This window comes from Liolophura sinensis, chromosome 13, assembly GCF_032854445.1.
Source record: "Liolophura sinensis isolate JHLJ2023 chromosome 13, CUHK_Ljap_v2, whole genome shotgun sequence".
NCBI classification, from domain to species: Eukaryota; Metazoa; Mollusca; class Polyplacophora; order Chitonida; family Chitonidae; genus Liolophura; species Liolophura sinensis.
In genome coordinates, this window is record NC_088307.1 from 16,794,290 (window position 1) to 17,000,312 (window position 206,023).

At 38.5% G+C, this 206,023-nt stretch overlaps 8 protein-coding genes and 1 pseudogene across 15 annotated transcripts; 3 read left to right on the forward strand and 6 right to left on the reverse strand.

Annotated features, from left to right (window-relative positions):
- Positions 1 to 9,093: 9,093 nt before the first annotated feature.
- Positions 9,094 to 9,456, reverse strand: LOC135480923 (notch-regulated ankyrin repeat-containing protein-like). Its single transcript, XM_064760854.1, has one exon. It carries the CDS (start codon positions 9,454 to 9,456, stop codon positions 9,094 to 9,096), a length of 363 nt encoding a protein of 120 aa, XP_064616924.1.
- Positions 9,457 to 30,982: 21,526 nt separating this feature from the next.
- Positions 30,983 to 56,723, reverse strand: LOC135480924 (sarcosine dehydrogenase, mitochondrial-like). Its single transcript, XM_064760856.1, has 19 exons — positions 56,584 to 56,723; positions 55,482 to 55,663; positions 53,942 to 54,117; positions 53,081 to 53,260; positions 52,211 to 52,334; positions 51,261 to 51,466; positions 50,865 to 50,994; positions 50,514 to 50,612; positions 49,603 to 49,681; positions 48,869 to 49,010; positions 48,305 to 48,388; positions 47,680 to 47,793; positions 46,937 to 47,075; positions 46,226 to 46,336; positions 43,626 to 43,773; positions 37,898 to 37,967; positions 36,489 to 36,675; positions 32,745 to 32,913; positions 30,983 to 32,125 (listed from the first exon to the last, which is right to left on the reverse strand). Exons 1-19 carry the CDS (start codon positions 56,721 to 56,723, stop codon positions 31,864 to 31,866), a joined length of 2,742 nt encoding a protein of 913 aa, XP_064616926.1. The 3' UTR covers positions 30,983 to 31,863.
- A 6,494-nt stretch (positions 56,724 to 63,217) lies between these two features.
- On the reverse strand, positions 63,218 to 64,727 carry LOC135480925 (uncharacterized). The gene is made up of 2 exons (XM_064760857.1): positions 63,822 to 64,727; positions 63,218 to 63,589 (listed from the first exon to the last, which is right to left on the reverse strand). The coding sequence occupies exons 1-2, from the start codon at positions 64,725 to 64,727 to the stop codon at positions 63,218 to 63,220; spliced, it is 1,278 nt and encodes a 425-aa protein (XP_064616927.1).
- A 6,748-nt stretch (positions 64,728 to 71,475) lies between these two features.
- LOC135480926 (uncharacterized) lies at positions 71,476 to 74,736 on the forward strand (annotated as a pseudogene).
- A 3,797-nt stretch (positions 74,737 to 78,533) lies between these two features.
- Positions 78,534 to 117,528, reverse strand: LOC135481092 (DENN domain-containing protein 1B-like). The gene is made up of 21 exons (XM_064761025.1): positions 117,354 to 117,528; positions 115,080 to 115,141; positions 114,806 to 114,849; positions 114,555 to 114,604; positions 113,572 to 113,679; positions 112,835 to 112,994; positions 112,524 to 112,577; positions 112,106 to 112,167; positions 111,452 to 111,601; positions 108,153 to 108,198; positions 105,889 to 105,990; positions 103,386 to 103,503; positions 102,398 to 102,531; positions 101,886 to 102,017; positions 101,162 to 101,221; positions 97,492 to 97,524; positions 93,330 to 93,392; positions 92,100 to 92,216; positions 84,118 to 84,197; positions 83,331 to 83,493; positions 78,534 to 82,423 (listed from the first exon to the last, which is right to left on the reverse strand). The coding sequence occupies exons 1-21, from the start codon at positions 117,368 to 117,370 to the stop codon at positions 81,302 to 81,304; spliced, it is 2,877 nt and encodes a 958-aa protein (XP_064617095.1). The 5' UTR covers positions 117,371 to 117,528; the 3' UTR covers positions 78,534 to 81,301.
- Positions 117,529 to 122,174: 4,646 nt separating this feature from the next.
- Positions 122,175 to 126,010, reverse strand: LOC135480080 (uncharacterized). Of its 2 annotated transcripts, none has more exons than XM_064759825.1 (3): positions 125,945 to 126,010; positions 123,143 to 123,306; positions 122,175 to 122,476 (listed from the first exon to the last, which is right to left on the reverse strand). In XM_064759825.1, the coding sequence occupies exons 2-3, from the start codon at positions 123,282 to 123,284 to the stop codon at positions 122,208 to 122,210; spliced, it is 411 nt and encodes a 136-aa protein (XP_064615895.1). In that variant the 5' UTR covers positions 123,285 to 123,306; positions 125,945 to 126,010; the 3' UTR covers positions 122,175 to 122,207. The 2 variants fall into 2 exon arrangements, with proteins under 2 accessions (XP_064615895.1, XP_064615894.1); XM_064759824.1 differs by lacking the exon at positions 125,945 to 126,010 and adding an exon at positions 125,496 to 125,638.
- Positions 126,011 to 126,632: 622 nt separating this feature from the next.
- LOC135480200 (protein SET-like) lies at positions 126,633 to 138,987 on the forward strand. The gene is made up of 8 exons (XM_064759971.1): positions 126,633 to 126,718; positions 129,890 to 130,071; positions 131,056 to 131,178; positions 132,165 to 132,278; positions 133,097 to 133,264; positions 134,326 to 134,359; positions 135,127 to 135,209; positions 136,813 to 138,987. Exons 1-8 carry the CDS (start codon positions 126,649 to 126,651, stop codon positions 136,849 to 136,851), a joined length of 813 nt encoding a protein of 270 aa, XP_064616041.1. The 5' UTR covers positions 126,633 to 126,648; the 3' UTR covers positions 136,852 to 138,987.
- Positions 138,988 to 146,806: 7,819 nt separating this feature from the next.
- LOC135480114 (WD repeat-containing protein 5) lies at positions 146,807 to 160,804 on the reverse strand. 2 transcript variants are annotated; one of them, XM_064759878.1, is made up of 14 exons: positions 160,787 to 160,804; positions 158,301 to 158,448; positions 156,848 to 156,944; positions 156,001 to 156,074; positions 154,919 to 155,008; positions 154,613 to 154,702; positions 153,498 to 153,581; positions 153,037 to 153,092; positions 151,627 to 151,673; positions 151,187 to 151,262; positions 150,582 to 150,615; positions 149,877 to 149,951; positions 148,962 to 149,049; positions 146,807 to 147,896 (listed from the first exon to the last, which is right to left on the reverse strand). In XM_064759878.1, exons 2-14 carry the CDS (start codon positions 158,442 to 158,444, stop codon positions 147,796 to 147,798), a joined length of 1,056 nt encoding a protein of 351 aa, XP_064615948.1. In that variant the 5' UTR covers positions 158,445 to 158,448; positions 160,787 to 160,804; the 3' UTR covers positions 146,807 to 147,795. The 2 variants fall into 2 exon arrangements, with proteins under 2 accessions (XP_064615948.1, XP_064615947.1); XM_064759877.1 differs by lacking the exon at positions 160,787 to 160,804 and adding an exon at positions 159,557 to 159,658.
- Positions 159,913 to 197,577, forward strand: LOC135480113 (bromodomain-containing protein 3-like). Of its 6 annotated transcripts, none has more exons than XM_064759871.1 (26): positions 159,913 to 160,293; positions 163,427 to 163,516; positions 166,031 to 166,189; positions 166,619 to 166,765; positions 167,039 to 167,107; positions 167,582 to 167,626; positions 168,432 to 168,827; positions 171,115 to 171,297; positions 172,321 to 172,365; positions 172,999 to 173,094; positions 173,629 to 173,730; positions 174,390 to 174,518; positions 174,981 to 175,175; positions 175,510 to 175,936; positions 178,933 to 179,103; positions 179,609 to 179,731; positions 179,987 to 180,118; positions 186,822 to 186,859; positions 189,805 to 190,150; positions 190,842 to 190,940; positions 191,338 to 191,604; positions 192,259 to 192,344; positions 193,303 to 193,449; positions 193,738 to 193,829; positions 194,172 to 194,319; positions 195,345 to 197,577. In XM_064759871.1, the coding sequence occupies exons 1-26, from the start codon at positions 160,183 to 160,185 to the stop codon at positions 195,408 to 195,410; spliced, it is 3,909 nt and encodes a 1,302-aa protein (XP_064615941.1). In that variant the 5' UTR covers positions 159,913 to 160,182; the 3' UTR covers positions 195,411 to 197,577. The 6 variants fall into 6 exon arrangements, with proteins under 6 accessions (XP_064615941.1, XP_064615942.1, XP_064615945.1 ...); XM_064759872.1 differs by having other exon boundaries at positions 171,115 to 171,285; XM_064759875.1 differs by having other exon boundaries at positions 163,423 to 163,516; positions 195,345 to 197,576.
- The last annotated feature ends 8,446 nt before the right edge of the window (positions 197,578 to 206,023 follow it).

Genomic DNA, 206,023 nt, shown 5'->3' on the forward strand with positions numbered 1-206,023 from the left:
AATCAAAAGGTGACAAATCCTTTGATTTTTTAATTTAATATCGCATTCCTGCATATTTACCTCATAATTTTACCATTTTATTTCAGCCACTCAGTCACTAACTTCATACACTCATTTAAAATAAATGCAATTTATGCAAAACTGTCTTTAAACAAGATCTACAAAGTAATTATAGAACCAAAATCAATTTAATCACAGACTCAAGATCAAAATCACAGAGGTATTTGATTCAGCTATAGGCCTGTGTAAGATGCATGGCCATAGACGAAAAGCGTTTGCGAAATAGGGTTCAAAACTGAGATACAGTCTTCCTGAAATTGTTTCATGTAGCTTTGATAGGGACCGTGTAGATAAAGTACGTACCGCAAGGTCAGTTCGGCAGGCGGAATACGGTATGCACTGAATGGTTGCCTGCCCTCTGCCTGACACCACAAGAGCCGCGGTGGAAAAACCAGGCCAAGTTTGTTTATCCTTGGGTTCTGGGGAACTTCGCCAGCATGCATTTGGCCTACATTCGCAGTTCCTCACAGGCCAGGCTCTGACAGCTCGCCGTCTTCTCGGATAAAGCAATCCCCCTAAAAAAGCATAAAAACGTTTTGTTCGCTCCGGAATTCCGCGAAAACCCCGCTTTCACGATGAGGCCGCGGCTAAAGGCTGTTGTTGTAGCGCACGAATTGGCTGACAGTCATCTCTGACGGCCTCTCCCGCCACTATTGTCCCACACCACGTTCAGCCGGGTTAAGGAAAAGTCCGAGAATTAAAAGGGATGTAAGTTAAGAAAGAGAAAGATGGTAAAGAAGTGGGGTGGGGTGGAGAAGAATTAGGAGATGGGGAGATGACGGCGTGGGCTGTATGACTTAGACTTCCAAAAAATTTTCAGAAGAAAAAAGAATGCAGAAATTATTCAAATTACAATACGCAGTCACCATGGTTAGTCTCTGGGATGTTGCATATCCGAGAACGCAATAAGCTTCATATAAAACAGAAACATGTTTGTAAGGTATGTCTCCAGACTAGCTACTCGCCACGCCGAAAAAAGAATGAACTGAGTCAACTGTCTCATTTAAATAAGCCAAAGGAGAGTAATTCTCTTTGTGACATATATCTCAATGAGTCAGCAGACCTCGCCCTCTCGCCATTTTATTTTCTCCTTTCTGAATTCAGAAATCCTTACACGACTATATATAGTGAAATGATTAGTTGCAATGATAAAGGAATTAAAAGTTTAGATTATTAGATTTGCGTGTCTTGTAGATCATTTGCAGCTTGTAACTCACCCGCCCTTTATTTCTCAGTACAAATGCTCTCAACAAGGGCTGGATTTAATGTTACCGTATCCTTAAAAATGAGACACCACCACCAAATGCGCTGCAAGATTTCAAACTGTGTATAGTCTATTTTTAGAAGATATACGGTATTGAATAACATTGACCGGAAGCTCACGGTGTCTAATTTTGATAAGACGTCTATTTTATCCTCTGAGCGTCAAATGCAATATTCGTCTAAACCAGCCATATTAACCGGATACAAAGGCCGTTCAGATTCGATAATTAATAGGCCTGTTCTATCCTCATTTCATATTTATGACAAATTGCTGTATCAAGTGAACTCCAGTAATACTGCCATATTAACCGGAAACGCGTTCAGATTCGATAATCTGAAGACCTTTTCTACCCTTATCTCACTTTCCTGATAGATGATTTTACCATTTTTGATGTAACCGTTATAACCAGTAACAATTCTTATATACATGCACATACATGTACTTCACCAAAATTTCCTCGTGCTATCCATAATGAGCATGCGCTATGTGTGGCTCGCATATCTAACGCGTATAGAATCAGATTAAGTCCATCTCTAGTCTTTTTCAATTAATCGAGTCAATGGAAATTTCTGTTTTGCACTAATATTGGCAACAATATTGGTCACAATGTGTAACCGGCGTTAAAACTGAAACAATCTTGTTAAAATTAGTTTGTCGGTTGCAGTTTGATATGTTTTGTCTTTTTTTAATACAAACTGTTTATAGGCTATATCGTGCATATTTATGGACTAGAGCATCTTGGCAGCTTTACATGTGTTATTAATACGTAAACATGATTGACTTATTTTGTTGGCCGCGATTTGATACTTCTTACGCTTCAATCTAGAGTGGCAGATTGTTGTTTACGTATGTGTTAATCGAATGCAACTAATGCAACTAATCTTTAGCGAATTGGCATAGGTCAAATTTAGGGTTGAAATGAAAAGGACAGAGCCAGGTGTGAACTGCTGTTCTTTACTTGGAGCGACGATCCACACGATCCACAAGACCAAGAAGGCTTGGTTTAAAACGCTCACTTTAATTGAGAGTGGGGGGAAGTTATACGTTTACAACCGATCTCGAAACAGTTTTTTGGACTATTTCATAACGGTTCAAACTGATTATTAATGTATTCAATTCTTACTTCATAACAGGTTTTATGCAAATTAAGATCTGTTTTGGACTGTTTCGTTCACCACAACACCCAACACCCCCACCCCCACCAATTATAGCCCAGTTTGCCCTATTTTGGACAGCTTACCGGAGTTTTCTGGTTGTTTGGTCTAGTTTGGAAACAGTTATGACCGTCCACTTTCGGTAACAGCATGTTGGTTTTTGTGCCGTTGTGGATTGTCACATCTTGCGGCTGATGCCTATATATAGATGACATATATTGCGAAAGCAGTGCTCGCATGTTTTCAGGGTTTAAAGTGGACATATCAAATGCAATGATTTAAACCATCCTTGACAACGGAGCACTAGGATATGAAGCAATGACGCTTACACAAGAAGTTTTGTCCGGAGTTTTACGCTATATGGTCTTCTCCCAATAAGGCCTTTTCAAAATATATCATCCCGATAACTGAATATTTCTCTGTTCATTTGATTGTTGTTTTCACGCCATACTAGTCTACTCAAGATTTTTCATTTATACAACAGCGGTCAATATATGGCTGGAGGATACAACTGAATGGACTTTGGGTATATTTGAAACATTTCATCTGCGTATGTGAATAGGGTCAATATATTGGTCAATATACTATAACATAATATAATATAAATCTTAATATCAGTACAAGTGTACACGTTTAGTCGTGCTCCCATGGACCGGTTTTCCTGTCCGGTGATATTACATGTTTAGTCAAAGTAGCTTTCTAAAGATGAACCTGAGGAATGTGTTTATTTCATTCTAAACACTGTGCATATCCATATTCTCATTCCGACAGATATACGCGTACTCACACATACATACTTACATACATACATACATACATACATACATAGGCCTATATAGCCGTCGCGGGTCAATGTGTGGTTAAATGACTGGGTTTGTGATGTGTTAGACAGAATATATATACTTAATTCATAGATATAGCCTGAAGGGCAAAAGCCTTCTAAATGCGCACTCGGCTAGCCCCTGATTTAACAGGCCACCTATATCAACATACATACCGTATGTATAAACCCCTAAACCTCCTCCCCCACCCCCACCCCCAACCTTCACCCGCCTTTCTCAACCACCGCCACCACTTTTCCCTTTTGACAGTCTCTAGATCTCATTACCCCGACCCTTATACAGGCCTACATTTCTATAGGACAATGCCATGGGAGGACATTTTAAAAAGAAATGTAGATACTAGTATATTTATACGCGAGTTCGTACGTGCCATGGGTGGCATTGGCTTAAAGGTCTCCCATTATACGATAACTGTATCTGTACCATTCTTATTCCTCAACATTCTTTCGCATAAAATGCGGGTTTTCTTTTTTTTTTTATTTACATATATATATATATTTATATACATATGCATTCTAATAATTTTAATTCGATTCTGCCCAGAATGACATGCACAATGAATATCACGAAACAAAAGACTGTTGACTAAAATTTCCAGCACATGCCCGATAGCAGGGCTTTATCTGATAATTCCAATTCTTGAAATTTAACTAAAAGAGTCACCTCTTAAAATTGGGAGATCTTCCAGAATTCGTCTTCCACCAAGAATAGAAAACGGCGCGAGAAACTAATCAAATAAACAAAACTGATCAGTCAAGAATAAACTTATTCTAAACGGGATAACGAAAGATGCGCATTTGAAGCCTGTAACATCAACCCTGTATTACCACATACCTGCAATGGTATGCTTACATTACAGTCTACATCAACAATATTATTACGGTCTATACCAGCTACGCTATTATACAGCCTAAAACTCCAATGCTACTAGACATGTATAATGCTACAGTGCTATTACAGTCTGCTACTATACATGTATAATGTTATAATGCTACAATGCTATTACAGCCTGCTACTATACATGTATAGTGCTACAATGCCATTACAGCCTATACCAAAATATAATTCACAGTCTATACCTCCAATCTTATTAAAATCTAAATCTGCACTGATAATTATTACGGCCTACATGTTTTCTGAAATGCTACGTTACAGCCTACACCTGCAGTGCATGCTATTACAACTATACCAGCAATGTTATTAGAGTTATATCAGCAATGTTATTACCTCTGTAGAGCGTCCGCTTCGGGACCGGTAAATCCAGGATCAATTCTTGATCGAGTCACACCTAAGAATTTAAAAGAGGAAGTTGTAACTTCCTCGCTTGGCGTTCAGCATGAAGGGGGTAGTGCAACGACTGGTTGACCCGGATCAGTATAATGGCTCGGGCGGGGCGGCTTACTTGCCTTCGGTAAGTCGTCTCAGTGAAGCAGCCCTAAATAAAAGAGCAGTGGAAATCCGTCCTACAAGGAGACACATTACACGTACATGTACCCTAAGGATTCCTTCGTCGTCATATGACTGAAAAATTGTTGAGTACGACGTTAGACCCCATGCACTCACTCACTCACTCATTACCGCTAAACCAGCAATGCTATTACAGCTATATCAACAGTGGTATTAGAGTTATTACCAGCAATGATATTATAGCTATATCAACAGTGCTATTACAGTTATACCAACAATGCTATTACAGCTACACCTGAAATGCCATTATACCTGTACCGAAATGGTACTACAGCTGTATCAGCAATGCTATTAGAGCTATAACTACAATTTGCTGTTACGACAATACCATTGCGTGTACTCAACTAGAATGGCAACAAGGCCCTCTTTAAGAAATCTCTCTTAGTGTTTTGTGTACACAACCAGCATGGCAACAAGACCCTCTTGCACAAATCTCTCTGCGCGTTGCGTGTACGTAACTACCTTGGCAACTAGCGTTTGCCTGCACAAAGCATTTTAGCGTTACCCTCTTGGCGTTACGTGCTCGTAACTATCATGGCAATCGCAGGTATTACGTTACCATGGACGTTACTTTATTTCTGGAAATTAAAATTTGGATCACCCGATAAATGTGTTAAAATTTCGGCATTTGGTTTCATTATTTAGGATGCGACGAGGCTTTAAGTTTTGACTTCTGTCACAAATGGCTTTGTGGAAGCGGGTAAAAGGTTTACAGGCCACGATCAAAAAAATCAGTGACGTCATTATCAAGTGACGTCATTTACCGTGACGTCATTCACAGCTGTAGATCGACAAGCCATTTAATACAGCATTCTTCATCTGTTGATTAAGTACCTGGGCCTGATTTCACAAAGCCAGTTCACCTCAAAATGTAAAATTTAATTCAAATTATATTAAGATGTTATGTTAAGATGAGTGTGTCACAATTTGAAGGTTTAGGCCGTAAACTATATATGGAACATATTTCAGTTTTAAATTTTGACAAGTCAAAAATCGCTTTGTGAAATCTGGCCCCGGGTAGTGGCCTGACGATGAACCTACAATAAATTTTTTTTTTCGAAGAATGACAAACTAAAAATTGAACATTTGTTAAAAACGTGAGCTTGAAACTTTTTATTTCTGTTCTTCCCCACATATAGCATTTTTGATATTTTTGGTGGTTTCAAAAAAGTAAACAGACCAACTGTATATACATATATACCATACCCTTATAAAAGTAACATAGTCCGTGCCTGTTAACGTATTGTGCACTTTGTAACTTGGCCTAGTTAATGAGACAAACATTTTCAACAAATGGACACTTCCAAACAGCTAATTAAAGTCATAATTCAAAGCCATAAAACTACCTAAAACATTTCACAGCAACGTGGGAGGGCTTGAAATGACTCGGATCAAAATTTTATGACAAAATGCATCCCACCTAAGTATAGTTTTACATACTTTTGTAATACATCTTTATCATCAAACCAAACATATTTTTTAAACATTCATTTTATTATGGTATATGCTTTTTGGGCCAAATTGTACTTTTCACACAACTTGCAGAGCGCACGTTATATCTGTTTGCAATAACCTTAATTTGTAAACACAGTTTGAAATTCTAAATTCGAAAAATTACTCAAAACTTCATGTTCGTAATTTCCCAGGAGAGTAGTCTCTTACAGCATCAAATGTTTCGCATTACCTGGCATTTAGCAAGCAGTCTGGTTACAACGGTTACTGTGAAACAACTGTAAGCCAATCAAAACCCACTGACGTCACCGCTTTGAGGCACTGTTTCCTGTTGTTACCAGACTGTCTGCTGAAAGCTTGGTCACGGAAGTAAGCGTGCACTTTTGCGAGACTATGAAAGGACAGGCTTACGTTAATGAAATTTGAAAGGCTACTCCTATAACACATAGAATACATGTATTCTGCATTCAGCAGAAATTCCAAGCTCTCTCAAAAGCCCAAGTGACATGTGAATACTGATAGAATCAACACATTTCACTTCATTTACATGCACATCTATACCCAATTCACATTCAATAAATTATACAGTAGACGTTATATGCCAAACATAACTTAGAGACAGTCGGCAACTCAGAAGATAAGCAATACAAGTATAAAACAACTAATTTCTCATACTGGCTGGCATTTTTACAGTGTACTCTCTGTGCAAACATCACAAATGAATTGGGTATCACTGGAAAATAAAATTTGGAAAACAGTACTAACTTATCTATGCAAATGAGTAAAGTACTGCAAAATAAATGTAATAAAATACTTGAAACAGATTATCTTATGACACTAAGTTATAAATTACTCCTAGTTTTTTGATACAATATGTTCGTGTAACAAATACCGTAACGGAAGAGTCGGCTACAGTCAGAATCATTGAAAACGTAACAAAAGGCCAGCTCCCACACCTGTGACTATGTAACAGAGTACTCAATAACGTTGAAAGAAAAAAGGGAAAATATTCTACTCGCACATTACTTTGTATTACGAGTGGTAACGTACTAGCACTAGGCAATACGTGCAAGAAGTTATACTCGCTTGCATATAATCTGGCCTGTGTTCTCTATTGGGCCTGAAGCAAAATACTGTATGTACTCTGTATATACTGTATGAAATGAATCTTCAAACCACGCTGGTCCACGTGCAAAAATACTCGCATTTTCGTTAAGGCCCAAAATCCCAGAGATGCTAGTCAAAACCTTGACCATATCGAAACAATAGTTTTTCACAAATTGTGATACGTAGTTAATATTACTTGTCACAGGTGCAATTTGAGGACAAAATATAACCAAGTACTTTGTAGCAAACTAAACAATACAATCTGCGACAAAAAAATATTTAAAACAAATATGAAATCACAATCTTCAGTGGCAAAAATAGTCCAGAAATGCTACAATAGCTCGTTATATTTTGAAAGCCACTAGAACTGGATTATGAATCTCATTAAGTTTACGTATATATATATATATATATATAATATACAATAATACATGAAAACACGTGGTCCAGTCACAGCGTATGGTCATTCCAGTCAAAACAAAGTAATATCACGCAAAATCTCGCGAGAAGAGATTGGGGGACGTTTGAACCCGATAACAGGGTGCAAAGGTCATAAAAAGAAGCATCACAGATAAGAGCAATTGCTTGTTAACGCCTACAATTTTAGGACACATCGTTTGAAGCTGAATAAACAGTATAGGGTCACTGCAGTAACCACATCATACCGGTACATCAGTCGAGAAAAAATCACCACTTCGTAGAAACCCACGATGCCTAACCGCAAATCGTCAACGACCGGGTTCCTGTTGTCCAGCTTGTTTGACGAATTTCCGATTTCGTCGACAACTTGAAAAATTAGATGGAAGTGACGCGGTTCCACTTTATGGGTCTCTAATTAAAAGATGAAAATTCGGTCTAGTAGATGTATCTTCTACGCTTTCACCATCACAGCAAATGCAGCGTGCAGCTGTTCGTTTCAGCGCACCTTTTCGAAGAGGCCGGCTCTCGAGTGTCTTGCTGTCCCATACAGGTCCGCTCTTTGTACCCCGGGGTCTGTGCATTCAGTGTGAACTCCACATAATTCTTGTTTCCACAACTTGCAATGAAGTAAGAGCACCATCTCAGTAGTTCACACGCACAGGAACAAGCCATAAAGTAGATTTTTGGCACATTTCAGAAAAGTTTGCAATACACAAAAATCACTCTCCACGGTTACAAACAAAAAAAAAATGAACCTGTCAAAAAGGCCAATTTTTAGCGCATGTCTTGTGATTCGGAATGACCGTGAAAGCTTCATCCTTAAACCCCACGTTGTCAAATTCTACAATGGAGAAAATCCCGTGTCTTTAAACATTGTAAACTTTTGAACTATTTGTACAGGCCAAGCAAAACAAATGTTTGAAATGTCCTTTGTGCATACTGATAGAGGGAAATATTTACAGGCCGCGACATTCAACCACTGACAACCTTGGTCTGTTATCCCGGGCATACACATCGGGTTTCTCCAGGTTTCCCATTAGAGTTTCTCAACTAATGCCCAGAGAAATGTCCGTTTTCAAGGGGTTTCCCCTTGTAACAAATCATCAGAGGTAGTTGGAAGGGTACTGAAGTAATATGAGAAAAAGTTTTCTTAAAATAATAAAAAAAAATCGCAAAGAATATTCTATACATCAGCCGATATTTTCTTCAATATATCTCTATTTTACTGCGACCCGTAACCACGTGGGCTTGCATCTGCGGCACGTCTTCTACGGATCAACAAAATTTCTTCAATATGATTTCTAATAACAACTGGATTTTGGAGACATTACCGTGAGGGGGTGGCTCTTCCCGTCGTGGCATGGATTAGAAACAAGGCAATGTCTTGATGCCCCCCGTATGCGGCTATGTGGAGAGCACTCCAGCCATCGCGATTCGCCAGACGGACATCTGCGCCAAACTTCACCAAAACTTTCACCAGTTCTAAGTTACCGTCCAAACAGCTCAAATGCAGAGCCGTCTGTCCTTCCGCGTCGTACAAGTTTACGTTGATTTTGCCTTGTTCGTCTTCCAGCATTTTTTCTAGCTGGTCCTTGTCCCCATTTCGGACAGCCTCTTGGAAATTTTTCTGGAAGTAAAACTTCGCTGGAGCGGCCTGCGCTGGTACCTCGACTTTGTGCATGACATCCATTGCAAGCTTTTCGATTTAAGAGTGGGTGGGAGTGGATTGAGTAGCAAGCCAGCAAGGGGTGCCTATACAGTACTAAAAATCTCCTGCAGAAATACGACTGACTGTAAGCTTAAAACCTCGCCGTCTTAACACTTCTCTTCTCCACACACTAGCCTGACAAGCAAGAAGTCCCTCACTATCTGTTGAGGCGTTTTTGTCCAGTTAACTACCCGTAATAACTTTTCACTCAATCCGCAGAACTGCACTTGCCCCGGTCTTTTTCGCAAGCTAGTAGAACAAAACTTGCACCGAATGTCAACCTTGTTCCGCTGTGGTAGAATCTGGGTCACCAATACATTTGCCTGTTTCAAGTGAGTCGGAGTAGCCCAGTTAACACGCCGTCACTGGATATGCCCGTAGATACGATCCGCTTTGAGACAGGCTTGTTCTATAGTGCAGTAAGGCCGGCTAGTGTATAAGCTTTTTCCCCTCTGGGCTATACGGTGGGAAAACACAGGCCTTGTCGAACCTTGAGGTGCCGGTGAAAACACTTCTGAATTGAACTGTACACGGCAAGGAGAAGGCCCTATGCGATTGGAATGCCTGCCTGTCCTCTACCACTGTTTCTTCCTCGACCCACCGTACACCACAGAGAGCTGCCCGTCGAATTTAACCCCTGTCTAAAGTTTGGCGAGTTAATAAGTCCTGTGAGGGAACAATCAGCAATAGCCCAGCTCGTCGCTGATTGGTCGACGGCCTCGCAGCAAGGTCGCTGTCTAGCTTATTCACAAGCCGCACAGCGTGGGAACCAGCGCTGAGCGAATTCACAATGCAGTTCATAGCAGGGCCTATTCTAAGGCAGACATAATACTTGCCTAACGCCAGTGCCCCTTCTTAAAACAACTGCCGCTTTTCATACAACTAAATAACCAACTCTCGCCCTTTATACAGTCAGTCGGTATGAAATCAAACAAGACAATTACATTTTTTGTCTTTTATTTTTTGCCTCCTTCGCTTCATTTTTTTTTTAGTATGCCGAAAGGCTATTTTATTTGTAATTCACATACTAGAGGATACATGTGAGTCTAAAATGTTACCAGTAATATTTTTTTCACAAGCCTACATTTTCAAGTTTGTTTCTTGAAAAAAACTCATTTTCATTTTATGACGTTTCTGGCAGCGTTTTTTTTTAATACATCACTTTGTTCTGAAATTTCCGCTACACTTCTGCGCGTGAATACACTAATTACCATGTGCCTGTTAGCTGTCGGATTCATTATAACGGTACACAACTCCAGTTATACACTCTGTCCGTATCAGAGAAACTGGCGTCAACTTATTTGGTCATATAACATGCATGTTGTTTAAACGGAAAATAAAAAAAAAAATAAAAAAAATCATAAATGAAAACAAAAATATAATAAATGCTTATATTGTTGTTTCAGAAGTGTCATGTAGACCACGGTTTGATGCTACTCTGCCTAGTTTCCAGAGAAAGTTTTGTAAACGGTTCACATTACACATTTTCAATGTAATAACTGTGCGATCCAACGATGTGACAGCGGATAACACTTTCCCAGGGATTCTGAATTGTTATGCTTTTTTTATCCTTCGCACCCGCACTATCTACCGCATGTTTCGTGTGAAAATGTCAAAACTTTCCGCACAAATGTTAAATTCAGCCCAAACTTAACTTTAAAAGAATATCCTTCAACTTATCCGAAGATCACATTTTCTGATCTTATATACAGTGAAAACAGTGTGTATTCTGTCCTGTGACTGTATGATTGAAGCCGATTACCACTGACCAGCTTCAATGTTTTTTTTTGGTTGTTGTTGTTGTTTTTTTTTTTTTTAAGTGAAAGTGGAAAGACTCGGTTCGGCCTTTCGTTCTCACATAAGGTGACTAGATGGATGATTGGCACGATGTTTAGATTAGGTATGTACCACCGAACGAAGCAATTAAACATAGTGTTGGTAAACCTTTATGCGACATTACTGATTTATTTTTGAAATCTGTGTTAAACTAGACAGTAACCGAAACGACACCACCGTGCAATGGACATCTGTGGAAAACTCGCCTTGTAGGCAAGTCTGTAGCGGATTGACCTCTGTCCTGCTCGATTTGATTGGTACACTGTTTTTCAGATTCAAACTTCCATTATTTTATCGGCGTCTAGGTCATATGGTGGATTCTTCGAGATTTGATCTACAGATATACCTTCAAATTCCAATGCGCACATTTCATCTGAAAAGAACATATACTATCTAATTCCCACACGTCATTCGATTCACTGATATACGTGATTCACACATATCCTAAGTTTATTCGTGGGTATACCATATGATTCCCACAAATACAGTTTCATTCACAGATATACCATACATCCGATTCCCAAAGGCAGCATTTGATTCTCACGTATATCATCTGATTCTAAGATATCATCTGATTCAGGGTATATCATCCGATTCACGGATGTACAATCCAATTCTCACATATATCATTAGCAAATATACCATTCACTTCCCACATATATCATCTGATTCACAGATATAGCGTCTGATTCACAGATATAACATTTGAATCACAGATAAAACATCTGATTCACAGACATAGTATATGATTCACGGATAGATCAACCAATTCCCAGATAGATCATCCAATTCACACATAGACCATCTAATTCCCACACGTATCTTCTGATTCATACAAGCACCATCTAATTCGCATAGATACAATCTGATTCACACGCATGTCATCTGATTCACACATACGCCATCTTATCCCCACACGTATCATTTCACACAAACATCATCTAATTCCCATACGCATCATTTGATTCACACGCATACCATCTGTTTCCCACACATCTCATCTCATTCACAAATATACCACTTAATCCCCACATGTACCACCTGATTCACATGCACGATCTAATTTACACACAAAACAATCTGATTCACATGTATATCATCTGATTCACACACACCAACTGATTCACACATAGCATCTGATTCACACAGATATCACCTCACTGGCACCTCAGGATATAGAGATCCACGTATAAACAGTCAATCAACAAGTCACGCGTTGACTTAGTGTAGCTTTGCCCCCACTAATTCGTTCATTCATTCATATGTTCACCCAAACACTCACTCACTCCCTGCCTAGCACTCTTATCTTAACTCTTAACTCGACAAGGCTTTTAGCCATAGGGAATCATTCGTTCATTCATTCATTCAGTCAGTCATTCAATAATTCTCAAATAATTTAAAATGGAACAAAATGTTTGGCTGGTAGTTTTAATGTAACAGACCGTACGCGTATACATGGGGTGCATTTTAACAAACAGAATACCGCAAAACTATGTACTAGTAATGAGTCGAGCATCTCTGTACAGTAAAATACACATCATACTATGTGTATAGTTATATGGTTAAGTATGGTCATGCGTAGTTGCATATAGGTACATAATGACTTGTACATTCCATAGTTAATATGCTATGGGATATATATTGTATATGAACTGGCGCGGTAACTTATATAGTGTGTGAAGTTCACACACTATATATGATACATATTCGCATGCCGGACACTGCAGATCTGTGGGAATTCAGGCGCCTATCAGTATTATATATACTTGTGTAAATATGTATAAATATATATCACAACGACCATATGCATTCTTATAAGATATTTCCCATTGCCTCCTGCTTAACATAGACATATAAGGGGGAATTCATCCTCGGCTGAATACATGGGAAGAAACGTTCACCTTCGTATTGAAGAAGATGTCCAAACATACTGAATAGCCCATATTAATATACATATATATATTAAAAATAAATTCATATGGTCACGTACATAAATGATTTCTGAGACTTTATAATATAAAAAAGTGAATTGGCATTTGCCTGAACTTCTTAATAAAAAAAGTACATCAAAAAGAATCTGCTATATAGATGAAAAGAGAATTCAAAATAAAAAAAAAACGTTTCAAAAACAAACCGAATAAGGATACTTGTTCACAAGGTTTATATACTTTGATCTAGACTTTTTATTCATCTTTGCTAGTTTCAATTTTTCTGTGCGTGCAATTCGAGGTGATCTTTTTCAATTTATCCTCAATGAAAACAGTAAAAACGTATAAATCTGCTTGAGGCAACGTTTGCATTGTAACGTGGAGAAAACCATGCAAAGGCTATCTTCATTAAGCTCAAGTACACTTTGTATCTTTTAAAATATGGCTTGTTTTCAAAGTATCTTTGTACATTAGGACTAGAGACAGCAATTTAAAAACAGATTTATACTGAAATTCGGTCTGAAATGTAATGAGAACGTTATATTCCTCTGGAGTTTTCGTTATGTATATATAGGTGTGTAAATTTGCGATGGCCTCATCGATTTTTGTTTTAGAAGGTCATTTCAGCATTATTGTGTAATGAGACAGATCAGATTGATGAATATTTAGCTGACAATGAACTGGTCTGGTATCGGCTGCATGGTATCGACAAATTTTATCTCGTGTTGGAAAACTTGTACAGGGCAATAAAATAAAGGACATCACACATAAAAGAGCTATGAAAATATATTACTGCATTGTGAAAAAAAATAATAAAAAATAACACACAAAACAACTGCACTTTCCCACGCAGAAAATGTGACCAAAAAAAGTTGTTGCTCATAAAACCATCATAATTAAATATGCTATACCTATGTGTTTCCCAGTTAACCAAAATTGTATTGTAAGCGAACAATATATTGATTTGTAATATACTATACTGTTATTAAATTAAGACTAACAGAAATATACAGGTTTGATGCACCGATGCATATATATTGCCGAGAGTTCATCCAGTGCATATATTTATAACACCTTTATAAAAATCTTTATAATTCCATCGCGGATGTACTATTGATTGGATCGTTTGATAACAAAATAATGAAGTTCTACCTTCTCCGTTATTTTCGTATGTAACAAGTCACACTGCATTCACTATAACAAATGAATGACTATATCGTGCACCGATCAGTCGTATGAACTGCAAGTTGAGGTTGCCTTTTTTTTTTATTAAGTTCAGCGCAGACCGAATAGAAGGCCAAAGTGTCAAGCAGAAATTACTGGCGAAGACAGGCATGTGTGAAGTATGAAAATGGGCTATGTTAGGCGAACTCTGCTGTGTGTACACTCTCACTCATTCAGCACAAAGCACATACATGCGGTGTGCTCTGGTGTGGGAATGCATTTAAATGCTCTCTTCTTCCTCTTCTCTGAACGAAAATCCCTTTTTCATAGGGGGTTTTTTTTTAGCCGATGGCCAACCTTGATAAAAGCGAAGTTATCAAAGGAGCCAAAATTTCCCGTTTGAATTTCTATATATATTAAAAAAACCCAATGTGGGTGGGCAGGAAGAGCGCCATTATATTCCACGTCTGTTTCTTACACATACATGGTCGGAAAATTTCAATATCAGCATTTCTTATTCCAAAGATCTTGGTTGGACAAATGGGTAAAATACAATCAACTCATTTCGAAGTTGGGCATGAAAATAAGTTTAACCTCCCACACCTACCCCCGCTCAACACTGCCACCCACCCCAGCTCCAGCCCCAAGCCCAATCGCAACTAAGCTTTGGGAGGAGACAAATTCACGATTGACTTTACCATTTTCCTCAGTTAATCCCAGAAATACCTCTTTTGTATGTATATATTCAGCACTAGCATATATTACCGATAAAAGTGAATTCAACAACATTGCATTTCGTTACATATTTTTAAAGGACATAAAATTTTTCGAATGTCGAACTTTGGCTCAGTCAATCTTATAGAGTGTAATCCTAATGTTAACAGTGCATAAAGACCTATAGGCTATTATTATATTAAATATACCCGTATGATAAATATATTTACTCGTTCTTCTCACGGTAATATTTAATGGATTGACAAGTGGTGAAACTAAAATACGGTTAATACGTTTAGTCTCCACACATCATGACCACTGACAATGCTGTCCTTGTAAGCCCTTATCTCAAACAAAACAAGGTAAAAAGAAGAATTAAAAAAGTGTTTATAAAAAACAGAGGTTATATAAGTATAAAGTAAGTTTGATTTTCGAGTTTCAGATTTAACGCACACGTTGAGAAAAGCTAGTTTGAACACGTTATTTCACTGTATAGGGGTAGCAAATTATTATACTGACTGGAGAGAAGCTGGCGTTAAACGTATGGGGTCAAGATGGGATCTTAGGAATGTTGGTGGGCGGGGCACACAGTGGTGTTTAAGTGTATAACTATTGTATCACTGTCAAAAAACAGTGAATTTTAAATTCTCGTACCTGACAATAACTGTGTGTGAAAGAAGCCTCTCATTCAACAATCGATGTTGAAATAGCCTTAAGCTTCACAGGAGACCACTCCATACAGTCATCACCCCCCACCCCCACCCCATTTTCCCAAATCCCTAGCCTCCCGGCTCACTTTCTCCCACCGTTGTCCGAAGCTGTCCCCTTGCTATATGACAGGCCGCTGTTACGCCACTGGGAATGGACAAGCCGTCTGTTCACATAGCCCTCGACGGTCTGTCTGCCCGGCACAGTCCCCGCGGCCGAAACCGGTGACACTGCACGCATTCCGCCTGACACACGCGGCCGACGGACAGAGCCTGTGGGAAGACCTAGGCCCCTTCTCTCGCACAGTACTCGTTGGGCTGACCGATAACCGGTGCAACAGATCTGCCATCGATGACACTCTGCACTGCATCAGTCGGCGGTAATTTTAGACCGGTAGTTCAAACTTCCGCATTTTTAATAGGTTAGCGAATTATTTTTAGAACACAGATAAGGCAGATAAGAGAAGTTAAAAAAAAAAAAAATGATGATACACCATACAGCACGTTTTAACACAAAAATTATCATGTCTTTATTTTATCTCTGCTGTTGTGTATATTAAATGTAACAGGATATCTTAACTATAAATGTACATTATGTGACGGGTGGTGAATTCAGACAGATAAACGCGAATCCGGGTACGCTGTATGATGAGTAACTTCGGTGTGAAGCTTTATGTAATCATTAAGAATAGTTAACCTCCGATGCCTGGTCCATTAGTCAGACTGAAAAAAAAAACATTAACTTTTGCTAACTTCCTATAAAGATTTTTGACATTTGTGCTCACAATTTCAATTCTAATGACGTTCCTCATTTACATACACTTTTATCTACACATTCCATCGGTAAACAAACGTCGATTTCATATTGCTGCTGTTGATCTTAAGGTAGACCTTAAGATGAACTCTTATTTTATTATTGATAACATTGTCGCGTTGCGCAAGCCATTAGTAATATGTCATCGCCAATTTGAAAGTCTTGCTTTTACTTTCTTTACGGTGTGTGCTCAAAGTAACGCGTTAATTTCGTTGACTTAATTGCTGTTACGCCGTACCCAAAATTTATTTTTATGTCCGGTTTATTTGTGGATGACACTGAAAATAAAACGTGTTTAAAAATGAGCTAAATTTAAATTGATGGCTTTGAGTTTAAAACTGATATCAGGTCATATTCAACCAGTGAAGTATAGCCGTGCACTCTATTTGTGACTTGCAAAACAAGTATACAACAGCAGTGCGCCCATACATTACCAAAGCCAGATGGACGCTAACTGTTCTAAACAACCAAAAATGGTAATCCGATGTTCCAAATGCATTTTACTCCATGCATTGAAAAAGTCAAAAGTTGAAAAATACATCAAACTACTTTCCCAGTCAGTGTTTAATCGGTTTTCAGGTGACATATGTACATGCATTTCAGTTTGTGCTTTCTGTGCAACATCAACGTTAAATAAAGATTTCATACCAAGTGACATTCCGCGGTTAATTATTTACTCTGGCAACAAAAATCAGTTTGTTTATGTATGGTTTTGTCTCCATGACCACTGCTCACGTGCGGACAAACTGTTGTGTTTTATTCCACTTGTACACAAACATCCTTCTCTGTTCAAACCAAGTCAGGCATCCGTCAAATTGTTTAAGTGTTCGCTAAGTCACAATTCTGACAGAAAATCACGCAATATGTAACGCAACGAACCATACAAAATAGTGCGAGGAAACCAGGCACCAATAGCTTACAGTTTTAGAGATTTGGCTTCAGGTGACTAAAGTCACAAGATTATCAGGTAATGTATGGGCATTCCGCCCCCCCACCCCCACCCCCCGACACACACACACAAATAAACCTGACCGTTATAATAGAAATAAAAAATTCTTGAGCACGACTCTGACAAAAGTAAATAAATTGAAACTTTAATTCGTTCATGTTTCGGTGCATCTTTACCTTGGTACGTTAATGTTATAGTATAAAATACGTTCAGTTGAACTCCAAATCTCAGTATCTGACGTAGCTACTGGTAAATAAGTTACTTAAGTTGCATTCACAACTTGATCTTTCTGTCCCGCCCATTTATGCAGACAAGAGTTGACTTAGATGACAAGGTGTCTAAAGTTAGATAACATATCAAGTAGCCCTAATTAGAACATCTGCTGTTCAGACACGGTTAACAAAGATGACGTCACCTGCCAGCACATTGCACAAGGGCGGAACATCATTGGATCAGGGGAGATAATAGCGGCTCAGGTGACTGACACCTGATGTTTTCAACAAGCGACCTTGACACCGTGGATCAACAAACAATACCTCATTATCTCCATCAGTTAATTACCTAACAATTTACCAGGTGTTGTCATGAACACCTACTTGTGGTGCTAAGAAGCTGGGGGACTGGGTGAGGAGGGGCGTTTGGGTATGCCTGTGTGCGTGGGCTGGGGGGACGAATTCTTTGTGCTTGTCATTCAAAGAATTCAGAGAAAACTCTGCCTCCAAAGAATTTACTTTTTTAAGCAAATTATTTGATGCCAAATGAATGCCCAATAGTGGCTTTTATTCGCCATACAGCACAATGACGTCACATCGACGTTCGTCGCCATATAAAATCAGTGTGGCTAGTTTAAATTGAAAAATTAAAAAGAAACAATGAATAATAGCATTATTGTAGTTCTCCAAAGTCCCATCGTGAGACTGACACATTTCACCGGATTTATTTCAGTGAGAACGTAATGAAGGAATTTCCAAAATGAGGCTTGTTCTTCTTCATCATGAAGATCACCTACTTTTATCAAGAATTTTCCTCTGAAAAGATTATTTAAAATTACTTCAAAGAGACGAACACATCCACCAAGTGATTTCCGGCAATGCAGAAAACAACTTTCGGTATAGAAGAGCAGCTATATGAACAGAGACCAGTTATATATCTCACAATCAAATCGTCGATACAATTCAGTTTTGGACATTTTCTTTGAACGAATTCAGTTACAGTATGGTGAGACCCAGAACGGACTGCCACACAAGTGTGTAACAAATTGACACCAGGTAACCATTTTAATTGAACACTTTGTCTGTTAATTATCCTCACTTACTTAATCAAAGGTCCCCACGCCCAGACAACACCTCATAAAGGTGTCTAACTTTCATCAAGGTAGGTAATCGCTTTATAGCCTTTAACCTCAGCGATTGGAATCAGACAAAACATTACTTCACGGGGATTACGTCACCTGCCAGCACGAGAGGCGGGGTGTCATTGGGTGAGATAATCTGCGTTGATTTCTAAGCTGGAGTTGACTGAAAGGGAACCTATACCTTATTGTGACGATGTGATCTGGGGGTAAAGGTTCGAATCCCAATGTTTAACCATTTGGATTTACTTTTAACTTTTGTTGAAATATAGTTATATAGAAAATATTCGTTAATTAGCACACAAAAATCTAATATATTTTCACCTTATCTAAAAGAATATCAACATGTCAAAACTAATTGAAGAAAGAAACCACAGTCGTCATGTATAATCTACCAGAAAACCTTTTTTTAAAAAACAGTCAGTTCGCCATTATCAACAATTTGAAGAAAAAGGAGCAAATTGAAATCATTTTATACCTTCTTCCCCTTTTCTACAGGTTATTCCGGTTAATGAACCTTCATTGACAACTTGATTAATTACCCCCGCCCATCTGACCCATGTGACGTCGGGGCGGTGTAAGGGTGTCTAATGTTAGCCACTGTGTACAATGTGTACAATGGGCTTGATTACATCCCCTGTTTGAGTCTGGCAATAAGTATAGTGACGTCACAGTGATTACGTCACCTGCTGACACGAGGAGAAGTAATCCGAAGAAACAAAGATTAAAGAATAAATATGTCGTTATCCGGATCAGTCGTTAACCTAACAATTACAGAGCTATGATCATTGTCAGTTGTCTATATTCGTTTTAATTTAATCCGAAGTTAAATGTTCAAATCCCCTTAATTCCAACTCTGAATTTTGAATGGAGGTAATGGGGCACATATACAAACCCTTTTTTGTTTGTTGGTTTGTTTCCAGACCGTTTTCAGAGACATTGGCCTATGCTGTCTGCCAATTGTATACATGTATATGACGAAATAAGCTTGAACGTAAAATTGTACACCATTTCTGGCTCAATGGAGACTCGGGTCCAAGCTGGATTGACCCGTCATTGCTCTCTTATAATACAGGAGTATTAGGTTATACCAGATTGCCCACATATCATTATGGCAAATTTGGGAATGAACAACAGATTACACATATGCCCGAGTTACTTTAGGCAATATTTTAGTAATCACGTTCAGCATTTCCAGCATCACCTTATATATTAAAGGTTTATAATGGAGAATCAGGCTTTCTGGCAATAATATGCTTTAGACGGAAAAGGGTCCCCTTTCCTCGATCATTTCTAAGCGGCGATTTCAAATACTGTAAAAGACATAAAATTGGACCCAAACAAGTGCATTTTTACAGGAAAATAAAAATATCACAAAATATTTCTTTCGGCTCTGAATCTTACATTTTAAACTAGAAAGCATCCTACATTCCAAATAAATTTCAAGACACTTTCTGAGATCAATACAGAGCTCTCAGGATCAAGGAAATATTAGCTGTTTGGTCAGAGGCGACATGCCAGGTCATTTACAATAGTTTATTCCTCTACTACATGTATCACAGCAATTAAATTTCAACAAATATTGGTCGTTAAATTAAGATAACTTTAGAGCCTCATTTACATTTCTAATATGCATAGTTTAAAATCACAATTCCACAAAATTTTCAAAAATCAAATAGGGAACTAGACAGTTTCTATACACGTGTACGTGTACGTTTAAGGGGTCAGATGAGTCAATCCATGATGTCCTTACATAGGCTAAACGTCAACCAAATTATTCTCAACATGAAAGTTTATTTTATAGAAAGGCTAGGCCTCGGCACTTCGGCTCAGATTTAAAAACAAAAATTCACGTCTTTGATAAAGTTCAGGTTAGGTTTTAGGTATAAACCAATACTTCACTGCGAGAAAATTCGAGAAAAAACGGGACCTCCCTCGAGGCATCTTTAAATGGCTGATTACTCTAAATTCAACCGTTTGTTACTAAATTATCAATTCAGACCAATGTTACAGCCCACCACGCCCAAACGACAAAAACTCGCATGACAAAGGTGTCTAACTTTCTTATCACGTAGATAATCTTTTTAATTGACTCATAGGGATTACGTCACTTGTCAGCGCAAAAAGGGTGGGACGCTATTGGGCCAAGGAGGGATAATCGACCAGCAAGGGGAGGGCACCTGCAGGTATGGTGATTCTTAAAGATTCCGAAATTAGCAAAGAATACATCATTAATGCGCTTAGCTAACATTAAAGGGACTTGTCATTAACACCTATACTGTCCATAAGTTTTAACAGGCCCCAGAATTCAAACTTGGCGATGCTATCTGGGGTGTCTTGGCTTTATGCCCGCGATCTCTATGTCACGCAGAGCACAGAGTAAATACAACAATTCTGTTCAAGTACCAACTTCTCTGATAAGGGTAGAAGTTATAAGGCGATAATAGGGTAAAATGTTGTAACAAGCTATAAGTGCTGAGACTACCCTTAATCGGCACCCACCCAATCTAATCTTACCCCCTACATCATTTTTTTTTATAATACGGGTATTTAATAATAGTAAGAAATATTTGATGATTGGAAATTATACCCAAACCTAGCCTTTTCTTTATTTTTGTACATTTTTGACGGAATAGCATTAAATTCAATGCTCGGATTCTGTGTGTGTGTGAGTGTGTGAGTTGGGCGTGGGGGGGGGGGGGGATGGGTTAAAGTCATGTAGCACTTGGCGTGAAACTCTCAGCGTAATTCTATTATCAAAATTGTATGAAAGCATTGTAAGGTTTAATATTATGAACTGTATTTTTGGATATAGTGTAATATGGTCTTTCAACATAGGCTTACTTAAGATTGAGGACTCATTCACTTTGGTTAGCGCGCTAACACAGCGTAATGACCCAGGAGTCTCTCACCAATGCGGTCGCTGTGAGTTCAAGTCCAGCTCATGCTGGCTTCCTCTCCGGCCGTACGTGGGAATGTCTGCCAGCAACCTGCGAATGATCGTGGGTTTCCCCCGGGCTCTGCCCGGTTTCCACCCACCATAATGCTGGCCGCCGTCGTATAAGTGAAATATTCTTGAGTACGGCGTAAAACACCAATCAAATACATGTAAATAAATAAACTGTATGAGATTATATTATCTGGTACAGCAACAAATATTCGTCTTTGTACATTTTCATCCATGGGTACATTTGCGTACCAAATTGGTAGCGCGACAATTCCCATGGCCTCTTTTGTGATTTGAGTTTAATAGCGTTTATATATTGACTTATATACATGTATTTGTTTGTTTACCTATTATTGTGGGTGATAATTGATATATACGAATGTCCGTATCAATCTTTTATTACATTCTCATCTTGCTGCTTGATTTGCGTTTGTAGTAAATTTTTCTGTAATAAAATTTTGAAACTAAAGAAAACTTTCTTTAGCCGAAGAGTTAAAATAAAATAAACACTCAAGACAAAAAAGATAGTTCATTATTCAACTTAAAGAAGGCAAAACACATTCGACATAAAGACTGTCGCCATGGGTCTAAATTGTGTCAAGGGTGAATGAATCAATGAATACCCAAGTCTTGCTATAAATTTGCTAATTCTTTCTCTTTTTTAATTTTTTTTGCCTAAAGAAGCCTGAAAAATTTGTGAGACTTTTACAAAGTCCATTGTCCCATAAGATCACAGAATAACATCTAATTGCTAGTTACATATTATAGTCCGCCCTACTGACATATCATGACCAAGCCACATTTTCGTCCATGCAATGGGTACACCCAAACTCCCAGCATGTAACACTTCTTATCGCACTTATATGGGTGATCCGGAAAAACACACACATATTAACAGGTTCACACGATCTCATCATGGTCTTAGCTAATCAATACCATATGCTTCCGTCCCCCCTGGGGATGTGGTATAATCTGCTTATCTGTGGGTGGAGCCGCTGAGGTGGGGCGTCAACCGAGCGCAGGGTGCTAACAACCTGTTGGACATCCTTAACACCCCTCTGCTACAGAGATTATCAGCCAACCATGCTGAGTTGGCCCCGGATAAAGGGCGCCATCATTGAGGTCAGAGGATTCACATGTAGTTTTAATTATGTCATTATTGTCAGTTGCTGCGATGTGATGACCCACTTGTTTAGAATGCTTCGCATGAATACGTGGTTTAATTAACTTGAATCTCCTTTCAGTCGTATTGTTCCTTTAATTCCCAAATATCCGGGTGACCACTGACCTGAAGTTTCCATGGACACAGGACTTGAACGCCACTCTTTAATTCTAAAGGCCTTATACACACATCCTTTAACTTAGAGATCTCCTAGCTAGATTCTTTTGCATCTTTTTCTATTTTACTTTTCAATGCATCGTAAAATGTCGCAGTCTCGAGTGAGCCTATGATCAAAGTTCAGATCTTATTCTGAGAAATGGTTGTTTTTGTCTACGTGGAGAAACCTGCAAAGCAAAATCTAGGTGGCATCTTCTAATGTTGAGAATGGCCCAAATATCTGAGGAAACAAGTGAATTGTCCTCGCTATGTTCATCGCCATATCGTGATTGAAGGAATTTAAATACATGGGTTTATTCAACATAACATTAGTACATAAGCATACGAAGTGGTCACGCAGTACCAAAGAGGGTCTCCTTGGCCGAGGGATTAGCACGCCAGCGTGGCACAGTGACTCGGGATTCTCTCACCAATGCGGTCGCTGGGAGTTCAAGTCCAGCTTATGTTGGCTTCCTCTCCGGCGGTACGTGGAAAGGTCTTACAGCAACCGGCGGTTGGTCGTGAAACATTTTTAAGTACGGCGTAAAACACCGATAAAATAAATAAATGAATATGAGAAAGACATTGCATGGGAATGGAAGATATTGACTGAAATGGTTTCATAAAGTTAGAACTGTTAAGTTTCGGGGAAAAAGTAGCATACGTGCATACTTTCACTTTCTCATGCGAAAAAATGCTGTTCAAAATGGATCAAACTGAAACTTTTGTGTGTGTATATATGTGTATATAGCGAATATCAACAACGTGTGGGACAAAAACTTATGCTAATTTGAACATTAATGTTGTACTTTGATTATTTGGATATCGAACAAACATGTTATCTATTACTGTCGGCCCTGCCACAAGGTCTGTCGACATTCTGTGGATGGTAGTGGCTCTGCTCTGTTTCTTCTCACCATAAAACTGGCCACCGTTCTGTAAGTGAAATATTAATTGTTCAGTATGGCGTTAAACAACGAGTAAACAAATGTAGAAATCATTTCATTAATCCAGTTTTATTGTGTGTATATAGAAAACTATATGGTCACTTATGCGATGGCGTTCCGCCATCTCCTAATAAGGAGATTTTACATTACAGACATACATCCCTATTGTGCCGTGCGATTCATTTGTAAACGTCTGATTCATGTTTAATTACGCGGTTGCTAGTTCCGAATTTACTTCATTTAATGTGCTTCACTGTTCATGTTATATAGTTAAATTTTTTAGTTTTTCATTTGACTTGAGTTCTGGGCAAAGCAGTTCCGTAAATGGTTCAATTCTTTATATCGCTTTAACCGTTTTCAATGTAAAAGCAGGCGTTCGGTATAGATAGGGACATCACACAAACTATGGCCGAAGGTGTAACTTTCTGGGAAATGAATTTGGTGGACATTCCCGTGGCTAACACCCCTTCACCAAGGCATCTTCGGTTTCCGCCCAGAGCCGGATGTTGCCGGAGGCGTCACGGACAGTTTGTTTGACAGTGTTCGGATCATCGTTTGGAAGGATGGCGGACTGTATGACGTAACACGTTGTAAATAAAATGGAGAGTACAGCGAGTTCCCACAACACACTGCAATATTGGTATATAGACACAGGCGCAGTGCAACTGGTTAACGTCAAAATTGGTTCAAATATAAGCGTCAAGTCCGACATTCCTATACCATTCGTAGTCCGTAAAGGGCGTTCCAAGTCGATAATCGCAAGATCCATTTCCACAACAACGTTTAACACTAACTCCCGAAGATAAAGGTATGTAAAAAATTATACAAATAAGAAATAAAGCCGGTAACACACAAGAGAGAAGCGGTCATCAGTTTTCAATGATGCCGGGCAGACAATGAATATTCCAGGCATGAATTCCATATCAAAGTTCAAATTCGTAGTCCGTGAAAGTCATTCTGTGTAGTTTCTGTGATTCACACGTCTATTTCCCTCCCCTACAGGTATTAACAGGGTAGTAAGCCGAACTGGTATCAGCATTTGAACGTCCTGCAACGTCCTGTGATATTTGGAGCACACAGACATGATAATACCTCGGAATACACGCCATGCAGCCAGGGATATCTTAACACACAAACCAAATGGGATATATACACACACACACTCAAAAACACGTTGTATGAACACAAACTTAAAAGTGTAAACAACTCTGAACAACTTGTCTATCTTGTTTTGCATTAACACAAGGTCTTGTGTAAAAACAACTGAACACAAGATGTGTTGGATGTTATACACAATTTTTACACACAATACTTGTTGCAAAAAGTTTTTGTATAGATTACCTCATTTTGATTCAACACAACTTTGTGTTTTATTTTTTTTTTTTGCAACATCAACATGTGTACTTTGCATTTATATAAGACATGTTTGTGGTGGGGTCACACGTTTCTGTGTTGAATGAAAACACTATTAAGTATTAGATTCCAACACAAGTGTTTTTTGTGTGTACGTTTTCACACTTACTTGACCACGTGATATCTTGGCCTAAGATGAAATGGCGACATGTCCGCGCCAGACATATATCAATAAACACGTCGCTTTCGTTTCACTTCTACGTCAACTTAAAAAATCTCGACTGTGTGGACTTTTCCTAAGTCCCAAAACGTCACCTGAAGCGTCTTTTTAATTTTAAACCACAAGAATACAAAAAACTAAAAGACGCTGATTTTTTTCTCGAGTGGAGAAGCGGTATAACAAAAAACAAAACACTTCTAAATTTATACATATATAGTATTATTCCGTTTATCCGAAGATCGAGAATTAAAGCTACAAAATACTATTGGAAATGAGTGATGTAGACAATAAGAAATTATATGATACCAATGCATTGGAAGCCAAAACAAAATATATATCTTTGGTATCTGTAGGTAATTCGTAATGTAACATTTATGATATATGAGTTGTTTTATTTACCAAAGAAAAAAAATAATTACACTTATATGTATATTGATGCACCGTCTATTCACGTCGTGCTGACATGTAGTGGTTTGCACTGTAGCTCACGCTGTCAGTGAATATGTTTTCAGTATTTAACCAACACAGTAATTTGTTTGCTTTGAGCTACCCGAATTTTCTCAAGAATAATCGACCGGCGATGTCGGTCAAGTATACACACGGTGTATAAACTGCAACAATTTACAATGCGCTATGAAAAAGATTAGGCGACATACACGCGCACTTTCTAGAAAATGTATTAACGCATTGAAGTACGTCTTTGAATGCACAAATGTATGCACTTCACATACAACACAGCTTGTTCTCTTTGGTCAGGTTCTTGATGAGCCAATATGATTTTTTTCTTTCTCTTCTTTTTTTTTTTCTATTTTGATATAGGGCACATGAGACAAAATATCGTCCACGTTTTAGTTTCGCATTTGAGTTCCAGATATGTTGAAAAGATGTATGGAAGTTTGTTTGGAGGCTAGTATGATACTGAACTGAATGTATCGTTTATTTTTCACTAAAAATAAACTTTTGGAGCGAAAGTTTGTCATTTACAGTTTTCAAACAAATACCCGGTACCTTATAGGCAGTTTTTTAAGCAAGGGATTATGTGTAATATATATGTAGTAAACAACCGTGAAATCTACAAAAGTATTTATTACATGTAGCAGTAATGTGTTTGGATACTAAACACTTGAGCTTATTTAATGTGTGTGCTCTCACGAATCGGTGTATGTCTCAACTGACCTCGGTTTCAATCTATATATACTATATCCCCACTTGTATTTTAAATCGGACACCTGTTCCTTGGCTCAGTCTCTCACTATCTCCCGCCGATCTCGTGAGAGTTAATGACGCCTAATGACCTAGTTCCCAGCTTTGCGGATCTGGCGTGTCAATCACAGTGGACTTTCGGGATAATGCCTGTCCCACATCCAACCATAAGTGTGTAATTTGCATGGATAATAATATTAAAATTCAATATCTTGATCAATTTTGCTGAAGACCAAACAGTTTACTTCATACACAACACAGTGACCTTGGAGCCTCTCACCACCGTGCTTGCCATGAGTCCAAGTTCAGCTCGCGGAAAAAAAGGCCTGCTGGCATCCTGACGGTTTGCTGCTGGCTCAGTCCGGATTCAGCCGACGACGTACAAGTCAAATGATCTCGAGTACGGCGTAAAACACTAATACAATTAAAATCGAATAAATAAAGTGCTGTGTTTCATGCATTGATGAAAGCGTTAATAGTTAATTGCTCTGTAATACAATTTCTTACCAAACGAGGCGAAGCGCTCCGCCTTGGGCCTACCAGCCTCTGGAAACAGGAAGACTATGCAAGTGAAGGAATTGAGTTGGGCAATACCTACATTACATATTGACCTACACTGATGAATCTCCAGGAGCGCGCGTTTCACACACACAAAAAAATTATGTGCTTTAGCTTACAGTTGTGGTCCACATTAAACTCATACATTGTATATACATTAAGTGGATTAAGTTTTGACGGCTGATTCTACGCTGTGACATTGCACTTTCAGCTAATTTTGACTTATATTTATTTATTTATTTGATTGGTGTTTTACGCCGTACTCAAGAATATTTCACTTATTCTTATTCGGCGGCCGGCATTATGATTGGAGGAAACCGGGCAGAGCCCGAGGGAAACCCACGACCATCCACAGGTTGTTGTCAGACCTTCCCACTTACAGCCGGAGAGGAAGCCAGCATGAGCTGGACTGAACTCACAGCGACCACATTGGTGAGAGACTCCTGGGTCATTATGCTGCGATAGCGTGCTAACCAACTGAGCCACGGACGCCCCTTTTTGACTTATAAGCCGCCAAATGGCAACGGGAAACAGGCCCCTGAAACTTCATGTGATGTGTCGGTTAATTTGGCGTCCATAGCCACTCTGCACTGGTCAATCATCATGCCTGGTGTCTTCAACATGGGGTGACAGTGATGCAGCATGAAACAATTCTGAAAAAATCCCTGAGGTCTGGTGCCAAAACAGCATTTGGGAAATTCAAGACCACTTGCGTCTAATAAACAGTAATTAACATCACTGCATTTTTTTTTAGCTAATTCTTTGTAAGCCACGAGATCAAGGGGTTAATGTTGCTACTAATTATGCTTTCAGCTGAAGAGTTAGAATAAAACTCTAACTGAGGTCAATTTGCTCTCCCCTTGCTCCTCCTCAATAGATTTCCGTCTACTATCCCTGCTGAAAGAGCCCACATGCCTTGCGCTTGCGTAATTCCTGCGACTGCGTGCCAAACACAGGCCTAGATCCAATACATATATGGCCAAGTGTTATTCAACATTTTCACACGTTTTTTTGCAACCATTTGCAATTGCATGCATGTGTTTCATTTGATTTTTTAAAAATTCCAATGGTATATAAACTGTTAAAAATTATATGAAGGTAAAGGATCTATCCTGGCAATCCTAAATCAGTTTTAGGCAATTAAGTTAAAAGTCGATAAATAGTTTTTCTCTAAACGGAGGATTAAAATATGGCACATGTGTTGTAACAGTGTAGACAAATTGGTGTGTTACAGAAGTGATGAATGATAATTCAACATGTATGCGTTTAGACATTTTTCGCCACTTTGTAAAACTGTGCAACAATTGTAATGGACTTTGTTTGGATTTATTTATTTGAATAGTGTTTCACGCCGACGACAAGAAACGGAAATGCCCAGATTAATCCACCGCCCATCGCCAGATAGTCTACATGACCAATTTCCTGAACTAGCAAGAGCTGCATTCGAACCCGTGACCTCTAACAAGGCTTTGAATGAGTGAGAAACAGCATATAAGTAAAGAAATTATTCATAAACGTATACTATGCATAAACGTGTATTTAGACTAGATCTTGCAAGCCTTTCTTTCCTTAGACATTAGCAATCTCAAGGTCATCAAGAACAATCCAATTATCTCATTGTGCAAGAACGTACACGTAAATCCAGCAGATTCACTCAGGCTGAGGATTGAATGCATTTTCCGAAAATGATCATCGATTCTAATGATTCATTGATTCATCGATTCTAATTTTCAGTCTATATATATTTGTTTATTTCATGGGTTTTGACGCTGGATTCACGTATTTTTCACTCAAATGAAGCACTTGAAGCATTTATTAGATCTCGTGTTATGTGAGATCAACGTCACAAGTTTGTATTGCGAAACCTAGTGTCAGTATCATTTCCTCGAACGCCTTCACTCTCAGTTTCTTAAGTTTTATAATGGTTTCTTAGGTTTTATAATAATTGTCTTATGGAAAATATGGACACAGCGTTCAGAATCTGGCAACGTGACTCTGCTTCACTGGTTGTGTCTAATTCCGCTTAACTCGGGACAAGGCGCATCGTGCTGAATTAAATCACTGCGCGTTGGAAAAGAGAACACTTCCTTTCAAAGCGAAACTGAGATACATATCTTATATACTACCATGATACACGACTTGTATACTGATTTCACTCATTCGCCTAAAACTTTCCTTGCATCTTTCCAACATCTTTGAGAACTGTTGACTGCTTCTATAGGCATGATTTCTAATTTCGTTCCTACTTTCCTAGTTCTTTGGTGGTTTGTGTTAAACGTTGTTTTGGGAATTGGCCTTGCGATTATTGACATGGAAGATCCTCCTTGGTTGACGGCTGGTATACGAATGTGTTTCGACGCGTAGATTCATGTCATTTAGTTACAAGCAGCATTTTACTCGTCAGAACCTATTAAATAAAGCTGTTTTTTCTTTCTTTTTTTTTGGCGCTTTAGCCAAAGAGCATTGTTATACCGCGGATTTCTTGGTACATTTTTAGTCTACAATTTACTCCACGGAATTGCTGTAGTCTCATCCGACAACATATGTGCTGAATGGGTCAACGGTATATAGAAAAGTGAATCTATACGATCATGTATGTGAAAACCAATTACAACAAAAACGCATATAAATATCATTTACAACATGTATGTGGTGGACATTTTATTAACAGAGTTAGGAACGTTTTTCATCTTTTTCACTAGAATAAATGCTGACAATTTACTTATTCACTCAAATTTATTTTATTGGTTTATCGTGTCGAGTTGAAAACATTGCACTTCTGCAACATATAAGAGTCGAGGATTTTATCTATACAGAACATATGCATCGTACAAGCGTTTGAGACATGACACAACTAACTGGGAGTGGAAAATATAACAGTGATGATATCTACAGATATAAAAACAAACACTGAGTACACATAAAATCTGACAAACCTACTACAATGAATTTCAAGCAAGAAAGCTTGAGCTAAGAAACACTGATAGAGACCAGATTTTTTTCATGATTTTCCGTCTTCAAGCAAGTCGCAGACATCCAAGAGTTTGGTACAAACATGCTATCTTGCACATTTAAAGAAGCCTTGTACATCTTGCTCAAAACTTTTGATGTGTTATATCTCAAAATCGCAGCATGAGAACTTTCAGCTCAAGAATAAAAGCGGTGTTTCAAGGTGTAAGAAGCAAACTAACAAAATAGACCACATCTGTCGCTGGAGCAATGATTTTAACGAAGTTACATCTCACCAGGCAATTCAACATTGTTTGTCACTTTGCTATGTATACGGTATATAATACAAACCATTGCTAGCCATGAACCATACAAGAGACGTGGATTTTTACCGTATATCAAGGAATCAGTTCTGGAACATGTGTCGACCATGTTAAACATAATCTGCATGTTAAGGAAAAGAGTGCTTACGCGGCAAACCCAGTTTTCACACTAATTTGTTTTTCGTAAATGTCACTAAAAAGTAAAAAAAATATATATATATCACTTAATAATACAAAGGAACTCTTTAATATACCACAACTGTACTAAAAACACATGGATAGCGTGATTCATTGGAATTGCAATCTTAATGACTGAGGAATGTATATGAGATATGCTGTTTATTTTTCGTCTGTGAATGAGACCGGGGCGTGTCACAAAACGTTGCCACTGATAACAGCTTACATGTCCATCAAGTAAAGTAAACTTGCGTCTTGAAACGAATGTCACCGAGTTAACCCGCATGTTTCAGAATGGCATCGATCCGACTGGAATGCATTTGTTGAAGGGGACAACCCTACAGTTTTAACGTTAAAAATTTTTTTTTGTTTCGCTCACCCGCATAAGGACTATGCCGGAAATTTACTCTTTAATGTAAGATATCTCTTCATTGGATTATTTCGTTCAAATGCAGAGGAAAGGATGCTTCATTGTGGAAAACAAAACGGTTGCCAATTTGAAAACTTCAACAGCCAAATGACAAAGCAATACGAATGCCACAGTAATATCTTTGGTATCCAAACTTGGAGTTTTCAGAGAGGACAACATAACAACCATAACACTGACTTATACCCCCGCAATTAACAACCTCATGAACTAAATAATTTAGCTGAATTGCGTAAGTAAGATATATACAGTGGTATTTCCAACTTAGACCGCAGTTCAAATACGGGATGGGGCTTCGGACACTAAAGTATCTCGATCAGTATCTGCCTCACTTAATTCACTTCTTCTCAAGATCAAATACTGATTCCAGTGATGTTCTCATTCGGTACACGCCTTCTACCCTCTTGTTCTCAAGATTAAACGGGGCGCCTGCCACTAAGTTTTCGCAATCAGTATATAACTGTAACTGGCTTGATCATACCGGGTACCATGAGAGTCTCCTAATCAGTAAAAGCCTTTAACTCGCTTGTTCTCGGGATCAAATGGGCTCTTGGTATGAACAAATGCTGCATACTTCTTCCCCATGAATTCAATCTCATAGTTTCCCTGCCGCACAAAGTCCATCGTCACCTTTCCTCCATCCGGGCACTTGATGTAACCATAAGCGACTGTCTTTCCCAGCGTGAAGGCGTAGTCGCCTTGACGAACATTTCCGACAAGTATGCCATCACGAAAGATTGTTTCGAAGCCTGAGAGACACAGTGGTCTGTGGAACAGATAATCAAATATTAAAGAGGCTATACAGGAGACATTTGGCAAAAACTCCATATTCCCTATTCAAACAAAATTTTCTTTACTTACCAAGAATAGCTCAGGCTGTTACCTTTAAGTAAATATCAGACTGGTATACCTGATTTATTTATAGTGTTAAAATGATTTGAAAAAGTTATGAAGGGACCTGCTTTATAAAATTTTAGGAATTTTATTACCGACTTTGAAGGGTAACACGTGCACAAATGAGGCTGATATTTTGGGTATTTCTAAAATAATAGCAAAAATTCGGATGGATTTTCACTCATAGATTTCTTGCCAATATATCAGGGGTAGCATCTACAAGGGCTGATTCAGTGGATGGTCTTGGACATAAATTGCAATTATTGTTAGTATGGCGACACAGTGATTGATATTGATAACAGTCAAAATAGATCTGCGGAGATCTGTTGATAAGCTTTCATCATAAGGCAGAAGCCAAGTAAGGAACATGGTTAACTTATCTTCGAGCAAGGGCCAACCAGGTAGGCACCCCAAACCAACTATCGGCAAACCCCAAGAGACAAACCCAAAAACAAAAATTAGGTAATGAAGCTGCGTGAAAAAGTGCTCACTTTTCGGTTGTTAAGCAGATCAGTTTCTTCCGGATGCCTTCCTGCTTCTGTTTTTCAATGGCCTCTCTCCCTTTGAAGGGGATAGGCGTTTTCAGCTTACACGTGAAAGCTAGTCCCGCCTCTAAGGGCGTGTCTGTGGATCGGAGGTCGGCATGCCAATGGCGATAACCTGGAAACAGATGGTGATTAACAGCTTGATCGACAGATATTTATTTGTTTCGGTACCAATCCGCATAAAATGATAACAATTATGGCTCGACTCTTTAAAAGTGAGCGTCTTGTTGGCGCCGATTTTTCGCTAAATGAAACAACCACAAATATGGTAAGAAATTTACTATTCAAATCATTTGATTTGCACTTGTAGTTGTCATTGTTGTATGGAATGGAAATCGGTCTTTGCACAAAAGGCCAAACACGAAAAACAAAAACAATGCAAAAAAATGTATAAATGAGAAATGAGCTAACGTGCAAACATGGAAGAGTGAAAAGCTTAAATTTACAATGGAGAAAACTAAAGAATCCTGTAGGAAATAACAAATCAAGACTGTAAGAAAGTTAACAAACTGAATTCAATGGGATCCGACGTTGGATTTGCAATGAAACAGGGCAAATCCAAAAAAAACATGGCACACTAAATCCAGTCTGATGAATGTGATATACGTGCGAGTTTTTAGTATTCCTCTACGCAGATTTAAATTTTGCACTATTTCATGGACAAACATCCCTGGACTAAAACGATCTGTGTTTGTTTGTTTACATGTCTTTTAACTCTGCCTTAAAGCTTATCTCGCAGTCCATCAGGAATGACATTTCGAATGTGATGAATGAGGTCACATCGCTTACGATTGTATTTATTTGAAGACAACCACCTATAAAAATGAAACTACAATTTGCAAAGCTGAAGACTAATTTGACCTTTTTATGATAAATATTAGAATGAAGTAATCTCATTTAAATTTGCGTCCTTCCAACTTATAGGGTAGTGGTCAGTGACATCTATGAGTGGAGGAAATGCCCTGAGTAAAATCACTTCAGGTACATGACAAAATTTAAAAGCTTCTACCAAAGAAGTGAGAAATGGATTCGAACCCGCGTCGTCACTGGTCGATAGCCTTACAGTCGTAGTGAGTCAGGGTTTAGAGCTGGGATTAATATAACAGATATATGAGTCCGAGCTTAAAGTGAGTCAAGGCTTAAAGTGAGTCAAGGCTAAAAATGAGTCAAGGCTTAAAGTGAATCAGCGCTGTCTAAGCTAGCGCTGTCTAAGCTAGCAAGGTGGCGGATACCTGACAAATCTCAGGACATTAAAGGAAAAGACCCCTAGAAGTGGAAGTTGGTATCACCACTGGAAACTATTTATAAAAATTTTTAGATTTTTTTTCAAGGGAGTTAAAAGCATTCAAACGTTTGAATAGTAAGGTGGGCCTTATGGACCATACTATCATGCGTTAGGAACTCTGACGTCACAGGAAGTTTTTCCAACTCTAATCACAAAATTGAACGATGGAATAGGCCTTATCCACAGGAGTAAAACATTACTGAAATAATGCACTTAAAAACTCCTTCCTTCTGGTGAAGGTAGAGAAAAAAAGGCCACTGTGACGTCAGCATGGCAAAAAAAGCCCCCAATAGAATTCAAACACTTGAATGTCTTAAACACTCTTAAAAAAACATCTAGAAAGATAAATGGCAGTCTTTTTGCCGTTTTCAGTTGTCTGTCTGATGAACCTTACTTTAGCTTTTAGCTTTCTTTCACTTTAAAACCTGCCTTCGTGACATGATGTAAAACACCTGATGACCTCTCGAGTACATCCGTCATCTTGACATCTCCTGTCACAAAATCCTTCCATCATGTCAGTTTGCAAATTTTGCAATTTAATACATGCAGACCAGTTAATGTAGTGTAAACCAGCCCAGTTATCTTTTGCCTAATTCTCAAGTTAGAATTTGATAACTTGATAAGGAGTAAAAAGTGAGTGGCTATACGTAATTAATACCTATGCCCTCAAACATAATGAGTCCAGTTCATATGATCAAGTTCACTGCTTCACTGGCTTATACTGCCTCTGTGATATTCAGCACTGAACTTTTTTATTTCAGTAAAGCTCATAATTTACATATTCATAATTTAATGGTATCTGATCAAATACTTTCCAAAACATGTATATTTATAAACACAATTTTTTTTATACATTTACTTTTTTAAAAAGTATTCTTAGTAGCAGATTTTACCCCCTCCCATGTGTCTTGAATTTTGCATAAATTTAAATTATCTTTTCTGTATCTATAGTAATTTGAAATGATTGATTACTGCACATATTTTAAAGAAAGCAGCATGTTAATAAGGTTAGAATCTTGATGGATTTGCTTATTCCTGCCTACTGGCCAGAAAAATGAACTTTTTCGGTCCTTCTACTTCAGCACATCGGACACCATGTATTAAATATATCTATGCATACAAGTCTAATTTTCCAAAACATTTCACATACACAGCATTACAACATGTCAAAGGGTACAACAAGTACAAGTGTCACAATAAATAATAACATCACACATTAGCTGACTTTTCCATGCTGGTAACAGCTCCAAGTTTCTTCATTACTTTACACATGCAACTGTGTTACATTTATTCTTTCAGGTTTATGTCAGTTGAATAAGATCCACAGCAGTTCCACTGATAATAGCAGGGGATTTATAGATGTTCATTGGAGCCACTGAGTTCAGCAGGTGATTCACTGAGATCAGTTAGTGATTGACTTAATTGATTTTTTTGATTAATCAGTAATTGATTGATCAGTAGGTGATTCAGTGACATCAGTAGGTGATTCAGTGACATCAGTAGGTGATTCAATGTCATCAGTAGATGATTCACTGTCATCAGTAGGTGATTCACTGACATCAGTAGGTGATTCAATGACATCAATAGGTGATTCACTGTCATCAGTAGGTGATTCAATGACATCAGTAGGTGATTCACTGTCATCAGTAGGTGATTCACTGACATCAGTAGGTGATTCACTGTCATCAGTAGGTGATTCCATGACATGAGTAGGTGATTCAATGACATCAGTAGCGTGATTCAAAGACATCAGTAGATGATTCACTGACATCAGTAGATGATTCACTGACATCAGTAGGTGATTCACTGACATCAGTAGGTGATTCACTGACATCAGTACATGATTCACTGACACCAGTAGGTGATTCACTGACATCAGTAGGTGATTCACTGACATCAATAGGTGATTCACTGTCATCAGTAGGTGATTCACTGTCATCAGTAGGTGATTCACTGACATCAGTAGGTGATTCAATGACATCAGTAGCGTGATTCACTGACATCAGTAGGTGATTCAATGACATCAGTAGGTGATTCACTGACATCAGTAGGTGATTCACTGACATCAGTAAGGTGATTCACTGACATGAGTAGGTGATTCAATGTCATCAGTAGGTGATTCACTGTCATCAGTAGGGTGATTCACTGACATCAGTATGTGATTCAATGACATGAGTAGGTGATTCAATGACATGAGTAGGTGATTCACTGTCATCAGTAGGTGATTCACTGACATCAGTAGGTGATTCACTGACATCAGTAGGTGATTCAATGATATCTCAATTAATCCACGATTCATACATGCAGTTCACTGAGTTGATTCATTGAGTCAAACCATGATTATTCCCTCACTACCCCTCATGCACTTACCCTACATGTAAGTACAATTACATGCAGAACCTCACCTTTTTCCACACTCATGCTGTCCATGGCCCTGTACCCACAGTTTTTAATCCCATATTTTGCACCTGCGTCCATAAGTGTGCGATACACCTGTACTGCTGTCTCCGAGGGTACATGTAGCTCCCAGCCCAGCTCACCCACAAATGAGATCCTCAGGGCTAAGAACTCTGCCCCACCTATAGATAACACCTGGAGAAATGAGACAGAGGGCTGGTTTAGTACACGGGGGATGATATTCCCACACACCACATAGTGGTGTCACATCAGCACTCAGTAAGAGTGTAAACAGTAAAAAGGTGTAACAAGAATTACAGTAAATGACTTTAAATTTCGCTCAAGACTAAGATGCACATTTTGCCTGATTCTGAGAATGGTGCTTGGTGTTTGTTGTTTGTTTTGAATGTAGAATGATATCCTACTGGTCCACTTCCTAAAGTAATATTTCACATCATTTATTTGCCTTTAAAAAGGCACTTTTAGGCGAAATTTAAGTCAGTTACCATATATATATATATATATACCAGTGTATGTTTTAAAGAGTAAAGTATATTATGTATATCTTAGGAATGGTGAAAATTAAAGGCAAAGAAAATGCTAATGAGAAGTATATGTCAGAAGAAAGAATATTAAAACACTGTCTATAAAAATAATTGAATTTATTTTTTAGAATTTTTTTAACCTAGTAAAATGCCTGTGAAAGTTTGGATTTTACAGTGGCTTTTGCAGACTATACTGGGACCAGTGACGTCAAATCAGGTTTTTACCACTTAACACACTGCTAGATTTCATCATTTAACATGTGTTTACATATAGATTTATGAATACACTCACAGACTGTACCATGAAATCAGCTATTTCAAGCAAAAAATATTGACTAATACCCTCTGGCTCACTACAGACCACTGTAGAATCTGATGTTTTTCAACTATTTTACTCAGTTGGAAAAATTCTCAAAAAATAAATCAAATTATTTTCTTGGACATTTTTAATGGCCTTTCATCTGATACATACATTGTATTTCATTTTAGTGTTTTCTCTGGCTTTAACATATAAGACGGGAAATGTTTAGACAAAGTGTAAACAACACAACATTCTGACATGCAGTAAAAGTGGAGACGTTAGAGATCGCGCTTGCATAAAAGTAGACAAACCAAAAAATGTAAAAAAAATTATTCTGTGATTTATTAGGTGTATAATGAAAAATACCATTGGTGCTGTTGAAAAATAAAATAGTGGAAAGATGAAAAAAAAAAAAAATGAAAAAAAAATGCGCAAAATTCCAAAGCAAAAATTACCATTAATATACCTCACAACATCTTGATTGCACAAGTTCAGAGTTAGATATACATGTATAATTAACTCAAAAGTAATTACAATCAGTCCTGATAATGATGTAATAGTAATGACAAACCTTGTTAGTTGAGAAGGGAAATGAGTCATTGCTGAGATCTGCTCCGGTGAGCTCCTGTAGCAAGTCCCGACTGAAAAGAAACAGCAATACAATTAGTGAGGAACACAAACTAATTATAACCATAATAATGAAAATTCCTAGTTTTAGTATCAAATGTTCTTAATGAACAACAAAATAACTTCACATCAGACATATGTGAAATGTTCATTGTTGTAAAGGATGATATATTTCTTCCACTCTGTTGTGGACACCGCATATGTGCTGTCCACAATAGCTTTTATCTACAATAGTGTTTATCTTGTGCACATGTTGTTTATATTGTGCACAGTGTTTATATTGTGCACAGTGTTTATATTGTGCACGTTGTTTATATTGTGCACATGGTGTTTATACTGTGCACGTTGTTTATATTGTGCACATGGTGTTTATATTGTGCACATGGTTTTCATGTCATGTACATGGTGTTTATATTGTGCACACGGTGTTTATATTGTGAACATGGTGTTTACATTGTGCACATGGTGTTCATGTCGTGTACATGGTGTTTATGTTGTGCACATGGTGTTTATATTGTGCACATGGTGTTCATGTTGTGTACATGGTGTTTATATTGCGCACATGGTGTTTATGTTTTGTACATGATCTTTATGTCATGTACATGGTGTTCATGATGTGCACATGATCTCTATACTGTTTATTGTGTTTTAATGGTGTTTATGTGATGTACATGGTGTATATGTCACATACATGGCCTTTATGTGATGTACATGGTAGGTATGCTGTGCACATGGTGTTTGTGCCACCCACATCTTTCAGCTGCGTCCAGTGTGTTTTTGATGTGCACACTGCTTTTCCAGTGCGCACTATAAGTTTTACCATTGCACATATTATTGTGTTGACATTGTGTGCATGATGTTTGGACTGTGCATCTTATGTTTACTGTGACAACTTTTTGATTACACTGTGCATAATATAACATGCGTGCACATTACGCTTATGCTGTACAAATTGTGTTTGTGGTGTAGGCTTTGTATTCATGCCGCACATATTGTGTCAGGGCTTTGTACACTGGGTTTATGATGTGGATATCCAAACTTTGAAAATTTGTCTTTTCTGTTCAGATGCTAAAATGTTGTCTATGTTTTTTTCTCCATAACTGGATGGTGTATTCCCGCCAATCCTACATAAACCGTACAACACCACAATATCAAAGAGAAGCTTGTCTTAGACATAAATAATAGCTAATTTGCAGTTGAAGTGTATTCAGTGAGGTAAACAGTATTTCTTTATTAGTTCTTTTAATAGAAATAAAAAAAGGGTCTAAAATTTAATTACATAATGCTGCGGCTTCGATAATGGATTACAAGTGTCTGTATACTCATTAAGTACTGCCACCCGCAGAGTTTCTCATGTTCAGCACAAAGTGGCATTTCTCTATCAAGAAAACAACAGAAAAAAAATATTCTATTGATGGTGTACAAAGATTAGTTTCAGATTAGAAACAACTGTACAGAAAGATTATCAGGGTCTTGTGAAAATGCTCTTCATGAATAACAAACACTACTCTGCGTTCAACCTCTGTCTTTAATTGATACATCTATGAGATGCTTTGGACTTCAGATCAAAGAAAATGCATCATCACAATAATCATTTGAAAAGTGACATATCCTTTTGCATATTATTACCTTACATAATTAAATTTTTATCTCAAATTGCATCATTAAAGACGAAAATTAATGTTAGACACACAGTTAATGATCGTAACTGATTTAATACTGTCATGTTTAATTGAAAGGTTTTGGTGTCTTTTTTTTTTCGCAGGTTTTTTATTATTTGCAACAGTATTTCTACATTTTGGTGGGAAAATATAGACATGTAAAAATGCCTCCATAATTGGAATGCATGTTCACAAATTTTTCTTTATTCCTTTAGTGTGTCCTGCACACATTGCACATGAAGACGAGTGATGAATGTGTTTATATTTCAACTTTGCCTTTCCTTTCCACTAATGTATGTCTCAACTTTGTTAAGCAGCGAACATACCTTCAATTTACACAGTCCATATTTTGTAAAGAATATGAATATGGGAATATTAATACTAAGCTTTTCTATATGCAGGAATCCAGAAATATACTTTAAACATAAAACCTTAGTTTGGTATCTGTGAGCTGAACAGAAAAAAAATAACTTCACCCATAATTTTCTTTCGCATGTGATTTCAAAAAATGAGCATTAAACTTATCAGAGTTTTCAATGTCAATATCTTAGCATAAATCAGGATGCTCATCTTATTAGAGCCAATATTTAATTGAAACCTTAACCAAACAAAAACATTTAACACAGAAAGCACAACCGCACCACATTGAACCAGCTTTCCCTGCTCTATAGCTCACAGTTACTCACTTTAATTTGTAATGGGGGGCCTTCGTGGCTCAGTAGGTTAGCGCGCTACGCGCTAGTGGAATGTAATGACCATGGAGTCTCTCACCAATGCGGTGGCTCTCTGGCCGTATGAGGAAAGGTCTGGCAGCAACCTACAGATGGTTGTGGGTTTCCCCCGGGCTCTGCCCGGTTTCCTCACACCATAATGCTGGTCACCGTCGTATAAGTGAAATATTCTTGAGTACGGCGTAAAACACCAATCCAATAAATAAATAAATAAAATTTGTAATGGCGAGGTACAATTGTGATGAAGTGGCCTTCATGGCCAATTGACCAAGGAACCTCCCACCAATGTGGTCGCTCTGAGATCTGGTCTAGCTCATGCTGGCTTCCTCTCCGGCAGTACGTCCAGCAACCTGAAAATGCGTTTCCCTCAGGCTCTGCTCAGTTTCCTCCAACCATAATGCTGCCCCCCCCCCCCCCCCCCAGCTTTCCATCCTTTATAACGACAAGCTACAGTAAAATGCTGAAATCTATCCAGGCACATTACAAACCACCAAACACTATGGCTAGTTGTCACTGTTACACTTTCACCTTTCTCTCACAACAACTCGCCTTATTTCATAACGGCAAGGCGAAAAAAAGAAACCTAACCACAGAGACACTACAACTGTCACCATTACACGTTCTCTTTTCAATCTCACAACAGCTTGCCTTACTTAGTCCTAGAGCAAACCAGACAATAAGGCTATCCCTCTCAAACTTTTCCAAATCTCTTTAATACAACACCTTGCCTTATATTCTAATACAGATCAAGATATCAAAAAAAAAAAAAAATGGCATGTAGCTAATAACTGTTCTCCTCAACCCTGAAAAGCTGTATAAATTAAGCAAAATACCTGAGGCCATCAAATAAATAAGGATGTATAATCAAGAGTGGTGGAAAAATATTACAGCAAATTGTTTCTTTATTCAGCTAAATTAATCAGGCTGGAAACAATTAAAAACATTTCCGCGCTAAGCCTATCGCAGAAATTAATTTACAATCCTAATAACTCCTGACTGTAGTAAGCGAGAAATAAAGCACGGCTAATGAAGGACTTTCTTGATTATGGGATATTGGCCAGGTGAATATTCTCAAAACAATTTCAGCTGGAGAACGACAAACTATCTTCTGTCTCCTTGTGACAAGACAGATATACAGGTGAGATAAGCCGTAGAGATGTTTAATGAAACTGACAATAAGCCCTGAACTTGTTTTAAAGATTCACTGAATTTATGAATAATCATGACTCTTCCCGAATTAATTAAAGAACATAAATATTTAATTCTTGATTCCAAATCTACTACATTGTATTTCTCTACAAACATCATTTAAGATGAATCCTTGAATATTTTACCAAAGATGGTCCCTACTGTGGGAATAAACTGGATCAGCTTTAAAGATTTGATATCTTATCTCATGTTCTGAACTTACAACTGATGTTCTACATTTACAATTGACTAACCCATTACACATATTTAAAATTATGGTACTTAGGTAGACTTACTACGATATAATGGACCATTGCCATTATCAGTTACATTCCAGATGTTTGAAAAAAAAATTGTTTCTTGAAATTATCTATATAAATAACTGAAAAGAATGAAAGCTACCACCATTCAAAATTCAATGTTAAAACCCAATTAGTAAGAACTTCAGTGTGTCATTAAACACAAATCAAAAAACCAAATATTTGAAGAATGGAAATGTTTTAGTTCCAGTGTATTCATAGAAGGGAAAGATGCGTAATTTCATTGTGATCAGTTAAGAAAAAAAACCCAGATAGGATGAAATATGTCTTATATTATATGTATTAATATTGATCAATTTCACTCTGTTTCTTAACACAAACACATTCTTTGTGCCAAATTACTGTCGATGAATTTATCTACGTTTTTATTTTTTATTTTTTTCAAAAAACAGACGAATGATCGCTGGAATTTTTTTTTTTTTAACATTGGAGGGTAACACTAAAGTTTAATGTCAGTGACAAAGAGAACCATTTTTTTTAACATTGGAGGGTAACACTAAAGTTTAATGTCAGTGACAAAGAGAACCATGTTCAATGTCACCCTAAGGTGTTAGCACCACTGCTATTTCAAGCTCCATTTAACTTCATCTGATAACTGCTAATTTGCATATCTATGAATAATTCATGACCTATATGTCCAAAGCCATTTGGTCCTTGAACTGTAAAAGCTCTGTATGAGGGAGGGTCTTGAGGCTGGGGGTAAGGTGTGTGAATAGCTATTCTGAGGATCCATCAGGTGAAATCTGGAGTTTAATGTACTTCAGTGTGGTATTTGGCCCACTCTGTTACACATATCAACTCCTTTCCATCTCACAGTAAATTCTGATGTATATATTCTGATTACTTTATTGTGACTACTCAAATATCCAGGATATTTTTGAAGATTTCCAAAGTCTAAGTCAAGCTAAATCTCAATTATTTAAAAATAATTGAAAATAAAAACACTTTATTCAGTAATGCTTTAATGATATTTTCAAATATATTTACTGGACTTTTGAAAATTATAGCCTTTTTAACATACATTTACACGCATTTACAAAAATTCACCAATGATATACATTATGAAAGAATAATAACACATATGAAAAGGAAAGTTTAGCTCTTTCTCAACTCATTCTATGAACAACTCTCCCTTGCCAAGCCTTGAAAAAGTTTGCTGACTGGCCTTAACGGGAACTAAACTCTACAATATACTTAGGACGAATGTCTGTTTTTCTGTGCGTCAAAACAAGACAAAGTCAGTCTTTACAGAAGTAATGAAACTCACGAGAAATGAGTGAGGTTACATTAACAAATATTTTTAGAGTCTTATCTCCTAGTTTTTCTCATCTATGGTGAAAACAAACAAAAACATACACAAAACTAGCATCGATAAAATTTGTTGAACAAAGAACTAAGTAAAACTGGTAGAATCCAAACTGGCTACAATGAAAATAGACAAAATCAAATCTTGCCAATACTGACCACAATGGTAGAAATTAACTTTGAATTTTGCTATGAAAATCTTTAATACATGAGTTACATGCAAGCCAACTGAACCTCATCATTAAAATGTATCAAACATTTCTTTCATTAGCACACACAATACTGACAAAAAAAACCCTCTGATCAATCATGCTGAATATTACTGTGAATCATAAAATTTCAAACCATGGGCCAACGAAAAACAACATTACATTAACACACCAACAGCCATTCTTATCTAAGTCATCTCGCAATAAAAAGAGAATAACTGCATACATAAAAACCAAAATTTCAAATTTTTGGCTTACCTTTTTGGCCCTTGTATACTGAGAACGGCCATCTTTTCCGTGTTGTCTATAATCTGACACTTCAAGCGTTTGTCGTTAATCACATTTTGTATGTGAGTCCTGACATGAGTGGATATAGCCCCTCCTGCTGCCACATAAAAACCTGGACCTGTCAAACAAACATTCCCCATTTTATACCCTAACTCACAAACTAACAGTTCTACATTTTTACCACATATCACCTGTGGGGGTAATAACCTTTTTAATTTTCTTGAGTTATAAAAGTTTCAGGTCACACATTCATATTTCTAGTTACTTTCCATAATTTGATTAAACCTAATGTCAGGAAAAATTCATATTTCTCTAAATATGCTTCAAGACGATCATTTTAAAAAACTATCAGGATTATCTGGATTTATAATTATATTAATTAGACAAATCGTATAAAAAGGTTGCTTGGTCTATTGAGAATTTCTACTGCACATCCAGTCTGGTGCAGTCCTTATTAATCATATTAAAGATCCTAAATTCCTCTAACCATTTTGTGTTATATGGGCAGTGGCATCTGAGAGCACACATTACCTAAACACTCCGGGGTGTGAGCCTGTCCATTACCAGAGGTCACAGTACTGACAATTAGATCGGCCTCCACACCTCTATTGTCATACCTAACATCACACTTACCTGAGAATTCCGGGGTGTGAGGCTGTCGATTACCAGAGGTCACAGTACTGACGATTAGATCGGCCTCCACACCTCTATTGTCATACCTAACATCACACTTACCTGAGAATTCCGGGGTGTGAGGCTGTCGATTACCAGAGGTCACAGTACTGACGATTAGATCGGCCTCCACACCTCTATTGTCATACCTAACATCACACTTACCTGAGAATTCCGGGGTGTGAGGCTGTCGATTACCAGAGGTCACAGTACTGACAATTAGATCGGCCTCCACACCTCTATTGTCATACCTAACATCACACTTACCTGAGAATTCCGGGGTGTGAGGCTGTCGATTACCAGAGGTCACAGTACTGACAGTTAGATCTGCCGCCACACCTCTATTGTCATACCTAACATCACACTTACCTGAGAATTCAAGGGCGTGAGCCTGTCCATTACCAGAGGTCACAGTACTGACAGTTAGATCAGCTTCTACACCCTCAATGTCATACCTAACATCACACTTACCTGAGAATTCTGGTTTGTCAGCCTGTCCATTACCAGAGGTCACAGTACTGACAGTCAGATCGGCCCCCACACCTCTATTGTCATGCCTAACATCACACTTACCTGAGAATTCTGGTTTGTCAGCCTGTCCATTACCAGAGGTCACAGTACTGACAGTTAGATCGGCCCCCACACCTCCATTGTCATGCCTAACATCACACTTACCTGAGAATTCTGGTTTGTCAGCCTGTCCATTACCAGAGGTCACAGTACTGACAGTCAGATCGGCCCCCACACCTCTATTGTCATGCCTAACATCACACTTACCTGAGAATTCTGGTTTGTCAGCCTGTCCATTACCAGAGGTCACAGTACTGACAGTCAGATCAGCCCCCACACCTCCATTGTCATACCTAACATCACACTTACCTGAGAATTCCGGGGTGTGAGCCTGTCCATTACCAGAGGTCACTGTACTGACAGTCAGATCGGCCTCCACACCTCCATTGTCATACCTAACATCACACTTACCTGAGAATTCTGGTTTGTCAGCCTGTCCATTACCAGAGGTCACAGTACTGACAGTCAGATCGGCCTCCACACATCCATTGTCATACCTAACATCACACTTACCTGAGAATTCCGGGTGTGAGTCTGTCCATTACCAGAGGTCACTGTACTGACAGTTAGATCGGCCCCCACACCTCTATTGTCATACCTAACATCACACTTACCTGAGAATTCCGGGGTGTGAGCCTGTCCATTACCAGAGGTCACAGTACTGACAGTCAGATCGGCCCCCACACCTCTATTGTCATGCCTAACATCACACTTACCTGAGAATTCTGGTTTGTCAGCCTGTCCATTACCAGAGGTCACAGTACTGACAGTTAGATCAGCCCCCACACCTCTATTGTCATACCTAACATCACACTTACCTGAGAATTCCGGGGTGTGAGCCTGTCCATTACCAGAGGTCACAGTACTGACAGTCAGATCGGCCCCCACACCTCTATTGTCATGCCTAACATCACACTTACCTGAGAATTCTGGTTTGTCAGCCTGTCCATTACCAGAGGTCACAGTACTGACAGTCAGATCGGCCTCCACACATCCATTGTCATACCTAACATCACACTTACCTGAGAATTCTGGTTTGTCAGCCTGTCCATTACCAGAGGTCACTGTACTGACAGTCAGATCGGCCCCCACACCTCTATTGTCATACCTAACATCACACTTACCTGAAATTTCCGGGGTGTGAGCCTGTCCATTACCAGAGGTCACAGTACTGACAGTCAGATCGGCCCCCACACATCCATTGTCATACCTAACATCACACTTACCTGAGAATTCTGGTTTGTCAGCCTGTCCATTACCAGAGGTCACTGTACTGACAGTTAGATCGGCCTCCACACATCCATTATTATACTTAACATCACACTTACCTGAGAATTCTGGGTTATGAGCCTGTCCATTACCAGAGGTCACTGTACTGACAGTTAGATCAGCCTCCACACCTCCATTGTCATTCAGCATGCAGGTGTAGACAGTGCTACCTGCAAATTGAAAGAATACAAACTTAGATGTAAAATCAATATAAGCATAAAAGTCAGTAAGACTACACTTTTAGTTTGTATATTTGGCTGATATACTATTTATAACGTAGGTCAGGGCCAAATGCAAGGACATTCTGAAACCCTTTAGGTTTTTCAAAATGGGAAATATTGCCTGATAAATTTAACTGGAAAAATCATGTGTATTAGCTGCACACAGAAGTCATTTTGATACCATAATTTGATATAAAAGCCATTAATTAAGTTAAGGTTTATTAATATCTGAAACTATTTTCACCCAAATTTGAGCTACTAAAAGAGTGCTCAAATTAAAAAGCACCCAAATTAAGCTACTAAAAGAGTGCTCAAATTAAAAAGTACCCATATTAAGCTACTAAAAGAGTGCTCAAATTAAAAAGCACCGAAATTAAGCTACTAAAAGAGTGCTCAAATTAAAAAGCACCCAAATTAAGCTACTAAAAGAGTGCTCAAATTAAAAAGTACCCACATTAAGCTACTAAAAGAGTGCTCAAATCAAAAGGCTGTATTTGACTCTTTTTGGTATTGAAATTCGGATCATACATTGTAGTTTGAGTCGATTACCTCCCCCTTTCTGCATGTCGCCAGAGAATGTCCAGTTCACAAGCTTCTGAGCGTCTGGACCAGTCAGAAAAAACTTTCCAAAGTACGACATATCTATCACAACCACATTTTCTCGACATGCATGAACTTCTTCTCCAATCTGAAAAATATATACGAAGGAAATACTGGGTTTTAAAATAAAATTCTAGTCTATTTATTGTTTAAGTCAAACACTTTTAAATATACATCTTCTTGAGCCCTAATCTTAGAACTTTATTACATGTAATAGATACATGCTTCGTCAGCCAAGGTAATATTTAGTTTCAGCAGCATAACATAGCTGGTTTAAAACTGCCCACCTTGGTAGCAAATGCATGAAGAGTGGATGCTAACGAGTGGATGGTACCAATGGAGTTTGCCAGCCTTCTACAAAGGGAAGCAATTCTTGTAGCTGATAAAACATCAGTGCCCTCTACAAAGGGAGGCAAATCTTGTAGCAGAAAAAACAACAGTGCCCTCTATCTATGTGAATAACAATGTCAGCTTTTATTATTCATGATTACTGGAGTTGGTATTGAAATCAGTGGTATTGTTATTCAAGTAGGTATACTGCTGTTTCATCAGTTACAAGATTTGCTTCACTTTGTACAGGGGCTGGCAGACCCTATTGTAAAACAAAACTAATTAAGGAAACTAATAGATTTATTACCACCCCCTGACAGACATGCAAGCTTTACAGATTTACAGACAAGCATTCTTCTTACCAAGCTGTGGTGTTCAGGAAAATCAAAAGTATAATCTTTTTCTACTCTGCTTTTGTAAACATTGTTCTCATTCACAGGGGTGTCATAGCTACCATAGTAGTCATATGGTAAAATCTGAAAAGAGATCAATAACATTGCATCTGTAATTAATATATTGCCAGTGACAGCAGAACTGCAATAGGTCTTCGGATAACAAAAAATGTTTCAGAAATTTGGAAATTTGTAAAACAACGACTGGTTTTGAACTCTATACCATCCTGCTGTATACCAGGTTTAAACTTGGATATATTAGTCATCTTAAAAAGGTTTAATTCACAGCATATTTAAGCATATACAGGGCCCTGGACCAAAACGGTGACATTTCAGCCTAAAATGCATCTTCAACGTTGGTTTATTAAGCACCAGGTTTTAAGGTGTACAATTTTACTAACATGCCCACTCGTTTTTTTGTTGTCTTTTATTTTTCCTTTGTAGGCATCAGCAATTTACCATGTTCACGTGGCCTGACATAAATGTAGCTACAAATACACATACTTGTATTGACACCAACCACCGATTAGGAACCATACATTACAGTCAGCAATTAACAAAATTATCCAGTACCGGGTTTGAACTTGTGACTTACCGGAGCTGGCCCTTCCGGTGAAAACCACCCAGGCCTCTCCCACCCGTGTCTCTCCTCGTACACACACCCAGCCTCCAAAAGGGGCTGAAGAGGGGAGGGGCGGGAAAAGAATAAATGTGACAAGTTAAAAAATATATTCTGTTCTATATGATTTTTTTATTATCCCTGTTTTATGCTGTGCTATGCTCTGTGTTATGTCATTTGACAGTCCTCTAAGTACAGATACTCATTTTTTATACATTTACACAAACTACATATACATTATATTTAAAATTTAAATTATTATGTCAAGTTGCACTCAAACGTATAAGCTATCACTACATGTGTATACTCAAATAAGTAAGAAATTCTAGAGTATGGCATAAAACATCATCTAAGTAATTTAATAATAAATAAGAAAGAATTTGAAAAAAAAAAAACCACTGAAAAATTTGTCAAACTGCGAAAAGTAAATCAATAAGTACTTTTAAATAATAAATGAGAAAGCAAAATAAATGAATAAACTGATAAATCAATACATAATCACTGTAATATGTGTATATATATATATATATAAACACCCACCTGATGCACAGCCCCGAGTATATGGTTACGTGCCGCTAATGGCTGATCATGCATGAAGACAATGCTGTAGTTTTTAGCATAGGCCTCATGACTGCGCTCCACACGCCATTTCTTGTTCCCCAAAAGTTTGCTATTGAATCGCCTGTTCAAATTAAGAAGGTATGTAAGAAAAAATCTTTATAGTGCACGGGACTGAAATGGTTACTTCATAATTTCTTTACATATAAGCCTATCACATGGCTTTGTTTCTCAATATTTTATCTATTTTTTATTTATAGTCGACAGATAACTATGACCATATTAAAAATAAACAAATTTAAAGCAATTAAAAAATACTTAAAGGGTTACAGAATCGATTCTGATTGGCTGGTGTCAGAGATAAACAATTCCAGGCTGTGCCCTGCATAAGCTGAATTTTCGGTAGGGTACATTTACTAAAAAATTGAAGCATGATGAAAGGTGCAAGATTTAACCTAGGAAACCCCATCTCCACTCTCAGGCAATCAGCGTTGAGTATATATCTCTTTAATTGCAAAATAATGATAATAAATTCCAAGTTTAATAATAGAAAAATAGCCTTCTGTCTGGCTTCCTTCACTGTAGCACTGACCCTCAAGTTAAATATTCCTACAGTATTTAACAAATATCAAACACATAAATCTACAGATAAATAAATTAGACATGTTCATGTTAGACTTACCCTCTTGAAATAATGTTACTATTTTTACATTTACCTTATATCATAGGAGTACATGTCAACTTGTGGACGGCCATTTTTGACCCAGTGTGCTAATTCTCTGCCCCAACCTCCACCTAAAACAAAGCCCGAGAGTAATATCAGAAAGATGTCAAACATAAATATGCTCAGCAAGGCAGCTTTTAGAATTTACAGGAAAGTGTCCCAAGATAAGATATCCAAAGGAGTTCTTGGCATAGAAATTCAATGAAAACTTAATGAAAACAAATTTTAAAAATGGTCACAAATCCAACCAAAAATTACTTTTGGAAACACGATCTCAATCTAAAGAAAATCCCTATGCAAATAGTTTTCCCATGATCGTGAAATTGACACACCAAGAGAGATAACTGCTGTACGATGTTTCCAAAAAATATGTTAATAGAGTTATCTCCCTTGGATGTGTGCAATGTAGCCTTTTTTTGTACAGTAATTCAAACTTTAGATGCGGAATGTAACTCTGAAATCGACCAACATGTAGTGTTCGGGGAGTTACGAGGAATAATTGTTTCTAATGTGTCGGATCTACGGTAAGCCACATTTAATGCATCTTCACACGCGCATTAAATCTCCCCTAGTGTAAATCGGTGTCAACCGAGTGATCCCCATAATCAACTAACCCGTTCCGAGCCTCGCCCAACCAAAAACAATCCGTGACAATCGCACAAATTCACAAAATAAATACATTTTCAGGCACTTACATAGTTACAGAGTTACATTCCGCAACTATTCAAACTTTTACACAATGTGACCGTTTCTTTTTACAGTGTTGCATTTAGATCCCAACCTCCACTGTAAGTATTACCCACATGGTCACAAATGTTATCTACACTTTTGCAACAGTTTTTCATGTTTTGAAACTTTTTTGGAAGTTGCGGCAACAGCTGTTCCAATTGCAAAATGACTTACTCATCATCATTCCTGCACTGTTGAATCCGCAACCATAATAAAACCCGCGCACATCCGGGGACTCGCCGAGAATGGGTTTGTGATCGGCAGTGAATGACTCTGCGACGGAGAAAACATGTACTTTCCTATAAAATCTCATCATATGCACAAATAGGCCTATCTGAGGACAGAGCATCAAATCCAAACAAAAACTGAATTTATATGTTTTGTTATTATTTGGCCTGCTCAAATACGAAAAATGCCTTTGCTGATACAATACTTGGCGTGAAAATTAACATCAACTACTCTATGTGTCATAATGAAGAAAACATGTTTAAAAATAAAATTCCATTCTTCACACAATTTTCTCACCTGGACCGCATACTGTTGATTTTATGCCTGTGTTTTCTATAGCCGGAACACGATTAACAGCGCCTTCTATATGCACCCCAAACACATCGTAGTTTAGATCATACAGGGAAAATGCAAACTCGTTTGCAACCTGGAAATACATGAAAACATATATAAAATTTAAAGAAACGAGGCTGGATCATATATAAGTACAAACATACATGGGATATCCAGATAGCTAGCCTGCACCGCCACATTACACAATATTAAAGTAGAAAGTTAGAACATCGCTGAAATATATTAAGTTATCTAGACTGCTGAAATACCATCAAGGCCTAGTCGATTCTAGCTCTAACACTAATAAAAAAAAACTAAAAGAACAAAAACAGAAAATGTTTTCTCATCGTTTTTTTGAACCTCATCAAGGATTTCCGGATGTGCCTCGTAGCCCCCTAGCGACAAGGCATCTCCTTGGAGACGGAGGTAGAGTGAGGCATCATGGTCCCTGACGTTAGGCATGTTCTGGATTCCCTCGATCCTCTCGGTGACCACATAGGCATGTTTCATGGGCACTAGGGGCACTTCAACCCCAACCATTTCGCCGATTTTGGGCGCCCAACAGCCTGCAAATCAGACAAATGTTAAAGTTTGTTAATAAACCGACACTTTTAAAAGACAAAGATATCATTTCTGAAATGTAGCTCTACTGTACAGTTCCTTAGACCTACCTAAAGGCTATAGCTCGACGTAGCTCTACATCTTCTCTAATACCATGGGTTTACAACGTTCTATTTGATTGTCTTGAGGTAGTGGCATATAATTCTGCCAACTGTATTTAAACAAATACATAGCTATTTTCATCTATTGTACGACAGTCCTAGCAGGTAATTTGAAGCTCTTTTTATACATTTATAGCCTATAAGTGTTCTGGAAATATTTAGCACTGCTTTGAATGACAGGCCCTGGGAATGCCAGAGACATTTTGCACAACGGATGTTGGACGTTGGAGGGAAATGGTATCTGATGTCCCTCGGCCGAAATTGTGGGAAAGCTAACCTTCTACACTCTGCTATAAATGACAAAATTATTTGTCATAAATTAGCCAAATGTTCAGTGTTTGTAATTCAGCTTTAACAACGGAAGAGAGTACTCCTTGAATTAAACTGTGCTATTTTTTACACAACTGTTCACCTAATCCATTTGGGGCACACAATACCCACGACCCGTACAGGAGAAGCAGCATGGAGTATTCGAGAGAAAAAACGCTAAATGTGTATGTAAATTAAGCAGTGATGGTGTCACATACGGCCACTATACTATGTACAGTGCTGTAGTGTTAATTCAAACTGCCTATTTGATTTTCTCACCTGTAGCGTTAACAACCGCATCACACCCAATGGAGCCTCTGCTGGTGTGTACCGTCTTGACCCTTTTCACTCCGAAATCATCTTCATTCACAGTGATAGCTTCAACAGCTGTTTCGGTAAATACCTATTTAAATTGATGAAAAGAAATGGTACATGTGGATTTTCGTACGTTACTGTTAGCAAATAATCTAATCGCATACCTTTCTAAAGAGTAATACTTGTTTCCAAGAGTTACCTCCCCTGATCAAATGAATGATTCAACTTGAAATTTCCATACAGGACCCTAGATTCGATCTATATGTTTCATATCTGTGAGGGTGTGACACTGGTGGGGTTTGAACCAACGATCTATGGGACCGTGACCTGAGTCTTTACCACGAGGCTGAAGGGAAATTCCCAGTGGTCACATTCCAGATAGCCTGTAGCCTACACTGTATCCTGTTAGATGTAGTTCACACATGGTGCTCTCCTTCTGTCATACTTCGTCTTTCCATATCGGAACAAAAGTTTTGCATGGTGTGATAAATGATGAATCATAACCATGAAACTTCAAATATTTAAAATCCCTTCACCCAGGTAGGAAGCTGATGTATTTGACCTGAACATGAATTACCACCAGAGTTACCGGTCAACCGTTAAGGGATGAACTGATGGCCTCTGGTGTAGCGAGAATGGACTATAACAGGTTAATATTTGTTGCACATTGCTTAAATGGAGGGCAAAAAATATTAAATCAGTGAGCAATAGGCCTACCCCTGTACTTCACAGCTTGGCCCCGATTCGCTTTATTTCTATATTAAACATCACGGCTAACCAAATGCTATACATTCCGTAAAAAGAATATTTCTGCGTAAAAGACAATGGTGGCACCTTTGCGCCGTTGCGGGTGGCACCGCGGGTGAGAGCGGTGCAGTAGCCGGCTGGTTCCATGGTGCCGTCCCCAGGCACGTAGAGGGTGCCGTAAACGTCCGACACGTTCATCAGCGGGTACAGCTCCTTGGTTTCCTCGGGAGACAGGACGTGAGATTCTATGTTGAACAAACTACCGAGCTGTGTGATTAATTAAGAAAAGAAAATACAGATTTCGTGAGTTCGAGTTTGTTTAAAAGAAGCGGCAACCGAAGGAATTCATCTTTTTGCAACATTTTGCTTACTGTTTATGTGGTCTTATATGATCAGGAATAAAGTAAAAAATCAATTTAATTTTTGAAATGGGTGCCTCCGTGGCTCAGTTGGTTAGCGCGCTAGCACATCGCAATGACCCAGAAGCCTCTCACCAATGCGGTAACTGTGAGTTCAAGTCCAGCTCATGCTGGCTTCCTCTCCGGAAGGTCTGCAGCAACCTGCGAATGGTTGTGGGTTTCCCCCGGGCTCTGCCCGGTTTCCGCCCACCATAATGCTGGCCGCCGTCGTATAAGTGAAATATTCTTGAGTACGGCGTAAAACACCAATCAAATAAATAAATAAAATTTTTGAAATAATCAGCGTTTGTATATATAACATGTATACAGTATGTCTCAACTGATGACCTATTTTTGACCAATCATACTGTGCCTCAGTTTTGGATCTTCCGGATGGTACTTCGGTTGGCTGTGTCATGTTTGGAGTATGTGGGTCAAGCGATTTTGCTCATGCCCATTGGTGATAATCCAAGGACACAATGGACACGAGAAAAGATAATCTAAAGCGTTTATCTCCCTTACAAAACTATATATATATGTATATACTCACCGTAGCCAAACGCTTGTATTCGTCCAATCTGACTTTGTTGCTAGCGATGAACAAGCCACCATTCTCTATCCACCCCGGATTCACGCCCGTTTCGTCTTCCAGTGTTTTCAGCAAATGGCGAGAGTAATTGATGAGTTCTATCTCGATGTCGCTCGTTCGAAACTGCCATAATAAACCTGCAGTGAAAGTAGATATGCGGTGGCGAAGGAAACTTAAAAACCTTTCTGGGACATGAAGAAGACAACAGAAAGTATTGATGGTACATCTCCACCAAGGTTTCCTGTTACACCGCTTTAATGGCAAAGGAGATAATTTCATTTTCAAAACTATAAATCATCTTTATGGTAGTAATATACCAAACGTCCCCACGTATGATACATACTTAATTGCCTTGTAGCATTGGTTGGATCATGTTTAAAATGCAGTGATTCCAATCTACGTCACAAGATATTCATTCAAAGGATATTCGTGTCAAGGATACGCCATCAAACGCCATTATGGGTCTTGCGATTAACTAGAGCACACATTCGTTGTCTAGGAATGTCGGACTTGACGTTGTAAGTTTCTTAGATTGCATAGTGAGTATAACACTGTTGGAAGATATGGACAATCCCTTCGGAACCTCTGACGATCTGTTTCACAGTTATTCCATTGGGCCAGCGGCTAGAGACTGTGTAACCATCCATACTGCTTGGTGGTTAAATGAACAGCTGACATCAAAGTGTGACTGAGATACCTATCACGATTGATATTCGCCTTGGAAATTATTCACGGAATACCAGTTTGAAATCTGATGTAGATGTCCTGCCTAAAATAGCGAACTGTCTTCCCAGCATCACTGAAAACAAATGACTGCTTCCTTCTTACCTCCTACCAGCTTTATTCACTTCTTATACAATTATTTCTTGCATATTCCTTTGGGAACCGATGTCTGAGATGTTTTGGAAATAGGTCTTCTTTTACGAGTAGTGTAAATACGAATGTAAGAATGCATAACAAACTTTTACCGCCTAGAGCATAATCCGGGACCAAGTCACGTGCATGGTATGTTGTTAACCCTGCCTTTTCAGTGACGTTTTATAAACAACCTGGCTACGTGTCACACAGCGATTATGCAGTCTAGCTTGTGCCCTAGTCGCCATTACGCCGGAGACGACAAATCGCATTGTCTCAAGATTAGTATTAGTATATAGGGTCACAAAAGGCTTGGCTTCTACATACCATCACCATGCATGTACAGACCAAAGCCTAGAAATATCACCGGCAGATTGTCTTTATGTGTCATTAGGCTCGTCAACCTGGCTTGGATGCATGCCGATATATCGAATATCGAAAACAAATGACCCATTTACAGTATTTACAGATTATGTCATCTGTTAAAAGACCAGAAGTCTGTATCTTCTACGTCTGAATGCTTGTAGGGCTAGATATTGTTCTGAAAATTAGTAATTCGTAATTTTCTCTTCACTTCTTTTAGGACCTTTGTTTTTTTAAGGCCTGGCACCGTCGTAAGGCGGTGGCAAAGCGGAATAACTCCTACCTGCTGTATGCCACGTTGTTCCTGCCGTAAGTTGGTCTTTCTCAACCAAGACCGCGTTCATTCCTAGTTTACTGAGGTGATATAACGTACTGCATCCCACCGCTCCTCCACCAATAACGACAACGTCAGCCGATGATGGAAGAGTTGCTTCCCCTTCTGATCCTGTGTTCTTCAAAGTTTGTCTGCAAAATTTAGGTATTTTGGGGTTTTCTTCTGAGTGATGATAAATATATGCACGAGAAAGAGAAAAACATTTGTTGGTCGATAGTACCAACCGGAGGAAACTATTGCTAGTACCCAAAATCTTACTGACAAAGTGCCTAAAATAATTCCCAGACAGAGGCCACGTAAAAGCTGAAGTCAAGCAGACGCTCTTGGTATAATGCTTTAGCGTTTATATTAAACAGAACCGGAACTTATATAAATGATGTTACATAAAGGTTTTACATTTGTCGATTTGAATGGCAAGAGAAATGTGTTGAATCAAGAGCACAATATATTGGTAAAGTGAGTTTGCTATCCTCAAAACCATTGGCCAGTGAACATCTGAGAAAACGGTCAATCATGAAAATTTTTTGCATGTACATGTATATGCTATAATAGATCGATGCTTTAAAATGGCAGCTCTTGGTACGTTATCCATTCACTGCCAATCAGATTCATAAATTCACCATTTTGATGAACATGGGTGATTTTATATGCTCTGTGTGTGTGTTTGTGTGTGAGTGTTTTTGTTTGTTTGTTTGTTTCATTATTTTTTTTTATTTTATTTCTACTTGTTATTAGTGAATAAGGTTTAGAACTGTGTGCGTCACACGTGTGCAGGTACGTTAGTTAATTGCCAATGTTCGGTGGTTTACTGCAAGAACCGCACATTAAAGTACCCGTAAAACTGACCATTATTATAAACGTGAAACATTCTGGAATATAGCGCTAAACAGCAATCGAAGTGAATAAACAATTTGTGGTTAATCATTTCAGAGATAACAGTATTAGACAAATATAAAACTGTCTGCCAGGTGTCTTACAGTCGATAATATTGTCACGTGAAACTTTTTACATGGTCATTTATATAGCCCTCGTGGTAGTCGATAATACTCACTCGTATGGCACTCCGCTGCTGGCATTTGTTCCCCTTGCTCCACCCTGTGAGCTCGCTAGGCGGCGACCTAGCGTCTGATGCCAAGCGGAAGTGGCGTAGTGCCATGACTGAAGACCCCGACTGGTGGAACCCCTCAGCATTCTCCGGGAAAACCCCGCAGGCTAGAATATACCTTAGCAAACTGTGGATTAAAAATTGCTTGATGGTTGACTTTATTTTCACTGAAAGATATATGCTGATTTAACGTAGTTTGATTGACAGAAAATAAATGAATTTCAGAATGTAAATTTGATTACTTTCTTGTTTAACGTTTTATAAAAACCGGAGACAATCTAAATTGCATATCTACAGTTATCTATAGCCATACGTAGGCGTAGAGTTATTAAGTTGTTTATGGGAGTGATTTGAAACGCTGTATAGACTGTCTAGTAGAAATCGTCAATGTTGTAGCGCTACACTATAATCCTACAAGTAAGCTTTGCATTGCGTGGTGAAATTCGTCCAACACGTAAGAAGTTTTGTGCCCCAACCCTGTAAAAAGTGAAAGACTATCCCACATATGCCCATATAGGCCTATAATATATAAGTGGTTTATAGTATAGAGAGTATATAGAGCAGCGACGACATGTAACTGGTCAAATACGACCTCTTTGTCAGTTTAGCCCAATTAAGGGTTTATTCTAACTGTTCATGTAAACGCTTAAATTAATTATTTATGTATTTATTTGATTGGTGTTTTACGCCGTACTCAAGAATATTTCACTTATACGACGGCGACCAGCATTATGGCGAGAGGAAACCGGGAAGAGCCTGGGGGAAACCCACGCATTGGTGAGAGGCTCCTGGGTCATTACGCTTAAATAGTAGTCCTCTAGGACAATGGGTTAAGCAGAGTTAAAAATTAAAAAATGCAGTGATTTTTCGTTTCCATACTCGTGAAATTATGTGAAAAAGAGCTTATCCTGCTTTCATTCCACTATTCGCATTGGACAAGTTGATTTCACAAGTCGCACGGTGTCGTGAACGCGGGATTAAATCGGTATGGAAATTCGTCAGCGTGTCAAAGCTCACATTCAACTGACCAACTGACCGGTGGACTGATTACGATAGCTTTAGACTGATAGGTCACTGTAATCGGATTTTTCGGTCACATTGACCGGGTCGCACATTGTCGCTTTGTGACTGTATGTGAAGCGCAGGCAGTGGCGTCGGAAGCAGTTAGACTGGCACAACGATGGCGGTACCACTTTTTATAAAGAAAAAATAAATAAAAATAAATCAAAAGTACAGTCGAACGAGTTTAATGGCGACCAACAAAATGTTGGAATATGGCTATCATTCATATTCACGTTTTTATAATAGGAAACATAAATTTTAAAAGAAAACCCCAAGAATGTAACGGTAAGGAGGTTAGCAGTACGCGCTTTTTGATTACTTGGCATCAGTATATATGCTATGACTGACCAAGATGTCATGCCCGGTGTCTTCTGCATGGCGTACCACTGAGGCTGCACTAGAAATACATTGTGGAATTGGGGTCGGCATACTGTACGGATACACTGTGGGTATTTTACCGTTATATTTACAATGGTTACACTGTGAAAGTTAGTTCCTGCATATCGTATACTGTTTAAATTTCCCCCGTAAACATTTATTGAAAAAGGTACAGCAGGTATGCAGAAGGTATGCATAAAAGCATATTTAATTTTTTGTAATATAAACCATCCCGCGATGACACCATGAAGACATGGATGATGCTGCGCCCAATCACAGTATATAGTGACACCGAGGCGACCAGTACTTGTCCTATCTCCTCTCGTGCTGTGTGCCAAATGACTAACTATCAAGACTATTCACAGTATTCTTGTGTGTGGCGTAAAACACCATCCAAATAAATAAATTTATACTAACAAATTCATTTACCTTGTCCAACCTTGGATTTGAGATCAATTTGGTAAGGACATTCCATTAATTGCCGTCATGCTCAGATTCTTACAATTTTTTCATTGTGTATGATACTTACAAGTAAATATGGACAACCAAACATCTCTAACTGACGTTCTACTTCATACCATGGCCTACATTTCGCTTAACCCAAACCTGTATGGGGCTGTATATGCATCGTGTTGCGTCTTTCCAGCATCACTGACAAATGGTGAGTGCTTCCCAGCACTGTGTCCTAATGTCTCACTTTAATGTATAATTTGTTAGTTTTTCTGTGGTTTGTGATGCTGATTTGGACATTGGTCTTGCGATTATTGACACTTCGTTGTTGTTGATGATTGCTCTATTAATGTCTGTTATAAGACACGTAGCCATTTGAATGAACAGTACTTTGGTGGGGGGGGGGCGTTGAATAAAACGTTTGTATCAGTTAAGCCAGAAAGGTTTATGAAAATTCTGATTTTATTCGTCATCCACCAATATCAAGTGTCATGACTGGGTTTCACTGTTGTACGATGAGAACTATTATACTATAGGTGCTGTGAATTTGGGGTGGGAAATTTCAATTCTTTGAGAATTAGGCACCGGGCATTTGCATTCTTCGGGAATCTGACCTGGAAAAGTAATGTTGTTGGAAAAATTGGTTTTGAGAATAGGTATTCAGGTATTTGACATTGGAAGCTCTGAATCATGATTTAAACATGAACTGCGCCCCGTAAGATGTATAATCATGATTTAAACATGAACTGCGCCCCGTAAGATGTATAATCATGACTTAAACATGAACTTCGCCCCGTAAGATGTATAATCATGATTTAAACATGCACATAACTTAAACGTATTTGGGAGGTCACATGGACCCCCAAAACACTGAACACAGGTCTGGCGCTGGAATGTGGGTGGGAACAGAGAGCCTGTGGGGAGTATCGTATTGGAGGGGGGCGGTGGAGCTCAGCTTGAGATCTTGTTAGCATTAAGAGATAAGAGTATATAATCTGACCGACTTACTTGACGGTGATATCTAACAGGTTTCCTGTTCGGAATACAGGGACCAAGGTTAAGGTTCACTGAATACAGGAGAGGGGTTAGATAGAAAGTTCGATTATATTGCAAATTTTATCAGATAAAGTTACATATAATAATAAATAAAACAGACCAGGAAAGATAATACTTTAAAACTTTACATTTTATTTTAGGCCTGCCGATCGGAAAAAAAAAAAGATATTCAGTAATTTTGTTAGCCCTGTGTCAAATGTTATAGAAGAAAATGTGCACAGAAGAGACAAACTGTCAGTTCAAACCATTTGTGATAATGTCGATTTTACCAACATTTTGGTCGTATCCCATGGTGTGTCAAAGATAACGCAAAGTGAATGACTCTTCTGATATTCATGCATAATACTCTGTCATCATAAAATTACGTCATACGGTTTCAAATTCAAGAGTTCTCGTCTATTTTAAAAAATAGATGGAAATCAGGCGAAACATTTTATGAAGATGCAAATATGTGATAATTCGTGAGATAATGTTCTGTTTTTCCATAAGCAACCTTCCCTTTTAGGCCACAGATCATACGAGCGATTATGCAGAGATACGCATACAAAAACAGAAACAGAGTGATTATAAATGATGACAGAAAATGCAGAAAAGAAAGAAAGTAATCTATGCATGTGGAAACCCAGAAAAAATAAAAATCCTGGACAGGAAAGCAAATATCTTGATCGTCACATTCAAATTTGTATTTAATGTAACTTTACGTGTCTACGTTATAGAGAATACATACGTTGGGTAAGTTGTACACGACACATACAAATATAATTTAGGAACGTTGTAACAGTGGCATCAAAGAATAAGTACAATGCTTATGTGTAATGATATTTTTAGGTAACCTAAATTTTCTGTTTTTCTTAACCTGCGATTTCGCATATACATGCACTCTGTCACGTTTGCCCGCGTACTTAAGCGAACGGTGAAATGTCACATACACGGCCAGACGACGCAGGCGTGACCTGTAAAGTGGGGCTACAATTTCTTTTTATAACACGGACCCGTAAAACTCAGAGAAGACAAGGAAACTAAGGCATAACTGACAGGTCATGGTAAGTGTGGTTGAGCTAGGGAAGTGATCCGCGGCTATTCATCGGTGACCAGGTATGAAGCCCACAACCGCTACTTTCCTTCATACATTAAGACAGCCACCTATAAAACCCATTCGATTAAAACGGGTGTTTCTACGAAAAGATGTGTAGATATAAAATATAAAGGCTATTAGACACTTACGATTAAACGGAGGCCGATTTCCACCCTGTCAAGCTCACGCTGTAAATTTTCGCCCTGTAGATGTGGTTAGTCAAGGAGCCTTTATCCCGACCCGCCTATTTCTCCTGGTCCGAGCACCGACTCTTTGTTCGTCCCGTCTGTCATAGAAAGCTGTGCAGTGGGAGAAGGGATGGCAAGGCATTAACAGAACGTTCCGGCCTAGACCATTCCGGTTATAACTGGATCCTTCATATCTCCACGGAGAGAGCCTGATAACACGAGGAGATTATGTCGAAGAGATGATCTAGCACGGGTTATCATGTATGGCGTTATCACATACCGATATTTCCACGTGTGATATAACATACATAAATATTAAAGCTATATGTAATGGTTAATTTTGTTAATCAAATATGGGCAGAGAATAAACACATCCGTTACTGGAATAAAAATTTCAGGAAGATGATTTTGGTGTGATATGTATATTATATCAATCAACTGTAACGATACCTGATCAGTTGAATTTTCATATGCCCAGCATAAATACTGCATGATGGAATAAATATTTCCGATTTGTGGTGAGCGAGGGGCGCAGGGGGGTGGGGGGCTTTTGGAGCAGTAATTATGTTTTTCTTAGATAGGGACGGCCTTGTGCATCAATACTTAATGGACTGACCGTGTAATATAAAGCCCTTATCGGAAGAACGAGGTGAAAAAGTGCGACAACGCCCACTGTTGTTATGGTACACATAGTGACTATAATGTAACTTTTTAACGTTAAGGAGCGGATCGGGTCGGGCCTGGCCGGTCCAGTGATTATAACGGTGCGTGTCTTTCAGTCACTTGGATAAACGAAGTTTTGGCCCAAACTTTATAGGCTTGATCAGGCATCTGTCCGTCTCTCGTGGGAGCTTGGTGGCATCACGCGCTCTACAGGACTCGCGAGATTTTTATTTATTTATTTATTATTTGATTGTATTTTACGCCGTACTCAAGAATATTTCACTTATACGACGGCGGCCAGCATTATGGTGGGAGGAAGCTGGGCAGGGCCCGGAGGAAACCCACGACCATCCACAGGTTGTTGCCAGGACCTTCCCACGTACAGCCCGAGAGGAGATTTTCAGGTAGCCTTTACAAGTTGCCACTTCAAATTCACTAATATGACATGCATTTTGTTCTGCTGGTAAAAATATGTGCACCGCCTGAGGGAATTCTCGTAGTTATTAGCCAAAGTTTTGTGGTTTACCCCGGGTACTCAGTTTTATTTCATTTATCCTTTGTAGGATTAACTGCCCGTGATTCTGTTACTCAAGTGCTCCGCTTTATTTTAAACATAACTCTGAAGGCTATCTGCACAACATCAGAAGCCAACAGTTGTACTGGGGTTCTGAGCTACCAAAACACCGGGAAGCGTGGTAGCGATAAGCGTAAGCGCTGTCGTGCGGTACCAGCTGTATAAAACAAACAAAACAAACTATAAGCGATAATACAGTGTACCTGAAATTACGCTCAGTTGCCAGACAATACACACACAAAGCTTTGTGTCTACTCTACTGTTAATATTTCAGATGCTGAGTACAGTATAACATGTAATTAGCTGTTTACAAACTACTTTCACTTTACACAGTCACAAAATCTGATCACCCGTTGACTGCCGTCTTCGTAATATGTCAACGCTAAAACAACAACGACATTCTGTAGAATCTGTTCAATCAACACTTACGGTCAATCTAGGTTTACTTACAAAATTTCTTGGCAGCCTTATGATATTGAATATTACAAGTATATCAGATGACGTCGGTCAAATACGGCCCAAAACTGTGATCGCAACATGAACATCCGCCCGTCCATGTGTATAGCCATGCGTGTGTTACTGCGCCATTGCTCGATTCTTCGGTAACCTTCAAAATCTTAACCCTATAAAACTGACGGACCGGGAAACATACAATACAAATTCTACATCCCGGCCACTTTAAATAGGAAGGGAATAAACAGTTATTACCTGAACATTTAACACATACCTATTACAAAAATAGCAAATTACAATACATCTTTCTGCATCAAACAATAATAAAACATGTAATCTGAGACATCAATGCATCTCTCACAAGCTTGCTTACAAAGAAATTAACGATACCATAAATCCACACAAACAAACCGTCGCAAATGGTAGTAATAATTGCTAGAAATACCGATTGGTATATTTAACAACAGTTTAAAGCCACTGCAAAGTCATACAAAATGTACGAAATATCAGTCCAGCAAACCCTCACGAAGACACACTTTATTAACTGGCCTCCTCAACACAGTCCCTCTAGTCCGGATTTCCACTGACCGCACCATTCCGTCCTTTCCCGGATAGGTCTTCACGACTCTGCCCAAAGGCCACTGTCCCTTTGGAGTATTTTCTCCTAGTACAAGAACAACATCAACTGAGTTCTTTTTCCGCTGAAGTGAAATTCGTTCCATTGTTGGATCGTATCTTCTCTGGCTTCCCTCGTCTGCTTTCGAACCTTTTCAAAGCATTGATGAAGGAATCTGTGTTCATACTGTCCAATTTCTCGACGTGTATTGCCCTTATTGTAAGACACGTAAAGATGTACCCACAGCGCTTAACTCGGCTGCGTCCTCTCTTGATCATGAATGGACCAAAACAGTCAACGCCGACACACGTAAAAGGAGGTTTACCAGGGGTAATCCTATCTGAACGCAAGTCCGCCATTCTCTGCGCTTCTGGTCTACTTGGCGCCTTTTGCAGGATACGCACTCCTGTAATACCTTTTCGACCTGTCTCCTTGCTCTGATCATCCAAAACCGCCGCAAAATCAGGACTAGAACATATTCTCGTCCACTATGACCGGCTGCTTCATGGTAATGCCTGATGATCAGGTTACCCACTGGATGATTTTTTGGCAATATCATCTGATGTTTTCTGGCTGTGGTGGTGATTGATATAGACGCCCCCCTACACATAAAATGTCTTTGGAATTCTTGAAAGCTTCAAGTTTGTACAGGGGACTTGAACTGTTTACCATTTCCTGCTTTGCTTTAAAGTCACTCAGCTCTTTACTAAAGGTTTGTCTTTGGATGACCTTAACGATCTCTTCTTCTGCCATATGCAACTCTGCGACGGTAAGACTGTTGTTTGGAAGCGGGTCTTCGTTTCTTATCTTTCTCAGAAGGATACAGCGAAGTCGCAAGACCCATGCAATCGACTTCTTAAGCTTGTACCAAGACGAGCACCGTTCAAGGAATCTGTCTACTAAGCTGTCTGTCTGCTCAGAAACACGGTAAACTTTGACATCCTTCTTTATTTCTTTCTCGTCATCTAACAAGCCCCCATTAAAATTAGGCTGATCTGGCCAGCAGGTTGAGTCTGACCACAAAAGGTCTGGACCATTTTGCCATCTTCTGCAGCTGAGCAATTCGTCTGCACTCAATCCCCTTGAGGCGTCATCTTCCGGGTTTTGAACGGAGCTGATGTACTTCCACTGACTTGGAATAGTTTGACTGTGGATTAGTCCAACTCTGTTGGCCACAAACGTATGGAACCGTTTGTCTTCGTTCTTGATACAGCGAAGTACAATTTCGCTGTCCGTCCAGAAAGTAGACTCATCAATCTCAAGCTGAAGTTCTTGGCGAAGGATATCAGCCATCTTGGTAGCCAAGACAGCTGCGGTTAATTCTAACCGAGGAATGGTTTGTGTCTTTGCAGGCGCTAGTCTTGATTTTGCCAACGCTAATGTGCAAAGTTTCTCATCAATAACATCAATAACGCGAATGTAGCTTGCCACTCCGTATGCTTCACAACTGGCATCGGAAAAATGATGTAACTGGACCGTGAGAATCTTTCCAAATTCCACTGGAGCGAGGCGCCTAGGAATATGAAATTCCTCAAGCTTATGGAGATCAGCTAACCAGTTTCTCCAGCTGTTCATGTTGTTGATTCCACTGGAGTGAGGCACCTAGGAATATGAAATTCCTCAAGCTTATGGAGATCAGCTAACCAGTTTCTCCAGCTGTTCATGTTGTTATCTTCTAATTGACCACCCCACTCTTTCTTTCTTTTAGTCTCGTTCTGGAAGACTCCTTTTGCTAGGAGGACTGAGCAGCCCTCTTCTTGTGTATGGGGGTTCCTTGGGTAGAATCTTGTAACTGAAGTTGTCATTTTGAGTCTCCCATTTAACACCCAAAGCTCTCTCTACTGGTAAAGAACTGTAGTCCATACCCAAGATTTTAACATCTTTGGCTCTCCGGTCGACGGGAATAGACTCGAGGACCTGTCTGTCATTACTGACCCATTTGTTCAGCTTAAATCCTCCTCTACTTAGAAGAGAACACAAGTCTTTTACCAAATCAATTGCTTGTTCAGAAAAGGAAACAGATTTCAAGCAGTCGTCCACATAAAAGTTCTTGTGCACAGTTTCTACAACTTCTGATTTGTAATCGTTCTTGTTGTCCTCTGCCATCTTCTTCAAGGCGAAGTTAGCACAGCTAGGACTCCAAACTCCACCAAACAAATGGACTGCCATTCTGTATGATTCAACTTGCTGTGTGGGGTCGCCATCTTTCCACCACAGGAACCGAAGAACGTCACGGTCTTTGGGATATACTGATACTTGATGAAACATGGCTTCTATATCTGCCATGACTGCAACTTTGTCTTCACGGAATCTGAGCAGGACTCGTATCAACTTGTTCGTTAAGTTCGGCCCCTGAAGAACCTCACTTTTGAGAAAAACACCGTATGTCGCGGCACAGTCAAATACTACTCTCAACTTTTCTGGTGTATTGACATTAGTTATACCATGATGTGGGAGGTACCATACCTTCCCTACTAGAGCTATCGCACACTCGTCTTCCTCTGAGATCTTTTCTGCGTAACCTTTGTCTAGAAGACCTTGGATTTCTGACTGGTATCTTGAGAGCTTATCCGGATCCCTAGACAGTTTTCTGCCAAATGATTGTGGACGGGTCAGTAATTGTTTGGAAGATATGGTGGGTCAGATCAAAATGATTTCTACTTCATAATGTCCATTGGTAAGTCTGGTGGTTCTCTGCCAGGTGTCTATGACTTTTCTATCATTCACAGAAAACCTATTGCTGTAACTGTCTGGACCAACTTGACAGGATTCTATTTGCCAAAACCTTTCCACCTGTTAGCTCAGCTCGTCATCTGTATGGATAAAATTTGAAACAGCATGATCTTGACTTGAAATACGTATTGGACCATTTAAAGCCCACCCAAGAACCGTCTTTGTTGCATATGGCTCACCTGGTCTTCCTTTTCTGATTTCAGTTGGATCAAGGCTTCTAGGCCATCTTGTCCGATAATGAGACCTACTTTGGATTTCTCGGAGGAGCATTTGTTGCAAATACTCTGGGCATCTTTAAGTGCTGTCTGCCACTTCTATCAGTGACCTGAAGTGAAATCATCATAGCTTCAGCTGAGCTGTTTTCCTTTTCTTGGGTAGTGAGAATAGGACGTGTTCTTTCTCCCTCAACACCAAGTTGCTTAAGTAGATCTAGAGAACAGAAAGAGTTAGTGCTCCCACTGTCTAGGAGGGCATAAGTGTGCACAGCCCTTTGATTAATGTCCTTGACAATAACATGCACGATGGGCAGAGCGACTCGAACTGCTCCGGCCCCTCCAGACACACAAGTGGCACTCTGTAGCTTAATGTGCCCATTCTGAACAGTTTCTTGAATTGTCTTATCAGGTGTCTTTACAACTGGAGCAAACACATGCAGCAGACGTGAATGTTTCTTCTGACAGCCATTTACTCCACATCTACTGTCTTTGTCACACTTGTTGGACCAGTGCTTGGGTGAAAGCAGTTAAAGCACAAGCGTTTTTCTCTAACAATGTCACTTCTTTTCTCTGGTGTTAGCTCACGAAATGAATTACATTTTACTAGTGAGTGGTTCTCTGTGCAATAATGACATAAAAGTGAACTGTCTGATTTGGCCTGGGATGATAAATCACCTTTGTTTTCACTTTCTGCTGTTTGGACATTAAAACTTTTACCTCTGAATTTTATGGGCATGCTCTGACCAGCTCGGGAATTCTCTGTCGTCTGTATGCTACCACCAAATACTGGATCTGTGACTTCTTGGGCAGCAATCTCTATGAAGTCAACCAGCTGTGAAACATGTGGGTACATTCCATGCTGTCTAAGCGTGATTACTGCATGCTTACGCCACTGTACTTGTAAACAGTATGGCAGTTTTTCAATTATTTGAACCATGCGAATTTGATTGTCTATCTCCCCTTCACGTCCCATAGCAGTTAGGGTCAAAACACAGCTTTTGACATCATCAGCATATTGTCTTAATGCCACACCGTTGTTTGGTTTTATGCTTTTACCGTCTGTGATTTTAGAAATCCATGCCTTTGCTATGGTGTACTGATTACCAAATCTTTCATAAAGCAGTCTTTTAGCTTCTTGATAACCTCTCTGTGGTTCCATAATAGCACACCAGTTTATTACTTCTCTTGCTTTACCTGTGCAATATTGCAAGTGTCCGCTGAGTTTACCACTATCACCAAGTCCTGTTTTGTCAACACAACTTTCAAAGGATCTCATGAAAGTTCAGTATGTCCAAGGGGTCACCATTAAAGGTGAATAATTCAGTCTTCGGCATGTGTAAAGCATCTAACATGGTTCTTTGCATGTGAATAAATTTCTCTTCCATGTCTGTTGACCTAAGGTGCCTTTGAGCGTCATAGTGACTTTCAACCTTTGGCCCAACATAACACTCATTGTACTGTGATGACACATTTCTCGAGTCCTGATCTATCTGAAATTCAGGCATACTCCCTGCTTGAAATGTAGTGCCAGGGTTCTCTGTTGTACCAATATGCTCTCCTTGTTCAAATGGATTATTGTGGTGATGCTGAATAGATGATTACATAAACATTGCATCACCCAAAAAGGAAACCTCATTATCTGTATTTGCTTGAATGTTTAAATCTCGCCCAGGCATCTCTGTACTTGGCCATAGCTCTGCAAATGGGTTCAGGGACTGTTCATATGCCCCTGTATCAAGGAGGTCTCTCTGTGACCTAGTGACCCATAAACCAGTTTGATACTGTGTATAAGCCTTCTCCTCAGTTTCTACGGCTTCTATTTGTCCCTCTAAAGTCAATAGTTCTCCTTCCTGCTCAAGCTGTAATTGCTGTATCTTTAACTTTGGTACTTTCTTCAAACTTTCTGCTTGAGCCTTTAGGGTAGCTTTCTGTGCTTTAGCCTTAATAATTTGACTTGCTGTAGATACATTGCTCTTACCACAATTACTGAAGGAATCTCCTGGCTTTATGTGGTCTTCCATGATGTTCTAACCATGGAAATTTTCTGGTACTATATGTAGGATTAACAAGACTGCCCGTGATTCTGTTACTCAAGAGCTCCGCTTTATTTTAAAGCGCTGTCGTGCGGTACCAGCTGTATAAAACAAACAAAACAAACTATCAGCGATAATACAGTGTACCTGAAATTACGCTCAGTTGCCAGACAATACACACACAAAGCTTTGTGTCTACTCTACTGTTAATATTTCAGATGCTGAGTACAGTATAACATGTAATTAGCTGTTTACAAACTACTTTCACTTTACACAGTCACAAAATCTGATCACCCGTTGACTGCCGTCTTCGTAATTTGTCAACGCTAAAACAACAACGACATTCTGTAGAATCTGTTCAATCAACACTTACGGTCAATCTAGGTTTACTTACAAAATTTCTTGGCAGCCTTATGATGTTGCAAATTACAAGTATATCAGATGACGTCGGTCAAATACGGCCCAAAACTGTGATCGCAACAAGAGCAATCCGCCCGTCCGTGTGTATAGCATGCGTGTGTTACTGCACCATGCTCGATTCTTCGGTAACCTTCAAAATCTTAACTCTATAAAACTGACGGACCGGAAACATACAATACAAATTCTACATCCTTCTCTTGAAATGCATTTGCATGTAGAATTGGTAATAGTTGCATTACACTTCAAGAAAATCATAATTATATAAGAAAACCATTATAATTTGGAGCCATGCAGTTTTAGCAAACAGCTCATCGTTGAAGAACCAGTAATCTAAGTAACCAGTAATATAAGTGGTTATATTTTACCAGTCATTTGCGACCATATGTCAATAGGCATGTACCTGACCTATGCGGCTGCCTCGTTTTGAGTCGCATTGGTCTTTGCGGAATTACAGAATGTCACGTCACGGAATATCACGATATGCCATGTAAAGATCAGAATGTCACTACAGACCAATTAAGATGTCATACAAAAGACAGAATGACATTTCACAAAGGCTGGATTATCACGATATCCATGTAAAGGCAGTCAAGATGTCACCATGAATGATTCAACTTTCCACAACGGCCCAAAATGTCACAATGTCCAAATCAGTAAGCCACGTGGAAGCTAGGGTGTCTTTGCTATCCAAAATACCACAGGAGCCCAAAATGTCAAAATACTTAAATAAGTAGGTCACATAGAAGCAAGGGCGGGTCATGTACAGGCCATAATGTCACAATATCCAAATCGGTAGGCCACACGGTATCTAGATCGAATGTCTCCACGCCCCAAAATGTCACAGCCACCCAAGATGTGACAATACTTATATCAGTAAGCTACAAAGAAACGGAAATGTGTCATGTACAGCCCAAAATGTCACAATATCTAGTGGCCGGTTTCATGAAGTGCTCTTAGTTAAGTATTTACTTATTTATTTGACCGGTGTTTTAAGCCGCACTCAAGAACGTTTCACTATTACGACGGCGGACAGCATTATCGTGGGAGGAAACAGGGGCAGAGCCCGAGGGAACCCACCAGCATCCACAGGTTGCTGGAAGACCTTCCCACGAACGGTTGGAGAGGAAGCCAGCATGAGCTGGACTTGAACTCACAGCGAGCACATTGCTGAGAGGCTTTTACTTTACTGCACCTGCGCTGGCGTGCTAACCCTCTTTGTCACAGAGGTCCCACTGCATAAAAAGTAAGCACTTAATTACACTATGACAACATTTGTTGTAGTGATATGAAGTGAAGCCTTTTAAACACTTAAGTACTCTTCGTGAAACCGACGATGGTCAATATGCTGTGTGGACGAAAAAAATGTCACAATATCCAAATGGATGCCTCGTAGCAACCAAAGTGTCTCCATGGCCCATTATGTCAAAGTTTGTGTCAAAGTATTTACAAGAATCTCAGTGGAATACCCATTTAGTCCGTCATATCATGCGAAGCTTGTTTTGCTATGATGCAATTTCATCGAGGAAGTTTGCATACACAGAGCACTGCCAGTGATTTGCACGAATTATGTCGTGGTGATGCAAATCGCTTGATGCCAGATTGCTTTCTCCTGGAAACTTACCAATACCAACAAAAAAAAACATTATCTGCTGTGAATTTTCCTTCAGATGAAGGAATACCGGCCCCAACAGCACAGTTGGTCTAGGGGGGAGGTAAATCCAGGGTCAATGCTGGGTGACCTTAAAAAAGAGGAAGTTACAGCTGTAACTTGGTGTTCATCATTAAGGGGATGGCGCAACGACTGGCGAGGTGGCTAACTTGCCTTTGATAAGCCGTCCCAGTGAAGCAGCACTAAATAAAAGAGCGGTGGAAATCCGTCTTGCAACAAGGAGGCACATTACACGCACTCTAAGGACTCCTTCGTCATATGACTGAAAAATTAAGTACGATGTTAAACCCCAAGCGCTCACTCACTCACTCACTCACTCTTTCAGGTGAATGAGATTTAAATGATTTTTTTTTGTGCGATGGGCTATGTATAAATTAATGTAGTCACATACCGACTTACGAGTTCCTCGTAATACCAGCTTCGCATCGATGTATAGGTGAAAGATTTCCTCAGTTGTGAAATTTTCTCTGTGGAAGGGCTTTGGACGTTCTTAAACAGTTTCTTCCACCTATCCCTTTCCCCCGGTATCAAATAAAAGTAGAGAAATGATCGACGAACTTTCAGACAATAATCTCACACAAATGATCAAGCTGAGACAAACTGTTTTCTGATTGGCAGAATATGGATTTGAAATCAGTGTTCTATCAGTGGGAAAGTAAGTGCATTACAGCCACTTGTAATTTAGTATGTTGTAACTGAAATCATTTGCCTTCGTGTGACTAATCTAGCTTATCGCAAACTGCCCTACAAGGGCCGTCGACCACTTACTGTACCCTTGACATCTACAAACATTGGGGTCGAAGGAGCTGGTGCCCAAGACTGGGATTGAACTTGCAACTCGTGTGTATGTATACCTCTTGGTTAGTTGTCGCGTACCTTATACGCACTCTCGCCACGATATGGGTGAAATATTGCTGATGTGGCGTTAAGCCACAATCATTCATTCATTCATTCCTTATACGCACACATCTACACCATACATAATGATTTAAGAACAAGTTACTGTATTTTATCAGTGTAACTGTCGAATGAAGGGCGTTGTTTTCTTTCGTTCACTATGGGGTTCCTCCGTCCGTAATCCTAATGAGAACGGTCGTATACAAGTGAAATATTTTTGAGAACCACACAACTGACGACTATGTGAATGACTGTGTGTTCTAATTCATGACGTCTTACACGAATATCATGCGTGAGGCGTGAACTTGCACAGTTACCAAAAGTGCAGTGACTGTGGATACAACAGGTCGATAACGATGGTACGCCAGAAACAGGCAGAAGCCAAACGGCTGACGGAACCAAGTAAAACAGGTTGATCATTGAGGCTTATGCATAGCCATAATACACTCTGTATAGTAGTATACAAAACCATCACTTCGTGCCTAAGTAGTAAACCTAATCCCACAAAGCATTGTCATAATTTCTAGTTTTCTCTTTCCGCGTTGCTCGATTGTAAATTGTTGTATGGATAATTTGGCTAAAGTTGTTACACTGTTAAAAATGTACTTTGTGATAGTGTGTCAGTCAAATGTAAAAAAAAAACACCACATAAAACTGTGTAGCATGAAAGTGTAGTTTTAGTTTATATTTCCATTAATCTAAATATATAATGAAATTGTATGTGGTTTTTAGCTTCTCTGCTTTGTTTCTGTCTGAGTTACACGTGGGAACGTTCGTCAGTGACAAGTCAAAGCTCGGAGGTTTACCTCAGGGACTCCAGTTTCTCTAAAGCTAACTCCATCGCATAACTGAAAAATTGTTGAGTATGGCGCCAAGCATCAGTCAATCAATCAATCAATCAATCAAATATTCGAAATATGTAAGTACCGTTATGCTGACTGGGAATATACGCAAAGGACGAGCATTTTTAAAGAGACAACACCAGGTTCAATGACAAATTTGTTCTGTCGACATACAGAATTTCACGTAGTTAAACACAGGAGAAGATCACGGCCAGGTATTGCTGCGCTAAGGGAGATCCGGAAACTTCAGAAATCCACGGACTTAATCATGAGAAAACTGCCTTTTTCCCGATTGGTAAGCATGACGGGCATTTTGTGATTGACGGGTTTTTCTGAGTGACCGATTAGTTAGTCTGATGGATCGACCAGAATGATCAGTTTGTCAGAATATTGACCAGTTTGTCCGAGTGATTGACCGTTTGTCTGAGGGATCGACCAGTTTGTTTGAGTTGTCGATTAGTTTGTCTGAGTTATCGAACTGTTCGTCTGAGGGATCGACCAGAACGATCATTTTGTCAGAATAATTGACCAGTTTGTCCGAGTGATTGACCGTTTATCCGAGGGATCGACCAGTTTGTTTGAGGGATCGATCAGTTTGTCTAAGGCATCGACCAAAATGACCAGTTTGTCAGAATGATTGACCAGTTTGTCTAAAGGATCAACGAGTTTGTCTTAGAGTTCGACCAGAATGACCACTTTGTTTGCATGCTTGACCAGTTTTTCTGAACGACTGACCTGTTTATCTGAATGATTGACAGTTTGTTTGTATGATTGACCAGTTTGTCTGAATGATCGACCAGTGTGTCTGAATGATCGACCAGTGTGTCTGAATGATCGATCAGAATGTCAGAATAATCGAACAGAATGTCAGAATAATGGAACAGAATGTCAGAATGATCGACCAGAATATCAGAATAATTGACCAGTTTGTCTGAGTGATGAACAAGGTTGTCAGAATTATCGAACAGATTGTCAGAATCATTGCCGAATCAATTTGTCGGAATGACTGACCAAGTTATTGGTCTGTTTGCTTTAATCGTTGACCAATTTTTCGGTAAACTGTATCAACACTTTCATACAAAAAACCAAGTAAATACCACTTAATAGCCCAAATGAGATTTTATAAAGCCGATAACTATAAGTAAAAGTTATGTTTCAAAATGTCATCATTATGTGTTTATATTTATCTCAACTAATTAAATGTTTACAAGGACGCATTTTTTTCCCGATGTTATCGCTAAAATATTATGTAATATCCCATCAAGTTTTTGTTCTCACTGGTCCCGGAATGAAAGTTTATTGATCGGAGGTTGGTACAAATGTCTGCATGGTACGAGCTGATTATGTCCAAGAACGCGTGTCCATCAAACATTTAATCGATCAGCCACTGCTATAATTGTTTTCTTTCTAACATTCGGCCACAGTTGGTCTTGGAGTATAGTTCTAGTGGTTGGTCGTCGGCTGGTCTGTCTGTACATTTTTTGTGTGCGCTCTATCGATTGAATCCAGATTTACCAAACTTTACACTTTAGGTATTGTGATGATCCCTAGTTTTTTTGTGACCTTGGTTAATATTATCAAGGTCATTGTTGTCATTTATGTTATAGTTTAGTGACAGGCTTGTCATCACGAAATCTCTTGAATTCTAAAAGAAATTTTCATCAAACATGTACCGGCACCTATGTTTTTCGTTGACCTTGTTCTAATTTTTCAAGGTCGTTGGGTATTTGCCTTGTACGCGCACTATCTCTTGCGACTACAAGTATGCCTATTATCGAGGGGTATTTCGTGCATTGCCAGATATTTGTTTGTTCTTTTTCAGGTACGAGAAGTGGCGAATGGACTGTACAGTGATGGTCCCCTGATGTGGCAGGCCATGGCGATATGCGCGTTACAAGAGGTCCGTATAACCCACCTATACAGTTTCAGTGAATGACTGCATGATTTTATCACATCCATGCTATTGATTTGCTGTCTTACTGCTATGGCGTATAGAAAAAAGAATTTTCTTGACATTTATGGGAAACTACGTTTAGGATCAAGATAGAAATGGTTAGTCAATCATTCATTGGGGAATGGCGAAGTATAATTTAGTGAAGTCTATGATCCACCGATGTGACGCTTTTTTGCAGACTCTTACTATTTCACATTAATTAGTACAACCTCGGCAGCGGAGAGATAAAGTTCTATGACTGTATGGATTTGATGGGTGTTTTACGCCGTACTCACTATATTCACTTATACGACTGCGGCCAGCATTATGGTAGGAGAAAACCGGGCAGAGTCCGGGGGAACCCACGACCATCCGCAGGTTGCTTGCAGACACGCACGGCCGGAGAGGAGGCATGAGCTGGACTTGAACTCCCAGCGACCGCTTTGGTGAGAGCCTCCTGGGTCATTACGCTGCGTGAGCGCGCTGACGAACTGAGCCACAGAGGCCTCCCAGTCAGTGTATACTTGGCTTACATTTTGACTGCTTAGAATACATTCTAGACATGCTTGATGACGATGTTAGAATGCACATCGAATCGTCGGTAAAAATAAACAGAAGTTGTTATCTATGAAGAAACATTATCATGTTTTTCTGTCTGCTGTGTGTTTTTGGTTTCAGGCGGCTGAGGCTTATCTGGTTCACCTCTTTGAAGATTCCAATCTCTGTGCTCTTCACGCCAAACGGGTGACCTTGATGCCTCGCGATATCCACCTGGCACGTCGCATTCGCGGACGAACGATGACGGACTGACTGACTATTATTATACTGACTCACCTATTTGATTTTAGAATTTTTGTCTGGTCAACTGACGGTCTTTTAAAAAGCTAATTTATGGCACAGATGACTGAGTGAGTGTTTGGCCTAGCTGTTTTATCTCTATCCATCTAGTTTCGGACTCTTGGCGGTTTACCTGGATCTTTTATTGTCTTAAGGCAAGGCTACCTGACACTACAGCTGCATGTATCTGAGTGACTGGTTGACATCATTGTTTTCTAGCAGACAAAACAGAAAGAAACTGGTTGAGAGCCTTATGGATTTACAGTTTTAATCGTCAGCAAACTACACACACGAATAACTGACTTACTCTGTAATATTGACGGAACAACTAACGGACAGTTATTAACCAACTGACTGACCAACTGGCAGAACAACTAACCAGCTGACGAACTTGCTGACTAAGCAACTGACTGACCGGATTACCGTGTGACTGACCTTCCAACATTTGTGGGATATACATGTACAGAGAAAAATCTTAATGCATTTGAAACTTTTTAATAATATGAATTCAACTGCTGTATATGTCCAAATTATAGTGCTAAAAATATATTGGAGTTATGACAAATGACAAATGTCTTGTCCTATCGTGAAAAAATTGTTCTCAGTTGATCTTCAATGATGCCCCACGTGCACTGCAACGTAGACCTGATAAATACCGGTTGGCTATACCCCCAGGTTAGAAAGCTAACATGGCAATAATAAACAGATCTCTGGTTTAATAGCACCGTAAACTTTATAGGCCGAAGAGGTTAGTGTGCCAGCGCGGGTTAAAGTCCAGCTCACGTTGGCTTCATCTATGGCGGTACATGGGAAGGTCTTCAGCAACCTGCGTATGGTCGTGGGTTTCCTCATCCGGCTCTGCCCGGTTTTCTCTCTGCCCGGTTTTCTCTCTCCCTCCCTCCCTCCCCCCATAAAGCTGGAAGCCGTCTTATCAGAAATATTTGGTACGGCGTGAAACACCAATCAAATAACTTGATGGACGGCAAGTGGGCACCAGTGACCTTCATGCAAGACCACACGAATGCCACCAGGACTCCAGAGAACAATGGAAGCAGAAGAATGAGAAATGGAACGGACTGCACTTGCCTCTCGGGTGATCTATCGACTGAAAGCAAAGCACTGGCTAAAATTCATGTAAGACGAAATCACACTATTGAGCCAGACGCGTACGCCGCAATCAGTATTAAGTTTACTGGACGACAGCATTCTGGTTCATAATTGATTGCTTGCTTCATTGGTGTTGAACGCCGAGAATATTTCAGTTATTAATTAAAATGTGACAGCGGTCAAGTCCATGGGTGGAGGAATTCTGATTTATTCCCGGAGGAAAATGTGAAGAGACCCTGGGAAAGCAGCCCACTTCGTGACATCCTCCGTCTTCACGATGTACACAACCACAGCTGATCAAAGCCAACGTTAACAAAACTTAGTAAATCAGTTCCCCGTATCTGTTCCCATAAATCACGTCGCCTTATAGCGCTATGACACACACGCAAATGACGCAATAATTTACGAGAAATTTGATTTACCTTTTTGTTAAAGTTTTTGTGAGTTTTGTGAAACCGGCCCTAAAGAATCACGTGACCTAAAGCCAAAAGAAGTTTGTCATGTATTTGTGATGACACCCACCCATTTCGGTGTTAAGTGTGACAACAGAACAAGATAATAAGGGATGTATACTTAATATATTTTATTTATCACACTGTATATATATATATATATATATATATATATATATATATATATATATACACAGGTGTGTTCATAGTTTTAGATATATAGCTACACAATATTGTAACAGAAAATAATCTGTACATTTCTTTGAGATACAAATTCATCGTACCGCTATGTAGCTCATTATTTACATAGACTGCTATAAATTACTGTAATATACAAAACCACGAGTTAATACTTTAAAACAGGCGAAACTTCCAGACTACGCAACCACGGCAAGAGCGGAGCCAAACGGGAGGTAATCTCAAACTAACACCGCGGAATTAACAAGCAAATGAGCAACATAACCAACAAATATGGACAACAGTATAAGAGAAAAGCATCCTATCCAATGTAAAGAAGCTGAAAATTTTATATTTTTAACATCTTTGAACTAGAAATAATCTCTTTGGCATCCTTATCATAAACAATACCACTTCACGATTATTTATCCTTAAATCCTTAACATGGAAGATCTAACGCACTATCTCAATGAATTCGTTGTTCATTCAATGTTGACCTGTTTTCTTTCATTGTTGGATTTTTTGCTACGAAAATAAACCATTTTTCTTTTCCTTAAACTTTCAAGTATAATGTCAGTTCTTCAGAGACTGACACTTAGTTTGTATATTTTACGAATTGGATACCAGTACGTTCTGGGTCTTTAAATTCTTAAGCTGACATTTGTAAATTCCTAACGCAGATTAAACTTTGCCTATTGTCCAGTGCAGTCAGAATGCAACCTATGTGCCTTGCTTCCGAACTGATTAAACGGTGACCCCATGTGTGCCAAATTTAATCCGATAAATGCACAGTCAGGTACTCTGAAGCACTGTGAGCTTCACACCCAAACAGACCTCAAACCTGATAACACCAGCCTCAATATTTAATACATATGGCTTGGTCATAATGATTTAACACTGCTTAAGCCTGCATAGTTTCTGTTAAAGGAATAGCGTAATCTCCGAATAAACTTTACAGCCTGATAAGTAAACAAGCTTTAGACTGGAAAGCACACAAGCTTTAGCTTGACACATGTCAGAAATGTCATCACAACCTGGAAATTAATATTAAATTTGGTTTCAGCAGAAGAAACTCTGGTATAAAACACTGGTAAAATTTCAACAGCTTTATCAGGAATGCTTGGAGAAATATGTTTGTGTATGAACCACTAATGCAATGCTAGCTTGTGTGATTGAACAATCTGTTACAAGCTGGTTTCAAGCTAAGAAACAGACAATGTAGGGCAAAGCCAACTCCACAAAGTGATTGGGGTCTTTCTCTTTGGTGCAATTATCACACAATACCTTGATATATTAACCTCCCCTCCCCCCGCCCCACCACAAACACACCATCACCACCACCAAAAGCACCATTATTTGCCTCACATCACAAATACTAAAAGCCCAAACAATTTTCATACCTAGATAAATCCAAGACCATCATTAGAAAGAAATTTATTCTTCAATTATTTTCATTATCATTTTCAACTTCACTGATTTAAACTTACAACTTAGGGAATGATTCTTTAGGCAAAATGTAAGACAAACAAAACAATTTGGGGGTATCACTAAGCAATTTGGCGTCATGCCTACGTAATTTGAGACCATCACTGAGCAATTTGGCCCTACACATCACTCTCTATCTTCAGCTGTTTAACAACTGATTTAGGAGGCCCATGTCCTCAAATCAAACCCCTAGGGATGTGGCTACAGCTTAGAATAAAAAGGATTGTCAGGTACCAGGTAAAGGGCAGTGGTTTCTCCCAATCATAACCCTGATCGTCATTCACATAAGTGAAATGCTCTTCAATTTACCATCAAACCCCAATTAAACAAATAAATTAGTAGTTTTGCTATCAGAACATATAGTGACTAAAAGGTAATGTGAAACACAGAATGTTCTAAAGAGAAGTGTACAAGAATCTTGTAGTCCTTTTCAGAGTTGAATGCTTCAGAATGCAGTTAACTCCACAAGCTGTGGCAGTGCTTGCCAAATCCAGTCAGCCTTTGCCAGTGTCCCACTGTAAACTATACAACAGACAACGAAAGGAAGGCGGCCTTCTGTTAATGTTTCATCTTGCAATCTTCAAAAGGTGTCACAAAGATTTTTGAGCTTGTCCTTCAAATTATCCACACCTCACCAAACCATTGTAACAACGAATTTAGTATTAACAGAAGTATTATTGTTTTAGGATAACATTGCTATCTCTATATATGCCAGCTCCCATTAAATCCAGATTCTCTCCACTGACTCGATAAAGTAAACAAATCACTATGCTTTTTTCCTACATGTATCATACCTGAGCAACCCTCCAAAAACTGTAATAAACAAAGTGTTTATTCAAGACTGACAAAATTCTACTTTTTGTGAAGCTCTGAAATTAGCCAATAAAACCAATTTAGTTTTGTCTCCAAAATATAGATGTGCATAAATTGCACTGCAAGTTGCTCTTTCATATGCGAAAAGGCTGAGGAATTAAAATAGTCAAATTCTTACTGGGCTGTTGAAGGAATTTCCTGTTCTTATCTTTCACTCAAACTTAATTTCTTTAAAATCCCACACTTCCAAAAAATAAGCCAGACTAACTGTCTTGATGTCTTCTGATATGGGTGTGTAACCGCCAACAAAGGATTTTTTAAGGCTATAAATGATGTCAAGTGTAAATTACAAATAGGCCTGTGACCCAAAAACTGTCTTTATTTCAGACATAATTACACTAAATGGCCTAAAATTTCGCCTGCAAATGTGTATTTTCAGAGGCAATTAAATGTCACAAAATATTACTTATGATGCTGAAACTTTAATTTTCCAGTTGAATATCATCCTATGTTCTAAGCAAACTTAAAAACACCTTTCTAAAATCAATAGAACTCAGGCAAAATGGGCAGGTTAGTCATGGACGAAATTAATGGTCATTTCGTACGTCAGCACAACAGATATTGAACACTGGACATGTAAGAAGTCCAAGAAATGCTCGGTAACAATTTCACTTTGGGAGGAACAAAGAAAGTCACATTTATATGAAAGTCAAGAGAATGGACTTTTTTGCTAAAGAGTTCTAAAACAATGGCAGCAAAATGTGCACAGCTGCCAGTTTAATGCTGTTCATGGTATTCGTTTAACACATGAAAATTCATCAACAATCCTGTCAAAAGTTGCGGAACATATCAACAGGCCATTTACATGTATCTGCACAAACAAACAATTTGTACATCAACAGCATAGGGCTTTGGTTAATTCATTTGTTATTGGGCTCTGAATGACGAGAACAGCAGACGTAAACATCCTGTATAATCCCTGAATACCACTTGTCGGCCCTCCCTTCAAATCTAATCCCGTGGCCATGGTGGTACATTGTAGCCATACACATTAATGATCCCCTTAATCATTAATCCTGCTTGTCTTTCAAGATGCAGTAACCTTACATGCACAAAAATACTGCACTTCGGAATGTTACTTCAGCCAGAGTTAATGTGTTTCATGCTGTTTAATGGTAGTTATTTATTTATTTATTTGATTAGTGTTTTACGCCATCCTCCAGAATATTTCACTTATATGACGGCGGCCAGCATTAGGGTGGGAGAACAATGGGCGGAGCCCAGGAGAAACCCACGTCCATCCGCAGGTTGTTTAATGGTAGTTAGTTTGGTATGTAAATATGCACTTCAAGAAGCACCTTAAAATAATACTTGCCAACACTTATACAGTTGTTATAATAAGAAATTATTCAAACTTCACAAAAAATACTTAAATGGTCCTATAAGATGGATGAATCAATCAGAATCAAGCAAAATGTGATGTGAACAATGTTTCAGGTCAAATAAGGGCAGGTTTTGTGTTTGATCTTCACCTTGGGCGCATCAGCATATCACTGAATAGAGGATTTGGGAAAAGCAATATTTCACTTCAGCCAAGTCAAATGCTTGAGAGGTGAGCGTCAACAACAATGGTGGGGGTCCACAAGAGGGGTACAATTCACAAGAAGGGTGGATGTCACAAGAATCGTAGACAATGAATTACGTGAAAACCTAAAATTGGATGCAATACAAAATGCATTGTTTTTTTTTACTTGAAGAACATCAGAAGATTTGATGAGAAACGTAAAATGATTTTCTTACCATGAATCACACCCTTGCACCAAACCCTTTTTCAAGAGCAAGACTTTATCAGTAAGAAAACTCATGAATGTCAAAGCATGAATATGGCATCTTTGTTCATTTATTTAAATCATGGGGGTTTAATACCAGGCTTACTCATGCAATGGCAGTTAGAATTATGCGTGAAGCAAGCAGTACAAGAACAAGGATAATCCACAGGACAAGGATAATCCACAGAACAAGGACAACCCACAGGACAAGGATAATCCACAGGACAAGGACAACCGACCGGACAAGGATAATCCACGGGACAAGGACAATGTCCTGTACTAAAATAGTACTTTGACAGGGACCAACTGTTTGGTACAGAACAAAACTGCTATGTACATGTAATAATATCATAGGTTTTTTAATAATGTCAATAAATGGAAATTTGCCAAAATTAGTTTAAAAAATACGTCCAGATTTGTGGAGGAAACCAGGGAGAACTAAGTAAGTGACAAGTCTCCTGTGCCTTGAAACTGCTGCAGGTGAAACAGCAAATGCTTGATTTGAGCGTAATCATTTTGTCAAAATATCTCAATATGCAACAGGTGAGAACAGTTGAAGGACTTACAGTACTAAAGGATGTCACTCTACCCACCAAATGCATTCCCTCACCCATCCCCCACCTCTACAGATATCTCTTCCTGAAACACTCTCAAAATCACTGCCTACTGATGGGCACAAGTACCACTATTACCACAGGCAGGCTGGATCATTGGTCAAATTTCTCCCATGATGCTCTGGGTGGTGGACTGGCAGCTTGCTTGGCGGGACTCAAGTCCACGAGCGAAGCAAAGGGATCGCGAGTCTCAGAACTCTCTGAAGTCTGGGGCTGCAGAATACCTGTCAACCGTGGGGAGACATTCGGCTGTCCAGACGGGAAATACACGGGAGATCGGTTACCAGCGGGGGTGTTATACAGACTGCTGTTATTCAGGCCAACTCCAGTCCCACCAGCTGTCACTATACCACCTGCTGGCACACCACCACCTCCAGTTACACCACTGACTATACTACTTCTACCTAAAACACTTCCAGGCCCTATATTACTCATTGCACGTTGGTTTGACACTTGTGAATTGTTGAAAGTCTTTGGAGGTGGTGTAGAGGGTGTGTGTTTAGGAGTGCCTGCAATATCTGCCAAGTTCCATGAACCCATTAAGTCTTCATTGTTGTTTATGACACCCCGTGAGGAGCCATTTTCGACTGAATTTGACAAAGGCTGAACAGAACTTGACCCCAGTGGATCAAAGAAGTTGAGGTCTGAAGAGGCATGAGTCCCATCATCCTGTAGATTGCGCATGTTCGCCGCAGCGACTTGACGAAGAGAGCTCCCAGAATTAGTACGGAACGCAGGAGATCTCGACAGTGAGGCCTGCCGCGTGGGAGGGGAGACAATCGGAGACTGCTCAAGGGTACGTGCATCCTCCCAGCTGTCTGGTGAACTTTCGTGATTAGGGTCGCAGAGCGGGTCAAAGTTTGTGGAGGCTGGGGCAGGTTTTTCTGGCGACAAATGAATCAATGGCTTCTCCGCCACAGGGGGTGGTGTTTTCTCTACAACTGGTAATGTTGGCATGGGTTTTGTCCCTTTCCCTGCAGACATTTGTCGTCGTTTTGTTCTTGGTGCCGGGATAGGTGGACTGGGACTTACCCATGGTGAATCCTGACCAGAAGGCGGAGTCATGTATGTTTGATTGACAACAGTCCTGGGCTGATGAGAACCCTCCTCTTCCTCTATCAGTGAGACTCCTGCGATATCAAGCTCGCTGCTTCGGTCAGGGTCAGTATTGCTGGAGCGGTCAGCAGACGACAGGCTGTCCATGCTTGTCCCGTGCTGGGGGTGGAAAATGAACAATGCTTCAAATCATAACTTTAATAGTTAACAGAATGGAAAATGTGTCATGCACAAAACTTCAAAGAAAATGAAAATAAATCACTACGCAAATGTACAAAATACAAGAAACTGTGTGCTTAGAAGATAATGGAGGCCCAAGCCCAAGGACCTCTAAAAGCAAGTTGAGATCAATAAAAGACAACAGGGTTCTTCCTCAAAACTTGATGTACATGTGGTGCATGTGCATAAGCCTGTTACAAAGAATAACTTAAAGAGCTACTTTCGTGTTAAGACAAGTATGTTTTAAAGACAAGATCAAATGATAAGGGTTGAGGTAGTTCGAACTGTTTTCTTAAATTGTAGAAAAAAACACATTGTATTAAAGCCGTTGGTGTTAGTTCACGGGGATAATATGGAAACAAAAGTTTTCTGCCGTTTCCAATTTTGCCTGGTGTGACATCATGCAAGAAAACTTGACGTCACCTATTACCGGCTTATAGCACAAATGACGTACGTTCAAACGCACATGACGTCATTCCAGCGTAACTGCATTATGCGACGTAATATCAGCCTGATTCATGATCACATCAGGAAAATTTTACAGAAATGCCGACTTATAGGGGTTAAATATAACTTATAGGGGGTAAATATAACTTATAGGGGTTAAATAGTGTTATTCAGCGAAAATCTTTTTGAACCATGGTGCTTGCTATATTCCATAGGGTATTCTTCATACCATTTTAATACTTCAACCTAGCATCTCTTAGGACTGAAGTAACACTTTAGATAACCCCAATGACCTTGATAGACAGATAGAAACACCATACATAATAGACCCAAATTCATACGCTTTGGTTTCAAGGGAGCCATGGATCAGACATCAATGTGACTGCAGGCCTCGACTTACCCCCGGTATAACTAACTCCATACTGGCTGACTTCCGCATGGCATTCTGTATGTCTGGGTCCTCTAACAGGTTAATGCTAATCCGACTGTACTCCAGCCTGGGATCACTGTCATCAACGCTCTTCTCTGACAGCAGCCTGTAGTTACGGGTTGTCTGCCCTGACCTGTAATACAGGTATCTTAGGATCTGACATTTATCATTTTACATATATACATAGACATCACTTTTGTTGTACATTTTGATATTTCACACTCAGACGCCATGATGTGAAAAATGACATATTTTGTTTTATGACGCTCCAATCTGAGTTCAGCAGGATGAGGTGATAACTTTAGTCAACCCACTCGATGCCACGATGCCTCAATGCCACGATGCCTCAAAGCTTCGACACTATCTAGTCCACAACACACTTCATAATGTATAGTCACCCATTAGACCCAGGATTCATTCCAAATGTTACATGTATTTCAATACCTCATCACGCCACATCTGTGACCATCTGTTTTTGATATCCAAGACTTCCCATTCTATCCAAGCATATACTTAAACTTATGACTTTTGTTCTGCTGTTTTGTGGAAAAGAGTTCTGTCGACATATGATAAAAGTTTGTCATTGACTTCAGGGGCCCGTTTCACAAAGCGCACGTAACGTTACGTGTATGTAACTACCATGGCGACCAGTTCTGTGGGTAGTACGTCATCATGACAGTTATGTTGACATGGGCTTTCATTTAAATATCATTTTAACACTGAAATGGTTTTATTGGATTGATCTCTAAGAACTCACCGTATAAGTTTGTCTGGCTGTGAAGGTCGTCCAATGTCGCTGCCTGAGGAGGTTGACCTTGGGGGTGGGGGGCGCTGGGGCTGAGGAACCAGACAGAGTTACCGGTTAGTACACAAAAGCTCTGGCCAAATCAGGCAACACTCAGCAGAACTTATAAAAAACAATAACTGAGAAACAGAATTATAAAATTTAACTTAAAAGGAAATTTATTACGATAAGTAGAGAATTACAACATACAACAGAATCATTTGCTTGATGATTTACTTGTAACTATTAATATAGTTTACTTTTATAGTGGATTAACGGAATTAAATTGCGACATATCTACATAAGCAAAGATGGTATCACAATGCTGATACATGTATACTAGCATACTATAAATATGTACATCATGCAATGAATGGTTAGTTTTAACAACTTCAAGCTTCAAAATGAAAAGAAGGAAATACTTTTAATTGCTAACATAAACTTTCAGTATGTGGTGTTTTTTTGTTGTTTTTGTTTCTTTTTTTTTGTTTTTGTTTTATCTTTTGCTAGGTGATTTGCTTTCTTTCAAGTTATAACCAAAGCATTGATATTCTTGAGTCAACCCTTGGAATGATTGAATGCATGATTATGGCTTTATGATCGAGTCACTTGGAATGATTGAATGCATGATTATGGCTTTATAATCGGGTCACTTGGAATGATTAAATGCATGATTATGGTTTTATAATCGGGTCACTTCGGCAATGTTTCAGCCATATTGTGTCGAGTTCTACACACATATATTTTCAAGTCTTGGCATGTGTTTAACATGTCATAGAATAATCTTTATTCATTTATTCTGCTCACACTTACTACTTTCCTACAGACTATCATCAAATACAGATACAAGTGGAAATAGAGTGGAGAAAAAAAAAGTATAAACTTTCTAATGGTGTGAGCCTTAAAAGCAAAGTAATGTCCTGTATATTTGTTTGTGTGTTTTTCAACACTTATAAAGGTATAAAATTGAAACCATGAAATGAATTCACCAAACACCTTGCAAACAACACATATTTTAAGGGAGAACACTTCCCAGGGTAAAACTGCAAATCAACCTGATCTCCATTACATCAAGCAAAAGTAATAAAAATCTGATTGTACCAACAGCCCATCATGCCCAAAACTACCAGCCAAACAAACAATTCATGCAAAAAAAAAAACAAACAACATAACCAATGGGCAGGGCAATATGCTATGATAATCATGCTTCAATGTTACAATCCATTTAGACTATCAAGGGCGACAAGATTTTTCACTGATTCCAGCATAGCCAATATTTTCGCCGGTGATCTTAATTATATATATTGATGTACAAATAGGTCCCAGTTTTGTTTTCATACATGTGTCTACCAGATACAACTTCTTTTCACGCCTGTCTCTAATAATTGGTTATGTTAGAGTTAACACTCACAGGTACATCTGACACACGGGGGAAAGTCTCTACCCTTCCTACTTATGATTACCCAGGATATGCCCGAGGTACTGAGCTGGTGACTTCCACCATATCACACAAGATAAAGCCTACAGTATATACACGTATGTATATCTAACAGACCTGCTCTCATTTGATGCCTTATCAAAAAGGAACGTGTTTATGTCAAAACCTTAATTTCTCTAAAATGTCTTGAATAAAATTTAACATTTGAAAGACAATTTAATTGGATGAATTTGACAAGTTTTGCTGAAATTATGTATTCTTATTCCTTATTTCAATTTTAAAACGCAAGAAAAACAACTTCAAATACAATATATGAAAAGAATAAATTTGATTAATATGGTCAAAGAAATGTGTTTTATATGATTGTACACACTGGGACCTAGAGTTTTTCCGGAACATATCCAAATGAGCAGTATGACATTAAGACAGTTATTATTCTTACAATAGCATCACTGAAATTCAAAATTTCAATAAATGATTTTGTGGTCAAAGTATATGAAAATTCAGAATCAGAAACAAGGCTCATTGCTGTAAATGTTATTGATTTGTCTTTTTTTTTTTTTATTGAGGTTTAACATTGCCAAATATCACTGAAATTGACTGATTTAAATGAGGTTCATAGGGTGTAGCATAATCCTGTTTTACATCCTAGAGAAAACCGCTGCCCTTTAAAGGCTGCAATGTACATGTGCCTTTTCATAAGAAATTGCAAATACACCTACCTAGCAACTTTAAGCCAAAACAAGGGCCAATCAGCATTAATGAGAGAGAAATTCTATTAAAAAGGTCCTAACACTCCCCAGGCTTTTTTCCTATTAATCTAAATATTTCTGGGATGGGTTTGCTTTAGAATAACACAGTATATGTCTAACAAAATTAGAGTATTTACAGTTTAGTGTCAAATCATGTCACTGTTAGCGACAGGTCAAATCAAAGACAAGATCAGATGTCAAGAGTGTTAACTCAACAGTCTGGGGTAGGCCGGTTCAAGTCTGGGATAAGCCAGTGCCTCCCCAGCTCTAACCAGCTACGCTAGCCTGCCAGGCTAACATGCCTAAACCACACATACGTATATGTAGATGTACATTCATTCTTTTGAACTTGAATCCAGCCTTGTGAGTGAAAGTAATTGACGAAACCTCACCAGGTCTTAATTTGAATAACAAGTATTTAGTTGCAAATTTTACCTGTTCTATGTCATAAAATCTAGGCAACCTAATGCCTCAAATTTTTCGCATATGAAACATCAGCTTTCAGTGCAATTTCTGCACATATTGAATGTGATTTTAAAGACAAAACTACACTGACTGAATTGGCCAATATCAATGCTCCACAAAAAGCGTGATTTTATCAATCAACAAAGAAAAATGCCTTCAGAATATGCTTGAATAAACATCTTGCAAACAGGTAAAAGGTTGAAGAATTACAGTAGTATGAGTTTGTGAAATGGTTGGATGTTGTAAGTTTCAACTTGTTGGGCTGTTGCAGCAAATGACCTTCAGTAAAACTGGTGCATTGTAAAAGACAAATCTCTATTTAAAACAATGTGTAAAACTCTAACTGAATTGCCTTAGGACAAGCACTCTTGTGGGCAAAGATTAGCGGTAAACAGCAAAACCCATCAGGCTATTCTACCAGCCTACAGTTACCGGTATAGTACTCCTCTTACCTAGATGTCTTTATACATGTACAGCAAGTAGAAAAACCTTAAAGATAATACATAGGCCATCTGACCAGACCTAACTAATCCGAGAAATCCAACTAAAGCAAACATCAATTACCTCCACAAAATATGTTTTAAAAAAACAGCCTGAATGAATCTGTGAAATATGTAGACCAAAAAAAAAAAAAATAACAACAAAACAAGACGTAGTGTTTCACTAAACATGAAGTAAGTGCGCGTTCTGTTTTGTGAACCATTTTGATGATCTGGGTCAGATAAACATTGACGTGTAAAGTATACTACATTCCTTGTGAAGTAGAACAGCAAGCCTTGTGAAGTAGAACAGCAGGCCTTGTGAGTGAAAAAGTAGACTGCTTCTCAATGAACAGAAAATGTTGACAGGAAATACTGACAGCAGTACACGTATATTAAATAAGCTAATTTAGAGAATTTGTATCTAGCACTAAATATGAGTAATTTATGAATGGATTTTAAGCTTGTGTTCAAACTTGATCTGAGGGGTCAAAGGTGAGTCTGCACAAAAAAGGTCATGAAGGTCAGTCAATACTTGGAATACACGTACTTCATATGGAAACCAAAAACCAACTGAAACCAAGAAAATTGTTAAATACAGTATGCCAAACTTACAGCTCCAGAACTTCTCTTGAGGTTTCACAAAATGAACCTGCACACTAAATTTTATCAAAATAGGATAATATTTTGAGACACTGTGCGATAGTGAGAGTGTGACAGACGAACAGACTGACACAAATTGGTTCCCTTGGTTTTTGTGAAACTGTGGGATAAAAATAAACCCTGAATCTTAATCATTTATCCTGTTTAGAGATGATAATTCTTATGGGGGGGGGGGACTGAAGATTACCTATTCGCAAATAAATGCAAGTTTTTTCTTTTTTGAAGGGGCGAGGGGTGAGGTGGAGGTAGGTGCAGGGAGAGAGATTTACGAAATTCTCTGAGTGTGGTTATAAATCAACCTGATTTTCTCTAATTAAGAATTTTTCACTTATACAATGGGGCTTCATACTTTTATGGGTGAGGATTTATTTATTTATTTATTTATTTGATTGGTGTTTTACGCCATACTCAAGAATATTTCACTTATACAACGGCGACCAGCATTATGGTGGGTGGAAACCGGGCACAGCCTGGGGGAAAACCCACGATCATCCGCAGGTTGCTGCCAGACCTTCCCACGTACGGTCGGAGAGGAAGCAAGCATGAGCTGGACTTGAACTCACAGCAACCGCATTGGTGAGAGACTCCCGCGCTAACCAACTGAGCCACGAAAGCCCCTTATGGGTGGAGGAAACAGGAGTGTACAAGATATTGACCAAATTTCATATCGGTGACATGCGGATATACTAACCTTGTTTTCCAGTTATCACGCTCTGTTACTTGTCAAAACAAAATATAATCCATGCAAAATGTCCAAATATGGGCATTAATCGAGAGAGTTTGCGAGAAATATTAATATCTTTCTCTTTTATTTTTTCAACTTTTTTTTTCACTATTACTGAGTGTAATACATGTACATCAATCTGTGATCAATATGAATCGGGTAAAAATTCTGTGTTTAGTTATCTACGATTTAACAACAAACGCATCGACATGTAGGTAATATACACCTACTTGCCTGTGAATAAGTAGGTGTTAAAATCAGATATCAAATGCGGTTTGAACAGGTATTAACACAGGTGCATGTAGCATAGGTAGATCAAGACACACACAAAAAAAAAAAAACAGGTCAGATTTCAGGAATGGGGTCAGCCACACGATGTTCACCTCATTTATAGTTAATAACCAAAGGACACAGGTTCAAGCAGTGGCGGCCACAGTCAATTCGACATCGTGAACGCAATGAAACTGATTAAGTTCTTCATGGTTTTAATCCCTCCACTTTCCCACTTTTTCTGTACTGTGTGATCTGAAAAAATGCTGAAGGCTACTCAAATAAATATCATATCTTCACGAGAAAATCTGATGCATTCAGCCTCCAAAAATGCTTGCTTCTCAACCCAAAACTGAATAACTGGATACATTGAAGGTAAAGAGGCCATTTGTCAATGAATAGATATTCATGTGTTCCTTAAGTGCACACTGATTCCAGAAAGTGCAAGCTTTAACAGTGTGTATTAACAGTGTGTACCTCACACACTTTACCTGGCAGCAACTCATGGTCACAGACCTCAAACTCTCACTAGAAAGTAGTGAAACATATGATTTAACTGCACCAAGCAGATGGCTTTCCTAAAAAATTGACGTGTCTCCCACAACTGACTTATCAATGATCAACAAACTATCTTTGGCCAATCAGGAAGTGCAATAAAAAGTAGCTTTGACACAGAAAACGGCACACCTGGTGTTGTCAGTTAAATACCTTGCGTCACCCCTCTGCTAGTGACAGTCAAAGATTGAGTGAAGTTGAAACTTTACTGTGGGGAACACTGTAATGCAAGTATTGCCTTGTTTATTTATTTATTTATTTATTTATTTATTTGATTGGTGTTTTATGCCGTACTCAAGAATATTTTACTTTTACGATGGCGGCCAGCATTATGGTGGGAGGAAACCGGGCAGAGCCCAGGGCAAACCCATGACCATCGGCAGGTTGCTGACAGACCTTCCTACCTATGGCCGGAGAGGAAGCCAGCATGAGATGGACTTGAACTCACAGCGACTGCAAAGGTGAGAGGCTCCTGGGTCATTACGCTGCGCTAGCATGCTAACCAACTGAGCCACGGAGGCCCCTGTATTGTCTTGGTCATATTCTCTAAAAGTTTAACTGGTAGACGGACCGATTTGTTCCACTCCCAAAACGCAGCAGGAAGGTGGAAAAATGCATAATACTGGTACATAGGGATGGTATGGATTCACTAAAGTATAATGTATATATGTATGTATAAGATTAATCCTTTCGTAGATTTTAAATTTTTAAATTTGACTAGGATACTAAATTCCAGCAATCCAATCATGTCACTGCACCAATTCTTGTACATTTCAGGAAAATGGCGAAAACTGATGCCTAAATACTAGTCTAAAGAGATGACTAAGCATATTTATCTTATGGGCGTGGGTAACATGTGGGAAGCTTGTGGCTAACTGTTCTTGTGAAGAACATGCCTCAAAGTCAGGCAGCCTGTTGTCAGCTTTTAGCACCACAAACATTCAGCACATAGGTAAAATGTACCTACCCCTACCACATACTAAAACTAACAACATTCTGATAGCTGCGTGCCTTAATCACAGGGAATCTGCTGACAACTGTGAGCATCATGCTCATACTGAATGTATAAGTTGCTATCTTTATTGAACACCTTAATCCTTATTAAAAATAAAAGTATTCATAGTTCTAAATTGATGTAGCTGCTCTAGGCCAATCATCAGTACACTCTTTAGTCACGTGACTAAAGTACTGAAGGTGAAAACAAACTGAATGTAATTTTATTTATCAGCCCAATTCAAACATAACTCAATGTGATATCTACCATTAACCATAAAATAAACTCTTTCTCAAGGCCTTTCAGCAAAATAAAGAACTTTCACGGAATTCAAGGAACCTAATAATGATCTTTTTTTTTAGACCCCTGCTTGACGTTTGTCGTGTGTCGTGATGTTCACCAACTGTGATGTTTTCTACTGACTCCTGCTTGCATTCAACTCTTGCCTAACAGTTTATGCGCTATATACCTCATACACTAGTTGTGTGCCATGATGTTCAGCAATTTTGATGTTTTCTACTGACTCCTGCTTGCATTCAACTCTTGCCTAACAGTTTATGTGCTATATGACTCGCACACTAGTTGTGTGCCATGATGTTCACCAACTGTGATGTTTTCTACTGGCTACTGCTTGTCTTCAACTCTTGCCTAACAGTTTATGCGCTACATGCTTCACAGACTAGTTGTGTGCCGTGATGTTCACCAACTGTAATGTTTTCTACTGACTCCTGCTTGCATTCAACTCTTGCCTAACAGTTTATGCGCTACATGCCTCACACAGTACTGTTGTGTGCTGTGATGTTCACCAACTGTGATGTTTTCTACTGACTCCTGCTTGCATTCAACTCTTGCCTAACAGTTTATGCGCTATATACCTCATACACTAGTTGTGTGCCATGATGTTCAGCAATTTTGATGTTTTCTACTGACTCCTGCTTGCATTCAACTCTTGCCTAACAGTTTATGCGCTACATGCCTCACACACTAGTTGTGTGCCATGATGTTCAGAAACTTTGATGTTTTCTATTGACTCCTGCTTGCATTCAACTCTTGCCTAACAGTTTATGCGCTACATGCCTCACACACTGTTGTGTGCCGTGATGTTCACCAACTGTAATGTTTTCTACTGACTCCTGCTTGCATTCAACTCTTGCCTAGCAGTTTATGCGCTATATGCCTCACACACTGTTGTGTGCCGTGATGTTTACCAACTGTAATGTTTTCTACTGACTCCTGCTTGCAATCAACTCTTGCCTAACAGTTCATGCGCTACATGCCTCACACAGTACTGTTGTGTGCCATGATGTCCACCAACTGTAATGTTTTCTACTGACTCCTGCTTGCAATCAACTCTTGCCTAACAGTTTATGCGCTACATGCCTCATACACTGTTGTGTGCTGTGATGTTCACCAACTGTAATGTTTTCTACTGACTCCTGTTTGCAATCAACTCTTGCCTAACAGTTTATGCGTTACATGCCTCATACACTGTTGTGTGTTGTGATGTTCACCAACTGTAATGTTTTCTACTGACTCCTGCTTGCTTTCAACTCTTGCCTAACAGTTTATGCGCCATATGCCTCACACACTGTTGTGTGCCGTTATGTTCACCTACCCTGGTGGCTGTCAGGACAGGTCCCACAATAGTTGAGGGTCTAGTTTGCCGACCGATAGGTCTAGTAGTGGGAACCTCTTTAACACTACTGTACGATCGAACACCTGTCCCCTCATCCTGGAAAAATAACCCTCCAGCTTTAAGGGAAAGTAATTAACATTGACAGGGCTGCTGCTGTTTCTTGAAAATGTCATTGCTATCAGGGCTTCACTTTCGAAGAGATTGTGGGAATCAGATTCCTGTCATTCCCATAAACCAAAACTAGTGAAATTCTCTTTCCACAGAATATGCATTATTTCATTAAATCATGAATGGATGGAATCCGCAAAATCTTAATGCATTAAAGATTTTTTTTGTTTTTTTTCGTGGTAGTAAATTTGAACTAGATTCTTGTGGATTCCTGCTCAGGTAATCTATGGAAATCCATATTGATTCTGGTAACGAATGACAAAAGTTAAGCCCTGACTTAACAACACCCTAGTATATTTAGGATGGACTGTCACTTCCCCCCCCCCACCCTAACATGGGTTACTCAAAGCATGTCTCACTGGGTTGTACAGTGAATCTCTACTCTGCATAGCAACTAATAAAGTTCAGATCCTTGTTCAATTCACATAAACTTGTTCCCCCTGTTTTTCACCATTTCCATCACCACAAGGTAGGGATTCCACAACATCACCCAGGGTAGCCTTGGTAACAGACTGGTCCATACAGATTTGAAGGGGTCCAAGGAATTTGCATGAGATCTCAGACAAAACAAGATTTCATGCAGACAACAGGAAAAAGGATGAAAAATAAAACAATGAACATAACATTAACTATAAATGCATAAAGAAAGGAGGAAAAAGCTATAAAGTTATTAACCATGAATGATAATAATCTTACATTCTCGAATCAGGTTTTCATAATAACTGTTTACATACAGAGTGTTACATACTGACAGCCATTAACAGGTTAGCTACAATTTGTTACACAAATGCACGCTATGTGAGTATACATACACGTATATAAGTTATCATCTGTTACAGGTCTGCCAGTAACTTGCAGATGGTCGTGGGTTTCCCCTGAGCTCTGCCCGGTTTCCATCCACCATAATGCTGGCCGTCATCGTATAAGTGTAGTATTCTTGAGTATGGCGTAAAACACCAATCAAGTAAATAAATAAATAAATATCATCTGTTACAGAAATGTTACATCATTTAATCATTTCACAATAAAGCATGCTCTTACCTTGTTCAGATTTCCAATTCGACTTTTTATGCCTTTGTAAGCTTTATGACCTGTAGAGCTCAGCTGGAGGAGAAAAAACAGTAATACGAAGCAAACTATGAATATATTTTCCAAATAAACAAAGACAAAGACTGCATCATTTGTCAAAAGCTATAAATGTATACATACAATGTATAATTCCCTATAATTCTGACCACATCATCACCCTGTTCCAATAAGTCGGTGAAAAAATTAGGTGAAATTTTTGGTGATATAAAGTATTACTCTGTAGGTGAAATTATTGGTGATATAAAGTATTACTCTGTAGGTGAAATTTTTGGGGAGATAAAGTATTACTCTGAAGGTGAAATTATTGGTGATATGAAGTATTACTCTGTAGGTGAAATTATTGGTGATATGAAGTATTACTCTGTAGGTGAAATTTTTGGGGAGATAAAGTATTACTCTGTAGGTGAAATTATTGGTGATATGAAGTATTACTCTGTAGGTGAAATTTTTGGGGAGATAAAGTATTACTCTGAAGGTGAAATTATTGGTGATATGAAGTATTACTCTGTAGGTGAAATTATTGGTGATATGAAGTATTACTCTGTAGGTGAAATTTTTGGGGAGATAAAGTATTACTCTGAAGGTGAAATTATTGGTGATATAAAGTATTACTCTGTAGGTGAAATTATTGGTGATATGAAGTATTACTCTGTAGGTGAAATTTTTGGGGAGATAAAGTATTACTCTGAAGGTGAAATTATTGGTGATATAAAATATTAATCTGTAACTTTATATGAATTTTCATCCACTAAACACCCTTCTATACTACAGCTGTTACAGCAAGGTGATAAATCAGTGAATAAGTGTTTGAAATACGTAATTTAATATATGTCCAATGGAATTTTATTACAGGTGTTATTATCTATAAGTTTTTTCTTTTTTTCCAGACATAACTGACAGCCTGAAATATTAAAGGATAGGAAAGCAACCAAGATGCAGGTTTTTCATTCCACTCAGGGATGGGTCAGTAACCAAGTTTAACAGAGACCTTCGGAGAGGCATACTCAATACTATCCAGCATGTTATATGATGTAAGACCAAATGCCTTATTTCAGGTTTTAAATTTATGGACTTTTTCAATGCAATTTTTCCAACTTAATTTTTGGATTATGGGAGTAATTTATGTTTTGGTTGACTTCCCAATATTAGGGCTTCACAGATGACATCATTTTTCTCAGTCTAGCCAAAGAAATGCACTCCAAATATGCATAAAACAGAATCAGGTAAATAACAAACAACAGTGAAGAAATACTGAATGCACTACAGTTTCATACACATGTTAAAATCACCCGGGGACTGGCACTATGAAGATGTGCTAGTAAACCAAACAAAAAGATGAACTGACAGGCAAAAAAACGACCTCAAAATAACATTACACAATTAAAAAGTCCACTGATGCAGCGGTTAAAATAGAACAAAATTCTGTTTGCATGAGCAACTTTCGCAGAATGAAATTATGCTGTTAATGTCGAAGTACATCACAGAATAAAAACAACTGTTAGTTTGTCAAAGTTGGAATGAAACGTTTCGAAAGTAGCTTGGGAAAAAGCCAAAGTGGCTGAAAAAGGCCATAAATTAATGCACGGTTTCCCGTGCTGGCAGCTTTTGGCAGGAAACACCATATAAAACACCATATAAAACACCATAATTTATATAGGGTTTGCATACTGGTCTATATTCAGCAGCCATGTTGGAACAAATCACGAAGTTCCTCTACAAGGCCTGTGTTAAGATAGCTCCAATGTAGCTGTTAATCACATCATACTCTAACAATGAGCATAGGCTAACTCTCTGTAGTATGCACAAAATAATCACCACAGCAAAAAACACAACACTGACAAAATGCACATGGTTATTTCAACTGCACACAAATATGTATATCAACACTGTCATATATATACACACTGCAACGGGAAACTCGATCCGACAGAGAATGTCCAAATGACAGTAAAACTCCTCCTTTTCATCCGTGACTTCATAAAAGTTTCATTGACAATTGTGATGTACTAAAGAAAAGAACGAAAAAGCTCAGAGCTTTGAATCGCCTTGATACAAGCGGGAAGCAGTTTCACGAGATCCCCATTAGCCCTGAGCAGAATTGCTTACAAGTTTAAACTTGTACTGTGACAGCATTAATTTCAATTTAAACTAAATTCCAATTTGTCACATCCATATATACCTGGATGAAGGTATTAGTATTAAGGTTTATTTATTTTATTTATTTGCTTATTTATTTTATTATTTGCTGCTTACCACTCTACTGAAGATTTTTTTCACTTCCATGAAAGCAGTGTGTTGAAGAAACCTATGTGCCAGGGTTAAACCATCGACCTACAGCATGTTACTGCTGAACTTTTCCACGCTATACCTCAGCACTGGGTGTCATGAAGTGTGGTTGTTTTCACATAGACATACCAGCAAAACATGTCAGTAGTGCACGTATTTAGAAGTCGATTGTAAATCTATGAGCAGAGTAATAAAACTACGCCACTGAGTCCGTGAGAACAAACTCAAGTTTTCTTTAATGAAAGGACTGAGAGTCTGTTAGAAGTGTGTTCAATAACAGCATGGTGGCAAATTCGGGAGACTTATTTGTGACTGCAGTTTACTTAATCACACTGTTTGAATAAGGTGAAGGTCTTCAAAACACTTGGTACTGGGCATGCTCATCTTTATCATCATTTATTTATTTATTTATTTATTTATTCAGTTGTAGTTTAATGCCAGTCAAGGATTTTTCACCTGTACGCTGGTGGTCAGTTTTATGGTTGGAGGGAACTAGGTTGGTCCAGATAAACCACCAGCCTTTGGGGAGTTACTTACAAGCTTTCCCACTTGTGATGTACAGTGGTTTTAATAAACTTGTTTTTAACAACGTTAAAGTCTGTGCGAACACATACACCAATAACTGACACCCTAATATTTGTCAGCAAGGCTCTGTGAATAGTGAGAACATGGGAATCTATAGCGATCAATTTACAGATCAGACATAAAATTGCTACCACCAAAAGCGTGATGAAATGTTCTCCAAGATATCAATTACAGCCGTACAAGCCTGCCGATGCCTCAAGCTGGCAGCAGAGGATGGATGTAACGGTCAAAAACCAAAAAAAGGGGGGCAATAACACTGCTGAAAAGAACTTTATGATTTATGGCAAAAATTCCAACTTGGTTCATATGCACAAGGTTCACCCAGAAATACGAAGATAAAACAGCATCTCAAACATGCCACCATACTTCAGGCTTGACAACGGATAACAGTGGGCAGGGGTGGAGTCTTTGTCTGCTCAGGGACCCTTGGGGGAGTACATGTAGGTTGGGTTTGAGGGGAGGAGAATGAAGAAGAATGAACCTTAGGGCATTTTGGAAATCTTACAGTAGATCAATGCATGATGAATTTGCAGCTATCTCTCTTCTTGAAATTCAATAAATCATTTACGCTCTAATTAGGAACAGAAGGGTTAGAACAGAAATAAAAAGTTTACAAGTTGTACTGTAGTATACATTGTCTGAGAATAGTTTAATATGATCAATAAATACACGTCCACATGACAGCAGATTTCACGATTTAGTGGAGTGAGCAGCAAACCAATTATTTGACTGAAGTGATTGCTTGACTGAGTGACTGACTGACTGATTGACAGATTGGAAACAAAACGGGAAGGGTGAGGGGTTTGGGTTGTAGTCAGGAAGAAAGCAGAACAATGAACCATGAACATTGTATTCATTTTGACACAATGTTGCAGGGAAAGGAAATAAGGGATGCAGAAGGTATTTTACATTCAGAAATGTTTTACACAAAAATACACCCAATATTTCAGCAACTTTATTTAATCATGACAATCTAGTGTAAAAATGCAGGTGGATGATGGACAGGGGCAGAGGTGGGGGGGGGGTCATAAACTTTAGTAGTCATCAAAAACTTAATTTCTTCGTTTGTGTTTTTTTTAAATTTCTTGTCTGCGAGTGAAGTGATTTGGAAGTCAGGTAAGAGAGGACATATGGAATCTGGTAAGGGAAGTCATATGGAAGTCAGGTAAGGTAGGATATATGGAAGTCTGGTAAGGGAAGTCATATGGAAGTCAGTTAAGGGAGGACATGCAAAACCACTTACAGATTTGACAGCGCTGTCCATCATTGGACCAGCCTAGTGGGAAAAATCAGTGGACAGTTTCATTACAGTGATTCAGTGTTATCACGGAAATTCATGTGTAACATAACAGTGACTCAGTGATATCACCAAAACTCAGATTTAGTGGTATTATGGCGATTCATTGATATTAAAGTGAATCAGTGTTATCACAGAAACTCAGCTTTAACATAACAGTGACTCAGTGATATCACAGAAACTCAGATTAAGTGGTATTATGGCGATTCAGTGATATTAAAGTGAGTCAGTGATATTAAAGTGAGTCAGTGATATTACAGTAAGTTATATTCAGTGGTTTTAAAGTGATTCGATGATATCAGGGCAACTCAGACTCCATGATATCACAGATTCAGTGGTATTGTTCTGGGTCAGTGATATTACTATGGATTACTATGAAATTTTAGTAAATAAATGAGTTCATCTGATTATGTCACAGGGTAGACAGTTATATAGGTTATTTCAGAGGTGTTATGAAATTCCAGAGATCTAGATGTATCATATTTCACTGACTCATTGATATAATAGTGATAGAGGTACATCATAATGACTCATCGACATCAGTGACTCCCATATACCATAGTGATGAAATGACTCACTGATATCGCACTGACTCCCAGATATTACAGTAACAGAGATGATTCGCAATGACAGTGATATCACAGACTCACACGAATTACAGTGAAAGAGATAAATTACAATGACTTAGTGATATCAAAGAGACTCACACATATTACAGTGATAGAGACAAATTACAATGACTTAGTGATATCACAGACTCACACATATTACAGCCAAAGAGATAAATTACAATGACTTAGTGATATCACAGACTCACACATATTACAGTGATAGAGATAAATTACAATGACTTAGTGATATCACAGTGACCCAGATACATGTTCATGTATTTCAGTGACTCTCACATATTAAACTGTAGAGTGCCAGATACAAATGTGGCCATGGTATAAAAATCAAGCAAACCAGTTGTCTTAGAGATATTTCACACTAATCCAATCATACACCAATACCGAGAACAAGAGAGTGACAAGTAACCATGGATATCAGAACTACTGGCTGGAATAGCGGCAAGCTATACAGAGTGATACAGAGTCATGTAAACATATCAAACAGTTTATGTACTGTGTTTTTGATTGCTCTTTGACACACTACTGAAGAATTTTTTAGATATACATGTGAAATGATGTCAAATACTGATGGAGGAGGAAACCAGAGAGCCCAGAGTAAACCACTGACATTTGGCAAGTTACTGGCAATCTTTCTGATGTGTGTCATATGTAATACTTGTGGATGGGATGCAGTCTCCAGGAGACTTCATGTTAGACCACACAAGAAAGTGCCATCAACAACGCCTTGTCACAAAGGTCCCAAGAATAACTGAAGCAGCAGAATCTTCAACTGTATTGTCTGAGAAAGGGATTAAAACCAAGTCCTTGAGGCTGATTCTACAAAACCATTTCTGACTAGAGTCAAAATATGAAATACAATATTAGTGCTTATATTTAGATCATAGAAATTAAAATTTGGGCCACTTTGACAGTGTCACCTTATGACAAATATGTCAATATCTTGATATACTGCCAAAAACTAACCATTCTTACATTTTTACTTACTGTAAATCTTCAACCTTTTCAACCTATAAAGCACTTATCAGTGGAATGTATGCATACAATTATGAAATTGACACTACAATAATTTGTTTGCATCACTTAAAGGTGGAGAAAACATAAAAATGACATAAAGTTCAGATGAAAGAGTGCAAAAAGTTATTCCTAAATGTGGTTTCAATATTTTTTCTGATTTTTCCTTAAGGAGAAAATGACACTTGAAAGCCATTTTTGTATGGTGGGTATTTGGGACCACCTTTTGGTATTTATAGTCTTTGTTTAATAATGTCATAAATGAGGATGTAACACAGGCTTAATAAATATTTTTGCATTTGAATTTGTTCTTTTCACCTAACAAATAAACGTATTAAACCCCAATTTGGATCGTATTTATATTTTTAATATGTTCATAAATATTATCATAAATTAGGTTAAATGCATATGTTTCGATATAAACAACAAATTTACATTCAAATAAATTTATCAGACAAGCATCACATCCTTATTTAGAACTTTATTATACAACTACCATAATTACCAAAAGCTGGTCCCAAATACCCACCATACAACAATATTTTCAAATATTTTTCTCTTGGAAAAAAAAAATCCCCCAAAATATTAAAGATCATATTTGCAAATAAGTTTTGACGCTCTTTCATCTGATTTTGGCATCGTTTTTATGTTTCCTTCTCCTTTAAGAGGCGAGCTTCATAAAACTGTACAAATTATTTCTCTACACCCATATTTTTCTCAAAATGTTTCAAAATACTGGTCGCACAGGCTTCTCAAAAAGGTTGAAGAATTAGGGTAAGTCAGAAATAGCTTTGTGGACTCATTCCCCTAACTTCTACTGTCGAAGAGGCGAGAGGAAACAGGATACTGTCCAAGAATGTCGCGCAATCACTGCAGTAGCTTACGTGTGATCCAGTGACTCAGACATGACAGATAATGCCCGAGGGATAACCCAGACACTGTACAAATGGAACACACAGATTATCTCATACAGGTGACAATTTATAGTTAAGTCTGTGTTGCTCAGGTAAACATAAGCAAGTCCAAAGTCAAAGGCTTGGGATAATATGGCTATTTAATCTACTGTTACCTTGGTTACATGTATCTGTATTGATAATATTTGGTCTTTAGATGAGTACCACAGATTTAGCCAGAATTAGAAATCAGGCCGTCTCATTTCCAATTTTCTCCTACTTTCCCTATCTCTCAAATGTTAACTCTGTCAGAATAGGGCGTCTCAAAGACAACAATATACCCCACTGGGTAAACCTATGCTGAGCATATTTATGTGGTGAAAATTTCACAACCATATGATCATATTTTATTTAACTGGTACTAATTACAGGTGGGCAATCACAGGTAACCCAGTGTTTTATGGAGTTTGAAGCATAGCCCAGATCAGTTACATGTGCATGGAAAATGTCTCTGAGAGGAGATTCACTGTGTCAAAGCTGTATACTACCAGCAGTACAACACAAATAAATGCATTCCACATTTCAAAAACTTCAAAAGTAGCCTCTAGACATGATGCTTAGAGTTTTGAATGTTCTGTTTCTAGCCAACATCAAACTATAAATGTCTGTTGAAACCAGAGGTTTTTTATGAGTCATTTCGCTCAAAATTTTGTACAAGGAACAAGTCTGCAACAGACTCCCCATACTTTCGTTTTGAGAGCAAGGGTTATTTCTTAAATACTCTGATATGAGCTACATATGCAAAGAAAATGTCTATCCAACATCAAACTATAAATGTCTGTTGAAACCATGCTACATGTATGTTATAATCCACACAATACCTTCCTTGTTTCTTAACGCAACAATAGGATGACATTTTTAATAAGTGCACATTAAGGAACAGTACAGTACATTCTACAATTATAACCAGTGAGGCCAATGGCTTTTACGAACAAAAATTATAGCATTTATTTCCACAAAGCCATATCATAATAAAGATGATATGTCCCAAGATAAATCAAGGGAAGTACAAACATGCATTACCTTTTTCTTCAGGTCTGACCAGGCATCTTTGCTCCCTCTCTGAAGTTTTTTACCCTGTTTCTGTGGAAGAAACAAAACAACTTGCCTCCCTGAATTGAAATATCCAGTCATGATCATCTACATAATGTAATTACATCAAATAGCATATTTACAGAAAATGGTAAATTAGCCACATAGATTGACACATACACCAGACTGACACACACTTGATTTATTTATTTATTAATTTATTTATTAAATGGTGTTTTACAAAATTCTCAACAATACTTCACTTATACAACAGCGACCAGCACCATGGTGGGAGGAAACCGGGCACAGAGCCCAGGGGAAACCCAAACTCCATCCACAGATTGACACAAACTTGAGTCATTGCCACCATGCTAATCCCCTCCGCTTTGAATGGCATACGTGTAGACTCAACATACAACATTGTTAACTTGTGCATATATTATCAATGTCTGCATTCTAATTTAATTGAATTTTTTTTAACTGAACTGAATTGAATTGAATGTTTATTCACCATACGTAAATATATTTATAATGACATATTTCGTAAATGGCAGGAATAAAGTCTGAGGGACTTTGCCTTGAATTGTCGGAGCAAGAGTGCATCAGAGTATAGAACTGCCATGTAGCAACTGTGAAACAACAAACGGGACATTGCAGACATATGTCCAGTCTTGAAGAACAAAACTGGATACATAAAGGTCCTTTGCATGCTTACCTTCATACTACTGAGCCAGTCTTTGTAACGGGACTGAGCATTCAGCTTGTCTCCCTGCATGGTGGCTTCTGCCTCAAAGATGTCAGAGAAACCTTGACCTGTGTTGAGCATGTCTAACCGCTCATTAATAAACTGAAACAACGCCGAAACAAATCAATAAACACAAGCTGATTTACTGATCAAAATTAAATGAAAGCAAGGAAATCATCCTCGCACAATGATCACCTTAGTTTTTTTTTTCTTTGAATTCAATATGAGGAATGCCATGTTTGACAAACCAATGAAATTCCACATGCTGAAACTTGATCATCCAATCAGCAGATGTCTTATAAAAAACAACCAGCTATGAAGCAAAATTAATCAAAAGACATATGACTAGATAACAAAATTTAACCTGCTTAATTCCACCAGCCAATAATATTGTCAATGTGCAAAATCAAGCAATACATGAAGAGAATGGCCTTCCAATCAATGCCTTCCTTTCAAAACATAACCAGCCATTCAGAACATACCTGTTGAAATATCTGTAGATGTAACATTTTTTCCAGGAAAGGCTGCATATGGATCGGTCGGGTTCTGACAAACGCCTCCGGCTCAAATGTGATTGGTTCACCTGTCCTGAACAGAAGTGCTTCTCTGTAACCCCCTGAAATCAAAATTGTCAAAAAACGTTGAAAATCAGAAAAATTTCTTTTTGTGAATTGTAAATAAAACACAATGGCATTTAAGTACCAAACTACTGCAAATTATCACTATCGTCTCTCCAATAAAACTATTCCTCCACAATGAACACTGTGTATATGGAGTAATGGTAAATCTTACAACATTCACAACAAAACAAATAACCCAAACATCATTTCCATTCTGCTGATAAATTAGCTAATTAGAAACTCCTAAAATACCACAGTAAATCCTTTTCGCGGGATTTCATCATGGAAAAATCATTTTCATGATTTTGCACTTTGCTCACACGAAATAAATGCCGTTACTAACACTCTCGGGATAAGCTTGAGAAAGCATAAAAAATTACGCTGAAACCTTTAATATACAGAAAAATAACTGCGGAAACTTACTTTAACAAAACGATTGCACTGAATAATAATCTGATTTTTTTTAGAAGGCTAACGCTGTAAGAATCCATCATTGTTAGCTGTTCAAAATGCTGACACATTATTTACAAAGGCATGTTTATTTATTTAATTATTTGATTTATTTGATTGGTGTTTACGCCGTACTCAAGAATATTTCACTTTTACATGACGGCCAGCATTATGGTGGTGGAAACCCACGACCATCCGCAGGTTGCTGCCAGACCTTCCCACGTACTACAAAGGCATATTAAAATAATATAAACTGATGAGGAAAGTAAACCTTGTGTACTTTTAATACAGTAAATTCCTGACAAAAATTTGCATTCAAAATATTTCTGTCTCATTTTTGAGTTCTAGGCTTCTGACAGCACGGTGTACTGTTAATTGTTCAAGTGGAAAAATGACTTACCTATGAGCTTAACAAGGGCATGCAGAAATGCCTTAGAAATAGCGTCCCCGGTCAAAGGTACTGTGGTTTTGATGCGATCGCTCTGTTGACTACGTAAAGCTTTCTTCAGATGAGACACCTGGAAGTGAAACAGGATAAGATCAGTATCAATGATCTACCATTAGCTGTTGCTGTTTTATCTCAACATGCTTGACAACAATGTTAGAATGTTCACTGAAACTTTGTTGTATCTCAACATGGTTAACAATGATGTTAGAATGTTCACTGAAACTTTGTTGTATCTCAACATGCTTGACAATGATGTTAGAATGTTCATCATGCTTGACAACCATGTTAGAATGTTCACTGAAACTTAGTTGTATCTCAACATGGTTAACAATGATGTTAGAATGTTCACTGAAACTTTGTTGTATCTCAACATGGTTAACAATGATGTTAGAATGTTCATCATGCTTGACAACCATGTTAGAATGTTCACTGAAACTTAGTTGTATCTCAACATGGTTAACAATGATGTTAGAATGTTCATCATGCTTGACAACCATGTTAGAATGTTCACTGAAACTTTGTTGTATCTCAACATGCTTGACAATGATGTTAGAATGTTCACTGAAACTTTGTTGTATCTCAACATGCTTGACAATGATGTTAGAATGTTCATCTCAACGTGCTTGACAATGATGTTAGAATGTTCACTGAAACTTTGTTGTATCTCAACGTGCATGACAACAATGTCAGAATGTTCACTGAAACTTAGTTGTATCTCAACATGGTTAACAACGATGTCAGGATGTTCACTGAAACTTTGTTGTATCTCAACATGGTTAACAACGATGTCAGAATGTTCACTGAAACTTTGTTGTATCTCAACATGGTTAACAACGATGTTAGAATGTTCACTGAAACTTTGTTGTATCTCAACATGCTTGACAATGATGTCAGAATGTTCACTGAAACTTTGTTGTATCTCCACATGCTTGACAATGATGTTAGAATGTTCACTGAAACTTAGTTGTATCTCAACATGCTTGACAATGATGTTAGAATGTTCAATGAAACTTAGTTGTATCTCAACAGGTTAACAATGATGTCAGAATGTTCATCTCAACATGCTTGACAATGATGTTAGAATGTTCACTGAAACTTTGTTGTATCTCAACGTGCTTGACAACGATGTCAGAATGTTCACTGAAACTTTGTTGTATCTCAACATGCTTGACAACAATGTTAGAATGTTCACTGAAACTTAGTTGTATCTCAACATGCTTGACAATGATGTTAGAATGTTCACTGAAACTTTGTTGTATCTCAACATGGTTAACAATGATGTCAGAATGTTCACTGAAACTTTGTTGTATCTCACCATGGTTAACAATGATGTCAGAATGTTCACTGAAACTTTGTTGTATCTCAACATGCTTGACAATGATGTTAGAATGTTCACTGAAACTTTGTTGTATCTCAACATGCTTGACAATGATGTTAGAATGTTCACTGAAACTTTGTTGTATCTCAACATGCTTGACAATGATGTTAGAATGTTCACTGAAACTTTGTTGTATCTCAACATGGTTAACAATGATGTCAGAATGTTCACTGAAACTTTGTTGTATCTCACCATGGTTAACAATGATGTCAGAATGTTCACTGAAACTTTGTTGTATCTCAACATGCTTGACAATGATGTTAGAATGTTCACTGAAACTTTGTTGTATCTCAACATGGTTAACAATGATGTTAGAATGTTCACTGAAACTTAGTTCTCAACATGGTTAACAAGGATGTCCGAATGTTCACTGAAACTTTGTTGTATCTCAACATGCTTGACAATGATGTTAGAATGTTCAGTTCAACATGCTTGACAATGATGTTAGAATGTTCAGTTCAACATGCTTGACAATGATGTTAGTATGTACACCGAAATGTTATTAATTATTATCAGTTAAATAATGACTAACACGGAACTTAAGGCATTTTCTCGATCCCATGCACATGTATGCGAACAGAACAGAACTTTTGACAAATCAGTGGATCAAATATTCAGTGGACGGAACACTCTCAATAGGGGAGTTTCCAGGCACAAACTCTTTTGTCACTAAGGGAAAAACAATCCTACTGTATTATGTGACTTGTCAAAAAATGTTCAACAGCCGTTGTTTTCAGTCGTCAGTGTTATAGTAAATGTGATAAAAACAGTTGCCTAACATTTTTGACAGGTCATGTTATACAGTAGGGATTTTTTTTCCCAACCTTTAGTGAAGACAGAGTTTGAACTCGAAACATCCTTATTGTAATTTACAACATCATTTAAATAATTTACACTGAGACATGATAGATACAATATCTACTGGAAAGTGTCCAACAGAGTAAGGAACTCTCTATTTGTAGGATGTTGCATTCATGCTTGTCTCAGCTGCAGTAAATCAACCTCCAGTAATTAAATTCCTTCCACAGGGTTGATCCCAGACCGACAGGGCTTCAGTCAATGTGATGATCAACTCACCACTTCCCCAGGAATGTCCTCCAGGTCATCATGTTCAGATTCCACTGTGTTGTTATCAGCATCCACAATGATAGCGTCCCCCAACTCTGACCGGCGGATTTTCTGAAGTCAGTCCATGTATTGAGGATGTTTACCAAATGAATTTTTGCTGTTAATGTGTGCAAATGAACGCTAAAACATAAATTTTTCACTTTTTCAAACTATATTTTACAGAATGGTTTTATTCAGTGTTCCAGCTAAATATATTTTTCTGTGGCAGTATGGTACACCTCCAAATTATAGCAAAGGAGTACTGGTTTGCCATAAATGACTTAAAATGTCATCCATGACTAAGCCGCCAACGTTTCCAGATTCTTGGAGTTCTATTGATATTAGAAAGGTGCTTTGAGGGGTGTTTTAAAGGTAGGATGACATCCTACTGGAAAAAATGTAAATTTTAGCACCAGAAGCAATATCTCATAACATTTATTTGCCTCCAAAAATGCTCTTTTGTGGTCTAAATGTCAGGTCATTCAGGATATATATTAGAGTACTGGCTAATCAGAGAAAACCAAACTAGAAACCATGCACAAATTAAGCACCCTTAGGTTTGTTTATTTATTTATTTATTTGATTGGTGTTTTACACCGTACTCAAGAATATTTCACTTATACGACGGCAGCCAGCATTATGGTGGGTGGAAACCGGGCATAGCTCGGTGGAAACCCACAACCATCCGCAGGTTGCTGATAGACCTTCCCATTCCCACTTACAGCCGGAGAGGAAGCCAGCATGAGTTGGACACAGCGACACAGCGACCGCATTGGTGAGAGACTCATGGGTCATTAAGCTGCGCTAGCGTGCTAACCAACTGAGCCACGGAGGCCCCCCCCCTTAGGTTTAAGAAAAGTCTATTTAGCATCATTGCCCTTTCCTTTCATTTATTATACCAAAATATATAAAGGAGAAAAAAAAAGCATAAAAATGATGCCAAAATCAGATGAAAGCGCATCAAAACTTATTTGCAAATGTGTTACAACCTCATTTATAACATTATTACACAAAGACCATATATACCAAAAGGTGGTCCCAAACACCCACCATACAAAAATTATTTTCAGGGTTTTTTTTTTCTCATTGAAGGAAAATAAAAAAAACCATTGAAGACCACATTTACGGCTAACTTTTCGCACTCTTTAATATGCGTTCTGTCTATAATGGAATATATTTTTGTCGCCCTACAAATGCAATGTCAATCAAGTTACAATTAAATCTTTGCCAGGATTAAGACTACTAAGGGCTTACTTTTTTCAATTAATTCACAATAACTGACAGAATTTTTACACTGTTTACTAAAGAGATCAGTGAAGAAAATTGGCATAATGAAAGTATAAGAAAGTACATCAACATGAAATTAAACACATCTACATGCAGAACGCTAGTTAAATTTAGGGTTTAACTGGCAAGAGGTTATTTTTGATATTTCTACACTTGACACCCCAACAGTGGCCATCATATAGGATTTCTTTTCGTCCTTACAACTTTTACAATATTATGTTTTCAGTGACTTTCTGACAGGGACAACGAATCACCACTGTCAAAGTAGTTACCTCCGATACTCGTCAGTGATTAGGCTTATGAACGTGAAATAACATGAACGCAGAAATCAATGCATACCTGAAATTGTTTCCATATATTTGGTACGCCTATTTTTTAACCTGTATGTCTATGAAGCATTTTTGGAGGCATAAATTATGCTGATACACCCCTTACCTGGAGCGCTGGTTCTTGTTTCAGATGTTGTAGGTACTGTTTAGACCACTTCTACAGAATGATTGTTGTTTCAAAATGACTATAGATTTATTACTTTATCTGATTGGTATTTTACGCCGTACTCAAGAATATTTCACTTTTACAACGGTGGCCAGCATTATAGTTGGAGGAAACTGGGGAGAGCCGAGGGAAACCCACGACCATGCTGGCAGACCTTACCACATGCAAAAAAAATGACTTTAGATCATCATGCAAGTCCATCATATAAGTAAATATAAATAAGTACTTTTTAAAACCATTTTTACATAATGACTGTTGTTACAAAATGACCACAAAATATCATGCACGCCACAATACAAATACATGTAAACATCAGATACTTTTTCAAACAAGTTTTACAGAATGAGTGCTGTTGTCAAAAGACTGCTGATCATCATAGATGTTCATACTGCTGTTGACATCAGTACCATTTTAGGCGATCAAATACTGTAAATGAAGCCCAGACTGCTTACCTGCATGATGGATGAATGTACTCCTATCAGGTATGGCATGGGAGCACTGAAACAGAGAACATTGCATATATTAACTTGTAGAAATTTAAATGGCTAAAGCCAAATTCTTGTTAAATTTATCTAATCCTATCTCTCTCAGACAGATAAGTCTTGTCAGAGGACCACTGTATAATAGTAAGACACTGAACTTTTGTGGGATGATGCAAGCCGCTACCCTAATTCCTCAACCTTTTCGCACACGAAAGCGCAACTTTCAGTGTAATTTATGCACATTTTTAATTTGATTTGGAGACAAAACTCCATTGCCTGGATTGGTCAGTTTCAGGGCTTCACAAAAAGTATAATTTGATCAGTCATCACGGACTAATGCCTTCATAATATGTTTGAATAAACACCTGAGAAACATGCCAAAATGGTTGAACAATTACAGTATTGTGAATTTGCACCTGTTTTTCTTAATGGTGTTTGATTTTTCTCATGGAACTTTCTAATTCTTCAACAAAGAACAAGGTTTTTGACCGAACAATGGACAGGCTTAGAATGAATTATAGCTGTTATCCAATAGCATTGCCGGGGTAAATGCTATTAGTTTGTTAGTACGCGGGAAGGTCTACCAGCAGAGTGCAGATGGTCCTGGGTTTCCCCTGGGCACTTCCTAGTTTCCACCCACTATAATGCTGGTCACCGTCGTATAAGTGAAATATTCTTGAGTACGGCGTAAAACACCAATCAAATAAATAAATAAATATTAGCTTGTTACCATTTCTGGTTGTCTGGTGAAAACAAGCAGTTAGAAAGAAAAGGATAAAATCAAAAATTGCACAGCTTTAAAAGTGCAACTAAATAACAATCTGACATTTTCAACAGGTGTTCCACCAGGACATGATGCTAGCCAGACACCCGTCCACCCGTCCAACTGGACGGGCAATCCAGCCAAAAGGGGTATTTTGGACGGGCAAAATTTTGAATCAACATTTTTTTGGGGGGGTTAAAAACAAAATAAATATATTTAAGATCGTTCCATCGAAACATACGTGAGGTTGTGTTGTTGTTGTTGTCTGCATTGGCGCTCGTAATCAGTGACAAAATCATCTGCAAATGACCAAGTAAGGATATGGATCCGAACTACTTTCGTCAAAATACGATATTTTAAGGTACAATAATAGTAAAGTTCGCGGGTTAATTTTGAGGAGGGCTTCAGACTCGCGCTCTGTACACAGTGCCGACCGGAAAGGATCGGGAAAACCCGAAGATTGACGATTGGGATTGCAACTGCGTCGTCCGAGAACTTTTTCTTTCACACGTGCTCATTAAATTGTCAGTTTGTGCGATCGGTTTTTACTAGTTGTAGGCATGTCGGAAGGGAAAATTACGGACTTTTTTCGGTCAAAAGAAATAGCAAATCCCAGTAGCAGCAGTAGCCATGTCGATGTCAGCAGCGAGAGTGACGGCGATGAAGAAATTGTAGACGACCCACGAGACAGGAGTCCCATTAAGCGCGCGACAGGCACGGCGAGTCCCAGCCCACAGCCCAGTACACTGTTTCAAAGTGTATTAACATTATATGTATGTATACTAGATTGTGAATATTTTTCTATTAGTTTATTTCTACCTACTGTGACTTAGCTGCTCAAATCGTATGGTGATTGGTGACACTACTCTTTTTAGTGAGTGACAGTCACAGATTCAGTGGTGATAATTTTGCCTGTTCTCAGTCTCAGTTGTAAGAGCTATGTATACTGTATTCTGATTTGGTTCCGTTGCATTTTAATGTGACGTAGTGTAACTGTGAGTGACATGCACCTGCTGTGCCAAATTACCATGCATTTTGATTGTTTTCCTTTTATATGCATTTTTGTGTATTTTATTGTTCACAGTTTATTTATTTCTACCTCCTGATTCACAGCATTCACACTTGAACTGTCAGAACTGCTGTGCCAAATTGCCATTGTTTTCCTTGCATCTGTATTGAATTGTGTATTTTACAGTTCAATTTGTTTTTCTACCTCCTGTTTCACACTTGGTTGTCCAAAGCATAACAGATTGTAACCTTACATAGTTTAATATAAAATTTATGTACTCTTTTTAGTGATTCGCACTCAGTGTCAGTCATTGGTGGGAAAAGTGTGATATATTGGGTGCCCCTAAAAACTGTCAATTTCTTGGGTCCAATAGTAATACATTATTTCCAGTGATATAATGGCAATTAAAGCTATTAAAAGGTCTTGATTTTCAATGATACAGTGGCGATAAAATGTCTCCGGCGGCAGACCCCCTGCTTATTTACGGGGGCCTCAAGTGGCGGCCCCCAAACCCCCTACCTTTTGGACGCCCTATTTTCAGATCCTGGCTAATGCCCTGCACCAGGACCACGTCAACCTGTAATTATAATAACTAGACCGAATGAATGAGGTGTAACACCACCTTATACTCATCTCGGAGAAAAAGTGAACTAAACGGATTTTGCCAATCAGTCTTCGTTTTTGATTTCTTGTATGTCAGGGGAGATAACTAGTGCTTACAGAAGTCTGTATTAGACCACTGCATCTGGCTTTCATATTGAAAGTCAGCTAACGCCCAGTTCATGCTGTTCTAGTGACCACTATAGTAAGTGTTCCTCAAATGATAGGATCGTTCCAGCCCTTTAGAGCTATGTCATCAGGACTTTTTAATTCATAAGTCACAATTTAAGACAAAACATAAAAAAAAACCCTCAAAAAACAAAGTTATAGGTACACAAGTAAGTAATGCATCCATCCTTCACACGTTAAATTCAGGCAAAAAAGTTACATGCACACTGAGAAATATCTGCACGCACCAACTCCTATTTCTGAAAAATCTATGCACGAAAAAATTAAGAAGAAATTGCAACACTCTGGTCTTGGATTATGACAAGCCTATATAAGATAGTGGTAAATTTATTTATTTACTTATTTATTTATTTGATTGATGTTTTACGGCTTACTCAAAAATATCTCACTTACGCGACAGTGGCCAGCATTATGGAGGGATGAAACCCAGCACAGCCTGGGGGGAACCCACGACCATCCGCAGGATGCTGGCAAACCTTCCCACTTATGGTTAAATTTCTAACATAAATTTTCTACACGCACACTGTTCGACATGCACAGCTAAATTCATCTGTGCTTTGGTGCATGTAGGCAGTCCATATTTCTAAAACTGTTCTTGAATTACACATTCTATCCATTAAAACTGACCAGTTAACTGCAGGCTTGTGTAACAAACATATACTGTAGATATGCAGACATCGGTCGAGCTGGCAAAGGGAGGTAACTCACCTACAATAATCTATCAGATGTGCAGGTAGGACGGGAATGAAGAGATGTTGCCAATGCATGGGGTAAAGGAGAGCCTCTGAGCCGTGAACACAGGCAGTTAATCGACTCAGCTTCTTTGAGGTTATCAAGATGCGGCGTTCATTCAACATACTGTACAAACATAAAATAGGTACCAGTAAACTAAACTACTAAGCCAAAGATCGTTCACCTATTTGAACCTCTACACTTCCTTTAAATTTGGGTTCAGAACTTTAGTACATTTCAAAGAAATAATGACGCAAAATAAAAACAAACGACAGAAGAAGAAAACAAGCAAAAGTCCAGTCCTCTGTATGAGGTACATATATGATGTTAAATGTTGATATATCAAGGTTTATGTCTGAATTTCTCTATAGTAATAAATAACACATAAATGTTGTACAAAAGACATACTTATGTGTATTTACACCCACCCTTCTGTCAGAGGAGTAAATATTATAAATTATTATAAAGACAATGTACAATTGTTCAAGCTTTAATAAATCACATTGTGGCAGAGAAATCATAAGTATTACTTTTTGATAATATGCCCACTTTATGCTCCCGTCAACTGGGAGTGTTAAAAAATATCCTACAGGCATAGAATGAAGATTTGTATTCAGAATCCGGACTCACCCAGCAAATATCTTCATCATATTGTTACAATCTACTGCATTGTAATATTCTGTTAGGTTCCTCTGCAAGACAAACAAAGCCAATCATCATTCGATCAACTTCAGGTCTGATTAAACAATAATATCATGTTAACAGTTTACTGACATATTTAAAGATTCCACTGGTGTTTCTTTGGCCAAACAGCAATGTATTTATTCATTTCATAGATGTTAAATGCATAACATAATTTAAAATGTGCATTTAATGCAAAGCCCATAAAAAAATTTAGCGTAGACCAAAGTTAAAAGCAGGATAGATGTAATATGTAATTTGTAGCACAGAAGTCAAAAAGGCAGTTTGGTGAAAACTAGGCAATTCTGAATCTATCTTTCACATACTTATCCACTGTGTTACCCATACATATAAGTATAACACTCACACTACTGGGAATGCTGGGCAGTTTTCCAGGATCTGGTGTCGTAAAACTGAACATCTGTAAACAATCACACAAAAAAACCTTTAAGATATCTGAGTAGTTTCACAATTCAAAAGATTAGTTTTAAGATTTACATATTTTGAAAAAATTGTTTTTCATCACTTCTCTCTTTTCCAAACACTGCTGCAAAAGTACTTTGATGCAGGTTTCTGGAATGCAGACTGAACATTTAAACAAGATGAACACATAACATACAATAACACGTCCATAAAACCACTTACAAGTGAATTATAAATTTTACACTGCCCTCTCACCTCTTGTTGAGCGACCACAGTGACAGGAATCCCCGCACCAGGCACCTCTTGCACATAAGCTGACCGCAGTAAAGGCTCAATCACATTTTTCTCTGAACGGTTGAGAACTTCAGCCAGATGGTTCAGAAAGTTGTAAAAAACTTCAAACCAGGGTAAAAAACTGAAAGCACAAAAGAATCATTCATTCCATTGCATTCCACATGAGAAGACTTCATGATGGTGGAAACCTGACAGAGCTCAGAGGGAATCACAGCCCTTTGTCTGGTATCTGACAAACTTTCTAACAAGATTTGACCAAGAGTTAGTTACCTTTCAGAAGAACCAATTTGATAGTGTACCTGGTCTCCTTGATAGTGTTCCTGGTCTCCTTGATAGTCTACCTGGTCTCCAGGGATTGCTAAATCCCACAAATATGTACATTCGTTTGCAAGATGTCAATCTGAGAAGCCAACAAGTTAGCTATATGCATTTCTTACTTAAGCTACTGCATTAAAATTAACTAAACAGTGATACTACAGTGCCTTTATTATTAAAACTTTATTACACATATGGTATAAACAAGTATACTGGTAGTTTAAGACACAGTGATTGACAGACTTGATGACATCAATCTTCTACACCCTGTTATGCATTGGATGTAAATGTTATGAGCACAAAATATCTGAAAACACAATGAACAGATATCACTCTGTTGTCATAATGTCATAATTCATAGCCAAACTTTGCTACAATCTGACCTGATGACACAGAGGCAGGTCTGAGCTCCTGTGGCGTGTCGACAGAACCCAAACCTGTACATACTCTCCAAGTCGGTCAGCACAAAGGTGAAGTGATCCACGGCCGAACTGAAATAGCAAATAAGTAGTCGAAATTCTAACAGAAAAGGGAAAGTAACCGAGTGACTCTAAAGTTGATTCTGAAGTATTACTTTATTCAACAAAATACATTTTGAAGATCAAATATAATTTTTGATTTTGTTTACTGAAGTCATTAACAAATTAATTAACAAAAAGTGCTACATAGGCAGAACAATTTACTATTATTCAACACAAATTTAATGTGTTCAAATGAAAAACAATTCCATCAATTTAATATCCTTATTTAACTATGAAATATTTCCCTAATACAGTGTATTTACTTATTTATTTATTTTTCAATTTCTCAATTTTTCAATTTTTTAACACTATGCTCAAGAATTTTTCCCTTGTATAATTTATGGCTGTGAGTTTTATTGTATGAAGGACACCAGAGCATCCTAAGTAAACCACATCTGGTGAGTGACTGGCAAACTCTACCACCTGTAACATACTAAAAAACGACCACCTAAGCACTTTTTTCAGTGGAATTTATGCATACAACTATTATGAAAACGACACCAACAATGATTTGTTTGTGTCACTGAAGATGCAAGCTTCAAAAAACTGTGCAGATCATTTTCCTACTACCCCATAGTTCTCTATTCGAAATATTGGTTGCAGTGGTGGTTGAAAAGGTTGAAGAATTAGGTAATGTCATATTGAAGGGAGGTAAGTGGTCTTCAGTGAACCACACAAGACAGCGTCATTGACTGCTTACTGCCACAATAGTCTAGTGAACAATTCAGGAAGCAGAGGGAATCTCAAAAATCCCCTCTCTAACAATGGGTGACTGTACCCACATCTCATAATACAATATATAATAACTTTTGAATTTAGGATTTTTGATTATGTACGTTTCATACCCGTCTGTCTCACAGGGGAAGGCGAACTTAGTAACGTTGTTGATGACATCCTGCAAAAGAAACAAGAATTAGCAAGACAATACAAAGATACAAAACAAAACAAAAAAACTGTGCCTGATATAACAAACTCTATCAATTATTGATGAAAATTCAATTTCTCAATAAAAACAAACGCAAAGCGACGTGTAAATCTATGGGAATGGTATCATGAAAAAATCAGATGAAAGTACCAGAAGGAAATAAAGAGTTACCTCCTCATTGAAATTGGGCGGGTATGACTGCAAAATGAAGGCTTCTGAAACAGAGAAATTGGGCACATATTTGTTGTTCTTCTCAGTCACAGTACTCAAATGAGTGATTTGTCTGTAATTTAAGAGCTATCATAAGTGTGACACAAAGCTAACATGTTTTCGTATTACTTCAACCATAATGCTGAATTCAAAAAAGTGTGTTTTGTCAATTTAATTCCTTGATAAAACAAAACTTCAGATAGCTTTTGTTTTTCTATTTACGCTAAATACACACCTGTGTCATTATCAGGCTTTGCCACTTCTGCGAAAAACTCGAACAGGCGCTTAGGCTTATCTCTGAAATGAAAAATAGTACTTTGGTAATCGGTAATATCAATAATATCCTTGTAAATACAGCTCTCATGTAAATACAGCTCTCATGTAAATACAGCTCTAATGTAAACGCAGTTCTCGAGGCCTCAATGATTCAGAAGCTTCTCACCAATGCAGTCACTGTGAGTTCAAGTCCAGCTGATGCTAGTTTTCTCCTTGGTCGTACATTAGAAGATCTGCCAGCAAAGATCTGTTTCATTCCTTCCCACCATAAAGCTGGTTGTCTTCATACAAGTGAAATATTCTTCAGTGCGATGTAAACACTAATCAAATATATTAATCATATTTCTAGACAGAGATAATAGATTGTTACAAGGTACATTTTAAAACTGTTTGCCTTCTTTTCTTCTTTCATTTTCTAGTCCATAAATAGAGAACTTTTTGTGCAATGATTAAATGGTATCTCCCTGGAAAAGTGTGTATCTTGTATTGCATGTATATCAAAATGATAATATGCATTGTTAAGTTGATGCTAAGCATGATGCTTAGTCTCAATAAAATGGTAACATAAAGCCTGCTACAATTATGGAATTTCTATACCTATTTATTTACATATACACTATGCTCTCTGCATAGTAGGTCTCAACGTCAATACTGTCTGGGACCACTGGAATTTTTGTTGCGCTGGTATTTATCAACATTTGGGTCAGTTGCCTGTGGCCAGATCTATATTTATAACAAACAATCATCCAAAACAAGATGAAAATATATCTGAAATTTCTTGACTGTACCTGTATATTTCTTCCATAAGTTATTGTGATGCTGTCACTGTATTGTGATTTCATAACTTGGTTTTGGGTAAACACGACAACTGATTGGCTTTCCAAAGAAAATTTATTGACTTGATTAAAAATCCCGGCATGAGAATTGAAAGCCAGGGTAAACATTTGAAATTTACATGCAAATGTTTACCTCTGCATTATTATACCTGTACTCTTTTTAAATTTAATTATGTTTTCTGTTATTTAATTGAACAGACATTAAGTTGTTAATTTATTTAATAGTACTGCTAAGTACCTGATATTTACTGAGAGGGCAATAATTTGAGCTATTCTTCGTGAAATACTGAAAATGGATATAGATCTTTTGCCAAAAATCCCAGGTGTAGTCTCATTACAGATTTACCTAAACCTTAAAAGAACTTCGAATTCAGTTAAGCTTTATGTACAGAATTCCAAGAATCGCATCACTAGGTTTAAAATGGGTAATAATGCAGACCCAGTCTGTCGTCAAAATATAAATACCTATAATTACCGACAACACAAATGCTACTAAATGCTGTCTGTAAGATCGCAGATAAATCACTTGCTCAGAGGCAAAATAAGCCTTATCTACTGCAGTAATTGTTTTATATATACACATGCTATGATGCTATCTTTTCAACACACTAGTCTTTTTTACCACTGTCCCATGTCTCTGTAACACAGGTTTTACAAGTTCTCTTCCTGAATTGGGCATCAAACTGCATAGCATCATTAACTGACGCAAAGGAGTGCACATGTGACATCCTTTTGCAGACATCAACGCTAAGTTCAACGAGAGAAGCACATATGTTACAGAGACATGCAAAAGCAATCAAAGAAAATAAAATCAATACAGATTTGGTGGAGTTTGGAATATATACATGTATAAACAACTTTTAAAAATGTTGGCAAAGCTTGTTTTGCCTCTCAATGAGCAAAATCTAGGCCATCCAACAGGCAGCATTTAGTAATATTTGTGTTATCAGTTATCATGGATTTTAAGATTCTACTACAGAAGCAGTCAAGTTTATTTCATGCGTCCAAACATTTACTTTAATGCTCAGTTTCCAGAATCTGATTTTTCAATGAACACGATTAAAGCCATATATGATTACTACAACAGCTGAAATATAATAAGATAGGTTACACTAAACCAAAGCTATGTGGTTGCTCAGAATGTTTGTTGCTGGATTCAATGTTTCAACAAGTTGCCATTTCACGTATTATGACATCTCAAACTACTCAAAGATACAGCTCAATCCCCATACAACCAATTCTCTCAATTAGCTGAATTATAGATTCATGTATTTGACGAACTCTTAAACCGTTACGGTAGTCACAGGCTTTGATCGCTGCAAAAATTGATTCTCCACCGAGTTTTGAGACTTTGTTGTCATTCGTGTTGTTGTTGTAGTGCACTTGTCATAACCCACCTTACACGGGATCCCATGGTGAACTGCAGGAAGATCTCCAAATATCAAATTTATCTCTTTCTGAATAAAATAAAATTAAATGACACGTTCCTCTCTGCACTCATTTTCCTACAGTGGAGTTGGGTGAAACATTTTTTTCTTCTGTATCCTAGAATAACTTTGTCTTCCTTCCTTCCTAGACCACCATTTTGATTCTGACGGCCGGGTGGAGGGAGGGGGTGGGGGGGGATATATACTCTCTAACCAGTATGTACGATCCTTTCACTGGGGACTTGTACCGAGCAAACTTCGGTCATTCAGGCCAGGAAGTCTGCGTGTAAGGTCTCACCTTGAAGGTCAGTCGCCTGCCAACATTCGTTGTATGGAATAGGAATTCCCGTCAAAATCATCACTATGAAAGTATATGGGTAGGGCAGGTCAGAGTTCGAATCCATCAACTGCCTTTCTTGCTGTTTCGTTTTGTTTTGTTTTGCTCGTGCCTTAATATTTATTTATTTATTCTGTTGTTGTCTAACGATGTTGAATTTTCATCTTAAGAAAATCAGCATAAACCACCTGAACTCAAGGAAATTTTCACACAGTACATATATTTTTCATCAAATCCACAATATCTCCTTCATACAGGTCTAATATTTCAAGCCATTGTAGGCCACCTGCAGTTTACAGACCATTGTCTCAGATTAGTTGATTGACTGATTGATTGATTATTGTTTAATAATGCTATGTACAATCAAGTTTCACTTCTATAACATTGGTTTGATTTATGGGAGGAGAAAACCACAACTCACAGAATAAACCACCGACTTTCACCAGATACCTGACAAACAAAATTAGTCGATAACCAAGTCAGCCAAATGTATATGTTACACAGACCTATTTAAGGCTATTGTAGTATTCTCATTTTGCCAGGTGGGAGTAAGTCTTTTCCTTTGTGGCTGGGAAACTCTGATTGTACATTTTGTACTAGAATCAACACACAATTTTTTAATGGTTACATAGACAATGAGTGGAACGAAATGTTCACGCCAAGAAAGACATGGCTAACAAAATGACACCTCTCCACACACCACCCACACTACTCAGGCTAGCAGGAGTACGATTTGATGACGGCGCTTACTTCTCTTTCTGTCTGATCCTCACTTGTGCCACTGCGGCCAGCATTATGGTGGGAGGAAACCAGTGAGAGCCACGACCGTCAACGGGTTGCTGCTAGACCTTTCCACTTACGACCAGAGAGGAAACCAGCATGTGAACGAGAACACTCATCACCATGTCTCAAGAGCCCTCAACTGGCTATATATATTTGAATGGTGTTTTATGATGAACTTAAGAATATTTCACTTGCATGACAGCAGTCAGGATCATGGAGGAGGAAAGCAGTCAGAGCCATGGGGAAAGCCACAACCAACCGCAGGTTGATGGCAGACCTTCCCACGTACAGCTGCAGAGGATCCGCACATGGCCATGTGCCCAGATGTTTAATGGTGGATTTGAGGGACTGCAGCTTCGTACATGCCAGTATTCATATACAGCAAATTTGTACTTTCTCCTGTATCCTCTAACAGATCTTACATTCTTGATGACAACAATTGGTTGACACCATGCTTGTCATCACTTCCACAAGATGGTCTGCATATCTCATCATCACTAGCTTACCAAACGTTAATGGGCTATGCCAAGCGTTCCCAGTTTTCCCCACCCATAAAACTGACTACCATAATATAACAGCGTTAAACAAAGTACCTGTCCTGTCAAACAAATCATTTTCACGCCAATTTTATATATTACTGTGTCCAGCTTATTTGGTTGATGTATCCGGACAGCTAGAACATAAAGGAAACCATCACAACTGGACAGGTAATTGCCAAACTGGTCTTATTTGTCAGATGCTACTGGTCATGGATCAGTTGTTCAATTTATTTATTTATTTATTTATTTATTTGATTGGTGTTTTAGACCGTACTAAAGAATATTTCACTTATATGACGCCGGTCAGCATTTTGTGGGAAGGAAACCGGGGCGGGGCACATGGGAAACCCACAACCATCCCCAACTTGCTGGAAGACCTTCCCAATTAGGGTCCAAGAACAGTTATTCAAAATTAGGCGTTATCATAGTTCCTGGGGCTCTGTTTACAATTTTCCTGAACATTACCCTTTGTTTTCTTTTGATGACTCCCACTCCCCTCTCCACACACATACACACATCAAATTGATTAAATAACAGTCAAATAAATAAATGTGAGGCATTCAACCATGCACTCACTCACTCACCCACTCAACCATCTGTTACGAGTGTCTTTGACTTTTGTTCAATTCAAGCTTATCAACTTCTGATACACATTTGATTAACGAGAAGTCGGGTTAACAGCTCTACCTACACCTTCAAAGTTTACATGTTTGACAGCAATGATTTGAATACTAGAATAAACTTATTTATTTGACTGGTGTTTTTATGCCGTACTCAAGAATATTTCACTTGTACAATGGCAGCCAGCAGTACGGTGGAGGAAATAGGGCAGAGCCCGAGGGAAACCCAGGACCATCTGCAGGTAGCCCGCAGGCAAACCTTATAACAGAAGACATGAGTTAAGCATATACAACAGTAAAACAACTACACAAGTTGTATATGGTCAAAATATATAATATATATACACGCATACATGTACCTGTAAATTGAATATAAGCGTCAAGTCCGACATTCATATACAATTCGTAGTCCGTAAAGGGCGTTCCAAGTCGATAATCACAAGATCCAATTCCAAAACGTTTAACACTAGCTCCCAAAGACAAAGGTATGCAAGAAATTATACAAATAAGAAATAAAGCTGGTAACACACAAGAGAGAAGCGGTCATCAGTTTTCAATGATGCCGGGCAGACAATGAATATTCCAGGCATGAATTCCATATCAAAGTTCAAATTCGTAGTCCGTGAATGAGTTCCATGTCAAATAACAATTAAACAAGTATCTCAGTCGCGCTTTAATTGCAACTGTTCATAAAGGCATCATGCTGATGTAATGAGCATGGCTACCTTTACGGCCCCTAGCCCCAGGTTAAGCGGTATTAGATACAGTTTGAAAATGACGAGCGTTACAGACCCTAACCGATCAGATTGTGATTCAAAAGTAACGGACGATTACGTCTTTCCCGTTAATATGTAAAGATCTCATGCTACAAGCTTTATCCTTCCTTCAAGCATAAACTCCAAAGCTGGAGAGGCCAAGTAAGGCCAGATTGTGCATAGCTTCTTCGGGCCTGTTGTAATGTTACACACATATTTGAAAGAACCTCTCCAAACACTTATATTTGTAGAACATCCACAGCAGTAACACTGAATGAAAAAAGGGTTCCCATCTGTGAAGAGTTTCTAGTTCTATTAAGAACCTACTGTAAATCTTCAACCTTTTAACCTCTAAGCACCTCTTCAGTGGAAATCACACTTACAATGACAATAAAATGATTTGTTTGTATCACTTAAGATTCAAGCTTCACTAATCTTTACAAATCATATTTCTACAGGCTACAGTTCTCTCAGTATGTTTATAAATATTGGTCACAAATACAGTTGAAAAGATTGAAGAATTAGTTTAATATGACCCTGTTTTCCAGCACTTTCAAGTCTAAATACCCGCATTCAAAAGATTAATGGAAACTGTTTAGATAGATGATTTATCATGCCACTTGAACAAGCAATATTGCAATTCACATTGCAAAAATCAAGAACTTTCAAGGATGCACTTATTCAGTACAATTCAAGTAGGCCCCTATATACAGGTCCTTTCCAGCATTTCAGAGACAGTTGTGGAGTTTCGAGTTGGAACTCTTTTGGTCAAAGGTAAAAACAGTCCTACTGTGTCATGTGACTTGTTAAAAGTGTTAGGCAACCTTTGTTGACATTTACTGACCAGCTGTCTCACCCTTTTCCAAAGGCACAAATGACAGATCTTTCCCTTAGGAAGTTTTCAAGTTAACGAACATTCAGATTCTCCATTTTCATTCCATTACTCTAAATTTCTTATTTTCAGACACCCCTGTTTGTGAATGTGATCAAATATAGTTGCCTAACATTTTTGACAGGTCACATGGTACAGTTGACCTTTTTCTACTTTTATCAATAAAACAGTTTTAACTCGAAACTCCCCTGTTGGAGTGAGTGAGTGAGTCCTTGGGGTTTAACGCTGTACTTAACAATTTTTCAGTCATACGATGATGAAGGAATCCTTAGAGTGCAATGTAACGTGCCTCCTTGTTACAGGACGGATTTCCACCGCACTTTTATCTAGTGCTGCTTCAGTGAGACATCTTACCGAAGCCAAGTAAGCTGCCCTGCTCGAGCCATTATACTGACACAGGTCAACCAGTCGCATGCTGAATGCCAAAGTGAGGACTCCCCTATTTCGCTATTGGAAAACCAATTGAAACTTTCTTTTCAAGGCTGGCTATTAGACACAGCAACAAAGGTCAGTCTTAAGTCTGCAATCAAGATAAGGCAGAATGAACCTCTGTTTTCTGAACAGTCTAGTATTCAACATGAACAGGTACGTGGGAAGGTCAATCAGCAACCTGCAGATGGTCGTGGGTTTTCCCCCGGGCTCTGCTCTGTTTCCTCCCATTATAATGCTGGTCGCCGACATATAAGTGAAATATTCTTGGGTACAGCGTAAAACACCAATCAAATAAATAAATAATTAAATCAACATAAACAGCTAACAAGTATCAAAACCACAGAAACTGTCCTTATTCTGAAGGCCCTTCAGACGCTCAGAAAACACAAATTCACATACAAGTAGCTATGTGAAGAAAAGTCTAACACTGAATATAGTGTCAATATTATATTACTGTTACAAATCATCACTTCTTTAATGATTCTGCTTTCTGCCTGAAGTCGGCAAGCGATTCAGAAACATTGGCCCCTTGTTCCTGTAGCTGTTTATAAGTGTTCTGAAGTTCTTGAGAGGCGTTAAGCAAACTGCTCTGGAGTTCCAACAGTCTCTGAACCTGAGTGTATGTCGTCTCTACACTTGTATCTGATGGCTTGCCTTCTTTCCCATCATCCCCTGCATTAAGAGCTGACTGGTCAAGGGAATTGTCCACTAAGCTGCTGTCATTAAAGCTGAAATCTGCCAAGTAAAATACATGGAAAGATTTATTTTTTTTCAGTCAATATTTTATATACATGTATAGGACTGTATTGTTCTCCAGGTGTTTGTGGCAATATCAAAGCTCTCAAAGGTACTCTCTTGTGTGGTGTTGAAGTTAGCTAGAGGTCACTTACCTTCCAATAATATGGCATATGCCACAAGGTCAAAGGTCACTGCTCCCTTCGAGAAACTTTGTTTTTTTCCACACATAAAACTGGCCACCACTGTTGGGCTTTAACCATTGACCAAATCCACAAGTTTGCTACAAAGCACTCCAAGGGAGTAAACCTCAGCCCCAGCAAAATCTACAAATTCCTTTCATCACTACAAACTAAGGGACATTACTCTGTGCTTCTTTCTTTCATGTATCTCTTTTGTACCTTTTTTTTTTAAATTCCTAGATCTGGATCCCAAATACGAATAAACAAATTAATCTGAATAATCCCTTTGTGTTTATTTATATATTTATATATTTGATTGGCGTTTTACACTGTACTCAGGAAAATTTCACTTTCATGATGGCGGCCAGTATCAGTGGGAGGAAACCCATGATCATCCGCAGGTTGCTCATTCCCTTTATACGATGAGTGCCAAGACATGCAGGAAGGTAAAGACACAAAGCCACATGAAGTTTAGATGACTTACCCTCATCGGAGTTGGGGTCCATGACATCAAAGAGAACATCATGGCCACCTGTTGCTTGGATATCCTTGATCATGGCATCCACTGATGGAGGTTCAGGACGTTTCTGCAAACTCGCAGTTTTACCACGGTTTACTCGCGGCATGTTTGCTTTTCTGAAAAGGTATCTGAAATGTAAATATATAGAAAAAGTAAATTTTGAGTGCCTAAATTAAAAAAAGAGACATGTCTGGAATTTTGCTTATATACCCAACGCTATACAACCACAATACCTGACACCTTGCAGCCACAATACCTGACACCATGCAACCATAATACCTGACACCACGCAAACATAATACCTGACACCATGCAACCATAATACCTGACACCATGCAGCAACAATACCTGACATCTGCAGCCATAATAACAGTCACTATGCTTCCACAATACCAGACACCATGCAGCCACATAGACGACTGGCACCATGCAGCCACAATACCTGACACTTTGCAGCCACAATACCTGCCACCTTGCAGCCAGAATACCTGTCACCATGCAGCCACAATACCTGACACCAAGCTGCAACAATACCTGACACCAAGCTGCAACAATACCTGACACCATGCAGCCACATAGATAACTGACACCATGCAGCCACAATACTGGACACCATGCAGCCCCAATATCCAACACCTTGCAGCCTCAATACCTGACACCATGCTTAGACAATACCCAACACCAAGCTGCCACAATACCTGACACCATGCTGCCACAATGCCAGACACCATGCTCCCACAATGCCTGACACCATGCTCCCACAATGCCTGACACCATGCTCCCACAATGCCTGACACCATCATGCATGCAGCTGTATGTATAATGTCCAACACTATATAACGTTAAGGGTATTGCGTCACTGAGCTGATTGTACTGCCATCTTGTCTGATGCTTGCAGTCACCCTGGGCCAATCAAGAATTACTTGAACCTGCTAGAAATGTTTGAGTATGGCAAAAAAAACAATCAAATTAAGAAATAAATGGGGAGGCAGCATATATTTTATCTCCTGTGAGGTGGCATTAGTGTGAGCCAAGGACATTGTTCTGTTAAAAATTGATTGTAATTCAACTTCTGCAGTGGCAATATATCAGTTTCCACTCTTATATAGTTCTGCCTTTATAATGTAATGTAAATTATGATTAGAAGGCAAAGGAACTTTTTAGATAATATTAAAAGGACTTTTAAGCATAACATTGCATTTTAGCTCATGTTACATATAGGGTACATAATGCGCATCTAAAACAACCTGTTAGATATTGGATAACACCTCTAGTCCAATATCGCAAATAGTTTTAGATGCACTGTATCTACTAAAAAGGCTACATATTTTAAGGGTACCCTGATGGGGTTTTTGTCAGAAAATGTGTGCATTTATACCTAGCTGAATGTATCTTTATCTTTATCCCTATTTTACAAAGACAACAACCAACCCATCAAAATAATCCTCAGAACACAGTGAGTACTGGTATGTAGACTATATCACCACTTTACACTAATTACATCTTTTCTAATTACATGTCATTATTATGTAAGACAATGAAATGGACAAGAACGTGCAGAACTTTCTAAATTTTAAACTGATACAAAAGAAGCCTTGTACATTTGTCTTGGGCACCCTACCCACATTTTAGAAAATTTCTGACAACAGGTGTCAAATTAATCATCCAAAGTTTGCTTTTTGTGTTATTACATTTCTTTAGCTGTTTAATGACATAAAATATGATATCTTCAAAATGCACAGGTGAGGTGCCCTACATTATCAAATGAGTGTTGTTCTGCATGATAGTTCATTGTGTAAGTTGGAGGTCACGGGACCACCCTTTTGTGTCTAAAACAAATTGGCCACCCAATGTTAAAGCACTGGGGAAAATGCCACTTTTTGCCGCTTTGCTAGCCAAGAGTAAGGCCTAGTTGTACAAAATAACATCACGAAAGTTCTGCAGAAATACTATCTGGGAAGCTGAAAATTATACAAATCCAATGGATACAAGATTGCTGACAGCGATTCAAAAATAGGCATTTTCCTGTGCAATAACGTTGGGACAACCGTTTTCTTCGCCTATGCCGTTTGTCACTAGGGAGGTCATGTGGTCTCTAACTTCCAATCCGTCTTACAGAATACATGTACTGTATATGAGAAGTACAAGGAGATATGCATGTTTCAGTCCACGCCATTGTCTTTGAACATTATCAGATTAATCACTGGTGGTTTCACATAAATGTTGTATACATTCTCTGTTTGATAATGATTATTTTGAGCTATGTTTAGCATAAATCACGATATGGCTGAAAACAAATTTGTAGACACAACTGTACCTGACATCAGGAGACCCTTAAGACGCTTTCACACACTGACAATGAGCTATACTAGTGTAGCACTTTGATATTAATTGTATACATTATGCCTAGGTATTAGTACCACCATCAATTTTAGCCCACATCCATTCACTTTTGTAACGTTTTACAGTAGGTTTCCACACTAAAATGACAACTTCGTCCACATACATGCTGCCTGTACAAACATAAACGTGTTCCACTGCGCCTTTCTGCATCTCGGTGGTTTTCGTCGCTGGAGAATGCAAAGGTGCAATGTAGGCCAATTTGTGCGCATGCGTTCAGTTTAGATCCATTTAAACCGAAGGTTTAGCCGCCCAGCTTGGTTTTTAATCTATCCGAGTCTTAGACACGCTCGTTTTTTGTTTTGTGTCACCATGTTTCTATCCCCGACATTGGGAATGAACGATACATAAATATGTCACATATACCTTCCAATTTCTAATTTTCAGCTCCATGACAAAATTATCTGATTTGGCAGGCAGCAACACTTCATGTTCATTTAAGGATCAGAGGCCATTACGTGATATATGTATCGACAAAACTGCGAGTTTTCTGTCCTCTGCGAAGCTCTCTCGTGCAAATTTTTGTGGACATGAACGCTAGTACTCCACACAAGATTGATAACTTCAGCAGTTTTCGCGCCATACAAGGGCCATAGGTTGTTACCAAAGGCAGGAATTCACATTGTTCCGGCACGTAAATTAAACTCATTGCTTGGAAAATTGAGCTTAACTATTTTTAGCACAAGCTGCTGTTGTTTGCTTGTGACATTGAAACGCACCACACAACATTAACCCATAAACACTTTAATTTATTTAAAACCAGTTACGTCTGAGGTCTCCATCTTTCCATGACCAAATATATGTCGAATTTACCTTTTGTTAAGGTCAGTATAACCGATAAATAAATGAAAAACATTTGGCCTTACTACGATTGAAGAATTATTCGAGAAGACATATAAGATACTATACATTGGTATACACCTTTAAAATTAGCCGTCGTTGCCGTAAGCCTGGTTTTAAAATTGTTTTTTAAACGTACTTCCGAATGATGCGTTAGTCTTGCCTGTACGAGAACCGCGTTTTGTCAGTCTCGCACATGCGCAGTTCGCTTCTCTCCATCTCGTGAAATCATGGCGACGGCAGCAAAAGTATCGAAAACAGACGGCAAAAACAACCACGAAAACGCAGATGAACAAGCAGGTAGTATGATAAATGCAAACTTCAGCCTAAAATATGTAGTGGTGTCCAATATTATGCAGATCAGATGTTGGAAACTATGTGAAAGGCGGTATGCTTTTGCACCTACATGCCGACAACATGTGCGTTCGGCCATGCCTGTCTTTTGTTCGTTGTGGCCATAACCACTTCTTCATATCTAAATTACGATGTCTGATGACCGATTTGAGTACTTTTTCTGCGTCTTACTTTCTGTTGACTTTATCAGAAGGTATGGGTTGGGTCTGTTTGTGTCAGTACTCCGTTGTATCTCGTATCGGGCAGCATATAAGTAGAACATTGAGTGCTCTGTTAAGTCCATAGCAGGCCTACACTGTTCAGCATGGGTTACAAACTCTACCGGTATTTTGATCACCCACGTGGGTTGTGCGAGAAGTGTGTACTACACATGGCTTGGTCAACGAATATCAAAACGGCCGATTTTATTGGAGAAATATACACTTCTTGGATAAAGTTACACCCATTAAACCATTGAGATGATAATGACTTATATACTCATCTCATTTCACCTCACTCACATTTCAGCTACATCTTCCAACCCTGACCTAAATCATGTCATACAGTTCAATAAGCCACATTTCAGACAGGTGTCATTGTTTTTAGACAAAATGTTGCAAGATTTCGCAGTAGCAGCATACACTGAGCCTGGGTGCTAATGTTCACCATAAGGTATATGGAAAAATCTATTGGCTCAATCAAATTTCTGTTTCATTGAAAATCTGCATTGCTTTTGCAGCTTATTATATCCCCATCTGCAGCAGTTACTGTACAGGTAGTAGCCACCATTCATTGCAACAGAATAACAGAACACTGTGTTCGGAGGTTTCACTTGCAGTCAACTTGGAACTCGTAAAATTCCTTCCTGCCTGTATCAAGACGGCCCAAAGCTTTGAACTTGTTTGTTCTTTCCTTTAGTACGTCATAATTATCCTTGTAAGTGTGCACATAAAACATACATGAAGTACAGATACATTGCAATGTCACAGAACAAAAGGATGCGTTTTACTGCCATTTGGACCGTCTGTGCAGCTTGTCCCTAAGTCTCCCATTGAAATCTCATGTTTACTTTGGGGTTATTTAAGAAAGTGACATGCAGTAATCATAATTTATTGTGTGCTGACTTATCCATGTATATTTATGGTTTTTAAAATAGTTCCAGTTTTCATTGGACCAGATTATTTCAGTCACATGACTGAAAAATTGTTAGATACGATGTAAAACCTAAAGCATACATACATTTAACCATTTAATGCAGGACAGCCAATGATCAAATCATTTCTGTTCGTTCGTGGCCTTGAAAACATGGAAAGAAGTTGAACTGAGGAAGTGTTTCAAAGATTAAGGGGTAATGCAGATAAAAACATGGATAGAGCAGTATGCATTTACACCATGGATGAGAGTTTTACAGTCCCTTCATGAAGTGAGAGGTTAGGATGTAAATCCCCAAGCATTACATTAAGTGATAAGGGAGGTAATTCTTGAAAATAGCTCAACTTGGTGTGGCTAAATTAGTGAGAGTGTGCTTAATTCGTTCTTCCTAGCAGTGTAGAGATTGGGAACAACTGCAGACTACATGTTCTATTGTTCTATTGAGTTCTGACTTGCCAGCCGTGTAGTTGATCTAAAGAAAATGTCATAAACACACACTTTGTTACTTGGAACGTATTTTCGTATCACCTGTGCAAGCCTCAACAAAAGAGGTGATCGAACCGGCCAATCGTCTGTCGATCTCCTAAACGTAAATTCAGGGGAACGAATTTTCAATCAAGATATAAACTGCTGGGGAACAATAATTTCATGTGTTGGCAAGTGCAGAGTGCTTTCAGCAGGTCGCAAATAGCTAAATTTATTTAATTTACCGAAAAACCCGCACAAACTTTATGCCGGTTTAAATAGAAAAAGAACTGATCACCGATGTTGGAAAAATGAAAATGGCAGATTGCATCGGTGAGCGTAGACTACTCGTATGTAATGTGACCTATGATTGGCTCAGCGAAAATTGCGTGACCAATGAAATGTTTCATTTCATAATCTAATCCCAAATAAATGTTCAAACCTCTGAGGAGTTTGTGTACCCATATGGTTTGAAAAATGACTTTGAAACATAATATCGACTCTAATGATTAATATTTTAATTAACCCTTTAACCACTCCAATATCAATCAAAGAATATTATTAAAATCAATACATACATATGACAATTCTCTGTATGAATTTTCTTTAAACACAATCAAACCAGATTCTTAAAATGAAGAAAACATATAGCTTGTACATATGGGCCCATTGTCTTTACACAGCAACATGGATATATGTACCATGAAATACAGAAATTGATACAAGGCATTTCTGTAATTAGAATGTGAAGCAAATATGTGGGTTTGGGGTTCCCACACAACTTTCTAGAGGGTGACGTCCACCGGACTACAGAAAATTCATCAAAAAGAACGCAAAATACAGGATTAGACGAACTGTGTAAGCTTAAGGTCATGAATGGAGGGGATGACCTCTGTAGGGGTGATCAGAATTTTGATCTCCTGGCTGAAAATCCAGGAGAAGGATTTTCCGATCCCCTCGTGTATCCTTATGTCCAGGCCTGCCTGTGCGAACACTGAGGGGAACATTCAACTTTGTGAATTACCTTGCCAGTAACTTGTCAACAATGGTCAATGAAACTGAAAATACAAGGTAGTAAGTGTGTTGTTTTTTTCAAAGATAGCCGTCTTCGGCCTCTGGATGCTAAACAGGATTGCGGTGAGATGTAGTGCGCAGCCAAAAATAAAAATGTGGCTTTTTGAAAATGAAATGTGTTTTATAACTTCCCAATGTATGTCAGGTCAGTTACCACTTTCGATTTAAGGTTTCATTACAGTTTTGTTTCATTTAATTATTGAGTCAGCACAGCCTTAAATTCTGATTTTGATTAGTTAAAACTAAAGCTGTGAATATCAATTAATTGCTGTCTGTTTAGGGGAAGTGATTCTGTGAAAAGCAGATGTTGCAAGAAATGACAAGCAATGAACAACTGTAAAAATATGCTTGAGTTTTGGTATCTCAGTAAAATAAAGAATGTGATGGTCTAGGCTTTTGTGTCTTACAATGTAACAATAATATGTTGTTGTTGTTGGGTTTTTGTAGACAAAGAACAACAGGAGGCGATTGAGCAGATTGATGAAGTACAGAACGAGATTGACCGGTTAAATGAACAGGCCAGCGAAGAGATACTCAAAGTGGAACAGAAATACAACAAGTCTCGACAACCATTTTTTCAGAAACGCTCTGAATTGATCGGAAAGATACCTAACTTCTGGGTAACAGCTGTATCCTTTGTCAATTGAGGCATTTTGTCCTTCGAGACCTGTTTTGAACCACAATGTACCGCATTAAACTCAAAGAGGGTTTTTAATAATTACTGAGGGGACCTCCGTGGTTCAGTTGGTTAGCGCACTAGCGCAACATAATGACCCAGGAGTCTCTCACCAATGCGGTCGCTGTGAGTTCAAGTCCAGCTCATGCTGGCTTCCTCTCTGGCTGTACGTTGGAAGGTCTTGCAGCAACATGAGGATGGTCGTGGGTTTCCCCGGGCTGTGCCCGGTTTCCACCCACCATAATGCTGGCCGCCGTCATGTAAGTGAAATATTCTTGAGTACGGCGTAAAACACCAATGAAATAAATAATAATTATTGAAAGTTTTTAAATACAATTTAGAAAATTCAAGACCCTCGGAAAATCTGGATTCTTACGATCTTTATGCGCGCTTTACATCACTGCCACCACTAGACATGTTTGACCTTAGGAACCAGTATGACGCATGTAGGCTTTTTAGGCTTAATCTTACCACTGGCGTCATCTCGGGAACCTATAATCAGCAACAAAAAGTGAAACATAGTTCTTGTCTTATAAAGTGAACATAGAGACTGGTGCATGCACTGTAAGGAATGGACTTTATAGTGGTCTATTGGGTATCAAGTGTTCCAGATTTTACACAGAATCAGTACTTGGAACGTTTTTAAATAACTTCTCACGCACACTGCCGAACATGACAGGTAAGAAATTGCCTGAATATTACACATAATCGGAAATTCGGTGAAGTTTTTGGTAAGGATAAGTTAACCACGTTTTTGACAACACCCAATCCAAATAATGTCCTTGTAAGTATGGATGAATTCTTATTGTTTTCTGTCTTGGAGTCCAGGTTTAGACAGTTCTGGTTAGATATTAAACTGTGTTTTCTTTCTAAATAGTTCTTAACTATCATAGCCTGGAATAGTGGCAGTGTGAAATGTTTCCTTGACTATCATCAGTTCGTTAACCATCCTCAAGTGTCAGCGTTGCTAAATGAAGAGGATGAGGAGGCCTTGCAGTATTTGACCAAAGTGGAGGTTGAAGAATTTGAGGACATCAAATCTGGATACAGAATAAACTTTGTAAGATGCTTACTATTATATATATTTATATATGTATATGCGGAATAAACCTTGTAGAATACTTATTGACTGGATACTTGCACACTAGACTTACTAAGATTAGCATGCCAGTGGAGGATAGTGCTCATGCTGGCTATATGGAAGGACTGCCAGCTGTTTGTGGATGGCGGTGGGTTTCCCCCCGGACTCTGCTTGATTTCCTTCCACCATATTGCTGGCGACTGTCATATAAATGAAATACTCTTAAACTACCAATAAAATACATGAATACCTACAAACCTCGCAATACGTTTCGAAGATTAGCTCTCAGAATCAAAAAAAAATGAGTAACTAAGTCAGGGATGAAATTGTAGGTCATTTCCTGTACTTGATTGTAGACAAGATATAAATTATACTTCATTAGATATTTATGATTGCTCACAGATATACACACAGAAACTTTGTAAGGTACATACTACTATACTTGATTCAGAACAAACTTTCTATAACGATACGACCGGCCCGGATAGCACAGTTGGTAGAGTGTCCGCTTCGGGACCGGTAGATCCAGGATCAATCCTGGGTCGAGTCACACCCAAGACTTTAAAAGAGGAAGTTGTAACTTCCTCGCTTGGCGTTCAGCATGAAGGGGATAGTATCAGTATAATGGCTCGGGCGGGGCAGCTTACTTGCCTTCGGTAAGTCGTCTCAGTGAAGCAGCAGTAGATAAAAGAGCGTTGGAAGTCCATCCTGCAACAAGGAGGTACATTACATACACCCTAAGGATTCCTTCGTCATCATATGACTGAAAAATTGTTGAGTATGACGTTAAACCCCAAGCACTCACTCACTCTCTAAAGATACGTATTGTTAGACTTGATTCACAATAAACTTCGTATGATACTTACAAGAAGGGTGCTCCTTTGTAACGGCATTTAACCTTGATCAGACAAAACAATTTTTTTGGTGCACTTCTGCAGTCTCAGTAATACATTTTCATCTTTCAGACATTTGAAAGCAACCCCTATTTTGAGAATGACGCCATATCTAAAGAGTTCCACCTCAATGACACAGGAGAGCCATCCTCAAAGTCGACACCTATCAAGTGGAAACAGGGCAAGGTAGGTTGTTCAGTATGGCTGGTGACATTTTATGAAAAGTATAATAAATATTTATTAGTATTATATTTTTAATTTGTGAAGAAGCAGCTTTGTGTCGCACATGAGTGATCAGTTTTTCCAGGTTTATTATGACTATAATATTTGGTTTGTGTTTTTTTTTTCTTTTAACTTGGTGATAATCTGTTTACACAGTCCGCCGTGTGAATACAATTAATTTCATATTTTTTCACAATTTCTCCATTGTTAATGATAATTTATTCTTCTGTTCTAATTTGGTGAAAAATCATGTGAAATTTATGTTACTAACAGTGAACCTTTAATTTAATGCCAGCTTATGCTGTTTTCCTCTCCGGCTGTCTGGCAACAACCTGCGGATGATCGTGGGTTTCCCCAGGGCTCTGCCACTGTTGCATAAGTGAAATATTCTTGAGTGCGGCTTAAAACACCAATCAAATAAATAAATTGAATTTAATGGAATTTTTCACAAACTGGTTGCCATATTGATACTAAAATTACATCTGATTTTTCACCAATTTATTACAGTATGATGATCATGGTAAATGACTTAAAATTTCGCCTATGACACAGTTTGCTCATTTTGCCTGAATCGAGAGTTCTCGTGTGTTTGAAGGTAGGGTGGAATCCTAGTGGTAGCATTTAACTTTCAGCAATTATTTGCCTATAAAATTGCTCTTTTTGGGGATGAAATTATAGGTCTTACCTTAAAAATTACTTGAAATTTTAAAACATATAGGTTACCATAGTAGAACGTGCTTTCAACCTGTCTCAGGCTTTAACTGAACTCGCATCATTTTCAGGATCTCACACATAAAACGCTAACACCGAGTAAAGGAGGGAGGAAGAGGAACCATGAGGAACAGGAATCGTTCTTCTGCTGGTTCACTGATCATGGAGACGCTGGCGCTGATGAACTAGGGGAGGTCATCAAAGACGACATTTGGCCAAACCCTCTACAATACTATTTGGTGAGTGGATCGCCAGCCTGAGCATTAAGCCTTATGACTGTCTCAAGTCTTAACACTAACTCGTGATTAGTGCGGACACAGGTTCAAATCCCTTGTTGTAGGGGTGAACAAGAAAAAATGACCAATGCGCAGTCATATGTTACAGTGCATGCACATTTCAAGAATGCACCCTAGCAACAAGAAGAGGTTAAGAATGGCTTGAATACCAAGTGAATCCTACCAATCAGAAGTATGAAACAAAAATCTTCAGCATTGCCACCTGACGAGTATTGACAAGTGCAAGCCTTTATTGGTAGCATGTTTGAATTCAGGTTTTTGTTGGCCTTGGAGTTTTGAATATATTGCCATTCTGGCAGGTTTGTCAGGTACCATACCAAGGATGATGGCAGTTTCCACCATCTGTCGCATGATGGAAAGATTTTTGAGTACCTATCCAATAAATAAATATATCCCAAATTCTTCAGAACACATCATCACACTTCACTAACCAAGAACAGAAGCTTTAGTATCGTATACTCTGCATGATTGCTTTGGATTATCATATTGTCTACAAAATGGTATTTGTGGCATTGAACTGGGGAATTCCACATTAGCTGATATTAAAGCATCGGTGTTTTAAGCTTGGAGATCAGGTCCAAGACAAACCTTTTACCTGCTAAAGTTGTCTCCCCTTGCCTGCACAGACGGTCTTGGGCATGATAGAGAAAGGTGAATTGTTCGATCTGTAAAACAAGCTTTCATAAGGAATACATAAACATGTTCAAACAAAGACTATGGTTAGACTATGGTTTCGAGGGAATTGAAAGTTACAACTAAGAAAAAGGAGAAATTTTTTTATTTCTTGATAACTAAACTGTTATAAGCACATTTGCTTTGACAGCTATCACTGAGAAGATTTCAAGACTAACAGCTGGGACATTGAGAATTGAATTTTAAGGGTTTTTTTCATCGTAAGAAGAATGCGGAGAAGCTTTGTCAGGACACGTCATAAATTGTAAGAATTACACAAACAAATAAGAATTAAACTTTTCATGTGACATTTAATTGCTTGTGTCTTTCAGGCTTCAGAAATAGAAGAGGAGGGTGCTGGAGAAGGTATTTTTTATGTTGTCATTTTCGGTGGGGGTGGGGGGGTTCTTTTCTTTTTAAAGTCAACATCTGCAAAGTGTGGGGCCTTTTAGGCAGGGCATTTCATTAACGTTAGCGTAAGCCAAAGCGTATGGTGCCAATCTTTGCGTTAGTTTACTCCTCTTAATTTGCATAACTGTCAGGGTTTCTGGGACAATTGTATCTCTTTAACGTATGGAAAGAAAATACATGTAGGTGTAAGAATGTTCATTGTGACTTGTGTATGTACATGTGTCTTGGCCTTTTCAAATCTGTACTTGCTTTGATTTTCGTATCAGTAGGTTAAATTTACGCATTTGCTGTTAGAGTTATGTAACTTTAAACCTATTGAAAGGAAATTCAAAAAGTTCCCAAAGCTGAGGAATACTGTATTTCAGCTACTGTTTTTTTTTTTCACTTTTGGTGAATAATAATCTAAACATGGTTTGTAATCAGATAATGTTCAGTAATTTTCTTTCTCAAACTGTTACGGTCTGCCAGCAACCTGCAGATGGTCGTGGGTTTTCCCCGGGCTCTGCCCGGTTTCCTCCCACCATATAAGTGAAATATTCTTGAGTACGGCGTAAAACGCCAATCAAATAAATAAATAAATCAATTAAGGCTTTTTCCCTTGATAATATTTGTAACCTTTACAAACCAAATTCTATTATTTTTCAGCATTTATTTGAAGTATTGATATGCATTTGGTCCATATCAGTTTGATACGCTCAGTGGATGATAATGTCTTGTTTCAGATGAGGATTTAGATGAGGAAGGACTCGATGACGAGGATGCGGAAAATGAGGAGGAGGATTTAGAAGGAGAAGAGGATGAAGAGGTGTGTGGTAAATAGAAGAGGTTGTGTAACAAAGACTGTCATAAATATTTGTTTTGGGTGAATGGATAACTCCAGAAGCATCACAGCATTTGGGTGTGCGTAAAAGTGACAGTCATGTACAATGTAGCAAATTTTGTGCATTTCATAAGAGCCTTTGTGGCCACTGAAATTTTACAAGATTAGGTTCATTTCATGTAAAACACGCTATAATACTGTCATTCAGTTTCGCACGATCTGAGTTGGCGGCAAAATGACAGAAGAGAGTGATTAGCCCAAGAACTGTGGGTGGCAGGAACATAGACTTGCATCTCAGTGAAGCATGAGCTTGTTTGTTACATGCGGGGACTGTCCATATAATCCACTGTCCACCGCCCATACTCTCCTGCGGCACACAGTCAGTACGAACCACAACCGAGGCAATGATTTCTGGGATACACTGGGAGCCCCAGGGAGAAACTTGTGGTCATTTACCATAATTAAACATTGTGATGATATATTTAAGGACATTGTATAAGAAATGTAATTATTTTGATTTATCGATTTAAGCATGACTTTTTAATTGTTCTAGTTTCATCATCTGTTTCCTGTTTGCTCTGATGTTGGATTTTATTCTGATGTCAAAATATAACTTTCTTTTTATACACCCCCCACCACTGGGCCGAATGTATTATGTGATAGTGATTTTGTCCTTGTTCTGTCTGTCCGCCCGTATTCTTGTCCAGGCTATAACTCCAACGGTTTTCAACATAGTGTTTTAATTTTGGTGTATACATACATACATACACAGATGCAATGTGTCGTGAATCAGATTTCTGTGTTTCATCTGTGGTCATATTTAATCATCGGTGCTGGCTACCATTAAAGGCTCTCACAGAAGCACTTACAGCTGAACAAATATCGTAGGCCACTTTGGACTGCACGTGAAATATTCTTGGGTACGGCGTAAAACACCAATCAAATAAATAAATAAATTGGACTGCACGTCTGGTGATTTTACCCTTATTCAGTTTGCATAGTTATCTGCCCTTCAATCAAAGGGTTAGCCAGCTAGCCTTCCAACCGTCCAATATCTCGACCACAAACCAACAAACCAGCCGTCCAAGATGACATCCTGTTTTCAGCACTTTTGACTTTGGAGACATAGGAGAAAATGAAATCTGGACACCCTGCTAGAGGAAAATGGCCTCAAAAAAGGTCATTTGAACCACCCTCTTCCAACATCTTGCCTAACACCCTGCATTGAATGTTGCCTGAATCAAATGTATTACAAAGCTGAACAGATGGAAATGTAAATTCCCAGGTTACAAAGGATTTTACTGGAATCCTATCTTCATAGTTATGAGTCAGTGCACCACTTAGCTCCATAGTTATGAGTCAGTGCCCCACTTCCATTTAACTGTGAATAGGAAACGAAAGACATTAGATGCTTTTTCATAGGATTGTTCAAAGTCAAAGTTGTTCAACGCATTCAAGGCAGCAGGCAGATTTTAGAATTTGTACTGTGCCATAAGAATTTAAAACAGGATAAAAGACAGTGGCCTATTGAGCCACATATTATTTTTGACCGTGTTCACTGTAAAACTTTTGTTTCTTCTGCTTGTAGGAAGGTGACGAGGGTGAAGGGGAAGAAGACGAGGGGTAGACTCTTAACCTTCCACATTTCATGGATCATCTCAGTCATTCTACCCAGTAGTCAGCCATTACTATGTTGCCATAGCAACACTGAACCAAGGAGCCACATTGAAAAAGGTGTCATCATTCAGACTTGATTACATAGTGTCTTAAGATATGTCCATTTTCATGTAATGATCATATTTATTTTTTATTTTGAAATTATTTTTCCCCTTTTTTTTTTTTTTTTTTTCCTTTTTTTTTTCTTTTTTGTCATCCATTTTTTTCTCCCCCACATTCCTAATCAGGATGGACTCTTTCACACTTCTACTCAACATGAATATTCATGAGGCACCTGTGTTTGGGTAGAGGTTGAGATCAACCAGTGGTGACACTGCCCTTAGCTAGAGTGTTGTGTGTACAATTCAAAACAAAGTCGCATTGTTCTGGTGGGTTGGGGGACACCAGTGAAACCAGGGGAATATCGGGATGTGGGTTAAGGTACTGAGGGCGGGGAGGGAAGGGTATGGTCACATCATTTCTTGTACAACGTACATTGCAGTTGAATATGTTAAATGTTAAATATGTATAAATTTTTTACTGATATTTCCTAGGTACTGATAGGGTGTCCTGAAGTATATGGCAGTTTGTGGTGTCTCTCATTGCTGAATGGCCTTTGCTCTTCTTGAGTCAGCCATTTTGCTGTAGTATTTTACTGCTGTTTCATATGATAAGATTTTTCTGTTCGATCTTAAATTCACTGGTGAACATTTGATTTCTCTATTGCTAAGATTGCAGATACACAGCTTAATGTCAACTTGAATGAACAGAAGCTGCATGTGGTATCTGTTTGGAACGTGCAGTTTTAAGGCAGAAAGAAATATTAATAATTTTAAAATCGGATTGTAAATGTCAAAATTGTGCTCCTATAGGGCAAGCTCAAGGTTAGTTGAAAATTTACAAGGGAAAGGCCATCTTTATGGGTACAGGATTGGAGAAAAACAGTCCAGTCCACAACAGTGACAAGAAATTGGATTATTTTGCCACTAAGGTAATTTTGTGAGCAACAGATGATCATGCCTGTAAATAGCCACCTTAAAAAAAGCTTTTGTCTTTCTAGGCATTTAATTTTTCTCTGCCATGTACTGGTATTGATATTTGCTTTTCAGAATGTTTCCACAGTGGCATTTATATATAAGATATTTGGCAGCTCAAAGCAAGAAAAAAATCGTTAAAATTGGGCAGAAGTTTAGCTGGTCTTGCGATAATGCTAATTATTTAGTACAATTCAGGGGAATATCAGAAATGTTATGATTGTGACGTGACTCTCCAATCAAATAGGTTCATTAAATTAAACGACGCTGACAGAATGCTTGTAGCATTTTTGCAATTTGCTCCACTATTTTCGCTATTAAAGGAGGTTTATGTGTTAACGTTCGTAGTGTGCTTGTAAACTTGTTAGACTTTTTTTTATAAAACATTACCCCAAATTACAACTTTGGTTATACGAACTTCGCAATATTGTTACGTCATCATGCAGTCGATCGGTACGCAGTTGGGCGCGAGAGCTGTAAAATGTGTTCCACCATTTACATTTTGAGCTGCAGTATAGCCACCTCTAGCTCTTGTTTTTTTTTTGTGCGTGATACGTTGTCATTCGTTATTTTTTCCTTCTTTACCATGCAATCATCATCATTAGGTTGTCGTTTTTCCTGCAAAGACTGTACTCAGATTTGTAAATTGTTGATTATTTTGTAAGACGGTTGATTTGCATTCGGTTTCCCCAACATGGTTAACTGCGGTCTAAAGCAGCTGCATTCGGTTTCTGCAACTCTAATCTGTCTGTTACTACCGCTTACTTGCCGTTGGCTGAATTTGGTGCATTGCTTTGTTAAATCTTCCGTTCGCGACGAAGCGGCAGAAGGTTTGTTTGAACGTTGAAAGGACAAAATAAAAAAAAATAACGATGGCCGTCATTTCCGAGGAGGTGTGGCCGATGGGTAGTTTCTTACCAGGGTGAACTGCTTGGAGAAGATGAAAGGGTTTGACCGCTAAAATTACAGAATTGTCGTGGCTCTCATTCTTCATGTGTCATGGGATCTACAGAGCCCTTTCAGGCGCACACGTATAAACTACTGGACATCAATAAATGGTCACTTTAATACTAGCACTGTGTTTGTTTCTTTATTTATTTATTTATTTATTTGATTGATGTTTTACGCCGTGCTCAAAAATATTTCACTTATATGACGGCGGGCGGCGTTGTGGAGGGAGAGAACTGGGCACGTGAACTAGCCCTGTCTTGTCTAGTAACGTGAACTTCCTATCCCACAGCTCTCAAGACAGTTCAGTTATGCTTATCTGAAAGGTTTGGTGAGCCCAGGGAAGCTGATCGTGGCCGAGTGGTGAACGTGGCTACCATTCAATCACTAGTTCAGACCAGACTTAGGCTCAGTCTGATTCTCCAACAGGAGGTTTGGGAATTCCCCTTGCTTCTGTTGTTCCGGACACCTTCGAGGCAGAGATAATGGTGGACGATATTCTCTTGTGTGGCCTTGCAAGCAGTTCGTTGATGACCACTTCCCTGCCATCAGTATGACATGTCATTGTTCATTGGTGTAACTTGTTATGTCCAGGCACTCCTGGATTCCTCCATACATAACTTTTATTTATTTTATTGGTGTTTTACACCGCACTCAAGAATATTTCATTTATATTATGGTGGGGGGGAACGGAGGGGGGGGGGGGGGGGCAAGACCATCCGCGGGTTGCTCTCAGTCCCACTGTAAGACAGGAGAGGAAACCAGCATGAGCTGGGCTTGAATTCACAGCGACCGCATTGGTGAGAGGCTCTTGGTCATTGCACCGCGCGTGCTAAACCCTTGGCCACGGAGAGCCCCCCTACCTTAAAACTGGCAGCCATCATAGAAGTAGTTCTTACTGAATAGTAATTTGAAAAGTTTACATGGAACATCATCACATCAGTATCGGAGTATCCTCCAAAATGAAAACTGCACATGGGGAAACATTTTGAGATATAACCCAGACACGAATACTTTACCATAAACTGCTCCGCCTTGTGGTAGCGGGCGTATAAAAATGGACAATTGTGCGGCAGGAGACCTCGTCACGTCTCCACCTATACATCAACCAAAAATCAAAACAGCAAAACCATTGGAGTTGTATCCCGGACAAGAAGCTCACGTCGATGTATATATCAGATATCGGAGAAATGGCAACCTGATTACCATGGCAAATTCTGGAAATGGACAGTCTCACTACATCGTCAGCCCGCATCTAAGTATCCACCAAGAATTAAAACCGCACATGGAAAACACTTGGAGTTGATGGCGAGTTGGCTACCATGGAAACGGTGAAAATGGACAAATGCGGATCCCGACACATCATCCACCAAGAATTAAAATTTAATATGGAAAACAGTTGTAATTGTATCCTGTACACGACATCATATCTATTTATATAGTATTAATAGGGAAAATGTTGATCTGGTTACCATGACAACCGCGGAAATGGACACATTTGAGTTGCGACACATCGTCATCTGTGTATCTATGTATCCACCAAAAATTAAAACTGCACATGAAAAGCAGATATAGCCCAGACACGAATGCACGATAGCCCCGACACGAATGCACGATAGCCCCGACACGAATGCACGAATATCCATAACTTACACATATGATATGGGTTTATTCATATTTTCTGCCATGGTTTCAATTCACTGAAATGTAAATGTGACACAAGTATGGAATTGGAAATCTGAGCACATGTAATTCGGAATTGGAAATAGTGGTACATGTAGTTCTATGACTTGTCACTTCTGAAGTGGAAATAGTGGTACGTGTAATTCTATGATTTGTCACTTCTGAATTGGAAATCTTCGCGCATGTAATTCTATGAATTGTCACTTCAGAATTGGAAATAGAGGTACGTGTAATTCTATGACTTGTCAATTGAGAATTTGAAATAGTGGTACGTGTAATTCTATGACTTGTCACTTGGGAATTGGAAATAGTGGTGCGTGTAATTCTATGACTTGTCACTTGGGAATTGGAAATAGTGGTGCGTGTAATTCTATGACTTTGGGAATTGGAAATAGTGGTGCGTGTAATTCTATGACATGTCACTTGGGAATTGGAAACAGTGGTGCGTGCAATTCTGTGACTTGTCACTTGGGAATTGGAAATAGTGGTACGTGTAATTCTATGACTTTTCACTTGGGAATTGGAAATAGTGGTGCGTGTAATTCTATGACTTGTCACTTGGGAATTGGAAATAGTGGTGCGTGTAATTCTATGACTTTGGGAATTGGAAATAGTGGTGCGTGTAATTCTATGACATGTCACTTGGGAATTGGAAACAGTGGTGCGTGCAATTCTATGATTTGTCACTTGGGAATTGGAAATAGTGGTACGTGTAATTCTATGACTTTTCACTTGGGAATTGGAAATAGTGGTGCGTGTAATTCTATGACTTGTCACTTCGGAATTGGAAACAGTGGTGCGTGTAATTCTATGACTTGTCACTTGGGAAATGGAAATAGTGGTGTGTGTAATTCTATGACTTGTCACTTGGGAATTGGAAACAGTGTTGCGTGTAATTCTGTGACTTGTCACTTGGGAATTGGAAATAGTGGTACGTGTAATTCTATGACTTGTCAATTGGGAATTGGAAATAGTGGTGCGTGTAATTCTATGACTGGTCACTTCGGAATTGGAAACAGCGTTGCGTGTAATTCTATGACTTGTCACTTGGGAATTGGAAATAGTGATGTGTGTAATTCTATGACTTGTCACTTGGAAATTGGAAATAGTGGTACGTGTAGTTCTATGACTTGTCACTTCTGAATTGGAAACCTTGGCACATGTAATTCGAGGACGGAAAATGTTGGTATTCAGTAAGATTGTAAACTGGAAGTGGAAGTGATGGTCACGAGTTTGCAATGACGTCGTAAAGACAAAGGCCTGCGTGGGTAATATCCGATACGTCAAACCCAGTGCGTGGTGCTATTAATTCGAGAATTTGTAACTTTTGGAAATGGACATTTTTGGCACGTGTAATTCGATGATTTGTCAAGTAAGCATCGGACATCTTGACACACGAAGTTAGAATCTTGGTGTACATGTAATCTTTTTGCCTCTGACCAATCGTAATGTCCCGTTTTACAACCTTTATGTGTGGAAGGCGACAGCGGACCTCTCGCTATCTCGACCTTTCTAACACAGAGCGAAGCAGCGAGGGTACCAGGGAGCGAAGCGCGGTAACGAGGTCGCCAAGCGAAGTAGCAAGGTAGCGAGAAAAACATAATCTGTGTCGACCTTTGCAAAGGGCGAGGTAACTAAGCAGCGAGCTAGTGAGGTAGCGAGATAGCGATGCAAGGTAGTGAGGTAGCTAGATTATGTTAATCTCGGTAATCTCTCGATTCTGACAAGATCATTTTGTTGAGTTTTACCTCAGCTGTGCTCAAGGAAACCAGCGAGTTTACCTTCTGGTGGGATCACTTTGTCCCGTTTTATTATGCTTATGAGAGTGTGTTTGAGGTTGAACGTCGTACTTGACAATTTTTTAATCATACGATGTTGAAAGAGTCCTTAGAGTTGTAATGCGCCTCCTTGTTATCTAGTGCTACTTCACTGAGACGACTTACCGAAGGCAAGTAAGCTGCCTCGCCCGAGTCATTACAATGATACGGGTCAACCCATCGTTGCTCTATCCCCTTAATGTTGAACACCAAATGAGGGAGTTACGACTACCTCTTTTAAGTCTTAAGTGTCACTCGACCCAGGATCGACCGTTGCCGACACGGACGCTCTACCAATGGAGACCAGCGGGTGAACCGTCTAACGGGATCATTTTGTTCTATTTATTGTCCAGTGAAAACAGGCGTACATCCTGACAGAAGATTAGCGTGCATGTTTTGTGGTGTGGCTGTCTCGCGGGTTTATTTTTTCCCGTTTCATTATGGTTATACCGAATATATACCGAGACCATGCGGCGGAAGCAGATTCTGACGGCATCATTTTCTCTCGTTTAATTATCGTTAATTCCAGTGAGACCATCGGGTGTAACCTCTGACGAGATCGTTTTGCCCCGTACTGATTATTATAGTTGTACCCACTGATACCAGCAGGCGTACAATACCTTAGGATGGGATTATTATTTCCCCGTTTTATAACGGTGATGCTCAGGGGGGTCAACTGGTGTACCTTCTGACGGAATCATTTTGTCCCGTATATTGCCCAGCGAAAACAAGAGTATCTGCTGACAGAAAATTAGCGTGTTTTCTTTACGAAGGGAAAACTAAGCACACCTGAGAAAATGTTTAATTTCACTACCTGGTGAAAACAGCAGATGTACCTCCTAACGAGGACCATTTTGTCTGGTTTTATTACCCACCAACAGCAGCGTATGCAAGACTAAGCCTTCTGATAGTGGATAAATTCCAGTTTTGTTTCCCAGTGGTCTGATTCCGACAGGTCATGTCGTCGCATTACCCAGTTAAAGCAGGTGTTCCTACACTGAAAATATTAATCTGTTAATTTTAACAGAAAGTATTCTGTACCTTCATTTTTCTTTACCCTTTAAGTTTGTTTGATATGTTAAAGAAGTTTCATTCATCATGTGAAATTAAATCATTTCGCCATACCATCTTAATTTATGACAGAAGCTGGTCTTCGTATTGCTCATTTTATCTTGAAGCTGTCTATGGCTAAATAATATGTCCATTTTAACAGAATGTCTGTTATCTGATCGATGCTAGAATGTATTGTGATATAACAACATAATATTCTGTCATATTCAGCGTAATATCCTGTTAGTCTAATAGAATCAATTAAATTCTTATTAAATGGATTTAATTTCACATGATGAATGAAACTCCTTTAACACATCAGGATCTTTATGTTGAATTAATAGAATACATGTCTGATATTTAACAGAACTATCCGCTGCAATAACAGAATACATTCTAGCATCACCTAGACAAGACTTTCTCTTAAAATTAACAGACTATTTTTTGGCGCGTATACCGACAGAAGATTTACTGTGTTTTGTTCATTACCCATTCTGAGCAGTCGGTGCATCTTCCGAAGGAGCATTTTATTTTCGTTTCGTTTTCGAGAACAGTAGATGTACCTTCCAACCCAAACTCAATAATTTTGACGGAATCATTTTGTCTAATTCTGTTATGTTATGCGCGAGACCAGCAGGTGTGCCTTCTGACGGGATCCTTTTGTACCGATTCACCACAGTTATGTCCAAGGAGACCAAGGAGTGTACCTTCTGATGGAATCATTTTGTCCCATTTTATCAACGTTATGCTCAATAAGACCAGCGGTTGTACCTTCTGACGGGATCCTTTTGTCCCGTTTCACCACAGTCATGTCCAAGGAGACCAGGGCGTGTACCTTATGATGGAATCATTTTGTCCGGTTTTATTATGCGTATCTCCAATGAGACGAGCGGGTGTACCTTCTGACGGGATCGTTTTGTTCCGTTTCGCCACAGTTATGTCCAAGGAGACCAGGGCGTGTACCTTATGATGGAATCATTTTGTCCGGTTTTATTACGCTTATTTCCAATGAGACGAGCGGGTGTACCTTCTGACAGGATCCTTTTGTCCAGTTTCACCTCGGTTATGTCACAGGAGACCACCGAGTGTTCGTTCTGATAGAATCATTTTGTCACATTTTATTACGGTTATGCCCAGTAAAACCAGCGGGTGTACCTTCTGACGGGATTCTTTTGTCCCGTTTCACCAGTTATGCCAAATGAGACCAGCGGATGTACATTCTGACGGGATCCTTTTGTCCCGTTTCACCACGGTTATGTCAAGTGAGACCAGCGAGTGTACTTTCTGAGGTAATCATTTTGTTATGGTTATGCCAAATAAAACCAGTGGGTGTACCTTCTTACGGGATCCTTTTGTCCTGTATTACCCCAGTGAAAACAGACAGAGGATTAGCGTGCATGTTTCGTTTATTTTAACCTTTCTAGAAGGTGTACTTTCCGACGGGGTCATTTTGTCCTGTTTAATTATAGCTATGCTCAATGACACCAGCGGGCGTACTTTCTGACGTGATCATTTTGTCCAATTTTATTAGCCTTACACCCAATGAGACCAGGAGCTGCACTTTCTGATGGGATCACTTTGTCCCGTTTTATTATGTTTATGCCCTAGGAGACCAGCGGGTGTACCTTCTGATGAGATCATTTTGTCCCGTTTTATTACGGTTATGCCCAAGGAGACAAGCGGGTTTACATTCTGATAGGATGATTTTGTTCCTTTTTATTACGGTGATGCTAAGAGACCAGCGGGTGAACCTATGTTTCCGCTTTTTACACGTGTAGTACAGGTACCCAACAAACATGAAATCATTCAGCCTATAATACTATTTAAAGAAACGCACAAACGTATTTTACGGAAGAGGACATTTTGTCTCGTTTTATGCCGTTTTCAGCCAATATTTCACTATATGACTGAGGCCAAGTTTATGGGTAAAAGAAATCCAACAACAATGAAGGAAACCGAAGTTATGAAGGAAACCGGACAGGGTTCTGAGGGAAATCGGATACAGTTTCAAAGGAAACTGGTCAATGCCCGGAAGAAATTCACCGCACAATGCCAGGTACTCGTTCCCAAAATGCCCTCCCAAATTACAGCCATAGACAGTTTAAAGAGAAAATGAGCATTAGGAAGCCAAGTTCAGTCATGAATTAGGATGGTATGGCAAAATGATTTAATTTCACATGATGAATGAAACTTCTTTAACATATCAAACAAACTTAAAGGGTAAAGAAAAAAAAATGAAGATACAATACACTTGTGCTTGCTTAGCATGTGGCAAATGTCTTCACAGCTTTAAATTTAGATTACGATAATAAGTCTGATGTTTCTTATTAAAAAATGAATAAAAGAATAAAGCGGAAGTCAGAGGCTCAGACAAAGAGAACAATATCCGTCTCCATCAACTGATAAAATAAAAAGAAGTTTTACGACTCGGTGAATATAACTTAACAAGAAATGTGAGCTATGACACATCCCCAAAAAAGGTTAATTTGATTTCCTGGGTGACGGCTCTTACTTGACAAAATTTACAATAATGGACCAAAATTATACATAATGTTATCACCACTTGACTGGGTGTTCCAACTGAAGGATGATAAACCATATGCAGATAACCATGACGACGACGACAACAACATTTTTTCTAAGAGATGAACGTTTTCTTTTTAATAATTTACCTGATCTCTTGCATAATGCTATTCAATGGGAAATCAAGCACAGAAAAACAGATGCCATCAAAAATCTGATACCAATCAATGAATGTCTTGCGAAAGAGCAAATGACAAACAAAGGAATGATGTATGTGTGCAGGAATAATTCTTGACAAGGTTGTTTAAGACTCACGGTGCTATCTGCTACAACTCTCTGATAGTCAAAGACCATAGAGAAAATAATGAAGAATGTTATTTCTGACTACATATATTCAGTGATCACCTTCATTTGAACGCATTTCATGGGATTAGGTCTGCACTTCTGATCTATGCTGATATACAATCTACAGGTACTTAGAGTATACTGAGGATTAATCATAAATTTTTGTTTCGTGCAATTCAAAATAAATTTTCTGCATTTTCCTATAATAGCCGATTTCATGCACTTTCAGAAAATGACACCCTCAACATCACGATTTTCTTCAATAATTGGGTTTTTTGGTAGTTCCCATCTGACCCGAATTATGAAAGTTAATGTGTTTATCTATTTATTTGATTGATGTTTACGCTGAACTCAAGGATATTTCACTTATACCAGGGCAGCCAGCATTATGGTGGGAGGAAACCTGGCAGGGCACGAAGGAAATCTACAACCATCCACAGGTTGCTGACAGACCATCCCACGTACAGCCAGAGAGGAAGCCAGCACGAGCTGGGCTTGAACCCATAGCGTGAAAGTTAATGTGTGCATGAACAGTCATATACCTAGAAGGCTGCTTGGAAGGTCAGAGCCATTTTATTTTGATTCATTCTCTCCAAAAACGATTGTGATGTTGAACACATACAACCGTGTGGTTGATCTGTTGGCAATAACATTGAGTACGAGTGGTCTTAAGTGACAGATCGTAAAATGGTCAGCCCTAAGGTCGGATACTTATTTAAGTTTTGATGGCATCGTATTATCTCCATATATATCGCAAAAAATGTATGCAGTTTTCTAACCTAATTTGTGTTTAAACGCTTAAGCTTATAGCATGCAAAACTGTTTTATTAATACACTATATATTAAAGCCATGAAATAGAAATTTTCTGGTACCCATCATGTCTTTCAAGCTAGGCAGTGATGACACATGCAAAATTCATTTTATCAACTTTTTCATTGGGATAAAGCTGGCATAGTATCACACACCTGACGTTACTGATGAACACTGTTGATAATAATGAATGGAAAATTTCAACAGATTCTATTACCACACCATAAGGTCCCTTCAGTGATGATAATAGCGCATACTGCTACCATTCAGTCAGAAAATAATCTGGTAAATCGCTGCATCTCTTGGACAGTAAGTTTGAAATGGATGAATGAAATCATCTTAAAATGTCAAGAGCCCAGATTTGACCTGAAGATATAACGTTTCTGCATTAAGCATACAACCCTGTTGTAGCAACCCTACAAAGTCACCAGCACTCTCCCGAGCTCTTGTATTTCCCGGAAAAGAACAGGGACTGTCCCAAGCCATGGCAGATATTTTACACAGATGCTGCAATGTTGTTGTTGTTGTTGTTAGGCTGTCCATAAACTTTTGTTTTATGGCATTTCTGTCTTTTTACCTGAACAGGTCAACACAGAATTTGCAAGCTTGCCTGTCAACACACAAGGTTTTGTGCATTTTGGGTAAGTGAAGGGTTTCTGTGAACACCACACAAAAGTCTGTGCCAAATGATGAAAGACATATTTCTACACGTCACTTCTCCACAGTTTGATTGTCTTGTCATTTTCAAGAGCTGCTGATGCAATGATATTTTCTGTGGGATGGCAGGCACAACAAAGCACAACATCTGAAAGAAGAAAGCAAAATCTAATCACATGAAAAAAAAAAAAAAACGAATTAAAGAAAAAAAAAATTCTTCACTTTTAAAGATTTTTTGAAGATACTATTTAATGTATTGTTTTAACTCGTATTCATGGCATATTGAGGTGTTGATGATCTAGACAACGCACTTAAGGCAGTGAACACCCACAGACCCCTGAAATGAGCCAGATAACAGTTTTGAGTGCAGACAACACATCTGGATCTTAGTGTAGATAAACCACATCATGTGTATGACACAGCATCTATGCCAAAAGATTGTAGCCCTCATCATTCACGCAAATCAGCAAATTTCTGTGTATTAATTCTCAATCTTTGTGCAGCCTGAAACTTTACGTGGACTTCGGCATAGTTTCAGGTCATAAACTTACACAGAGAAAAATACATCTAAAAACAAAATACCTAGAACTGAGCTGAATCTTGGGCTGTTGCCAAAGGCGGTGACTTTATAGCTTAGGCATGAAGAGGCATGAAGTGATGTCTTCATGTTTGCCTTCCCATAAAGCATGTTCTGCACATGCCCACTGATGCAGACAATACTGTCCACAACAAGACTTTACATATAGCACAAAAAAGTGTCAAAGTAGTTCAGAAAAGTGCCCGGGAAGTGCAACAGTATGAGGTTCAGATAAAGCCCAGAAAGGTGTTGAAATAGTCCAAAAAAGTGCCTGGGAGGTGAAACAGTACGAGGTTCAGACAAAACCCAGAAAAGTGTTGAAATAGTCCAAAAAAGTGCCTGGGAGGTGAAACAGTACGAGGTTCTGACAAAACCCAGAAAAGTGTTGAAATAGTCCAAAAAAGTGCCTGGGAGGTGAAACAGTACGAGGTTCAGACAAAACCCAGAAAAGTGTGAAAATCGATCAGAAAAAGATTCTTAGACTTGATACCAGAGTAAGGCTCAGATACTACTTCAGATATAGAGTCAGGTAGTGTGGAAAATATTTATTGGAGTATAGACTATAAACAACCTTTATTTGATGTGTAAAAACTCGCTTGTGTACAAGCACCTTTACAAATTTATATCCATTCTTACCTGTATGACCTTGCAACTTTTGCACAATTTCTTTTGTTTGTAAATTCCAGATGTACACCATGTTGTCTTCTGATCCAGAAACGATCCACTGTTCAGGTAAAAAAAAACAAACACGTTTATATTTTCATCTCAGACTCATGAAAATTACTTTACTAGCTTATTACTAGCTCTTTTCTCGACTACCAGCACTTAGATTGACAGCTATTGTGTCATATGACCACAAGACTACACTTATGAATGGACCTGAATCTATCATAGGTAGCGGTTGGGGACTGATTGTTTGTAAACAAACACGCTGTGGCTTGGAAAATTCTGCTCGAAAGTTGAAAGTTTACTACACGAATAAGGGACACAGCTGAAAGCTGTAATTTTGCACATAAGCTGTATTCCACGAACTCTGTCATATTGTGGGTGTTTCAATATTCAAACCTAGATCCGACTACCTCACTTTAATTCCTACATTAGGTCAGGTCTAAAATAAAGACATATTCAACTGAAATTTTGCTAAAGGATACATGAAACACATACTAAAATTTACAAACTCTAAATTATAACTCTAACTCTAAATAATTAAGATGACTTGTAATTTGTTTTTTTTGTTTTGTTTTGCGATGGTGAAAGCAGGTGAAAGAAACAGCACCTACAAATCCGCCCACAAGTTTACTGGCCCATCCATACATCTACTGGTCCGCCAAAAAGTTTACTGGTCTGCCCATAAGTTTACTGGTCTGCCCATAAGCTTACTGGTCTGCCCATAAGCTTACTGGTCTGCCCATAAGCTTACTGGTCTGCCCATAAGTTTACTGGTCTGCCCATAAGCTTACTGGTCTGCCCATAAGTTTACTGGTCTGCCCAAAAGTGTACTGGTCTGCCCATAAGTTTACTGGGGTGCCCATAACTTTACTGTAAACTTACCTTTCCTCCTGTCACTGAGAAATTTGCAAAGATACAATACTTTTCATTTTTATGTCCTGTGTACGTCTTCAAGCACTGCAGAAGAAAGAAAGAGAAAAAAATAAACAGACATACAAATGTTATAAATTTGTTAGCATTTATATTAATTCAGAAAAAAGCCAGCTGTTGTAAAACCGAGTTTAAAAGTTGAAACAATTACCCTTATTCCTCTAATCTGACTTTGTTAACAGACTTTTCCGAAAACCTTTTCCAATGAAAATTACTTTGGTGAAACAAATAAATATTTTCCTCAACGAACTAACAACTTGTTTTAGTCGGCAAAAAATAAATATTGCTGTGTTTTCTTACATACTACATGTGCCATTATCAAACCTTTACATACATCCTCGTCAATGTGAAAAGAAGAAATTCTCACTGGTAAGATTTCTGAAGACAGCTGGACATAACATTGCCACTGACAGAGTCCTACTGATTCTTGATTATAACATCATGAAATCTAGAGGGCGATTTCTGTTTGAGATTTTTTAAAAATTACTTCTGCCATTCTTTCACACAAGTGAGACACAAGGTCTCCATGTAGCAGGATAGTTTGAAAGCTGACATTTACACATGCAATGCTGTCACACAGGAATGCCAATTGATTACAAAGATGTGATCAAATACCTAGTAACTCTCCCATCATGATCTATGACCCTGAAAGCTTACCTTTCCCTTACTGTAGTCCCATAATTTCAGTGTGCTAAAAAGGAGAGCAGAACTTGGTTACATTTATTGTCTGTGAACTGCCACTTTAAAACAAGGTCAAAACTGTAATATGCTCAAAATTTAAGGAAAACATTTCCTCCAACCATAAACTAGACAGCTGTCATAAAAATTAATCTTGAAAAAAGTTTGTGGAGTTTCCTTGAAATATTAAATTTCAAAAGGCATGGAATGAATTAAAATTAATCTTCTAACCACTTTCTGGAGTTTCCTTAAAAAGCATGCTGACAAAGGGTGACTAGACCGTGTGAAATAGCATACCCGATTTGCTGTTGGCCATGGGCGGTACTAAAGTTAAATTTCAAAAAGGCACGGAGTGAATGTAGTTTTGGCACTTTTTGCCCTGTCTGGCAAGTTTACAACTATATATCAAGCCAGACCTGGACACTGATTTCAATCTAATATATATAATGATTTATTTTTTCTGCTTTTGTTTTGAGATCAGCAGTAAGTTGTTTTTCTCATTATTTTTCATAAAATCTAGAAATAAATTCTTTGGTTGGGTATATCAGTATTATATTTTATCATAAAGAATTTACATCACTTACTTGTCCAATGTAGCTGCTAAGATGTATTTTCCATTTGGTGAAAATTTGACAAAAGAAACCGGAGGGTTGTCATCATCTGAAGAAAAAAGACCCATTGTACTCAACAGAACAGCCATCAAAAATGTTTGTAATTTTGCAGTCCATCTATGTCTATTCACAGAATTTGGCATAGTAGTTTTGGGCAAAAATAAACAGTAATACTCTAATAAGGGGACACAGCTCAGTAAAATAAAAAAATAAAATAAAAAATATCATGCTTACTACTCAAGCCCAGGTAGAAGAGTTTTAAAGACGATTTCTTGGTTATCGACAGATGGATGGATGCATGTGATCACAACAATTACTTCAATAAATATTGGCTAAGAATTAAACAGTGAAATATGAGCTTTGGCAAAAATTCCCTTGAGAAAAAAAAAAACACAAGAAAAATCATTCCTTACCTATAAGTGTTTTTAAGCACTGACCCGATGCTGTGTCCCATATCCGACTGAAAATAAAATACAAAACATCTGTTATCACTGAAGATTATTAAACCATACTTTTACAGCATAGTCAAGAATATTTCACTTATATGCCGGCAGCCAGCCTTATGGTGGCAGGAAACCCAGGACCATCTGCAGGTTGCTGGAAGACTTTACCACTTACAGCCACAGGGAAAATACTGTTTGAAGGCAAGTGTTGTACTTCATGTAAGACAACATGAGATCACCCCTGACCTATGCTCAAGAACAATGGAATCACAGAATCCAAAAATTCACTGTATTGAACCCATGTATTGTGTGACAGTGTCATAGTGGCCTTGTCAACCACTTTGTCATGACAAATTTGCTTATCTAGATTGGAAAACATAGGGTCAAAAGGCATTCATCTGTAGTGAGTCTTAAACAAATGAGCCATAGAGAGTCATACAAGATCTGTGTTTCATAAAATGTTTTCAATCACCTAAGCCAAGCTCTCAATGAACAATCGCAACAAAGCTATGTTGTAGTTAACAGCGTAGATCTTAGCTTCAATACCAGTCAAGATCTGGTGCATTCAGCAAAAAATGATGGGAGAAAACCACTGTTCCTCAGTAAATAACTGACACACTTTTTCACACATGACACAGATATTCAGTTGCAAAGAGCGCTTAGTCTGTATGTTATACTGGTGGGAGGCAACTTGTCTCCAGTTAACTTCGTATAATCCTCACCAGCACTGTCAGCCACACATACACCACCACGACCAAGAGAATCAATTTGAAGAATTATTTTAATACGATTGAGGATGAACAAACTTGTTTTCTAGCGATTTATAGGCAAACATCTTTAGGGCCACAGACCAAAAGTCATTAAAATAAAGTGTATGTCAGGTTCAAAGACCACTGCCCACGACAATAGTTCAAATTATTTCTTAAGAATTTTTCCAACCCAGTAAATGCTTTCAAAACTTCAGATTTCTCCGTTATATGTTGTCAGTCAGTGGGTATCCTTGAAATTTTCCCAGAAAGGGCTAAATGGTCTTTTAACTGGCATATATATACATAAGTATATATATATATACTTTCAACTGTTAGTACTTTCTTTGCCATTATTAATCACTTGGCCTCAACCCAATGCATTTAAACAAAGTGTACCTTCAGGATGTACTGTAATCAAACATTTTCGCATGTTTGCAACGTGTCTACTCCAGCATATTCTGAGGGCATTATTCTGTGTAGACTGATAAAATTACACTTTTTGTGAAGCTCTGAAATTGGCCAATTCCACCAATGTAGATTTGTCTCCATAAAATTAAAAATGTGCATAAAATGCTCAGAACGTTTGCTCTTTCATATGCGAAAAGCTTGAGGAATTAAGGCAATGCATTACCATAAGCCATCATAACTGCTGGAGACTATCAGTGAACCATCTCTGTTGAAATGAACCTAGAAAATCAAGAAGATGATGAACTGTGATAACCATATACATTTCTGACAAGCACAAAATACTTCAGATTACAAACTTTGTATGAGAATGAACTCATCTGTTTCTTTACCACATGTATAGGATGTAGCTTATATGTTTTTTTGTTTGTTTATGGATTTTGTTTGACGTTTTACACCATACTTAAGAATATTTTGCTTATACAACAGTGGTCAGGACTAGGAGCAAAGGAAACCAGACAAGGCATGAAGAAAATGACTGCACCTTACCCTATACACCTCAGAGTCACATGCATGTCATTTTTCATACCTTTAATGCTTGCCCGAGTTTGAAATTTTAAAAATGTTTACATTTTATCAATTTCATGTTAAAATTGCTTTATTACTTATATTACTTTATGAACTTACAGCTGTGACTGGATCGGAGTGAGCAGGTAATGTCTTCAAACATTTTCCGGTCTTAACATCCCAGATTCTCACACTCTCATCAAACTGTAATAAAATACAAAAGAAGACATATGTATACTCATTTGCTGAGTATGCACTCAAGAATTTCAATGAGATGACAGTCAGTTTTCTGGCTGGAGAAAGCAGACAAAGTCACCGCACTGAACATAGTTTGATTCTAGTATTACGTTAGCACAAACTCCAGTGGGATGAAAGGCATTTTTTTTTTTAATCACAAAAAGAACCCAAAAAACCCAAAAGAATGTTTACACAAGACAGCAAATCTACGATAAAACTATAATCAAATACGACCCACAAACCCAAAGAAAAGCAAAATATGAGGGTTGTTTTTGGGTGCAACCTAGTACCACCTAGTGTATCTACTTTCACACTGAACACCTGAATAGATGGAGGGCTGCCACATACATTATTACAAGCACCTTCTATTTATTTATTTATTTATTTATTTGATTGGTGTTTTACGCCGTACTCAAGAATATTTCACTTATACGACAGCGGCCAGCATTATGGTGGGTGGAAACCGGGCCAGAGCATGGGGGAAAACCCAAGACCATCCGCAGGTTGCTGCAGACCTTAACACGTACGGCCGGAGAGGAAGCCAGCATGAGCTGGACTTGAACTCACAGCGGCCGCATTGGTGAGAGACTCCTGGGTCATTACGCTGCGCTAGCCCACTAACCGACGAAACACCTTCCAAACTGTTGATCAAAATGAGTAATGTCTACTTTTGAGTAAAAGCTCATGCACATCGTCTCCTGGCTAATATTTCTGTATAATGACGTAACTATAGCCATTCAACCTCAAGATGTTTTAATATGTATCTACCCACAATGAAACAGGTGTATGATGGTCACTTATTTACTTTTTAGATTTAACAGAACTTACTCAAAATAATTGAAGAAAATCTAAATCTTTAACATTATCCTAATAACAATGTTAAGGATTGCATATTCACTGTCCTTAACATGGAACTTCCCAAATGTTTATTTAAATTGAAAATCAGACATTTTTGTACGCAGATGACCTTTACATATACCTTGTGTTTGCAAACTTACCGATCCAGAGACAATGAGATTTGACTGAGGGTTAAAGTTGCAGCAAAACACGTAGTTGCTATGTCCTTTTAAGGTTTTCAAACATTTTCCCTGTAAAAAAACAGAAAGAACATTTCCGGCTTGATTCGCAAATTAAAAGATCTACATGTATCTTGCAAACATGTTGTTAAAAGAATCATTTAAACAGCAAAAGAAGAACGAATTTACCATGATTCTTTATCTTGAATTGAATTACATATACAAACAACAACTTGCCAATCTCTGTCAGCACTTTCAAGTTTCTGCGGGAATTCACTGTAAACTTACTGTGGCGAGGTCCCATATTTTGAGCGTTTTGTCGTCTGAGGCAGAAACAAGTAACCTGCTGTCTGTGGACCAGGCCACATCTGAAATACCCTGTGGAGGAGAACAACAACAGTTACCCAAAGCCTAAAGCAATATTAATGGGTGCAAAAGCTACAGCCTACTTTACAAAGGCTGGTAAGCTAGACAAGTTTTCACCCATGATTGGGGAATATATAAGAAACAACTAAGGTTGATATCTTAATGAACTTGTTATTAATCTTCATTTACTGTAAACGATTTAAAATTTCGTCCATGGCTGAGATGCTCATTTTTCCAAGTTTTTGAGTCAGATTGATCTTGTAAAGGTCAGTGGTGTAACTTAACTTTTTGTAGTGCTTTCTCTCAGGGCAAGCTGACAATGAAAACTGCTAGCCCATTAATGACAAACATTAATATTAAAATTGTACTGAATTAAAAACGACACCTGTTTCAATCAACATTTGTGCATTTTTATCTTACATGATACTGCAGTGAAGTGATTAAGGAAAAAAAATAGAGACTTCAGATTTGTGATGTGCTATTCATTCATGTAACTTTTTTCTGTGTTCAATTATAAACCATACACTGTAGTCCACTCAAATATTATCATAGGAGTGCAGATCTTTCAGCTTGGCACACAAATTAAGTTACACCACTGAAAGGTTTTGGGGTTTGTTTGCAAAGTGCTGTAGAAGGGTATTCTGCTGTAAAAACATAAGTTTTAGCACCAAAACTAATAATTTATTAATTTCATTTATCTGTTAGCATGCACTTTTTTAGGTGAAAATCTAGGACATTTATCGTATGTCACATGGATCAAGGTAGCCAAATTTTAGGGCATTTACAGTATTTGTTTCATTTATTTTTTTTTTTGGTTTGATTTGCATTTAACACTTTACTCAGCAATATTTAACCTATGATGACCACCAGGTTTGTAGATGCAGGAAACGGGATCATTGGCTGGAGAACACCACTGCCTCACATCAGACAAACTTATCGACTTGAAACTATTGATCAATTCGCGACAGCCACTATCTCTTTCTGTCACAAAGTACTTTACTTACCAGTTTATGCCCACTGATTGTCTTTTCAAACTTCCCATCATAAGCACCCCAAATTTTCACAACTTTGTCAGCAGCTGCAACAGAAGGAAAGAATAACTTTGATACTTAATTTATTCATTTATCTGATTAGGGTCTTACGCTGTACTCAAGAATATTTCACCTATACGACGGCGGCCAGCATTATAGTGGGACGAAACCGGGCAGAGCCTGAGGGAAACCCAAGACCATTCGCAGGTTGCTTGATACTTGATAATTTAAGGGAAATGATCACTAAAGACTGACTGATTAGTGCTAAACACTTTGTCAGTCACCAGTGGCTAGGAGGTTAATTGCCTCAACATTTCATCAATGGCTAAATTGCTCATTTTGCCTTATTCTGGGAGACTAATCTTAGAAGAGTACCGTATTTCAACTGAAGTTTGGCCTCTAAAAATGCACATACAGAAGCAAACGGTGATTGTGGGGAACAACATGACGATCACAATGTACGATCAACATCAACTGATTAAGGCGTTAAGGTTAAGGCGTGGTTTGCGTTTGCATAGTGAGCTTTTGTTTCTTAATAAGATGTCATAATATTCGACTTTGGCTGTGGGCTCTGTAAACTCAACTGAGACAGCAAGCCCAAAGTCGAAGAGAGCTGAGCTGGTGCGGAGTCTAGCCATGTACATGTACCATGTCCATAACGAGTGAATCTGTTAACCATTCTGGCCTACCAAAAACATAATTACTGTTCTGACTGACTGACAATCTTCTGACTTCTGACTAAAGCTATCTCCTTAAAGCAAGATAAATGGACATGACATGTGATATGGTTGACTTTATGAAAGGTTCTGTCTCTACTCACAAGAACTGGCAAGCCACTCTCCATTAGGACTGAACTTCACTGATGACACGGCCTTAGTATGACCTGCCAATGTGAACTTCAATGTGTAGTTGGGTTTCTGTAAAGAAAGCAAAGACTGTATTAATGTAGTGACAAACGAGTGCAACCTTCTAATAGTTCTATTTATTTTATTTATTTCATTGGTGTTTCACGCCGTACTCAAGAATATTTCCCTTATAAGACGGCGGCCAGCATTATGGTGGGAGGAAAATGGGCAGAGCCCGGGGGAAACCCACGACCATCTATAGGTTGCTGCAGACCTTCCCACATACAGCCGGAGAGGAAGCTAGCATGAGTTGGACTTGAACTTACAGCGACCGCATTGGTGAGAGACTCCTGGGTCATTACTCTGCGCTAGCACGATAACCAACTGAGTCACGGAGGCCCCACCTTCTAATAGCTGCGACATCCAGAAAAATGTTGATATTGCCTTTCAATTAGTCCCTTTGTTAAGTGAATGAATCTGGGCCAAATACAGCTGTTTAATTTGGATGCCCATTTAGTTGTCTAATTTGAGCTGAAATATGGTCAGATATGAAGAAACTTGAACTTTATGCCTTATACGCCAACTTTCATTGTCAAAATTGCATATAAATCTTTTCAGAGTAAGTGAACATGTTTATAGGGATATTTTTCTCAAACAGTTAAGTGGAATTTTCTCAGGCAATATTTTTCATAATTATGGCTATTTTTCAGGGTGTACTGTAATTTGGGCACCTGTAAAGGGTATCAAAATGTTCCTATATTTGACCCTGAGAACATGTTTAAAAATATGTCAAAAATTTGACTAATTTATAGACCTTAAGTGACTTAAGAGCTGTTTACTGATGCTATATGTATATGTACAAACACTTTTTACTTGTGTGTTTAAGCAGCAAGCCCAAAGTCGAAGGAGGGAAGGAGGGGCTGGGGTCATTATCCCCCAGCAGATTTTCAACCAGATAACCAATGGAAAAAGAATAACGGTAGTGAAAAGAATGAATCACTAATCCTCTCACAAATTATTTGGCTTGCTTTGCCTTTCATTTTGTCACAAAGTGGTCTGTGAAGAAACTAAATTTACAATATACATGCACATATGGCTTGCACGCAAGATGCAGGTTCAATACTGGGCTTGGTCAAGGAGTTTCAAGATTCTCATTGTTTAAGAGAATAAAAAAAAGAAAACCCATTCTGCATGAGGTCAGTAAAAAATTTTGGAGAAGGCACAATTTTTACAGGCCATTCATGTTATCCCTAACAGTACAAGTGAGAGTTGTGGGTGAGGGTGCACTAGGGGTTGTGTGTCATGATGACAGGTATGGTTGTTTACTGAGGACAGGGTATCTAAGAGCTGGGTGTGGAAGTGAGGGTCATGGAAAATGGAGCACTGCTTGTTTTAGTCGATGATGACAGGTGTGGCTGTCAGCCTTACCAAGGGTTGGGAGGGTGTCTTAGAGCTAGGTGTGGAGGTCAAGGTTGTGGATGATGGAGCGCTGGTGGTTGTGTTTGACGACAGTGGTTTCGCATCTGTCCCTCCATCGGAAGTCTTCGTCCCAGAGCTTTCTTCTGTAGACATTTTGCTGAAAGTATACATTGTCAAAACATTAATTTATTTATTAGATATGTGTCTTGTGTTGAGCTCAAGAAAAAAACAGTATATGAGGATGATCAGGTTTAGTGGATGACACAGCAGAAATCTGGCACATCCTGAGGAGTATTCCCACCTCACATACTAAGGGAATATACTAAAAATTGACAAAATATATGTACAAGTAGGAGTACATCTGGTTATAGAGCTGAACTTTCACGGCGCCGATTATGTAAAATCCCACCCGCAGCAACACCAATGGCATCACATGGGGCCACAAGTAAACTGTTTGCTGCTGTGTTTTAATGTATATATATATTATAATTTAGAAATCCTATCCATGCTAGTGAGAGTAAAGGTGCTCTGTGTTGAACTCTTTTGTGTGGTGTATATTTGATCCTGCGTATAAATGTTGTGCTTTGGTCCAAGCACGAATGACTGACGTCTCATAGTTACATTCTTCCTCACTCCTGCACATGCTTGTGTAAGCAGAGAAAGAAGAAAACATATTCTCACTAATCTGAGGCATAACTTTGCCCCTTTTTTCGATTTCCCATTTATGGGACAAACAGAATCTCAAGACTCATGATCCTGTAGAATCAAATTTATTTAACTCGAGTCAAAAATTTCATTTGCTCGAAACAAACAAAATTCTTTACCTCTCGTTTAATAAATTTGATACTACAGGGAGATTCGTTGGAGATCCTCTATTTATCTGTTAGTTTGTGAGAGAGGGAACTCCCGAGACCCCTGAAATGTTGGTTGGGTTTGAATTTAATTTAATTAAACTACGATAGAAAATGGTTCTGATTATGATTTTTACTGGATTCCAAAGTTCAAGGTAATGCCCTGATTCTTTTTACCTGCAATGATAACCATCATCTAAATATACCATGTTTTCGGTAACACAAATGAAGACGTATGTCAAAACATGTGGACACCCATCCTGATTGAGATGCTGGCACATGATGAATGTTGTTGTTGTCGCGTTAATATGGGTCAATATTGTCTCAGAGATCACTCCTGTTTTTTTTTTTATAGTTTTTTACTGATTTAAATGTCAGTTGTTCAATCACAAAAATGTACTGATGAATGCTTACCACTTCACTGTAACTCCTTTCAAATGGTTAATTTTTTACACCAAGGGAAACAACTTTTCGTTTTCACCATTTACCCGCAAAATATTACGCATGCGCAATTGACGCTTGTGAAATACGCTATCGCGAGACTTTTCACCACTCCTCCTTGTTTCAAGTCATTTATTTTCGCCCTTCGGTCTGTGTTCACGATGCAATGCAGCTCATAGTATATGGGAGTTGAACCTAACTCTATATCCGATCACAGTGTATTAATTGCATGCAAGGAGTAATGTATTTTGTTTAAATTTAGACCACGAGATTTCCCTTCCGAAGTCAGATGACCTCGAAATGCCAATCACCTTGGCCGTCGTGGAACAACGGCTCAAGGTGCTCGCGTTTAGCCCCGCACATCTTAATCGTTTTCCCTAGTTTTTTTTTGGAAATGTTTTCACTATTTTTAGATGTTGACATTTGTTAGACTTTTATGAAGGTCTTAGGTAGGTTAGTGTTTCAAATGGAGTGAATTTCAGGCAGAACAAGACGATTTTCTGTTCAGTAATTGTCATGTGATGTGGGTTGACCAATCAAATTAATCGGGTTTGAAACGAGCATATATAAATCCATGAAAGCAAGAGAGGTATTCTGCGATGCTGGTGACAAACCTCGGGGAAGAGGCAAGAAATCCCGAAGATATTATGACTCGAAGACCCATCCGGCGCTGGAAGGATACCAGCATATGGGCCAACCTCCAGTTCAGGGTACATCATGTCGATTTTTACTCTTTAATGTCGTAAAAGTAATGGAATATGTGTCATTCTGGAGTAGGGGTCATCGACATAACGCTGTCCGCCATTTTTTGCATGGTCGTGTTGAACATCAGCTCCCGATATTTCTATACCAAATGGTGTCGTAGAAAAAACGCCACTGAGTGGTTGTTCAAATGAACTCTAAGCATTCCAACATAAGGATTAAACATTGAAAGCCCCGATCTTTGACCCTGGTTTGGCGTACGAACTGCGTATCGCTTTTGGACTAAGTGCGAATAAAATCCTATTGTTGCATCAACACACTGACAGCGTTATTTTCATTTTGCCAGTCGGCCCCGGCCCCTGCATGAAGCTTTATGGTCTTTTCCCTAGTTAGTGGTTAGATCTATTACTCAATAACCATTTTTTCAGGCTTCATATTGTGAAGTTAGCTTGTGTAATGTGGTTATTTGTGAAATACATGTGGTGTTGTAGAGTTGATTACCAGAAATCTTAATGTGGGTTATTCCGAAAGGCTAGGTCATAGGCGGATGTATCCGTCCCCAATGACTCACGCTGTTTGGAATGGCAGATCTGCCCAACAACTGTTAACATGTCAGCATGTCAACCTTTGTAACTTCCTAGTTTAGTGCAAGTGTTGTTGTTGTTGACTCGCCTTGTGCATGTTCATTTGCGGAAAATCTGCTTATCAGGCATAAGTATGACAATGATGGCTGCCCATTGTAATTCTCTGGTGTCTTGTTGCCATTTATTACATTCATAAATGGGCAAGAATTCCTCTGCTGTAGCTGAATTAGTCAGAACGCCTTCTATATATGATGCATGTTCAAGCTAGTGGCATGGGCTTCGATGTGTCGGCGATCATATTGTATTCTGTATGTAAAAGGCCTTTAAAAGGTGTTAAATGTTGCTATTGCGAAATACACACTTCAACATTATTTTCTGGACTTTAAAGGTTGTAAATTGATTGCATGTAAATATGATTGTTGTTGTATAGAGAAATGAATGCGGCGATCTGTTGTGGACATGATACTTCTGACAAAGATCGCACAGTTAGCCCACTGATATTGATCATGTACTTCTTAGAAATAACTAGGCTTATGGGGACGCATATATGGCACTCTGACTGACTAGTAGTTGTACTGCACACACGTTGGACCACAGATGTTTTGGTGGAGGGCGTTTTGACCTGATCCCCTATAGCTATAATGGTGACGTGACTACATTGAGACATGAAGTCGTGTTCATTTCGTTGTCAGAACCGGTACGTTGTCTGATAATGTTACAATAACCTTCAGTATGTATAGTAGATGTGACATTAAAAATTAACAATGCAGCTACAGGTGTTCACTGGTGAATAATTTCTCACTCTATTTGTAAGCTTAAAACTTGAAAAAATACTGCTTGCTTTTACTGAACAGGTTTATATTTATCAGTTGAAAAAGATGGTACACTGCACAAAATTACACTTGTTAGGAACATGGTGTTACAAGTGTAGGCCTATGTAGATGTTAGAAAATGTGTGTGGAGTGAACCCAGGTTTCCGTCCTGAGCCACTTGGAACCTTACATTGCCAAATTTTTTTTAGGCTGAACAGTATTCATTTGTACAGACCCAAAATCAAATACCTGAAATAAGCTGGATTTGAATGGATGATTATGGCTTAATGCCACTTCGGCTATTATTGCATCCATAGTCTGGTGAGCTCTGGACTTGCCTTACAAGGAAAACGTCATTCACCCAAGCTATGTTATAATGTATAAGTTGTCTCTAAAATAAGTTACATTCTGTGAATGTTAATGGTAAGAGAGGCTTGCTAAGCAGGATTTTGTTAATGCATGGTTATTTCGCGGACAGAAAAAACATGGTTAATATGTTAAATGGTACTGGTATTCAACTCGCTCAGAAAACATGAGCGACAGTATTTTGAGAGTAGGGGTATATGAACAGACTTCAGGAACGTCCGTGACTTTGCACAGATTTGCGCGGATGACGCTTGTCTATCACCAAATTCATTGCAACTTAAAAATGCATCGGATATTTGGCATGTAACACTGATGTTCACTTCATGTCAAACTGAGAAATCCAGGCTGAGAGTAAAATGACTAGCCTTCCCACAACCTCTTCCCACCAATTAAAATCTGTTGATGCACATGTAGAAACAAAGATCATAAATGAAATGGTCATATGGGATATTAAAGAAAAATTTGTTTCAACTGTTGGACTCTAGAGATACTCGTGCATTTTGATGTTTACACAATGTTTCACTGTTGGACAAAAAATGAAAAAACATTCACATAGTGTTTGGAGTTTAAAGAGGTAAAACTGATTAGACCTTGTATAGTTGTGTTCGAAAAACAGTCTATATCTTGACTTAAAGGCATAAATCAGATTTGGGTCCATCACCACCACTTACTACAACCAACCACCAGGAAACGCACTTACCTGGGAGCGAGTTCTTACTTGAAATTCGTGTAAATTCAGTGAATACAGAGTGCAGGCAGATAACACCTTTTAACATATTCTAACCTAAATCAGTATGAACATGTTGCTAGTTTTTGGTCATTGCCTGTGAAAATGAACACTTGTATAATCAGCATGGAAACTGTTCGTGCTAAACCAGAATATTATACAAATTCGCTTTCATACAGTCATTTTCAGTTGATATGTTAAACAAAGAAGCTTGAACAGTGTGTTGCTCAATTTGTACCCTGTGATGTATCTGAACAGCCTCCAAAATCCTGATTATCCACATTTGACCAGGGATGTTGGCGATTAACATGAAAGGGTTGTCGCCAGCTTTGAAAGGAATATGAAATAAATGACTTTGGATTATCCAAAAGTGAAAAAGGGCAAGTGACAGCTCTTCCCATGTAATGCTAACCAGCTTCTGCCCACCTAATCGGGTGTTAACTGCTTTCGGTGAGACTGCACAAAAAAAAAAAATGTATCATGTGGCATGAAAAAGAGATTGCATAGGTGTTGCGCCGATGGTGTGGTGATGAGATTGGAATTTCATATTGGAACTAGAAGCATTTTAATGTATCATTACCTTATTTTGCTTAGTAAGATTTTCTAGAATTGTCCTTATTTCATTTCATTCTTCTGGTTCCCCTTCAGTAAGATCGTGCCTGTGAGCCAGCCAGCTGCCAGTGGGGATTCTGAAATGACAAACAACATTGACAAAATGTCCGACCAAGAAAACACATCAGCCGTAAGTCTTTATCTATCTGTGAATATGAGTGTGATAGGATGAAAATCTATTGATACTGTAAACAGGTATTGTTTCATGAAAATACTGTTCTATCTATACCCATGCACCACCCCCCAAAAATAAGAAAAGGAAAAAAAAAGGAATATGTATGTTCCAATGACCTTCGCCAGAATGTTAATTTGTCGTCGGTTTATGTAAACCGAGAAGATTCAAATGTACATTTTAATTTATCATGCCTACAAGATAAATTTTGTTAGTCTGGCTGTTAGGCTATTTTCTGCACCAGTTTTACCATATTCTTGTACACAAAAATAGGTGCAAAGACCCGATTACCTCACTTGTGCTTCGATGATACAGTTCACAACGTGTGTTGATTTTTCAAAAGCTGTCAAATGCACGACTGCTTAATGTTAAGTAGAAATAAAGAAATTGGACATTTAATATGTGTTTGGCAAGTTTTATGCTGAAACGAATACCATCATTGTTTAACCAAGCCAGGAAATAAAATGCTGCACATTGTCCTTTATCCAATAGTGTTTTGTCACGGTAACTACAGACGTTCCTGAATTTGGATATAATAACCTCAAACTTTTTATAAAGAAGAAAATTTAAATATCAATCAAATAATATTAAAAAGAATATGCATTTCCTCGCAGGTGCATGCCATAAAAAACATTCTAATATGTACCTCAAGTTGATAAATTAGAAAGTCCGTGCCAACATCCGCTGTGGGCAACACCATTTTGCCTAAGAACTAGTCATGAAGTCTTTGTGTTAAGAGGAGAATTACTGTCGGAAACCGCCGAAGTGCAGTTTGTACATTTCCGGAAAAACTCTTCTTCACAGAAGGTAGCGAACAATACAGTTTGTTTTCCGCTTGACGATCGAGAAGCCGAAATGTTGGACGTAGGTTCCGAGTTTACACGAAAAAGCTGGCAGTTTTAACAGCTCGCATTGGCTGAGAGGCAACACACCCCCGTATAAATTAGTGTTAAAGATGGAGGACGCGATGGACTCGGCGATTTACGCCAGCTTTGTCGTATTCAGGCTTTAAGTGTATGGCAAGGAAGAATCGCACAAATATGCAGCAGGCACCACCAGATAGAAAAAATGTGCTCTTGTCAGCCTATACTTTCAAGTTTTCTTCTCCTTCAATAATTCAAGTGGTTGGATCATGCTACGCACAAACTTAGAAATTATTTCTAGGCGTGCATACATTCAAAATACCTGGATGATTTAGTAGGTGATTAAGACGTGATCATGGGTTTACACATTGAAGATGTCGTTGACCTTGTGGTCTCGACTGTATTGACTTCATGGATTTTCCCATAATCCTGCCAGATCTTGGAAAGTGGAAGAAGCTATACCCCACTGGCTAAACATTTGGGAAATTCGTGTTACAGCACCATCCCTGCAGCATCAACATTAAATGCTTCACTCACAAGATCTGTTATGTGGTGGTGTTTTGCGTTGCTTTACGTTGAACTTCATATGGCATTAGTTCATGAGCATTGATTTGTTGAGGCGCAGATTATCCTGTCAGGCTGGGATCTCTGGCCGAAGTGATTAGCACGTGGTGAATGAATCATGAGCGTCTCACCAATGCAGTTTGCTGGGATTTCAACACAGCCGATTCTGGCTTCCTCTCTGGACGTCGTCTGCTGGTGGATGGTTGTGGGTTTTCCCCTTGGCAGAGCCCATTTCTTCCCAGCTAATGCTGGCTATCGTCGTATAAGTGAAATATTCTTGAGTATGGTGTAAGCACCAATCAATAAAAAAAAAATTATGCCACAGCAAGCAACAATGCCTTGTAGGTGTGTGACTGAGGACACTTAGAAATACAATGCTGTAGACTCTGGGTGGCAGTCTGTTAAACCCCGTCCAGACTAGCCAACATCACTCAACTTATGTTGACTTAACAAGAGTCAACAGTAAGTTAAATGCTGTTGATTTAAGTTGAGTGTCCTGTCCACACTACACATCAGATGTGTGAACTTTGTCCAACACTGTTGAATGGTGTTGAGCTGTGTTCTTTGCGATAAATTGGGGGGAAATCTCCATATTTTCTCTAATGTACAAGACACAATGGCGAGCAGCCGGAAGAATCGTGTCGTGGCTTTGTCAGCTGTGCATATTGCCATGGCTGTTCGGCGTAGAAGATCTCTCATCATGAGACCAGTTTTTCTCTGTTGCCATTTTGCCCAGCTCATATGCTGTATGACGGTCACATTACTTCTACACGCCCGTTGGCTACTTTCACTCATCTTGTTGACATATGAACATTCCCGATTCAACCGTGTTGGATAGTGTTGAGTGTTGTTGAACAAACTTGAGGAACCCGTCCAGACTACTCAACACGTCTCAACTTGTTCACTCAATTTTAAGTTAACTCTTGTTGATTCAACAATAGTTGAGTGATGTTGGATAGTATGGACGGGGCTTAAAATCATCCACAGCCTGGCTCAGTTAATGATACTTTCCCTCGGTGTGCCTAACTGTGTATGTCTTCTTCAGACTCCAGCAAATCCAGGGTCTGATACAACAAAGCGACGACCCGGACGAGGGACAAACCAGACACAGTACCTTCTGAAAAGTGTTTTAAAGCCTCTCTGGAAACATCAGTATTCATGGCCTTTCCAAAAACCTGTGGATGCCACGAAACTGGGCTTAGTGGTGAGTAAACTTAAGATTGAATAGCTTCATCTTTGTCTAAGAATGTTACTGTAGTTTATATCAGATTGAAAGTGGTTGAAAGAGAGGCAAGGAAGGAAAGCTGAATTAGGCTGGACTTATAAAGCCAAATGTCATACATGTGTACTTCATTTACTGCAAAGTAAAATGGTATAGGAATTATAAAGTCATTTCATTTGTGATACAAGGGTTTCTCCTCCCAGTTACAAGCTGGAAACTGATACATGACTTGTTTTAAATGGCATGTGTGTGAAGATAAAATATGAATACAGTGGGAACCTTATCAATGAGAAGGTTGAGGTGGAATGTTGTCACAGTGATGGTTGGTTTTATAGGAATCTGAACCGTTATATAAGAAAGCCAGGTTTGAAACTTGTCATCAGATTATGATGATCTTTATTATGTTTGTAGGATTACCACAAGATCATTAAACATCCTATGGATCTGGGAACAATCAAAAAGCGACTGGAAACAAATTACTATTACAGTGGCAAAGAATGTATACAGGATTTCAACATCATGTTCACAAACTGTTACATTTACAACAAATCTGGAGAGGTAAGAAATCTGTGGAAATGAAGATGTGTTGAACCCACAGCATGTACAGAACAGTACCTGGCAAACTTTTGTAGTTTAATATGGATACAGCATGTATCTTAAACTTATAGTACATTGTTTGGAGCAAAGTCAGTATCAGTATGATGGTTACATGTAGATAAACTTTGATTAATCTCCTGAACTATGTTATATGGCCAAGAATGTCCCTGTTTTTCAGCTTTGAAGAATTAAAATTGTCAAGCATTGACAAAAATTTTATTTATCTCTTTATAGGATATAGTTGTGATGGCAGAAATTCTGGAAAAGCTTTTTTTACAAAAGGTTGCTGGAATGCCAACAGAGGTAAGAACTTATATCCTGTATTTTTGGGGGGGGGGGGGGGGGGATTTTATACTGCGTATTGAAAACTTATCATTTACACTGGAGCAGATGTAACTTACAACAGTTGAGCTCAACTTATTAGTCCTATGTGGTGCTAGTGCGTAGACAAGAGTGTTGATATTTATGCTACATAGTAGTTGTCAAGTTTTTCTTGGTTTCTGGGCAACAGCAGTTTTAGATTTGCTAATCTGAAGTTGTATGGTTTCATAATTTGGTTGTATTTTTGGTAAGGCTAAGTATTGCAGATTTTCAGGTCAACAGTATTTACCTGGACCAGATCAGTTTTCCGTTCACCTATTTAGATGTGTGCCACGCAAAATGAAATGTGAGGCATGGCATGTGGAATTGTCTTATTTTGGTATTGGTGTGTGTGAATTATTGGTGCTGGAAAATCTAACCTTAAAACACTGACTCCTATTTTGTTTATTTGAATAGGAGATCGTTGTGACTGAAAATCAAAGGCCAGGCAAAAAACCTAAAGTGAGAAAAATACCAATGCTTATCTTCTATAAAACAGAATACCTCATTTGATGTCTAACAGGTTAACCTATTTGTCTTCAGCACTTGTTTCTTTTTTTTTTTTTTTTCAACTGTATTTATGGTAGATGCTCTGGGACTGCTTGTGAGTTGCTGAAATATTGCGCATGTGGCCTTGCTGTAAACAAGTACATGCCAATCATTAATTATTGATGAAATACCAGATGAGCCTTCAGTAACTTGCCGACAAGGGTTCTGGAACAATGTATGATTCGTGCACAACTTCTGTCATTGAAATTATTCTCCTGCATATAGCTTCTACCAGAAGTTTGTTGGTCCATCAGAGCTAGCCCTGAGAAAATAGCTGCAAAGCAGTTTTCCGCTTTCCTCTTTGCCATTTAAGCCAATCAGTTGATGAGTAAATCAGAGGTTTAATGAACATAATAGACATAAATATTTGAAGTGTAGCTGATGATTTGCCTAAGTTTGACTACAAGTGGAGAATAAGTGGGGAGATGAGATCACTTGCCTCTCACAGCAGGAATGTTATTCAGATTAATGTCTTTCTAGTTTGACCTGTCGTGAAAGGCTCTATCCATAAACCTGACAGCTGTCACTCATGGTCGGGTGTAGAAAACTGTAGATTAAATGAACTTATTGATGCTTACTGGCACTAGCTTAGTAACTGCTACTGATGTCTTCCAAGAATAATGTTCGTACTGTTATGAATTGAGATTGTTGGTGTACAGTGTACCACAAAGATAAAAATTAAGATTATATTGCATGAACTTTTTTCTTATTTCCACAGGAAAAAGAAACTCTGCCGCCAGGAAAGAGAGGACCGAAAGCCAAGTCTGCAGCCCCCAAAGCCGCTCCGCCACCTGTTGCGAATAACATATCACCTGTGTTGTCTCAGACTAAGATCCCCCCACCTGTGTCAGTGTCAGAAACGAACGCTTTACCTGAACCCAAACCCCCTGTAAGTGCTAGTAAACCCCCAGCCTCAAAGGCCCCTCCAGCTGCAAAGCAGGAGACCGCATCAGTGGTTGCAACCTCCACTTCTAACAGTACTGTGATACCTCCATTTGCCAAGGAAGACGTAGGCCCGAAAGAGGAGGTAGGGGTGGTGAAGAGCACAATGCCCACTGAGCCACCACCGCCACAGGTGTCCCCAACAGTAGTCCCACCCACGCAACCTACAAAGGTTTGTACTGACTTGCAATGCTTCTATGTTGTCTGGGTAAAATGTGAAAGTAAAGGCCATTGTGTGTCTTCACAGATGAGTGTTGTCATAGACAATATGAAAACAACTAAATGTAGTTTGCAGTCCAATGAATTACTTTAAAAACATTGTTTTTGAAACATTCTGACCCCTTCAATTCAAAATCAGTTCTATTATATTTTCTTAAGAATGTTCTTTTGGTACTCAGAGGTGATATGTGGTAACTAATGAGCTTGTGGCAATGGAATAACCAGGGTTCTCATTTTGAGCCGGTAGCTGGCGGAGCTCCAGCGGGTATTTTTTCACATATCGCCGACTACAACCATCTTACCAAGCATTTTCACCACTAAATAAAGTTGTAAACTGCTCTTAATCGTCAATGTACTTTTTCACTTCGGCATTGGGACCAAAGGACAAGATTTGTATGTTTTTGTATCGTTTTACAAAATAGATGGAATGACTGACAGAAAGGAATTTTGGAATGTACTCAAACACAAGGTTCTATGATTTACTCACAGGTCTTCACGTACAACTGTACATGTATGTAAACTCAAAATAATGCACTCCAGAGACTGATTTCTCACTGTGCAATACAAACACTGACTGAAAACCAGTTTTAAATGTCAGTGTTGACTTTTGTCTGTCTTTGCAGATTTTTTTTATTTCAATGATTAAAAATTTAGGCATAAAAATTAGGAATGATGTGTACTCCCAGAGTTTGAAAAACATTGGACAGTTTAAAATATGAGGAATGCATATTCCCCCTTCCCCACCCACCAAAAAAAAAAAAAACGTACAATTCGCAATATCTTTAGCCCATGTAATTTGTTAATCTGGAAATCTGACTGTTGCCTTTATTTTAGGGACTGGTCCTGGGTTAAACATGTAGGAAATCAAATGTATATAGCTTGGTAGTGCTTACATCACAACTTTTCCGCTACACTTTATCAATAATGCATTTAAACAAACTATTTTGTTTTAGAATATGTACATAAATAAGTTACCAATACATTTAACTATTTACATGCATGTGAACTGTGCTTAAATCTTAAATCGCTGTTTATGCGAGTCTCTAGCAGAATGGATGAGGCTAGTTCTTCTGCTCTCTTTTGTTAACTCTAAGAAACCTGTAAGTCATACATTTCATGAATAGCACTTTTTCTGTGACACACTTGTGATTTATGAAGCTTGTCTTTTCTGGCAGTGTCTAAATTACAACCATGGTGTTGGGCAGTTTTATTATTGTTTGCTTTTGCTGTGCAGTGCTATATCGTATGCAATTATTTTTTACTATTGACTACATCCTTAGTGTCAATGCTGTAAAATGAAGTACTTCACTGAATTGCACGAAGTTCTTGAAGAGTAATATATAATTTCTGGTGACGGCTCTTTTGCAGGCTATAACTGATAGACAATACCGCTTTTTAGTGACAAATCAGATAAGGCCTGGCCTTTATTGGTATCCTTTATTGGGCTTTGGCTGGTCACACTTATTTAGAAAACAGATAACAATAACAGGGCCTGTTAGTTATTTGCAGAGCTTAAAGGTCTACCTCTATATTTTACATGTTTAACACTCATCTATATAATTAACACATTTGGATTAGGATAAGTCAGGGATTTTAGTCTGAAATCATTGCTGGTTCATACAAGATATAGATATGAAACTCTCAGCCTGCATCTTCGGATTCTGAAAGTGATTTTGATTTGGGCCTGTTTTTGTGATTTAAGGTACTGTAGTCTGACAGTTGGACAGGAATGAAGGATATCATTTTGCAATGATTGAAATGTTTTATGAGAAAGTATACTTTGTTCATTTAGTGCTTACAATGTTGTATACACTCACATGCTTGCACTGAAGTTGGAACTTTTGAATTGTTGAAATCGGATGACTGCATTTACTGCAAAGACAGTTTCTAGCAGTCAGTTATTGATGACTCCAGTGTCAGCGCATAAGAGGTGGACGAGTACATGTATACTATTTATAAGTAAGAAAAAAGGAACACACAAGTAAAAAATGATGTTTACTATACCTGAAACTTTCTTACATGCTCATTTACTAATTAGAATTGTGTATATACATGTAGGCTCATCAAACATCCGCCTACTTTTGCGCAGCAGCCTGCCACTTCAAAACAAAATGAACACCCTGGAATAACATACTTTGCTCAGAAAGTGGCATCGAAAATTGAAAAAGTTATAGCCTGAATGGAGTTTTTGTTCTGCATGGTGTTGTAATGACATTGTGTCATAATTCTTTTTATTGCAGACCAAAAAAGGGGTCAAGAGGAAAGCAGATACTACCACACCGGTACCACCTTTTGATCCGCAGTATGAGGTGCCGCCGATACAGGAGAAGATAGCAGCTAAAATCACACCTGCACGAAGGGAAAGCATTCGGCAGATCAAAAAGCCCAAACGAGACTTGCCAGATGAGCAGGTAAGGCCAAAGGTATGTGAACAAATTCCTCAAATCAAGCATAGATTATGACCTGTTGTAAATAGTGAACATTAATATGCCTCGTTTAGGACTTGCTAGTTTTGCTCACTTGCAGTAACAGCAATTCAGCCTTGCCTTACTAAATTCTTGTGCAAGGTCACAATTTCTCTACCACCCAGTCTGAACTTGGCTATGGCTTTGTGATCCATCGGGTTGATTCAAAGTCACAAAGATTAAAAATTGAATGCGATTTGCAGGTATGATTAATTCCAACAAGGTGTAGGTTGGATAAGGGGAGATTGTAGAGGTTAAGGGAGTTGGAGGGAATAACATTTTATGTACTTGTAGTGTATTTCCTGTGCACAGTGGAGGAATTTGCTTGTAGTTATCATTAATATTCAGTACTAGCTGTTAATCTAGAAGCAATATCAGTTGATTTAGGGCTTTTTGAAATTGTTCAGCTGAAGTGTTGAGTGATAGGAATATTTAAGTTCAAATGTACTGTTTGGAGTTTGCTAAAAACGATAGCCAAAAAAGTGCAGAATGTATAGGGGATTGCAGAGTGCTTAAGGACTGTCCAGTTGAAGTAATTCCATCATGAAATGTGCAAATATTTATCTTGCTTTCCCCTTCAATTTGATTTCTAAAAAGAATAATTCAATTTCCAGTGATGTCATTTTAGTAACTTGTACCAGTAGTTCTGCAGATACTAACAAAGCCATTAAGAGATGTATACAACATTTTGCACGGGCTAATTGATAAACCATTAAGCCAACTTGACAAATCATAAGGACAATTATTGATTGATACAGGAAGTTGTGAGAAAAATACAGTTGAATTGTTCAGTGATTCTTTGTTACCATAAACAAGCATTTCATGTAGGCGGATCAATGATCGGCTGGTTGGGGGGTTTCCTTCCCTGTCAACAACCTGTGCATAATGTTTGATGCGTCTTGTAGGCTGTCCAGCTCTGACACTGCCATCTTGCCTGCCTTTGTCTTTATGCCTCACTTCAACCCTTGTATTACTTTTCAGACGAGCACTGCCTTTCCCAGCGCACAAGGCCATGGTTCCAGTGAGGTAAAACTATAACTGGACATTCCCCCTGCCTGCTCTTATTTTTGTGTTGTAGTGTCTACTGTCCTCTTGTGTATAGTTCAGTTCTCAAGTGTAACTCTCACTAATAACATGTGTACTTGTAGTTTAGGTCCAGCCATCAGAAATATGTACATGTCGTACTCTTAAATGGATATTTGTCTTAGCGATTTTATTGCCAGTTACCATATACTGAATGTTTCAGACAAAATTCCTAAGTCTTCATGGCTAATCTGTGTTTGATTTTTGTTTTATCCCCTGCTATTTGAATTAAAATGTAATTTGCAACAAAATCCTGCAAACTGCGTTATTTAACCTGTATTTTGCCTCTGATGTAATGCATGCATTTTAACATTGCATATTTGAATTTAAGGATTATGAATTTTGTGGAATAATGTGCAATTCTTTTAAAAAAAAACAAAAAAAACAAAAAAAAAAAAAACGGGGAGATTGTAGTGGTAGCCGTCATTTTCTTTGTGTTTGTTCCTGCTTTTGTCCAGCTGCAAATAATTACACATTTCTTTTGTTCTGCTTTGCTGTGGCTAAAAAGATTTGGTATCCCTGGTATCAACCTGGTTAGTGTAATAATTGCTGATGGGAAACTTGTTTTGTTTTCAGACACCGCATGGTGCGAAAGTGAAGAAAGGAAAGTTATCAGAAGGGCTAAAGTACTGCAATGGAATTTTGAAAGAACTGTTTGCAAAGAAGCATGCTGTAAGTCAAAAGAATTGAAAATGTGCCTACTTCAGTGAAATGTTTTTTCTTTTTTTTTAATGCTTAACAAAGGGGTTGTCCATTTTCCTTCCATCCATAAATCTGAACACCTTTGTATCAGTTTATTGTGGTATTTATTAATTACGGATAACATTTAGTAAAATAATGCAAAACATCTGCTGCGTACCTGATTGTCTCCTGTCCCATGTCAGGTTATGTTTTACTACTTCAGATAGAATCGCATTGATGGAAAGGGTGAATTTTCACACTTTCTCTTTTTGTGCATTATGGCCCCATATTAAGTACCCCAAATGAACCAAATAAAAGGTCATAAAAGTATTTTTGATGCTGCAACATGTTTTTTCTCAGTAGGGGATATCCTCCTACTTAGTACAAACATCAAAACCACTTTTCTAAAATCAGAACTTTCAGAATCTGGGATTGTTGACAACTGAGTCATGGACAAAATGTTAGGTCCTTTAGGGAAGTTTATTGGAAGGGAAGGTTGTGTATCACGTTCTTTTCGTTATGCAGGGTTATGCTTGGCCATTCTACAAACCTGTAGATGCCAGTTCATTAGGACTTCATGATTACCATGATGTCATAAAGAAGCCTATGGACCTGGGAACAGTGAAGGTAAGTTCTGTTTTGTCTTGAATATTTTCTTTTTTGACCATATACTGCCAGTTTTTTAACCAGGAATTTCTGAGCAAGTTGTAACACTTGTATGTATATGTAAGACAGAGAAGCAAGTATTTTGCAGTTGTAAATAAAATCTTCAAGTAAAATGTTCATCCAGTAAATTGCATTCAAAATTGCGATTTTTATATGACCCTACGTTCAGCAAGGTGCAAGGTTATACAAGGCATTCCACAAAGCACATAAGAATTTTACAGGTTATGACTTGCCTGATTTATGTCTGTAATTCATCTAATTTTTGGGACACCTGGTCTGCTCTTAGTAGCTAGTATTCATGTTATTGTAACAGGAATAAAAGTATCTCTCTTTTTTACATGATTAGTACATCAAGTGTACAACATATATACATATACACAGATGTAATTTTCTCTGCACCGTCTATCTATCCTAAAACTTAAAAAGGATTACACTAAGTTTAACATGCGATTCTAGTATTCTACAGGATCAGAATTTAGATCCATTGAATGTGTGTTGACGAAGGTTATTTTTTGGTCATAGAATACAAGGTGTGAACTTATGGCTTTTGTTGTTGTACGAGATGCATTGAGCGTCTAAAGAACAATTACACAGTGCATAGCTTAAATTATTTGTTGCAGAAAAAAATGGAAGGCAGAGAGTACAAGAATCCTCAAGACTTCGCCGAGGACGTTCGGTTGATCTTCACAAACTGCTACCGTTACAATCCTCCAGAAAGTGATGTTGTTAACATGGCCAAAAACTTGCAGGTGAGTGCAGTTGTAATGTTCTCAGAAGTGTCTTAACCATGTATGTGTCTTAAATTTGGCTTTCAGAAGAGACAGTTAGTAGTGTTAATATAGAGTTCACAAGAACACACCACTTCCAGAAAACTCCAAAAAGTATATTTCTGGTAACTTTCTTTGAAAGAGACGTCTGGGTTATAGGGCCATAAGGCAACGTCATTTGCAAGAAAACCTCTGTTCCCAACATTCAGGTTTTAAACTAGCCCCTCCTGGGCAATGAACTGTCACGCCTGCAAAGCAATGGCAGGCCTTAAGAATAGTTATTAGCTGCTTAAATGTGGTGGACATCATGTTTTTTTCCCTACTTCAGAGGAATAAATTACATTCTTAATAAAGTGAAATCCTTTCAGTTGTTATAGCACTGTTAATACTATTACATCTCTGCCAGATGATATAATGTGCAGTGGAATGCATTTTGTCTTACAGGATGTCTTCGAACTGAAGTATGCACGTATGCCTGATGAGCCCCATGCACCCCCGGAGACCTCTGCAGCTGCACCGCCACCTAAAGATCCCACGTCCCCTAACAGCTCGTCAGTCAGTGTGATTGTGTCTAGTTCAGATGAAGAGGATGAGAGTGAAGAGGAGCGAGAGAGGCGGTTAAGAGAATTACAGGAACAGGTGGGTCCTTGCAGCATTCTAATTTCACCCAGAGCTCTGATCACCATAATTTAAGCCACAAACCCTTCAATAAGGTTTTGAAAAGGGATCGAAGAATAATTTTATCAGTTCATTCAAATCCTCCTGGGCAAGGAGCCATTAAGCTTATTCAGCAATGATGGTCTTCATAATCAATGGAGGGCACAGAAAAATCTCTTGTTTTAATCCCAGTCTGTCTTTTTGTGACATGACTGATTCATGCCTTGAGAACATTGTAATAAAATGTTTTCTTTTTTCATACCATTTTTTGATTTGGTTTGATTTTGAACTGGTTTCTGATATTCTCTTCTTACAGTTAAAAATGGTGCAAGAACAACTGGGAAAACTTACACAGGAACATTTTGCTAAGGCCAAAGAAAAGAAAGACAGAAAGATGAAGCGACGGAAAGAGCGAGAAAAAGAGCGCGAGATCAAAAAGGAATCCAGAAGTAACAAAGAACCTGTGCAGCCACCAGTGATACCTACAGTAACAACGCCAGTGGAACCAATTAAACATCCAAATAAGACAAATAAGAAATCGAAACTGAAAACACCTAGCCAAAAGCGGCCAAATGGGCCCAAAAGGACTAACGCTAAACCAAGCTCTAAGAAAAATAAGACACTTGCTCCTGGGCTGGTCCCACCTTTAGTGCCCGAGTTTGATAGTGAAGATGAGGACAATGCTAAGCCTATGACCTATGATGAGAAGAGACAACTAAGTTTAGACATCAACAGGTTACCAGGTAATTGTGTGCTAACAATTCATTATCTCTGGTTTGGTTTATACCTGTGCATTTTGGTTGGTGTGAGAAGTGTGTTATTTGTCTTTTATTGGCAAATACTTGGTGACCAGGTGAAATGTGCATCTCTCTATGTGGATGATCGTGATGTCATTGGCTCCGGAGAGTGAATCAGCATAAAGCTTTCTCCAAAGTGATTTTTCTGTTGCTTAAGGATAATCTTGCCGCAAATCACAGCCAGGTAGAAGTTTTAGGTATGCACATGGAATCTTTCATTGTCTGGAATGGCCTTGTTCCTCCATGAAATGGCTGTCCGGATCTGTATGAGGTATTCAGGTAAATGGCCTAAAATTTCGCCCCCAAAATAGTATGTTAATAGCCAAATGTGATGAAATATTACCAGTAGGATATGAGCCTCACGCCATGAGATAAAAGGTGATCGAACCAGCTGATCGCCTGTCAAATGTAAATTCAGGGGGACGAATTTTTGATCACCATGTAAACTCCAGAGGAATGATAATTTCACATGTTGGCATGTACAGTGTGCTCTCAGTAGGTTACGAATAGCTAAATTTATTTATCTTACAGGAAAATTCGGACAAACTTCATGCCGGTTTAAATAGAAAAAGAACTGATCACCGATGTCAGTAAAATGAAAATGGCTGCTTGTGTTGATGAGCGTAGACTATTCATTTGTAACGTGACCTATATTTTGTTTTATAATCCCAAATAAATTTTCACACCTGAGGAGTTTGCAGATGCACATGGTTTGAAAAATGACTTTGAAACAGAATGTCGACTGTAATTTAATGATAAATATTTTAATTAACGCTATTACCACGTTAAAATCAGCGAAAAGAATACACATTACAAGGCTGGACAAAATTTGTTAGGTTGAGGGGATTGATTCATGGGATAGGGGTGATCAGAATTTTGATCTCCTGGCCGAGAATTCAGGAGAAGGATTTTCCGATCCCTTCATTCATCCTGATGTCCAGGCTTGAACCTGTTTTCCAAGGAAACCTCAGAACACTTTTCTAAGATGAATATATGTCGCTGAATCAGGCACAATGTGCAACTTTGTCATGGGCGAAAGTATCGGTCATTTGCCATATGTGTGTGTTTATAAGGTAAACACAGACTTCACAAGTGAAAGTATCCTTGTAAGAAGTTACAGAGCAATGTCTGAAGTCACCTTACCACATAGCCTGGGCAAAATGCACCCTGTAACTTGTGAGGATTAGATTTCTGGTATGTGCTGGTTACCTTCAGTTTTGGTTTATAAGAAAATGTCTAGAAATTTGCTGAGAGTTATCAATGTGGCCATGTAGATAAAATTATATGGGGGCTTAAATCCATACTCCTTGCAACGCATGCGACATTGTATGCATCCATTAGTTGAAATCTCTATCACCACTAGCAAATTTTATATAGAAATCTTAATGTCAAGATCACTAGGTTCCTGTTGATGAACAAGAAATGATGTCAGAAATGCAAAACCTTTGTCTCAACCTTTGTTTCCATTGAGTATTGATACATGTGTTGATACGTAAATGTATGTGGTTAAATCACTGATTTAAGTTTTATCTAGGAGGCTATATATTTGGAGTGCTCAAAGTTATAATAGTTCACATGTAGTCATTTGCAGAGCTATGTAATTGACGGTCTTGAACATGCAGTTTGTAGATTGCCATCATACTTGATTCTAGTCTGTCAGTCATCACTAAGTTGGCAACCAATCACATGTTTTCTAGCCTCAGTGTTGTCCTACCAAGAAAAAGCATGTGGAAGCTCACTCGATGTGTCTCCCACAGGATTTGTTTTTGGGATTTGTCATAGGGAAAAGATGGCGCTATAGTTTTGAGATGCATATAATGGACGTGCAAGTGTGATGTCATGTTCATTAGTCTCCCCCGCGCATTAACCGCAGTCGTCTAATAGGTGAACTGTAAGGTCTGCCAACAATCTGCTAATGGTTGTGGGAAAGCCCGGTTTCCTCTCACCATAATGCTTGCCATGGTTGTATAAGTAAATATTCTTGTACGGCATAAAACACCAATGAAATAAATCTATACATGAAAATTCCCAACTACGATTTTTCATAGTATCTACAGGTTTACAGGTTAATTTATACATCTCCTCTCATCATGCCCTTGAACCTTCCCAGGAAAGATTTGCTCATAGGATTTTATTAGCCAAACAAGACATACCTATAGCAATTACCAGTTCAGTAGCCGGTATCATAATTCTGTTGAAGTCTGGAAAATGAAATACTTCATCGAAAGGAAAAACTTTAAACCATTTGTCTGTGTACAGTTTTAAGCCAGTTCTCGTACAGCAAGTATTACAGATACACAGATAGTGTGTATAATGTGTAGTGACTGACCACATGAACAAATGTGGAAATGAAAAAAGGGCTAGCCACTGGGACTCCAGATATGTGCTTAGTCAAATTTGCTCCTGCTTCATCACACGGTTGAAAGAGGAGAGACATTTGATAATGCAAAATGTCACATGTGCCTTTCCATACTGTTGCTTGCTTATTGCCATTTAAATGTTGTCTTCTTTCCACGGTTAGTTGTTTTGTAATTCATGCGGACACAAATATGTAAATGATTTAGTAAGTAGTGTCCATTACATGTGTGGGTTAGACCTTCAGTTTAAAAACTTATTTTCACTCTCATGCTGACAGCTGACAAATTATGTTAATTTTTCAAAAATTGTTTAGATGCTATGAGTTATGTACAAATCTATCTTGTGCGTGCTTGTACACAGGAAGCACACCTTAAATTTCTGTAATTATTTGTGATCAGGGTTTGGAATGACCGGGTTCAGCAGGCAGTGGGCAGGGCATTTTAATTTGACACAGAATTCTCTAAATTGAATTTAGTGTTACAGATGAAATTGTGTACATAACTTAGTGATGAACTATAACTATTCTATTAATTTATGTCTCTGAAAATGCTAACCAACTTTTTTTTGTTTTGTTCTTTTTGTAGGTGACAAGCTGGGGCGAGTGGTACATATAATACAGTCTCGAGAACCGTCCTTGCGAGATTCCAATCCAGATGAAATAGAAATAGACTTTGAAACTTTAAAACCTTCAACGTTGAGAGAGCTAGAAACATATGTTATGTCCTGTTTAAAAAAGAAACCTAGGAAACCATATAGTAAGTATATCAATACCAGATAGGGCAGGATTATTAACTTTCCCCTTTTGCCTCCCACCATAATGCTGGCCGCCGTGGTATAAGTGAAGTATTGTTGAGTACAGCGCAAAACACCAATCAATTAGATCATTGATACCTTTTTATTGCAGCTTATAGGCAGGTAGTGCTTGAGAGACTTTGAAGGTTGACTCAGGAGTCCCTTTTCCTCCTTTATGAACTTAACTGCCGAAAATTGAACTGAAAATTTTTGCAACACCTGCCAATAAAAAAAAGCTGAAAGTCTCCTGCATGAGTTCTTTGCCATCCTCCCTACCAAATTTAAGTTCATTCAAACTGGATTTTGACACACAAGAATGTGAAACAATGCAAATGTGTGAACAGGAAACTTTTTTTTTCGCTCATTGTAATCTTCTAGTTTAGTCTAATATTTGCAGAAGCATTTAAAGGACATTTTTACTCTTCTGTACATAAAGCGGAGTACTGAAATGTAATTTTTTCACTTCAGCAAAAAAGACGCCAGGGAAGTCAAGGGAAGAAGCTCAAAAAGAAAAGAAAGAAGAATTGGAACGAAGGTTACAAAATGTCACTGGTCAGCTGGGAACATCAGCAAAAAAGCCTACCAAAAAAGGTGAGTCTTGTTTTTGTCGGAGTAGGTTTGAAACGTGGTTGACATGTATCACTGAATTTCAAAAGACAACTCTACATAACCACAAAACCAAGAATTTATTTATGAAAACAGCCAATCACTTCCATCTGTAATATTACAACAATCAAATCTGGCAAAAACAGTACAAAATGTTTCATTATCAGTAGTATTCATGTATGGACATGTATAGGTGTAAATGAAGGCACATGAACCGACTGTCCTTGTTTGTGTTCACAGAGGAGGGTAGCGTGGTTGACGTCGTGGGTGGGGCAGGCCGTACCCTGACCAGCAGTAGCAGTTCCTCGGACAGTGACACCAGCAGTGACAGTAGTTCTTCCAGTTCCAGCGAGTCCAGCGATTCCGAATCAGGTTAGAGCTCTCCAGTTCAAATCTGAACGAATCCACACTTCAATTTGACTGCTATTGTTAGAGAGCTGTTACGGGCTCGTTATTAATATGAATGTAAATTATTATTATTATTGCACCATGAATTCGTCTCGCCATTTACACGTACAACAAGGACATAATCTGCTGCTCTACCCGCGTGCTATTCCTTCATTCAACTACCTAGAACAGCTACTTTTGTTTTTGATAGATTTGTTTTTACATATGTGTGCATATGTATACCTAGCTGTAGAGCGTTAGAGGTTATTACTGTGAAGCTACTGTTACAAAACTATAAAATACACAGCCAAGTTGAGGCAGCAAACTCGTGAAACATCCCAGCATATATGTTCGTACATTCGAAAAGTAGGTGTTTATATTCACTCTTTAGTATTGTTATTGATGAAAAGTGCTTTATTGTTTGAAATGAACAGATCTCTGTTGTATATTTCGCCAGAGTCATTTGGTTTAGAGATAGTCGTGTTAGGATTATTTATTTTTAAGGTTTATATCTAGCCACCGAGTGCAGAATGTGTTAGTGGTTTACGAGGCCTGCCTATTGGGGGAAGGGTTGGTCTAGTCTGTGTGCTGCTGCTACTGTAATGTGTGTCTGACTGTGCGACAGCCATGCAGCAAACGATCTGCGTCTTTTTCTTTGCCCGTTTTTCTTGTCTTAGATGCCAAAGTTCATTAAAATTTTCAAACAGCCCTCCAGCACGGTCAGTTGAATGTCCGGCCTCGGCAATTTTGCCATCACCACGGAGACGATGGACCTTCACCTGGTTTGCGGGGGAAAAAAGCAAACTTCTGCTGCCGGTCAGCATATTTATTTATTAATTTATTATTGCTCCTCATTCCACCCCTCCAAGAACCCCCCCCCACCCCCTTCACTGTCTTTATATTTTCCCATAATTTCAAATGGGTGTTTCTCTTTTCGTCTTCCCATCTACATTAGAGCCTCTGACTCTCGGCTGGTTACTTTGTGATGCAGCCCCACAACTTCTATGCTGATTTCTGTCTTCTCGTCTTGGTATGTTCAGTTACTAAAGAGGACGATGGTACTTTACCTTACAGATCAGTCCTCTCCCCAATAGTTGGCCTCAACTGCATCACATTTTCATTGCACTCCATGGCGTCCTGTCTGTTCATTCTTGGCAAAATTGAAATTTGTTAGTGGATTTTAAAAGTGAATGCAATTGTGTGTTTTCTGATACACAGAAAAAATTTGGGACACAATATTGTCTCTTCCTTTATATATATACACATATACATGTATATATAATTTTTTTTTCTTTCCGCAATACAACTTTATACTAAGTTTTACCTATTGCCTACTCTGTAATTCCCCCCCTCCCCAAAGTATTTTGTACATAAAATCTGCTGTAGCATGCAGTTTTGTTACATAAACGATACCAGTATTGTGAATTTTTTGTTAATTTTGTATATATTCATGTCATCCGTCAACGCTGTCATACCTCTTCATTTTTCATGCCCAAAAGCCAATAAAAGTGTCCGATTTGTACAAGTGAGAAGCTGTGTTTGTAGTTGCTGCTCTTCCGTGTTGTTTCTGTGTGTGTGGTAAAGGCCTCGAGATCGCTACACATTCTGCACTCGCTCGGTTTTCAAGGCTAGACAGGAAATCAGTAATATGAGGATTAGGGTTATTCTATCCAGTTGCGAATATAGTTACTGGAAAAACATTTCTATTGGACAATGGGTAACTCTTGGTGTGTTCAATCTTTTGTTTTCACTCCTATTTGTTTTGTTAAAAAAAAAATGGCTTCGGTTCATAAATGAATGGGATAGATCTTACATGATCTAAATTCCGTTTTCTATTCAGCTTGAAATCAGTTGGGGTTGGGTTCAGAGCCCTGTTCCTCCGAGTGATTTTAGTATGAATATCACATTGGAAGCAACAACCAATACCTGAAGTTTGTGATTTGATGGGATTAGGGTGAACTTGGATCTAACCTACATGTAACTGCCCTTGTGTTCATATTTAACAACCTTCTTGGATTGGTCTTGTTGCACATCAGAATACATGGTTAGAATGGTTTTAGAAGAGTACATCAGAGTTCAGCAAGAGAAGTGTCGGAATTACGCTGGTAACTTTAAAATAACCGTTCTATCATTTGGGAGTGACTGAATGCGGAACTTCAGCTGCCTAAGCTAATTTGGGCTGAAGAAGTGTAGTCTTGATTATTCTTGCCTTTGCAATGGTGGGCAAACTGAAATTCTAACATACTGCCAAAAAACATCAGAACCATATTTGTGTAAAATGTGGTCAAATGGGACCCAAATTAACCTGACATTGGCATCATAACAGTTGGGTTACAATTTGCTCATGGAACTGTCAGTGTTGTGCAGTCCGACTGGGACATTTTCTGGAATAAAAGATTAAGCTGATTTACATGTTGACCAGTGAGTTCCTATCCCAGATTAGATGCCTTTCTTTTGTGTCCTATATCAAGAGGAAGCATTAACACAAAGGGAGTGTGTCTTGCTTGAAAGAATAACTCCGCCCAGGACCTGTAACAAAAAGGGGCAGAGCAATTTTCACACAACGCACTTTTTTTACTGTTCATAACAGTATTTTAAAATAGATGGCTCATATCTTGCCATATTCAAATCACCTATATACCACATAGCAAATGAGGGTTCTGCACTATTTTAAGACAAGGCTTGCCAGCCAGACTTTTGAATACTGTGACAACTCTGCTGCTGTGTGTTATCTAGGTGATTTTAATATGGCTATCTACATTTTATTTCAATTACTGGCAGTATACATGTCTGCAAAGTAAGGTTGTCAAAAGCTCTGTTGTAAGCAGGTTTAAAATCTGTTCTCCAAAGAAAAGAAAACTATACCTGTTGTTGCCACTTCTCCAAGGCTCTGGAATAAACATTTGCTGGACAAGAAAAAGGCTGAATAAATAATGGGATATTGTGACAGGCCTTGTCTCCATATTTCTGGCTGTGTGATCAAGAACATGACAGTGAATGCTACCCAGATTTCTTTTCTGAAGTCCTTCATAAATATCTGGTATATCCTAGATTTTTCTCAGTTGATTCTACAAAAACAATGGACAGGTCCTCTAATATGTAATTTATTCTGTTGGAGCACATTCTGGTAGTTTAGGATCTGTAACACCATATTAAAAATATCACTTCATACCTCCATGTTAAAATAAAATCAACCAATCTGCATTAAAAAAAAAGCAAAGTGTTGCATGCCTAATAATTGAGAATCAAAGCTTGCTAGATGGATATATGACAGGAAATAGTTTCATTACCTCCTACAATTTGCAACACCAACATCTATAGTTCAGAGTTGGCATGATGGAAAAGTGATGACAACTTTTGCTTTCCCATGCTTGGGCCATGTTCAGAATTTTATTCAAATGTATAAGCCTCTAACAGGGTTTATGTCATGTGAAGAAAGGAAGACATTTCTTTTCTGTTTTGTATTATGAAGCAGTTATTATGGGTCTGTTATAGATGCATGAAAAAATGTGAAGAAGCTGTTCGAAGTAGTTTCACCCAAGTACGACGTGTTGGTGCATTTAACGAAATAGTCGTCCCAATATCCCTCCCAGTGTACGTTTTAATTCTACACTGCTCGTCAGTTCTGTTTTAAGTACCATCGAGGCTCCAGTTTCCAACGTGTACATGTATTGATGATTTTTGAGGAGAGAAGCTAATGCAATGCAATACGACAATTACGAAAACAGGTAGTGTTCAGAAACATTTTAGATTTATAATATATACTGCCAATAAATAAAGCACAAAAAGTAAATTTTGTCTTCTAATGTAGGCCTACATTTGGATTTAGCATAACAAGTGTATCCTGTTTTGATCCCAAAAACGGCACATGTTCGTGTACACAGAAATGTTTCGAGAGGTAAAAAAAAAAAACTACCAGTAGCATTTGGCAAGTTACCATAAAAAACTTGGAATAAAATAATACTGGAACCCCTGCTATCAAAACAAAACAAAAAGGCGAAGTTGTCTGAGTTATTGGAATAAACCCGGTAGGCCTGCAGGTTGAGGTGTAACAAATAAATGTAGGCCTATAAGTGTGATTCAGTCCTCGTGAGGAAGAGCTAAAATTATTGATTTATTCTAGAATGTTTAAGACAAGTTGTAATTCTAGGCAGTTGACATGTACATACACATACTTATAGTCTTATATGTGACTACAAGAATTTCTGTACCGGTAGGCTTATACATGTATGCACATGTTTGCACATATAGGTCATTAGATTTTCTCAACCCCCTTCACTCAATCAACTTCACATTTTCCAGGCGTATTGCTGGGGACCCGAAATTGTGAAGTGTTGAATATTTTCAAAATATGTGTACTGCAGCGGGCTTACTTAGTACTCTATCTCCTGGAGGAGTACCGCACTACCTCTGAAAATTACCTGTAGCACTGCTTGATGCCTTTGGGTTAGTGCCCAGTAGTTGATCTTCCTAATTGCCTGAATGCCAACAAACTTATACAAAGTTTTTCATGGCCCGTTGAATAAGTGGTCTACTAAATTGTGGAATGAGCATTTAATTACGTTTGCCATATGTGATTATCATTCGGATATAATCCTGAAAAGATCAAGAAAAAAAAAAAAAAGGTTCTCAGATTGTACATGTATTTTGTGTCCGTGCCATATTTGTACTCTTGAGATACAACTATACAATGTAAGGACCAAAACATGTATTGCATTATGATATGTTGCCACATACGGCAGTGGCATAAATAAAGGAAGATTTTCATGTTCACACTAACCGAACTAACAGATATGGTAACGACTTAATTGCAAAAAAAGTTCGGGAAAATGTCTACATCTGACAGTATATCATATGACATTCTGGTGCAATGAATTCTCTTATAAAGTCATGTCATAATAAGGTGGGACCGGGTCCTCCGTTACGGACAGAATAATGGCTAGGCCCTTTGTGGGTGGAGAATACCAATAAATTGTACTAGAAGACAATTGGTGATTAGTTACAAGAAAAATAAAACTAGAAGAACAATTGACCCATTTCACAACCCTTGGGCTCTAGTTTTAAATAAAGGTTTCTGTGGGCAAGAGAAATAGGACAGCTGTTGAGCTTTATGATATTGCCTAGCCGAGGCAGCATTTACTTACTTCGAACTTGTTTACTGCTTTGGACAATTTTCAGCATATCAACATGCATATACATGAAGGCTCAATTGTCAAAGGGAACAATTCGAGGTAATGAGTAACTTCATCTGCAGGCAAAGAAGGCACATCTTGCGATAAAGTACTCTTTTCATTGGACAGCAACATGGAGAATCTTGCAACTGATGCCATGTCATTGTGTTGACAGGGTTACCTCCCTTTGAGACCTTAAAACAGTGAGGCCACTGGAACAATTGCCCGATATATCCCTCTGCTGTGTTGAAGTGATGGATCTGTTGCTGGATAAAGTGGCAGCACAGTTACTCTGCGAGACGATAACATATGGGGTCGTGAATCCTCATTGACGCCTCACCCAATGAGATAGGCACTGAACCTATATGTTTTTGTATCCTCTCACTGAGTAACTAACATTATCAGTAACACAAGAAGTTCAACGGCTTCAGGTTAATGGCATAAGGGTCTCAGAAATCAGTGACTTGTACATCCCACACTTTTACACCTGAGCTATTCAGTATTGTGGAATACCCAGGAATATGTTGATTGTTTGGTGTTTATGGCCATTTATGTAGTGATAACATACAAGAATCAAAATTTGGACTTGAAAGAGGTAAACAAAGTTCACTTCAGCGCAGTTCATCTACACACCATAATGGTGGCAGCCATTGTATTAGCGAAATATTCTTGAATGCAGCTTTAAACACAAATAAAATAAATGAAAGGCATTTACTTGACAAAGGATCTTTTCAGACCCCTCGGTAGTGGATAACAGCACTAGATACCATTGGAGTATCCTGATCAGTGGAGTGGTTGGTTTGTGTCGGATACTTGGTGGAATGGCTTTCCTTTAAAGTTAAAGTATTAACCAACAATTAATACTACAGAGCCAACAAATAAGTCCGCATTCATGCCAAGTCCATTGTAAATTATGTCCAAAACTTGCCCTGTTGTGGTTGATTGCTTATGACTTGGGGAAGATCTGGGTGTCATTACAGCAACAAGGTACAGCAACTATAAAAATATGTCATACGACATACTATTCAGACTCAAGTGTGAAAATAGATAGTAAACAGGATCTTCTCTATGTCTCCTTAACAACAAGCATGTGGTCATTTTGCCCCACAGTGATAAATCCCCCCCCCCCCCCCCCCCCCCCCCCAAGTGCTGGTTGACAGGTCATAAGTCTTAATGCTGGGGGTGTCCAGTGTGGGAATCTTTGCTGTGGCATTGTGAAACTGCAACTTGACTGGGGAAATGCACAAGACTTGGGTGTCCAGGCCGGTGTCTGCTCTGCACTGCACTGAGGCAGCACTAAAACAGGGTGGAAACTTTTGCTTCATATAGATATAGTGGTCACATTACACAATGTTCCAAACACACATTAGAATCTTACGAACAGTTAATGTTGAACACGCGGTGATTTTCCTTTGCTGCCAGACATTGTAACAATTATGTGAAGGTATCACACTAGTTCAAACATCACCATGTTGTCCAGCTGATAGAAATATTTAATACAAGCTATTTATTTCCAGAGTCTCCCAAGAAGAAACCAAAGCCAACAGTTAACCAGGTAAGGTCCTTTCAGAACTCTGGCTCTTTCAAACTTATCCCAAATTCCTCAACTTTCTCTCATATGAAAGAGTGACTATTAGAACAATTTATGTACCTTTCTATTTGTTTTTGGCGACAAAACTTCATTGGTCGGGTTGGCCAATTTCAAGGCTTAAGAAAAAACGTAATTTTATCCGTTTAAACAGAAAAATGCCTTCAGAATTAATAATCATCTTGCAAGCAAGCAAAAAGGTTGAATTACAGTACTGCCTGTACCCAACTCCATTTGTGGTCATTCAGTTAAATAGTTCGTTTTTCTCTGACCAAAATGCACATGTTTAATCCCTGGCATAACCACATCACATTGCAACAGTCTGTTCAAATATATTTCTGCCCTCATGCACATCACAAAATGGCAAAATTCAGTGCAAGACTGTCCATAAGCTGGCCACCCACGTTCCCATTTGGAGCCTTGTGGTGAATTTATTGTCTAGAGCCTGCAACCTTCAAACTACACTCTATATGCCATGCATTTGGTGTTTCACCTGTGGACAAATAAAGGCATGAAAGTTTGAATATTGATGAAAAAATTATCTGAAATGTAAACTTAACCATCACTGTACACATCACAAATATAAATTTGTCAAACAATTGGGAATATAAACACTGTAAGTCGTGGATAAAATCAAAAGTAACAATATCCATGATCGTATGATGTAGACCTTTTCGAAACTTGTTTGATTCAAAAACTTGTTAGGGTAATACAGGAGTGAGATGCAAAGTGACGGTTAGGTTCTACCTCAGTGACTTGTTAGGGTAATACAGGAGTGAGATGCAAAGTGACAGTTAGGTTCTACCTCAGTGACTTGTTAGGGTAATACACGAGTGACATGCAAAGTGACGGTTAGGTTCTACCTCAGTGACTTGTTAGGGTAATACAGGAGTGAGATGCAAAGTGACGGTTAGGTTCTACCTCACTGACTTGTTAAGGTAATACATGAGTGACATGCAAAGTGACGGTTAGGTTCTACCTCAGTGACTTGTTAGGGTAATACAGGAGTGAGATGCAAAGTGACGGTTAGGTTCTACCTCAGTGACTTGTTAGGGTAATACAGGAGTGACATGCAAAGTGACGGTTAGGTTCTACCTCACTGACTTGTTAGGGTAATACAGGAGTGAGATGCAAAGTGGACGGTTAGGTTCTACCTCAGTGACTTGTTAGGGTAATACAGGAGTGACATGCAAAGTGACGGTTAGGTTCTACCTCAGTGACTTGTTAGGGGTAATACAGGAGTGACATGCAAAGTGACGGTTAGGTTCTACCTCAGTGACTTGTTAAGGTAATACATGAGTGACATGCAAAGTGACGGTTAGGTTCTACCTCAGTGACTTGTTAGGGTAATACAGGAGTGAGATGCAAAGTGACGGTTAGGTTCTACCTCAGTGACTTGTTAGGGTAATACAGGAGTGAGATGCAAAGTGACAGTTAGGTTCTACCTCAGTGACTTGTTAGGGTAATACAGGAGTGACATGCAAAGTGACGGTTAGGTTCTACCTCACTGACTTGTTACGGTAATACATGAGTGACATGCAAAGTGACGGTTAGGTTCTACCTCAGTGACTTGTTAGGGTAATACAGGAGTGAGATGCAAAGTGACGGTTAGGTTCTACCTCAGTGACTTGTTAGGGTAATACAGGAGTGACATGCAAAGTGACGGTTAGGTTCTACCTCACTGACTTGTTAGGGTAATACAGGAGTGAGATGCAAAGTGACGGTTAGGTTCTACCTCACTGACTTGTTAAGGTAATACATGAGTGACATGCAAAGGGACGGTTAGGTTCTACCTCAGTGACTTGTTAGGGTAATACAGGAGTGAGATGCAAAGTGACGGTTAGGTTCTACCTCAATGACTTGTTAGGGTAATACAGGAGTGAGATGCAAAGTGACGGTTAGGTTCTACCTCAGTGACTTGTTAGGGTAATACAGGAGTGACATGCAAAGTGACGGTTAGGTTCTACCTCAGTGACTTGTTAAGGTAATACAGGAGTGAGATGCAAAGGGACGGTTAGGTTCTACCTCAATGACTTGTTAGGGTGACACAGGAGTGACATGCAAAGGGACGGTTAGGTTCTACCTCAGTGACTTGTTAGGGTAATACAGGAGTGAGATGCAAAGTGACGGTTAGGTTCTACCTCAGTGACTTGTTAAGGTAATACATGAGTGACATGCAAAGGGACGGTTAGGTTCTACCTCAGTGACTTGTTAGGGTAATACATGAGTGAGATGCAAAGGGACGGTTAGGTTCTACCTCACTGACTTGTTAGGGTAATACAGGAGTGAGATGCAAAGTGACAATTAGGTTCTACCTCAGTGACTTGTTAGGGTAATACAGGAGTGACATGCAAAGGGACGGTTAGGTTCTACCTCAATGACTTGTTAGGGTAATACAGGAGTGAGATGCAAAGTGATGGTTAGGTTCTACCTCAGTGACTTGTTAGGGTAATACAGGAGTGACATGCAAAGGGACGGTTAGGTTCTACCTCAATGACTTGTTAAGGTAATACATGAGTGAGATGCAAAGGGACGGTTAGGTTCTACCTCACTGACTTGTTAAGGTAATACACGAGTGACGGTTAGGTTCTACCTCACTGACTTGTTAGGATAATACAGGAGTGTCATGCAAGGTGACAGTTATGTTCTACCTCAGTGACTTTTTGACCATTTTGTTTTGATAATAGAACTACCACTTACTCCTTCGACAGTGCTGTGTGTGCTATGTGTATGGTACTAAAGTATACCACTGCAAAAAAATTCTGTATTTTTAATTTTATTGCCCTTGGAACAGAGAAACATTAAGAACAGAGCAATATCCTTGTGTTGTTCTTGAGTTTCCCCCTCAGCTGGAAAGTTATGTTCATGTACATTGATCATTTAGTAATGAATTTAATGAATGTTTCTTTCAGACGAGATCTCCAGCCATGTCCCCACCAGTGAAAATCACGATAGGCGGTTCTAGTAGCCTGAACAAGATGTCTGTGAAATCTGGGGAGCCGGCCATCCAACCGTCCCACGTCCCCACATCCAGCTCGGCCGTTCCTTCTCACATGCACCCGCCACAATTGCCGCCCATGCAGCCGTTGCCCCCGGTGCAGTCTCTGCCTCCAGCACTACCCCCTGTTTTCTCACCCCATCACCTCAACCCCCCTGCGTTGGAGGACTCACTGTCCCCGCCCCAAATGTCCCCTCCTCTTCTACAGACGGGACTGCCGACATCTGTGATACAACCCATGCCAGCCTCACCCCCTATAGGTATGTACAGTAGCGTCAACCTGCTTACTGCGTGTAAATCTCAGCTCACTGTCATGGTGAACTCATCAGGAATACTTTGGTCAAGTGTTGTGTAAGAGGATGGAGCCTATGTCTAATACTAGCCAGTGGAATGTGCTGTTGTATTAATACAAATATGTGGCAGATGTTTTATTCAGGTTATGCCCCCTTCTTCTGTATTGGTATGTATTGTTCTCCTAGTCTACATGTATATTTATGAACATCTATTAAAGCAAGTCTACACATGTAGATGCAGTAATTTTGGCTTATATCCACAGGCCCTTTATATCTCGCAGAAAGAAAATGAAGTAGACAATTTACGTAGATAAGTAGGTGTAAAGAAAGATTTCTGAGATAAGCACCGACAGCATCTCCAACACTCAAGACATTACTGTGTAACTCAAACAAATCTCCCATCCTAAACATCATGGGTATCCAAACCTTATCGTAACCTTGACATTTTGTTGTCTATAGTCCAATTCGACTGGACAAGCGGTGTGGAATGATCGCAAACAGTAGAGCTCCAGCCAAATGACCCATGAACAACGTAACGTTCATTGGAGTGATGTTGAGTGCGGTGCGAAAACGAACGCAAACCCAGGCAGATAACCCATTAAGAATGTAACGTTCATTCCATTGATGTTGAGTTTCTAATTAATTGGCTGTGTTACAGTTCTCTCGGCTCCTGTGCGCCCTGCCAGTCACAGTTTACCGCAGCAACCTAGTCGGCCTTCTGCCATGGCAACAGCCAAACCCCAGGGCAAAAATATCAGTAAGTCCCACACAGATTTGTAGAAATCTAACTTAAGATATAAAGAAAACCTAAGGGAAAGACGAAAAGTTACGCCGTGAATACTGTTCTTAATCTAAAATTTCGTCCAGAATAGTGCATTTGTAAAGGCCGTAAATAACTTGTGCTGCTGAAACTTAATTTTTTCAGTAAAATATCATCCCACCTTTGGCACAACCTTTAAAATACCTAAAATTCATAGATCAACGGAAGTGATACATAGATTCGGTAAAACTGTGTAACTTGGTCATGAACGAAATCTCAGGTCAAATATCATCAGACCAAGGGAGACAATCACTATTTTTTTTTCCAGTCCTGAATGTGATTCTGTTTATGAAATTGCTTGCATTTAACTGTTACTCTGTTTTCATTGTTGCAGTTCCAGTGCAATCTACAAATGACGGCAACCTGAATCCTCTTTTGCCATCCAGCCATGCGCCTGCGCTGACCCCTCCCCCACCCTCACTGGACGTCATGTCACCGCTCCACCCTCAGGAGTCAATGTCACCTTTACAGGTGCCCTCTCCCATCGAGATCTCCCCACCCCATGAGAAGCCTAAACCTAATCCGTACGCCTTCATGGATGATGATGAATCTAATAGCCCCCACCCAAGTCCTAAGCCAGTTCCGCCAGGAGCTACTGTTTGTAAGTGCTTGATAGATAGATGTGTTTAAGGGATTGTAACCATTGTTACAATAAAGCCAGACTTGTTTTGTTCTGACTTTTGTCTCATCCAGAAATCACAGGAACCCCCAAAAATTAATGCGAAAGCAATTCAAAGTTTCATGATGTGACCAAAATATTGTTGATTTGGCGTCAAGCCATACTAATTTATTCAGTTTAAACACTTTTGTCAGCATTGATACTACTCTGCTTCAATGAGATGATATTGTCATGTGATTATAATAATAATGAAAACAACAATTTTTAACAAAACCCCAACAACCAACTACCTATTTATGACATAGGGGACTGCGTAGAAACTGGAAATAAAGGCCATTGAGAAGTCATAATTGTAAATTTTTGGAACGAAGAAAGGGCAAGAATCCTGTTGTGTTGCATTAAGTGATTTGTTGGAACTATTCCACAGAATTTCGTGGCTGAATGATAGATTTAAAATCCTTCAGACTTCCGTGAAGCCAAAACAGGCCATGTGTAATCTGTTCCTGATTTATACCTTGAGTGATACATCATCTGTGTTATTACCTTTCCCCTTTGATGTATTCTTTTATCTGTCCTTCAATGTGTCCAGCGTTGTATATTTTGTTCCCCCCTGACTGTATGTGTGTTCTGTTCCAGCCGCCAGTGGTGTTGGGGTATCATTTGGTGTAGGAACAGATGGTGGCAAATCAGACCCTAAAGGCTCGTTAAATGCCATGAAAAAGGTATCTTGAACTGAAGGCATTGGTCATGTGAACAGTAAACGAATACTGAAAATTTTGTGTGACAAATAAGAGGTATAGAATTTGATATCATGGTTGGAGGTGTTGGTTTAGGGATGCACAGGGCATTTTTATGTGGAGAAAACACTTGTCTAACTAGATCTACCCCACATTGCACATCCTTTTTGTCTCTTTGAGTTTTTTATTGGCTCATTGTGTTAAGAGCAGGGATTCCCAGCAAGTCTTATCTTCAAAACCAATGACATCTTTGGTAAGCAACATGACAATACTATAAGAATCTGGGGTATGGTTGAAGTGAGATTTTTCATTCTGGATTTACTCTGAAAGTTGCATTTCTACTCAGAGTACCTTTGGCCTGAGGTGCAAACGCCTATCCTAAATCTTCAACAATTTCAGCCACATAGTTCATGTTGGGCATTATTAAAGGAATGCTGCCAGGTCTATACAGGTCATAGTAGAACTTCTGTGAGGTTTATATGTGAAACTGGGAGGTTTATGGTGAAACTACGTGAAGAAGACATTTCAGTCTTAAAAATGTCATAAATTACATTTTCAATTTTCATCTAAAGTTACGTTTTTATTTGGTGGATTTTAATTGATTAGGATTTGGTGTACATGTGGCTGGAAAGAAAATAAAAGATTGGTGTGATCTTACATGACGTTTGTTGGAGAACCACAGGCATTCCACCAACATGGGGCACTCTTAAAGCTTGGCCTGCAGGTGAAAATCTCCTGTGGGTGCAGAAAAGTTTTTCTGTCACATGTAAAGGTGGTTCCCACGAGCTTCCTCTTCCCATATTTAAGTGATAATATTAAGTGAATATGGCATTTCATAACAGTCAGTTCATTTGAAGACAATGTGGATCACCCTTTCGAGGAAAAAAAAAAAAAAAAAAATCACTTCACTACAGATCCTTGGTTGATTGTGTTTTGATAACAGCAGGACATAAAGCTGAAGAATGTGGGTTCCTGGTCTAGTCTGGCCAGTCTCTCCTCACAACACTCAAACTCAGCCCAGAAGAAGTCCTCATCTGCCATGCAGAGCTTTGAGATGTTTAAGAAGCAAGCCAAGGAAAAACTGGAGCGGGTGAGTGACACAGTAATATTGGTCCAAATTTTTATCTTAATGATAACATTTGATGTTTGTTAAGCTGTTTTATTCAATTAACTTTTAGTAATGCTTTGACAAACTGTTACTACTTTCCCCTGTCTCGTTAATATAGAGGTCCTCAGGAAAGAGAAAAGAAAATATAGGTTTTCTTGTACTTAAGAGCAGAGTGATGTTTTCAAATGCAAATATAATATTCGTCTAACTGCTAAGAATCCATTCTCTGTCCACCATGTGTTTAATAGTGATGAATGACTTGGTTTACAGAACAAGGCTTTGATAGAACAGCAAGAGCATCGGCGGATTCAAAAAGCTCATGCAGAGAGGGAACGACAGCGACTAGAGAAAGAAAGACAGAGGTTAGAGTTGTTGACATGCTGGTATAGATTTATGAGAGAGTGTGTATGTGTTCTTTAAAAATCAGTTTGATTCATTGATTTACCAGGTCTGTTAGATAATCATTGAATGCAATATTTACACCTGAAATTATTGTCATAAGATCAGGTATGTCATCCATCCTGGTATGTGTCAAACTAGTTGGGAACCAAGTAGATTTAATAGCCAGCTAATGGAAAGAATTCACTAGTGTGGTTGGGTTTGCAGGTCCCGCATCAGCCGAGATACGTTTCTTACATCTAAGTCCCTTTAGCACCTAAACAGATCTATAAAAATAAACATACTTTTTTCTTTGATGACTACAGGGAGATTCAGGAGCAGGAAGCTCTAGAATTGGCCAGGCAAAAGTTCAAGGCACAAGAGGAGATGAACCGGCAGCAGGAGAAAGAAAAGGCATCTGCGATGAAACAGCGAGAGAGGATGAAAGAACAGGAGAGGCGAAGGAGAGAAGCGGTGAGAAGCACAAAATCGTTACTACTATTTGTCTCCGTTATTACTGATAGGTGACATAAAGCAGTACTAAATCAGTCATATCTGACTACCGGTGGTGCCACAGGCATTTTTGTGTTGGGGTGAGAGTGGGTGTGTGTGTGTGTCTTGGCTGCACAGTTGATGCTGCATGGTTGAACACCAGCCTCAGACGGAGACAATGAACACTTATCGGCAGTGGAAGGGCTGTTCATGTAACCTTGCAAGAAATTTGAGCTTGCTTTTCGGGTGAAAATCTTCCCGCACATATACTTGTCAAAGGGTAGTAGTTTTCCCCTCCAGGTAACCAGTTCAAAAAATAAGCAAATCTTCTTACACAGGCATGTGATGTTTCCACAAATTATTGGAATTTTGCATTTCGTACAAATCCATATTTATCGAGGAGAAAAACATTGCTTTTATGGCTATCATCTTGAATAATCAATTCAGAGACGTTAAGTGTACTTCAGCACCTTTTGTTTGTGGTAATATTGATTTTCAACAGATTTTTAGGCCAAAAATTATTTTATTATTTTAGAATAGCCTAAATGATCACTTATTTTATTTTAAAATGGCCTAAATAATGACTTTTCACAAGATATAAGCCTCATCTGTGCATATGTTATTAAAGTTCTTTAAACTTATTGAACAGGTCACATTACAACTTGTTCAGATTTTAAAATCAAACAAAACAAAACAGATAGTATAGCTATGAGTCATATTTGCTGAAAGGCAATGATATAAACTATTCATTGTGAATATAGACAACTTTATTTGATTAGCGACAGTGGATATTTTGGCCAAAATCTTCTGTATATCTTCAAGTATGCAAATGTCATCTCATCATTCCAGAGTATTCTTCTAAATTAACGTTAAAGAAAGTGTGGGCACATATTTATATACGTGTATTTACACATTGATTCCTCTGGACACAGAATGACCTTGTTCATTTAGACGTCACCATTTTTGACTTCAGTAAAATTGAAGCTTTGTTATTTTCTCATTTACAGATGGCTAACCAAATTAACATGAATGAACAGAGTGAGTTGATGGCTTCCTTTGAGGAGATGATGTGAGGACATGACACTTTGGCATTCTTGGCATCATCATTCATCTTATGTAACAGTGATGCAGTAGTGGTGTCCAGTCACTACTTCAGCATTGTACCACACATGCTGAAGCGACCTTTGAGGTGTTGACCAGGCTGTCTGTCTGGTTATACCTCTGCCTACCGCTTCTAGAGAAGCATAGTTAAGGCTTCAGCATGAGACAGGATTGTGGCATTATTCGACATCGACTTTGCTCGGCTGTGAACGAGCAAAAGGAGAAAAACCTTGGCCCTCAGGGACGCCTGTTAGGCACTGCGTGTGTACAAATGTACAGATTTACTGGACATACCCGTGACTGTATTCCAGCAACTTGCCAGGGATTGTTAACTTTACTGATACTGGTGTCATTAAAGAGTTCTGGCAGCTGTCAGCTTATTCCTGTGATGGGATGTGCCCAGGAGACAGTCAGTCACAGGCAAGCAGCTTTCATGAGAGTTGGCAAAGATTTTCCTAAATGTTCCTAGAAAACTTCACTTTGTTCGGATAAATTGCAATTGTGAACAGCTTGTTCGAGCATGACCTTTCGGACAAGTCAACTTATTGGGAGCATATTTGTTATGACTAAGCATGTTTTGATTGGCTGAAACAGTGCCCTGAAATCTAGAGGAGCCTGTTATAATCCAAGATAAGAGCATTTCCTTGTGAGGACATATTCAGTCTGCTGGACGTGTTTTGAGATTTACAAATGATTGTTAAATGTATGGGAGACTATAGTGAGCAAGAGGTGTTAAAGTATTCTGTTGGTAGGACATCTGTGCAGAACTGATATTAACTTAGAAAGACAAAGATAAAGGCAGACGTTTCCTGACTTGTGGTTGGTAGAAATGTCAGTGAATCCATTTCTTTGTGGGAGAAACTTCGGCTTTTTTTTTTTCAATTTTTTTTTTCCACCTAGCGTGTGAAGAAGTTACATATATTAACTGTTCAGTTCCATTACTTTGTCCTGAGTAGAATCTGTATGTATATATAAATATATATATATAATTGACTTTAAAGGTAATTTAAACCAATTGGAAATGATGGGGTTTACAGATGAATTTTTCCCCCCCCAATGATGGGTGCGTTTAAATTATTGCAGCACTTCGCGGAGTCTGTGTGTGGTACATTAGTGTATAGAGTGTACCATACTGTGCAATAGATGTGTATGATAAATTCTTGGTCACACAGTTTCCATACAATAAGTCACCCCTTATTTCCACTTCTCTATTCTTACTTGTCGAGAAGCCATTGCATGTATAGTGTGTAATATGAATGTGTATTGAATTTTTGTTCAGTCAAATCTGTCTCATATTGACCACTGTGCCTATTACATGTGTGAATTTGTAATTTTTCTATCGAGATTAACATAGGCTGAGAGTCTTTGTTGTTTTTTTGTTTTGTCAGTTTTCTGTAAATTTTCTTTCCTATGCACAGTTGGGTCTGCAGTTTAATTTTGTTTGCTCTCGTAGACTGCTTTAGTGTTGCTTGGAAAGTGAACAATACTTCCTGTAGATCAAGTACAAGCTTAAAACTGCTTTCATTACATTGACACCACTACCAATGGACTTTTTATGGCAGAGTTATGTTTCTGCAAAATTCTACAGTACTGTTCTGATTCATTAGTTCAGGTGTGTTTGATTGCTCGCAGGAAATGTTGAAGAAACAACTCTGTTGGTGCTACATATACATAGAGATAAGTGTTCCAGGACAGACTCTATTCATGTTGTACATGATGAAAAGAGTAGATATGTAGTTGGCTGTAAAGTTCAGTTTATAAAGTTAAATAGTGATAACCTGCTGGCTCTAAAATCAGATTTAATCTCTCGAGAGAACATAACTGATGTCTTCCGTGTGATATTAGCTTGGCATCTCAATAGATGATTCAGTAGCATGTTACTTGTTAACTCCGTGTAGGTACATTCAACAAAATCTGTATTGATTTCAGTCCATACAGGTTAACTTTGGGCAGATTTCAACCAAATTTTGCATAGTTGCAGTGGAAAATAATATGTGTACATGCAAAGTGAATTCCAGGTGAAAATTAAATTTCATGAGGCTCGAAGCCCTCTGGACAAGCTGACACAGCCTATACATTTCAAACCTCATTTCTAAAAAAGAAAATAAAGGCAATTCTTGCTGGGGGGGGGGGGGGGAGGAGAGAAAAAGTTTTATTCTAGCACTGTAACCTATTCAAAATTTCTGAAACATGTTGCGATCTTTTCACCAGTCAAAGAAATGTGTACCACAATTTTTTCACTGTTGCAAGTTTCAGAGATTGGAAAGTTTCTTTAAAATTGAAATTAATCTGCACTCCAAAAGGGTTCAGTATTGAGTGACAAAAATTATAATATATTTTTGGTCCGGAGGGAAAATAATTGGTCTTTGAATAATAATGGTAAAGATACACACATGGTAGTTCACTATTTTTATCCTTAGCACTGATAATAATGGTACATCTACGCGTAGGCAGTATATAACTAAAGTGCTACCTTTCAAATGACTACAAAATGTTTAATTAACTTCGTGGATGTTTTAATATTAATGAATCATACCAGGAACCTACAATCACCCACTTCGTCTCGATTCAAAATAATGGGCGAGAGAGGTCTACAAAAAGGCCCGAATTCATTCCAAACCTATAATGTTACTTTTATTTTGGGCATGCAATATGATTGGGCAGATATGGTTGTAGCACACTGCTGAATAAGCTAGGCTTTATAAGCCTGCAATAAAATCACTAACGACTGTCACCTCAAATGAGCAAACTAGTAAATGCACGTATACTTGTGTGTGTTTTGTATTGCAAATATATGTACCACAACACTTCCGTTGTATTTGATAGTTGAGATTGAAGTTGGTGTTTTTTTTTTTTTTCTGGTTATGTTTAAATCCCCAGTGTTTTTTGGGGTCTTGACTTCAATGCAGTAATTTATACCAAAAGTAGTTAAAGGATATGTATTATGGGGAATTTTGAGGGGAATCCCCTGCTGTGTAAATAGCTATGTAATGCTGACTGTTCATATTCAAATATCTCGTTAAGTTGACCTGATGATTTAAAATAGACAAAATAGCAACAGTGTACAGTGAATAGTGTTCAGTTTAATACCCTCTGTCTTCATTCCATTGTGATATGCATACATATGTAAGTATGCTGTGTGTCAACTTGTAGGCTAGACTCTAAACGTCTTGAAGTGTTTTTCCTAGTGTTATGTTATTGCCTCTTCACTTCTCGTTTGTTTGGGGGCGGATTATGACTGGCCTGTGAAATGAGTATTTTTTTTTGGTGTCTCAGCTGGAAAAAAGCAAGACCGGTAGTTTTATTTGTTTTACAGGTACAAAGCAAAGACTATTTACAAAAAAAAATGTCCTGGATGATGTGACATACTTGATTATACAATCAATATAACATATTTTCATGTTATTTTTTTGGCATTTTCTTGACAGAATTGATTTAGAGCATGCCAGATCAGAACTTTTTTTCGGAAAACCGGCTTTGTGGAGAGGGCTTTTGTGTTTGGAAGACGTAGGATCGATTCTGTGTATAGTTCACATTTGTAATACTGTATGAATACATTTTGTTGATGTGTGTACGAGACCAGTCAGTGCTGTATTTCATGCTGTACTGCGTATCGCTCTTGTATAGTATCCTATACCTTAGAGTGACTTGCATGTTGTTGACATTACCTCAGTTTGTGTTTTTGGGGAGGATTTACGACGTAATCAGCAGTTATTATCCAAGGTAATTGGCCTATTTCTGTCAAATTCCCAAAAGAGGTTCATATTTTTACAGAGCCCAGCGCTTTTAACTTTTGTATTTTCAAGTATTTTTTTTTTCTTTTCTTTTTTTTTTTTTGATTGGTGTGCCTCGTTTTGTTTCATTATCTAAACCAACACACTGGTTTGTTGCTTTCTATTCCATTCACAAAATTTTCAGCAAGCCATTTCATCGTCATGGTGCACCTCTTCATATCGTAACTGGCATAATCAGACCTTTCATTTCCTGTTACTGCAAGTCACTCACTCTCTGGTCATTTTTTTTTTTTTTTTTTTAATGTTTTTTTTATTCCTTTTCCTCATTTGTGTTTTGCTTTTAACTTAAGCTTTGTGTTGAGTTTTCTGGGTTTGCCACTGGCCTGTCTTAAGTTGCCAGGGGGGACAACTTTGTGTGACTTACGTTTGCAGAAAAACACAATAAGCAATCAGAGGAATTATGCACATAATCCTATTTTTGTTACTCGTCATTCTGTACAGCTCAAATACAGACAAGATTTATGATATACTATCAGGTGTTTGTGTTAGTATCGTGTATGGCAACATAAAGTATCGCCACTACAGGTGCATCTTGACTCGCAGATGGGAAGGCAATTCAGTGGATGTCAAGTTCCTGTCTTCTACTCTCGTTGAGCCCCAAAGTGAAATACTTAAGTTTCACGATTCAATCTTTTTGACATCATGGTGATCTCCCTTTGTGCCAGGATGTCGCCCCGAGGCTGAGGAGGGTTAATCTATGCATTGTAACAGGGTCAATTTGTACCAAAATAATTATAATCCATAATAGATGACATTCTCATTTCCTGAAATATTTAGTTTAGTTGATTTTGTAGGTAACTAAGTAAATTTGTGGGTAATATTCAATGCTGTATATACCCCACCCATGTTAAAAGTGCACAAATTTGCCGTAAAGTAATAAAAGTAAAGCATGAAGGGATGTCACCATGATGTTGAAATTCTTTGATTTGGATAATGGAAGATTTTGCTCTCGAGTACAGTGGTTCTGAAAGAAGAAAGTCACATGTCTAATACTAGCCTGTGTATGACAAGGAGTGGGATGTGTCTGAGTAAAGTTTATCTTTCTGAGGCTGATTCCACGAAGCCATTACTGACTTAAGTCAGAGTTCAAAACCACCTCACAATGCTTAGTTTCTGGTGGTGAAAGTTCAAATTTGTACACATTTGTCTTAACATAATATTGATGACATGGACAAAATTTAAATTTCTGAAACTCAAAAATAAGCGTCAAGATCACATTTCAAATTTTGATCGTCATATGACTGAAAAATTGTTGAGTATGACGTTAAACCCCAAGCACTCACTCAAATTTTGACTCGAGTCAGAATGGGCTTGGAGGAATCGGCCGTGTACACCTAAGTACAAGGCTCATGCGGGCTCAAGCCTTGGAGAGGGATTGTATAGATTCTCCAGCTCTCGCTGTTAGAATGAGCCTGTAATAGCGATAAACAGTTGTACATTAGACCATATGCACGATTTTGCTTTCATTGAAAATCACGGCTCTTCCTCCATGGTGTGCAAGTATATGAGAAAGGTTGTTAGTAACTTGCTAAAGGGAAGTGGTTTATAGATTGCACTCCAGTTTCTCCAACCATAAAGCTGACAACCACAATCAATGAATCAGTATGTACGATGAAACGTCAAGGGTATCATCTTGATTACATGAACCACATCATTCTAGAGTGTACAAAATACAGGTGTATGTCACCATGAGTTGTGTGAACAGCTACAAGAGTCTTCAGCCAGACAAATGTATAGTGTGGTATATTAAAAATACTGAGCTCAGGTTCGGCATGCCTTTAAAGCACAAGAACACTATTTATGCCCTGCACTCATGTTAATTACTGTAAGTTTCAAAATTCCTGATTTCACCTCTTTCAGTATTAAAATTCATGGTACCGTTAATGTTTTAAGTGCTTTATATATGAAGTCGAAATTTTGCATTCATGACGGCAAGTAAGGCTACTAAATCTAAAGATATCAAATTGAGGACTTGGGCATAGCTGTTGGTATAAAGACTGGTCAGAGGGCCCTCGCTGGCTCAGATGATTGGTTGTGACTCTCAGGCCCTTGACCAATGAGGAGGCATCTTTGAATCTGGTTCAGCTGCAGCCAAGTAGTCAGGCACTCCCTCCTTAAACATCACTGTCGTATCTCTATTACAGCATCAAACACCAGTCAGACATAAATCAAACTGGCTGAGGACATGCGTTTTTAAACGATGCCTCCATAGCGCTAATTTCAGGATTGTGAAAGTCAAACGCCCTATTAAACCAAACAAAAATAATAAAATAACAATCAACATGTTTGAAACAGCACTGTTTTTATTATTATTTTCACACAATATCAAACGGGTCATATCTTGTACAATCCAGTGTCCCAGACTAAGTGTTAACATTGTTAGGCAAGGCAGAGTGGATCGAGTTTGTGATTATTCTCTCTACAAAATACATACATGTACACGACGGGGGGAAAAGACAGGAAGAATCTGTACTGACAGTTACACTATGGACCGTGATTTCAGTTGTTTCGGTTTAGCTGTACATAACTAGTACTCCTACATAAAGAGTTACTATCATTAGGATTTCATAAAACCAATGTCCAAGAGTTTTTCTTACTTTCAGTCATGCCAGAATAAGGCAATGATAATATTCCAAAGTGGGATTTTTTTTTTTCACATATTTTAGCACATTTGTTCACATCACGTCATGCACCTTCCGTGACATTGAAAGGATAAATGAAAGAAATGAACAATTCAAAATAGGTTTGCAAAAGCGAGGTAAAATTACACAACAAAATATAGTTCTGGAAATGAAAAAAAAAAAAAAACCCAAAAAACAGAAAATAAATCTTCATGCTATTTTTAATCAAACCAAAATGTTGGAAGACCAAGTCTATATAAGATCTTCCTGATGAATCAACACATGTTCACCACATCTTGTCTAAACTATTACATTTTCAGCAGAAAATTTTTACCCAAAGTCATTGAAGAACAGCTGAACACTTCATGGAAATGTACTTATATAAGTTTTAACTGTCATTCAAATTTGATAGTGCTATTTTTATAAATTGGTGAGCACTAAATAAGGTCTTGAACTCCTTTACGATTCCCAATCTCATGTACATTGAACTAAATTCAATAACTAGTTCACAACATTGACACATGACATTTATACATAATTTAAAAATTTCAAAATTATACCTAGACAAGTTTAAAAATAACAAACAATTTTCCTCAACTGCGTGGCATATACCAAACAGAAGGGGGGGTTAACACATTAATCACACCAGTACAAAAATATCACAATTGTTAGTGTGTTCAATTGAAGATATTAAAAGTAAATACAAATTCACACACGCACACGTTAAACAATTCTTACAAAATATAGCTAAGTTACACATCATTAACGGCGCCACAAAATGATGCAAGTCAGTAAACAGCGGTAATTACGCACGTTCACGTCATCACGCTGCGTTATGCACTACTACAGTGACAGCGGCGCTACACATTCTATGGAGATAAGCCTAAACGATAAAATACAATGTATACAAAGCTTACAATCTAGAGTACAGTACATCAAAAATCTGATTCATTTCTGATTTCCAAAATGAGAAACGGATCAATAGTTTTCAGGGATAGTTCAGCAGTATCCATTGAATGAATGAAACCAACATTTCGACCAATTCAATGTTCAGTGTGAGCTTGAAGATAACTATTTTTCTGAACCTTTCAAGTTAGGCCCACCCCAAATCATGATCAAGCTGACTGATTGATTGTTTGATTAACAACAGTTTTGTTTTTAACATGGCCCAAGAAAACAATTTCCACTCAATAATTTTCAATACTCCGTAAGACCCATACCTCTTTCACAAAAAATTTTACCACTAGATATGATTTTCCTCAATTTACTTTGGCCAATTAACAAAGCCAGTTTTGACCCACCCCTGTAAATCTTGAAAAAGACCTTAGTTAATATTTTAGATCTCAAAAATTTAGAGTGTGAGCAAGTAATAGACTGTATCTTAAGATACATCTATCACACTTTTCACTTCTGTATGGGAACATATTATACAGCACTGGACATAAAATTTTTTAATTTTGCTTTTCTGAATCCTTGCCATGTTCGCACCACCTTTTCTCTATGTACGGTTACATCAACTGAAGTTTAGTAAAGAAAATGCGTGATATTCCACATGTGATATAACATTTAAAAAGAGCCTGTTTAAAATGGAGCTTTGTCACCGATGTCTACACATGTGGCATTGGGGAAAGGTACATGGAAATGAATTCATACAAAAGGCCTCTAAGAAACCTTCTGATGAACTCCAGCGCTGCCTGAATATTTTACTCGCGCCAACATCACAAAACACCATACAACAACAACAACAACTGTTTTAATAAACAATCAGCAGCTTGCCAGTGAAATGAATCAAACTTTTGCTGTTCCTGGCAAAATGATTAATAAATGTAGGTCTAGGGGCCAAATTTAAATTACTAGTACATGTACTGTTAACTAGAAGAACCGGTAAAATACAACATGTCATTTCACAAATTACAGAAACCCGGCCCTGAGGAAGCCGATTTAAGAGCTGTGCTTAATACAACAATGAGGTGGAGTAAAGTTTGCTGGAAGACCACAGTGTCCTTTGGTGTATATGGATTGATTTCAACAGCTTTTCAGCCTCTAAAATAACTGAAGTTCTTCAAATTGCGCAAATGAAACAGCTATTAAACAGAATTTTTGATTTTCACACCATAAGGTAAACAGTGTGAAAATGTGTGAAAAGCTGTGTGTACAACTTGATGTAAATGCAATAACTCCTAACATCTTACTCTGCATTCTTGGCAAGCATACAGAAAATATCAACCTTTCTTAACTGATCAACTTAATTTTGAACTTTGCTCATCAAAAATTTGTCATCAATTAATAAAATGTAAAAAACTCTTAAAGCAATATGGTGGGTCGAAGAACAGAGCACGGCGTCCATGGCAACCAGGCTACCATAGCAACAGCCTCTATACATGGTAACCACCTGGAGTCTTTAATACCATAAACAGTACACAATATAATGATTATGTACACCTTATGTAGTACAAATACAAAGTCAACTGAACAGTTTCACTTGAGTAAATGTTATCAAAATCAGGTTGTTTCATGTCATGGCATGATTTTGCTTATTAGCCACGCATACAATGTAGACCAATTATATACACATACAGCACATCTTGCCATTAGGAAAACACTGACAACTAGCGCATACAGCCAATGAGCAATGCTAATGAAATGTATGACACTCAAGACAACAACACTGCTGTGTACACATACTGTCAAAGAGCAATGCCAATATGGCACATAGGGTTGAATAGCCATGATCACACAACACACTCTGCAAAGCAGCAAAGTGTGTCACAAACACCCACACAATGAACACACTGCAAACATGCAGTACACACTAGCAACAAAAAAACTGTGTGATTACATGTGGCCCTGCCACCTGATGTCACACAGCTATGATAATGTGTCACCCGATGCCACAGAGCAAATGCTAATGTGCCCCACAGTGCCACAGAGCAAATGCTAATATGCCACCCGATGCCACAGAGCAAATGCTAATGTGCCACCCGCTGCCACAGAGCAAATGCTAATGTGCCACCCGATGCCACAGAGCAAATGCTAATGTGCCACCCGCTGCCACAGAGCAAATGCTAATGTGCCACCCAGTGCCACACAGCTATGCTAATATGCCACAAGGTGCCACAGAGCAAATGCTAATATGCCACCCAGTGCTACACAGCAATGCTAATATGCTTCCCAGTGCTAGATCAATGCTAATGTGCCACCCAGTGCCACAGAGCAAATGCTAATATGTCACACAGTGCCACAGAGCAATGCTAATATGCCACTTTAGTGCCACACATCAATGCTAATTTGCCATCCAGTACCACGGACCAATGCTAATATGGCACCCAGTGCCACGAGGCAATGCTACTATGCCACCCAGTGCCACAGCATTAGGTCAGCTTAAATTTCAACTTCAATTTTGGCTTCAAATTTCAACCTTTAGAAGACCCCATTTACTTACTAATAAAATAGATGTGATCCTGGGTATTTTTTTCAGATGTATGGTGTTTCTTTTAACAAATCTGTTGACTACAAATAGCACCTAACATATACAATGTAGAGGGTTACCACAAATGTAGGTAATACATACATTATTTCATAAAAAAAAAACAATTTATGAGCAAAGTCATGTGAAATGTATACAATGTTACCAAAAAGCAAATACCAATGTATCAACATGTAGTCTGTTACAAATATCTTGGCAAGCACTGCTGTTTCCAATGTTAACATCCAAATGATATTTAGTTTACAATGATTGAGTCCAGTTGGGGCATGGGGGGGGAGGGGAAGGGAAACGGGAGGGGAGAGGGGAGACGGGAGGGGAGGGTTGAGGGGAGGGGAGTTGAGTCAGAACTTTTCAAGAAAAAAAAATCATGTGGGATAAATCCTTTAACAACAAAAAAGCCTCTTGCTCTTCAAGAATTATTGTACACTCTACAATATGTTTAGTTCTGTACCTGCATGACTATTTCAAATTATTCCTACATGTACATTAAGACAAGTAACACTTGATTATAGCCAAATGACCAAGATCGCACCATCTGGGTGTTGCTGGGCTGATAGCTCCAGGATATAACCAATTCTATAAAACAGGCTGAGTTATCTCCCCTAGGGCTAAATCCAGATGGCGTTATACCCATCTTGGTTATGGACTGTAAATTGGCCATGGAATTCTGTGTAGTTTCTCAT

Bases quoted from the DNA above. Each gene is read 5' to 3' on its own strand.
- LOC135480923 (XM_064760854.1), bottom strand. From the start codon at position 9,456: ATGGATGTCATGCACAAAGTCGAGGTACCAGCGCAGGCCGCTCCAGCG.
- LOC135480924 (XM_064760856.1), bottom strand. From the start codon at position 56,723: ATGCTGAGGGGTTCCACCAGTCGGGGTCTTCAGTCATGGCACTACGCC. The intron at 52,335-53,080 runs GTGCCACCATTG...CAATTTAAATAG, and splicing joins CCACCCGCAACGGCGCAAAG to GTATTTACCGAAACAGCTGT. The intron at 47,076-47,679 runs GTAAGAAGAATG...TATATTTTTCAG, and splicing joins TTCCTGAACACCACAGCTTG to ATTGGAGAAGAAGTTCATGC.
- LOC135480925 (XM_064760857.1), bottom strand. From the start codon at position 64,727: ATGAACAGCTGGAGAAACTGGTTAGCTGATCTCCATAAGCTTGAGGAA. The intron at 63,590-63,821 runs GTAAACAGTTCA...TTGGATGATCAG, and splicing joins TTAAAGCAAAGCAGGAAATG to AGCAAGGAGACAGGTCGAAA.
- LOC135481092 (XM_064761025.1), bottom strand. The intron at 114,605-114,805 runs GTAACTCTTTAT...TTTCTTTTGCAG, and splicing joins CGCCCAATTTCAATGAGGAG to GATGTCATCAACAACGTTAC. The intron at 108,199-111,451 runs GTGAGTTACCTC...TCTCTGTTTCAG, and splicing joins CATCTGATAGATTATTGTAG to TGCTCCCATGCCATACCTGA.
- LOC135480080 (XM_064759825.1), bottom strand. From the start codon at position 123,284: ATGCCGCGAGTAAACCGTGGTAAAACTGCGAGTTTGCAGAAACGTCCT. The intron at 122,477-123,142 runs GTAAGTCATCTA...TTTACTTGGCAG, and splicing joins GGACCCCAACTCCGATGAGG to ATTTCAGCTTTAATGACAGC.
- LOC135480200 (XM_064759971.1), top strand. From the start codon at position 126,649: ATGGCGACGGCAGCAAAAGTATCGAAAACAGACGGCAAAAACAACCAC. The intron at 133,265-134,325 runs GTGAGTGGATCG...TGTGTCTTTCAG, and splicing joins ACCCTCTACAATACTATTTG to GCTTCAGAAATAGAAGAGGA. The intron at 135,210-136,812 runs GTGTGTGGTAAA...TTCTGCTTGTAG, and splicing joins AAGGAGAAGAGGATGAAGAG to GAAGGTGACGAGGGTGAAGG.
- LOC135480114 (XM_064759878.1), bottom strand. From the start codon at position 158,444: ATGTCTACAGAAGAAAGCTCTGGGACGAAGACTTCCGATGGAGGGACA. The intron at 153,093-153,497 runs GTAAGTTCATAA...TTGATTTTCTAG, and splicing joins ACTCCGATCCAGTCACAGCT to GTTCATTTCAACAGAGATGG. The intron at 149,050-149,876 runs GTAAGTTTACAG...TTACCTGAACAG, and splicing joins TCTCAGTGACAGGAGGAAAG to TGGATCGTTTCTGGATCAGA.
- LOC135480113 (XM_064759871.1), top strand. From the start codon at position 160,183: ATGCTGGTGACAAACCTCGGGGAAGAGGCAAGAAATCCCGAAGATATT. The intron at 167,108-167,581 runs GTAAGAACTTAT...TTATTTGAATAG, and splicing joins TTGCTGGAATGCCAACAGAG to GAGATCGTTGTGACTGAAAA. The intron at 194,320-195,344 runs GTGAGAAGCACA...TCTCATTTACAG, and splicing joins AGAGGCGAAGGAGAGAAGCG to ATGGCTAACCAAATTAACAT.